Source organism: Sciurus carolinensis, chromosome 4, assembly GCF_902686445.1.
Source record: "Sciurus carolinensis chromosome 4, mSciCar1.2, whole genome shotgun sequence".
In the NCBI taxonomy this organism is placed as follows: Eukaryota; Metazoa; Chordata; class Mammalia; order Rodentia; family Sciuridae; genus Sciurus; species Sciurus carolinensis.
This window is the reverse complement of record NC_062216.1, coordinates 167,468,151-167,749,589: the sequence shown is the minus strand read 5'-3', so window position 1 is coordinate 167,749,589 and position 281,439 is coordinate 167,468,151. Positions and strand designations below refer to the sequence as shown.

Sequence of the window (281,439 nt, the reverse complement as noted above, 5' to 3'; positions counted from 1 at the left end):
TGAAAACAGGCACATTGAGAAAACAGAGTCTTTCCCACTAGGATGGGGAACAAGGTAAGGATGGCCCTTCCAACCCCTCTTCCAACATAGTATTGTGAGTCATAACTTATGCAATAAGACCAGAAAAGAAAATAAAGGTACATAATTGGGAAGGAAGAAATAAAAGTATCTCATCTGCAGATAAACAATTGTGGTCTTAGTCCATTTAGGCTGCTAGAGCAAAGTACCTTATATCTATAAGCAAGAGAAATTCTTTTCTCACAGTTCTGGAGCATAGGAAATCCAAGATCAAGATGGCAGAATTTCAGTGTCTGGTAAGTGCCCCATTTCTCAAGGACAGCACTCTCTATTTCCACATGGCAGGGGGACAATCAAGCTCCTTCAAATTACTTTTTTTTTTGGTGGCAGGTACCAGGAATTGAACTCAGAGATACTCAACCACTGAGCCACATCCCCAACCCTATTTTGTATTTTATTTAGAGACAGGGTCTCACTGAGTTGCTTAGCACCTCGCCTTTGCTGAGGCTGGCTTTGAACTCTCGATTCTTCTGTCTCAGTCTCCCAAGCTGCTGGGACTGCAGGCATGTGCCGCCACACCCCAGCTCAAATTTCTTTATGGATCTCGTTTTAATTTTAATTTAATTTTACCTAATGATGTATGGTGTGGAACATCTTTTCACATGCTTCTTTGCCATCCATTCATGAAGATAGAGCTCCAATGATCTGATCACCTTCCAAAAGTCTACCTCTCTATGCTATTACACTGGAGGTTAGTTTTCAACCTAAGAATTTAGAGGGGTCACAAACAGCCAGAACATAATGTTCCTCAATGCAGAAATCCTGAAAGAATTGATTCAGGCACAAAAGGACTTCTTGAACTAGTCAGTGATCATAACAAGGTTGCAGGGTATAAGGTTAATAAACAAAGACCAATAGTTTTCCCATATGTCCACAGTGGAAAAAAAAATGGAATTTGAAATTTAAAACATGTTGCAAAGTCCCGTAGGACCCCTGGCCGGACTGACTGGAGCCCATCTCCAGGATCCCTTAGCCCGACCAATCACTCCCTGCCTCTGGGGCCCTCACATCGACTGACTGCTCCCTGCCGCCAGGACCCCCAGACCAACTGACTGCGCCCTATCACCGGGACCCCAGACCGACTGATTGCAACTGGCCTCCAGGATCCCACAACCACACCAAACACACCCGACCTCCAGGACTCCTGCCTGACCACGGCCACACCCTGAGCTGCAGCTCCCCATTTGCCAACATATTTGGAAGCCAGAGCAGCCATCTTGGATAATCCTGGAAGGCAGAGCTCCGATCTTTAGGTGGGGCAAATCCCATCCTGAGACGCCTGCTGGAGGCCTGAAGTTCATTGTCAGGTACCTCTCATGCATCAGGCTACTGAAGACTGGGAGTTTGAATACTATATGACTGTTATACTGTAGATTTTCTTTTTCCTCCTTATTGAAAAAAATTAAGTTTTTATTTCTTTACTTTTCTTGCTCTCTTTTCCTTTTGTTTACTTGTTCCCTCAGAATCTCTTTCTCCCTTTTTTGCATGCTAACATCCAATTTCTTTTGATTACACTCTCACCCTTTCTATTATCTAGAACTTCTGTATATTCTTTTCTTATCCCATTAACAGTCACATTCTACATCCCTCTGCACCCTCTTTGTCCTCCATTTGAAACTGCAGACCTTAATGCAAACCTGTTTGTTTTACTGAAGATAATATTTGAACTCATTCTGTTTATTATGACGATTTTGTTATTGTCCTCAGAGGGGCTATTTGGTCTAGGATTGCATAGTGTCTGAATTGGGCACTGCTAATATTGATCTCCCCTTAAAGAAAGGGTTTTGGAAACCTATAGGGTCACTATAAGCCTATAGCGGGAAATCTGCAATACCCCAGATCTGCACTGCTAGAGGGGAAGATACATGAACAACATGAAAAAACAAGGGAAGAAAATGATCCAAACAAATCTAGATTCCATATTAACAGAATCCAATGACAGTATGGTAGAAGAAATGTCAGCAAAGGACTTCAGATTATACATGACTAAGATGTTTCGTGAAGCAAAGAATGAGATAAGAGAGCAAATGCAGGCAATGAATGATAATACCAATAAGCTGAAAGAGCAAGTGCAGGAAGCAAAAGATCATTGCAACAAAGAGATAGAGATTCTAAAAAAAAAAACCAAACAGAAATCCTTGAAATGAAGGAAACAATAAACCAAATAAAAAACTCAATGGAAAGCATCACCAAAAGACTAGACCACTTGGAAGACAGAACCTCAGACAATGAAGACAAAATATTTAATCTTGAAAATAAAGTTGGCCAAACAGAGAAGATGGTAAGAAATCATGAACAGAATCTCCAAGAATTATGGGACATCATGAAAAGACCAAATTTAAGAATTATTGGGATTGAGGAAGGCACAGAGATACAAACCAAAGGAATGAACAACCTATTCAATGAAATAATATCAGAAAATTTCCCAAACCTGAAGAATGAAATGGAAAATCAAATATAAGAGGCTTACAGAACACCAAATGCACAAAATCATGATAGATCCACACCAAGTCATATTATAATGAAAATGCCTAACATTCAAAATAAGATAGGATTTTGAAGGCCGCAAGAGAAAAGCATCAGATTACATATAGGGGAAGACCAATAAGGATAGCAGCCGACTTCTCAACCCAGACTCTAAAAGCTAGAAGGACCTGCAACAACGTATTTCAAGCTCTGAAAGAACATGGTTGCCAACCAAGAATCCTATACCCAGCAAAACTAACCTTCAGATTTGAAGATGAAATAAAATACTTCCATGATAAACAAAAGTTAAAAGAATTTACAAATAGAAAGACTGTGCTACAGAATGTTCTCAACAAAATATTCCATGAGGAGGATATGAAAAACAACAATGGAGGTCAGCAAAGGGGGGAAATACCTTAGAGAAAAACCACTCAAAGGAGAAACCAAGCCAACTTAAAAACCAAAAATAAGCCAAAAGACTGGGAATACAAATTATATCTCAATAATAACCCTGAATGTTAATGGCCCAAACTCATCAATCAAAAGACATAGACTGGTAGGATGGATTAAAAAGAAAGACCCAACAATATGCTGCCTGCAAGAGACTCATATCATAGAAAAAGACATCCAGACTAAAGGTGAAAGGATGGGAAAAAAACCTACCACGCACATGGACTCAGTAATAAAGTGGGGGTTTCCATCCTTATATCAGATAAAGTGGACTTCAAGTCAAAGTTAGTCAGAAAAAGGGATAAAGAAGAACATTTCATACTACTTAAGGGAACCATAAATCAGGAAGACATAACGATAGTAAATATTTATGCCCCAAACAATTGTGCATCCCTGTACATCAAACAAATCCTTCTCAATTTCAGGAATCACATAGACCATGACACAATAATTCTGGGTGACTTTAATGCACTGCTGTCACCACTAAATAGATCTTCCAAACAAAAACCAACCAAAGAAACCATAGAACTCAATAACACAATCAATAATTTAGACTTAATAGACATATATAGAAAATTCCATCAATGAGCAGATTCACTTTCTTCTCAGCAGCACATGGAACCTTCTCGAAAATAGACCATATGTTATGCCACAAAGGAAATGCAAAAAAATAGAGATACTGCCTTGTGTTCTATCAGATCATAATGGACTGAGACTAGAAATCAATGACAAAATAAAAAAACAGAAATTACTCCAACACCTGGAGACTAAATAATATGCTATTGAATACAACATGGATAACAAAAAACATCAGGGAGGAGATAAAAAAATTCTTAGAGGTCAATGAGAACAATGATACAACATATCAAAATCTCTGGGACACTATGAAAGTGGTACTAAGAGGAAAATTCATTGCATGGAGCACATTCCAGGAAAGAATGAAAAGTCAACAACTAAATGACCTAACATTACAGCTCAAAGCCCTAGAAAAAGAAGAACTGAATAACAGCAAAAGTAGTAGAAGACAGAAAATAATTAAAATCAGAGCTGAAATCAATGAAATTGAAACAAAGAAACAATTCAAAAATTGTCAAAACAAAAAGTTGGTTCTTTGAGAAAGTAAACAAAATAGAGAAACCCTTAGCCACACTAACAAGAGAAGGAGAGAGAAAACTCAAATTACTAAAATTCGTGATGAAAAAGGAAATATCACAACAGACACCACTGAGATACAGAACATAATGAGAAGCTACTTTGAAAATCTGTATTCCAACAAAAGAGAAACTACCAAAGACATTGACAAATTTCTGGAGACATATGCTCCTCCCAAACTGAACCAGGAGGACATACACAATTTAAACAGATCAATATCAAGCAATGAAATAGAAGAAGCCATTAAAAACCTACCATCCAAGAAAAGTCCAGGACCAGGCAGATTCTCAGCCAAGTTCTACAAGACCTTCAAAGAAGAACTCATTCTAATACTTCTCAAAGTATTCCAGGAAATAGAAAAGGAGGGTACCCTACCAAACTCATTCTGTGAAGCTAATATCACCCTCATACCCAAACCAGGAAAAGACACATCAAGGAAAGAAAAGTTTAGACTAATATCCTTGATGAATATACATGCAAAGATCCTTAACAAAATATTGGCAAACCATATCCAAAAACATATTAAGAAAATTGTGCACTATGATCAAGTGGGGTTCTCCCTGGAATGCAAGGATGGTTTAACATCCATAAATCAATAAACGTAATCCATCATGTCAGTAGACTTAAGGATAAGAATCTTATGGTTATTTCAATTGACACAGAAAAAGTGTTCAACAAAAAACAACACCCCTTCATGCTCAAAACACTAGAAAAAATAGGGATAGTAGGAACATACCTGAACATTGTAAAAGCTATTTATGCTAAGCCCATGGCCAACATCATTCTTAATGGAGAAAAACTGAAACCATTCCCTTTAAAAATGGGAACAAGACAGGGATGTCCTCTTTCACCACTTCTATTCAGCATTGTTCTTGAAACTCTAACCAGAGCAATTAGACAGACCAAAGAAATTAAATGGGTATGAATAGGAAAAGAGGAACTTAAGCTGTCACTATTTGCTGATGGCATGATTCTATATTTAGAAGATCCAAAAACCTCCTCCAGAGAACTTCTAGACCTCATCAATGAATTCAGCAAAATAGCAGGCTATAAAATCAACACGCATAAATCTAAAGCATTTTTATACGCAAGTGACGAAACAGCTGAAAGGGAAATGAGGAAAACAACTCCATTTGCAATAGCCTCCAAAAAAATAAAATACTTGGGAATCAGTCTAACCAAACAGGTGAAAGATCTCTACAATGAAAACTACAAAACATTGAAGAAAGAAATTGAGAAAGACCTTAGAAGATGGAAAGATCTCCCATGTTCTTGGATAGGCAGAATTAATATTGTCAAAATGGCCATACTACCAAAAATGCTATACAGATTCAATGCAATTCCAATTAAAATCCCAATGACATACCTTACAGAAATAGAGCAAGCAATCATGAAATTCATCTGGAAGAATAAGAAACCCAGAATAGCTGAAGCAATCCTTAGCAGGAAGAATGAAACAGGGGGTATCGCAATACCAGAACTTCAACTATACGACAAAGCAATAGTATCAAAAACGGCATGGTATTGGCACCAAAATAGACAGGTAGATCAATGGTACAGAATAGAGGACACGGACACAAACCCAAATAAATACAATTTTCTCATACTAGACAAAGGTGCAAAAAATATGCAATGGAGAAAAGATAGCCTCTTCAACAAATAGTGCTGGGAAAACTGGAAATCCATATGCAACAAAATGAAACTAAACCCCTATCTCTCACCCTGCACAAAAATCAACTCACAATGGATCAAGGACCTTGAAATCAGACCAGAGATCCTGCATCTTATAGAAGAAAAAGTAGGTTCAAGTCTTCAACTTGTTGGCTTAGGATCAGACTTCCTTAACAGGACTCCCATAGCACAAGAAATAAAAGCAAGAATCAATAACTGGGATAGAGTCAAACTAAATAGCTTTCTCTCAGCAAAGGAAACTATCAGCAATGCGAAGAGAGAGCCTACAGAGTGGGAGAATATCTTTGCCACTCATACTTCAGATAGAACACTAATTTCCAGAATATATAAAGAACTCAAAAAACTCTACATGAAGAATACAAATAACCCAATCAACAAATGGGCTAAGGATATGAACAGACACTTCACAGAAGAAGATCTACAAGCAATCAACAAACATATGAAAAAATGTTCACCATCTTTGTAATAAGAGAAATGCAAATCAAAACTACACTAAGATTCCATCTCACCCCAATTAGAATGGCGATTATCAAGAATACAAGCAACAATAGGTGTTGTAGAGGATGTGGGGAAAAAGGTACACTCATACATTGCTGGTGGGGTTGGAAATTAGTGCAGCCACTCTGGAAAGCAGTGTGGAGATTCCTTAGAAAACTTGGAATGGAACCACCATTTGACCCAGCTATCCCACTCCTCGGCCTATACCCAAAGGACTTAAAATCAGCATACCACAGAGATACAGCCACATCAATGTTCATAGCTGCTCAATTCACAATAGCCAGACTGTGGAACCAACCTAGATGTCCTTCAATTGATGAATGGATAAAGAAACTGTGGTGTATATATATATACAATGGAATATTACTCAGCCATAAAGAATAATAAAATTATGGCACTTGCAGGCAAATGGATGAAATTGGAGAATATCATGCTAAGTGAGATAAGCCAATTTCAAAAATCCAAAGGACAAATGATCTTGCTGATAAGTGGATGATGACACATAATGGGGGGTGGGAGGGGGGCAATAATGGAGGAAGGAGGGACTGTATAGAGGGAAAAGAGGGGTGGGAGGGGTAGGGGAGAGGAAAAAATAACATAATGAATCAAACCTCATTACCCTATGTAAATGTATGATTACACAAATGGTATGCTGTTACTCCATGTACAATCAGAAACAACATGTATCCCATTTGTTTACAATAAAAATAAATTTAAAAAACATGTTGCCATTTTCATTAACACTTAAAAGAATGAAATACTTTGGTATAAATATCACAAAGCATATACAAGGGGAAAACAACAAAACTCCATGAAAGAACTCAAAGAACTAAGAAATAGAGAGTAGCCCATGTTCATGGATAGGAATGCCACCAATGTTGATAAGAGATCTCTTCTTCCCAAATTAATCTGTGGAGTAAAAAAAATCCCAGCAAGTTGTTCTGTGGATATCAGGAAACTCATTCTGAAGTTTATATGGAGAGTCTAAAGACCCGGAATAGCAACATAATATTGAAGAAGAAGGAAACTGGAGATCTGACCACGTCTGATTTTCATACTGAATATAATGCTGTAGGAATCTAGATAGTGTGGTGTTGGTGGAATAATAGACAAACAGATCAAGAGAGAGGAAGGAGAGCCCAGGAACAGATTCACATAAGCAGCCCACCGATCTTTGACTATGGGTCATAGAATACAATGTGACAAAGATAATCTTTTTGACAAATGGTACAGGAACAATGGGATCCACATTAAAAAAAAAAAAAAAAAAGACCCTAGGTACAAACCTTACACCTTCACAAAAATTGACTCAAAATAGATCATAGACATAAATGCAATGGCAAAACTATAAAAATCTTAAAAGACAAAATAGCAGAAAACCCAGATGACTTTGAGTAAGGCCATGATTTTTTTAGATAGAACACCAAGGTCATGATCCATGATAGAAATAGTTGATAAGCTGGACTTCATTAAAATGAAGGACTCCTAGTGGGTGCAGTGGTACATGCCTATGATCCCAGCAACTCCAGAGACTGAGGCAGGAGAATTGCAAGTTTGAGGTCAGCCTCTGCAAAGTAGCAAGATCTTGTCTCCAAATAAAAAATAAAAAGGGGTGTGGATGTAGGTCAGTGGTTGACTATCCTTGGATTCAATCTCCAGTTACAAAAAAAAAAAAAAAAAAAATTAAAACTCCTTCTCTGCAAAAGACATTGTCAAAGGGATAAATAGACAAGTATTGAACTGGGAGAAAATATTTGCAAAAGACACATCTGATAAAGAACTGTTATCCAAAAATATATAAAGAATTCTTAAAACTCAACAATAACAAAACAAACAAAAAATGAACCAAAGATCTTAACGGATCCATCACCAAAGAAGAGACCAGATGGCAAAGAAGCATGTGAAAAGATGTTCCACACCATACATCATTAGGTAAAATTAAATTAAATTAAAATTAAAACGAGATCCATAGCACACCCATTAGAATGTCCGAAATCTTGAATACTGACAACACCTAATGCTGGTCAGGACACAGAGCAGCAGAAGCGATAGTTAATTACTGGTAGGAATTAACACTCTGGGAGACAGTTGGGTAGTTACATACATATTTTAAAATACTCTTTCTATTTCCAATCCAGCAATTGCATTGCTTGGCTATTTATCCAAAGGAGATGAAAACGTGTGTCCACATGTAAACCTCACACAATTGCACAGCACAACTTCATTCACAATTGTCAAAACATGGAAGAAGCAGTCTCGGTGGCACACACTTGTAATTGTAACTGCTCAGGAGGCTGAGGCAGGAGGATGGTAAGTTTGAGGCCAGCCTCAACAAAACCTTGTCTCAAATGGAAAAAAAAAAAAAAAAAAAAAAGGTGGTGGTGGGAATGTGGTAGAGCAACCCGGAGTTCAATCTCAACTACTGGGGGGAAAAAAAAAACCGGAAAACAGTTAAGTAGATAAATGGATAATTAAACCTAAATTAAGTTTAGGTACCTCCTAAAATGGAATATTATTCAGCACTGAAAAGAAATGAGCCATCATACCATAGAAAAGATAAGGTGGAGCCCTAAATGCATATTACTAAGAGAAAGAAGAATCTGAAAAGGCTACATGCAGTATGATTTCAGCTATAGGATATTTTGGAAAAGGCAACACTGTGGAGACGTGGTTGCCAGGGGTTGGGAATGAATGTGTGCAACACAGGATTTTAGGACGATGTCAACAATATGAATCCCACTATTACGGTGAATACGTTTCATTATAGGTGTGACCCCTCGTGGGAACTCTGGAGTCTGGGTGCTGAAGACATAGCAGTGTGGGTTCATCAGCCGTAACAAACGTACGTCTGATGTGGTTGGTACACGGGTAACCAAGAGTATGCGTGTGGGGCTGGGGTCATGTGGGAAATCGCTCTCCTGTCCTTTTAATTTTTTGTGAGCCTAAAACAGCTGTTAAAAAAGAAAATAGAGGCAAGTGAGTTGACAAGTTTCTGCAAAGGGCAAATTAAACCATTTGGGAAAATAGTTACAGAAAAACACAAAACTATCCCAAATCTGAAATTCATAAATTAAAAATTGTGATTCTGTGAAGGCGGTTTTGGAAGAGATGCAAAATTTCTTTATTTTCAGCCTTTTCAACCGCAGGAGTTGTCGAAGATGTTCACGGTGTGAAAGAAAGAACGGGCTGGGGGGAAATGTCGCACAGGAATCATCCCTGACGCTTAGAAGCTACTACAAAATAAACCACAGACCAGTGTCAGGTGGACAAAAATTGAATACCGTGGGGAAAATGTCAACCAGAAACACCGGCGGAGGAGGCACGAGCCTCCCCCGCGTGTTTCAAGGATTTCAGAGCATCCGGGAAACACGCAGATCGCGACCCCTGCACGCGAACCGGGTCCCAGGGTCCTCCGAGCGCACGGCCACCTCTGGCTGAGAGGGGCGCGGGCTGGGTCCTCGCCACGCGGGTGACACGCGCTGCTCGCCTGTCAGGACCCCTGGGTTTCGCAGGCGCTCTGCACCTGCGGGCTTACGTCCCTGGAGAGTCCGCGGCTTCTCGGCGGCATCACCCCACCTCCCGCCCTTGGTCGCCGAAGCCTCCCAGCGCACTTAGTTCGGCGACGGTAGAAATGGAGCAGATGCTCCGGCGCTTTCAGTCTCGGCTCTGCCGCACGCTGCCCCCGGGACCCCCTATTTTCCCTGGCTCCAGCCGCCGGGTAAGCCCCCTCCCACAGCAGTCGGGGGTGTGTGGCGGCTCGGTTCTCCCTCCGCTGGGCAATCGCAGGCCTGGGTGGCACTTCCACCGCGAGTCAGCACCGAGCCGGGCGCCGGCTGCAGCTGCGGCTGCAGTTCTGGCGGCCGCCCGAGGGGGGCGCCCCTGTCCCCAGCCCCGCCCCGCCAGCGCGAGCCGCGGCCCCCTCCCCCACCCCGCCTCCAGGTACCTGGACGCCGGCGCCACGCTCCACTGTTGCGTGACTTGGAGCAGCGCCGCGCACCATAAATCTTCGAATAGTAAATAGATCTTTGTATTTTAATGACCACTGTGGAGCTTAGACCACTGCTATCTTCAATTTTTAAAGAATGTAATTAAGAGTGTTTTGCTTGGTGAACGTGCATACCAATACTGAAGATATTCCTAATTTGGGGTGGGCTGCTGGCAAAGAGAACAAGAAAGACTGCCAGTTAGCTTAACAAAAGCTTGAAGATACAGTGTATGGATACTATAAAGAGGGCCATGTGGGAGGCTGCTGGGGACCAGTGGGTGCAGGCTTTCGGGAAGGGGATCCGCAGATGAGTCAGTGCCCCGTTTTGACTTGCACACCCACCTGTTTGGATCAGAGGAGGCTGGTGATGCTGCAGGAACCAACGATCCCAAGACCTCGGTGGCTTAACCCATCCTGCTCATCATCCTTCATAGAAGACGTTTATAAAAAAAAACCTATTAAAATTTATAGACACCTAAACTGGGTACGTGTCCTGTATATGGGTCGATAGGACACAATGGTTGAATCAATGCAGCCTTCTTCTTGATTGTGTTAAACAGCCATAGCGGTGGCAGGAAGATTCTCTTCCCCTCGCTAAGGGAGCAGCCTGGCGGCACACCTGGAACACAACTTAGCGACCAGCAGCCATAGACCCCTCAGGCTCTTCTGCCAGGAAGTGATGTCCCCTTTGCTCACATTTCATTAGCCAAAGCAAATCACGTGTTCACACCTCCTGTCAAAGATGTAAGAAAATGTGACTCCGCCATGTGCCCAAAGAGGGAGAACAGGAATGTTGGCAAGTGGCCCTGAGGGCTGGCACATGGTCCTGTCACCTTGCTCGGCTTCTTTGTGAAGGTCTGAGCTGACAAATAAGGCAAGGTACAGAGGGAGGGAAGAGGTCTGCTCGCTGGAGAGAGGCCATATTGCCATTATTCTAGGTCGTCTTTCTATCCTATCTCCGCCTAAGCAGGACACAGTCTGGTGGAAGTGTGCATCAGGGTCACAGTGCTGCACAATCAGTTGCAAAGTGTCCCCACCTATCAGCCACCTCCTGGACAACGAAAAAGCAAAATGCTTCTAGAGAGAGTTCAGAACTGGGGAATCAGACTTAAGACAGTGTTCATGATCTTGAAATCCTGAGATGTTTATCCAAAGACTTGCTGTTGTGAGCATCTACTTTAATCTCTCCTTCCCTTAACAGACACCCCTAAAACTGCCATTGTCAAACCTTAGGACACCAGAAGTAAAAATTAAAACTTAGAACCTACCAGTTAGAAGAGTGACATTGACTAGAAAAGAACAGAAATCAGATTGACACTCGCAAGTTACTGCTTATGTTTTATGTTTTATTTATTTTTTGTTACTATTAGTTATATTAGAGCTCTAATTCATAAAAATGGATCAATGGGTCTAAAGATGTTCTTCAAAATGCAAAATAATGGCAATGGCAGCACAAATCTTCAGAAGAGCAGTGTAAACAGAATGAATAAATAGTTCTCCAGGGGGACTCTGGAAGCAAAGCTGCATTTTCCAAAACACACAGATCCCTAGGTATTGACTTTACATGGACAGCCACAAATTAGAATTGTGAGTGGAAGTACAAAGAGGAGCACTGGAAGGTTTCATTATTGGACCAGCAATGCATTTGTCCCTAGTCCTCAATATATTACCGTCAAAATTAAAACTTTGATAAACAGTAATCTGAAACCATAAAAATGTTTTCTATTCTTTGCAAAGGGGGGAAAAAAAAGCAACCAATCCAGTTTTTCCAGAGCGAGCACAAAACAATGCTTTCTAACATAACATTGATTATTCCTGTTACTAAAGGTGCAGATATGGCTAAAGCTAAGGAGCCATGATGCTAAGTTACTGTCCCCTTCGCAGATGCACAAAAAGTGCTTCTAATCATTGCCAAGATGCTCCTAAACCAGCTGTAAAGATAAAGACTCTGCTTGGGAAGAGATCCAAGAGGATATCGACAAAGCTCCTTTATCAGATAGCACTGTTGGACATTGCACAATATCAAGGGCACATAGCGTAGAAAAGCAATTATTAGTGCGTACACATGCGAGCTAATGCTTTGCTTTTGAGCCAAAAATGCTCTTGTGCGGAGCATAAAGCAGCCCCTGGCACATTTGGGGTTCAAACATGAAGGAAAAATGCTGCCTGGCTTGTCATCTTGTTTTTCCTGCCAACGTATGATAAGAGGCTTTTCACTTATAGATTATTTGCTTTGTGAGTCATGGGCCAGAAATGGCGCTTTGGGATCCGCGCCAGGGTTGCAGCCGCGATGGCTGCGTGAGGGAGGGCCCTGCTCGGCGAACGAGAGGCGGTTCCTCCTGGGGCTTGGGTCACCCAAGAGCTCATGAGCAACAGACGGCATCTGGCCCGTGATTCGGGGCTGCAGGAAGTAACGTTCTGAAAAGCGAGCGTCGTCTCCTCCCGGCCCACCCCACGCACATCTCCGCACGCCGTGAGAAGACAGGTGGCGTGCGGGCGGGTGTGCGCTGGGTCGGGGATGACCCGAGCCCAGTTCCAACGGGCTTAAATAAGCGGAACTAATTAGGGCAGTTGTGATGTCAGGGCTCTGGCTCCGGCTCGCTGCAGGTGCCTTGGCTCGGTCCTCCTCCTCGCGTTGGCTTCTTTTCAACCCAGCTTCTCTTGAGGTGGAAAAATGGTCACAGCCGGGCGAAGCCCGATCGCACGCCCCACCCCACCGCCCAGACCAGAGGAGAGGCGGGTCCCAGAATTCCCAGAAGTCCGAGCTTCACACTGATCGGATCCTCTTGGTCACGTGTCTAATTCTGAACGAATCACAGTGCGGCTACGGGAGATTGCTCCACCCCTGCCTTAGGGAGGGAGGGCGCGGGCGAACGGAATGTTTTCCCACTGACCTGAAACGATTACTGACGTTTTAAATGATGTTTCCAGCTACAAGGAGGCTGAGGCAGGAGGATCGTAAGTTCGAGGCCAGGTGGGGCAAATTGGCGAGACTCCGCCTCGAAAAAAGAAGAAAATGATGTTGAATCTTTTAATTTAAAATCTTTGCTGCAACTCTCCATTTTTAAAAACTGCAAATTGATAACTTATGAGTGTGCCAAACAGCCTTGAAGTGGTCAGTGGAGGGAAAGTATTGAGAAACTGTGCCTTAAGAGGATGGGTTCCGGATCTCACATCTAACCTGTACCCCTTGCATATCCATGTTCTTCTAAGAAGCCAACATTTAAACAGTTATCACAAGATAACACGCCCTAATAAAACTCTCATGGGAGTGGTGTCAGTGCTTGGCAGGCAGCAAGCTGAAAAGCATCAGGCAGACGGTCCAATGCAGGGGTCAGCCATGCCATCATCCTGATCTCCGCTGACCAGCACTAGTCCAGTGCTATGAGACTGTAATGGGGTCAGTACCAGTCCCACGTGGGGTAGGAGGGTCCATCGAAGAAAAGGGACATTGACTCAGGAAACACTTTAGAGCATATCTACAAATCCTCTGGAAAACATCGTGCGAAGACAGGTCAGAAGGACCACATGGACTCGGCCAACCAACAAGAGCAGAGCAGCATTCAGGTCGACCAAGCAGAATTAGGGAAAGCATCAGTAAACTGGAAAAAAGTCTCCACTCTAGGGAGATGGGAGGACACAGCTGGCCCGACATGGACCCAGAGCTGGCTGCGTCTCTGGATCCTGATGGAAGTCTGGGTGGCTGCCAGGCTGATTCATCCAGGAGCCGAAGAAAACCACCTACCTGTAGCCTCCTAGCACATCACCTGAGCTGTTTCTTGTTCCCCTGCCAGATCTATTGTATCTTTATTGGCTTTCCTAATGACTCCTGTTGTCGGAAGTCATCCATTACTTTCGCTATCTGAAACTTGACCATGAAGGAGGCATCGAGGCAAGAATGCTGAGCCCTGCTGGCCTCAGCACCCCCGCTCCCTGCCCTAGACCTGAGCTCCTGGCTGCACACCACACCCTGATCAGCAATAGTTACCACCACAAAGTCCACTTCCTAACCTTGTAACATGACCTCCAGATGTTAACAAGGTGTCGGTTGGGACTGCAAGGCCTCTTCTCCTTTGTGGAGTCTGCATCTCTCCCTTCTTGCACATAAAGGAAGTGTCCAGTGGGATACAGTAGATGAGGAGGAAAACACAACCTTTGGGATCAGCATGACCTGGATTCGAGCCTCAGACTCACCTTGCAGGAGCCGTGACATCTCACTAGGGGACTTAGGGCCGTAAGCCCGATTCTTGGTTGGGAAATGTGTGTAAATCTCCCATGAGGATTACATTAAAGAACCTAAGAGCAAATGACTGTCACATGGGTGGAACTTACACGTTAGCCCTCCTGCTCTCCTTAGAGGCAGGAATGAAGTTACACCCGACGTGACATCAGTCCGTCAACGCTCATGGCATGCCTACCATATACGCTGGCAAAGTGACGAAGAATCCAGCATGAACCCTGAAGCTCAGCAATGTGCAGCACTGGGTCTTGACTCCCTTCTATGAACTAGTAGGAATGGTGTGAAAATGGTGTGGCGGGGTGATATGGTTCCCAGCTTCCCAGAGGTCTTGACAACTGTAGAACGTGATAAATGGCGACCAAAAAGAAAAGTCCCGTTTTCCTCTCCCTGGAAGGGCCTCAGCAGCGGTATTCTCCAAGGGACTCTATCTGTTCCCCTCTTCTGTCTGCTGGTATCATTGCTTACTTGAGCTCTAATCCCTGGAAGGGGCTGGAAGTCCCTCCTGCCTCAGTGGAAAGGGTAAAGACAGCGCCCAGAAACCAGCAGCTACAGTTCAGCACCATGAACAGCGCCAGGTGGCCCGTCCCATTAGCCCAAGGGCTTGTGCCCCTGTACGAGCGCCAGTCTGAAGACAGAGACGGCTGTCTCTCGCAGGCTGGACTCTGCAGCTGGAGGGGCTGGATCTTCACGGGGGCTTGAGTCGTGAACCACTAAACTGCCATCCCCAACTGAGGCTGGAAGCAGGATCTGAGAACCCAAAGTATCCGGTACACATTCCGTTCTGACCCACAAGTGGAGAAAGGGATAGCCCCAACTGCTGACTCTGAGGGACTGGGATGTGAACAGCTGCCTAAAGCAATTCCTAAACCGAGCCATACAGTAATTTTATGCTTAAACTCAATCAATGACATTCAGGCACAAGGGCTGACAGGAGAAGGAGTGTCCTAACAAGGGAAGCCCAGAGCCAAGCCCTAAGCAGGGCTGACCCTTCTTTGCTGGACTGTTCATAGCACCTGGGACTGTTGGTCCTCCCTCCTCCAGATCCTGCTTTCATGGTGATCACAGCCATTCTTGATTCCAAAGCCTAGCTCTTCAACTTTACATCCCAGATTCCTGCTAAAATACTTGATCTCTAAGGAGAAACCCTTCCAGACAGAAAGAACATGACAGGAGGGGGGTCTCATGGCACCGGATGCAGTGTGTGCTCTGGATCAGCAACTAATGTGTGTGGCTTTCCCTCCCATCCATCGAGGAGAGGACCCGGCTGCTCTGCCCACCATGGCACCAGGGACCTGCTTGTAGGATTTTCCCTTCCCATCCTCACTGCTGTGAGCTCGGCAGGTTTGGAGGTAGGGTTTCCAAGACAGGAATGCTTTCTCCAGAAAAAGCAGCTTCAGCTCCATCAGATCAGATTTGGGGCTGCTACCAGCCCTTGGGTCTTCATGCCTCTGAGTCAAGGGGACAGTAAAGGGTGACTGGTCTTGATTATAAGAAGAAATTGAGTTCCTGCTACATGGCAGGTAGTATATCTGGCACAGCTAGAAGGGACCACATATGAACCAGAAAGTGGCCCTCCCAAGACATGGAACCTGTTGGAGCCTTGATCTTGAACTTTCCAGCCACCAGAAAGGAAAGAAAGAAATTTCTGCTGTTTATAAGTTTTCCAGTTTGTAGTATTTTGTCATAGCAGCCCAAACAAGTGGAAAAATTAATAAAGGGTAGAAATTAAAGAGAGAGAAAATGAGCATATAGTAGAGTAGATTAGCAAGGAAATTAAAGATATTGTTATAGATATCCTTAAAGATATTAAAGAACTTGGTCAACTTCCCCTGAGATCGCTCAAGAGACAGAGGGGCAGTACAAACCATGTAATGACACCAAGAATGAAGAGCACAGTGACACACTCCAGGTGGGCAGGTATCAATAAGATGATGAGACACTGTGATACATTTACATCAATATGTTTTGTTTTATTTTTTTGCACCAGGGTCTGAATCCAGGATTGCTTAATCACTTAACCACACCCCCAGCCCCTTTTTATAAAAAAATATTTTATTTAGAAACAGGGTCTCCCTGAGTTGCTTAGGGCTTCACCAAGTTGCTGAGACTGGCTTTGAACTAACAATCCTCCTGCCCCAGCCTCCTGAGTCCTGGGATTACAGATTACGTGTCAATTTTAGAAGGGCACTAAGCCCATTGGTGAGGACTCAGCCCTCATGACATTACTCACCTTCTGAAGTCCCCACCCGCTTACAGTATCACCATCTGAATTTGGGGAATGGGGACCCAAACATCCAGACCACAGCAATTCCCTTCTCTTTCTTTGGGTTTTTTGCTATAGTTCTAGTTGTTGTTGCTGTTCTTCTCCTCCTCCTCCTCCTTACTCTTCCTCTTCCCCCTCCTCCTCCTCCTCCTCCTCTTCTTCTTCTTCCTCTTCTTCTTCCTCTTTCTCTTCCTCTTCTTCCTCTTGCTCTTCCTCTTCTCCTTCTCCCTCTCCTTCCCCCTCTCCTTCTCCTTTTCTCCTTGAGATGGCTAGCTCATTATTTTTAGTCTTACTTTCCAATGTTTGAAATTAAGGCTATAAATTTTCCTCTCAGTCCTGTTTTAGCTGCATGCCTCAGCTTTAACGTGATATTTTCATTATTATATCTTGTTTAACACTTTCTAATTTCCATTTTAATTTTGTCTTTGATTAATGGGTTATATGAAAGTGAGCATCTTAATTTCCAAATGTATTAATAACTTGTCTTTTGTGGTTGATTTATAACTTATGCAACATAATCATAGAAAGTGATATGTATAATTTCAATCTTTGATATTTGTTGAGACTTGCTTTGTGGCATAATATACATTTTTTCACAAATGTTCCACAAGAGCTTGAAATGAATGCATATTCTTCAGTTCTTATGCAAGATAGTCTAAAAATGATCAGTCAATCAAACTTTTAACTATATTGTTCGAATCTTCTACATCCTTACATTTTATGTTTGATCTATCCACGCTGTTGAAGGAAATATATTGGAATCTTCTATAATGGTGCATTTTTCAATCAAATGCTTCTTGATTTTTTTCTGTCAATTTTTGCTTTATTCATTTTAAGTCTATATTATATGATGCATGCAAGTTTTGAATTGGCTTATCCTTTGTTGAATTAAATATTTTAGCATTATATAATAACCTTTCTATTCTTAGTTTTGATTTTTCCTTTAAAGACTATTTTGTCTGATGTTAACATCATTAAAACAGCTTTTTTGATGCACCTTTTTATTTTTTATATTCAAGAATTCTATATTACTTTTAATACATCTCTTAGAAAACTAGCTGGGTTGGGTCATAATCTATTTTGAAAATCTCTGTTCTTCAACTAGTGCAATTGCCTCTGTGATTATTGTTATTTTTAAACTTATTTCTACAATCTTTTATTCCTCTTTGCATCTTCTTTTCGATGTCTTTTTTTCTTTCTTGGCCTGTTTTTGTGTGCCTATTTGCTAGTTTGTCTTTAGTTGATTAGGTTTTCCTTTTTCTGTTTGTTTTTCCCATTCTTATCTTCTATTCCTGTATTTCCTGTACTCTTTGGAACTCATACACTCGGTTTATTTTCTTTTCAGTGGTAACTTTTGAGGTTTTGCCATGCATACATAACAAAGTCTAGATTTCTGTAATACCGTACTCTGCCTGCTCCTGAATAGTTCAAGGATCTTGACCCTCTTTAACACTGACTTATCCTTTCTTGAATTAGATGCTATTGTTTTTCAATATTATATCTTTACTTATAAACTTTATTACTCACATTAAAGAACCAATTTTCAGCTTTGTTGGTCTTTCTTTATTGTCTGTTTTGTGTTTATATAGCTTCCACTCTTGTCTCTATTATTTTCTTCCTTCTACATATTTTGGATTTAATTTGCTCTTATTCTATATAATTAAAATGGAAGCTTAGAGCATTGATACTAAACCTTTTCCCTTTTCTAATAACAGCATTTTTAAGCTATAAAATTTCTTCTAAGCATTGCTTTAACTGCATCTCACAAGTGTTGACAAAATTAAAAGGAAAACAAAAAATCTACGTTTAAAATTAGAGATTTGAACACTTCATTTTCAGTAATCGTTATAACAAAAAGACCAAAAAATCTGTAGGAACATAGTAGGTTTGAACAACACTATGAACTAACTCAATTTGATTGCCATTTATAGAATATTTCACCTAAAAACTATAAATACACTTTTTTCAAGGTCACATGGAATATACCAAGTTAAACATATATTGGAGCATAAGACATGTCAATAAATTTAAAATAATTAAGATCATATCGAGTGTGTCCTCTTATTCAAATGAAATATAGGGCTGGGGAGATAGCTCAGTCGGTAGAGTGCTTGCCTTGCAAGCACAAGGCCCTGGGTTCGATCCCCAGCACCGCAAAAAAAAAAAAAAAAATCAAATGAAATATAAGCTAGAAATCAGTAAGAAAAGGATACCTGGAAAACATCTAAATTTGGAAATTAAACAACACACTTCTATACCTCTCAGGTCAAAGCAGTCACAAAGGAAATTAGAAAATATTTTAAGCTGAATGTCATCTGAAGCCCAGCTTTAAGGATCCCCCAATCAGTGGATGACCCACTCACATTTCTGGGGTGAAACCCACAGCGCTGGACGCAGGTGAAGGACTCCTTCTCTGTGGTCTGTTCATCAAGCCTCCTCACCACCACTGTGCTTTGCTAGGCCTGGTTTTTAACGTTTGTTCTGTTTTCTTTTCAGGGTTTGCTGTTGTGTTACTATTAGAATGAAAATTTTTCTTGTTTTTGTTCTTTTACATCCTAACCCCATGACCTCTCTAAGTTGCTGAGGCTGGCTTTGAACTCTCGATCCTCCTGCCTCAGCCTCTTTGCTGGGATCACAGGTGAGCACCACTACGCTGGGTTCATCTCTTTTTCATCAGTTCTGAAACATGTACTGCTATTAATCCCTCAGATGCTTCCTCTCCTTAGTATTCTCTAGTCCTTTCTTTAGAGACTGGAAAACCCTTTCTGATGTGCCTCCATGTCTTGTAACTTCCCTTCTGCATTTCTACTGGGAAACTTCTCAGTTTGCTAATTCTCTCTTCAGTTATATCTAATCTACTGCTTAATTCATTCTGTTCTAACTGGTATGTTTGCACTTTTTAAAGTTTCATTTGCTTATTTCATTCAAATCCACCTGCTTGTTGCTGCTAGTCTGTTGACACTCATTCATAGTTTTGGTGTTTCTGTCTTTTATTTCCTCAAACCCTTTACAAAAGGGTGTCATCCAGAACCCTAAACTGAGATTCCCATACCTGCAGTCCCTGGGGTCCGAACGCTTTTGTTCCTGTGATTCTGTCCAGCTCTTACTCTCCTAACTTGGCTTCTTGTGTGCTTGGAAGTTTCTGATGATGAGTTCTTTGCTTGGTCTGAATTCAGAAATCCTACAGACAGACTTTCACTGTGGGCCACTCTACCGTACTTCATGTCTCCTTCGGGCCCACCATGGTCTCCAGACAGCAACCAAGACGAGAGGAACCTTGAAATCCAAAGTAGAAACAGGGCATAATGATGGCTGATTCTCAACGGCCGACCAGAAGCCATAAGCTACCACAAAATGATGAAGAGAAAAAAGTACATCAACCTGGAAATTTAATTCCCAATGAAACTTTCAAGACGGAGGCAAAATGTGGCCACCCCACGCAACCATTGATTCTCACTGTAGAACTTCTTCCAAATGCTTATTACAATGTCCACGATGGCTTTAAAATGTCCCATCGTGGATGGTGTGTCACAGACTAGGGGGTGGCTGGGATCATACTAGAAGGTGGACCACGGCGCCATCCAAACCTAGATAACACTTCAGGCTTGCTAATTAGTCAACTGAATGTCAAAAATGAGTTTTCACTGAAGAAGTTAGCAACTCGTTAATTGGCACGATAACTTAGTAAAAAGCGCTCTCATGGTTAAATGAAGGATGTGTCAACTTCTTTCAGCAACATTCCCTCCCCTTGGATAAACAGGCTAGAGAACTCTAGTAAGTCCCCTAGGCGGCACGCCTAGCGATGCTGCCGATACCTAGGCCCTGGAAGGTCTCCTGTCTAAGTGATGGTGAGGACAGTTGCCAGCCACAGGAGTGCCGGCCTGCTCCCGTGGGGACACATCCTCCTCCTATAACCCTCTGCACAAGAAGATGGGCGGAGCCCAACAGGGCCAAGACCTGGGCTCCGTTACTTATAGAACTGTTCTGTACCTACTTGCTAACAGGCTTTTTCTTCCTTCCTTCCTTCCTTTCTTTCTATTTTTTAAATTTTTATTTATTTATTATTATTCTTATTTTTATTTTATTTTATTTTATTTTATTTTATTTTATTTTGTAACAGGGAGGGAACTCAGCTTAACCACTGAGCCACATCCCCGGCCCTTTTTATTTTTTTTATTTAGAGACAGGGTCTCACTGAGTGGCGTAGGGCCTCAGTAAGTTGCTGAGGCTGGCTTTGAACTCATGATCCTCCTGCCTCAGCCTCCCCAGCCCCTGGGATTACAGGTGCATGCCATTGCGCCCAGCAACTGTTTGCTTCTTAAGTGTCTATATGTGTGGCACAGTTGTGAGTGAAGGAAGCAAGTAGCACATCTTTATCCATTTTGAACTGTAAACTGTTTCCAGTATCTGCTGAAACTAAGCCAAGAGCAGGCTTGACCTGTTGAGGGAGAGAGACCCACTGAGGTCACAGAAGCGAGTAGAGAATGAAAAGTAAAAAGCTCTCATGGTTAAATGAAGGAAATGCTCTTGTAAGGAGTGGGCTAGAAGCAGCGCCACTCCAAGGCGGGTACTGTGGTCATGTGGGGAGAGAGAGGCTGGAAGGGTGTCGTCTCAGTGATTCGGGGAAGGTAGGGAGGTGTGTGGTCTCCTCACATGCCACGGGGCCGTGGGGGGGGGCAATTAAAACAGTGGAGAAGGAAACTACGACGCCAAATTACAAATGAGCTCTAAAGACGAAAGTGGCTTAATGAGCAGAGTTTGTAAATGGAATTAAATATGAATCGAATCTCTAACAAGAGTTTGTTAAAATTTGTTCCACTTAGAATAACAGTGCAGGCTGAACTTTAAATTTAAGAAATGATTAGCGTTTAATAAATAGGATATAACATATTTAAAAGATAGAAAGAAATCTAGTCTTCCAGTCAGAAATGGAAGCATTTCATGCGTCTGTTAAAAGTGGAACCTCTGAAAAATCAGAAATTAATCAAAATGAGTACTTCCCTCCTTAAACTCAGAATATTGTAGCCAAAATTAGAGAAAAACTGATCGTATTTCCCATAAAGAATCCTAATCTATCAAGAGACATGAATAGACAATAAAATTTAACTTGGATTTGTACACTGAAAACTATAAAACATTGCTAAAAGAAACTAAAGAAAACCTAAAGAAATGGAAAGACATCCATGTTCATGGGTTGGAATATTTAGTATTATTAAGATGGCAAGGGCTGGGGAGATAGCTCAGCTGGTAGAGTGCTTGCCTCACAAGCACAAGGCCCTGGGTTCAATCCCCAGCACTGCGAGAAAGATGGTACTATGATCCAAAGTGACCTATGGATTCAACGCAATCCCTATCAAAATTCCAAGGGTCTTCTCTGCAAACACAGAAAAGCTTATTATGACATTCATCTGAAATTTCAAGAAACCCAAATAGCCAAAACAACACCAAAGAACAAATTCGAAGGACTTGCATTTCCTGATTTCAAAACTTATTACAAAGTTTAACTGTAGGTATATAGACCAACAAAATAGAATTGAGAGTCTGGTAATAAACACATATACATATAGTCAATTAATTTTCAAACAAGATGCCAAGACCAGGCAAAGGAGGAAATATTAGATTCTTTAACAAATGGTGCTTGGACGACTGGATATCCACACACAAAGAAATGAAATCAGACTTTCCTAACCCTATGTACAAATTGACTAAAAATTGATTACCTAAGCAGAAGTTAAGACCATAAAATTCTTAGAAGAAAACAGAGGTCAATCTTGGACCTTGAATTGGGCAAGGTATTCCTCTTTACAAAAATAACAAGAAGGTACCAAAATTAAGCAGGCATAGTGGCGCACACCTGTAATTGCAGCAACTTGAGGCTGAGGCAGGAGGCTCACAAGTTTGAGGCCAGCCTCCGCTACTTAGAGACTCTATCTCAAAATGAAAAGTAAAAGGAGTGGAGATGTAGCACAGCGGTAAAGGCCCCTGGGTTCAATCCCCTGTATTTAAAAAAAGAAGAGTAACAAAATTAAAAATAAATTGAACGTCTTAAAATCAAAACTTGTGCATCAAGGAATAACTATCAAGGAAGTGAAAAGAATCTACAGAATGTAAATATTTGTAAATTATAAAACAAAACCCCTTATCTGGGCATGGTGGTGCACGTCTGTAATCCCAGCAACGTGGGAGGCTGAGGCAGAAGGGTCACAAGTTCCAGGCCCGCCAGCACCCGAGACCCTGTCTCAAAAAGCACATAAAGGGGGTGTAGCTCAGTGGTCAAGTGCCCAGGTGTTCAAACCCCACTGTCCCCCAACACACACAAAGTTTCATTTCATGTAATGCGAATTTCACATCAGTAAAAAAGAAAAAGGATTTGGCTATGTTTGATATAAAAACTAAAGTCTGAAAGTAAATGGAGAGGCGCGCGCGCGCGCACACACACACACACACACACACACACACTCACACCCTGGGACAATCAGAAGGAAGTGCAGATAAAAGCAGATGAAGAGAAGGTGGGTCCTTTCAGCCCTTTCTGCCTATGGTTCTGCACTCATTCATTCAGCAAGGGCTTTCTGCGGGCCTCAGGGCCTACTGTGTGCCGGGCACCCCTCTCAGCAGCTCCTCCACAGGAGTCAGTAGTCACGTGACCTCTAAATAATGGCAGCTTTGTTTCTTCTGCTCTCAGTTTATACTGATTATTTTCCCTGGCCTAGACTTTAATGTTGAAAAGAGAGGATGGAAGCAGCCATCCCGGCCTCGCCTCTGATCTAACATCTCAGCGTTTACTAAGGTGTTCCCTCTGGATCCTGAATTAGGCTAGAAGATTCCCCCCCTCCCTTTTTTTTTTTTTTTTTCCCTAGGGGTTGAACGCAAGGACGCTTTACCACCGAGTCTCATCTCCAGCCCTTTTTTATTTTTTATTTTGAGACAGGGTCTCGCTAGGTCACTTACAGCCTTGCTAAGTTGCTGAGGCTGGCTTTGAACTTGCAGTCCTCCTGCCTCAGCCTCCATGGCTGCTAGGATTATGGGTGTGGGCCACCACACCCCACAGGTTAAGAGGTTTTCTTTATATTTTTAGCTTGCCTAGCATTTTTTTTTTTTTTTCTTTTTCTTTTTGGAAACAGGATCTTGCTATGCTGCCGAGGCTGGTTTTGAACTCCTTGGTTCAAGCAATCCTCCTGCCTTAGCCTCCCAAGCAGTGGGATGACAGGGACACAGCACTGCACCTGGCTTGGAAATTTTAAACACTGTGAATTTCATCAAACACTTTTTCTGTATCTATTGAGATGATCATATGGTTTTCTCTTTTTATCTATTAATGTAGTTAATAACATTACTTGATTTTTCAATGTATTCTAAAATATCCATACAACTGGGTCGTACAGTATTATCTTTTCCACTGTTGAATTCTATTTACTGATACCGTCTTGTTTATGGAAAAGATAACTTTACATTTTCCTTCCTTGAACAGTTTTTGATTTAGATATCAAACCAAAGTTGTACAGCTTCATAAAAACAATGAAGGAGCATTGTTATTTTTTTCTTCTCTCTGGAAGAGTTTGTGTTTGATTGAGTGAATTCATTCCTAAATGTTTGATAAAACTCTCCTGATTAAGAAAAAAAACATCTTGGATATGAAGGTTTTTGGTTTGTTTGTTTGTTTTTTGTACCAGGGGTTGAACCCAGGAGCACTTAACCACTGAGCCACATCCCTAGCCCTTTTGATTTTTTTATTTAGAGACAAGGTCTCACTAAGTTGCTTAGGGCCTTGCTGAATTGCTGAGGATGGCCTTGAACTTGAGATCCTCCTGCCTCAGCCTCCCCAGCCCCTGGGATTACAGGCGTGCACCACCATACCTGGTGGTGGATATAAAGATTTTGGATCATCGGTTTAATTATTTAAATGATTAAAACATTGTTTACATTTTAAATTTTTTTCTGGAGCCAAATTTCATTATTTTTAAATGTAAAATTTGTGCATTTGATTTAAATTTATAAAGTTATCTCATAAATTTGCTCATGACATCCTGTTACATTTTTATCGTGTTAACTGTCCGAGGGCGTGTTGCTTTTCCAATCCATCCATGGCCCATGACCTCCCTCTGTTCCTTCATTGATCTTGCCAGAACTTTGCCAGTTTTATTAGCTTTCTTTTTTCTTTTCTTTTTTTTTTAGCCAGAATTTGACTTTGTTAAGTCATCTGTCTTATCACAGCTGCTTTCTATTTCACTTATTTCTGCTCTTCTATATAACATTTCCTTTCCCCCATGTTCTTAAGAGTTTATTGAGGTGCTTTCTTGCTAACTTCTTTTTTTTAACTTTATTTATTTATTTTTATGTGGTGCTGAGGATGGAACCCAGGAACTCACACGTGCGAGGCGAGCTCTCTGCCCCTGAGCTACAGCCCCAGCTCTCCCGCTTCCTTCTTGTAGTAAATGTGGTATTTACTGATTTTCAGTCCTTTTCTCCCATAAAAGCATCTGATTTGCTCTGACAGGTGGAATTTTCATCATTGTTTACTCCTAAAGCCCATCTCACTTTCTCTTTTGGCCTATGAATTTAAAAAGTTTCAAATTTTTTTTCTAGATCTTTTTGTTATTGATTTCTTATTGAAGTACCTGCTGGTCAGAAAATGTTTTTTGTTCAATTCAACTTTTTGACATGACAGAAGATAGCTTTCTTTTTTGGGGGGTGGGTATTGGGGATTGAACTCAGGGGCACTCGGTCACTGAGCCACATCCCCAGCCCTGTTTTGTATTTTATTTAGAGACAGGGTCTCACTGAGTTGCTTAGCATCTCGTCTTTGCTGAGGCTGGCTTTGAACTCTAGATCCTCCTGTCTCAGCCTCCCAAGCTGCTGGGATTACAGGCGTACACCACCAAGCCTGGCAGAAGACAGCTTTCTGAAGCAGGCATGGTGACGTGCCTGCAATCCCAGTTACTTAGGAGGATGAGGTAGGATGATCTCAAGTTGGAGGTCAGCCTCAGCAACTTATTGAGGCCCTGACTCAAAATTTAAAAGATGAAAGACTGGAAATGTAGTTTATTGGTAGAACGCCCCTGGGTTCCACCCCAGTGCCCCCCCATGCACACACAGATGACTTTTTCTTGAGAAAAATAGTCACCTTTCATAAATGCTCTAGGTGTACTTGAAAAGAATGTGATGTCTGCAATTACTTGGCGAAACGTTCTAGAAATCCCCATGTGATTACGTAATCCCCATCTCCTCTGCCCTCGCTGTGTTTGGAGCTGTTTTCTCCTTTCGCATTACTGAGTGAGGAATGTTCTGCACAGAAAGGACGGGAGACAACAGGACCAGCTGCAGCTCACAGTGGAGAACCAGCCCATAAAAGCCCGAAGGCAGAGGGCCTGCAGGACAGTACCTCGGTACCTTCAATCCACCTTGTGGAAATAGGGACTGTTGTAAATTAAGAGATTTACAGGTGTAGACAGATGGGGTCCTGGATCCTGACTTAGAAAAACCAGGTATAAAGGACAGTTTAGGGAGAATGGATCTGGGGCTCTCTAAAGCATAGGGCCCCTTGCCGGGGTCCAGGGGCATCCTGGTGCCTTCCCTCTCCAAACAGCCGGCGCTTCGGTCCCTGCCAGAGGAAGGCTGACATCACCCTCAGCCTAGTCCAGGGCTAATAAAAGCTCCACTTCCTACAATAACAAATGTCAGTTCCACCACCAAAGGAGTGCCTGGCAAAGGGGCGCTTGGGAGTCTCTTTCCAAGTGACTTAGCAGTGGACTTGAAAAACAGACTGTGGGCTGGGCTTACTGGGGAGCCGCGCCGATGTCTGACGGTGGAGGGGCCTCTCCCTTCCCCAGTGCCACCTTCCGTGGTCCCACAGGACCCGGGCCAGGCTGCGGTCCTCCTTGTAGAACTTACTAGTCTGTTTTTAGGTCTCCTTCTCCTACGACTCAGGCAGCACCTCGTGATCACCTGCCTCTCACTTGGCCAGTCTCCCCAGGACGCAGCCTGGCCTGGTGGGTGAACCTAAGCCTGAGCAGAACGCCAAGCCCCACCGCTGTCTCGGCTCAGCCTCCATGGGTTCTGTTTGCAGAATTCTGGGACCAGGCCCAGTACCCCCTTGTCTCTTTTCAGAAGGGAGTACTCAGCGCAACACTCCAGAAAGGTGTGCAGACAGGTGCCTGGCCCAGCCACACGGACGGGAAGCAAAGGTGGTTGCTTCTTTTTTCTCTTTTGCAACACAGGGCACCGACCCAGGGTCTCATGCGTGCTGATAAGTGCGGTACCGCAGACGCTCGGGCTCTCAGGTGCAGAAGCTCCTGTGGCCAGGTCATTCGCAATGTCCAAACAGGGCAATTCCAGGATCTGGGACATGCCCTAGCTGAGGAGAGGCCCTGGCCAGTTCCCCCAGCAGCGGCCAGCAAGCGTGGCCTAGCAGAACGAGACGCTGTCTGGGCAGCCAGAGCCCCTGGGTTTGTGAAGAGCCCAAGGCTGGATTGGATGGGACGAGGCAGCAGTGTCCCCTCCCCCTGAAGTCTGTGATGCTTTTGTGACCTCTGCCCACTAAGCGGATCCTAAGAAGAGAACTGGACACGTGCATGGAGACAGGCACTCAAAGGTGGTCATCGTGGCCCAGGTGTAACCTCAACCTGCTGGAAGCATCGCAGGCCCAACAGTTTAGCAGCACACAAGTGAATAAGGGCACGTCCCACCAGCGGGCTCCTCGCAGCCGCTAACGGGGTCATTTAATGATGTGGAGATAGAGGATGAAGAGAGAGATCAAGGTAGAGTTACAGTTTGTGTCTTGAATGTCCCCAAAGGCCACAGACTGCTACGGGGAGGGGAGGTGGTGGAACCTTTGGGAGGCGGGGCCTCTGTGGAAGGAAGTCGGATCATTGGAGCACCCTTGGTAGGGTACTGGAACCCCAGCCCCGACCTCTGTCTCCGCTTCTCCACTGCCATGAGGTGAGCAGCCTCCTGGCCAGGCACCCCCTATATCCCCTGTGACATCACAGGCCTGAGGCAACAGGGCTAAGGCCATGGGCTGAAATGAAACCTCTGAAACTGCAAGCCAAAATGAACCTTTTCTTCTTATAAGTTATTTATCTTATCTCAGGTATTTTGTCACAGTGATGGAAAGCTAACACAGATAGATAGATAGATAGATAGATAGATAGATAGATAGTTACGCAGACACATACGTGCAGGCACAATCATGAATGTATGTGTGTATCTTTATATAAAGAGGTATCTGGAAGGTCATTTACCAAACAGTACTAAAGATTATCACTGGGTCATGGAAATTAGAACAATTTTTACCCTCTACTTTGGATTTTATATAATGTTTAATTTTTTTACTATCTCTCTCTCTCCATATATATATATATATATATATATATATACACATATATATTTTATATATATATGCACATATATATAAATTGCTTTTATAATCATAAAATAAAGTTTTTCAGATTTTGTAATAAATACAATTTTCTGGTTGTATTTCAAAATGTTTTAAGAAATTATTCCATGTGGATATGATTCTCTATTCTAAAAATATACTATTTCAGCACACTTTTTCTCCCTTTCTTCCACCCTTCACATAGGTTTCATTAAAATCACCTTAAACGTACATCTGAGGTTATTGTTTTTTTAATTATACCACTTTCTATTTTGGGAACCCTTTGTTAACAACTGTATTACACTATAGTGGTTAAAAGTCAGGTTTTGGAGACAGGCAGGCTGCATCATATCACACACTGGCTCTGAGATCCTGGGAAGGTCCCTTAACTGCCCTCTGAGTCACACTTAAACCCATGGACAATTGGTTCCAGGACCCCCTGCAGATATCAAAATTCATACTCCAGTCTTGCAGTATTTCTATATGCCTATGGACACCCTCCCTGGCCCTTTAAATCATCTCTGGATTACTTATAACACCCAATACAATGTAGATGTTATGTTAACAGTTGTCATACTGTATCATTTAGGGAACAATAACAAGAAAAAGATCTGTACATACTCAGTACTGTTATGGTCTGGATGTGAGACAATGCAAGGTTCAGAGGAGAGATGACTAGGTCGTGAGAGCCTTGGTGAATTAATCCCCTGATAGTAACCGAAGGCTGGTAGGGTGTGGCTGGAGGAGGGGGGCACTGGGGGCGCGGCCTGGGGTATACGTTTTGTGTCTGGAGAGTGGAGTCTCTTTTCTCTGCTTCCTGATCATGATGTAAGCTGCCTCCCCCAGCCACACTCTTCTGCCATGATGTTTGGCCTCGCCTCGAGCCCAGAGGAATAAAGCCTGCTGTCTATGGACTGAGACCTCTGAAACTGTGAGTCTCTAAATAAATCTTTCCTCCTCTACAATTGTGCTAGTTGTGTCTTTTAGTCACAACAGCAAAAAAGCTGACTAAAACAAGTATGGATATAATGGGGTTTTTCCCTAAAATTTTCAATCTGTTGGTTAAAATCACAGATGCAGAACCCAGGATATGGAGGGCTGACTGTATACAGTTTATTATACATCAATACTATCTCAATAAAGCTGCTTTGTAGAAAGAATGAGTGGTGGTTGTTTAAGTCACTGAGGTTTGGGTGTTTTGGTACACTGATAAAGCTTGCTGATGTGTCCCCCTTGTTGATGGTGGACTAAAACTTTCCCAGTATCTCTTCTGCCTGAGACACAGGGCCATTTCCAAAACCTCGACATCAGCTCCAGAGGGCTGACACGGAGTGTATCCACCAGGCACTCCGAAGAGCAGACATTAGGTCAGGTGACGTCATGACTGAGAGGTCAGACAGAGCCCCAAGAGAGCCAGGATTGTCTTAACGGCGATGAGAGTTAAGTGGTTCCCCAGGATTTTTTAAACATTGAAGTCCCAGGTTAAGAGAAGGGACTCTGGCCACATGACCTGGACAAGTCACCTAGATTCTTCTGTGCTTCACTTCCTTCATCTGCAAAATGGGGGAAATAGCAGCAGCTCCCTCAAGCGTTGTTAGAATTGAGTGAATGAATAAATGAAGAGCCCTGGGAACCGGCAGACCTTGAGAAAACACTAGTTGTCACTGTGGTGGAGTTCAAGGGCCTTGGGAATTTATACCTTATGGGCAAAGAAATAAAAAATCCAAGTGCTGGAGGTAGATGGTAACAGGTGGCCATGAACATAAGGAAGACTTAGGCAATGCTGACAGAAACCCAGGTTGGAGATGACAATGGTCCCCAGGACCCTGGGAGGAGCCCGAGAAAGTCCAGAGAGGGCCATTTATGAATGACCTCGGATCAGCACCTCGGGGTCTCACACAAGAATCCCCACCAGCCGCGCCCAAGCCACCCTGCAGCCACAGCAGCTCAAAATTCATGGGAAATGACGCAATTTCTAGGAACTATTTTTATGCCTCAGGTCACATGACCCAGGAGGTTTGAATTAAGTACAGGCACATAAAGGAGCAAGAGCTGAAGTGGCAATAGGTCTATGTTAAGGCAGTCTCTCTATTTTGTAACCTTACAATGTTCCGAGAACTTGGCTGATTAGCATTGGTTGTTCCATAATTCCAATTTTCAATATGCGGTTGAGTAGCTGGCTTGAGTTTGGGACTGAGCCCTTCCAGCGAGCTCTGCAGCAGCCGATCAAGCTTCGGGGTCACCATATTTAGAAGCTGAAGACAGTGGATTTATAAGACTCACTTGAGTAATTCAGGTCTGTGAGCCAATTATACTGAAAAGGTAAGTAGACATAGATCATGCCACATAAAATGTTTGAAGAGGTTGAAGTTTGTTAATGAGACCACAGTTCATCAAAACCTCCTTAATGATTGCTGAATATTCTAGACCCATAATTAAACTAATAAGTTATTTAACCTGAAACTTAAAATTTAAGGATGAACTATGTATTTTATGTATAACTTAATAAGGTTAATATTAAGATAATGTTTAAATATTAAAATAATAAATTGAATACTAATTTTTAAAACCTAAGCAAAGCCCTGCATAGCTTTTCTGCACAGAAAAACCGCATTTAAAGGCCTCAGTAAAAATCCACATAAATGTGTACGTGGGCGCGGGGGGGGGGTCGAGCTTATTTGAGACAATCCTGTCCCCTTTTATTTCTGTTCATCTGGGACCAAGATGGACAAATTCTCAGCAGGCTCCTTGAAATCACCTGGATCCTGGGCTGTGGCCTCAACTATTCCTGCTCTGCACACTGATTGCACAGGCCAGAGGGCAGAATGTCCCCGCTCATGCGGGGCTGAGCTTGTGGCCCACGCGGTCCCCTAGAGGGATGTCCTATCTCTGTGTGAGAGACCCTGTGGCAGAGTTGTCCTCAAAATTCATGGGAAATGAGACAATTTTTAGGAACTATTTTTTACGCCTCGGGAGATTTGAATTAAGTACACGCATGTAAAGGAACAAGAGCCGAAGTGGCAATATGTCTATGTTAAGGAATCTATTTTGTATCCTGGGGCGCATGGATATCAGGGTGCGGTTCCCTCCGCAAAGTCCCGCAGGCAGTCTCTAAACAACACGCATCCAACCAGAACCACCCCCTTGCTTGTCCCTTGCTTGTCCCTTGTCTGCTGCTCCCTAAGAAGCTAAGCCCTCGAGGGCTGGGACTTGGTCTTGCTCTCGGCCATGTCCCCAGAACCTGGACTCACTGGAGGCTACCCACCTTCAGGTCCTGTCCAGGCAACCAGAGGTCCAGAGGTCCCTGCCTCAGAGAGTTCATGCTTTCAGGAAAAACTGATGAGCAAGCAAATGGAACTTTGCCCTGTCCCTGGAACACTGGAAACATCCCAATGGAGCAAAAGGAGGCTGGCCAGTTCCATGGGGGAGACCCCAGAGCTGCAAGCGGGAGCAGGCCCCAGAGCCAGGATGCTGGGGACAGCCAGCCTTCTGCAGCCCTCCAGGGCAGTGTCCACACTGCTTGACAGACCTGCAGAGGGAACCCCAGGGCACACTGGCCTTCCAGCTTCCCCTGAGAGGCCGTCCCAACCTTTCCTTAAAGTGAAAAATAATTCAGAGGAATGAGCACACTGCCTCCCACCAGACCATGGAAAAGTAGTTTTGAAAGGTGCTGCTCTTGGGCAACCAGGGTGACCTTTTGAGGCCCTCATCTGAAATGAGATCCTGGGAGGGAAAGGAGGCAGCTGCAGAGGTCTGGGTTTGGCAGGTGTGCTTTCTAGGCAGGGGCTACTCAGGAAATAACAGGTGGCTCAGCGAGACCCAAGGCAAAGGATGTGCAGGACAGGACGGGGAGGAGAGGAGTTCCTGGGAGGTTTTACCGCTATTGCTGTCTTGGCTACTTCCTGTTGAAGAGTCTTGAACAGAGAAACGACTGGACCAGAGCTGCCTCTCCAGAAGGGTCCTCCACCAGAACTGGCTTTTCTCGTGTGCCGGGCCCAACTGTGACCATATTCAGGCATATTTCCAAACAGTTGCACTGCCCTGTCTCTATAAATAGTCAGACTTTCTTTAGAAGCACAGAATTTCACAGCGCGGCATTTCAGCATCTCCGAAGTCACCACACGTTTCTACTCTCTGTGACTCATGTCTGTCACCCAAATTCCTGTCTCCAGCTTTTGTGTCCGTAGTTTCATGGGTCGAATTCCATCATGTGGCAGGTCTTGCCAGGCAGGGAGGAGATGAAAGGCTCGAGGTGGCCACAGAACTTGGGTTTCCTTTTGTTGTTGTTTGTGTGTTTGTTTGTTTGCAGTGCTGGGGGCTGAACTCAGGAGCACTTAGCCGCTGAGCCTCCCCAGCCCTTTTTATATTTCATCTAGAGACAGGGTCTCTAAGTTGCTTAGGGCCTCGCTCAGTTGCTGAGGCTGGCTTCGAACTCACGATCCTCCTGCCTCAGCCTCTCGAGCCGCTGGGATTACAGGCGAGGGTCACTGCACCCAGCTCACCCCAGGTCTTTTTATTTTTAGTTTCCAGATGGGGTCTCGGTGGCATGGGCTGGCTGGCAGCCTGCAGTCCTCCTGCTTCTGCCTTAGAATTTAACTTTGTCCAGGTCTGTGTCCTCCACACCGGGGTGAACAGAAAGCCCATGTGCTCGACAGTGAGATGGAATCAGGACAACCCCCCACAGGACTCTTTCCAGGGTTGAATTAGTTAAGGTCACACACAAACCAAGCAGAGGAACCCTTGGAGCAAAACAGAGCTCTGCAAAGTGTTAGCTTTTGATGTTTCACCAATATAACTTTAATTTCCAGAATTGATCTGAGACACTGACTTTCAGTGGAAGAAAACGTGTACGCATTATGTGTGCCTGGGTGAGTCCGTCTCTCTGGACATCTAGCGGGGCCTGGGGGTCACACGCATATGCACCTCCACACCATGGCCTACTGTGCCCCACAGTTCCAGGTGCCTATAATGCTCTCCTCTGTCACAGTTCTATAACATGGGAATGACACTTTCCAGTTTACAAATGAAGAAAGTTAGGGCTCAGAGAGGTTGACAATGACAAGTTGCCCAGCTCTGGGTGCAGCTGTCTGCACCCTCAACTCCCCGTGCACCCCAGATCCTTGAGGGCAAGAATCTCACTTTTCTTCTTTGCATCCCCAGAGCCCAAGGCAGAGAGGGAAGGAGATCTCAGCGTGTGCTGCATCTGAGTCCTAAATATGTCATGTAGCCAAAATTACTCTTGAGCTGAGGAGATAGCTCAGGGGTAGAGCACTTGCCTGGCATGTGTGAGGCCCTGGATTCAAATCCCAGTGATGCAAAAAAGAAAAGAAAAAATTAGTCTTGAAAATCTCTTTGATGGTCCATTCATCCACCTCAAATACTAACTGAACAGCTACTATGTTTGGGGTCCTTTGCTAGCTATGGATCAAGTGGGAGCCCCTGGAGCCTGGTTTCTAGTGGGGGAGTCAGGCCTTAAACAAAGGGCTCATGCAACCTAGGCCGTGTTAAGGACACCAAAGGGAATGTGATGGGTAGACAGAGGCGGCTCCTTGACATCAGGGGGTTGTAGGAAACCTTTCCAAAGAGGACATTTCGACAGAGATGGAAAGAGCTGACAAGCAAGCCATGCAACCTTCTGGAGAAAACGTGAGTGTTGCAGTAGCAGGAACAGAAAGCCAGGGACTGGGGTAGGGACAAGTGTGCAAAGACCATAAAGCTCTGTATACACCGTGTGTTAGTTTTCCATTGCTGTGACAAAATACCTGAGAAAAACGACTGAAAAGGAGGAAAGACTTATTTTGGTTCACAGTGTCAGGTTCAAGTCCACAGTCAGTCGACTCCCTTGCTTCAAGGTCTATGGCGAGGCAGAGTATCGTGGCAGGAGGGTGTGGAAGAGCAAAGCTGTTCAGTTCGTGGCAGCTGGACACAGAGCGGGGGGCACGGGCTGAGAACAAGATAGAGCTTTCAAGGGCCCACCAGGGAGGAATGGCTTCCTAAAACTAGGGCCCTCCTTCTAAGTTTGTTTTTTGGTTGTTTGTTTGTTTTCTTGGTACTGGGGATTGAACTCAGACGTGCTTAACCACTGAACCACATCCCCGGCCCTTTTTATTTTTTATTTGAGACAAGGTCTACACTAGGTTGCTTATAGCCTTGCTAAGTTGCTGAGGCTGGCTTTGAACTTGAGATCCTCCTGCCTCAGCCTCCTGAGCTGCTGGGATTACAGGTGTGCGCCACTGTGGAAGGAGCATCTGGTCCCCGAATCGGGGGCCCACTTGTGATAAATTATATGATAATGGCCTTGAGCTCCCTTTGCAATGTGACCTTGTCACTCCTCCCATCCCGGGGTGGAGTCTATTTCCCAGTCCTGAATCTGGGCTGACGTTACTTATTAGTTTTTAAGTGCTTGATCACAAGTCACCTACTCAGCAGCTTAAATGTCCACGTATTCCCGCAGTGTCCGCAGGTCAGGAGCAGCTGGCTCAGTCTGCTGTGGCTGAGGTGTCAGCGGGGTGTGCACTCACTTGAAACTTGGGGTCCTCCTGCAAGCTCAAAGGTCGTCAACAGAATCCAGACCCTGTGACCGCAGGACTGAGGTCCTCAGCTCCAAGAAGCAACTCACCACAGCTGCCAGGTGACCCTCTCCACAAGTGTGGCCGTTTGCTTCTTCAAGGACAGAAGAAAAGGGCGATTCTGCTGCTCCCACTCACTCCCCTCAGGAAGGCTGGCGCCTCTGTCCCAGAGCTCCCCCGACTGGCTCACACCAGGACAAACTTCCTTTGGAGCAACTCAGAGTCAGTTGATTAGGACCTTAATTGCATCCACAGGAATCTCTTTACATTTTCCATGCAACCTAATCATGGCAGCAAGATCCTAGTCCATCCCCTAATCCCGCCTGCGCTCAGGAGGGAGATCACACAGGCACGTACACAGGGCTGGGCAGGGGCCGGGGGAACCGTGAGCTAGGCTCCCCATACCTGAGACTTGCTTTGACTCATCAGGTTCCTTGGGAGCACAGCTAGGCCTGCAGAGGTCTGCAGCAGTCCACCTTGGATGTGGCTTCTGCAGCTGTCACCAGAGTCCTAGGCTGAAGGTCTGCCTCCCGGGATCCAACAAGTCAAGTCCAGGTGCTCGCCCCAAAACCCACGCAAAGGTCCTGCTGAAAAGCAGGAAAGGGGTCTTAGAACGGCTGCACCAGGAAGACGAGGGGACCCTGTCCCCAGCCCTGTCTCCCAGGGGCTGACAATGACCCAGGTTTTATCAAAAGGGGAACAAGGGCAGAGGCGGGACTGAGAATCATTCTTGGTGTTTCGTGTGACAGGATTGCTCTGTGGCATGTGCTAACTGAAATGCCCTCTCTGGGCAGGATTCTCCCAGGTGATGGGAGAACCTTTTCTCCCATCTTTTCCTTGTGCCCGTGGACCAAATATCAGAACTACAGACGTAGGTAGGGGTCTGCACGTAGAAGAGAGGTGATCTTCTTCACAGCTTCATAACCTCAGGAGGGGCTTGGGATGAAGACAGAGTAAGCTGGAACGTAACGATCCTCAAGAGTCCCTGGCCAAAAACATGTGAGCCACTAACAATGGTCAACCCACCTGTCATGCTGAAACTGAGAGACCAAGACCCAGAGAGGGGAAAGGACTTCTACAACCAAAAGGGACACAAACCTGGACATCCTCAGTCCCATGTCACCTCCTGAGGAGTCCCGGCTGGCTCCACTACCTGTGACAAAGTCCAAGCTCAAGCAGTATTCGAGGTCCTTCCCTGCAAAGCCAGGCCCATCCTTCCAGTGTCATTTCTTGCTGCGTCCCCCTAACCCAAGCCACTGCGGGCTGTGTGTTGGTTCCCCAAAGCAGACACATTCATGCCTTGAAGTGCTTGCCCCAGACGACACCTCTACTTGGGATGCCTTCCCATTTGTCACCAGCAGGCAGATTCCACTCCTGCCCTCTGAGAAGCCCTCCCAGCCTCTCCTCCAGGCCTCTCCCAAGACACCCTGTACATACCTTTTGAGGTAGGCTGAATAACCCATCCGCACCCCCACCCCAACAGCTGGCTACAACTAATTCCCAGAACCCATGAATATGATACCTAACTTAGCATATAAAGGGACTCTGTTGACATAATCAAGTTAAGGATGCTGAAATAGAGAGATTGTCCTCAATTATTTGGGTGGATCCAAGGTAACCACAGGGTTCTTATGGGAGGAGGCAGGAGGTCAGTCAGTAGAAGGCAGAAACAGGTCTGAGCAATGAAACCATCTGTGGACCAAGGAACACCAAGATTCTAGAAGGCGGACAAGGTTAAGAACAGATTCTCTACTGGAGCCTCCAAAAGCAACCAGGCTGGAGACTTCAGATCAGTGACACTACTTTGGGACCCCTGACCCCCAGAACCCTAGTATAATAAATTTGTGTCATCCAAGCTGCTAAGTCTGTGGTAGTTTGTTACAGCAGCAACAGGAAACTAACACATCCTTATTGCAGTACTAGTCACATTGCATGGCAGGTGCCTTTCTCATGTGACTTAGCCTCCCCGGTCAAGGCACCTTTGTTTCCTGATGGTTTAATATAAAACCTGATCCTTGACAAGGACTCACAAATGCTGCTGAATGAACTGACCAGTGGACTGATGCCTACCTGCTTCATTTACTGCCTCTCCTCAGCCTACACACACACGCGCACCACACACACACACAACTCACACTCCCTGCACCCTGGCAGCCCCCACCCGGGGAGAGCAGCTCTGTTTTAACTTGGATGCTCACTAGGGGCTTGCCAATTAACAGTTGTTTCTCTGGTGCATTAAGATCTGTTGGGGAGGAGCTGGGCGCCTGTCATCCCAGCAACTTGGGAGGCTGAGGCAGGAGGATCATGAGTTCAAAGCCAGTCTCAGCAACTTAGGCAGGCCCTAAGCAATTCAGTGAGACCCTGTCTCTAAATAAAGTACAAAACAGGGCTGGGGATGTGGCTCAGTGGTGGAGTGCTCCTGAGTTCAATCTCAGGTACCCCCCACCCCCGCAAAAAAAAAAAAAAAAAAAAAAAAAGATTTGTGGAGGAAGTGTTCTCCAAGGTAATATGGGAACAAATCTGCAGGGATGCAGGGATGAAGTGCTGAATTTTTGATGTGGTTGATTTGAAACTGCAAGAATTGGTGACAGCCCAGAAATGTAAAAATCTTCTTTCCTAATAAACAAGTCATAGAAGCAAGAGGCAATTCTGACCATCCCAATTCATCTCAGTTACCACCATCACTAAAATGATGAAAAAATCAGTATTTAAGGTCCAACTGATGTCAGTAAGGGAGAAGAGGCAGATTTCAGTACAGTGTAAACAGTATGAGCCTATTTTGTTTAAAAATTATTTATGCATACATGTACACGAATATACCCACAATGAATATCCATGTGATGTATATATAGTATATCTGTGCTTACATAAGCAGTGAACAGAGGCTGGAAGATTTTTGAAGATGTTAACTGTTTTATGAAGGTTACAGGGTTTTTTTTTTTTTTTTTTTTACCCTTGTCTGTGTGTTTTTAAAAAATTTGTTTTGCAAAGAACAAGACTGTCGTCGTAATGGAAAATAAACCTTAAATAACTTCAAAACAAAAGGTTTTTGTGTGGCAGGGCTAGTTTGTGTCTATTTGGGGACAGCTCCAGATCCCGCAGCCCCTCCCCAGATAGGAAGTTGGGGTCTGGAGTCCCTGAGAGCAATGGCGGAACCATGAGCGGAACTGCGGGCAGGCGGGTGACGTGGCAAAGGGGCCTGGGATGAGGAAACATTGATATGACCGCGAGGGAGGATTCGGACAAGTGACCCGAGGATGACCCGCTCTGGGCCCAGTCTGGGATGCGGGACCCTCCCGCCCCGCAGCTTCTCCCTCCTCCCCCCACAGCCACACGGTCCTCTCCTCGGCCTTCGCCCGGCCTCCTGGGTGAAGGCAGGTGCTGCCCAAGATCGCAGAGCGCGAACGGATGCACGGGATCACCTCGGCCTCCCTCGGCCTCCCTCGGCCCGTTTCGCCGCACCCCCTTTCCTGCGGTGGCGTTTTGTTTTAACTCATCTGAACTGGTTACAAAACCACACACCCACGAACACATAAATAATGGATAAGGGGGGCGAGTAGAGAAATTCCCGCAAGGCCTGGCAAGGCAACAGCAAATGCATTTCTGCTGTATCATATTTAACTGTTTGCAAACTTCTACCGGAGGATGCGCCGCGGCTGCAGACTCCGAGGCTCAGTCGCACTGACACACTGACAGGTCTGCGGCCTGGCGAGATGGGCAAGGAGGGTTAAAGGGAGGGGAGAAGGTGGAAGCGATCGCGGGCCTGGAAGATGAAGTGCGGGGGAGTGTAAGACTGCACTGCGCCTCACCGGGCTTGGAACGAGCCAAACACGCACGGGTCTCCTGTCCGGGTTCCCGCCAGGCAAGGCCCCTTTAAGAGCCAACGCGCGCCCCCGCCCCGCGAGCGCAAACTTTCCCTAGCAACCGCCCCGGGGGAGGGGGAGGTCTTGGCAACGGCGCGCAAGCCGGGAGGGTCACGTGACGGCCCGCAGCTGGAACGCGAGTGCGCGCCCCGCCGCGCGCCCGCCCGCCGGGGCCTGTGCGCTGCGGCGCGTGCGCGAGCGGTGCAGCACCGGCCGCGGGAGCAGGGAGTATTATGGGCTGTGGGTGCCGCTGAGCAAGATGGAGCTGTCTGCAGTGGGCGAGCGGGTCTTCGCGGCCGAATCTATCATCAAACGGCGGATCCGCAAGGTGAGCCTTGGCCCGCCGCTGGCCGCCGCTCCCCGGGGCCGGAGCCCTCCGGGCGAAGCGGTCCCGCTAGCCTGGCTCGCTCGGCCACCCCCGCGTCGCCGCCTCCCTGCGTCCCCGCATCCTCCCCACCCCCACACCCCTCTTTTTTCCTTTCTGTTTTTCAGGGACGCATCGAGTACCTGGTGAAATGGAAGGGGTGGGCGATCAAGTGAGTGTGGCGGGGTCCGGGCCGCGGGAGGGAGGCAGCGGCCCCGGGCCTTGGGGAGGAGGGGTGCTCGCCTTGCTCCGCGCGGCGAGCCTGTGCCTCCCTGGTTTTCATTTTGATTTTGTGCATGCGTGACTCGGCAGGTACAGCACTTGGGAGCCCGAGGAGAACATCCTGGACTCGCGGCTCATTGCCGCCTTCGAGCAGAAGTGAGCTGGGGAAGCTGGCAGGGGCGGCGGGGCCGCGGCTCGGTGGGGCGCCGCGCGGGGAAGCGCGAGAGCCGGGGAGGGCCGCGGAGTGGGGCCCGGGAAGGGGCTCTTTCTAACCTTTGGCGTTTCTCGCCGCAGGGAGAGGGAGCGTGAGCTGTATGGACCCAAGAAGAGGGGACCCAAACCCAAAACTTTCCTCCTGAAGGTAACCTGGCCCAGCCCCAGCAGCCCCGTCTCGGGCCCCCAGCCCCGGCACAGCACGGGGCCGGGAGGGGAGGGACAGATGGGCGACCGCCCAAGCGGGCGGGCCTTTCCTGAGGGGCCCCAGCTGGGCAGGGGGTAGTTGTGAGCCCCCGACAAACCCCTGGCAGCAGGCCGCGGTCAGCTCCAGCAAGGGGCTGGGAGTAGGGATAATCCCAGGTGACGGAGCGAGGGTCTGGGGGGCCTCTGGGGCTCCAGCAACTGGATGTGGCAGGTGGGGGAAGCCCACGGGAGGGGGTGGTTGGGAGGCTGTTTCTGCCGGTGAGATCCCTCACCTCCCCCAGCCTAGGGAGCTTAGGGTAGGTAGAGCCCAGGGGGAGAGTGAGCGGTGGCCACCTCCTGGCAGAGCACAGGGAGGGGCACTTGGGAAACCACCTGCCTACCGCCCCCTCCCCACCTCACAGGATTTATTTTGCCTCTCTCCCCTCCTCACTTGGGGGCCTGATTTGAATTTGACGATAAATCACTTTGGCTTGAGTTTATCACCCAGGCTGGGCCACCGACTGCGGGGTGGTGCCAGCCTCAATTTCCCCCCACCTGGCTGTTCATGCAGGTTCTTAAGAGGATGGGTGGGGCACGGTGAAGCATAGTCCGTTTGCCCTGGCAGGGAAGGGAAGAACTTCCAGAGGAAACTTCTTGGGGACTTGGAGCTTTTGTATTATTTTGGTGAGGAAGAAGAGTCCCGGTAAAGGAGTACAAGATGACCTGAGGTGGCAGGCCAAGCTGCAGGTGGGACTCACAGGGACACTGCAGTCTCTCTATGGGGCTAAGGATATCTCAGGGCCTCTTCCCACCCCGCAGCCAGTTATTTTGTGGCATTTGGCACCAAAAGGATAGGGAGGCCTCTTTTCAGAGAAGGGACTGCAGAATCTCAGACTCTCGATTGTCCAAAAGGCTCAAAGCCCAGGGAGGGTGGGGTGGGCTTGTCCAGCCCATTCCTCCCCCCACCTACGCCCAGCTAAAGAACTGCGTGTGTAAGGGTTTGTTTTGGACTTAAAGCAGAAGTGGAAAAAATGTTGGTTTCCAGAATTCCATATTTCTGTAACCCCCGCCCCTAGCCGCAGCGCATCTTAGGGGATCCCTGGAGCAACCTTAACCCCGATGCTTCTCGGTGGGAGGGATGGGGCGGAGCTGCTGGAAGTCTGGTGGGTTGACGGCCTCTTGGTGCGGTTGGAGCGCCCTCTCGCGGCAAAACGAGTCATGGCCGTGAGCATGGGTTCACAAAATGCCTTTTACTTCACGGTTCTTTTCTCTGAGCTGCCTATGGGCCTAACAGTGCTGAACCCCGTGCACGAATTATGTTTTAATTCTTTCAACTACCCTCTGAGGTGGAGAGTATTTTTATCCCCATTTCACAAATGAAAAGAAGAAATCAAGACCCAGAGAGGGGGAGCAACTTACCTGAGGTCCTAGTACTTTTTCTTCCTTGAGTACATCAAGGTGGGCACACGCCAGGCGAAGGGGCAGACAGTGGCACTTTGACCTAGATCTTACAAAACAGGTAGCACAAGAGTGATAAGGATACTTGTGAGGGGCTGTGAAGGCAGCTGGAACTGGGCCCGCTGCTGGGATGTGCCAGGGTTTGGCTGTCAACAGATTACACTCAACTAGCACTTTCTGAAGGGAGCCCGTGAGGTAGGTTCCATCATCCCCACTTCCTACCTGGGAGGACAGACCAACAAGGTTAAATTAAATAACACATTGGAGAGTCAGTGACCCCTCAGCCAGGCCTGCTGCCTAGCCTGAGGGCAAGAAGCATGTTGGCTGTGGCCATTTTTAACTCACCAGGCAGATCCAGATCCTACCTTTAAAGAATTCTCAATCTGGGGAGACTTGTATTTAATATTTTATAAAATAATATTTAAAAATTATAAGTAAGAAATGTTTCTGGTAGAAAATTTGGAAAGCATGCATTAGAGGAGATGGTTGCTCACCGACTCAGCACCCATGGATAACTCTAACTGAAAGCTTGCTGCATCCAGACCTGTCCAAGCAGGTGCCATATACCATGAGGTATCACAGGAGTGCCCCTGGGGTGGGGCTTGTCATGATTGTACAGATAGGAAAAATGAGACTCGGGGGGTTCAACCTGCATCTGCAGCGTATGTATACTCTTCCGCTCCCCTGGACGCTGCATCACCGCTGGACTCCTGTAGAACCTGTTTATGCAGGTCTGGGATCAGGCAGGATACAGAGGGAGAAGTGCCAACCCCCCGAGGGTCAAAAGAGCTGGGATCCCCTGAGCTCCATGGGATGTTCTTGCAGTAAGAACCTGCTAGCCAGGCTGAAGAAAGCCTCAGCTTTTCTCTGCCTTTGTCTAGGAAGGGGTGAGTGGTCCAGTCCCTGGGGAGCTCAGCTGGCTGGGAGCAGTGGGAGCTGGCAGCGTTGGCCTTATGTGCTGCCACCTAGCGGCCAGAGGAATTGACCAACAGCCCTAGGAGGCCCACACTGAGTGGGGAGGCCCAGGTGGAGCTTAACTATACTCCCGCGGGGAGCGAGGGTCTTGTTCGAGGCGTCCTCGCTTGGTCAGCTGGGAAGTCAGCATCACCGCTTCTGCAGGTCATGGTCAGGCTAGTCCTGTCAGGCACGTGGGCTGTCCCCCTGGTGGTGGGTAAGCATCCAGCGTTGTGGGAGTAGGAGATGGAGACCCCAGACAGCCCCACCTCTGTTCTACACCCCCCATCCTGGCAGTCACTGCCAAAATTCTCTGTCCCCATCCATGGCTGCCCCTGAACACTGTGTCCTCTCACTCCCTGGAGTGGACCCACAGCCTCTCTGCCTCTACCCTGGGTCTGCCCTCGCCTGTGGACTGCTTGGGCACTGTGGGTGCTCAGTAAGGGCCGCGGTGCTCGCCTCGTAGGCTGCAGGGCCTGGCTTGGATGACACCCGTGCGGGGGCTGCCCTCTCACCTGTTCTCCAGGCTGCTGCAGTCTGCGCTGCCCCTGTCCCCTGCCCCCTGCCCCCTTCCCACCTCTGTGCTCCCTACACCCCCTGCCTGGCACCTTGAGAGGACACTGCCCTGGAGCAGGGCTGTGTTTGTCACTGGACCTGAACAGCTGGCCTTGACTCTTTAGTGTCTTTCTTAGCAAAAGGACCAGTCACTGAGGACAGCTTATGTGGCTTTGGGAGTCCCTTGCCCTTTCTCCACTTGGTGTCCTCTGACAGTGGGATGGGTTGGGCTGAAAGCTGGGGTCTCTTTAGGGTTCCGTTGGTGGCAGATGAGCTGCCACAGAACCCTGGGGCTTTTGAGAGATCCCATACCTGGAAAGAGAGCTGGGTCCAGGAGCCTGGGAGTCCCGACAACCCACAGCCCTCTGCCCTGCAGTCCTGCCCCCCGACCATCTTGGCACAGAAAATGCAGTGATAGGTCTCACCTGTAAGCCCATCCCCCCTGAAGTCATGTCTAGCCAGGTAAGGTTTGGGGTGCAGGCTTCGGAATCCACTGGCACCCCAACTCATTCTGGGCCAGGCCTTGCAGCCAAAGGCCTATCCAGAGTTGATTACCTGGGGAGACAAGATGGAGCTGGAGTTGACCAAGCCACAGGCGAGAGAGTACGGGACCCTGGGGACACTACAAATGGATCAGCAGGACTGGGGTGTCAGGGGAGCAGGGAGGACCAACCCGCCCCTACTTGGTGTCACTGAGAATTGTTAAGAACTGCCCTCCGATGCAGGGTCCTGATTTTTGACAGGTTGGCCCTCAGCTGAGCCATGAAGCCAGGTACCAGTAAAGACAGTAGGTCACCTTAGGAGTCATGTCCCCTCCCTGGACCTGTCTCCTGTTAGGGTCATAAGTACCAGTGTTCTCTCGCCTGCCCTCAGCCTTTACTGAGACCATGCTCAGGGCTGGCTGGGCAGGATGCCGAGGTCGGCGGCCCTGAGGTCCCACCCACACCCCTCTGCCCGCAGGCCCGGGCGCAGGCGGAGGCCCTCCGCATCAGTGATGTGCATTTCTCTGTCAAGCCGAGCGCCAGCGCCTCCTCGCCCAAGCTGCACTCCAGCGCAGCCGTGCACCGGCTCAAGAAGGACATCCGCCGCTGCCACCGCATGTCCCGCCGCCCCCTGCCCCGCCCAGACCCCCAAGGAGGCAGCCCTGGCCTGCGCCCACCCATCTCGCCCTTCTCCGAGACAGTGCGAATTATCAACCGCAAGGTGAAGCCCCGCGAGCCCAAGCGGAACCGCATCATCCTCAATCTGAAAGTGATCGACAAAGGCCCAGGCGCAGGGGCTGCGGCGCAGGGCACAGGGGCGCTTGCCCGTCCCAAAGTCCCATCGAGGAACCGCGTCATCGGCAAGAGTAAGAAGTTCAGCGAGAGCGTCCTGCGCACCCAGATCCGCCACATGAAGTTTGGCACCTTCGCCCTGTACAAGCCCCCTCCTGCCCCTCTGTCCCCCCCGCCTGCCGGCAAAGCTGACGTCCCCGCTCCGCCAGGCCAGGGGCTGCTCCTGGCCAACCCTGCCGCCCCCTACGATGCCCGCAGCTCCAGCTCCTCAGGCTGCCCCTCGCCCACACTGCAGTCCTCCGACCCCGATGACACGCCCCCCAAGCTGCTCCCTGAGACCACCAGCCCCCCAGCCCCCAGCTGGCCCGAGCCGGAGGTGCTCGACCTGTCCATCCCCCCGGAGTCAGCGGCCACCAGCAAGCGGGCACCACCTGATGTCACTGCTGCTGCCACCCAGGCACTTCCTGTGGCCCTGGAGCCTTCCAGTGCTGCCCCCGAGCCTGAGGCTGGGGATTGGCGTCCTGAGATGTCACCCTGCTCCAATGTGGTTGTCACCGATGTCACCAGCAACCTCCTGACCGTCACTATCAAGGAATTCTGCAACCCTGAGGATTTCGAGAAGGTGGCTGCTGGGGTGACAGGTGCTGTGGCCGGGGGTGGCAGCAGTGTGGTGAGCAAGTGAGGGGCTCCCCAGAGGAGGAGGGCGGGGGGCTCCTGCCTGAAGGCACGCCTGTGCTCCCGCCTCACCCCGCCCTCAGACCCGTCTGCCTGTGCTTTGCTTGTCTCAAATGGCGCCGTGCTGACCCAGGGATGGGGTTGGGCAGTTGGCACCCCAGAGGCCCGTGGGCAGGATAGTCTGGGTCAGGTCAGGTCTGGGACAGCACACACGTTCGCCTCTGGGCACTGGTCCTGCCCTGTGCAGTGGGCCTGCCGGGCTTCTAGGGAGCCCCAGGACCTGGTCACCTGCCCTATCTACATCCCACCCCACCTCTCCTCTGCTTGCTTCTTGCTTGTGTACAGTGTCTGACCTCGGTGCTAATCCAGCAGCTGGGGGTCCCTAGGAGACCCTCACCCGGGGTGGGCATGATCCCTTTCCTTCCTGCAGACATCTTGCAGGAGGGGGCAGGGATGGCTTCCTGCCCATTTGGCAAAGCCCCAGACAGTGAAGGATGAGACCAGTGGGCCCCTCCCTCTCCACCAGTGAGGGCGGCAGCAGCTGGGCCAGAGGCCGGGCCTCACTGCCTCCTTATGGACCAGGCCCAAGCAGACCCCCTGGGCCCCACTCTGGCTGCTTCCAACCCTGCTCTTGCAGGTGGGAGGAGCTGGCACCCTGCCACAGCCTCCTGGCATCTAAAGGCCCCTTCAGTTCTTGACCAAAGGTGCTACAAGAACCTGCTGTGGAAGCTTCCGGCTGAGTGTGCATCTGCCCCAGGGCGTGTGTGACGTGGGTCCACGTGTGTGCTGGGTGGGGGCCGTGGGCCCTCCTGGCAGCACCCTTTGCAGCTCCTCAGAACAGGGTCCCTGAAGGCCTGGCCCTGCCCTTTGCTCAGGCCTGGCACCGTCGTGTCCACACTAGTGCCCGGCCTCTCTTCCCTACCCCGTGTGCCAGGGGCACTGAGCCCCAGGCCCTTTTCTGGGTGGTCAGCATGGCCGGGTGGGCCTTCCCTGCAGACCCGGCTTGGTGGGAACCGCGGAAGAGTGTGGGGAGCCCCAGGTGAGCCTCCCCTTCCTCCAGGGCGTTGGGGGAAGGGGGTGGCCGGAGGCCCCCGGAGGGTCTCCCATTCTCCCACCCTCCCGTCTGCTTCTGACGCTGAGGCTTTCTCTCAGCCCAGCCTGCTCGGAGCGGCGGGAGGCCTCCGGTGCCCTAGGCAGCTTCTGTTGCCCTCTGCTGCCAGGGCACTGAGGCACCTATGCCGGTGGCAGAGGCCAAAGCCCCAGCTTTAGGCCAGGCACTGGGAGCAGGGGCGGCGGGCTGGAGACCACAGAGGAGCCTGTGCCCTGGAGGACAAGGGTATTGTCCCCTGGGGTGGGGCTGGGCCCCCCGGCAGCCCACTCTTGGCCACTGCCAGGGATGTAGGTGGGTGTGGATGGCAGTTTCCGCATGTGGCTTAAGCTGGGTCCCCAGTGTGTTTGGCCTTTGTACCTCCTCGCTGGGAAGCAAGATGGCAAAAGGCAGGCAGGAGGCGGGAAGGGAGCCCGTCAGAGACTGAGCTAGCACGTTGGGCCCTGGGGAGCGCTCCTGTGAGTCTCCCGCTGGGGGCTGCAGCACGGTCCCCCAGCGCACCCCTGGGGTGCAGGACAGGGCCTCCCTCGGCAGCACTCCGGGTCCCTCCCCACCCCGCCCTTTGTGTGGGCTCTGTGACCGTCCAAGTGCCAATTGGCTTTTCCCCCAAATAAGGGCTGGTGCTTCTCCTCTGCCTTCAGAGGCGACTCCCCCAGCCCCTCCCCAGGTGAGCCACCACCTGGGCCACTTACAGGTGTTTCCAGAGACCATGGAAATGTGTTTTCCTGAGAATCTGTGTCATTCGTGACTTTTTGTAAAGAAGTTGTGTTTTCAGAGGTGATTTTATGACAGGAAAGTGAAAGAATTAGTTTTTCAAAAAATGAAAAAAAGAAAAAAAAGAGGAAAAAAAAGAAATAGAAAAAACTATCGTGGGATTCCTAAGGGAGTGGGGTGGGGGGAGAAAGATATTTAAAGAGAACGTAGTGATGCGGCATTGCACAGGCGAGGTGGCCACGGGGGTCAAGCCTGAGCCCCGCTGGGGGTCCCCTGGGGCTGGGGCATCCTCCTCCGCCCCAGGCAGGGTGAGCCTTTCCGCTGAGCTGGCCCACGTCCACACCCGTCCTTACTAAAGGGAAGGAAGACAGCTGGCCCCAAGGGAGCAAGCCAGAAGCCCCGCAGGCAGCCCAGTGAATGGAGGCCACGGTTGCCGAGGTTGCGGGAGGTAGGGCCCTGGTCCTGCCACTGTGACTCCTTGGTGGCTTCCTCCAGGAAGGCCGGTGGATTCTTCCTCTTCTGCACTCCATTGCCAGCTTGTTGGGTCATGTAGTCCCCAGTACTGCCACCCTGTGGGACCTTTTCATCACCCTGAGACCGGAACTTCCTGAGCTTCCTGGCCAGGAAGAGGCCGTGGACCCTGTGAGACTTAGGCAGTGACTGGGACTGGGGGTGACTGGGAGACGGGACTGCCCATCTCTTCCCATGCGCAGGCTGCTGCCCAGGCCCCAAGTCAAGCAGCCTGCCCCGCCTTGGGCGCGTGCACAGCTGCCTCTGGGAGGGCGTCCCCAGGGCCTGAGCGCGCACAGCGCTGGGCGGCCTGCCCACCCCGACCCTCACACTTGCACGGGTTGGCCTCCGTGGGCCCCTCCACACCCCTTGCTGCTTTTCCATTTGCCTGATTACCAAGCAAAAGTTGCAATCTGGTTTGCTTTATTTTTGTATGTGAAATAGCCCCCAGAGCCCGATGTCCTCCCATGTTCACGGTGGGTGGCCATTGGTCACCTCCCCTTGAACGCACTGCTTCCCACCTACGTGTCATAGGAGATAGGAGAGGTCTGGTGTCTCTGGTTTGAGGTGGACAGTGGGACCTGTCCCTGTCTCATTTCCCCTCTGAACCTCGGCGTGGCCATCCCTGTGAGAGGCACCTGGGCCTGAGGCACTGCTAGTGTCTGAGGATGTGGGGTGCTTGTGGCTACCAGCACTGGGCCTCCAGGTGCCCACGGACCCATTGCTTCTCACTCTGCACAGGGGTCAAGGTCAAAATGAGCCTCCTCCCTCTGATCCGGGAGGAGGTGATGACCAAGTCCCTGGCTGCAGAGAGGTGGCAGGGTCGGAGCTTCTCCCCACTTCAGAGGAGGCAAAGCTGCTTCATGGGGTGTCGTGCCAGGCAGCGCCCAGGATGCCCATCCTCTGGGGAGCAGCCCCTGAAAAGGTGGGGACCCCATGACCAGCGCACGGTCAGCAGCCGATCCCGGGGCTGAGTGGTCAGCTGGGTGGGTCCAGGCCAATGGGCCTGCCCGATGGAGGATCAGCTGCGGGGAGAACTGTTAAGGGGTCTGGGCTGCTGCCGGTATCCGAGGCCCCTCCTGAGAGATGCTCTCCTTTCCCTCACTTTTCTGTCGTTTCGGGGGCTCGGGGTTTTTCGTTTTGCTTTGGTTTTTGTTTTGCACTTCGCCCGTGCTGGACAGTGGCGCCCCACCCGGTCAGCCGGTCAGTTCCACTCCTGGGCTCCCATGCACTGGCCCAAGGTGGCCTCTTTGGGGCTTGTATGGTTTGAGGAATCACTTTTTTAAAAGAAAAAAAGAAGTTTAAGCATTGTCATTTTTTCTGTCTGCATCTCCTTCCAGTTCAGCCCAGTTAGGGACTCAAAATGCAGGAGGGGCCACCCTGGCCCCCCTCGTGGACAGTCCCCAAGACGCAGAAGCAAGGAGACTGTTGGGTGAGGGCCCGGGACCCTACCTCCTAGCCCACACGCCCCCGCAACGCCTCGAAGGAGCCGGCACCCCAGCAGCGAGTGCCTACTGCATGCAGATCATCCTTAGGCGAAGTGGGGCCTCGCGGGGACCAGGCGAGGGGACAGGGCGCCCAGCCTGCCCTAGCTGGGCAGAGGTGCAAACTCTGCTTTCTGTTGGTTTTAATTTAAAAACACAAAGGCCTAAATAAATATGTATCTTATAATTTTTTTAATTTTTGAAAAGTTCATTTAATGACTCGTGCACGAAGGAATTCTATATATATAAAGTATACGTATATAGCTCTATATTTGGGGAGGGGCACTGTCTTTTTTCTCGCGCTCATTTTTAAAATGAAGTGGTGTTGCCTTGTCTGTGGTCCAACCATCCAGCTCCCAGCTGGCTAAACGTGGCCTCCAGTGGTTAAAGACAGGAACGGAGTGGGACTGGCAGGGCCGGAAGTTGGGGGGCCCCGGGCCCCCGCCAGCACTTCCGGTGGGGAAGGGCTCGTTTTCGGTGTGGGTTCGGTCTTGTTGTTCCGGGTTCCGTGGATTCCAGGCCGGGGGAGGGTGGGTTCGGCTGGTGACTGTCGTGTGTGTTTGTTCTGCTGCTCTTCAGTATTGTATCAATGCCAGGAAATGGGAGTGAAACGCCTCTTTTACCCCCAAATAAATTGTCACATTCCGAAGCTAAGGCCCGCCCGCGGGTGGGGTGTACGTGTCATTTCTTCGGCTGCATCTGTGGTCTTTTTAAAAGGATCAGGACTGGCGTCTGCAAGCCCTGGGCTCATCCCTGTCCTGCCTGAACACACAGCAGGCCGGTGCCGGCGGCGACCAGTGGAAGGGAAGCCCTGCTCCACAGACCCAGCTCCCAACCTCTGAAGGAGCAGAGCCGGCCACAGGCCACCTGCCTTTCTTGCAGTCTTGAGAATTGTAAGTGGGCATGTGGAGCTTCGGGGTCCCTCGGCTGCCCACCCCCAGTTGGAACAACAGCACCCACCCAGGGAAGGGGCCTATGAAGTCCTTGCCCAGAGCTCAGAGAGGGGGCACGTCCGCCTCGCCAGTGGCCTGCACAGCTTGTCACTGTGTGGCAACAAGGAGCTGCCCCCAGCTCAGGAGTGGGGTCCTTCGGGTTCATGCTGGTGCTGTGTGCCTCCCTCGTGACACAGAAACCCTTTCCTCCAGGGTGGCCTCAAAGCAACAGCCCCGGGAAACCTCGGGAGCCTTCTTGGGGATCTGCCGCCCCACCTGCAAGCGCTTGAGGTACATCCCAAGGCTACCTGCTCTCAGGCCCTGGACCGGTCTCGCTTTGCCTTCCCTCCTCTCTCCCCCCAGGGTTGTGAAATCCCGTCTGGCCTCAGCTGGCTCCCCTGCCCTGCACCCCGGCAGTCCAGAGCCTCTGCTTCGGCAGTGCACCTGCCAGCCGCCAGTCCTGCCTGCTCCCCTGCCTCGTCTTCCACACCAGGCCCCAGAGGCCTGGCAGCCCCGCTTCAAACGACCGGGGAGCCCACTGCTCTCAGGACCAAAGTCCTGGGCCTGCAGGGGTCCCCAGCCCACCCCACAGGTGCTCTCCTGGGACCGCTCCCGTGCCATGCCCTCCCCGGGCTCTGCCCTGGCTCCTTCCTCGCTGTTGGCTGCAGTCTTGTCCAGCCACCCCCCCAAGGGCAGGGCTTCTCCCCTTTGCTATGGTCAGAGCTCAGCACCTGGCACAAGGTAGGCCCTTGAATCATCTCTGTCACCAAACTAGGAGCAGATGAGAGGCCGGGGGGACTAGTGGCCTGTCCAGCTATCTTTTTTTTTTTTTGTGGCGGGGTACTGGGACTTGAACTCAGGGGCACCTGACCACTGAGCCATATCCCTAGCCCTATTTTGTACTTTATTTAAACACAGGGTCTCACTGAGTTGTGTAGTGCCTCACTTTTGCTGAGGCTGGCTTTGAACTTGAGATCCTCCTCTCTCGGCCTCCCAAACTGCTGGGTTACAGGCGTGCGCCACCACGCCCAGTGCTGTCCACTTATCTTGACACCAGTGGCCCTGGCTCCAGGCTGGCAAGCCAAATGGTAGCATGTCCCTCTAGAGATTGCTCCCAGATACAGGGGGTCCAAGAGGCAGGGCAGGCAGGGAGCAAGGGACCCACAGGTGTGCCGACAGGGCAGGTGAGTGGAGCAGAGTCCAGCCTGTCAGAGCTGTCCTCCAAGGCACCTGCTCCGCCTGACCTCACCTCCTCACCTCAAGCACCTGCTCCCGGAAAGCCCTCAGTGGGTCCCTAACCACAATGTATCCTCACACCTAACACCTTGCCAGGGACTGTGAGCCCCTCGGCGATCTTAGCACACATTCCTGACCAGTGACCAGCCAGCCAAGGCCTCGTGAACAGAGGTCACAGTCAGAGGTCAGAGAGGCGAAGGGATCAGGTAGGTAGTTTACCCCAAATGGCCCACCTCTGCACAGCGGAGAGGCACGCTTGCTCCCTGCTGCTCTCGTTGCCTTGAGCCCCAGGTTCTGGGGGATTGAGAACTTGTCCCCAGAGGCAGGTGATCCCAACAGGAGTCCCTGCTGTTCGTCACAGATCCTGCCTCCACTCAGTGGTGAGTCCGTTGTTGGTTGAAGATTAGTGAGTGTGTCCATGGCAACTTCTCAGGAGGCGCCGGAAGCTGTGCCGAGGACCAGCGCCCCCTGAGGAGAGCAGGGGTGCGGTTTAGAGAGCCTGACGCAGCCCCCAGATGAGGCAGGTGGGCTGTGCACAGGTTTACCGCCAGGCTGTGCCCTCTTCCTGGCCTCCTGCCAGGGTGAGGTCAGTGATGGGGTGGAGCTTAGGTTTGGGGCAAGGTGAGGAGTGCGGTCTGGAAGGGGTGAGAAGGACTAGTTTTGCAAAAGGACTCTGCCATTGTTTTACAAGCTGAAACATTTTGGGTTTTCGGTTCTGATCCAGCGGTGCCTGGGGTGACACGGGCTCAGAGAGGCTGCGTCAAGTCACACCTCCTCCAAGCCACATCCGAGCCAGTTCTGCGCCCTTTGTTCCAGCTGCTGGTCTCTGAGCAGAGACACTTCAGATGGCCTTGAAGCACACAGAGGCCAGGCGCAAGGACAGCTGAGCCACAGGGAGAGGCAAAGGCTACCCAGGGCTGAGATTCAAAATGACCCTCATGAGGGAAAATGAGGCCAGGACGCTGACAGAGGCGGTGGGGACAATGGGAAGTAGCCAGAGCCAAAGGATGTGTGGAATATTTAGGATTTGGTGATCGATTGCCTTTAGAGTTTTCTAGTTTAAAAACACAGTGGGGTATCAGGTTAGGCAAAGGAGCAGATGTTGGCATGGACGGACGGTGTGCCTCAACTGTGAGATGACAGGTCCCCAGCCAGCCTGGGAGGGCCACCAAGGATTTGGACATTTAGTTCTCAAGGCCACTGGGAAACTCCAGGAGTCGATAGCCAGCCCCTCCCACCCGAGTCATGCTTTCAAAACACTGAACCGAGGGCGAACTGAGGCAGGGGCTGGGGACAGTTGCCACGTCAGACACGTGAGGACACAGGGTCGGGAGATGGGGGATGGGGGCTCACCAAGTTCTGCGAGAGAGTGGAACCCAGGTCTGGAGTCTGAGGGGTGGAACCTTCTGGCATGCCAGACTACATTAAAGACACTAGATAAAGTGGAACGCACACCCTTTTAAATGCTTGAACTTCCAAGACCATTTAAAATATCCCCCAGGATCAAAATCAGACAAGTCGAAATTTGAGTGATAAGTGGATGCTGATCCTTTGGGTACCTGCAGGGTGGGGAGCACTGGGGTGGGAGCGGGATGACAGGGAGGGCTTGGCTTCTGCAGATCTTGGTAACCAAGGAGCTTGGATTTGACACCCTCTGCAGAGATGGGAGACAAGGCTGAGGGTCCTTACCAACAGATTCAGAGCCAAGATGCCCAAATAAAACTGGACCCCTGACCTCGGTGAAAATGCAAAAGGTGGGTGGGGAAATCACCCTTTTGCAAAAGGTAAAGTCACAAAAGTTGTCTCATCTCTGACTCTGTTGGAAACATAAAAAAGAATTTTCTCTTTAGAAATCATAACTCTAGACCTTCCCCTGACATAAATTTGAAGTGTGAATTTGTATTTCTCAGGTGATCCCAGAACAACTAAATCTAGAAATTAATATAAAAACAAACTTGGGATGGGTTACACCGCTCAGGGTCAAAGACCCTACCCCCGAGCCTGCATACCCACCCACAGCAGGCTACGTGGGATTCTCACAGATAAAACCCTTGTAAACATAAGCTCACAATCCAAAATTACAAAACATACAAAAAGACAGGCCACCATGACAAACTCAGAAAAAGAAACCACATGTATAGGGTTCTGCACCAACATATTTTCAAGTATGCATCGAAGACTTCCAAAAATTATCATGTATATCATGTAGTAGTATGTAAAACAAATCTCAAATTTCAAGAAGTTGGTATCATGGATCATGTGTAATTGAGTTAAAAAAACAATAATACATTGCTGGTGGGACTACAGATTGGTGCAACCATTCTGGAAAGCAGTATGGAGATTCCTCGGAAAACTTCCAGTGGAACCACCACTTGATCCAGTTATCGCACTCCTTGGCATATACCCCAAGGACTTAAAATCAGCATACTATAGTGACACAGTCACACCAATGTTTACAGCATTTCAATTCACAATAGCTAAGCTATGGAACCAACCGAGGTGGCCTTCAACAGATGTATGGATAAAGAAAATGTGGTACATATATACAATGGAATATTTTTCAGCCATAAAGAAGAATGGAATCACAGCATTTGCTGGTAAATGGATGGAACTGGAGGCAATCATGCTAAGTGAAATAAGACAATCCTAAAAAACCAAAGGCAGAAAGTTCTCTCTGATATGTGGATGCTAATTCACAATAAGGGAGGAGGGAAGAGAAGTTCACTAGATTAGACAAAGGGGAATGAAGGGAAGGGAGGGGGATGGGACTAGGAAGCTCAGTAGGATGAATTGGACATCACTTTCCTATGTTATATGAGTGCACGACAAGTGTAACACCACACCATGTACAACCACAAGAATCCTTGTATGTGAGACATGTCAAAATATACTGTCATGTATAATTAAAAAGAGCAAATTAAAAAAATTTTAAATCAATAGCAAGCAGTAATCAAAACAATACTGCAATGGCATAAAGACAGACATCTGGACCAGCAGAATACAACCAAGCCGGGACATGAACCTTCACACATACGTCCAGTGACTTTGGGCAAGGGTTCCAAGACAAAGGTTCCAAAGCCAAAAGGACAGTCAACCAATGCTGCTGGGGAAACGAGAACCACAGGAAAAGAGTGAAGTTGGGTCCCCAACCAGCAGCCGCCCCTCGGCATCCCTGGGGATTGGTGCCAGCCCCTCCCCCAGCACACGGAGGCCTGGCTGCTCCCGTTCCTCATGTGAATGACACGGCGTCTGCGTATAACCTATACTCATCCTCTCGTAGTGTGTCACCTCTGGATTATTTATGATACCCAATGCGATATCAGAGCCATGTGGTTCCATCCTGCTGCACTGTTTGGGGGTAATAACAAGGGGAAATGTCAGTACAGATGCAGGGTTGGGTTTTGTTTGTTTGTTTGTTTCTGTTGTTGGTCTGTTTGTTTTTTGCAATACTGGGGATGGAACCCAGGGTCTTTACCACTGAGCCACACCCCCAGTCCTGTGTTTAGTAATTTCGATCAGTGATTGGATGAATCCATGGGTGCGGAACTCACAGATACGGGGGCCAACCCTACCAGAATGAACTCAGGATGGGTCAAAGACCTAAATGTAAGACCTAAAACTAAAGACTTAAAAGAGTGCAAAAACTGCGTGACATTGGCTTAGGCAATGGTTTCTTGCTGGGACACCGAAAGCACAGGCCCTGAAAGAAGAGAACAGGCAATTTGGGCCAGGAGCGGTGGCACACACCAGCAATCTCAGCTCTGAAGGCTGAGGCAGGAGGATTGAAAGTTCAAGGTCAGCCTCAGCAACTTAGCAAAGCTCTAAGCAGCTCAGTGAGACCCTGTCTCTAAATAAAATACAAAAAGTGACTGGGGATGTGGCTCAGTGGTGAGTGCCCCTGGGTTCAATCCCTGGTACCAAAACAAAACAACAGACAAATTGGGCTTCATAAAAAATTTACAACTGCGTGCATCCAAAGACATCACCAACCATAATGGCAGAACGGGAGAAAGCACTTGCGAGGCACACACCGGATAAGAGATTAACATCCAGCACAGGAGGAAGTGATTCCGAATGGGCAAAGGACTTGAATAGGCATTTGTCGGGAGGAGACCCAAATGTTGGCTCCGCAGAGAGACAACCAGGCCTGCCAGGGCTGGAGAGAGGCGGAAGGGGAGAGGATGTTGATCCGGCAGAGTTCCAGTCCTACAGGATGAGCGTTCTGGAGACGGCGGAGGTCATGCGGGGCTGCAGTGACCAGCGTCCAGTTAAAAATGGTCAGGATGGTGAATTTGATGTCGCATGTTTTACTACATTAAAAAAATTGGGGGGGGGGATAAAACAGAACCAACAGTCAAAAGATAGCTAGAAAACCAACCAGCCCCCCAAGCCCCCACTCCCCGTCCCCCGCACCTTGCTCCCTCCCACAACTTCTGAGAACTCCGGAACAAGGAGAGCTGAGGGTGGATGTGAAGATGTGAAAACACCCAGAGGGGGTACAGAGCCAATCGGAGCTGAAACCGGATGGGAACAGGCCCCCTCTGGTCCCCTAGACGGATGCGGCCTTCATTAGAGCAACTTGGTACCAAAGTCCTCCCTGCTGTTTCCAAAGGCTGAGCGTGACAAAGACATGAGTTCCGTTTAGATGACAGCCATCAGCGACCAGCCTTTATGAGTAAGCGGGTCTGGGAATGGGAGCGGGTGGGCTGCCAGCCTGGAGGAGCTGATGGAGAGCCGGCGCGGGGAGTCTCGGGTCTGTGAAGCACACAAGGTCCCGCCACTGCCTCCCGCCCTTTATGCCTCAAGTCCTGGTGGGATTTCAGACCACGAGGCTCTTTGGTGGATCAAGGCCCAGGCACGCCCAGCTGTGAGCAAGGAAATGGGACACGCTCGTTAACGTGCTCCCTGGGCGATCCCTGCCGGCACCCAGGCCTGGTTTCTGGGCAGTGGCAACCCAGTGACATCTGGCTGCCCGGCCACAGCCCCTCCGCCCACCTGCCTTTCTAGCTCAGGCACCATAGAAACCCTTGTCCGGGACGCAGGTGGTCTGGTTTGAGGTCGCCTGGCGCCAGGCTTTGGTGCGCCTCCCCCTAAAGGAGAGCTGGGTGCTCCTTACCTAGCAGTGTTATTTGGAAGGACTGAAGGAGCTGAGGGGTAACAAGGGATAGCCGCCACGTCTGGTGCAGCTGGACGGCCGCTCTGCTTCCTGTCGGGTGTTCGACCCTGCCAGTCACTGCAGGGGGCGCTCTACCGCTGAGCTCTGTCCCTAGCCCTTTCTGTTTGCTTGTTTTCCATTTTGAGACAGGATCTCACTAAGTCGTCTAAGCTGACCTCTATCTTGTCGTCCTCCTGCCTCAACCTCCCAAGTACTTGGAACTATAGGTGTGTGGAGCATCCTGGCTGTCTTGCTAACTCCTTCCTCCCTCCCTCCCTCCCTCCCTCCCTTCCTTCCTTCCTTCCTTCCTTCCTTCCTTCCTTCCTCCCTCCCTCCCTCCCTCCCTCCCTCCCTTCCTTCCTTCCTTCCTTCCTTCCTTCTTCCCTCCCTCCCTCCCTCCCTTCCTTCCTTCCTTCCTTCCAACCAGGGATTGAATGCAGGGATGTTGTTTAACCACTGAGCCACACCCCCAGCCCTTCTTTAAAATGTTTTATTTTGAGACAGGGTCCCGCTAAGTTGCTAAGGCTGGCTTTGAACTTGCCATCCTCCTGCCTCAGCCTCCCGAGCTCCTGAGATTACAGGCGAGCGCCACCACGCCTGGCTTTCGCTCATTCTTGATGCCTCCTTCCGTGTAACAACTTGAGGACAGTAGACAGCGGCTGGAGTCCCAGTCCTGCCGTGTGATCTCAGGCCAGTCGGTCGCCCAATCTGGGATCCTGTGTCCTCGTTTATAAAATTGGAGAGGGGGCTTCTTATAATTACCCTCTCCAACTCAGACTTACTCTAAGGATAACTAACCCAGTAGAGTGGACTTTAAGGATTGACTCCTTACAAGCCTGAAAGCACAGTTCCCACGTTCAGGCAGAATAACTCAGATTTTCCTAAGCAGTAGAGCTGGGAGATTTTTTGTTTTTGTTTTTGTTCTCTGTTTGTTTGTTTGTTTTTTGGTGCCAGGGATTGAACTCAAGGGTTTTTAACCACTGAGCCACATCCCCAGCTCTTTTCATTTTTTAATTTTGAGACAGGGTCTACTCTAGGTTGCTTCCAGCCTCAAGTGGCTGAGGCTGGCTTTGACCTTGTGATCCTCCTGCCTCAGCCTCCCAAGCTGCTGGGATTACAGGCATGCACCACCAGTCCCGGCTAGAACCAGGGGTTGACCCTTGCTGTCATGACTGACCATGTTCATAGCAGGTGGGTTAGGGAGCAGCTGTAGGGGCCGGACTGCCCGGCTGTGTGGCCCTGGGCCAATTGCTTACCTGTTCCGTGCCTGGCTTTGCCATCTGCAAGACACCCCTCCTCACGAAACAACAGGGAGCTCTGCAGGCTGGCCCATGGGCTGGGCTCTGAGCTGCATGTTCGAGTTCCACTCTTCCACGAATCCTGCTAGAGAAGCTGGAGGGAAAGGTTGAGTCACTCACACCAGGTGACACCATTAGTACGGTGTGCAGCTGGGATCAAAACCCACGTGCTCTGACTTCAAGGTCCACATTGCAATCACTCTGCCCTACTTCAATGTGACACCCTGAAACTCTACACCCAAAACCCACCTGAAAACCGCAGCCGAGCTGCCTGACTCACCCCTCCCGCCAGCAGGAGCCTTGTGCCTTGTCCCTGAGTCATTCCTTTCAGGTCAGCCACCGGCACTTGTGACTAACTGACCCCTGAATGGAAGTGTCACTCGGATTGATCCCTTCCTCTCCAGCCCTGCGGTTCCCCTCCAGTCGGAAGCTGGGAACAATGGATCCCATGTCCCCGCTTGTCTGGCCCGCAGCCCATTTGTGCCAGGGCGGCAGGATAGATTGCTGAGAGACCAGAGAAAACACCAGAAGACGGCATGCAGACAGGGGCTCACTGAGGAATGCTTACCGGGAAGGTCCAGGGTGACCGCTGGACAGGGGCACCCCGTTCGCAAGGTGCATCACCAGGACACACCATCTCTGTGCCTCTCCGAGCTTCCACCTGGGTGGTGGCTGGACGAGCACGTCCCTCTGGCCATCTAGGTCCTGGTGTCCTGAGTTCTGCACCAGTGGCCGCAGGGAGGGGGCTTATACGTTAGCCCACAGAAGCAGTGGCACCATGTGTTGGCTCAGTTTGCTTAGCTCCTCGTGTGACCAGCGTCCCAAGAAGCAGCTGTCCTGGTGTGTGTGCAGGAAAGCTGCTCCCACCGAGAACACCAGTCACCCCACCGGCGGTGGACGGGAGGGAGAGCCAGGGTCCTACGAGCTGGTCAGGGTGTCTCTGGGCACTCCAGTCTGGGCCTGTTCGCACCAGGCCTTGACTTGGCCAGATTCCCGGGAGTGCCAACGGGCAGGCCGGGAAATGGACTCATCCAGTCCTCCCTCTTGTGTTGTTTGGCTTTGGCACTGGGGACTGAACCCAGGGGTGCTCTACCACTGACCTACATCCCCAGCCCTTTTCTATTTTTAATTTTGAGACAGGGTCTCACTGAGTTGCCCTGGCCAATCTTGAATTTGCAGTCCTCCTGCCTGAGCCACCTGCATCACAGGGATTACAGGCCTGCCAGGGCTCCTTCTCGGGCTAGCCTTCCATCTGGAGAGACAGTGTATCCCAGAGGCCTTGAGCTTAAAGTTCTGGCTTTCAATCCCAGCACCTTGACTTAGTTGCTGAGTGACCTCAAGCAAATTGCTTAACCTCTCTGTTTCAGGATCCCTATGATCCTGAAATGGGAATGGTGACCATGGCACTTTCTTCCTGAGGACTTCAGGAGGTGTATGTGTGCTGTCATATGCAAAGCCCGAGGGCAGTGTCCAGAAAGCCGGAGCCATCTCAGCGGGAGCGCTCCTGGTTCTCACGAACCTCCCCCTTGCTGTGCAGTCCTGGCCTCCCTGCTTCTCACCTTCTGTATCTGAAAAATAAATCATGCCTGGGGTCAATCCACCAGTTACTGCCACTACTGCTGGTGGCAGGAGGACAAGAGAGGAGACAGACCCACGCCTGGCCACCCCGAAGTGCACCCGAGGGCTGGCAAGATCAGGGGCCAGGAGTAAGCGGGGGTCCGGCCGCAGGGCTTCCCCCCGCCGCGCACTGCCCCCTTGTCCAAACTGCAAGTCTCCCCAGCCTGCCCCCACGTCAAGGACTCACCCTGGGAACTCTGAGCCAGATCAGGAAACAGATGGCTTTTGAGGAGCTGCTGCCAGGACACACAAATGGCCACCCAGACAAGATCCCAGGGCTCCCAACTTGCCATCAGTGGCTCAGTGCTGTGCAAACCCATTTTACAGACTAGAAAAGGAGGTTTCCAGAGCCCTAAAACCCCAAGTGCAGTGTCTGAAGAATCCTGGGGACATGGGAAAACTTTCTCTTGGAGACATGACTGTCAGCCCCTTGATTCTGTCGTGCCTGAAGCAGATGCACGCTGGGCACTCCCCGGGTGCCCGTGGCCCACGTATGAGGAGACAGGGTGCAGGACTCAGGAAGTCCACAGACTCGTTGGGGAAATGTGAGCTGCAGACCACTGGGCGGGAGGAGGAAGGGCTGCAGCAGCTAGTGGGGACCAGGGACAGAACAGGGTGGAGGGACGCGTCCCCGGGTCCCCTGGTGCTTCCTTTTCAGGCAGGGCTAAGCACTCTCTGAGGGCCGTGAAGTCCGACAAGTTCTGCCCTCAAAGGCCAGTGCGTCCTCCCTGGCCAGGGGACCCCGGGCCGAAGCTCTCTGAGCTTCCATTTTCTTACCTGTGGAAGGGAGACCATGGTAATCTGGAGCTCACATGGGGGAGACGTGGCAGAGGGAGCCACCAGCCACGAGGGCCACTGGATGCCCTGGAACACGGGGCCCCCAGCCCGCCCCACGCCGGGCAGAAAGAGGAGGCGGCCTTATCAGCAGCTCTTTCTGGCCTTTCCCCCGGGGCCTGGACTCAGGCACATGCTTCCCAGCCAACTCCCAGGCCCCCAGAAGGAGGCCACACGCCCGTTCTCCTTGCCTCCTGAGCCTGTGTGGGAGCAGATGTCCCTGCTTCCTGCCCAGGCCTGTGAGCTGGGTTGGCTTCCAGGGAGGCAGAAACTGGCTGGAAATCTCTGGGCTTCCCCGAGAGGAAAGCTCTCTTCCCTGGCTGCGGCCCTCCTCTCTGGCGAGGGCTCCTCAACCCAGCATATGCTATGAATGCAAAGGCTCTGGGTCCCAGCTGAGCCTTCCTCTTGGAGGGCCGGAGACGAAAACCTCTGTGAGCCTGAGTGACCGATCCCTCAACTCTGCTCAGAAAGGGGCCAGGAGGGGAAGCAAGCAAAGGCTTCGTGGAAGAAGGCAGTGCAGGTGCTGAGAATCCAAAGCAAAGTAGTAAAGCGGGAAATTAATGTTTATTGAGAACTCACTATAGGCTCGGAATAAATAGGCGGGGGACAGCATGTATTGGACACTGGCTAACGTTATGCCCCAGGAATAGGAGAAATGGCCCCGGGAAAGTCTGGACGCTGCATCTCACCCGGTCTTCTTTAATTTGCATTGCATCACACGAGGTCAGTGCCACTGGCCGCCCCTTACAGATGAGGAGACGAAGGCAGCTCAGGGTCTGAGGCCAGACAGTGGAGGCCAGACCCAGTCTTTGGGATGGAAATGTCCAGGGTGGACACGGGTGGCTCTATTTGTCCCCAGTCCCTCTTTCCCACATCCTGGGGGGGGGGGCAGCACCCATTGAACACCAGCACCAAGAGGTGCAGCTGAAGGCCGGGGCCTTCTGAACTGCCAGGGTGACCCACGGTGGCCACTTCAGGGACTGGGAGGTTTCCCAGGATGCAGGACTTTCAATGCTGAAACTGGTCAAAAACCCCAGGTCAACTGGCACAAGTTGGTCACCTTGAGCCCGTGTTGAAATTCTGGTCTGCCACGTGCTGGTGGTAGAGACCACCAGCTGGTAACTGGTAGCTGGTAACTACCGAGATGCTTACCCAATCTCCCCTCTTTCAGAAATGGCCAACTCAGCTTTCTCCACACCCCCACCTTGTTAAAATTAATCTCAGTTCAGTAAGCACTCATTTTTTTAATTTATTTTTTAATCTTTTAAAATTTATTTTTATTGTAAACAAATGGGATACATGTTGTTTCTCTGTACACGGCAGTAAGCACTTACTAAGCAGATGTCTTCCCATGGCCTTGGTGGATCCAGGGAGTGAGAGGATATTCTTCCCCGTCTATCAGCGAAGGCAATGACTGATGGAGGTGGGTGGAGGCGGCAGAAGGGAACACTCATCCCACTGATCTCCTCTTCCAAGTGTCCCCTCAAGAGCAGGGGCCCCAGGGACTATGAGGAAATGCTCCCTCGCTACACATGGGACTGTGACCCCCCTCTCGAGAGCCCCACTCTCACTCCCTTCAAGAACAAATTTGCTGGGCTGGGGAGATAGCTCAGTGGGTAGAGCAGTTGCCTCGCCTGCACAAGGCCCTGGGTTCAATCCCCAGCACCACCAAAAACAAAAAAGACCAAAATTTGCTGCTGAGTTGCACATGGTACAATTAGCAGATGCCTTTAACTCCATCATGCACCCCAGATTTTGAGCTGAAGCCATGCCTTTCTGCGGCAGTTCACAGTCACTGACCGACTTGGCCCTGGAGCTCACTACAGGGTTGGCCAAGACTTCACCGCATTCGCATTGAGCTCTGAGTGTCTCCTGCCTGATTCTGCCTCTTCCCCGTTTATCTTTCCTTGCTCTAAGGAAACACCTGAGGCAGCTAGCTTATAAAGAAAAAAAAGTGGCCTTGGCTAAGAGTTTGGGAGGTTTCCAAGATCCGGCTGTGGGAGGGGACATGGGTTTGGCCTGTGGAGAGGGCAGCGGATGGTGGTTCACCACAGCAGGACGAGGGTAGGAGCAGACGGTCACAGCTCAGAACAGAGCAGAGACAGACCACAGTCCCACAGCCCCTCAAGGCATGCCCCCAATGACCTAAGGGCAACGCTTGAAGACTGACAACACTGCCGCATAGCACTGGGCGCCAACTCTTTGCACACGCTTGGAAGACACACAAAGCCGAACCACAGCAGAGCCGGGAGACCACTCTCACACTGGACGCCATCCCCGCGCCCGCTTCCGGAAGACCCGACTGACAAAGGCTGTCACTGAAATAGATCCACAGTCCATGCCCTGTCTTCGTGATCACGGCCTCGAGGGCCCCACAGCTCCAGCCAAGCTCCCTGTTTCCTCTCCATCCCTTTGTCACCCAGTCTCCACACAACTACCAAAGGGATTTTTTTAAAACATAGATCTTGTTTTGTTGGACTTCAAACCTATCCATTCCTCCCTCCACCACCCCGAGGCTGGACAGCCCCTCAAGGCCCGGCCCCGCCTCCCTTCCCAGCCTCTGCTCACTCTGCCAGTCCCACTGGCCTTCCTTCTGTTTCTGGAACATCCCACGCTCATTTCTGCCCCAGGGTCTTTGCACTAGTTGCTCCCTCTGCCTAGAACACTCCATCTTTCCCCAGATTTCTGCATGGCTGTTTCCTCAGGTCATTTAGGCCTCAACTCAAATTCAGGCCTATTCTGAGAACGTGACGAATGACGTCCGCCTCCCAACTCCCCAGGTCCCAGATGTCCTGTAACTATCACACCACTTCAAAATTCCTCTTTGTAGTTCTCACCGCTATTGTAAATTGACTTGCTTGTTTAATTATTCATTTGTTTACTGTCTGCCTCCTCACTAGAAGAGGAACTCTGAGGTTCCCTGGTCCCCACCCCAGTGCCTGGCACTGTGCGTCACAAGGATGTTCTAAAACTTTTTTTTTTTTTTTTTTAATTTACAGCAGAATTCTCTCACCCTAAGAGTGGAATGAAAATGAAGAAATACAAAACCCAGGAGACAGGAGCTAAGATGGAAAGCATTCCCATGTTCTGGAAGTTTCCTGGAGAATTCTGACCATGCTTTGAAGAATTCTGTGTTAGGTTTGAGGAAGGCCCAACAAAGAGCCCAGGAGAAACACTCCGTGTCCTCACCTCCCCGCCTGTGTCCCAGCAGCAGCAGCATCGTCTGTTCGGGGATGAGCCCAGCCGGAACTCATCCAGAGGCACCTGGGAGGCTCCATGCTGGGGCTAGAGAAGAATCTAGGTGGTGTGGCCTTCCCGGCTGGGGGCCACATGCAGGGAGGAGACAGGCCAGTGTCCTGGGGGATGGGAGGCGAGGCGGGAAGATGAGCACGTTCTGATTACCAACAGGCTTGCAATCCCAGGAAGCTAACATAATAAGAGATTTATCACGGCTGTCCGTGGACACCCATTTTATAGATGGAAAACTGAGGCACAGAACCAGGAAAGGCCTGAGATTTGATCCTACTTGCAAGTTAGCCTACCATGGCTTCGGATGCTGGCAAAAGAGTCGAGACAATCCTGGTCAGAGACAAAAGACCTTATTACTTAGGCAGCATGAATATCCCAGGGGATTGGGGGTGAGGAGATGGGGCACAGGCCACCCTAGGTCTGCGTCACAGCCAAGCAACCGTGAGTTTAGGTATCTCCAATCTTTTATGAGGGCCTGTGAGCTATCCTGCCCTACTTTTAGCCCAGAGACAAGAACTTCATTATTCTGATCAGCGAACAAACCTGCTCTCTGGTCCAGAGGGAAACACTTCCGCTGTTTTCCAAGGCTGTTCATCATTCAGACATCCTTGAAATGAGGATCCTGAACAAGAGATGGAAGCCACTAACAGGTTTTTAAGCAGGAAAGTGACATGTTCCTATCACAAATTTAAAATCCACACTAAGGGACAAACAGACCGGTTTAAACAAGATTCACCTCCAGCCCGAGACCCACTTATCCACTTGCCCCCAAATTTGCACAGGACAGCTCACATAAAGGCGGCACCATCTGATGCCCAAGTCACCGTGGCTCTGCTGTTCCTGGCAGTGGCTCCCTCTCATGGCCTCTCCTTTCCTTCCCTGAAACTCCCATGACAGTTTCTCCTGGGGACTTTGTCTGTGTGTCTGTCCCCACAGGACACAAGAAGATGCACCCAGGGTCCTAATGCTCCATATGCCTCCAGGGCTTCGGGGGGCCCTGCCGCCTGCCTCCGCCTCCGGAGAGCCCAGTCACCTCCATCTGGGAGATGCCCTCTCCAAGCTGTGCTGCAGGGCTGGGTTTTCAGGTCACCGCTTCAGCGAGGACCAACTCACGTCCACACACACACGGCTCTGGGGCTTTGCTGGAGATAGAGCTTGCATGCACCTTGCTCCCAGCTTAAGACTCAGATCTGGACAAAAATCCCTGACTCCCAGAGATGGGGTGGGCAGGGTGGGCGTCATCCCCATGGTGGGGAGAAACGGGATGGAGCACATGCCCAGGGACCACTGGACACGATCCCAGTGGCCAGACAGGGTCCTGCGGGGCTGTTGCCTCCTCAGAAATGTTTCAGTACCCACCCCCACACCACTCAAGACCACAGTGGCAGCCATGGTGGCCCCGAGACCCTGGCTTGAGACTTCCCTGCAAGTCGGGAATGCAGGCCTGGAAGGGGTCAGGGCTTGGTCCCCAGCTTACCAAGCAATTCCCGTGAGCCACAGGCTACCATGAGGACATCCGCAGCCTTCCCGGGGCGTCCAGCCCTGAGAATCCACGCTGGTCAGGGCAGATTTGTGCAGAAGCGAAGCTGGAGCTGGATGTGAAGGATGGTAGGATTTTTAAAGTTTCTAGTTGCAAAGTTGATTTCCTACAGAATATATATAGACATTTTTGACAGAATGAAGTAAGATGCTTCTCCACCGCGCCGCCCTAGCTCAGCTGCTCCCCTTCCCGCTGTTCCTTCCCTGCCTGGGTGGCTTGCCCAAGGGTCTTCCTTCCTGCTGCCCTAAGGCAGACTGTGCAGGGGTTTGGGGGGGCCTGTGCCCTGCAAGGATTCAGAGGAGGGGATTTCTGCCACCCCCTGAGATCACAGAAATACTTTTTTAATGGGGGTAGAGGGAAGGGAACTCCTTTCGGAGGTCAGAGGTGGCAGGCGACAGGTAGATGGCCAATGGTACAAACAGGGGTTAGGTCAGAACCCCACCCCCACCCAACGCTGGCCTCTTCATCCTCTGCATCTCCAGCCCAGGTTCCTCCAGTGGTCTGGGTCCAGTCAGAAGCGCCAGGGCACAAACACTGCTGCCTCGCACACTAGCTGTGCGACCTTGGCCAGCGACTTGCCCCGGCGGGCCTCAGTTTCCTCACTTGTATTGTGAGCATGTCCCCAGTGGGGCTTAATTGAGACCCGGCTGTAGCGCGCTCGGCACAAAGCTGCAGGAAATCTCCCTGCGAGGTGGCTGTCGGCATTACGGGTACCCGGGTGAGGCGGAGGCCACGAGGGGAGGGCTGGGGGTCGCCCAGGACCCCGCCGCGCGACCACCGGGTCGCCGCCCTCTGCGCTGCGCGGGCGGTGACAAAGAAGTCCTGGGTGTGGCCCCGGCCCGCGCGGCATCCTCCGGCGATCGCACCTGGGCGCCCGGCACGCAACGGGTGCGGGGCTGGGCCAGGGCCGCCGGGGGAGCGAGTGGGGCGGGGCCGCGGCGCCCGCTCCCTCCCCGCCGCCCGCCGCCTTCTCCTCCTCCCGCCGCCCGGGCTCAGAGCGGCGGCAGCAGCGGCCGCGGCGACAGCTCCGGCTCCCGCTCGCGAACCGCCCCGCGCTCCCGGGCCCCGCGCCCCGACCCCGCCGCCGCGCCTGCCGGGGCCTCTGCGCCCCGCCGCCCGCCTCACGCTGAAGTTCCTGGCTGTGCTGCTGGCCGCGGGCATGCTGGCGTTCCTCGGTGCCGTCATCTGCATCATCGCCAGCGTGCCCCTGGCGGCCAGCCCCGCGCGGGCGCTGCCCGGCGGCACCGACAACGCCTCGGCCGCCGCGGGCGCCGCCGCGTCCCCGGGCCCGCAGCGCAGCCTGAGCGCGCTGCACGGCGCGGGAGGCTCGGCCGGGCCCTCGGCGCTGCCCGGGGCGCCGGTGGCCAGCGCGCACCCGCTGCCGCCCGGGCCGCTCTTCAGCCGCTTCCTGTGCACGCCGCTGGCGGCCGCCTGCCCGTCGGGGACCGAGCAGGGGGACGCGGCGGGCGCGGCGCCGGGCGAGCGCGAAGAGCTGCTGCTGCTGCAGAGCACGGCCGAGCAGCTGCGCCAGACGGCGCTGCAGCAGGAGGCGCGCATCCGCGCCGACCAGGACACCATCCGCGAGCTCACCGGCAAGCTGGGCCGCTGCGAGAGCGGCCTGCCGCGCGGCCTCCAGGACACCGGGCCCCGCCGCGACACCATGGCCGACGGGGCCTGGGACTCGCCCGCGCTCATCCTGGAGCTGGAGGACGCCGTGCGCGCCCTCCGGGACCGCATAGACCGCATCGAGGTGAGCGCCGCGCGCGCGCCGTCGGGGAGCCGCCGGGGTGGGAGGGGCCGCGGGCGGCGCGCGAGAGCACCGGGTGCCCACTGCCACACCCGCGGATCTCCGAGTCTCGGGTCTCCAGTCTGTGTAACTGGGAGGCGCTTTCCTCGCGGTCAAGGCGGGAGGGTTGCTGTCGGGAGCAGGCAGGCGTCTGGGACCGTGACCGAGGCACCTGGAGATCCCTTTTCTCTTCATTCTCCGTGCACCTCCCTGAGCCTGTTTCCGCGACTGTAAAATGGTATAACAGCGTCCACTTGTAGCGGAAATTGAACGTGTGTGGAAATGCTTGGCACGCATAAAGAGCTCAATAAATGTCCATTTCCTTCTCGAACCCCCCAAACAGCGCCAGTCCCACGGCACGGCCAGGGCATGAGACGCACTGTCCAAGACTCAGGACACCTCGAAATGCCAAAGATCTGAGAACAGAATGCCCATAAGAAACCTGGGTGCCTCTCACTCTCTCTTGGGGGCTATGGATCTTTCTCAGCTGCTCAGAGTCTAGGTCCAGCCTCAGACACTTGGAAGGCCACAGCCCTTGGGTGGGGAATGGATGGAGAATGGGGCCCCACCCTGGTTCCTCCTCTTCCACTCACCTGTTCCAGATTTCCAGGGCTAGGTGCTGGGTCAGGCATGGGTGTTGAGGCCAGCCTGCTTCTGTTGTGTGCGATCCTGGGCCAGTCGTTCTCCTTTGGAGTCTTTCCATCTCCTTCCTCCAAAGGTGCAGGTCAGACCATCAGACTGGGCAGAACAAACAGCAGGGAGACCCTGACGTCCCCAGTTGTGGAGGTGGACCCCAAGAAGGGAGCTGGCTTTGTGGAAAAGGGGAGAAGGTGAAAAGCCATCTGACCCCACCACCTCTTTCCGGTCTGAGTGCCACCAAGCAAGGTGAGGGTGGAGAGGGGAAGGAAGTGAACGTGGGGACCCCACAGCTCCTTAAGTGAAATCCCAGGGCAAGCGACACAGGTGATACCCTCTGGAAGGCTGGCCATGCCCCTGACCAGCAGTCCTCCAGTCTGCTAACTGCAGCACCCACCCCAGTGTGCCAGAGCCACCGCTCACAGCCACTGCAGCCGACCTCTGTTCCCCTCACAGGTGGGAAAACCCCAGCTTGGGCATAATGAGAGGAAAGCCAGTCCAGCACCCCTCTCCCCGGACTCCACCTGCAGAGTAAGGAAATTACCAGGGACAAGCTTAAACTTCAAAGTGAAGGGGAACCTCAGTTTCTTCACCCGTGAAATGGGCATAACAATAGCACGTACCTCACTGGTGACGGGAGGTTGAGTGAGCCTATCTAATGTAAAGGACCCAGAACAGTCTCTGGCTCAGAGGCTTGCTCGGGCAATTTGAGTGATTGCTATTTTGATCGTTATGCTATAATATCACCGATTTTAAAAAATACAACCAAAATCATAATTGGAAACAAACTCTCCTTTGGGAAAACAGATTTTTATTCATGTAAAATAATTAATGTCCAGTCTGCCTCCTTTGGCCTGTCGTGGCCCCCACCCCCATGCCCAGATGGCACAGGCGTCTCCTCCCACGTGTGGGCTGGCAGGCTGGGCTGGCCTGGATCTGTTCCCCCAGCACCTGCAGCACTTGGCAGAGTGGGGTCCCCCGCCCTGAGCGCCCACTGAGCTGGGGGACCCTGGTGGCAGGTCTGGCAGCAGGTTGCCTTCTAGGTGGGGGCGAGGGGCCTGGCTTCCCCTCATACACCTTGGACATGAAGAAAGAAGGGGGTGGCCACACCTGGCCACCAGGCCTGCCTTCGAGCCTGGCACTCAGAGCCTGTCTCGGAGGCTGCAGCCTGGAGCCCTCTTCTCGGGAGGGACCACGCTTTCTGAAGCCGACATCTAATTTCTCATTTCTCTTCCCATTTCGTATCTTCAAGAAGCCCCAGATTTTTCAGGGTCTACCTTCTCTGCCACCATGATCCTGAAAGTGCTCTTGCTAATGTCCCCAGAGCTGATGGAGACTTTTCTTTTCTCGCTGGGCCCTGTCTGACATCCGATTCTTGGTTATTCCCTCGAACCCTTGGCTTTGAAACCCTCTCCACCTGCCCCTCCTGCCTGCTCTGCCCAGGCTTCTGTTTCCTCGCAGGCTCCGCCTCCTGTATGGTGTGTGTCCCTCTTGGCTGGCTTGCCCTTTTCCTTGTGTGAACCCAGCCACATCTGGAAGCTTCCAGCACCCATTTCACAGTGGGCCAAACCAAATCTCAGTTCCAGCCTTGACTTCCTTCCCGTGTTCCTTGGACACTGCTACCTCCTGAGCACCTGCCTCTGACCTCCCCAGCTCCTAACCGCACCCTGTTCTACCTGCTCCAAGGAGCCATCTGGGGTCCCCCGGCTCCTGGACTCTGCACACCTGCAGCAGCCTCTTGGCTGGTGTCCCACCTCCAGGCACATCCCCCCTCCCTCCCTCCCCTCCCAGGCAACCCCAGGGGTCCTCCGCAAGTCCCCAGAAGGGCTGCCCTGGGGTGCAGACTCGCAGGCTGCAGTCTGGGATCTGGCTGGGCTTTCCAGACTCATCTTCCCTGGCTCTGCCTGGATCCCCCCAGCACTTCCTTCTCCTTAGTGAAGAGTCTGCCCTGAGGTCACCTCCTCCCAGAGGCCTTCCCTGATGGTGCTGTGCCCACCCCACACCATGCTGTCCCTGCCCATCGTCACCCACTCATCTTTGACTCACCCCCTCCCCTCCCAGCCACACCTGACTAAAACCTTCTCCCCGCAGACCTCACGTGGCAGCCACATTAGGAGACACTTAGGAGGAATCATCTTTTTTATGTATGTATAGACATATGTATTTATTTATTGCTGTTCATTGAAAGAGTCAAAGGTTTGGGGGGAAATTTCATTTAATCTTTCCCCTTTTGCACTTCCCCAGTCCCTAGGCATGCGCAGTCCTCTCTGCCCAGCCTGCTGTGTAATTAGCATGTTAATGACTGACACAATTCACTGGGGCTCATCCTCCAGCCCTTTCTCCCCTCAGTCACTTGCTCCTGTTGCTGGGGACGTGGGCTGTGTCTGATTGTTTTCCTTCTAGATTCTCATTGCACATCAATTTAATGCAGAGTTGTCTGTTTTCTTTTTGAGTCTGTTGAATCATTTCTTTCACTGAATTCCCAGGAGGAGCATGACCGGGTCGGAGGATATTGACTTTTCTCCCCGATACTAGAGATGGAACCCAGGACCTCACGCATGCTAGGCAGCTGCTCTACCACTGAGCCACATACCTAGCCCTTTTTTATTTTGAGGTAGGGGCTTGCTAAGTTGCCCAGTCTGGCCTCAAACTTTCCATCCTCCTGCCTCAGCCTCCCAAGTAGCTGGATTATAGGTGTGTGACTTTTTATGGCTATGACCAAGAACTGCTTTCTAAGAGACTTAGACCATTCGTGTGGGTCGCCATGAATGCCCGTCCCAGTATTTCATTTTTGAGCTGATTTATGTGCACAATGAAACTTCAAGGTTGATTTAGCATTTCTTTGACATGAGCCCCATCCTTACCTCAGCCTGGCAAACTGATTGCCTCCCTGATCCTGGAGTAGGAGCCATAGCAAGGAATGTCCTGGTGCTGATCTCAGGAGATGCTGGATTCAGGGAAGCCACAATTTCTGCTCTATCAAAAATCAATGATAGCTGGCTGGAGTTGTGGCTCCGTGGTGGAGCGCTTGCTTAGCACATGTGAGGCACTGGGTTCGATCCTCAACACCACCTAAAAATAAATAAATAAATAAATAAAATAAAGGTATTATGTCCATCTACAACTAAAATATATATATATTTTAAAAATCTATGATAGCAATTATAAGTCACGGTTACAGAGCACTTACCCTGCGTCAGGAACTATGCATTAACTCATTTAATCCTTATGAAATCTCTGTGGGGAAGTACTATTCTATTCCCCCTTTACAAAGAAACAGTTGTTCAGAGAGGTTAAGAAACTGGCCCCAGGTCACACAGCAGTGGAGCCTGGATTTGATCTATCTAGTGTCTGGCTCCAGAGCTCTAATTCTTTATCTAACTCCAGACTCATCTGCAGGGGTCAGACCTCATTCACCTGCAAGAAAGAAAGACAAGGGGGGGCAGGGCCTGTTGCTGAGTGCCGTGCTGGACCATTTTGGCCTCAGCGTGCTCCAAATAAGATGGCACAGGCCAGTCCTCCAAGGCTTCTCCTCTGGCTGCCCAGGTAACCCGGGGCCTCGCTGTGCTGCTATGACAACAAGTGAACCTTACAAGGCACTTGCCACATACCTAGTAGCTAGTCCAGTCTTCAGTCCTGTGAAACAGGCCGTATGCAATCCATCTTACCTGTGGGATCTGGAGGCTCAGAGTCTGGGGGCACCTAGTGGGCACATCCCTGCCCCACACCCACACAGTAGGCCAGATGCTCCCAGACACCCTCCCAGCTCCAAACAGCTTCTGCCGCAGGAAGGCTGGCTGGGCAGGCTGAGTTCTTGCTTGTGACTCTCCTTTTCTGGGCCTCAGTGTCCTCGTCTGTAAAATGAGAGAAAGGGGCTGGTTGAGGCCCACACTGGAGTCCCTCAACCTCTGGCTGCAGCTGGTGGTGGCCCCTTCATCCTACCAAGAAGCCTGGCTTCTTTGTTTATGTATTTGTTTTTTGTGGTTCTGGGGATTTCACCCAGGGGTGCTCACCACTGAGCCACATGCCTGGCCCTTATTTTTTATTTGAGACAGCATCTGGCTAAGTCGTCCAGGTTGGCCTCAAATTTGCCATCCTCCTGCCTCAGCCTCCTGAGCCACTGGGATTACAGGCCACTGCATCTGCTGAAGCCTGGCTTCTTAAACCCCACCTCTGCCACCTGCTGGCTGTGACCTCAGAAAACTCCTTCTCCTCTCCCGTCCTCAGTCTCCCATCTGTCAAATGGGCAGCACTATCCGGTGTCCTTTTAGACTCATCCCTGGCAGGCCTTCCTCTGGAAGGGGAGACCCTTCCTTGCTGTTCAAGCTGGTAGGAGCCACTCAGGCAGAAGGCAGGGCATGCCCCGTAGATGTCTTAGATCCAAAGTACAGAAAAGCTCACCTCTCTTGCTTCCAGAGGACACAGATCCTACATGGACAGCTCCCTGGACACTGGTGCACAGATACAGCACCCCCAGGTAAAAACTAAGAGCCCTCCCCGGGAGACTCCCCCCACCCCTCAAAGTCAGTGCCTCCCCGCATCCCTAGACCAGCCTTTGTCCCCAGGGGTCCGTCTGGCTTGTGCTTGAACCTGGGCCTCCTTTGTGTCTGGTGGCTCATTACACAGTACATCCGGGACATGCAGTCCCGAGGCAGGTGGTTTGTGGGTTTTCCTTGCTGGGTGGCATCTCATTGTAAGGATGGGCTTTCGGTCATTCACCTGTCCCTCTGCCCATGGGCCTTTGGGTTCTCCCTGATGCCACAAATAAAGCTGCGGTGGACGTCTTCGTGACATCTTTCAGTGGCTGTCAGCATCTGTCCTTCCCCGGGAGTGGGGCGTCTGGGAGGCAGGAGGGGGTATATTTAGCTCAGGAGGGACTGCCAAACGTTTCCCAAAGTGGTGGAGAGTTGACACGCCCACGTGCGTTTGAGCCTGCCAGCCTGGGCCGGTCATTTTCAGACACCCCTGTCCTGGTGGGCGTGGAGCAGGCCCGCGTGGTTCTGATCTGTGCTGTCCTGATGGGTCCTGCTGTCCCACCTCTTTCCTTAGTGTGCATTGCCTGTGGGGGGTGGGGTGACAGAGGTCAGTACTCCTCCCCGAGGCAGGCGTGTGACCGGGTCTCTCCAGGACAGCCTTGGGTGCACCAGCCCATGGAACTCTGGGATGGGGATTGAGGTGCTCCACCCAAACTAGAGGCACTTAGGTGTCCCCACAGCCCTTGTTTAACTCCAGGGGAGACAGGCTCCCCTGGCACAGGGACCTGCCAGGGCCACACAGCGTGGCAGAGGTTGAGCTAGGGCCACCCCTAGGATTTCTGACAAAGGTGGTCTGGGGCCCAGAAGGTGTGTGGGCAGGGCCTGGGCGGAAGTTCTACAGCCTCCCGGAAGCAACAGCTGGATTCGGAGTCCCGGAGGGGACAGGTGAGGGGTTTGGGGAGATGGGTCCTAACCACGCCCTGGGACCCCCGAGCCCACCAGGGTGCCTGGGACATGCGCACCCTGCTGCGGCTCCAGAGAGAGCCCACTACCCTCTCTCGTCCTCCTTGCCTTCGTCTTCTCAAGACAGCTCCAAGTTGGCACTGGGGACCAGGAAGATAGAAACCCGTCTGGCCTCTACCCCTTGCTCTCCCGGCCTGGGTTGGTGGACACAGGGCAGCTGCTGGGTTGGCTCCTGAGGAGCAGGTGGGACAACAGGATGGACTGACATGGCTCCCACCAGCTCCTCTGAGAGGCCTCCCGGGACCCCTGCCCTGGTGCTCTGTGGGTGCTGTGTGCTCAGTGCTCTGGCTACCACTGTGTGGCAGCTGCCCCTGCCATATGAGCACACTGAGGCAGGGACAGGGTCTTCCTCCTTAGGGACACAGCAAGCATCAGGGATGAGATGCCTCCGTGCATTCTAAGCCTCCAGATCACGACTGCCCTCCCCTTCACAGACAGCGACATGAAGGGAGGCTCAGAGACATCTAGAAACCCACCCAGGTCATTCTGCTGGCACTTTGACCAATCGACCCAGGTCCAGGACCCATACTCCTGCCTCTTGATAATAACAAAGAATAGTAAGAACAGTTACGACCACGTGCCAACCACTCGTATACCAGACTTTACATCTACTCTTTCATGTTATCATTACTTGTGTCCCCAAATGTAGGTACTATTATGACTCACATCTTACAGATGAAACTGAGGGTCAGAATGGTTGAGCACTTTCCCCAAGGTCACAGATCTAAGAAGGAGCCTAGAAATAATGCAGACCTGGATGACGTGTCCACCACAGGAACACAGTTGACAGACGGATGAATGAGTAAAGACATGAATGAGCGCTCTGCAGCCGCCGGAGAAGCCCTCAGGGTCTCTCCTTGGAGCATCTTAGCTCAGGAGTCAGGGAAGTTGCCATTTGGAGCGGGGCAGGCCTTGGGGGGGAGGGGACGGGGGGGGGGACAGGGAGAGTGTTCTTGGCAGGAGGAACAGTGTGTGCGGAGGCCTTCCAGCTGGGGGAGTTGGGGCAGCTGGGGACTTACGGTGGGCGTGACAGGTAGCCTGCTGGGTAGAGTGTGGTCGAATAGTGGGGGCCGAGACTGGAGAGGGACTTTATGGTGACGGAGGGGCTGCTGGAGGGTTTTAAGCGGAATAACGCGGCCGGACTGAGTTTGGGTGGCGGCCTTGAGAAGGGTCAAAGGCACAGTCGGAACGCAGCCCAGGGGACAGGGCCTGTGCTGGGCAGAGACAAAGGGGCTGGGGGAGGCCGCGGGAAACGCGGGACTTGAACCTCTGCTTCGGGGATTTTGTCTTCTATTTTAAAAGCATTGCGAGGTATTTCAGACGAAGGGTGTAAGTGTCCGCCAGGCCCCTGTGGCTCTGGAGCAGAGGTCCCGGCCGCCGCTCCTCCTCCCGAGGCAGCCGGTTCGGCCCCGCCCCGCCCCGCCCCGCCCCGCCCCCGAGGGCCCCACCCCTCGGGCTCCGCCGTTCTGATTGGCTGGTGCCAGCCCCGCCTTCCTCTTGCCGAGGCCGCTGTCCTGCATCCTGACTCCACTATTCTGTGACTCTAAATGACCGCTCACTGCCTGAGACTCTCAATATATGACCCGAGGGAAAGATCTGGGTTGGAGACAAAGACAGTGACCCCTTCAAAAACTGGTTGAGTGGTGTTGGTCATAATAATGAGCTGACCCTCCAGGGCCACCTCCACCCTACGGGCATCCTGACACCTCGTCTAATCCTGACGATGCTAGGAGATAATATTATTACTGAGCCCTTTTTGCAGTGGGCAAACGGAGGCACCACACCTCGCACGGCAAGGTCGTTCAGCTGGTGGAGCCAGGACCGGAGCGGGCAGGACTCACGTAGGACTGGGGAATGATTGGTTTGGGAAGGTGGGGCGTGACCCACACTGCTGGCCCCAGACCTGTTCACTTTCCACCCTGCCCTGCGCCTCTGGACCTCACTCTGTACTCAGCAGGCAGGAGTGGTCTGTGCCCTCAAGGCAGACGGGACCACCAACATAGAACCCACTGGGCAAATAAACCATCTGAGACCCACACCAGCAGGGCCAGACCAAGGAGTGGACACAGGTTCTAGAATCAAGAGGACCCAGGTTGGAGTCCTGGCTGTTGGACTTTGCATCTGTGTGACCTTAGGCAGGCCACCTCCCTCTGGAGCCTCGGTGCCTTTGTTTTGTGAAGAGGGCTTCCGTACTTCCCTGGGTTGTTGAGAGCCCTGGAGAAGTGTTTGCTCAGAGCTTCCCTAGCCAGCAGGGCTTGGCATGCCGTGATGCTCACTGGGGACAGTGGCCCTATTAGCGTTCTTGGTATTGAGTGCTAAGAAGCCCAGCACACTAGCGACCGAGCTGGACTCTCCTGGGCTCTGCTCCAGGCCCAGTAAACTTACCCTAAACTCCACCTGCGCTCGCAGCAGGACAGCCCGGGCTCCAAGCCCTACTTTCCCACCTCATCAGGAGCTGAGTGGGGCAGTGACGTGGTCGTCACCCCCACTCTCCCGAGTCTCAGGCCAGGGGCCTACTTGGCAGCTGGCCAGGAGCCCACGCGGCACAGCGAGAGCCTGCAGCAGATGGCAAGGGGGGCGGGGGAACCACGTTCTGATTCACACGCTGGGGTGGGGAGGGGCTCCTGCGTGACGGTGGAGCCCACCTTCCTGGCCTCCTGGGCCGCCAGGCAGCAGAGTGGAGCATGTGGCCACCTCCCCAGCTGGCATGCATCCTGAGGGGGCAGCGAGGCAGCATCGGTGTAAATAGCAGGCCTCCCACTTGCCCTGGCGGCTCCCGCCCCGCGTGGGAGGGAGGACGTTAGCTGGAGAAGACGTCTGCTCCGCCAGTGCCAGGCAGTGCTGAGGGACTCCTGCCTCGGTTTCCCCAGCTGTGCACGGGGAGTGCCACCTTCGTGAGAGGCTGAGGATTCATGAGTACCTGCACGTGAAGTGACAGTGCCAGCCCGGCCGCGTCTCACTCAGTGCACGCCCTCTTTCTAAGCTTGGCACAGAGGCTGGTAAGAAACTGGGGGCAGATCAGAGGATCAGAGCCCAGGGCTGAGGGGGCCCTGCCATGGCGCTGTGATCACCCCTGTGAGCTCATCGCCACAGCCAATCTCCCCCCAGGCTCCTGCAAGTCCAGCCAGCTCAAATGCAATGTCCCTCCACAGGCCATGGTCAAGTAAAGCTCTGGAGATAGCAAGCCCCAACTCGCTGCTACGCCTCGTGGTTTGCACTAGCTTTTCTGGGCCTGATGGCCTGTCACTCCACCCTTCCCTTCCATCTGCCCTGGGGTGTACAGTGACTCCTGTCGTACCCATTTTACAGGAAGGGAAACTGAGGCCAGGATTTGTGGGTACCCTGCGAGTGAAAGGAGCCCTCAGGACAGGAAAAGATTGGCCCGATGAGATGGACGGATGAACGGAGAGGCCTACCCACCCATCCCTACTTCCACCCAGCCTGGGGACCACAAGGACAACTGGAAGGGTGGGCCGCTGTGACCTCCTAGATGGGCTTTGGGGGGGAAAGGCCATTGGGGTCTCTCTGCCCCACTGCTTCATGGGGTCCCCTGGCCCATTTTGCAGACTGGAATGTGGAGGTGGATCCTCAGTCCCCCTCCCCTACCACCAGGTGGAGGGGGAGGGCTGAATTTGCGCTGGTTCCAGACCCCTGAGGCAGCCTCGCTTCTTAGCCATAGGAACCACTTAGCAGAGCTTGGGACAGACAGGACAGAGGAGTGGCAGGGCAGGTGTCAAGAGCAACCAGGTGGCAAATGATGCAGAGTGAAGAGAGGGGCTGCCTGCGGACTCCTGCTGCCTGCCCCCATGTGACCGCAGGCGACTGTCACCCCGGTTTCCCTGCCCTCAAAAGGGGGACACTGATGGTACCTTCACCACAGACATGCCACTCAGATCTAGTAGGTGACCATTGGCAGGAGGCCTGTCGGGGCTGAGCCACAGAGAGAGCAGCTTCCCTCCTGACCCCAGCCCCTGCGCCATGCCCTGGACACCCAGGCTGGCCAGAACCTGGGCGGGGACCTTCCCACACGCCATTGCTTACCCGGCAGCCGGGCGAGCCACGGCACCATCCTGCAGAGGAGGACGGTGTCCCAGGTGGCAGCCCGCCGGCCAGTGCTCACGGGCACAGTGCCAGGGCTGCCAGTCCCTCCGTTCCTTGGCGTGAGGCCATGTTGCCATTCACGGGGGCAGCGCCCACGTCCCCCCCACTTTGAAACACGGGACACACTTATCCTCTTGCCACATGGCTAAAAATCAGGGATGTGCCTGTCACCCAGTAAATGACCAGCAAGGCTAGGGCTGGGCGGATGAGGCTGAGAGGGTCATCTCTGCTTGTCTCAAACTCCAGAGGCAGCCCCGGGCAGCCCGGGCACTCAGGAGGTGACAGGTCCTTGGGTTCTGCGTTGCTGTATCTCTAGCACCCTAACTGGGCCCAGCACATAGTAGGTGCGCAGTGAATGAACTGTGAGGATTTGATGAACTCATGTCTGGTCCTAGGCCTGGGGACAGGGCCATGGCCAGGCAGAGCAGGAGCCGTCCAGGCCTCTGGGAAGCACGAAGCCTCAGGATCGTGCAGGACCCAGGAACCCGAGGGGTGGCGACTGGTTTGGCTCCTAGAAGCTATTAGGAAATATTAGTCTCCCACTCACTTCCTGTGACGTGTCTGCCAGGGACTGTCCCCTCCAAGAGTCTGAACCCCGGGCCTCCTGCCCTCCCCCACCTGGAGGAGAGGAGAAGGAGAGCCCCTGCCCTGCCCTCCTCCGGCCAGGACGGCCAGCAGGACAGGAGGGGCTCCGAGCGCTCTGTCCTCCGCCCCGAACACTGTGCCCCGACCGTCATCGCAACCAGCCGGCTCTGTCTGTTGGCACTGGCCCTCAGTCCTCCCCACAGCCCCTCCAGCTAGGTGCCGTCGTCTCGGGAGAGAACGAGTTCAGAGCTCAGGGACCCACCCGGAGCCACAGGGCAGGCGGTTTCCAAGCTGGATTTGAGTCCTGAGCCGTCAAACCCCAGAGTCTGGGATCTCAGCCCTGGAAAGGCCGTGACACCAGAGCCTGTTCCGCAGTCCCTGGCTTATGCCCCTGGGTCTGCCTGGGACAGCAGTGCCACCTGCACAGAGCAAACGTCCCCGGGGGCAGTGGACACAGCCCGGGAGGCTGTCCCCAGGGGGGGACAAGCAGCCCGCAGGGCCGGCCCTGCCCTCAGGCACGTCCCAGCCCGGGGCAGTGGGGTGCTCTGGAAGCCCCCAGCGCTCTAGTGCAGCCGCCACGCCGTCCTGCCTAGAGGCTGACAGGTCCGCAAAGGCGCCCGCCTGGCTTCTGGAACGGCGGGTCTTGCTCCCTCCGGGACCTCACTGTCCCCTTCTCTGCCTTCTGAGCAGCAGGAGCTCCCGGCCCACGTGAACCTCTCGGCGGTCCCCGCCCCCGCCCCCGCGGTGCCCACCGCCCTGCACTCCAAGATGGACGAGCTGGAGGGGCAGCTGCTGGCCAAGGTGCTGGCGCTGGAGAAGGAACGCGTGGCCCTCAGCCACAGCAGCCACCGGCAGCGGCAGGAGGTGGAGAAGGAGCTGGGCGCCCTGCAGGACCGCGTGGCCGAGCTGGAGCACGGTGGGTCCCAGCCGCAGAGGGCAGCGGGCGAGGCCCCAGGCGCCAGTTCACCCCGAGCTCGCGCTTTCCGGAGGCTAAAGCTGGACGGGATGGTGGAGGAGGCTGAGAGTAGAGAGAGAATAACTGGGGGACATTATCTTCATCTTCAAAGTCATTACTGACAGTTCCCACTTCCTGGCTCTACGGAACCCCAGGAGTGGGCTAAGTACACAACATGTCAACTGCTTCAATCTTTACAAATGGCACAGGGATTTTCACAGGCGAGGAAACAGATTCAGAGAGGTCAAGTGACTTACCCAAGGTCACACAGCCAGTAAGTGGAGATTGAGACCTCCACCCCGGTCTGTTCCACTCCACCGTCATGCATTTATACACCCACAAATAACACCAGCAGCAAATCAGTCGGGGTTTTGTCATTAGTTTAACACCTGGGCCTGGCACTGCTGGGGGCGAGGTGGGGCACAGGAGCATAATGGATGACGTGTGGGTGTGGGTATCAGGAGGGCTCGCTGCAGGCTCTACCTCTGTCGCTGGCTTGCTCTGTGACCTGGGAAGGTCACTTCTTCCCCCAGGCCTGTTTTTCTCATCCAAGAATTGGGGGTTTAGGACTCACGAGCCCTCACGGAGCTTTTAGTCTTGAGACTTTGTGAAACCAGTTGGGCAGCAGGAGGAAGCTGGGCAGGGAGCTGGGACGGCCGAGGGGCAGGGTGGGCTCAGGACGGGGAACCCAGGCAGCCTCTGGAGGAGGCGGATCTCAAGCCAGTCCTTTTCTTTTTGTAGGGAGGTTGAACCCAGGGCTGCTTAACCACCGAGCCACCGCCCCTGTCCTCTTTCATTTTTATTATTATTTTTTTGAGACAGGGTCTCACTAAGTTGCTGGGAGCCTTGCTACGTTGCTGAGGCTGGTCTTGAACTTGCGATCCTTCTGCCTCAGCCTCTGAGTCACTAGGATTACAGGCCTGTGCCTCTGCACTTGGCTCAAGCCAGATCTGGAAAGCAGAGCTGGAGCAGATTTCAGGGTAAAGGGCCGTAGCTGGCAGAGCTTCAGGGAGGGGGCCCGGTGGCCCTCGGACAGCGTCCTAGCTGGATCACAGGGGCCTGTCCCTGCGTAGTCCTGCTGCTGGTCCCTCTACATGAGTCTCCTAAGGGATCGGGGAGAAGCCATCTCCAGGAGCTGCAGGCAGAGGGGAGGGAGGTCATTGCCGGACATTATGTGCCCTCATCTGTGACATGTGTTAAAGGGGCAGTTGCTGAGCCCTCCCTCTCCTATCATGCATCATATTGACCTTCATCCCAAGCCCCACCAGATCTGGGGATCCTGGGTTCACCATCTCTGGTCCCACCAACCAGCTGGGGGAGGGGGATTCTCCAGAAATCAGAACTCAGGGGCTGATGGGCACATGGCAGTACCCATGACTCATACTCTGGAGATATGTGTGGCAGGTGTTCCCCAACACCCTGCTTAGTGGTGGTGACTCCCTAGTTTACCCCCTGCAGAAAACCAAGAATGCTCAAGACATGGAATCCCAGACATTCTGAGTTGGAAGACACCTTGAATTGAAGAGAGTCAAGTCCCAGCTCTGCCACTTACTAGCTGGGCAACCTTGAGAAAATAACTTAACCTCTCTGTGCTAAGGTGACCTCATCTGCAAATGAAGATTATAACAGCATCTGCCTTGCGGGATTGCTATAACAATGAAATTGTATCTGTAACAGCACTTGAGGCCTGCTGCCTAGAGAGCACTACAGAATGCTTGCTACGCAGGCAAAGAACTCTAAATAATAATAAACGTAGCTTTATTATTTAGCTATAAAAAAATTTTAGAGGCAGAGGCTGCATATTTGCCTTCCCTTGTCTGGCCTCTTCACTTTACAGATAAGGAAACTGAGGCCCAGGGAAGGAAGGACAGCTCCCCAAGATCACCATGGGCCAGGCCCTGTATCTGTTCTGGTCCACCCAACCCTCACGCAACCCTAGGAGGGAGGAAATGTTACCACACTTTACTGAAGAAACTGAGGCCCAGAGAGGTTAAGTTGGACTTGTTGAAGGTCACACAGCCTAGAAATGGCAGAGTCAGGATTTGAACTCAGGACATCTGGGTCCAGACCCCTGGGGCTTTCACCGGGTCCCTCAGCCAGAGGCGGAGTAGAGAAGTTGCGGGGACGGACACCTGCGGGTGGCCAGGTGCTGCTAGCCCTCACTCTGGAGCGCCTGTGCCCCGGCCCTGGCCGGTGTCCACTGACCCCCACTCTGCCGTCCCCCAGGGTCCTCGGCCTACAGCCCCCCCGACGCCTTCAAGCTCAGCATCCCCATCCGCAACAACTACATGTACGGCCGCGTGCGGAAGGCGCTGCCCGAGCTCTACGCCTTCACAGCCTGCGTGTGGCTGCGGTCCAGGTCGGGCGGCTCCGGCCAGGGCACGCCCTTCTCCTACTCGGTGCCCGGGCAGGCCAACGAGATCGTGCTGCTGGAGGCCGGCCAGGAGCCCATGGAGCTGCTGATCAACGACAAGGTAGGCAGGAGGGCCTCCCGGGAGCACCTACCCGCACAGCAGGTTCAGCACACATTCAGCGCCTCCTGTGTACCAGGCGGGGTTCGGGGAAGGCAGGGGCAATCCAGATGGGGCTGGCCAGGCGGGGTCCTTCCCATTGTCTAGAGGAGGCAAGCGCGGTCACAGACTCTCGGTGACCTCCCCAGTGACCCAGCTAAGGTCACAGACTCTCGGTGACCTCCCCAGTGACCCAGCTAAGGTCACAGACTCTCGGTGACCTCCCCAGTGACCCAGCTAAGGTCACAGACTCTCGGTGACCTCCCCAGTGACCCAGCTAAGGTCACAGACTCTCGGTGACCTCCCCAGTGACCCAGCCACAGGGATGGTGCCTGTGCCCAGGGCCCTGGTCGTTCTCCTGGGCAGAGAGAGAGAAGGAAGTGAGGTGGGAGGACGACGGGGAGGGGCAGAGGCGAGGACCCCCTCCCCACCGTGGAGGAGACCCGGCGACAGCTCTGGACCTGAGCACAGGTGGCAGCGAGAGCCCCTCGCCCACTGAGTGAGCTGGCCTTCCGCCCGTCCTGCACCTTGATTTCCCTACCTGTTAGCAGGAAGGACGAGAGTCCCTCCACCTTAAGGTTGTCGTGGAGCGAGTGGCTGAACTCCACACAGAGGGCCAAGCACGCCTGACAGCTGTGAGCTCTGCTGTCACCCGAGGCGCAGCGCTGACAAGCTCCACCGTTGCCACCCCCGCCTGCCCCGCAGCCCGGGAGGCAGGTCCCCTGACTTCCCCATTCTGCAGTTGGAGCCGCGAGACTCAGCATGGAAGCCCGGGTTCCTGGCCACATGGCTGGTGGAGGGTGACGGTGTGATTTGGGGTTTGGGACACCGGAAGTCACCTCTCAGCCCCTCCCCTGTTCTGCCTCCTCACGCCCAGGCTCCCCCATGCCCCTTCCTGGCCCGGCTGGAAGGCAGGGAGAGGAGCGGTGATTGGCGGGGCAGGTGATGGGGGGAGAAGGAGAGCCTCTCGTCACCCCTGTCCCCAAAGCTCCTGCCCCACCTGCAACATTGCTTTGACCTTGCTGGCACGGTGATCCCTGAAGGTGCCCTGGACGTCCAGCACCACATGTCACACCCACCTGTGACTAGCTCACAGCTCACAGAGCCAGGAGACACCCCTCTGGGTGTCCTTGAGGAAAAAGGAAGGGGATGGGCCCAGGCACAGTGGATTTCTCTTGTGGTCCCAGAAGCTCCGAGACCACCCAGGCAGCCGGGCTCCATCTACACCCTGCCACCCGGTTCCCTTCACCACCCGCTGGCTGCCTTCCCTGGGCTCCCAAGGACAGCCCAGGAGTTCAGCACCCTGGACAGGGCACCTGGGTGGCCAGGACGGTCCTCTGCTCCCACGCCCTTCCCTCCGGGCCTTCACAGCCATGTGTCTCCCTGAGGTCCTGCCCTCCCGTGCAGGCACGGCTCACTTGAGGCCACCACCAGACCCACCTCCTCAGCGTCCAGAATCAGGCCTGGTGCCAAGTAGGCCTCAGAAAGCGTGAGGGGAGGGAGCCCTTTAGGAGCACCAAGTCCATGCCCAGCGAGTGCGGTTCACCTCACAGGCCAAGCCAGTCCCTCAGCAGAGCCCCGAGCCCTGTGAGCAATCTGGAGCTCGGGATCAATTAGCCTTGCCTTCCTGGCTGCACTCTGCCCTCCTTGGAGCACTTCGCCTTACAGACGAGGAAACCGAGGTCCAAGGAGGGAAGGACAGCCTCCCAAGGTCATGCAGGGGGTCGATGGCAGAACTAGGGCCAGACACCAGCACCTGGCCTCGAGTCCACAGCCTCTTCTGTTGCTGGACACTGGGTGCTGTGTGCAGAGGGAGCCAGCTAGGGGACACTGCCTCACCTGCATGACTGTGTGGGCCTAGAAGCAATGGAAAACCAAAGCTAGACCGTCCCTCGTGTCCTGAGGGAAGCTGCTTGGTTAGGCTGTGGGGGAAGAGAGAGGGGTCACGGGAACCCTGGGACTGAAGGGAGGCAGGGTCAGGACTTGAGCCAGTCCCTGGGTCTCCAGCCCCACGCCACTGCCCAGCTTTGGGCCTGTGGCACCTCTGACCTGGGGTTGTGGGACCTGTGTCCAGGTGGCCCAGCTGCCTCTGAGCCTGAAGGACAACATTTGGCACCACATCTGCATCGCCTGGACCACAAGGGATGGCCTGTGGTCTGCCTACCAGGACGGGGAGCTGCGAGGCTCTGGGGAGAACCTGGCAGCCTGGCACCCCATCAAGCCTCATGGGATCCTCATCCTGGGCCAGGAGCAGGTAAGGGTCGGACTGGTGTTAGACTGGAGTCTCAAGTGCTTATCCTGCCCACCCAGGGGCCCTGAGGAGGAGAGACAGGCAGAGGGGACCTGAGAACACCACAGTGGCCATTCAGGCTGACCTCACAATTGTACAAATGGGCAGACTGAGGGCAAAAGAGAGTAGAGACTGCCAAGGGGATTGGAACCTTAGGGAGGACAACCTCAAGGTGGGGCCATATCCTTGGAGGTGGGGCTAGGACCTGGATGTAAAGCTAGAACCTGGAGGTGGAGCTAGGACTCGAGGTGGGGCTAGGACCTGGAGGTGGGGCTAGGACCTGGAGGTAAAGCTAGAACCTGGAGGTGGAGCTAGGACCTGGAGGTAAAGCTAGAACCTGGAGGTGGAGCTAGGACTGGAGGTGGGGCTAGGACCTGGAGGTGGGGCTAGGACCTGGAGGTGGGGCTAGGACTGGAGGTGGGGCTAGGACCTGGAGGTGGGGCTAGGACTGGAGGTGGGGCTAGGACCTGGAGGTGGGGGATAGAACCTTGGAGGTGGGGGGTAGAACCTGGAGGTGGGGGGTAGAACCTTGGAGGTGGGGGGTAGAACCTTGGAGGTGAGTGTAGAACCTTGGGGGTGGGATTCAAATCTTGGAGGTGGGATTCAAACCTTAGAGATTGTTTTAGACAGCTTTTTTTGCTGCTGTGACTAAAAGATCTGACCAGAACAATTTTAGACAAGAAAAGTTTATTTGAGGACTCACAGTTCAGAGGCAGAACATCATGGCAGAAGAGTGTGGTGGAGGGAAGCAGCTCATATGATGATCAGGAAGCAGAGACTCCACTCTCCAAATACAAAATATATACCCCATAGCCATACCCCCAATGAACCGCTTCCTCCAACCACACCCCTCCTGCCTCTAGTTACTACTCACTGATTAGTAACTGATTGGGTTATGGCTATAACCCAATCATTTCTCCTCCAAACCTTCTTGCATTGTCTCACACGTGAACTTTGGGAGGACACCTCCCATCCAAGCCGTAACAGAGATGAAATAGAGCCCTGGGATGGGGCTATGTCCTTGGAGGTGGGGCCAGAACCTGGAGGTGGGGCTAGAACCTGCAGGTGGGACCTTGGAAGTGGTGTTGGAACCTTAGGGATGGAACTAAAACCTTGGAAGTGGAGCTAGAACCTTGAAGGTAGGACTAGAACCTTGAAGGTGGGGCTAGAACCTGGAGGTGGAGCTAGAGCCTTGGAGGTGGAACTAGAACCTTGGAGGTAGAGCTAGAACCTTGGAGGTAGAGCTAGAACCTTGGATATGGAGCTAGAACCTTGGAAGTGGAGCTAGGACCTTGGAAGTGGAGCTAGGACCTTGGAAGTGGATTTAGAACCTGGAGGTGGGGCTAGAACCTTGGAGGTGGAGCTAGAACCTTAGAGGTGGGACTAGAACCTTGAAGGTAGAGCTAGAACCTTGAAGGTAGGGCAAGAACCTGGAGGTGGGGCTAGAACATGGAGGTGGGCTAGAATCTTGAAGGTGGAGCTAGAACCATGGAGGTGGAGCTAGAACCTTAGAGGTGGGACTAGAACCTTGGGGGTAGAGCTAGAACCTTGAAGGTAGGACTAGAACCTGGAGGTGAGGCTAGAACCTGGAGGTGGGGCTAGAACCTGGAGGTGGGGCTAGAACCTTGAAGGTGGGGCTAGAACCTGGAGGTGAGGCTAGAACCTGGAGGTGGGGCTAGAACCTGGAGGTGGGGCTAGAACCTTGGGCAGAACTTCTGCAGGGACAGAGGGCTGGCTCTGAGACTGCCTGCTGTCTTTCTCCTGCCTCACTCCATGTCTCTCTCCTCTCCCTGCTGCTCTCTTGGCCTAGGATACCCTTGGGGGTCGATTTGATGCCACCCAGGCCTTCGTCGGTGACATCACCCAGTTTAACCTGTGGGACCATGCCCTGACACCTGCCCAGGTCCTGGGCATTGCCAACTGTACTGGTCCACTGCTGGGCAACGTCCTCCCCTGGGAGGACAAGTTGGTGGAGGCCTTTGGGGGTGCAACGAAGTCCTCTTTTGATGTCTGCAAGGGGCGAGCCAAGGCGTGAGGGGCCACCTCGCCCGCCAGCTGGGAGACCCTGGGGCGGCCCTTCCCTCCTCAGCCTGCCCACTCCTGGCCATGTCTCCCATTTCCCTCACCTGTACACACCTCCACCCTGCCCTACGATGGTGCCCCTCAGCCTCCTGGGTGGACGCAAGCCTCTCAAGTCAAGCCTGGGGAGTCCAGGCTCCGCCCGCCCTTTCCCATCAATCACATCTGAGTCCGCAACCTCAGCAGCAGCCCCACGGGTTGTGGATGGTGGTGGCCTTCCGCACCCTTGTCCCCATGCTGCAGTGGTCCCTTCCCCTGGGGCCACACAGGCAGTGGAAAGGGCATGGAAGGGGCCAACCCAGGCGCAGGAGAGCAGACTCCGCTCCCTCTTCTCCCAGCTGCCATGGGGCGGGGGTCTGGATGTAGCCGCCCCGCTCCCCCTTCCCTCCTGTCTCCGTGTGCAGTGGTGTGAATGTTGGTCCCGGGCCCAGTCTCACCCCACCTCAGTTTCCAGGACATTCCCTGCCCAGCCCCACCTGGAGGGCTGGGGACCAAAAGACCAGAGGCCAAAGGACTATAGTCACTCCTTGTGCCCCCCAGCAGCTGTGCCCACCAAGTGTGGTCCCCTCCCCCTCTGTGCCCAGGACAGGACTTGGGCCACTTTATCCAGTCTGGGAGCAGCTGAAGGCAGAGGCATCATGGCCAGGAGACCCCTCTGCATGGCCCCAGGGAGGGAAAAAGATGCTGAGAGGGTGGTACAGGCTGGACGGGCCCTGCTGCTAACCTGCTGTGTGGCCTCCTGTAAGTGCCTGCCCTCTCTGGGCCTGGCTTTCTCTTTGTGAGTTGAGGCTTTTGTACTGGCCATTTTCAAAAACTCTTCAGATGGACGGTGAGATGACCCTCCATGTGACCAGGTGGATAGTGCAGGGAAAACCTGAGGACCCAGGGACTTCGAAGGGCTAGGTCCTAGGTAGCAGATGGATCAAGTTGAGCATGTGTTAGGGTCAGCAGCCGGCTCCAAAGATCAAGGTTCTGTGTAAGGTTCAGGACAGACCAGACCTGCACATGGATTGTAACTATCAGCTCCTTCTGGGGCCCTCCAGCCTGGCACCCTTGCCTTCCCGAGACTGTCCTAAAGACCTTGAGTCCTCACCAGCTCCCCCAGGAGAGTGGAAGAATGCCAGAGCTGAGAAAAGCCACCCAGTCTCACCTCTTGCTGTGAGACATGGGGAAGAGTTCAGAGAGGGCAAGTAACTTGCACAGATCACACAGCCCAGTGGGGCAGAGCCAGCACTAGAATCCAGGGCTTTTGACTTCCTCTTCAGTGCTCCTCCCTCCACGCCATACTGCCTGCCTGTGAGGGTCTTTGACTCCAGCCCACACCTGAGAGTGTGCACATTTGCAAGGGCAGGAGGCTTTCCAGCATGCCACTGGAACATTTTCCTTTACACAACACCCAGACGTCTTGGCAGCTCAGGAGAGGGGGAGAGTGATCCCTGGGCACTGTGGCAGAAGGGACAGCTAGAGATGCACCTGTCTGAGCATCTGAGGGTGGCACTGGTGCCTCTCACCCCGCTTTCTGTTCCCTGCCTCCGCTGCCCATGGCCACTCAGCCCGAGCCGTGATGCGAGAGCCACAGGCCACCAGGCTCAGTGCCCTGGAAGCGTGGCGGGCACTTGTTGCCTCTGGCCCCAGATCCTTGTTTCCATTTCGAGGGCAGACGGATGGCGCAGCACCTCCAGCCCCAGTGCCCCTGGAAGGCAGGGCGGGCTTCAGCCGGAACCGCTGAGATCCCAGTTGCCCTGGTAACAGCCAATGACATCAGCCCAAGTGCTGGGCCAAGCGCCTCAGTGATGACCCGGGCTGTTGCTGGGGCGATGGCAGAGTTTGGAACTTAGGTTCCGGGGCCGTGGCTTTGCTGGGTTTCTGCTACTGTTTTGGAAGAGGGAGGATCAGGCCTTGGCAGGGGGTGGACAGAAACCGCTCAGCCCGAGCCCACCCAGACTCGTCATCCCAGTCCTTTATGCTTTGTCACGGTGAGGATGCGACACCTGACGTCTGAGCCTCGTTCCCATGCCCCGTCGCCCTGGTCAGCCTCCGGAGGGAAGGGACGAACTGGAGACGTTGGGCTCTGAGTGTCCCCACCGCCCCCATCTGTCCATGCGTGGTCCACCAACACTCACGGGGCACCGCTGTTTGGGCAGTTGGGTCACTTCAGCTGCTCCTGGACTTGTCCAAGCAGACAGGGAAAGGGGGGCTGGCTTGGCGCTCGGCTGCCCCTGCCACCCGGGAGGGCAGAGCCTCTGTAGGTGCCCGGCACTCCCTGAGCACGTCGCAGGCGCCGTCTGGATGGTCCTCAGGGCACAGTTTCGGGTTAGGACAGCCCGTGGCCCCATGGCAGAGGGAGGAGGCTGGGGCTCGGAGGGGCGAAGCGCCCTGCCTGAGCCGACCGCGCCCGGGAAGAGGCCAGTTCTATCGCAGGTTGCACACAGTGCCTGCCCCAGCCCGAGGCACAGGACCCCGACCGCAGGGAAGAACCTGGTGCATTGGTGCTGCTGTGTTCCAGCCAGAAAGGACATGCCCACCCCATGCAGAGGGACTGGAGAACAGGTGTGGGAGGAGCGGTGCCCGGGCCAGGGTCCCTTTGGCGAGGCCGTGAGAGGGGTCCCCACCCTGAGGGCTCATGTCCCGCCCGGAGCCTCACCTCTGCCTGGGCTCCCTTCCAGGGGTGCTGCGGGGAGAGGCTGGAGTCTCTGCGAGTCCAGGCGGGGAGAGGACGCCTCTGCCGCCCCTCAGACCCCTGCTTGGGGCAAGCCCTGTGCCAGGTGCTTCACAGCTGCGCTCTGCCAGGTGTCCCCACCTGCGGCTGGTGGGGTGCACCCCTCCCAACGTCCCAAGGGGGCACGCACCCTGACACGGCCGTGCATGACCCAGGACCGCAGGTGGGGCCAGAAGGTTCTCAGAGGACAGCAAAGCCCTCACTCTACAGATGAGGAAGCCGAGGCCTGGGGAGGGTGCGTGACCCCCAAAGCCACCTGCTGAGACTGGGGCGCTGTGAGCCCAGCTTCCTGGCCACAGGGCCCCTTTCCTCAGAGCTGGGTGTCCCTGCATCCTTGGCCCGAGCTAACTGGAGTGGGGGCCCCTGCCAGAGATGGGATCATCTTCACCCCATCCCAGCCGCCTGCCACCCCACCCCCACCCTGCCACCCTGACCCCGGGAAGGGGCCTGCGCGGTCCAGGCTGAGCGGCCAGCAAGCATGTCCCGTTGTCCGACACTGTGACTTGGTGCCCCACCGACGCCCCGGCTGCCCTCCCGGTCCTCCTCCCTATTTTGTACATAGTGACGCGAGATGCAGTGTGCGCGTGGGATCTGTGTCATGGTTTTGTTACCTTTTTGTTTTTGTAAATTTGAATGTTCGAAATAAACATTCGGTTTACTCGAAGGCTCTTCTTTGGGGGTGGGAGGGTGCTGCCCTGGCTCCTGCCCCTGACGGCTGCGCCTCGCCCACCCGCCCGCCTCCGGAGCAGACCGGTTCCACGGCTCCAGGCTCAGTCCACCTCCGGTCCCAGCGTTCATGCTGTAGGAACCAAGTCCCTCATGGAAAGTGGCCCAGTTCTGAGAACTGGGCTTTGGCCTCGTTCCGAGCACCCCTTCCCCACCTTGTGCCCCAGTTCTGGGATCCGGGTCCCTGACTTGTTCCCTAGGACCCAGTCTGTCTGAGTCACTTTCTTGGACCCTTGGGGTCCTGGGGATGGAGTTGAGAGGGGAGGACCCTGTCATAGTTCACCCCCCTCCCAAGTCGGCAGGACTCCTCTGGCACGTTGGCCTGGAGCCTGGACCCTCAGACCGCCACTAGGGTCTGCTGCCCTGACCCAGCCCTTGCAACACCCGCCACCCAGCAGGGCCTCCATCTAGTCCCAGGACCTCCCTGTGCACACACCTTACCAATGTGACCACCGTCCGGGGCTGGACTTTGTCTTCAGATGATCTCTGTGAAGTCAGGGGCGAGGCAGGGTCGGGGGTCATACCCACAGCAGGGATGCCCCAGGCTGTCCCCGAAGCTTCCCAACCCTCCCACAAGAGTGAATTCCAGGTAGATCCAGCTGGAAGTGGCCCGTCAAACAAGAAGGGCACGCAGGGTCTGCCCAGGTAGCTGAACACTTCGTGTGCTGTGTTGGGCCCTCACCAGGAGGAACCCAGATTTAAGATACGGATGTTCTTAATGACGTCCCGCGAGCTGGGAAGGCACACCTTGAGACCCAAGCTGCAGGTCCTGTTTAGCCCCTTCTGTGCCAATTTACCTGCCCACGCCCCCCTCCCTCTGACCCTCCGAGCTGGCAAGGCCCAACTCTGGTGATATCCCACCTCCGTGCCTGCTGCCTGTTTTGGGCCAGCGTGGTGCAGCCGAGCGCCTGCGGGTGGCACGGGGCTCTGGTGCGGGTTCTCATGGAACTTCAGGGCCCCAGGTCTCCAAGGGGCGTGGCCCTGTGCCCAGTCTAAGCACTGGCCAAGGCCACCCCACACTCTCTCTGTCCTCAACTCTGCAGCCCTCCGCCCCAGCCCTGCACCCTCAGGGTCGACTGTACCTCCCTGCATAGTCAGAGGGACACGGAGGGGACAGAGGCCCTCGGTCAGTCTGTCCCTCCTCACAGGCCTCCAGGCTGCCAGTGAACCAGCAGGAGCCCACATTCTCGGCTTCCTCCCGTCACCGTGTCCCTGCTCCGCTCAGAGGTGCCACCACAGGCCGGAGTCCCTCCCCTCCACCTTCTCCGGAACATGTCCCTGAGTCACCAACTCATCCTCTGCTGCTCTGTCACCCCAGCGGGCATGCAGGTCCCCCGGGTCTCCTCCCTTGAACAAATCTCTGCTTCAGTGTTACTGGAGGGGTCTTGCAGATGGGGACCTCAACTCGGGATGACTGCATCCTTGACTCGCCAGGTGGAGAAGAACCTCGGCAAGTGTCAGTAAGGCCCAGCCTGAGGACGTGGGAAGGAGAGCCGGACGCCAAGGGCAAGGGGAGCAGCCGTGTTTTCAGGGTCTCAGGTGGTTCTTCCCAAGGGAATCTGGTGGGGGTGGGCACGGAAGGGGCACGGGGATGGCATCGGCATGGTGACCACCGGACGCTTTAAGGACCACAGGGTCCCAGGTGGACGTTGTCTCCTCTGCCTGATCCACAGAAAACTTGGGGAACACAGCCTGTATTACAGGTTTCTTAAAATATCATATGTCCTTTTGTTAAATCTATTCTAAAAATATGCGTTAGTGACTCGCTCTGTGCAGTTCTCATGAGCCAGTGAACTGACGGTAACTTTAGGACTAGAGATTTCTCAAGAATTTGGGGATGACAGCCCGGGATGGAAACTGAGGCCTCACCATGCTAGGAAAGAGTTCTACCCCTGAGCTACATCCCAGCCCTTTCTGTTTTTTATTTTGAGAGGGGATCTTGTTCAGATGCCCAGGCTGATCTTGAACTTGCAATCTTTCCTTAGCCTCCTGCGTAGCTGGGACACTGGCTGACACTGGAATTTTGATCCAGTCTGACTCTAGAAAATGCCTGCTATGTTAGTCAGCTTCTAACACATAATAAAACACCAAAGATAATCAATGTATAAAGAAAATATTTGGGCTCACAGTTTGGGAGGTTCTGGTCAATGACCCCATTGCACTGGGTCCTTGGCTGGGCAAGGGGCAAATGGCAGAGCCAAGTCACCCAACTCCTGGCCAGAAAGCAAAGAGAAAGAGGCTGGGGTCTCACAGTCCCCTTCAAGACCCATTCCCAACAACCTAAGGACCTCCCTGAGCCCCCTCCACCAAAGGCTCCACCCCTCCCAGTAGTGCCCCGCTGGGGACTCAGCCTTCAGCACACAGATGCTCCACATCCGGGCTAAGGCACACAAGTGCTACGCTAGGTGTCTGTGGTTGGCCCCCGTCCTCTCAGGGGTATCAGAACAATAGCAGTTGGGGAGCTTTCTGTGTACACCGGCCCTCCCCCCCCAGGAAACCCAGAACAAAGTGCCGTATTTAAGAGGCCCAAGGACAGCATTAGAGAGGAACCAGACAGGTGGATTTGAGGGACACCTGCCCTGGAGAGAAGAGAGGTGCAGAGGTGAGCCTGGCCTCAGGGCCGAGCCTTCCTTCACAGGAGCCTCCCGCTGCGACCAATGGCTGTGTCCAGTTGCTGGCCCATATGTTCAAGAAATCGGACCACAAAGAGGTATAAGCACTTCCTGCTAGAAACTCAAGTTCAGGACGACGCACTCTGGCAAATGGCCCATATTTTCAGGGAACCCCAAAGGTAGCTTTATTTATTTATTTATTTATTTATTTATTTTAGCAGGGATTGAACCAAGGGCACTTTACCACTGAGCCACATCGCCAGTTCTTTTTACTTTTTATTTTGATGTACAGTCTTGTTCAGTTGCTAAGGCTGGTCTCCAACTTGTGATCCTCCTGCCTCAGCCTCCCGAGCACTGAGATTATAGATGTTGCCATCGCACCCAGCAGGGTTACGACTTTACAGTGGGGACACTGCAAACAGCCCAGCTGTCCCGTGGATTACCAGCTCCATTCCCGTCACTCATCAACTGAACTGTAGGGTCAGCCAGTTCACCAACAGCTTGCTGGAAGCCAAATGAATTCTTTCTGAACAAAGAAAACATTTTCTTACTTTTTTTTTTTTTCTTTTTTTCTATCCTGAGGTGGGGTTTCACTACGTTGCACAAGCTGGTCTGGAACTCCTGGGCTCAAATGATCCTCCTACCTTAGCTTCCCGGGTAGCTGGCACTACAGCATTGCCAGGCACATACGATTTTTGCTATCCGTGACTTGTCATTCAACAGAAAATTATCAGTTATATCTAGAAACCAAACAGAATGGTTGAAAATCCACAGGGGGGGAACAAAATTTAAAGGCATCTGATAAAATTGCGTAGAAATAAACACACACATGGATACAAGTGAAGGAAATCTGAATATAATTATATCTATGTCCGTACATGGGTGGTATTTTGTTCTGGTTTTGCAGGATGGGACTATTGGGGAAAACTGGGTAAGGGCACATGGGATCTCACTTTGCTTTTTTTTTTTTTTAACAATAGAATGGGAATCTACAATTATCTCAAAATAAAAAAAAAAATTAAGAAATACCAAAGTAACAGATCCAAATAAATAAATAGTGGAGTTATAAGACACAGACTTGAAATTATTTTTGTAATTGAAATACTTGAAGGTTATTATATTCAGGACATCAGAGAACAAATGGAAGAATTTTGACAGATAATTATAGATTAAAAGAAGAATCGAATGGAAAACTGAGAACTGAAAAATACACTACTTGTGAACTTAATAGTTTAACAGCAGACCAGATGCAGGGAGGAATTTGTGAACTCTACTAGATCAAAACAAATGAGGAGAAACATGGAGACTACAGAGAAGAACTTAAGATTAACATGAGGCATCCCACAAAAGCCTAACAGGTAAGGAGTCCCACCAGAAGTGGAAAGTGCAATCAGGGCAGAAGTAATATTTGAATACATAGAATCTGGGAATTTCCCTCAAACCATTGAAAGACATTAAGCCGCAGATTCAAGAACCTCCGGAACTCCAAACATGAGAAACGCAAAGAAAACCACAAGAAGACAACTGATAGGGAAGAATCTATAAATCAAAGAGAAAAATCTTAAAAGCACCCAAGAAAGAAGATGCTCCACTTTCCAAGAAACAACAGCAAGACCAGTAGCTTCCTGCTATGATTTGAATGTGTCCCCAAAGTTCATGTGTTAGGAATGTAACCCCAGTGCAGCAGCAGCAAGAGGCGAGCTCAGGGAGGAGTGGAGGTCACAAGGACTCTGACCCCACGGTGCACCATTGTTGTGGCCAGGGTGGCTTTGCTGTAAAAGTAGGCACGGCTCCCTCTCGCTCTGGTGTTCCTGCCCCTCCCTGCCTTGTTCAGCCACGGGACGCACAGTGAGAAAGCCTTTACCAAAGGCAGGTGTCAGGCTGTTGGCCTCCCCAACCTTAGGACTGTGAGAAATAAATTCCTGTTCCTTATAAATCACTCAGTCCTACTGGGTATGGTAATCTCAGTTACTCCGGAGGCAGAGGCAGGAGGATTGCAGGTTTGAGACCAGACTCAGAAACTTAGCAAGACCCTGCCTTAAAATAAAATATAAAAGGGATGGGGATGTGGCTTAGTGGTAAGATGCCCCTGTGTTCAATCCCCAGTATCAAAAAACTAAAAACAAAAGACTCAGTCTCGGATATTTTGTTATAGCAGCACAAAATGCAGTAAGACACTAACTTTTCAATAAAAGGAAGGGAGAGAGGAAAACATCTGAAAGTGCTGAAAGGAAATAACTGGTTCCAGAGAATTCTATATTCACTGAAAACAGTCTTCAGAAATCAAGACAAAAGAGGATTCCGAGCCAGACATGGTGGCGCACTCCTGTCAGCGACTTGGGAAACCAAGGCAGGAGGATTGACAGTTGGAGGCCAGCCTCACCAGCAGAGCGTCCCTGAAGGAAAGACTAAAGAAAGTACTTTAGGAGGAGAGAAAGTAATCCCTGAGTCAAGCATGGAGATTCCACAGGACGGCTGCGTGGACCAAGCTAAGTAAATATTGATGGGGAGAAAAAAGCAATTGTGTCCTGTGAGGTTTCAAACTCTTGACACCAATAGGAACATAAAGCGGAGAGAGACACACACAGGTGAAGTTGTCCAATGCCCTTACTTTGTCCTGGAAATAGTAAAAATATTAATTTACATTAAACTTTAACATGTCTAGGATCACTGTTATATTGTCCTATGGTAGTCACTAAAAGGATTGTGTAATAATATGTAACTAACAAGTTATTACAAAAGAATAAATAATAAAAATAATTCAAAAGAAGGTCAAAAAGTGAGAGAAAAGGGTGGGACAATAGAAAACAAATAGCAAATTTACTGATTCTTTCATAAACTTAGAGAAGACAGTAAGACAATGCACAGATCACAACCCAGCCCTGGATGATAAGGAACTGCCTCCAATCCCAGTCTCCGATGGCATCTGACTGACCCGGCTAGCTTTGGAAAGGGGATGGAGCCTGATCAGGAACAAGTGACAGTTCCAGGTTGTCATCCCACACCTAGCAACTCAGCTGACTGAAGAAGAACAAATTAGGAGAACACAAAGAATAGGCCTTATAACAGCATCTGCCTAAAGGAGCTTATGACCCTCCAGAGGTGGGCCAGAAAAAGATCCGGGAGTGTGTGGTGTGAGTGATGGGCTTTGTTCACTCTGCTGTGTGTTCAAATGTGTCACAGGGGTCACATGGGCTGTGACTGGCTGATGGGGTCCCTCACCTGCCCCTCCTGCAAGGAGACCCCTGACACAGCTCTGCTTTCCTTGGAGACTAACGGAGCCAGGGTCTCTCGCTGACTTCAAGTGAACCATAATTTTCGGTGGTTTCGATCTTTTGTCACTATCTTCAAAGAGCCACATATTAGGAATTAAGATCATGCACAAAAGTTTCCTAAAAATTCCTGGATGGCTGCAGATGCAGATAAAGTATGTGATATTTTAGAAACTTAGCAGGGAAACGTCTTGACCCAGTGTTTAAAAATATAATTGTGTTTCTATCTTGTTATTGCTCCAGTACATAGGAGATGTGTAAAGTGTACAGCAGTTGTTTATGTTTAAATTGTGTGTGTCAAAGGTTAGGAAAAGCAGAGTGGTTATTTTTTCTATGTGAGATAACTCTTCTCTCCACCCAAATTCTTCTCTGAAGTTGCTGGCATTTGGGTCAAGGTTTAATTAAAATTTAATAACATCTGATAACACTGGCACAAAAATGGTCAAAATAAATAAATAAAACAAATGTAATGTGTGTGAGTAATTGCTTTACATGTAAAAAGATAAATATTCCAACTAAAAATCAATAATATTGTCAAACCAAATTTAAATTTGAAAGACTGAAATTAAAAGGATAAAAAATATACACTGTGAAAACATTAATTCAAATGAAGTTGGTATACTTAGTTTAAAGTACACTTTAATACAAAAAGCACTGCTAGAGATAAAAAGGGACATTTCTTGGGGATGGGGGTGTAGCTCAGCAGTAGAGCACTTGCCTAGCATATGCGAGGTCCTGGATTTGATCCCCAGCACTGCAGGGGAAAAATAGTCAATTTCTTAGGAAGATATGACTATTAGAAATTTGTATGCACATACTAACATAGTTTCATACATATAAAACAAGTGACAGAACCAAAAGGAAAAATCTAGAAATCCAAAACCATAGTGAGGTATTTTAACACACCTCTCTCAATAACTTCTAAGACAAACAAACAAAAATGTCAGTGTGAGTACAGAACGTTTGAACAAAAGATCAACAATTTTGACCCAATAGAGCAACAGCAGAATAAAATCCTCTTCAATTTCACATGGAAAATTTACTATGATAGGGCAAAATAATACCTCCTCCCAGGGCTGGGGAGATAGCTCAGTTGGTAGAGTGCTCGCCTTGCAAGCACAAGGCCCTGGATTCCATCCCCAGCACCGCAATAAAATAAAATAAAATACCTCCTCCCAGAAGAGACTACATCCTAATCCCAGAGCCTGGAACTATGTCACATGGCATTATGATTTGGGTATTAAATGGCCCCCAAAGGCTTATGTGTTGAAGACTTGGTGGTCCCCAGCTCATAGTGCTACTGGGAGGTGGAGGAGTGTCACCACCCGCGGCAACAATTCCACGGATATTTGTTACCACCTGCAGCAAAAATTGTGCAGGTATTTATCGGAGGTGGACTGGGAATAAACTACTTCTATTCCTGTGCTGCTTCCTTGCTTGCTTTGTTTGCTTATTCTCTAGCTTATAGAGGAAGAGAAGCTTGCTTGATTTTAGAGAAAGAGAGGCTTTGAGAGGAAGATAGGCTTTGCTTATAGAGGAAGTTTTTAAAGAAAGAGAGGCTTGCTACACTTATCAGAGATCTGTTTCTTCTTAGAGTTCTGCTGCTTCTTAGAGGTAGGTCCTGCATCCTGTGAACTAGGTACTATCTATCTGAGGTGCTTCTTAGTGGTGCATCCCACGTACTGCGATCTATGATCTACAATCTAGAGGTGTGTTCTCAGTTCCCTGCTCTACCATCTGCTTTCTGCCGCTGCCTACTGCTTGCTGCTTCTTCTCTCTGCTAGCTGCTTCTTCTAGCTGCTTCTTTTTCTAGCTAGTTGCTTCTTTTCTCTGCTAGCTGCTTCTTCTTACTGCTGCTTCTTTTCTCTGCTAGCTGCTTCTAGCTGCTTCTTTTTGCCTTCAGCCTACTGACCGCTTATATTCCCTCCAGGAGGCGGAGGGCGGGGCCACGCAAGTTGAGATCAGGTGAGGAGCCAGCTGCCCTATCACAGCAAAGGTTAAAATGAGCAGGCCTGAGCAGGAGCATTCGGGAACACCTATGCACGCGTTGTGTGCATGGACTTAATTGAATACGGCCAATGATAAGTCACCTGGGTGTGCTTATATTAATCAACCTCCTCACTGCCGATGTGATCAAAACAACCTCCAGCTGGCCACCAGGGGCCATCCCAGCGCAACTCACATGGCACAGCCCCCAACAGAGGAGAGTTGGAGGAAGAAGGTCATTTAGGGTGTGCCCTTCAAGGGTAATTCTTGTCCCTAACCCCTTCTGGAGCGCTCTATGCTTCCTAGTCACCGTGAGCTGAGTAGTTCTGCCAAGTTGTTTCTGCCTCACCACAGACCTGAAAGCAATGGGCTCAGGTGACCATGGACTGAAACCTCTGAAACCAAAATAAACCTTTCCTCCTTTACATAGTTTTTCTCAGAAATTTTGTCACAGCAGTGGAAAGCTGATTGACAGACATGGCAAAGGGAATTAAGGCTGCAGATGGAATTAGTGTTGCTAATCAGATGAAATAGGATCCTGGGTTATCCAGATGGACCCAATGTTATCACAAGGGTGCTTAGACCTGGAGGAGGAACGCCAGTGTCAGAGAGAGGCAATTTTAGACTCAACCAGTCAATGCTGGCTTTGAAGATGGATGGGGCCGTGACCCAGGGAATGAAGGAAACTCTGTAAGCTGGAAAAAAAAAAAAAGGGAATAAGAGTCTCTCTTAGAAAGGAAGGCAGCCCTGGAGACAGTGATTTGGGTCCAGTAAGACCTGTTTCAGACATCTGACCTCCAGAACTATCACAGATGATAAATTTGTGTTAAGTCAGTAAGTTCTAAGAAAGAAAGCATACTGGCCAGAAATCAATAATAGAAGAAGCTAGCTAATACCCAGAGGTTTACAATGAAGCACTTCACTTATAAATAACTCATGGATCCATGAATGGATCAAGGAAGGAATCTTTGACTAGACCATTTGAACTAAATGATAAAGAAAATATAGAATACCAAAATGTGTGAGATTCAGAGGGAACTTTTAAACCTTGAAATATATGTTAGCAAAGAGTTAGAAAAAGAAGAACAAATCAGGGCTGGGGAGGTAGCTCAGCTGGTAGAGTGCTTGCCTCGCAAGCACAAGGCCCTGAGTTCGATCCCCAGTACTGCAAAAAAAAAAAAAAAAAGAAGAACAAATCAAACAAAAAGAAGGAGAAAATAAAGAAAAGAGTAGAAACTAATAAAATAGAAAATAAAAAATATTATAAAGAGAATAACATCAAAAGTTGTTTCTTTCTGAAACAAGGACTCAGAGTGGTTAAATTTCAGTGAACAGGGTTCGAGAGAAAGGCAGGGACAAAGTTCCAGGAGTCATGAAGGAGGCTACTCGTGGGACTGAGCCAGGTGGGAAGCCACCAAGAATGAGCCCCAGGGAGTTGTGACACAGATCTGTCACAGCTAGCAAGGAGCCAGTTCTGCTCTGGGAAAGGACACAAGCCTATGAGTGGAGTCACACATCCACAAAGAGGAATAAAGCAGCCCAAGTGCCTGCTCTCTGTTGGGCCCTGCGAGGAACACAGCGTGGTCCCTGATCTTAAGGAGCCCTGAGGAGACCGAGAATTAAACCACAGGAGACAGAGGAGAAGCGCAGTGACAGAAACACGCACCGCAGCAGATGGAACACAAAGGACTCTTCTGCTTACACACGATGGGATCCCAGTGTGTCCAGTTTAGGCCAAAAGCTTATGGGCTCCTCTAAGAAAAAAGAGGTAAAGTAAGAGTAGAGGGAGAATGCGAGAGAGGACGCGTGAGCTGAGGCGGGGAGGTGAGAAACGACCTGGCGTGTGCGGAGAGGCAGGAGAGCTGGCGTCCTTGGGGCATGAAGCTCACAGGATGGAGCAGCAAGAAGAGATGGAGGAAGAACAGCCCCGACGAGGAGCCCTGGCTGCAGGCCGTGGCACGAGGATGGCACCGGGCAAGCATGGGGGCTCCGTGGAGGGAGGGAAGCAGCTGATTAACGGGTGAGACTGGTATGGAGAATGGGTCAGAGAAGAGCCACTGCAGGCAGGGAGAACCGTTTGGAAGTTGTTGCAACAATACAGACGGGATCGTTGTGCTGGGCCCATAGGGAGGCCCCGAACATGACCGGAAGGTCCTGTACTGGAAGACAGGAGTCAGAACCGGCAGAGGTGACTGGCCAGAGGAGGGCTATGTTAGTCAGCTTTTGGTTGCTGTGACCAAAACGTCCCACAAGAACTGCTTAGAAGAGGAAAAGTTCATTTTGGCTCATGGTTTCAGAGGTTCGGTCCATGGTTGACTGATTCCCTTGCTCTGAGCCCAGAACTTCAGGGGGAAGGATATGGCGAAGGTGTGTGGCTCACCTCATGGTGACCAGGAAGCAGGGATGGGGCGGGGGGCACAGGAAAGACACACCCTTCCGGGGCACGCTCCCAGTGACCCACCTCCTCCAGCTACATCCCTTCTGCTTACAGGTACCACCCAGTTAGTCCATTCAAATTAGGATGGCTGACTAGGTTACAGCTCTCTTAATCTAACCAGTTCACCTCTGAATATTCCTGTGTTAACACAGGAGCCTTGGGGGACACCTCAAGTCCACACCACAACATGGGCAATGGCAGGGGAGTGGGCAGGGCAACTCTCTGGGGTCTGGGGGAGGTAAAGGGGTGAGAGATGGTGCCATTTACTAAAATGGTGAATGCAGGGGAGCAGACTGGAGGGAAGTGGCCAGTTTAGTCTGGGACACATTGAGTTTGCAGGGCTTGAAGGACATCCTGGTGGAGATGGCCAGGAGACAATTGGCTATTTGGGCCTGGAGCTCAAAACCTAATCTGAAGAGTAAATTCAGGGGCCATCGGAATTTAGGACATTGATGATGGAAGCCATAGATTCCTGCATTGAATAAGGTACCCAAGGGACAGTCCTTAGGGCAGCAACTCCCGACAAGACATGCATGGGACGGCCTAAGCCCCTGGCGGAGGGTTCAGAACCACCAGGAAGACTCTCCAGAGTACATACTCTGACTACACTTCCAGGAAGAACTCCAGGAATGAGATGGAGGGAAACACTGCTGCGGAGGCGTAGGTAACTCAAGGTAGCAAGAAGTTTGAGACCACTGGTGAGAAGAAAGGAGGGTGAGTTAAGCACAGAGAGCAAAGAAAGAAGAGCCCAGGAAGGGGGCCGAAGAGGAAGGGGGCCTGCAGATGTGCAAGAGAGTGGGGTGCTGCAGGTGTCAGGATGCAGCAGCAACTCTCAACTGCGGGCGAGCACCTGCATGCCGGGGAGGACCACATTCCTGCCCCTCCCTGTGGTGCACTGGGGCCTTGGATCTGCATGCTAGAGTCACCCGAGGAAGGGCATGGAGAGCAGATTCAAGTCAACAGAGGCAACAGGCCCAGTATCCTAAAGACGGGAAGTGGGTCCTTCAGATTCCACTGCTCAGGAGGTCACTGGTAACTGTGAAAGAGGGAGTTTGGGTGGTGTTGTGGGAGTGGAAGCCAGATTGCAGTAGGCGGAAGACTGAGAAAGAAGACAGCAAGTGTGGACCCCCTACTGGAGAAGTTTGGGTGAGAGGCGGAAGCGAGAGCGTCAGCCCACTCAAAGGCCACCTTCCATCTCGCACAGAGAGTTGGCAGAGAGGATTTAAAAAATCTGGAGGCCGAGTGAGACATTCCATGGACCCTCAGAACGTGCCAGGGAGGCAAGCTGGGAACCCGCAGGGGCCTAGCACACTTCAAGCTGCCAAGTCTCAAGACCAAACCCATCAGGCGGGCTTCGGTCTACACACTCCAAATCCAGTCCACTGTCTTCACCACCTAAGTGATCTTTTTGGATCTCAAATAAGACCTTGTTACTGCCCTGCCCGAAATCCTCCAACAGCTACTCTCCCCCATTCCTACCTCACTTGGGGGAGCACTCGAGTTCCTGAACCTAGCATCCGAACCCCTTCTGCCTTCTCCTCCTTCCTTCTGCGTCTTTACTCCCAGGGACTCCACCTACACTATATTTGTTCTACATCTAAGCTTCACCAGGAAGCCACCAGCAGTCCCCCACTGAACTGTGCCGTCCCGCTGGCATGTGTCTTTGGTGGAATCAAGGTCCTCATCTTGTGGTTGAGCTCCCAGTAACAGCCAGGGACAACAGGGCTTCCACCCCGAAGTAAACATGAAGTAAATGTTTAAAATTATGGCGTCCCTCACGCAGCCTTTGATCCACCCAGTGTAATCTGCTGGTACCTCCCCCTCCCCTTCTCCCAGCTGAACTAATAATTTTCGTTAATTGTCCTCCCGAGAGGCATCAAAGGCAGGCTCTGGACAACTGCGTCTGCATTTAGATGATACAGATGGCTCCTAGCGACCAGGGCAGGGGACCTTGGAGGAGGGTGTGGCGAGGTGGAAAGAGCACCTGGTTTCCTTAGTGGTTCCTTAGCTTCACTAGTTCAGAAGGGACTGTGTTCAGGAGGGAGGTGAGAATTGAGAAGGCTTCTGAGAGCCTAAGAAAGTAGCAGCTTAGTGTCACCACACCAACAAACCTGCATTTGTTATTTCAAATGTCGAAAACCCTCCAAGGTAATACCACCCCTCCAAGTTCGGTGCGAACCGACAACTTCAGTCTGTCCCTGGCTCCTCGGGCACACTTAAGACGACTATAAGCGAAGCCCCGCCCCCTAGCCTGTAAGTCACGCCCCCTTCCGTGCAAACCTGTGCGTCGTAGGTCCCTTCCACACGATTGACGCTTTTCTACACCAATAACAAGTGAAATTCCTGTCAACGTCCGGTGAGGGGGCAGGACTTCCTTGCTGGTTGCTAAGACACTCTTGTTTGCTCCTTGACAACCCTGGCGGGGGTGCGCTGGCTGCGGCCCCGGCTCCGGCCCCCGCGGGAGCAGGTGAGGCCCTGGGGCGCGGCGGGCAGCCAGGCGGGGAGGGCTGGCCTGGAGGGAGGGCGGGAGGCAACGCGGGGCGGACGAGGCCTCGCCCACCGCCGAGGCCCCACCTCAGTCTCCTGCCTGCTGTTCCCCAGCTCCAGGACCTCCCCCCGCAGCCCCACTTAGGGGACCTGCGAGCCCGGTCGTGACAGATTCGCCATCGCGACTGTGCAGGCCGCCTCTCCCCCCACCCGACGCCCCGTCCAGCTTCGCGCTCGCGCAGCCTCTCTGATCCGACTCCCTCCCGCACCTCGATCCCCCCACCTTTCGCGAAGTAATCCCCACTTCCGCGTCTGGGCTGATGGTCGCCCTCGCCTCGGCCCAAGACTGCTTGGCTTGGAGACTTGGCAACTAATGGGACTTCGGACTGGTCGTTACTCTTTTGGGGCCGCAATCTCCCCATCTGTAAATGAGAACTCGGTTCGAATGGTCTCGGAAGGCCTCTTGGACTTGGCGTCCAAGGATATTATTCTTTGACCCAACTGCAGGTTTCCCTGAGGATGTTTTCTCCATGGGAGAAATGTAATGCAGAGAACTGGCAAACCTACTTTGGATTCCCACCTGCAGGACCCTTGCAGGTTACCTAACCTCTGTGGGCACCAGTGCATATATAAAACCAGCGTGCCACAGCGCATCTCCTTTGGGATTCTGAGGATTTGACTTGAAGGATAGAGTCCGACCCAATGTAGATTCAGTATTTGTTTCCTTCCTTCCTCTCTCATTTATCTTACTTTCCCACATTTTCCCCCTCGGGGAATATTAACCAATATCCAACAGCATCATCTGTCATTTCTCCAGTTGATTCTCAGATCCACATCTCCAGTTTTGATCTTTTGTCTGTGCTTTGCAGTTAGGGATACTTATGAGGAGGCTGGAAGCAATTGATAGAGTGATGCACTGGTGGGACTCAATGGCTTCCCTTCTGCCCCTGGTTATCCATGATTCAAATTAGATTCCTCCGTTTGCACATCTTGTCAGCAGCTTAAACTCAGGAGTTCTAAAATCAAACTGACCTGCTTTCCCATCCATCTGCTGGTTTCCCCTGGCTCTGTCAGTAGCATCTTTGTCCTTTTGGGGCATTGGCGGTCACTCTACTGTGCCCATTCCACTTGGGCAATTGTCAAATTGTTTTGATCTTGCCATCCTCTCCATTCCTTAAGCCGCCACCCTGGCTCAGGTCTTTAATGTCTGTCACCTGGGCTTCCTGACTGCTGGTCACTATCTCCTCTCTCCAAAGATGAGACAATGACAGCATCACACAACCCACCAAAACACACAGCCCTGACACCAACCACCAAGGACACTCTAAAGGCCTTCCCATTCCCCCCACTCACACAAATGATAGGCACACTTCGTAAGCCTGGGTTTTAGGGTCTTTTATACCTCCACAACCCAACCCCAGCCTTCCCCATGCCCAGCCTTATTTCTTCCTTCTCTGCCAAATTCTATTCTTCAGCCAAATTGGACTGTTGCATTTCTCCAGAAAATGCTTTGAGCTTTCTGCCTCAGTTATACTGTTCGCTCATCCTGCCCCCTGGAAGGGTTTCTCACCTGCCCACCTGTCAGGATCCCACTTACCTTTGAAGGCCTGACTCCTGTGCTGCCACTGCCCCCACCCCCAAGCTTCCCTTGCTGTCCTCTCTTAGTACCCCCTCCCCCTTTGGACTTCTTTTCTTCCCTCTTCTCTACATCTGTCTTGCGACACTTTCTGGAACCATCATAACTCCTTGTGCATGTGTGTTGGTCTGTTAGACCGTGAACTCCTTGAAGACAGGGACTGTCTCTTGCTTAAAGTCGTTGATGGAGTCCCAGCTCCTCCATTTATCAGCTGGGTGGAGAGTCTCTCCTTTTCTCAGGCTGTGTGCTCATCAGTAGAAAAGGAAAAACAGTACCTGCCTGATAGTTACTGAGGGAGTAAAGAGATCCTGTGTGTAGCGTGCCCCTTCTGTTGCCTGGCTTAAGGTGAGTTGCCATAAATATGATCGGATAGCTTTGCTAGGTCCTCTCCCTTCCCAAGGGGCTAATGAAATATAATTTAATTACAATTTGCATATTTCTTGGACTTCTGCCATCTGGTCTTTGTGCTCTGGGACATCTAGAAGAGACTAGATGAAGTCCCTCAGCCTCAGGGAATTGTCTGGACTCACGAGGCTTGGCGAAGTCGTGATGGGTTGTGAGATGTCACCGGCAATTAGCAATTGTGAATGAGTTTTTAAGAAATAAATCAGTGCTGGCTGAGTCCAACTTTTTTCTGTGATAATGTCATTCTTAGTCCCTTGCGTTGAAATCTGTTCTACCAAGTGGGAAAGCCGAGGGGTGGGAGACCGCGGAACTGCCGCCCGCACGCAGCTGCTCTCGCACAGCGCTGATGGCTGCCATGGCCGTGACCTTCTGTTAGACTTGTATCTTGACAAAAATGTTTGGGGTTTCATCCAAATTTGGGTCTGTCCATGAGGGAGTACCACCAGTCAGTGTCATTTATCACATGGTGTCAGACAGAGGTAACGGTGGGAACTGCCAATCTCCACCAGTCGACAGATGTCCCTCCCTCCCCCCCATTCCCGCTTCCTTCCTTAGCTTCTTCCTCCTCCCTTCCCGTGGTCTGAGGCACATGCAGTTTTCACTGGACCTTAGTAAAGTGAGAAAATCGAAGGACAGTGTTAGCAAAACAAAACAGAACAGCCTGCGTATGTGTCTGAAAAGTAGCCATCTTGCCTTGAGAAGGGCTGACCTTTATTCTGCAGTCATCTCCTCCTTCCCGCTACATCTCCCTCTTGTGTAGTAGGCAGCGTGTTTACTGCTCTTACTTAGCAAAATGGAAGACTGGCAACCCTGGGTATGCCCCCCATTCTGAGCTGGTCTGCGAACCCAGGCCCCTGGGAAACCCTGCCTTCCACACCGACCTCATGTGTGGCCCTTCCTCCTCCCTCGCCAGCTTTGTTGGTGTGCTTGCTAGAAGGTGGAGCACAGGCGTGTCAGGAAGAGGTGGGTATGACCAAGGTGCGCATGTGTGCATCCGACGTGGCTGGGAGCCGGAGACAGGCCTAGACAGATGGCAATAATGGTGGCTGCCAATACCAAAGTGATAAGGGAGAAAGCACAGAAGTCAGAGAAGTAGATCTGCTCGCTCATTGTGCGCCTTGAGCCAGCCACAAACCTTCCAGCTCCAGGTGCCTCATCAGACCACGTAAGGTTGAAGGGAGACAATGTGTGTAAAGGCACACTGTGACCACACCCTGCCACCTGGGCCTGACTTGGACAGGCTGTGCCCAGTTCCCTTGTGACTTCCCTCCTCCTGCACTATCACAGTGGTTTGCACACAGTAGGAACTTGGGAAATGGTTTGTTTGACTGAATGTTTGGACGCATGAATGGCTGGTCTATGAAGAAGGACATGGGAGGTTCCCTGCCTGCTCCATCAGTGACAGCTGATCCTTACTGGGAGGGAGAGCCCCCTGTATTCCTGATCCCAGCTGAGAGAACCAAAGCCTGGAGCAGTGAGCAGTTGTCTCAAGTGGTACCGAGATGTGAATTCAGACCGGCCCGTGGAGGCTGCTCTCGGAACCACTAGGATGTGCTGGTGACCCCCAGAGTCTCAGACGCATAGTTTCAGGCATTGAGTGACTAGGCTCCCCCGACCCAGGGGGCTGGCAGATCCCGTTAGCCTGTTTCCCAGAGTCCACTCCTTTCCCCACCCCTTGCACACACAGACCCTGACTCTCATATGTATTCTCCACAAATGCTTCAGAAGAAAATTAAAAATGGTGACTGAGGTCAGTGCCACAAAAGAATAAGGAAGAGCAAGACAGTCTTGGCGATGAGAGGGAGCCCTGTCTGTGTCTCTGGGTGAGGCTGAGAGAGGAGCCCCAGGAGGGGGAAGGTAAAGGGCAGCCGGAGAGAGCAAGGTTGCCCCTGGGCAGGTGGCATGGGGTTGAGCTTCAAGCATCCAAGTCCTGTGGCATGGACACATTTACATTATTAAAAGGCCTTCCGAGCCTGGCGTGGCTTCTTGCAGGCACGCGCTCGTTCACATGGGAGATGGTTAAGGTTATTATAACTCCTAGTCCTGCTATTTTGGGTAGCATCGTCTCAGCAGGGTTCTCTAATCATGGCTGAATGACTGCAGCTGAACTATAATAATATAGTGTCATAAAAGATCCTGGTACCTTTCTGTATTTGGAAGCACATTATCACCAACCATAACTTTTCATCCTGTAAATCTCATCCCTTATATACTACAGAAGTGTAGGTAGTGTTAGGAAAAGCTATTTGCAGTGATAAATCACAGTCCTTCATGAACTTGGTTCTTGAAGTTGAGCGAGTCTTGGCCAATGCTAAGACGCAGTCATAGAGAAGAGGGCAGTGACCGTGCAGAGAGCCGCAACAGTGAAAAGCCTTCCCATGCACACGTGTGGACTTGCACCAGCTTTCTGAACATAAGATGGGATTTAGTTTCCTGGTTCAGAGCAGACCAAGGCCAGGTTCAATTACTTGCCCAAGGCCAGAGAGCAAGGAAACGGGAAGAACTCACTTCCCTTCTGAAGCAGCTTTAGACCTAAGTGTTCTGACGCCCGAAGCAGTTCCCTCCTCCCCGGCCAGACCCCATGCTGTCCCTGGGGCTTCTCATCTTTTGTTCCTGAAGCGCAGGCTTGGGTAGACTCTGAGGTCTCCCGCGGTTCCGTAGGATTCTCTAGGTGGAGCAGGGTGTGAGGAGCTGCCCCAGACCCTGACCACCTGGGTTGGCATGCGCACAGTGGCTCTCAAGTCCCTTCCTGCCTCTGGCTTCCGGCACTTTTTAGCTCCAAGGATGAACTGAATGAATTGAAATATTTAGGTGGGAGATGCCGCAGCGGCCACTTCCACAATTTAAGTCATTCCCACTTAACTTCCCAGAGGTCAGCAAGCCAGAGCACCCTGGGACACTTCCATCATCAGTTAGCTGCTGCCTTTGTCACCTTGAGGATGGTGGAGGAGGGGGCAATAAAGTGGCCATTCCTAAAGCTGGCAGGACAGGGTGGAACTGGAGAAGGGCCTTAATGAGCAAAGACAAATGATCCACTGGATTTTGTGAAATAAGAAACCTGACTGGAAAGTACAATGGGTTGTGCCTGGTAATCTGCCAGCGCGTGCAGAGACAAACAAAAACTGCTGATATCTGAGAGGTACCGATGCCCAGAAGTATGAGATACGAGGAGCCATCTGTCCCCTGGGAGATCAGAAAATACCAATGTGGTGGGGCCGTGGAGCTGCGCCAGGCTTCCAGCCTCCCCAGGAAAGCCGAGGGGAGGCACTGAGGGCTTCGGAAGCAACAGAGCATCCAGCCCAGCCTGGACAGCATGCCCAGGGAGCTGTGCTTGGCAACCCAGGGTCACAGTCACATTAGAACACTAGATGCCGAAAGGGAAGGCAAAATTCACATCACTGCAGGATCTCCTGAGCCAAACCTAGTGGCCAGGCCCACGAACGCGCTGTGATGCCACCATGTGTGAAGCCAGGAGGCCCGAAGAATAAAGCTCCAGAGCGCCCACCCCAGTGTAGCACCTGGATGCAGACCTGGCTCTGCTGCTCCCTAGCTGGGTAGCTGGGTAACCTCTGGCCAGCAGTGCAAGGCCTCCTGCCTCCACTCACCCAGGCCCTGACTTCTGGGTCATTACAGTGATGAGCTGCATAAATGCACGTGAAGCACTTGGAACAGTGACTGAAACAGCGTTAGCACCCAAAACATTCTATCACACCTGTTAGCCAGGAGGCTGAGCTATGCAGGAGGTCCCTTGAGCCCAAGAGTCTGGGTCCAACCTGGGCAAAATAGTGAGGCCCCATCCTAAAAACATTTTTTAAATAAAATATTTATACCTACCTGTTAGTTACTATGCCAGGCATTTCTGAGTTCAGTAGCAGTACAGTAAAAGTAAATTTGTTTGGGAAAGTGAGAAATGGTAGAATAATATTATTTGGCTGGATTCATTCAATACGGATTATTAAAAAAGTGTCATTATCTCAGTGATTCGTACCCATATGTCAGTACTGCTTCTGAGATTCAAAAGCCCTTTGAATTAGAGGACACACTGATACAGGATGAAAGAAAAACATCGATGTCCCCCCGTGCTCCCAGTCACTTAAGATCCAGGCGCATCTCTTTAGGAAAAGCCCCTTCTGTTATTGATAACTAGATTTCGTGGGGGGGACCTGTATGTGTGTATAAGTTTTGTAACTTCCCTGTCATACCCAGTCTCTCCCTTGATTCCCCTGGGAGGCAGACGGGAATGACGTGCCTGCCACATGCCCGGCTCCGTGCTTCTTGCTCTATGTGCCTTGCCTCACTGAGTTCTCCTGGTGGCCCTGTGAGATAGCTGTGACTGTCCCTGGGTCGCTGATGGGGAATCTGAAGCCCAGACTGTTCTGCTGGTTAGTGGTGAAACCAGCACCAGGATCCAGTCTGGGTCGGCCAGAGAGGACCCAGTGACCTGAGAGGGAGCAGGAGGGACAACCATGGAGCCTGGAGTGCCAAGGAAGGCACTGTTCCCATTCCCCTACAGATCAAGGTCCTTCAGGGAGGACACCTCACTTGGCAATAAACCCAGATTCCGATGGTCACCTGAACACTTAACTTCCTGCCCACGTCTGCCAGGAAGTAAGGCCAGCGTGTCATGGGCACACGGAGAAGCCACATTTGTTGATTGCTAGCTCGAGGCTCCGTCCTGGGCCTGGCCCGCAGTCAGTATCTGGCTTGGCAATGACAGTGTGTTCTTACAGCCTCTCGAGTTGACTCACCCTCCGTCTGCAGACTTGCTGGCCATTTGGGAAAGGATGCGGAGGAGTTAAGATGGGGAGGTGTCAGATTGTTACTGAGACATTTCTAATTTGTGATGTGTGGTTCTCGAGCCAACTCTCTCTCCTGGTTCTCCTGTTTTCTACAGCACCCCTTGGGGAAAGACACTTTCTGCTCCCACCGAGTTGGCAGGGCCCGCTTCCTGAGGCTCCTGGGCGCCTTCATTGCCAGTGCCAGCGCCTTCTGAAAGCCCCACTCTCCTCCGGGGAAGGATCATGGGAGAAACAGAGGGGAAGAAGGACGAGGCTGACTATAAGCGCCTGCAGACCTTCCCTCTGGTCAGGGTAAGCCCTGGGCAGGGAGACAGCAGCCCCAGGGCCCTTGCAGCCTGGAGAGGTGGGTGGAGCTCGGCCCTGCAGGGCGAAGAGGGGGCTCTGCTGGCTCGGCTCTGAGCACCCAGGAGGCGACCCTGTTCATCCTTCCACTCATTCATTCACTTGCCAAGTATATATTTAGGCTCTTGCTACGTGCCGGACATGGTTCTGGGCACTGTGGAGACGGTGGCACATGAGACACATGTCCCCGGCCCACGGGAAAGGGATGTTTGAAGGACACGGTTGCAGACAGTAAGTGCTGCAAAGGAACAAACAGGTGTGTAGGGCGAGCAGGCAGAGGCCAGCTGTTTTGGAGAGGATGCTCAGATCAGAGGCCAGCATCGAGTTAGGGAGCGAGCCTCGCAGAGTCTGGGGGACATTCCCAGTAGAGAAACAGGCGCAGGAGCCAGGGTGGGATGAACTTGGCCTCCTGGAGCTGCAGAGAAAAAGCGGGCATGGGGCGGCAGGACAGGAGGGTCCGGGTCTTGGGGCAGACTGGGCAGGCCTGGCTGCTGGCTGCAGGAGAGAATGTGGGTGTGTCCTAGGCCAGGGGCCAGCAGAGGGCCCTAAGCAGAGGTGCGTGTTTAAGAGAGCTGCTGCGAGGAGGTGGACTTGGGACGCCAGAGTGGCAGCGAGGCCCAGAGGGTGCAGCAGCCGGCTGGGCAGCCTGGAGGGAGGCGCCAAGGCAGCAGGGGGGATGGGCCCGAGTGACGGGAGGAGGGTCGAGGGTAGTTTCCAGAGTGACCAAGGAAGGAAAGATGCAGGAAGGGTGGGTTTGTGGGGGAAATCGGAAGTGATTTTGCAGACATCTGCGTGGGGTTGTCAAGGGGCATTTGGACGTGGGAATCCAGAGCCCAGGAGGAGAGTACTGAGGACGAAAATGTGGAAACCCTCCCCCTGTGTAGAGGATACCCCACGAAGTCCCTCTGGGAGAGGGCAGGCACGGCCAGGACTTCAGCAGCGGGAGGAGGAATCCAGCAAGCTGATTAAGAGGCGGGGAGGCAGAAGGGGACCAGGAGCCCTTGGCGCGGCCAGGCTGTGCCTTCTACTCTGGGAAGGTCTAGTCACAAGCCACGTCGGGAACCTGGGCCCCAGAGCCCTGTGCTTTGCTCTGTGTCACACCCCTTTCACTTCAACCACAGGCCAGTCAGGATTTAAGTCCCCTCCCCAAGGCTGTGCCAGAGAAGCCACCTGGCATCCGTGCCTTAAGCATGGGATGGAGAGGCCAGCCAGGGAGGCCAGGCCGTGGGCTAAGTAAGCGCTCTCTGTTTGTCACCTGCCCTGTCTCTAGCACTCGGACATGCCAGAGGAGATGCGAGTGGAGACCATGGAGCTATGTGTCACAGCCTGTGAGAAATTCTCCAACAACAACGAGGTACTGCCATCAGCGCAGGTGGCCCCTCAGCCTTTGCTGACCCTGTGTGTGATTGAGTGGCCCCAGAAGCCTGTACCAACTCAAAAGTATCCTGCTGGGACTAGGCCCAAGGCTCCCTTGGATTTAGTCAGTCCGGAGGCTGATGCTGGAGGCTGGTGCTGAGGGTCATGCCCCGCCCAGAGGGAGTGAAGCCAGAGGGTCTCTGCGGCCTGCCCCAGGCCCCTCGGGTGGGCTGCTGGTGTGGGCAGCCTCCCAGGAAAGCAGAGGTCCGCCCGGCATTCATCTGTGCATCCACTCATCCACCCAGAGGGAACGATAGGCCGTCCCCACGCCAGGGACTGTCACTGTGGCCGGGGTGTGGCCAGTGGTCTGTTTCCAGTGGTGGTAGGAAGGAGCCAGTCACACCGTGGTGGGGAAGCAGACCCTGAGCACCCGGCTTTGGCTGGCCGGGCCAAGTCCAGGTCCTGTCTCCAGCCTTCCCACCTCCGTGCTCTCCAGAAGCCCAGCATCCTAGCCTGCAAATCCGGATGGTGGCCACCGCTCCTTACCGGGCCAGTGTTGATCTCTTTACTGAACGGATGAGACACTGCCCGGAATGCAGCTGGCACGGTGGCCTGAGCATGGGCCACACCTGAAGGCTGGGTGCTCCGGCCCCCACTAGACCCCGGCTCCGTGCCGGGGAAGCTTCTGGAGGCAGCCAGCACTGGAGGCAGTGGGCTGTCGCTGCCACTGAGACAAACAGCTTGGCCTCTCCCTGGAGCCCCTACAGGGCAAGCCTTTCACCTGGGCCCTGCAGGACGGCGACAACGCCTCTCAGTCTAAAACTGCTCTTGTGTCCGTCATTTGGTCCCAAGAACAGCTTTGTGCCCCTTTCTGCCAGTCCATAGAGCCCAGCAGGGCGCACAGAGCCAGACTCGGACGGGGACTGGCCTCAGGCCTGCGCGCCCGCCTTTGCCCTTTCTTCCTGGCTGGCGAGGGGAGGTCTGGTTCCCGGCGCGGCATAGCCCTGGCAGGAGGTGGCCCGCGGGAGGCCCTTACGGAAGCTTCTGCGAGCAGGAGAGCAGCAGGAAGGTGCAGCCCGCCCTCCTCCCGCCAGGGCCCCTGCCGGGCTCTCCTCCTGCCCCTCGCTGCCCCTTACGAGCACTCTCCCTTCCAGAGCGCCGCCAAGATGATCAAAGAGACCATGGACAAGAAGTTCGGCTCCTCCTGGCACGTGGTGATCGGCGAGGGCTTCGGGTTCGAGATCACTCACGAGGTGAAGAACCTCCTCTACCTGTACTTCGGGGGCACGCTGGCTGTGTGTGTCTGGAAGTGCTCCTGACACTCTGTCCCCTGCAGGGCCTTTTCCCGCCTCTCCTCTGGGATGGGGAGCGGCTCCAGGCAGGTCCTGGCTTTTCCGAGGAGTTTGGGGTCTTTTATTTTGTCCGTGTGTACCAGTTTCTTGAGCCACGCTCAGTGTGTGAATTTGTTGACATCGCCACTCCCGGGCTCTCAGCCCTCTCCCCTGGGTCCCGAGCTGCGGGTGGGGCTGAGGCAGCCATCTCCCTGTAGGGCAGGGTGGGGCTGACAGGGTGAGGTGGCAGGAGATGGAATCTCTCTCCTAAGGACATGCCAGTCCCACCTTTCCCCAGGGTGGCCGTCCCTGGCATCCCTGGAGCCCCACTGCCCTTCCGTCCCCTGCACTGCTGGGAAACGTCCACTGTCCTTGTCATTAGTGGCCATATGGAAGTGGCCCCAAGAAGGAGCCTCTCCTCTCAAGGGATACTTGGGCAGCTTCTCTCCTTGTCCTCTGGGGAAGGGTAACCACCCCCCAGAAGCCCCTTCCCCTGCTGGACCCCAGGTGCACAAACCACCACATGCTACTGGACCTGTGCTCCCGGCCGACCAAGCAGCCCTCCCCATCCTGCCCTCCCTTGCCCGCCCCAGGCCGCAGGGACCTTGTATGCTGCCTCCCCGGGCAGGGCAGCGGAGCTGCTGGGTCACTGAGCCTGCGGTGAGACCCCTGGGCCGGGAGTGCTCTCACCCGCTTCAGCAGGGAACCTGGCCTGCCAGGACTTATCAGGGACCGCATGCTGATTTGTACTTCTTATCTCTGCTGGGTTTTCTATATTCTTTTTGAGTGTGGGGAGAGGGTTTAGTAGAAGGATGAATCATATTTTACACAGCGGTCTTATTTATATGAATGTCTTGGTTTTTACAATTAAAATGACCAAAAACCAACCTTGATCTACAGCCTCTTAAGGTTAGACGGGATCAGTGTCTTGGCCCGGGGAGGTCCCAGGAGCCTAGAGAAGGTTCTGGCGAAATGCTAAGCCCTGCACCACACATGGCCCGCTCACCCTGGCCCTGCCCTTCTCACCAGTACCTCAAGGTCAAGGGCGAATGCTGTTGGGCGGAGCCAGACCAAGCTCTGGTAGACTTTTCCAGGCCCACATAACGGAGCTCAGTTCAACAGGTGCTCATTCAAAAGCTGTTGGGTGCCAGACCCCGGGAGCCAGGGCTGCAAAGACGGAGACCCTCTGGCAGGGTGAGGGTGAAGGAAGTGGGGTTCTCCCGGGGTGAGGGCTGCAGCGTGCGGGACAGCCAGGTGGACTCAGACACGAAGTGCTTGGCACGGGAGCCACATTTCAGGACCAGGAAGCCCTTCGGTTCAGACCCAGCCCTGATCCACGTCTCAGACCGGACAGCACCAGACACCATGCCCACGGGTGACCCTGAGATGTCACAGCAGACACAGTCTGGAGCCTGGGGCCTTGGCCGGGTCCTGCCCTCCTCAGGCCACGTGTCCAGTTGTAGCAAGATCTGTCAACAGATCTGCCATCAGGCAGGGAAGACCAGTGGAGCGAGGCGGGACCTGGGGCCTGAGCTGAGTGCAGGGGGACAGACGGAGAGGGAAGGAGGGGCGGGAGCCTGCCTCCAGGCTGACCTTCTGCCCAGGAGGCCTGAGATCTGACCTTAGCAGGTCCCAGCCCTCCGGGACTTGGGGGTGGGTAGCTCCTTGACCCCAGCAGTTCACCGCAGGCTGGATCCCTGTGCCACACCTGGTGCTGCCGGGGAGATTGGCACACGTGCAGATGGTGATGGAGGAGCGAGGTGGGGGTGGCGGGGGAGGTGGAACGGGGGCACGGCCTGGAATAGCGGCGCTGATCCACCGCCTGCTTTGCATCTGTTCTCACCTTTAGTCTGCTGCATGTGGGGGCCCACAGTGAGGCCGGCCAGCCTCTGTGGGGGTGGTGGGGTGGCCCCCAGGAGTGCAGACCCCAAACTCCCCAGGTCTGGCTGGGGTCAGCCCTGTTCTTTGGCGCCTCTGAGCCTCAGCTGCGATCCGTGGAGTGGAATGGGAAGCACCCGCCTCCCGCAGTCACCAGTAGTCTTCGGGCCCCGCAGCGGGGCTCTCCTACTGGACACTTCTGCCACCGTAGGTGGGGTGCTGACCGCCAGCTCCCCGGGACTGTGTGGGAGCTCACGACGTGGGGCTTGTGCACCCTCAGGCACCGAACAGTGGCGCAGGTGGCGACAAGTACCCCTCACCCTGGTCACATCTCTCTGCAGACCCTCCTGCTCCCAGGCTGGCAGGGTCACTGTGGTATCAAGTGAGCAACACCTTGGCAGCCGTGTTTCCCAGGGGAGCCTGTGACAGCCCTGGTCACCCTGGCTTCCCCTCACAGTTGCTGGAAGAGGAGAGGACGTAACCACAAAGAAAGCAGCCGATGGCCCACGGCCCAGCGAGGGAAGGGGTTTAGGGACAGAAGAGCAGCGCACAGCCACCTGGGAGAGTGGGGCAGGAGAATGGCAGGTTTGAAGCCAGCCGTGGCGACTTGGTGAGACCCTTCTCAGAATAAGTAAACAGAAGATGAGTGCGACGGTGACTCCGAGGCCGCGCCCACGGGAGGGGAGCACACCAAGCCACTTGCTGGTAGGGAGAAGTGGGCTTCAGGAGTCCTGGCCCAGAGGCGGAGCTGCCTGCTCATGAGAGGTCTGGGCAGGCTTCCCCGAGAAGGCGGCATTGAAGGAGGCCTTGGCCTTTCCCAGGGCAGGGACGCGCCAGGGAGGGTCCCTATCAGAGGGAGAGGGGCTGAAGGCAGAGGGGCTCACCTGGGAGGCTGGAGGAGGGAGATAATTGGCACAGGGTCCAGCTAGGAGGTGCCTCCAGCCCACCGACCCAGCGCCCGCTGGCAGCCACTGCCCCGCCCAGAACATGCCGCTCTCCGGGTCCACTCACCTCCGCCCTGCTGACAGCCAGGTCCCCACACCTGGCTCACTCATTTAAGGTGACCCCCCAGTGCACCCGCAGCCTCCGCTCAGCACGGCATCTCGGTGTTTACCTAGAGGAGGCGGCGACCCGGGGCCTGCGGCACCTCTCCGCCGCCGTCTGGTGTGCGGAGCAGTGGCTGGGCCGTGGACACCTCGGTCACCTCCCTGAGCCCAGCCTGAGACAGCCCTGTGAGGGGCTCCGCCCCGGGAGAGGCGAGTGCCCTGATGAAGCCTGGGTCCCTCCCCAGGACCACAGACCCCAGAACCAGGGACGGACCACCCGTGGCGGCGTGGCCAGGGCACTGAGGCGGCCCGCTGGGGTGGGCGCCTCTGAAGCTCACTCTGGGGCTTGGGGAGAATCTTCTGGTGAATATTTAATGCGGCCTTGGCGGCACCAAGAAACCCTAGGATCTCCTTCAACCTCCTGGCAGCTTCTCCAGCAGACTGCCCTGCAGGCGGGCAGGGGTGTCGGGGTTGTGGAGTCCCTGCCCAGGCCAGCGTCACCACCCCCACCCTGCAGGTGGACCTCGGCTGAGCAGACTCCTTCCTGAGGGCGGGAGGCAGGCAGCCTCTGCGGCCCCCAGATCCCCGGCCTGCTTTGGGAGGGGTGGGTGGCTCGCCTGAGCCAGCGCCCTGTTCTATTTTCCCTTTGTTCTCCGCATCGTATTTAAAGCAGCCACCTCCCACCGCCAGCTGCTCCTCCATCCTTGGAAAGGCGGTGGGGGTGGGGAGGGAGCGGGCCCGGGAGGCTGGAGATTGGAATTATTATTAATGATACTCCCAGACTGCCCGGAGCCCCAGTGCGCCCGGCGCTGCCCTAACCTTCCGCCCACGCGGTTGGGTTGAGGTCTGTCCTTTTGTGAAGATGCCATTCATGTCCCCTCTTCAGGTGAGTGGAGGCCCAGGGATTGGGTGGCAAAGCCAGAGTCCTCTGTGGGCCTGCAGCACCGGAGCCCGGGAGCAAAGCCTCCGCCGCGGCTGCCGGCCAGCTGGGACAGGCCACCTTGCTCCTCCGTTCCCAGGGTCCCACCTGCCTGCCCCTCAGGGTTGACTGCTTGGCCCCTGCTCCTGGGATGAGGTTTGGGGCCTGGAAGGCCGGGCTGAGGGACAGACCTCTGTGGGCACCTGGACCCAGCAGAGCCACAGCAGGTGACCACACATACACATCCAGTGACCAGGGCCCACACAGCTGGGACCAGTGATGTTACTCATCCTGAGCCAGGCAAGAGTCCCAACAGCAAGTGCACATGAGGACTTTGCCATTGACCGAGCAGTGACCCCACTCTGTCCTCCCAGCCTTGAAATGGTCCAGTGAAGGGAGCCAGGGTGTTTCCATGAGGGCCTGCCCCACCCTCACAGGGAGGAAATGACTTCGTAGAGATCTTGTGCCATGCCAGAGTGGGGCTGGCCCAGGCTACGGTGCAGCAGTAGCTCGGGCACAGCAAGAGTGACACCAGCCCCCAGGATGCCTGCCCCATTGCATCCCCAGACGTTCATCCAGTCACTTTGTGTCCCTCCTGGGCCGTGTCCAGAGTCTACACCTGCTGCCCCTGAGTTGCCCAGTGGCTGGGACTGTGTCTTATCTCCCTGAACATCCCCGAGGCCTGGCACAGGGCCTGACGTGCATCAAAATGCATTGTGACGAGTGGGGGAGGGAAGGAAAGGATGAATGGACCTGTGGTGGTGGGTGGCGGGTTAGATGGGTGCGCAGAGGGATGGATGGATGATGGGTGGATGGGTGGGTGGATGGATGGTGGGTGGATGGGTGGATGGATGGATGGTGGGTGGATGGGTGGATGGATGGTGGGCAGAGGGATGGATGGATGGGTGGATGGGTGGATGGATGGATGGGTAGATGGATGGATGGATGATAGGTGGATGGGTGGATGGATGGATGGATGGTGGGCGGAGAGATGGATGGATGATGGGTGGATGGGTGGGTGGATGGATAGGTGGGTGAGTGGCTAGATGGATAGATGAATGGATAGGTGGATGGATGGATGAATGATGGGTAGATGGATGGATGAATGATGGGTGGATGGATGGATGGATAGGTGGATGGATGGATGGTGGGTGGATGGATGGATAGGTGGGTGGGTGGGTAGATGGATAGATGAATGGATAGGTGGATGGATGGATGAATGATGGGTAGATGGATGGATGAATGATGGGTGGATGGATGGATGGATAGGTGGATGGATGGATGGTGGGTGGATGGATGGATAGGTGGGTGAGTGGGTAGATTGGTGGATGAATGGATAGGTGGATGGATGGATGATGGGTGGATGGATGGATGGATGGATAGGTGGTTGGATGAAATGATGGGTGGATGGATGGATAGGGGGGTGGGTGGGTGGATGGATGGATGAATGCAAGCATGAATGGATGGGTGGGTGGCAGGTTGGATTGATGGGTGGGTGGAGGGTTTGATGGGTGGGTGTGGGAATGGGTTGGGGTGGTGAAAGAGATGGAAGAGACTTCTCTGGTGATAGGCACTGGAGGTCAGGCACATTTGTAACTGGAAAAGGGTCTGAACATTATTCTTTGATTTCCGATGCCCTCTGCCAAACTCCCAGAACTGTCACAAAAGGCCTCTGGTTGTCTGGGTCTGACAAAGTCACTATGCTTCGACCTGGTTCCTGAGAAAAATGAAAATCCAGAGGCAGCATGAGTGGATCCCATGGGAGGAGCACTGTGGCTGTGGGGAGCACCGAGGGAGCCCCGGGTTTTGCTACTAGACCCGAGTTCTAATACAGTCCTACCACTCGCCAGTCACGTGGCCTTTCATGAGTCCCTTTGTCTCCTGGGCCCTTCTTCCTTGTGTACGGAGTGGGAGAGGTCCTTGCCCTCTGACCCCAGAGGACCATTGGGAAAGTGGAGGCATGGAGTGTGAAGCCCAGTGCAGCCTGGGTAGCTGCTGTGGGGAGGTGTCAGCAGGGGAAATAGGGACCCCTGGTGGTCTGGGGGCATGGACTTGAAAGGGACAGCCTGGAGGAAGGCAGACAGGGCCTGGGCTGCCTTCCCGGCAGGATCCTTCATCACGCCCTCTCTAGGCCTTCCCTGACCTCCATGGGGACAGACCTCCCTGCTTCTGACCGGAGGTTTGGGGACCTGTAGCAGCCGAGGGGCCTTGCATTACACAGGAGCCTCTGTGGCACTTAGCACAGGGTCAGGTATACTTCTGGTGCTCAATAAATGATTATTAAGTGAATGCCCTTGTCATCCATCCAATCATCAGAACTTCCTGCCAATGTTTTGTGCCAGGTTCTGCTGGGACTGGGGATGCAGGACACAGTGTGACATGACTGCAATCAGGCGCCAGGGAGCCACCGGGGTCAGCTCTGGGTGCAGAGTGCCACTGCAAGTCACAGTGTCCGGGACAGACACACTAGAAGAGGCAACTTCGTACCGCAGCTATTTATTTCGGCACTGGGGGTTGAACCTAGAGATGTTCTATAGCCGAGATCCATTCCTAGCCTTTTGTATTTTAAAACTGGGCCTCACTAAGTTGCTGAGGGTCGGGGCTGGGGAGATAGCTCAGTTGGTAAAGTGCTTGCCTTGCAAGCACAGGGCCCTGGGTTCAATCCCCAGCACCGTTTTAAAAAAAAAAAAAAAAAAAAAAAGTTGCTGAGGGTCTTGCTAAATTGCTGAGACTGGCCTCCAACTTGCAATCCTCCTGCCTCGGCCTCCCAAGTTGTTGGGATAACATCAAATGTGCCATGGAGGCAGGAGAAAAGTTTAAAATAGGCAGAAAGGAAATTTAGGCCCCTTCTGGGTCAGGTCTCTGTGTAGCAGGACTGAGAAACTACAGACACAAGCCAGGCGCCATCGAGGTCAGGTGGATTCCTGGGTAAGCCGAAAAACTGATAGTGAGACATCTGTTGCCTAGTACATCGACCTCCACCAAAACTGGCACTAATCAGGTGACCTGACTGCACCAAAGGGTGCGCCTCTGATGACCAATGACACTGAGCACCTTCTGACCTGTGAAGAGCTCGTGGACACTGAGCGCCCCACGCAGGACTGGGTGAGCAGCTAGCTTCCTTAACCCTGCAGATTCTTATCGATCCCGGGACGACAGCCCCTCTCTGCCTCCCTGTCTTCCGACTCCTTCCCTTTGGGAGCTCTGCTTTCTATTACTCTATTTTTTTTTTTTTTCTTTTTTACTTTTCTTTTTCTTTTTTTTTTTTTTTTTTTTTTTTCGGTACCAGAGATTGGACCCACTGAGCCGTGTCCCCAGCACTTTTTATTTTTTATTTTTGATACAGGATCTCGCTAAGTTGCTTAGGGCCTTGCTAAGTTGCTGGGGCTGGCCTTGAACTTGTGGTCCTCCCGCCTCAGCCTCCCAAGTCACTGGGATCACAGGCGTGCACCACCGTGCCCCGCCTCCTTCCGTTGCTCTAATAAATCCTGTTGACTTTGCTGTCGCCCTCGTGTCTGTGGATTTCATTCCCCGTGAGACGAAGACCCCAGCCCCACGCTGGCGCTGCCCCACCCCGCCCACCTTGTCTCTTCAGGAAGGACACCGAGCTGAACACCAGAGGAGGCGCTGAGGCGGAACCAGGAGTGTGGGCACAAGAATGAGGACGGTGGGGCAGTTCCCAAGGACAAGGCCACTGGGCGCAGCCAGAGTGAGGGGCCCAGCGGGCGACGGTGAGAAGAGGCAGGGGTTGGCTTTGTGGGGCTCGTTCCCCAAGGCGAGGAGTAGAAGTGGGTGACAGTGAAGGAGGTCCAGTGCCACATGGAGGGGAGGTGACAGTATGCTCCACTGGAAGGTGGAATCAGGTGTGGGGAGAGGGCCTCGGGGACACGGGGAGGGTCTCGCTCCCTGGCCTCCCCGCCCTCAGCTCAGGGGCCGGTGGAGCTGGGAGGGGCAGCGCCCGCTGGGACGCATCAGCATCTGCGAGGCTGGCCCAGGGCAGGTGGCCCAGAGCACCTGGAGCCCCGCCCTGCCTTCTCCAGCCAGACCCAGAGCGCCTCCCGCAGCTGAGTGAGCGCTGGCCACCCGGGACTCCAGGAGGGGCCTTGGCTGGCTCTCCAGTCCCGCGGGCCTCTCTGGCCAGGCTTCCTTCCTCCTCCCTGCTCACCGGGAGCTGCCTGCGCTGAGGGCCCTGGGAGGGCTGGGAAGCCAGGCCCTGCCACTGAGCAGCGCTGCCTACCTGCCCGGGCCTTGGACACACCCAGCCTGCGTGCGTGGCGGGCTCCCCGGGGCCAGGGGCGCTGAGGAGCCCGAGGAAGGGAGGCCTCAAGGCCGGGACCAGCCTGGAATCTTCGAGAGGAAGGAAGTGTCCGAGCTGCACCTGGAAGGGTTTTAGAACGTAGCCGGGAGGGCGAGGAGGGGCTTCGGCATCGAGGGCTCTCTGGGTGGCCGAGCTCCCCGAGGTCGGGCGGGGAGGCGCACACGTCATGGCCCCGCATCAGGAGCCAGGCAGGCTCCCGTGGTGGGGTTCCGCCCTAGGTCAGGGCCTTGGGAGCTCAGGCCTCTTCTCCCAGCTCTCAACACTGAGAAGAGAGCAGGAGGGCCAGCGGCTGCCCTGCTGGCCGGGCATGGAGCTGGGCCTCAGGCTGCCGCGGAGGCACAGGAGAGCCGAGGCCTCCACGTCCCCACTCAGTCCCACCCAGCAGTAATCAGAGGCGCCACATTGCTCAACTCAGCTTAACCTCACTGCCCCGGACGACCCGACTCAGGAACCTGTCCGGCGGGGCCCAGCGGGGCCTGGGTCACCACCTCTCAGCTGGCCAGTGTGCCAGGGTGTCCGTAGATTGGGTCTGCAGGATCGGCGAGGTTCAAGCCAAGCTGGCAGAGCCGCCGGACCAGACCCCATGTGATGCCCACCCTACTTGGCTCTACTTGTAGATCAACCAGGGTGGGTTGCAAACAGCACCACCTGCTGGGCCACCCTAATGGGAAAGGAGCTTCCGCCCCAACGCCCCCACTCCCCGATCCTCCCGCCGCCTGCCCTCTCCAATCTCATCTCCACCTTGCCGCAGCCGAGAAGTCCAGGGCAACCCGGCTCAAGCTACTGTGTGTGCCCCAACCATGGGCAGGCCCTGTGCAAGTCAGGAGAGGACCTGAACCAGAATACCCATTCTGCTCCACCACAGGGTAGCTGTGTGTCCTTGGGGCCAGCCACACCCTCTCTGGACCTATCTTCCCTTTGTGCTCCAAGGGCCCCCTTTTCAATATGCTGTTCAGTTGACACCACCCCAACCCCGGGCTCATGCAGCCCTGCCCTCCAGAGAGCCAGTTCTGCATCCTTACCCAGTTCATCCTGCTTTTTCCAAGATGAGCTCCTTCCTGGGTGGCCCGGCCCGTGAGTCTTGTCTCGCTGCAGCTGACAGTGCAGGGCGACCTCTTGTGGTCACATGTGGGTATGACATGGCACGCAGGGGCCTGCCCTGGCCAGGGTGCTGGAGGCAGGAGAGGGTAGGAGGATCTGCTGGAGGGCTCACCCGCCCTTGGAGGCCACCACTTCAGATTCATTTGACCCCAGTGAGGAAACATTTGGTGGCTTTGAGTCCGACCTGACTTGTGCTCTTCAATCACAAACGTTTACAGGGCACATAATTTGTCCCTGACTGTATCGGTACTGAAGCAGCAACCAGCAGACCACGACCCTTCCCCACTCAGCAGGTCCCCAAGCCTCCACTTTATGCCACGAGCGCTCGTCGCCCGCTCAGGACTTCCACCGTCGCAGGGTGACCATGAGGACAGGTCCAGGCTCAGCACCAGCCGGGCAGACACCTGGGACCAGTGCCCCCTGGCAGATCACCAGCCACCTCTCCCTTCTGCACGCTCCCATCTCCGCGCAGCACTGCCACGTATTCCAGAGAGTCATTCCAAAGGCTCCTGCCTGGATCCCCAAATTCCGATTCCTTAGCACCTCCCTCCAGTCTGGGCACCTCCCTGGGAGCTCCTTTGGCGGTACAGTGACTCATACTTCACCCCAGAGGTCGAGGTAATGGATCTGATAGAGACGCTTGTGTTAAGGGTCCTTTTGCAGAACGGGAGCCGCCCCAGAATTTCCTTTCTCGGCCCCTCTGGACTCTTCTGAGGTTTGCCTGAAGTGGGGTCTCCCGAGCTACCTAGGGGACAGATGCTACTCCCTGGTCAACCCACCGGCAACCTGGGTTGGAGTAGCTGGGCTGAGGACGGCCACCCTCAGTCCCAGAGGAAATGCAGGCAGGGCCAGTCCCCCTAAGCCAACGCTCAGTCCTCCTGAAAGGCGACAGTCAGCCTGGGCACATCTCCATCCTGTGGCTGAGGACTGGGAGCAGGGCCGCCTCCCTACCCTGCAGGCTCCCTGGGAAGAGCTCCTTGCCCTGCTCCGCGCTCCCAAAATAACCCAGTGCCAGGAGCGTCCCCCTCCACCCCCACCCACATCTGTGGGGACACCTGGTAAGGCAGGGGCAGGAACCTGAGGCACAGAGAAGTTAAGTCCCTGGCCTGGGTCACAGAGCCCGCGAAGGCTGTGCTGAGCTGTGAACCCAGAAGGGACGCAAACCCCAGTGCTTCCTGGACCATTGCACCTGACCCTAGAACGACCTGCCGAGGCACTGTCTGGAGGGAAGCCGGTGGGAGGGGAGGGTTCATTTCCATGCAAAACCGTCTGGGGCCATCTTCCCGAGTCCTTCAAGACAAATGTCATCATCCCAATTTATTAATATTATTTTTTTAATACTGGGAATTGAACTCAGGGGCACTCAACCACTGAGCCACACCCCCACCCAATATTGTATTTTATTTAGAGACAGGGCCTCACTGAGTTGCTTAGGGCTTCACCATTGCTGAGGCTGGCTTTGAACTCATGATCCTCCTGCCTCAGCCTCCCAAACTGCTGGGATTTCAGGCATGAGCCACCACGCCCGGCTCATCATCCCACCTTTAACAGTTGCAAAAACCAAGGCCAGGGAAGCAAGGCCATGCCCAGGTCACCTGGCTCCCTCCCAAGTGCAGGATCCATCCATGGGGCTGTGGGAGAGAGGCCAAGGCCGCTCCTTCCACCAGCAGCAGCAGCGGCCACCTCTGAGCTAGCGAGGCACGGCCCTGCCCTCCGAGGCAGCCTCAGTTCCCGTGTGGCTATGTGGGTGACCTGTTCCAGGCAGAGGGGGCAGCGAGAGCGAGGACTGAGGCAGGCAGTGGAGCTTCAAGGACTTTCCATTGCTGGTGTGATCCGGGAAGTAACCCTCTCCCCAGAGAAGGAGGCCCTGGAGCCCAGGCCCCTGGTCCTTTGGAGGAAACACAAGTCTGGCGGTAGGGCCTCGCCCTTCCTGGGGGACAAACCACAGCCTGCAGAGGAAGAGGTGGAGCCAGTCCTTCCCTGAGAGGGAACAGGAGGTCCTGGGACCAAGTCTGCGGGACACCGTTGGCCTTTCCTCCCTTCCCTGGACCCACTGCCCCTTGCTGGGGTGGCATGGGCTCACCACGCCCTCCCCTTTCCTGGCTCCACTCTTGGCTGGGAGATGCACCTGGGCTACGGTGTCTGGGTCCCAGGGACTCCCGCCTGCTCGGCCTCACTGACATGACCAGCCTCGACTCAGGTGCCAGCCCTGTGGCCCGGGTGGAACCCAGGGTAACTGGCCAGGCCAGTTCTCTTTATCGTCACCACCACTGTCATTGAGGTCATCACAGCAGAATCCTTGTCTTCAAACAGTTGCTCAGGGAACCCCAGTGTGTCAGGCAGATAGAGCGGGCGCTGTAGTTGCTGTGGGGACGGTGGACAGGGAGCCTCTCCTCAGATCTTGGGGACATCTGGTGAACTGCTACCTGTGTGGTGAACTGCTACTCATGTGTGGCCCAGGGGTCTGAGGTAGAGCTCCAGGGAGGCCTGGCCTGGTGCTTGTCAGGGCCAGACTCCCGGCTCCCTGCTTAGTGTGGGCCCTGAAGGCGACGGCCACCCCATCCCTGAGCAGCCACGGCCCCACATGGTCCCTTGTGGCCCCTCACTGAGGCTCAGAGGGCCTTCCCCAGCCTGGGCCGCCCCAGGGTGGCAGAGGCTTCAAGGGGTAAGTGGACAATCCCACACTCTTAAACCCCGAGTGGCCCTGGGAGCCCCTCCCCCCCCCCCGCCTACCTTTTCCCCTGGGTCCCCAGGGTCTCCTGCCGGCCTAGTTCTTACCCAGGGACCTGGGTCAGCACCACGAGATGGTCAAACGTCTGGTAACGAAGCCGGCACAGCGGTGCAGGCCTGTGATCCCAGCGGCTCAGGAGGCTGAGGCAGGAGGAAGGCAAGTTCAAGACCACCTCAGTGAGTTAGCGCGACCCGGTCTCAAAACCAAAAACAACAGGGCTGGGGATGTACCCAGTGGCAGAGCGACCCTGAGTTCAGTCCCCGATCTGGAAAAGAAAAGTCTGGCAACGGCACCTCCCTGCTCCACCTGGGAGCGTGTGTTGTCCGAGTTTCCTCAAAACTCTGTGTGTCTACGCGTCCGTCCCTGCGTGCCTGGTGTGCCCACGTGTGTCCGTATCTGTCGGGGTGTCTGTGTGTCTGTCTGCGTCTGGAGGCGAACAAGCCCCACTTCATCTCTCCAGGTGCCGACGGGGCAGGCGAGGGCCACCCAGGGTGCTTGACACCTTCAGGGTTCTGAGACGTCTGTGACCCAACACAAGTGAGGTTCCCGGACCGAGTTCAGACCTGGAGGCACCCAGAATGCACAGCCCAGTCCTAAAATGTGCAGCAGAGATTCATTCATTCATATTATATTATTTTTAATGATTTAAAAAAATCATTTGAAATGAAAATCACTTTATTTAACTCTACAAAACATTATTGCCCTCTGAAATAGGAGGTGTCTGACCAGGTCCCACGATGACTAAGTGGCAGGTTCTGGGGCTCCCACCCCACACCCCCCACCCCTGACCCCAGGCCTGGCTGGGTGGGCGCAGGGCAACCACCTCACTCAGGGACACTAGAATGAGGGCTGCCAAGGGCGAAGCCAGGGTAGCTCCATTTACAGACTTGGTGACCCCACCTCCCTCCTGCAGTGACCGTCCCAAGGACTAGAGAGAGGACTCGGGCATTTCTAATGGGCAAAGCCCAGGTGTTTTCCAGCCCCTCCCTGGCTGCCCAGTCGTTGTCTGAGCCAGCTGCTCAAGAGTGTGACAGGATGGGGTGTCCCCAACCCCTGTCCTGCAGGGAGTATTGTCACCTGGGTGTGGGCCAGGTCAGGTCTCCTACCAGAGGTCACCAGCCTGACTCTCAGGCTTACCTCACTGCGTGGACAGCAAGGCCCCCCAAACACCATGACAAAGAGAAATGGTTGCTCACGACACGCTGGAGAGCCGTGACCTCAGGGAGGCTGGAGAAGAGAGGGGAACACCAGCTCCTCTGGGGACGCTTCAAATGGCCCCAGTGACATGGACCCTCACGGCACACTAGCCCAGGCCAGAGCCCACCTGTGCAGCTCAGGAGCACCCAGCAGGGTGGGCTCAGCCGGCCAAGCTCAGACTCTCAAAGGTCCCCAAGCCTCCATCCCATGCCCCCACACAAGCCCTCCTAACCTCTGGTGGACTTTGATTTCTGCCAGGCCAGTTTGACTGACACGCCAGTGACAAGTTCTCCATCCTGGTCCCCCCAGAGCAGGTGAGCTGCCTTCATTCCTGCCAAGAGACCCCAGGAACCAACCCCCAACCCTGGCACATCCCAACCCTGGGATCCCTGTTACAGTTTCAAAACGTCTCTGTCCAAGTCTGCAAATCTGTACTGGACAGGTGCAGCCCTGCCTCAGGACAGTCCTGTCAACCACCACCCATAGCGTGGGGCCACACGTAGGGGGTTGTGGGAGCTCAGTGCAGGTGGCCCCGGACCCCTCCTTCCCAGGCATTGCCCAGGTGCAGGCAGAGAGGAGAGGAAGCTCAGCACGGGGTGGCGGGCAGGGCCGGGGACTGTGTGAACCCAGGCTCCTCGGCCTGAGCAGCTGCGGGGTATCTGAAGGAGGCCACCCAGGTTCCGTGAGCCACTGGGACACTCCCAGGACTCAGTTTGTAGAGATGCTCATGGCTTCGATCCATGGCAGTGAAGAACACAATCAGGTCCATGGGGACACCAGGGGAGTCACACAGCACATGCTTAATTCCCCAGCAACAAGTTGTGACAATACAGACAATGCTGTCCCCTGGGGATGCTCAGTGGACTTGGTGCCCAGGTTTACATTGAAGGCCAGTCAGAGGGGCCCCTCTGCCAGGCACTCCCGAAGCTCCACATTTGTACACACAGTAGGGGCTGGGTGAGCTGGTCTTAGAGGGTGGGGACCCTCCTGGAACCCAGCTGCCCGATGCTGGCCTTGCAAGCAGCCCTTCGGCTGGACCTGCTGCATTCACTCTTACTGCTTGGGTGGGGGGTAGGCGGGCTAGGAGGGCAGAAGAAGGCCACATGACCGAGGCCTGCTAGGCCATGAACTTGGTCATGGCAGGGTGGGGCCAGGGACAGATGGAAGCAGGTAACTAGATCCAGCCTGGGCTTAAGGAAGATCCGTGGCAGTTCTGTGGAGGCTGTGGGGTGGGGGCAGGAGGACGCAGGGGCTGAGGACAAGTGTCTCAGGAAGGGACAGCCCTGCCCTGAGAGTCCCACAGGAGTTAAGGCTAGAGAGGACCTAGGAGTGTGTCCTGGGAGGGAGGGTGGGCTGGGGCGGGGACAGGGACCTGGAGCTGAAGGGAGCCGGGGGGGCAGTGCAGGCTCAGGGGATGCGGGGGCCTGAATTAATTATCAGAAAATGACTGCAGCCACCCTGGCGCTGGAGCAAAGCTGCCGACCTCCAAGGGAGAGGCCAACAGAGGAGAGGAGTTGGGGGTGGCGCAGGCGGGCAGGTGAGGAGGAGGAAGCCAGAGTCAGAGCTCGGGGCTCGCTGGACTGTAAGAGGACAGGAGCTGCCGAGCCCCAGAGCCCAGAGGGCAGAGGGGGCTGAGAGCAGAGCCCCTAGTGCAGGAGTCGAGTCGGGGCAGCTCCACACGCACTCGGCGGAGGCCAGGGGAAGGGGCGCCCCACCCTGCCCAAAGGCAGCTCAGCAGAGTCACTGCCCAGGGTCATGGCCCCAGTGGCCTGGGGACCCTGGGCGGCCGCTGCCCGCCTGCATGGACGGGACCCTTAGGTGCTGGCGCAGGAGCTCCACACGCAGCCTCTGCAGCTCCGCCCCACCGAGTGACCCTAAAGTCAGTCCCCCAGCCTCCCCACACCTGAAGACTGGCCAGCAAGAAGTACTGTCCCTAAGAAGATGGGCAGTGGGAGAGGGACAAAGGACAACCGAGCAAACTGGGGTGCCAGATCAAGACGCCCTTGGCAACCAGGCGCAGTGGGGCACCCCTGTAATCCCTGGGTCTTGGCAGACCGAGGCAGGAGAATCGCAAGTTCAAGGCCAGCCTGAGCGACTTAGCAAAATAAAAAATAATAAAGGGGGAGTGTAGCCCAGTGGCAGGGTGCCCCGGGTTCGATCCCTACTACCGTCAAAAAAAACCAAAAGGAAAAAAACAACAACAAAGGATGCCTTCCGCCACGGTCAAGGGCCCAGCAGCTGTGCAGCCTCTCAGGACTGGGCAGGGAGCATCCTTCCTGTGCTGACCACTGGGTGCTCAGCACTGACCCTCTGACGCTCACCCCTGCCAGGGAAAGATGCCAGCCACACCCCGATAGTGCTGCTGCTAGAGTCGGGGATCATCATCTCCTGGTCCTTCTCCCTGCCCTGGAGGACGTCCACCTGGCTGCCTCACCTGTCCTCATAGCCACCTTGTGGGGAAGGGAAGGGGGACAGTTGCTGTCCCCTTTCTGCAGGTGGGAAACTGAGGCTGAGTGAAGGAGTGTGCTGAGTACAACCCAGAGGACGAGGCAGACCAGGGGTGGAAGGTTTTACCGGGGTTCGGGGTACCTAGGATTGGGCCAGGCCTCCCAGGTCCGCCCAGACACAGAGGTGAAGCTGCCAGGTGGAGGGTGGCGGGTCCATCTGGCAGCTGCCCAGGAGCTGGGCACGCTCCCTGCTGCTCCCCTGTCTACTCTTGGAGCCCTTAGGTCCCTTCCTCTGGCAGCTCCTCTGACTCTGAGTCTGGCCGGACAGTCATGGCAGGTGAACCCTCCATCAGACACCGAGGGATTCTGCCAGGCCCAGGGATTTTGAGGGACCCGTGGAAATGTTGTAATTATCATTTCTCATCAGAAAGAAAAAATGAATATAATCAGGCCTGAATTATGTTTGCTTTTATACTAACACAGCTGTAATCTATAATTTTTAATATTCATTGTGGTAGGAGGGAAATTTTCTAAAAAAATTTTCTGCCACGAAATCATACAGAGGCCCTGGGATCCCTAGGGCCTGCCTCCTTCAGGGGCCTGTGTCTTGCTGGGCTGTAATGATCACTCGCTTGACCACCTTCTCCACCAGCCATGGCCCTGCCTCGCGGGTGGGCAGAGGCACCCAGTAAGCGTCTGCTGAAAATGAGAGAGAGGGTGCTTATAAAAGCACAGCACCCACAGAACCCTGGCCTCGTCCAGCTCCAGCTCCATGGAGCCTCACATTAATGTTCCCATTTTATAGATAAGGACAACGAGGCTATGAAAGGTTGGATCACCTGCCAAGTTGTCATTCACCAGGACGGTCCCTGTCTCAAACCTGCTCTCTCAACCAGCAGCCCAGCAATGTCCCCAGAGAAGTGGAGCCACTGGTGAACGTGTTGAGGCTGAGAAACGGTTTCCAGGAGGGAGGGTCCCCCACAGGGACATCGGGCAAGTCCTGCCGTGGAGCCCTCGGCGGCCCGGCCCTGCTCCACCTCCCTCTTGAGAGCCCACCCCCTCTGGCCACTCTTCCACCTGGCAGCAGCAGAGCCAGGCACTGCGCCGGGCGAGGCAGGGGTGAGTGCAACCGGCTCGCGCTTACTGAGCACCAGGCAGTCCAGTCCCCACGACATCCTTTGGTCTACAGACAAGTACTCGTCCCCCTCTCCACCCCCCATGGTACTGGGGATTGAAGCCAGGGATGCTCTACCACAGAGTCACATCCTCAGCCCTTACATTTTTTTATTTTGAGACCGGGTCTCACTAAGCTGCCAAGGCTAGCCTCAAACTTGCAATCCTCCTTCCTCAGCCTCCTGAGTTGCTGGGATTGCAGCGCCTGACACGTGGACAAGTACTCTTCCCCAGCTGGTGGGGAGCTGAAGCAGATGTCCTTGTGGGATCAAATACCAGAGCCATTGCTTTGCCTGGAACTTGGACTAGGAAGCCTCAGGGAAGAAGAGACATGGGAACCGGTCCCTGAACAGTTAGCAGGATTTCATCGGGCAAAGAAACAGAGAAAGGCTGTGCAGGCCGTGACACATCCTAGCCAAGGGCTCAGCAATGGGAGAGGTTGTGGATGAGGCCCTAGGAGAGAAGCAGGATTCCTGTGGGAGGTCACCACCTGAAGCCACCTTGGGGCCACACCAGGAGGCAGGCGACTGGAGACTGGGAAGCGGCACGCCATGGAGCATTTACTAGAAGCCAGGCACTGTAATGGGCCTGGGGCAGGTGGCAGTGACAAAGGTACAGTCATCCACGAGTCTGGGCCCATCTCTGTGCACCTGTGGTCACAGACCCACATTCTGCTCTGGTGCACCAGCTGACCCACCTGTAACCTGGATGCCATGCCTGTCCCTCCTGGGGCCGGACTTCCTCCATAAAACAAGTTTAACTGAGCTTGCCTCCTGGGGATGAAAGAGTCTATAAATACGGAGCCTCCTAGCAGGACTAGGCAGACTAGAGGAGCGAGCCCACATCAGATCCTGGGGAGACAAGGAAACAGCCCCCGGGAGTTGGGGGCCACCAAGCTCCTCTGAGGTTACCGCCCACTGAGAGCTGCTGAACATGTTCCTGCAGCTGCAACGCCTGACATGAAAGTCCCCACCCCCGCCAAGTTCTGCCTGTGATGGTTAAATGACAGACGCCAACACCCTGGCTACTGACTGATGCTGACAGCGGGGAGGGAGGAGGGGAGGCGACCTCCGTTGCAGGTGGACTGGAGACTTTCACACGCATGCCAAGCTCCTCGTATGGACCTGTCATGTGTCCACAGGGGAGGCAGACACCTCACTGACGCCCCCGCTGGACTTCCTGCGGGACACTCAGTCTTACCTCCCCCGCCCCCCCTCGCCCCTCCGCGTCCGCACACTTGGCCTCTCTTCCCTCCAGTCTCCCCTCTCTGCCCTGCCGTCTGTGTCACACTATCCCCATAGGAGCCCAGGGGTGCTTGGGTGGGCCCCGTGTAGGCAGTGACTGGGGAGGAGCAGTTTGGGGCCCGAGTCCCGGGTCAGGCCACTCTTTCTCCTCAGCACAGCGGGCATGGCACCTGTGTTTAGAGGCCCGTGACGTGTTTTCATCTTGATTTCTTCTACCTCAGGAGACTCGAGCATGGCGCATGCCTATAATCCCAGCAACTTGGGAGCCTGAGTCAGGATCCCCTCAAGTTCAAGACCAGCTTGGGCAGCTTAGTGAGACCCTATCTCAAAACAAACAAACCAAATTTTTACAAGAGCACAGATCCACTTCAGTTTGTCATTGGATTAATCCTTGAGGATACAGCATCACACGGACTCTGCATCCCATGACCTTAGCAGGAAAGTTGCTTCTGAATTTGGCTTGTTTGGGCTGTTCCCATGGACACGAGTCACCTCTCCCCAGATTACACCAGTTTTGCTTGGCTCGCCGCCAGGAGTCGCTGTGTTGTGTCTCTGCTTTGTACACAGCAGCACCGTATGGGCCCAGGAAGAGTCAGTCCCATTTGACATCGACGCCTCTGCTTTCAAGAGGAGCTGTGCACTCCCTTTGGTTCCAGAGACTCCGCTCACAGCCAGCAAACTTGGCCTTACCCGCCACCTTCTGACATGGTTGCCTTCTGGAAGTCCTGTTCCCAGTCACCTCCACAGGCTCAAAACAAAATTTTAAAAATGGGCTGGGGATGTAGCTCAGTGGCCAAGCACGCACGAGGCCCTGGATTTAATCCTTAGTTCCAAAAAAGGAGAACTATCAAATAAAGTGCCTGTTTAATAATGAATCCAGCTTAGATTATAGCCATCTTTATACCAATATAACTTTAAATTATAGATCAATTTTTTTGGTGCTGAGCTGGAACCCGAGGTCTGGTGTATACCAAGCATTTACTCTGCGGCCGAGCTACACCCCGACCCCTAATTTTGTCTTTTTGCTCTTTTGTGTTTTGTGTGTTTGTTGTGCCTCAGTGGAGGAAGGGGCCAGAAAGGCATGGTGCCAGGCAGCCAGGCAAGTCCCAACGTAACTCTGCTCTGATGACCGTGGTTGTCACTGACACCCTGCTCCAGTTGGGGCCCAGTTCCCCCTCCCTGCCAGTTTATGGAATCATGATGAAAAAAAAAGGGGAGCAAGAAAAGAGCAAATGGGAGAGAAAGAGGGTCACAGGGAGAAGAGCCTGGAAGGGAAGAGCCACTGAGCGTGCAGAAGAAGGAAGGCCAGAGGTCAGAGGGGCAGGTGGTCAGTCTGAGTATCCTGCAGGAAGCCCAGTGGGGGTGTCAGTGAGGATGGTCAGGACAGGGGGAGGGTCCCAGAATAATCATGAGAGTCTCGAATGCCAAGACCAAGAATTTTCCAAGGACCCTTGGTCTCCTGTAGGCGCTGTGACAACTCACCACAAACCTGGTGACTTAAAGCAACAGAAATGTACTCTTTCACAGTTCTAGAGACCAGAAATCTGAAAAGAGCAGCACTGGGTCATAACAATGTGTCCTCTTCTCTGTGTCTCTATGAAAGGATGTTGGTAATTACATCAGGGCCCGCCCTGATCATCCAGGATAATCTCTCCCTTCAGACCTTAATCGCATCTGCAAAGACTTTCCATTCAGGTGACAGTCACAGATTTCAGGATTAGTACCTGATAATCTGTGGGGACTACTATTCCCTCTATTCAGGGTCCAAAGAGGCAGCACATTCACAAACCAGCACCTTCTGGGGAGGGGTTCCCTCTGCCCAGACCCTTGTTTCAGAGGAGAGCAAGGAGGTGCGGGAACGTGGAGACTCCACGGGAACTGGCAAGGAAAGCACTGGGGACCACCTTGGTGATGAGGAGTTGAAAAGGTCCCTCCCCTACTTGGATGCCGCCCTAGTCTGACTGAGCTCTCACTTTGCTCCGCTGTTCACTACATAATCAGATGCGGCCAACCCTGGTCCTCAGCAGGCCCCAGGAACAACACTAGCTATCACCATTGTCCTAAGATATGGTAAGGGCAGATGACACCTCCCTTTTCAGGTGGGAAAAGAAAGGGAAGCTGCTTTTATCCAGAGTTGGGCTGGAGCCAACTCAGCAAGAGGGACTCACAGTTTCCTCAACCCCCACCCAGTACCTTCCTGCCCAGCAGCCACGATCTTGTCATTTGTCTTGTTTCCCCTCTGCACTTTAATAAAAGTGAAATAGCACTCTGTTTTATCTTCTCTTAGAACCTGATCAGAAAGTGTCTGTCCCCAGTTGTACACTTGTGGCATCTGTACAGCTGACAGGTGGGAGCCAAGAGAAAAGACCCCTGGAATTAGGTGGCACCGTTGCTCATTCGTATCAAGCACTCATTCCAGGTTGGAGAAAGGTGGAACAGTTCGCCAGCTCTGCCCTCCAAGGCACCAACTGTGGCGAGCTCCTTCCTTAAAACAAAAGCTGCTCTGAAACTCTGAAAGATGTGTCGCCTCCTGCCAGGCCTGAAATCCTAAAGCCAACACTGAAATGGAAAAACAAAACAATACAATGGACTTGGATCTGGAGAGATCTTCTAATCTCAAATTTGCCTCTTCCTGTGCGGTTTTATGCAAGAAACTCAATACTTCTATTAGCCTATTTCCTTGTCTTTAAAATGGGTGTAGAAATAGCTGGCAGAGCAATTACGCAAGTGGCGGGCATTTAGCAAACCTTCCCTGATGATCTTTATGCAAAACCTACTCTGAGCTAACTGAACGCTACCCCTCAAGGCGGGCTGGGGGCTTCTGCCGCCGCCATTCCTTCGGGCCATCTTCCCGAGACAGTGCCTCCCCACACCTAACGTCTCTAAGGCCCTGGCATCGTAGACAGGGCGGCGCGCGTGGACTGAAGAGCACTCGGGGAGATCTCAGGCTTTGTGGGCCACCAAACTGCGACTCCGGTGCACAGAGACCGGGTGACCCCAGCGGCAGAGCGTGCTTCGGTGGCCCGAGTTGCACCTGCCGGGTGCCTCCCACGCGCGAACTGGAGGGATGAGCGCTCAAAGCGGCCCGGCCCACGCGGAGGGCGGGGCGAGCCGGGTCCTTTGTGTTCAAACCAGCCAATGAGTGGTAACGGTGGGCGGGGACGGCCGGCGGAGCCTGGCCAATGAGCTTCTGCCTGTCAGCGTTGACTGACGGGCGCACACATACACACTCGGCCACGCGCGCGCCGCCCGGCCCCACTCGCGCAGCGCGGGCCTCCGCCGGCCGCATTGTCCGCCAGCCAGCCCGCCCGGCACCGTCCGGTCCCGCGCCACCGCTCCTCGCCCGCCGAAGCCCCGGACGCTGCCGCTGTCTCGGACGTGCGCGGGGCGCCGCCCGCAAGATCCGAACGCAGGAAGGGGGCGCGCCCAGGCAGCTCGACGGGCCTCGGACGCCCCCGGCCCGGTACGGAGCAACCGCGGCCGCAGGTAGCCACGGCGGTGGGCCCCCCTCCCCTCGGCCCTGGGCAGGGCCTGACCGCCAGGCCACGGTCGGGTGGCTCCGGCCCGGGCACAGCTGCCAGGCCTGCTTCTTCCTCTCCCAGCCGAGCTGGGCCAGGCTCCAACCCCCGCCGGGCGCACGCCCCGGGGCCGGTGGGGCAGGGCCGGCCCGGAGCCAAGGCCAGCGCCCTGACTCATCTTCCCCCGCCGGCCCCCGCCCCCAGGGCCCGCCGCCCCACTGGTCAGCCGGGAGGGCGGTGTCTCCGGGCGGGACTTCCCGGGGCAGCCTCCCAGGAGGAGGAGAGCAGAGACCCGGCTGCCCCAAACCGGCCCAGGGCAGTGCCAGACAGGCAGGGTCCAGGGACTGGCAGTTCCCGGCCTGTGACGCCGCCTGTCAGAACTCTGGGAATAGGAGGGAGGCCGGTTTTGCTCAGTTCTAAAACAAAAACAAAACAAAACAGCAAGTGTTGGGGGGGCGGGGTGTGACTTAGAGCTGAAGGCCCACAGGGCCACCTTCCCTGATGATTTCTGCAGGTTGGGCTTGTGGGGAGTGAAAGAGGACAGTGAGCGCCTGAAGCAACCTGCAGGTCCCTGTGAACATGGAGTGTGAATAGGCAGGGGAGTGAAAACGTCAAGTGCAAGGCGTCCAAGATCTAGGTTAAATCTCAAGATCGGATGGTTATTGCCTTTTACATTTGCTCTGTATTGTGAACTGAGAAAAGGATGTAATTCAGCTATGAAGTGTGGATGGATGTTTTATTGGAGGGCTTCTTAACTGGTTGTGTATGAGGGAGTATCTATGTTGATATGTTAAAGACTGGAGCTCCTAGAGGCTCACCTCTCTTTTAGCAGGATGCAGTCCTGACCCTTTGTATCTTGTGAAATCCAGACTCAATGGTAAACTGCTGTGTGATGCCAGGACATGGCAGGAAAGCCCCAGATAAGAGGCAGTGCCAGGAGCCTGGGAGGTGGAAGCTTGCTTTCAGGTTTTAGCGTGCCCCCCACCCGCCAGTCAGAATGTTAAGGTTCTTGCCAAGTACAGTCTGGGTACTGTATAAACACTGTGCTTTGTTTCTGCCCCTGAGCAGAGGTTTCACCCTGCAGCAGGGCAGGGGTTAAGAGGAGGAGTCCCGGGTGAGCTGTCAGGTGGGGGAGGCAATGTGGGGTGGAACTACCTTATAAGGAGTGGAATATGGCCTCGGACCCAGGCCAACTTCCTGCTTTGGCTACTACCAGTTGGTTACTTTACCAACACCAGCCAAAGTCAGGGAGGGTGCCAGATGGGCATCCCTTCTGGGAAAATGCCCATTAGCCCAGACGGGAGGCTGCTTGTTTTTCAAAAGAGGAGGTTCTAACTGGACAAACCTGACCTTCTGGTTTACATAGTCAGAGTTAGGGTGTGTCAGTGTATGCCCACCATGCGGCCCAGAGAACTAGCGATTTTGGTATGGACCAGGAACATCAGAAGTGACAAAATGTCACAAGTACCACAGCCTCTCCAGAAGGTTTGGGATATTAACAGTTACTTGGTAGTCCTGCCTGCCAAGAGGCTACATTGGAACTTCTCACTTCAATAATCCAAGATTTGGAATTTGGGTGTCCAGAGCTAAGAGGCTTATTAATCATGCTCATGTGGTAGAAAGCTCCCTGGCCACTCTTCCCACTTTGCCCTCTTTTGTCCTTATGATCAGCTTCTGAGCCTTGCTTTCAGCCCCACGTGGCCCACAAACTGGGTGAAGGTAATGCCATCCTGTGGCGCCACTTCCCGTGTCGTTAGATTGTTAATATTTGTTGTGGAACCAGGCAGTTTACAGCCTGTTCTGAGCATATGTGGGGCTACAGAAGATTCTAGTTGGAAGACACAACACGTTCCTGAAACAACTTGCAAACTTTCTGGTGGAGTAGGAAGACCCAGGCCCTGTAACCTGCAGGGTCTGAGCTCAGATCTGCTTCTGCCACTTGTCAGCTGGGTGACCCGGGGCAAGTTGCATCACCTTAGCACCCCAGGTTGGCCCCTTTGTAGGTGGGAGTGATGGTGGCCACCTCGCTTGTCCAGGCCACAGATGGTGCGCGTAAGGAGCCCGGTGCCATCATCGAGGAATCTTAGCACGTCTGGTCAGGAAGAGGGGCGTGTCACGCCTGCAAGGCGGAGTGGGAGCACTGTCACATGCCGGTGGCTCTACTGGAGTTGCTTTTTGGAGTCAGGATGTAAACAGGGTCCTGAATCAATAGTGCAGCTGGGGGAAAGGGAAGCCGCCTCTGGAGGGAAGCAGTGCGCTTGAGGCCAACGTGCTCTAGGGAGAGGGCAGCGCTGCCTGCGGCTGGACTGGGGCACCAGGGCCTCTAGCACTGGCCAGTGCCTGTGCAGGCCGGTCTATGCTGTGTGTTGGAGGCTGGGAAAGCCCAATTCTGGCCCGTACGCTGCCTAGGGCTGAGGGAGATAAAGACAAACTGAAAACCAGAAAACCTCGTGGAAGACACACGGCGGTCCCAGGTGGCCCAGGGAGCCCTGAGGCAGGGCACGGCTGCCATCCTGTCTTGGCCACGTCACCGGGCCTTTGCCTGAGGCGCGGGGCTGTTCCCGGTGGTGAGGCAGTGCCGGTTTCTCCTTCTCCAGGGACAGCCCTGAGCCTCACATGTCCTCCTTTCTTCCCCAAGACTGTCTTCACGGGAAGGGTCCACATCCCCCCTCATCATGTCCCGACGAAGCCAGCGCCTCACTCGCTACTCCCAGGGCGATGACGATGGCAGCAGCAGCAGTGGAGGGAGCTCGGTGACAGGGAGCCAGAGCACCCTGTTTAAGGACAGTCCTCTCAGGTAGGGCGCGAGGGGGCTGCACAGCCCTGACCAGCGCACTGCCCCCCGAGCAGGCGGCTCTTCCTGCTGCGACCTTTGTGGGGCGCAGAGGCCCCGTGCGGTCAAGGGGTCTGCCTTCGCCACCCGCTGCGAGGGGTGCTGCAGCCTGCTGTCTGGAGAACAGGAAGCGGGGAGAGGCAGCTTCAAGCATGAGCCAGGCCGGAAACCCCAAAACTGCAAGCTGGGCTCACGGAAGCCCTCCGCTGTGGCGGGGTGTGGCAGACTGGCCCGGGCTCACGCCCACACCCATGGTGTCCCACTACCCAGAGGGCCTCAGCAGCTGCCTGGCAGCTCAGGGACAACCACTGCCTGGCTCGACACGAGCCTCGGAGGCGCTGGCTAGTTCTAGGAGGCCAGGATGGGTCAGTGGAGGCTTGGGGGCTGGTGATGTTACTGATGCATTAAGAAGCATGGGAAAAATCTTTGACTTTGAAGTTAGAGATCTGAGTTTGAAAACTGGCTCCATTCCTCACTGATGAACTTGCCTATCTCTTGTGAAATTTAGAGATAACAGGAGCAGGGAAAGTACCTGGGGCTGGGGGTGTGGTGGCTCTGGTAGAGCGCTTGCCTAACGTATGAGGCCCTGGGTTCCAGCCCGCACTGTCTACAAAGAGAGAGACCAGACAGGGATGGGCTGCCCAGCGACAAGGCCGACCCAGGGCAGGGGAGGGGCCTGGGCTGTGGCCTCCTTTGGAGTTTCTGGCTGGGCTCACCTCCCTGCTCCCTGCCTTTCCCCAGGACCTTGAAGAGGAAATCCAGCAACATGAAGCGCCTGTCCCCAGCGCCACAGCTGGGCCCCTCTGATGCCCACACCTCCTACTACAGCGAGTCCATGGTCCGGGAATCCTACATCGGCAGCCCCCGGGCGGCATCCCTCGCCAGGAGCGCCCTCCTTGGTGATCACCTGCACAGTGAGCCCTACTGGAGTGAGTGTCCCAAGTCTTCCTCCTCCCAGCACCCCCAGGCCCCCCACGTGGGACGTGCTTGTTGGGGCACCCCTCTGCCCAGGCCCAACGTGCTGAGGCTCTGGGAGGCCAAGAAGACCCTGTTCCTCCCTGGCCAGGTGGGGACCTCAGGGCAAGGAGAAGGAGAGGCACCGGCGGCACTGAGAGCAGCCAAGTCAACGGGCTGGCAGAGCGCAAGGCCTCTGAGGACTTCCTGGGCTCCTCCTCCGGCTACTCCTCTGAGGACGACTTTGTGGGTAGGTAGGGCCCCGAGGGAAGCCTGGGCTGGGGTCACCCTGACAGTACGAGAGGGTGTGGGGTGGGGTGGGGCCTCCCTCCCATGCCCCAGGCTCCCTGGACCTTGCCTGGGTGGCCCCTCACACGCTGGGCCTTGCACTTTGTCCCAGCTCACGGTGTGTGAGCAGCCCAATGCCAACGGCACTGTTTTGCCATTTCAGCACTTCCACGAGGGCCCTGCACATAGTAGGTGCTTCACAATATTTGTTAGATGCATGAGTGATTCCTTTGTCTAGTTCTGAACAACAAAGTGAGGGACTGTGGGTGAGGAGAGGGTGGCAATCAGAAAGCTTGCGGGGAGGGAACGTCAGGAGCCTCCCCTGCCACTCCTCCCAAACTTCCCGACCCCCGGCGAGCAGCCCGTGTGATGCTCTGGGGATGTGGAGGAGGCATGGCAAGCACAGGGTCAGGCTCCACATCCCCAGGGGAGGCTCTTAAAAGTGCCCAGGAGCTGGGTGTGCTGGTGGCAGCTGTAATCCCAGCCGCTCAGGAGACTGAGGCAGGAGGATTGTGAGTTCAAAGCCAACCTCCGCAATTTAGTAAGGCCATGAGCAATTTAGTGAGACCCTGACTCTATAAAATATATTTTAAAAGGTCTGGGGATGTGGCTCAGTGGTTAAGCACCCCTGGGTTCAATCCCTGGTACCGAAAAAAGAAAGTGCCCAGGAACTGATTTCCTCCCACCTTCTCCCGCAGGCTACTCGGATATGGACCAGCATAGTTCGGGGTCTCGGTTAAGGGGTGCTGTCTCCCGGGCTGGCTCCTTTGTCTGGACCGTGGTCACTTTTCCAGGTGGGTGCTGGCTAAGCGTGCTCAGCTCCTTCTGCTCTCTAGAGCAGTAACTTCACACTGAGCACCAGGCCCAAACAGCGACTGTAGGGTCACATCAGAGAAAGGTCGTTCTAGATGGGAACCAGGAGCCGCAGGAGGGCAGGAGCAGCACAGAGCAACACAGGGTGCACTGGCTGGGGTGTTGGGGTGGCAGAGGACCACGGATGGGGGGAGGACAACGCCCTAAACACCACCTCGAGCCTTAGGCTCAGGAGCTGCCCTTTCAGGCCGGCTCTTCGGACTTCTCTACTGGTGGGTTGGCACGACCTGGTACCGACTGACGACAGCTGCGTCCCTCCTTGACGTCTTCGTGTTAACCAGGTGAGTGAGTCTCCAGCCTTGACTGAGAGCCCTGTCCAGCCTGGGTGTGGTGGTCCCCCAGCTTACCGGTAGCTTTTATCCCTGCCAGAGATGGGGGGCGCTTAGAGGCAGGATCTGTTCCTTAAATGAGAGCCCTTCAGGACGAGACTGGGAAACACAGGTTCTCATATCTGCTGGGACTCGTCCTACTACACACCAGCCAGCCCAGCCACCTCTGAGAAGCCTTCTGCGGGTTACGCCCTGAGGCTCCAGCCCAGCCTCCAGGGAGAGTCCAGCTTCCTTCCCTCTGGGCCTGTGACAGTCCAGACGAGTTTGTCCGCTTGTGTTCAGAAGCCGCAAAGAGATGCTGCCTGAGGATGCTGTGGGCTGTCCCTCAAGTTCCCAAACCAGCAGGACCAGGGTTTGGGGACTTGTACCCCTGGGAAGAGGAAAGAGAATTGGACCAGAGTCAGGATCCTTCTGTCCATGATCCGGTCAGGGCTGGCAACCAGCGTTTCCAAAAAAAGGGGCAAGGGCTGGTCCACGTCACCGAGGAAGGTTCCTTATTCAAGAAGAAAATGTTTTTTGTATAGGGAGTCATGTATTTTTTCTAGATTTGCTTGCTTACAGCATCTCTCTTTATAAAAATGTTTAGATGTTTCAAAGACCACACTATTTATTGTCAAAAATATCCATAAGATTCATAGAGTCAAAATTGTCCTCGTTACTCCATGACCAGCAGATAAGACTCTGGTGTCCAGTCTGGCCCTGGCCCTGTGAGCAGCTCACGGGTTGCTCACCTCAACCCTAGTTCAGGATTCGGAAAAAGTCTCCAGGGGCTCCCTGGGTGCCCCGAGGCCCAGAGCCCTCCTCATGCCTGCCTTCCTGTCCACCCCGCCACTGCCCAGGCGCTTCTCCTCCCTGAAGACATTCCTCTGGTTCCTCCTGCTGCTGCTGCTCCTGACAGGCCTGACCTATGGTGAGTCAGGGGTGGGAAGCACCAGAGGGGCGGGGCAGCATGGCAGATGCTGGGCTGGCCATCCAGCATACCAGGCAGGGACTGGGGCAGAGCTCCGGGCCTGAGACGCTTCCCGCCTGTCCTCCACCGTGTCCTCCCCAGACCAGTACTGCCCCTTCTTGGGGTGTCCCGGGGCAAAGGGAGGAGGCCCCATCTACTGCTCTTGCCCTAAATTGGGACAGCTACATGGAAGTTCAGGGTGCCCGGAGGACGTCCTCTGTGCCAGCCTTGGCAGAACATACCCCAGGCCAGCTGCGTCTGGGCAGGGTGGGAACTCTGGTGCTATTATTAGTAGCAGTCATTCTCCTCCCTTCCAAGTTAGGACATAGTCTGTGCAAGCACATGGTCTTCACAAGATCAGGTTAAGGCTTCAGCTGTTTTTAAGGTAAAAACAGCAACAGGAGGAAGGGGTGCTGTCACTCAGTCACTGACCAGCTGCTCTGCTGCCTTGGGCACAGGGCTGTCCCGTTCACATTTGCATTTTGTGTTGACAATTTTACCTGAGTTTCCTGACTACCCATGAGTTACCTCTGTGTCCAAGACTCGCTTTTAATGGCTGTGTCAACTTATAATTATTTTTTAGAGTTGGTTGTGTAGGATTAGTGTCTATTCAACTTGGATTTCTTTTATTAACAACAGGTAGGACATTTTTCCAAAATTTTGGTTTCTTTTTGTTTCCTGTTGCAAGGACAGCTTGTTCATATCCACTGGAAACTGGGCATTACCCTAAAAATCATGATGGCCCTTTATCATTGCATAGCACTTTCCCCGGAGGACATTTCCCAGACACCATCTCAGACTATTTGAGCTTCCCCATCACCTCGTGGGGTCCCACCCAGGTCACATGGAGACGCAGGTGGAGAGGGCTCGTGCCCGAGTTAGGCTTGTGCACCTGGGACTCGCAGCCCTGCGATCGCGTGCTTCCCCTTCAGCCGCTCAGGGCTGATGACTGAGCTGTGGCGTGGAGCTGACTGGGACGGACTTCACATCCAGGCTGGCTTTTTCAAGCTCACGCGCGCCCTCCTCTTCCTCCCACGTTCTCTCTCGCGCACAGCATCAGCAGTCAACCCATTCCAAAGGGGTGACCCCAAAGCAAGGCAGGTGTCTCTGTGCTGCAGCGCTGCGCTCTGCCTCTGGGCCGCCTGCAGCCTGTCCAGAGCAGCTGCCGCCTCTGTCCTAGTGCAGTGATGCTCAGCTCGACAGCCCAGCCACCTGCCGAGCTTCACTCCCCCTGGAGGCCGCAACCAGGCACTGGGGCTTGAGAGACTCCAGGTGGTTGGTTGCTTTGTTCAGGCCCAGAATCACATGAGGCTCCACCCCTGGATCATCCCTAACGGATCAGAGCCAGAGTCTTGCCATAGAGCGAGCCAGGAAGGGCCTCTGAGGAGGCCATGAGGATGAGCTTGCTGAGGTCCAGGAGGAAGTGCTGCCTCTGGCAGAGCAGGGCTCCCTCGAGTGACACAGGCCACCGTGCCCAAGATCAGGCTGCCCGCCCCTCTGGGCATGCCTTTGCTGCTGGCCCCAGCCGGGTAACGCCTCGCCCTGTGCCAGGTGCTTGGTATTTCTACCCCTACGGACTGCAGACCTTCCACCCTGCTGTGGTTTCCTGGTGGGCGGCGAAGGACAGCAGGAGGCAGTCTGAGGTGTGGGACTCCAGAGGCTCTTCCCCGCAGTTCCAGGTGAGCTGAGGGCCGAGGCCCACCTCCCCGCCTCTGCAATTGACCTCCCGCCCTATGCCTGGGGGTTCTCTGGCTCTGCTGTCCTGACACGCCTTTCCCTCCTGTCTGGTGCAGGTGTTAGGGTGAGGCGGCCTGCACTCAGTGTGACTCAAAAGTGTCCAAAATGTAGGTGCAGCCTAAGAACAGAAAGCAGAAGGAAAAGGAACCAACAAATTGCCCTCTGCTCTGTTCCTTTTCCACACGATGCCACCGTATTGCCTGAGCAATGGGACATCAACTGATGCGCCAGCCGCAGACTGGCTGGCCCAGGCCCTTGCAGGGAAGGCATCCGCCTGTACCTTGGTCCCCTAGCTGGTTGGCCCAGGCTTGCTCTCGCAGTAGCAGGCAGGATTCCTGGCCAGACTGCAGGGACCTGTCAGAAGCAGCACACTGTCCCTTCGATTCTTTTGGTGAAGCAGAGCTCAGGGACAGTCTAGATTCAAGGAGGAGACAGAAGAGGAAGACCTCTCAAGGGAAGAAGCTGCAGGGTCACGCTGTAGAGGGTAGACCCAGGGATGAGTGAGGGTTGGTGGTCAGTTTTATAATCTGCCAGTGTACAAAGATGGATGGAGCCCAGGCTGTGTCCCCAAGTAGTCTGCTGTCAGTTAGGGGGACAGGTGGACAGCCAGCCAGAATGTGGTATAAGCATGGGTTACTTAAGATTCTTTATCCCCATTGGTTGCTCTGGTACCTGCCCACAACCCCAGTGGTGGGAGGCTGAGGCAGGAGGATCCCAAGTTTGAGTTCAGCCTGGGCAACTTATGAGAGCTTATCTCAAACTAAAAAGGACTGAGGATGTAGCTCAGTAGTTCAGTGCCCAGGTTCATTTCTAGTACCAAAACAAAACAAAACAACGTAATGCCCTAATTATAGTTACTTGAGCTTTGCTTACACCTTGCTGAATTTATTGCAGTACCACATTTTTAATCATATATATCCATGGATATTGCTTTTCTGAACATTACTTTTTCTGAACTTATTAATTTATAAAATGATCACATATTCTGTCATCTACCACTTCCTTTTTAATCATTGAAGATCATCTTTTCTGTAAAAATGGGAAGTGAAGTGTGACCACAGTGTCACCTTTGCTTATATTTGAATAAGGATAGTAGTGACGGGTGGCTGGCTGGGGAGCGAGGGCGGGGCGGGCTGGGGCGGGACTGGGGAGCGAGGGCGGGGCGATAGCGGGGCTGGGGCGAGGGCGGGGCTGGGGCGAGGGCGGGGTGGGGCAAGGGCGGGGCTGGGGCGAGGGCGGGGCGGGGCGGGGCGGGGCTGGGGAGCGAGGGCTGGGCGGGACAAGCAGAGCTGGGCGGGCGGGGAATAGCTGTTGTCGATTTTTTGAACCGTGTAATTGTGCTACTACCTGAGGTGGAACTTCTAAAACCCAGAAGCCCTTCCACTCGTCTGTCAGCCCATTGCCCTTTAACTGATGGTTGACAGTTTGCGTTTCATAATCTCTCGGCAAAGATTTTGTTATGAAAACAAGATCCTCAAAATTTGTGACATTATCAAATGTCACTCTCTGGTCCAAATGACCATTACTCTGCCTTCTCTGTGGGGCACCCAGCTGGAGAGGAGACGGGAGGGCTTTCTCCCTAGTAGCTGTGGAGAGGCGAGAGCTGTGGACAGTCAACACTGGAACTCTAAATGCCCAGCTCACAAGTCCAGCACACCTGAGTGGAGGGGACAGGGGGGTGGGCCTGGCAGGTTGATCAGGCCTCCCCACCCACCCCCACACCCCAGCTTCCCACCCTTTCTCCAGCCCTCTCCCTGCCCCCTTCCCTTCTTTGGGCTCGGGCTCCTGCGGCTTGCCCTGGGGCCCCAGGCCCTCCTACCTGGAGCACTAGCATCTCCCTGGGCTGCTCCTGCCTGGACCCAGCCTGAGCTCATCATGGGGTTCCCGGGGTGTCCTCCCTCTGCTGGCGCCACGCAGGCGCTCCTGGGTCCCTCACCCCTGCACCTCCCTCTGCCCCAGCAGGCCGAGCAGCGCATCCTGTCCCAGGTGCACTCCCTGGAGCGGCGCCTGGAAGCTCTTGCTGCTGAGTTTTCCTCCAACTGGCAGAAGGAGGCCATAAGGCTGGAGCGCCTGGAGCTGCGGCAGGGGGCCGCTGGCCAGGGGGGCAGCAGTGGCCTGAGCCAGGAGGATACCCTGGCACTCCTGGAGGGGCTGGTGAGCCGCCGGGAGGCTGCCCTGAAGGAGGACATCTGCAGGGATACCGCCTCTCTCGTCCAGGTGGGGGAGCAGAGCTGCCGGGGCAGGAACTGGGTGACACCCTGGGAGCTCAGGACCATGGCGCGTGGGCTGGAGGGGACCCTGCAGGGTGTGAGGGAAACCGTGGTGTATGGATGGGGTCAGACAGCTCTGCCACTGTCTCCCTAAGCCCGGTCTCCTCCTTAAAGTAGAAACTGTCCTGGTGGCACCAGCTCCTGGGGAAGCCCACCTGGGCAACTAAGCACCACCCTGTCTCTAAGTAAAGAATTAAAAAGGCTGGGGGTGTAGCTCAGGGTAGAGCACCCCTGGGTTCCATTCTAGGACAGCAAAGCATGTTTTAAAAAATCGTTTTAAAGAGAAAAATGGAGATGCCTCCTCCGGCCTCCCCCAGGCTGTGAGGCCCATGGGTGTGGCGTGCCCTAGAGATCAGGGGGGACTCTTGCCTGTTTCAGAGAAGCACTGTGGCCTAAGGCCAAGAGCCGAAGCCCGGGAATCAGCCCTGGTTCGAATCCCAGTTAGAGCACCTCCTAGTGGCAAGTGCCCCTCCAGCGCAGCTGTCAAATCTTCAGTCCTCCCCTCGTGTCTGACAGGAAGGACTGGCCACTCTGAGGGCAGAACATCACCAAGACTCGGAAGACCTCTTCAAGAAGATCGTCCAGGCCTCCCAGGTCGGTGGGCCAGGGACATGTGGGCCCGTGCTGGTCCTGACCCCGTCCCACAACTGCTCTTGGACCGAGAGATGCTTGGGGCTTCTGGTCCTTGCAGGGAAACTGCCGGGAGTGGGTGAGGCGTGTGGTGTCCCGCCTTCTGTGTGAGCCGGGACAAGGACGGCTGTCACACTGGGCATGCACGTGCTGAATGAATGGGGACGTGGAAGTAAGAGAGTCCTCCGGACGTGGGACAAGACTCAGGAGGACTTTGGCCAAGTGGCCACTGACCTTTGCTGCCAGGAAACCTGGGGCAGGGATGTGTCAAGCAGGCCCAGTGGAGACAGGTGCTCCTCCAGAGGTGGTCTCTCCGAGGCCCTGGTTCTCATGTCCCTTCTTCCCGCTCTCAGGAGTCGGAGGCTCACATCCAGCAGCTGAAGTCAGAGTGGCAAAGGTAATGCCCCAAGCCATCGGCAATCGCTCCCAGCCCGCTCCCCTCCCGCTCCAGCCCCAGGCAGGCCTGGGCCACAGGGCCTAGAGTGGAGTCCTGACCATGTGCCCAAGCAGGGAGGGTGGCTGAGACCCGGGTCAGGACCCCTGCGTGCAGACTGCCTGAGGTGCAGAGGTCAGTAGGGCTGCTGACGGCGGGAGGTGGGCTCCGCAGCAGGACTGGTGTGTGAGCTGCCTGCAGACAGCGTCTCTGTGCTCGCCTCGTGCTGGCCACCTCCTCCCCAGCCCACAGTCCAGAGCAGGTGAGGCCAGAGGCTGCACCAGAGGGGCAGCTCTGGGACAGGGACACCAGCCCTCTGGCTTCTGGCTGTCCTACAAACCACTCTGAGAGCAGGCCCTGCGTGGTGGCCACCACTGTATGACAGAAGCCAACCAGGGACTCCTCTTTCTTCCTGTCCCTCTGGGACTAGGATGACCCAGGAGGCCTTCCAGGAGAACTCTGTGAAGGAGCTGGGGCGGCTGGAGGCCCAGCTGGCCGGCCTGAGGCAGGAGCTGGCAGCTCTGAGCCTGAGGCAGAGCACGGTGGCCGACGAAGTGGGCCTGCTGCCCCAGAAGATTCAGGCTGTGCGCGACGACGTGAGTGGGAGCTGACCCAGGCCCGCCAAGCACCCTTCCCCCAGGTCCACCCGCCCTGGGCTCTGCACGCAGGAGCCCCTTGTCCTCCGCCCGTCGTTCCCGGGTGCCATTGCAGAGCTGGACGCGGCCTGCCGTGGCAGGAGTGCCGCTTCTCTTGGGCGCCGGGGCGGCCGTGATCCACCAGCCTTTCCTCCCAGGGCCTCCCTCACTCCCAGCCCTGCTCCCAGCTGACTACCACCTGTCCCGCCTGGTCTGGCCACAGCAGCCTCTGCTACTCCTCCAAGCCTCCCAGTGACACCATCTTTGCTCCCTAGGTGGAATCTCAGTTCCCTGCCTGGGTCAGTCAGTTCCTTCTCCGGGGCGGAGGCGCCCGCACTGGGCTCCTCCAGAGAGAGGAGATGCAGGCTCAGCTGCGGGAGCTGGAGAGCAAGATCCTCACGCACGTGGCGGAGACGCAGGGCAAGTCGGCGCAGGAGGCCGTGGCCTCCCTGGGACTGACGCTGCAGAAGGAAGGCGTGGTCGGGGTCACCGAGGAGGTAAGCGGCCGGCGCCCCACAGACACGCTGCTGTCCCCCACCGGGCTGGAGCCCTGGACAGTGTCACCCTGCCACCTCCTCCTACTTCCAGGACATGAGTGGCATAAGGAGGCCTTGACGTTTGCCTTGGGCCCTGTGTGGGTGGGTACAAGCCAGTGGGGTCCGTCCACAGTGCCCAGCCTATGGCTGTAGGGCCCGGTGGGCGCGTCTGCCTCCCGTGGTGACCGTGGCGGGCCGTACTTCAGCAGGTGCACCGGATCGTGAAGCAGGCCCTGCAGCGCTACAGCGAAGACCGCATCGGGATGGTGGACTACGCCCTGGAGTCGGGAGGTGCGTGCGCCACCTTCCCCCTGTGCCTTGTCACGGATCCCCCACGATGACTGGGCCCCTGGCAGGGCTTGAAATCAGCACACACCACCCAACAGACTCATCACCAGGGCAGGGATGGCGCAGCCCTCCCTGGGCCTGGGCGCCTGCGCTCTGTCCCCTATGAGGGGACAGGCAGTGGCCCTCCTCTGGCTGCTCCAGCTTGGTGCCCAGGCTCCTGTGCCTGGCTCCTGAGCTGGTCGTCAGGCTCTGCTCCCTGCAGACACCCACCTGTCCTCCTTTCCCGCATCAGGGGCCAGCGTGATCAGTACCCGGTGTTCCGAGACTTATGAGACCAAGACGGCCCTCCTCAGCCTCTTTGGCATCCCCCTGTGGTACCACTCCCAGTCGCCCCGGGTCATCCTTCAGGTGGGCAGCTGGCGGCCTTGGTGCACACTGGGGTGCGGCCCTCCCCGGGCAGCCAGACTAACTCAGGGCCTACTGACTTATCTCCTCTCCCCTCCAGCCAGACGTGCACCCAGGAAACTGCTGGGCCTTCCAGGGGCCCCAGGGCTTTGCCGTGGTCCGCCTCTCTGCCCGCATCCGCCCCACGGCCGTTACCTTAGAGCACGTGCCCAAGGCACTGTCACCCAACAGCACCATCTCCAGCGCCCCCAGGGACTTTGCCATCTTCGTGAGTATCAACCTGTCTGGGGCTGGAAGGGCTGAGGGGTGTCCTGTGGGTCTCTGCCGAGATTCAAGCGGGGTCGCTGGCTGGGAGGAAGGATGGATTTGGAAGAGGGGGAGCCAGGTGAGGGATGGCACTTCAGTCCCAGTCATCTCAGGCTCCAAAGGAAGAAGCCGCGGCACGTGGTCATAAGCGATCATCGCTGGTCAGAGAAGGCCTGTGGTAGCCAGTTCCAGTGTTCAGACCCCGCAGTCCCTGGAGGGTCCTGCCTGATCCTCAGGGTGGGAGGGAGTCGCACTCACCCTGCCTCTCCCTGCATCCCTTCACACTCTTGTAGGGGTTTGACGAAGACCTGCAGCAGGAGGGGACACTTCTGGGCACTTTCACCTACGACCAGGACGGGGAGCCAATTCAGACCTTCTACTTCCAGGTGCAGACTCGCATGCGAGTGGGGCAGCACTGCCAGGCCCAGGGTTCGGGGAGAGAGGCAGTCTCTGCCCTGCCTTCCTCAGCTCAGGAAGCCCAAGTGGAGAAGACCCATTTTGCAGATGGCCTAGGAGAGTGTCCCTTCCAGGAGGGCAGGTCAGGGAAGCTTCCTGAAACAGGGCACTAAAAAGGCCAAGTTTTATGAAAGAAGGGTTGGGGTTGCCAGGAAATACAACTGTGAAGGGTCTTCTAGGAGATGGCAGGCATGGCTGGGCTCAGGCACTACCTGTGGCTCGAACTGGAGTGGGCATCCGATCTCCTGGGACCCTTAGGAACAGGCTCCAGGCTCCGCCCCCACAGTCTGATTTCTTAGGGCTGCTGGGGCCCAGGAACCTGGGTCAAGCACACCATCCGGGTGAATTCAAGAACAGGGAGGAATTGGGTGGGTGAGGGATTGTGAGAGGTGGAGAGGGGTCAGTGGCAGGAAGGGCCTTGCAGAGGCACTCAGGCAGGGATGGGTGGGGTTGGCATTGACATATTGTAGGTAATAGTATGATGGGCATTTTGATTAAGGTGTAAATGGTGACTCCAAGGAGGGCAAGCCTGGAGCCAGGGAGCCAGGGAGGTGGTGGCAGGGGATCAGGTCTGGAGGGTGGGGGTGAGGACCAGGCCGTCCGGAGGGCCCAAGCTCAGGCCTGGGAGAGCAGGGGACAGAGGCAGAGAAGGGTCAGTTTACAGGCTTCCAGCATGGGGTCTGGGAGCTGGTGCCCAGAGTGGGAGTGGGTTTGCTGGGCACTAGATGTGAGAACGCTGTCCTCCGTTCGGGGACGAGGATGGAGTCTTTGCTGGGCTTCTCAGGCAGGGTGCAGGAGGAGAGGAGAGGGTGGACACAAGGGTGCCACACCTGTGGCATCAGGCATTCGAGAGGTGCTGCAAACCCTGCCTCAAACACTGGCTTTTAAGCACAGACGACAGGCTGATGGGCGTGCACCAGGGCCTTGTGCAGGGACTCTGCCTGCTGATAAAATGACAAAGCAACTGCAGGTGAACTCATCTAGCTCTTGAATGAACTGTGCTGGTCCTCAGGACCACTCATGTGGCCTGAGGATAGTGCTTAGTGCAGGCTCACGTGGGTCAGTTGGTGGCCAGTGTAGGAACCCTGAAGCCACAGGGTCCCTTGGCCCTTGGGCTGCGAACTCTGTTCCAGGAGGCTGGAGACAGGCACATTTGAAGCCCAGTTCCCTTCAGAGACCTGGGGGAGAGGAGGGATCTCTGGCCTGGGAGTGATCATCTCTCCCTCCCTCCCTCTGTCAGTGAGGTCCCAGTGGACTCTGACACTGTTAACCCTTCTTCCCTACCCAGGTGGCTAAGATGGCCACATACCAGGTGGTGGAGCTGCGGATCCTGACCAACTGGGGCCATCCCGAGTACACCTGCATCTACCGCTTCCGGGTGCACGGGGAGCCTGCCCACTAGCCTCTGAAACTTTCGTGCCTGCTGCCAGCCATCTGGGAGGCCAGCCCCTCCCAGCATGTACCCCTACTCCAGGAGCGGGCGTGCAGCACCCCACCACCAACCCACAAGCTTGACCAGCGAGCTCTGACTTCCAGGAGCAAGAAAGAAGAGCCTCGGCCCTGGGGAGATGAGAATGTGCAGGGTTTTGCCAAGTAGCGGCAGCCCATGGTGGCCAGCAGGTTCCAGCGCTCTCTGCACCCTTCCTCCCCAAATTGGGCTGGCACCGTGGGGTGTACATATGTAGCATACCAGGGGGACGGGGAGGCGGGAGGCAGGGCCACTGCCCCAGGGAGCCAGCTCCTGTGGAAGCCCGTGGGTAAAGCAGGTGGGAAGTGATGGGGCACTCTGCTGCGCTCTACCTGCAAGGCTAGGGTCCCGGCTTGGCCTGTTTTATCCTAAGTAGAGGTGGGCCACGGGGCTGCCTATGCCCCTGGGAGACAGCCTCTGTGAGCCCCTGACGGCTGCTGCCCATGCCAGTCTGTAGGAGTCCCCTGTGCTGGGTGACCACAGCTCTTTCTCTCCTGGTGCCAGGGCAAGAGCCCGCTCTGCACCCCATTCCTGCTAGGGCCTGCCTGTGTCCCACAGCAAGCTTTCCACATTCCCCCAGGCTGCAGGGGACCTAGGTCTGCCTTTGGGGCCATGAGCATTTGGGGTTACCTAGAAGGGAGGGGAAGAGGGAACCTCCTTGTCCAGTGGTAATGACCACAACAGTGCCATATGACCACGACAGTGCCATTCAGGGTGTCAGGTGGGAGGAGGGCTATCTGCACTGAGGAGGGGGGCTTTTAGACCCATAGGCCCTGCTGTATATATTTTTCAAAGTCCGTTTTTTTAACTGAAAAGCTAAGGGCTTGATTCCTAGCCCCGTTCTGTGGGGCGCTGGGTGGTTCTCAGAAGGGCTTGGTCCTGGTCTGTGGGAAGTGGGCAGGCAGGTGCCCCGCGTGACAGGGCTGGGCCTGACTTGGCTCTGTGGCTTGGGTGACGATGAAGTGGTGGCCCCTGCACAGCCCTGCCCCTGCCTGAGACAACCAAGTCTTGTTCTGTGCTCTCCTGTCACAAATGCTGCACTGTTGGTTCTTAATTTTTTTATCTCCAGATTCTAATTTATGCCTATGCAAAAAATAAAAGGATGCCCAGGATCAGCATAATGTGGTTTCTCTCTGGCCCCCGCACAGGCAGCTGCTCTTGGGGACGTGGGGGAGTGTATTCTTAGTCAAACCAATGTCCCCGAAAGCTTATTCCTGAAGTTTAGAAACCTGGGACATTTGCTTAAAACCCAGTTGTGACAGGGTTGGGACACAAGGCAAGATCCACTCCAGGGTTTCTGGTCTCAAGGGCTGTCGGAAGGAAATGAAATGGCTTCATGAGCTCTCACTAATACCCTATGCAGAAGAGGCCTTTCCTGTCTCTGTCCTACTAGGACACACTCCTGCTACTTCACCTCTATGGTGTCAATGAGCCAGATGCCAGATGGACCTGTCTACAAAGTGGTGATCTGGCCACCCCCATCTGCATCCCACCCAAGACCTTGCTCCTGGTGAAGATCCCACAAATACCTGCTGCACATACAGAAGGGTCGGGCCATTGAGTTGAGATCAATGGATTAACAACTTTATTCAACTACAAATGGGCTGGTGTTCTGTTCCAAAGGGACACATGGGAAGGCTGAGACCTGAAGAGATCTTTGTAGTCCTTGTCAATGACAGTAAACTGAATTCAGTCAGCTCCCTGCTGGCAAGTGTGGGACTGGAGGCTGGACCCACCCTCCTGAGTGAGGGCAGAGGTCAGGGTCGTGGCTAGAGCTCCTGAACACACAGATTGTTTTTGGTGTCCACCGCTGCTTATAGGGGCAAAGAGTTCAAACAAAATGAGGTTCCCCGTGGCCAGCAGCCCTGCCTCAACACCAGAGCCCTCATTACGAAGGCACCAGGCCAGAGCCGGTAAAGTCGAAGGGAAACAGCCACACGCAGAGGTGGCACGAGCCCAAGGATGAGCCAGGCAGCCAGTGGGGAAAGCCGCAGGGCAAGTGCTGGCACAGGCAGGAACCAACGGCTGCCGTGCCCGCCCCCACCAGCTTGTTTCCCCAACTAGAAAACCAGAGCGAACGGTGCCTACCTCAGAGGTGGCAGCTGTGCGTATCCAAGGCCATGTGCATGTGAGCCCACTTGGGAGTCCTGGCCACCAGATCTTTCCAGCTGCCTGGGGACCTGGGTCGCACGCACTCACCCAACCCACACAGCCTGAAGCAAGACCTGCTTCTTGCAGATGAGGAAACAAAACAGAAGGGTGGAAATGTCCTGCGTGACACAGGTGCTAAGGAACCTCACCTGCCTGGTGGAAAGCAGGGCTCTTGGTGGCCTGCCCTGCTGGGCTGCCACCAGACACTGAGGGGCAGGCAGATCCACAGTGTCCCTGTGACAGCACCTCCACCTGGAGGCTGGGCAGGGAATCGGACACTGTCAACTTGGAACAAATTTTTATTGTGAATGCTGGTCCGGTCAGTCCATGGCCACGGGGCAGTGGTAACTAGAAACAGCTAGGAGGGCAGGAGAGGACAGGAGAGGGCTGGGGATGGGAAGGAGGCAAGGCGGAAGGACCCAGCCTGCCAGGTGTCTTCCCTGGCTAGAGAAGGACACCCCTTGTCCCTCTTACCCTAAACTGAGGGCTGCACAACAGAGCTCAGTCCTGGCAGGATGGGGCTACACGTCACCTGGTCTGGGCAGCCTCGCTCCCGCCCCAGGCAGCAGTGCTTCCCAAGGGCTGAACGCTGTGCTGGGCCTGGACGAGTCCTTCCCGCTGCCCCACGTGCCCTCCCTGTACCCCACCTAGGTTCAAAACCTGGGGTTCAAGCCCTTCACGCTGTGCTCCAGTAGCAGCCCTGTTGTGTAGACACGGTGGGACGGGGGTCTCCAGTCCTAGCCCAGCTCACAGGAGCACCCCTCTCCCCACCAACAAGAGGTGCTAGAAAACAGAATCCTGAGCAGGTCCAGACCCAGTCTTGTACCAGTGCCCAGAGGCCCCCAAAAAGGCCAAAGTCCAAGCAGGAGGCAGCTTAAGGGCAAGAAGAGACCCTCCAGACTGGGCAGGCTGGCAGAAGCCAGGAGCAGCCGGGCCAGCCCAGGCAAGCACAGGATTGTCTCCAAGGGGAAGCCACCAGGTGTCTTTGGATCCATGGAAAGGGCCAGAGACAGGGAAGTCCTATAGTCCAGTCGCCACTCCTCCACACGTCACAGTCATGACTGAAGAGCTTTTGTCATTACCTGTTTGGGGGCTTAAGGGGAAAAAGAGGGAGAGAGAAAAGGGAAGCCACTACTTTCTCCCTGTTACAGTCCCCATGATTAGGGATTCCCTGCTCTGGCAGTGGAAGACACTGAATCCCAGAAGCCCCCGCCCTGAGGTCAGTCTGGTGGAGAGGCTGCCAGTGCCAAGAGGAGCAGTGAGCTGAAGCTGCAGTGGCTCCTGCAGTTCCTGCCATCCCCAAGGGCTCTGAGGATCTCACCAAGACAGACAGATGGACGGAGGAACAGATGGACAGGCAGGCGGCCAGCTCCTAGAGGCTGGTGGCCAGCCATGGAGGAGAAAAGGAGACAGACAGGGTCCTGGTGGGCCTCACTCCACACACACACACACACACACACACACACACACACACACCACTGACACAGAGATATATAATAAAAAGAATAAAAACTAAGGGCCAGATGTACAAAAGATGCGTGAGTGAGGAAGGAGGCAGGGAGGGCAGGAGACGGTCAGTCCTCAGGAAGCCTGGCCACCTTCCTCAGCTATAAATTACAACCCCCTGGAAAACAGGGGTGGGCAGCAAGGAGGCTCTGGCTGGGGCCTAGGGTGGGCGGGTAGCGGTCAGAGCTGCTCTGCCCAGCTGGTGAGTGGTGGCCAAAAATGAGAATCCCTGGGTGGTGGGGATGGGCCAGGGAAGATTCAGCAGCCGCTGGCAGGAGTCACACAGGCCCCCTGGGACTTCACCTTGTGGCGCTGGCCCCCTCGTCGCCGACCCCCACTGCTGGGCTTGGGCTGAAAGAGAGAAGGAAGGATTTGAGAAGCACTGGTCCCTTGAGGGGAGGGCAGGGCAGGGCAGGGCAGGGCAGGGCAGGGCCACCCAGGAAGCCTTAGCCCCAACCTAGCCAGGAGCTTCTGACGTGACCTATACACAGCACCTCCCGTCTGTAAAATGGAGCCTTCCCTGCTCTGGAGGGTAGGGGAGCCATACAGAGAAAGCGTCAAACCCAAGTGGACATTCACCACTGCTGAGGGGGATGGGAACTGACAGGTGGACAGGGACGGAAATGAAGAAACCAGAAGAGAGGCTCGACGGGGAGTGGGAGCACGAGAGCGGGGAGCACACAGACCCAGGAGAAGCCTCCTTCTCCAATGAGGGCAGAGCGGCAAGAGGGTGCCTGCCGGGCAGACACACAGAGCTCCTGCAGAGACAGCCACAAGCAGGTGCCAGTAATGGCTACACTGAAACATCCAAGGCCACCTCCTCTCTCTGGGAAGGACAAAGGAGGACCCTCTAAGGCAACCCATCACTCATAGTAACACTCTCACAGTGAGCAAAACCCTGGCCTCGTTCCTCTCTATCTCATTACAACCAAATGCTAAGGGCCGGGGACACAGCTCAGCTGGTGGGCGCTTGCCTCACAAACACAAGGCCCTGGGTTCAATCCCCAGCACCGCAAAAACCACCGAATGCTAGTCAGGACAGTTACGCTGGCTTTCTGAGGGCCATATCCCAGTGTAGAAAACACCCAGATGGCACCCACGTGCCAGGGTTGGGACAAGTGCTGCTCTCCATGCGTGGGCTCTCCTATGGACCCCTCAACCCAACCAGACACACCCTTTCCTGCCACTCAGCCCCAGGCCATGAGAGGCCCGCTCACCTGTGGCTGGAGACTGCTGGACGCAGCTGGCTGCCCGGAGCCTGGAGAGCAGGCTTCATCCCCAGGTAGGGCTGCCCCCACTGCCAGCCCTCCGGATGGGCCCCCCTCTTCTCGTTTGGTCAGAGGGCCTTTTTTTGTTGACTGCATTTTAATCTGCTGGGGCTTGGAGTTCATCGGCGAGTTGTTGGTGGTCTGGAGGAGCTATGCGAGACAGGGGGATAAGGATGAGGCCAGAGCTGAAGGGCAGGGGCACAGGTTTAGCAGCCTGCCCCATGTCCCTGTCCCTAAGGGACTTCTCATTCCCTGGCTTGGCTGGTCCCAAACAAGGCAGATGATAGAAGGACCATGCCAGGAGGCAGAGTCAATGGATGCTCCCATCTTCACTCTAAGGCCAGGGTTACCGTGACCCCAGGACTGTGGTCATCTCCTGCCTCTTTCACCACAGAAAGTTCCCAGCCCAGCTGCCATTCCTGCACAGAACTTTCTGAAGCTCTCTGCCACCTTGTACTCAATCAGCGCCTAGGCTGGAATCCAGTCTGCTCACACACATTCCGCTTCGGGCCAAGTTTTAACTTCGAGCCTCCCAAAGAGGCCAAGTGGATTCCTTATTGGCTGGAAATGTTTGGAACCTATCAGAAATCGTAAAAGCTACCTCCCTGACACAGAAGCTTCCCCTGTGGCCCAAGTTCAATCTCAAAAATAGCAGGGAGGAAGCCTACTAAGTCCCAGAGAGTACTACGTGTGTGCTGTAGCCTCTGCCAAACTCTCAGACAGCCCCAGAGGCAAGCAGGCCTTCAAGGACATGAAGCTCCAAAGTCCACCCATACAGGGCCTGAAGAAGGCCACTTCAGGGGAAGGGCTAAGTTCTGTGGCTGATTCCAAAATCCCGGACGTGTGGAGACCACTTCTTCCTCTGTATGGAATAGGGGTCAAACCCTTCTTCAAATGCCCATGGCCATTTGAAGAGAGCAAAAGGTGGGCTCTGGTACACATGAACAGCTCCCACCCCAAGGGACTTCACACCCATGGCCTTGTCCCCATGTCCCCAGTGCTGTCCAGCACTCACTCCAACCACTGGTCCCTCAGGTCTGGCCCAGCCAGGTCCCAAGATGCTCAGCCCCACTGCTGCCTACAGGACACAGGATGCCTGTATTCCAGTTCCCCTTCTCCAAGGTCACCACCAAAGCCTGGGGTGTGAGGCCCCAGGACACCGCATGTGGCAGCAAAGAAGTTGGCTCCCCAGGGTTCTCAAAGGGATTCTGTGGTGCTAATGGTCACTAAGCTGGAGTGGCAGGCAAGGTCTGCCTCAGGCTTACCTTGGTGATGGTGCCAACGGCCTTGGTACGGCCTTCCCGGAACACCAGCCGCTGGTCTATGTGCAGGTACTCAGGGGTCTTGATGAAGCGGAAGTGGACAGTGGCCTTGTCCCCAGTGCGTAGGCAGTCCTTGTCCATGCTCAGAATGGTGGCTGTCTGCCTGATGCTTCCACAGTGCACTGCCAAGGGAGCCAGGAGGTCAGGGCAGGTCTGAGGCACCCTGTGGCCTCAGGACAGGGGAGGCAGTAAGTGCAGGCATAAGACACACCTGAGCTCAGCATGCGGGGTGGAGGAGGCCAGGAGACCAAGTGCAGCGGGGCAAGCTGGAGGCCCGCAGCCTCGCCCGCCCACGCTCTTCTCACCTTCCCTCTGTTAGACCCACCTGCCCCCACCCAGACCTGGCACAGACAGGGGGCCAAACTCCTAGGATTCTAGGGCATTGCATTTGCCCGTGTGCCTGCTCCTTGGGCCCTCGCTGGCTCATTGTGGCCCCAGCACCTCGGCAACACACTTGGCACAGCAGCAGTGCTCAGCAGTCATGTGCTTAAGGGAGGAGCGTGAGGTCCTCTCAGACAGGTCTGGGTCTCAAGGACCTCAGGAAACCTCTGCAGGGCCCCATAAATAATGTGGTTCACAGACAGGACTAAAGGAATGGCTTTATGGGACAGGATGGGGATCTGCCTCCTCGGGTAGAGCTGGGATAATGGGGCTTGGGTCACTAGAACACCTTTTGCAGGGAGCTACAGCAGGGCCCCTGGGCTGGCAGAGCCTTAGACACCTACCCATGGCCTGGTAGCGTGGGCTAATCGTGGTAGGGTGGTGAAGGACAAGAATCTCAGCCTCAAATTCCCAGGACGCTTGGGGATTCAAGCGTGGGGAAACCATCACCATGCCCTTCCGAATGGATGAGCGCTTGATCTGAAAGAAAGGAGGAACCACAGACCTCAGGGATGATAGGTCTCTGGTTTCAGCTCCCAGTCTTAGAGAACCAGGAGTCTTTCTAAGAAGAGGGACCACCCAGCCCAGCTCTACCCCTCATCACCTTCTGGGGTGGACGGCGCAAGGCCATTACTGCCATGTGGAAAGCTAAGCACTGTTCTGTCAGGTCAGGAAAGGCATTTCAGTTATGGGCCTGGGTGGAAGGGCAAGGAGGAAAGGCAGGCAAGACTCAGGTGGAAGGAAGAGAGTGAGCATGAACTGATCACTGGAGAGATCAAACAAAGCACCAATCTTCCAGGTTTATTTGGTTGGTGGGAAAAGTAGGTGATCCCAGAGCTAGCACCCACTCCAAACTCCAAGAGACAGAAGACTGAAGGAGAAGAGGATCTGGTGTCTGGCATAGGGATGCTCCTATCTGCCTTGATCATTAGCTTGGTGCACCTGCTCAGAAACCAGGATGAGGACCAGGAGGCAGGCAGACCTGGGATCAAGTCCTGGTTCTGGCATTTACTGGTTTTGTGTCTTGGGCAAGTCTTGGGCTCTGAGCCTCAGTTTCCTCATCTATGATAATGAGGTTGGTAATCCCCACATTGCAGAGCAGACCCAAGGACTAGAGACGGGAGGTAAGCACCTGGTTCGGACCCTCGTGTGACAGAGCCCACAGGGAGATTCTGGAACTACCCAAAGTCTACTCACCTTCTTCAGTGCAAAGGAGGCTGTCTGGCCCCCCCGCACCTCCTTGACAGGCATGCGCTTGCGATGAATCGACTTGACAGCAATGGAGAGGAAGTTGCCCAGGGGATCTGGGCCCAGCAACAGCGTGTCATTCAGCTTAATCAGACCCCTCAGTGTTGTCCCTGACACCACTGTCCCCACACCCTGCCAAGGAGAAGACCTGGCCTAGTAAGTTCATCCCCACCACAAAACCATTCCCTAATGCCCCTGAAGGAAATGCCCACCAGCGACCCACCCTGCCTAGTCCACCTGAAGCCACTCACTGGAACAGAGTAAGTGTCATCAATCTGGAATTCGGCAGGCTCTTCCTCCCTGTAGCTGGTACGAGGGGACAGGAGATTGAGGAACATCTTCAGGAGATCCAGGTTCTCACCTGTAACGTTGGAGATCTGGAATATCGGGCACATCCTAAGTGGAGGGGGAGAAGAAGGAAGATGGGAGAGGGGGAGGGGAGCTCAGGTGGCAGCTCCTGCCTTGCCAGCTAATGGCCACCTCTGCCTCACCCACTTCCAAAGGCTCAAACCTTCTGTCCTCAGGCTGTAACTCCTAGCCACTGATGCCCAAGGTTTTTTCAGACTTATTTTGTCTCTGAGACCTGTCCCCCCTGCCTCTCCCTCCACTGCTGCCCTATTTTAGAACCTTACACCTGCCTCTTCTTCCTCCAGCACACAGGCTTGCTTAAAATCCCTAAGCACCATCAGAGGGCACAGCCAAGTCCCCTTTCCCAGCACTCTCAGCTTCACACTCGAGCTCGTTGCCACCTCTGTAGATTCCTTCACCCCGATCACAGCCAGACCACAGGGTCCTCCCTTCTAAAGCTTGGTGCTTCCTGGCCCCAGGGATATGCCCACTCTGATCCTCCTTTCTGAAATTCTGTCCTCTTATCCAACTACCAAACTCTGATCATCCTCCAGATTTTACCTCAAATACCTTGAAACCCTTCCTTGACAGACACTCTTCAACTTCTTTGAGGCTCTTAGAGAGCTTTTGGTGTCTGTCATTCATGATGACATCTGATTTCCCACTGCAGTCATCTAAATGGCCACTATCTCTCCTATTCAGGGAAAATTAAACTCCCTGAGATCAAGAACTACATATTCCCCCAAAGCTCCTGCAATAGGCCTGCACAGCCTGGAAAACAACAAAAATGGAGTGGAGCTGGGTTCCCTGAAACAAGCCCCCTCTACTGGCCAACTGATGACACTGAAGACAGCATCAGGCTGGAGGAACAGGAAAAAGGTCAGGCAGCTCAGAGTCCTGTACACAAAAGGACAGGAGACAGATGGCTTCCAAAGAGGCCCAAGGCTCTGGACCGAGTTAACCAAGTTCACTGTTATCAAGAAAATATCTCCAACCAAGAAGCTGAATGCCTTAAAGATTGGGCTCAACCATCTCTGAATCCTTTATGTCTGGTTGAAGAGCCAGCAGAACAAACATCTAATAAACAGTGTTGCTTGTTGTTTTTTTCCCTGAGGTCCTGGGGACTAAATCCAAGGGGCCCTCTATCATTGAGCCCTTTTGTTATTTTGAGACAGGCTCTTACTAAGTTGCTTGAGATCCTCTTACCTCAGCTTTCTGAGTAGATGGGATTATATGCGTGTGTACCACTGTGCCTGACTCCAAAAAATTATTCATGGAATGAAAGGATTCATGAAGGAGGAACTGCAAAAACTGATCTGTGATTAGAGAGCTTTTGAGAAACAATATAAAAGAGTAAGCTGGGCATGGTGGACAACCGTAATCCCAGCTCCTTAGGAGGCTGAGGCAGGAGGATAACAAATTCAAGGCCAATCTGGACAATTTAGTGAGAACCTGCCTCAAAATAAAATTTTTTTAACAAGGGCTGGGACTCCAGGCACAGTGGCATACACCTATAATCCCAGCGGCTCAGGAGGCTGAGACAGAAGGATCGAGAGTTCAAAGCCAGCCTCAGCAACAGCAAAGCGCTAAGCAACTTAGTGAGACCCTGCCTTTAAATAAACTACAAAATAGGGTTGGGGATGTGGCTCAGTGGTTGAGTGTCCCTGAGTTCACTCTCCAGTACCCAGTTCACTCTCCAGTAAAAACTAAACAAAAACAAAAACAAAAAAGAGCTGGGGCTGTAATTCTAGAGACTTGGGAGGCTGAGGCAGGAGGATCACAAAGTTGAAGCCAGTTGTGGCAATATGGTAAGATCCCATCTCAAAATACAAAATAAAAAGGAGTAACAGTTATAGCTCAGTGGTGGAGTACTACTAGGTTTAATCCCCCAGAACTGCAAAAATAAATAATAATCAAAAAATAATAAAATAAACAATAATAAAAATGGCTGTGTATCCATCATACACCAGTCAGACCCAGTGCTAACTGCCTTACATATACATCATTTCCAACACTCACAAGAATCCTGTGGGAAGTTAATATTGTTCCCATTTCACAGAGAAGAACAATGAAGTCTCAGCTGGAATTTCAACCTCAGAGAGGCCAACATTTCAGAATCTGAGCCACTTGATACAGCCTCTGGGCAACACTGGCCCTGGGACAACTTGTGTTAAGACAGCAACCTTCTACTTCCTCCAATCTCTGAACAGTAAGTGTCCATGAGACCTTATGCCTGAACAGGCTGCCATTCCAGGCCTGCTGCTCACCCGGCCCTGCAGACAAGGGTGTCTGCCTGGAAGCACATGTCCCCGACCTATTACCTCTCAGAGCTGAAATTGGAGGCAGTAACAATCACGTCGTCCTTGCTCTGCACCAGCACAGGGATCTTCCGGCAGCCTGGTGACTTCAGCAGGCGCTGCAACAGCTTCAGGGTTTCTTAAAAGGGTAAAATGGAACAAAATTAGGAGACCTGGCCATCTCTTTGGCCAGGATTCCAGGACAAGACAGGTCCATTGTTATTGATGCAAGGAGACAGACAGACAGATGAACCAGTGTTAAATGCCACATGCCTGAAGACACAAAAAGCAGGATCAGAACTTTGGATGGGTACATGCTACTAGTGTAGAAAGAGCACAGATGGAGTCTCTTCTAAGCTGAGTCTAAAGCTTGGCAGACACCTCCAATCTCTTAGAAGAGCCACATCCTATAGTCAAGTGACTGAGGAGTCCCCAAGAAAAGCAATGTTCTCCCCAGAATGTTCTGCTTCCTGGAAAAATATTTCATCTAACCAAAGGATCTCCTGGACGTTCAAAAGTCTGCAAAGGCCCTTACTAAGAGACTTTCTAACAAGACAGAGTCTATTTCTCTTCTAAAATCTGCAACAGTGAGGAAGAGGTACACAGAGAACTCGTCCTGCAAACCTGGTTGGATACTTTGGTGGTAAAAAGCCACCAGGCCCTCTGCTCAGACTCCTCCAGATACCTACAGCACTGATGACAGAGCCCAATACCTGCTGCGAGGGTCATCTGAAAAGAGGAGCCAGATTAGGGACTTTAAGAATTCGGCAACTGGAACCAAAAGCGACAAAGAACAGAGGAAAATTCTAGGCTATGCTCAGAGCAAGAGCTAAATAGGGGAGGAATAAGCAGAAGGTTCTGGGCTGATAGAAATTCAGGTCAAGGTCTGAGCACAATATAAGGAAACAGAAGATTCTGGGTTGAAGTCCTGGCAGCAGTGGTACAGTTGGTGACAGTCCCCAACAAAGAGGCTACCACCAGCTGGAGGAGACTTCACTTACCTTGTAGGATGTTGGCAGGACACATGTCAATCTTGGTGACTACCACAAAGACAGGTACATTAAGTGCCAATGCCAAGCCCAGATGCTCCTTGGTCATTCCCACAATGCCAGCATTGCTGCCCACCTGCCCCAACACAGAAAGAAACTGTCAGGACAAGTAAGGCAGAAGATGCCCCTGGGTGGGCACAGGGGCTCAAAAAAGTCTATCAAATAAGGCTGGGGTCGAGCTGGGGATATAGCTCAGTTGGTAGAGTGCTTACCTCACAAGCATAAGGCCCTGGGTTCAAATCCCCAGCACCGCAAAAAAAAAAAAAAATAAAAAAAAAAGGGCTGGGGTGGGCGCCGATCACTTCAACCCTGACTCAGCAATGTGGGCCACCCAAACCTGAGATTTGTAAACAATAAAAAAGAAAACTTAAGGGAATCTGGGGAAACAACTGCCTAGAGTCCTGAAAGTGGATTTGGCTTAACATCTCACCTCCCATTTCCCCCATCTGCAAAATAAGAGCATAATCAATCTCCATTTTAGGGGGTGGCCTGAAGTTTAGATGCCATAACATCTGAAGGGTCCAGCACACAGCTAGCGTTAACTGGGGGCTCAAGTAATGGCAGCTGTTACTACTCCTTCCAGGAACCATAAAATGTTTTCCAAAATCACCACGAAGACTGGTTAAACATGTTAGGCAATGTACAAAAGAAAGAAGAAACTTTTATCTTCTGACATGGGTTGTTAATAGGGGAAAAATAAAAGCAATGTGTATATAGTATGCCACCATAAAAAGAGGTGAGCAAGACAGGGACTTAGCTCAGTGGCAGAGCCCTTGCCTTGCAGATGCAAGGCCCTGGGCTCGATCCCCAGGACTGCAAAAGAAAAAGAGGCAATATCAGGCAGAGTGGCGCATGCCTGCGATCCCAGTTACTCAAGGGGCTGAAGCGGGAAGATCTCAAGTTTGAAACCAGCCTGGGCAACTTAGTGAAACCTGTCTCGAAATAATAAATCAAAGGGCTGGGGGTGTAGCTCAGTGGTAGAGCACCTGCCTAATACGCATCAGGCCCTGGGTTTGATCCCCAGTACTGAGAAAAAAAAGAAATAGAGGTGAAGGAGTTGGATCATTATTTGAAAAAAGCAGCTGTAATGTAAGCCATTTGGAGAAAGTGTGAGATAATATAAATACAAACTAGACACTGGAGGACATTAGGGAACTATTGTTCATTTTCTTGGTTACAGTAACAATAGATTACCTACACTTTTATAAACTATATGCTCATTTGGGGTAAAGAGTCACTATAACTTCAAGATAATTTCAAATGATTCAGTCAAAAAGGAAAAAGAATACATGTACCCAAATGTATCTATCACATTAATTATTATTGAGTCTAAATGGTGGGTTTATGATATTCATTATAGTGCTCGTTCAACTTTTCTCAATGTTTGAAATTAGAGGGAAAGAATGTACACATCTTTGCTGTTATGAATACCAAGTATCTCTGGCAGGCTCACAGAAAAACTAGGAATGTTGGTTGCTTCTAGTAGAAAACTGGAGAGAGGAGGAAGAGCGACGCCCCCACCCCCACCCCCACCCCCTCACACACACTACACAAGCACTCTGCCACTGAGCTGCACCTCCAGCCTGGAAACTTGTCACCATAAGCAGTTTGATGCCTTTTACTTTTGTGCCATATGAATGTACAACTCACTGAAACAAAATTAAGAGAGAAGTTGCCAGAATGTGTCTATGAGGTACTTTGCACATTCCCAGGTGTCCTCTCCACAGCTCAGAGGGGACGTCACCACCCACTGCTGCATGGGGCCTGACTGTTCCTTTCTCCTTTATCAGGACAATTCCACAGTCTTCCTCCTGATTCTTCACATTCCCTTTCCAATTCAACTCAGACTTTGTTCCTCTCAAGCTGGATTAGGAAGTATTCTCTCTCTCTATTGTTGATTTATTTTAAGTGTTTTTCTTTCCCCCTAGAAACCAATTGCCACTGAACCATTATGAAGTATTTCATTGTTCTCTACAGAAGTTTGAATATTTGGAACGTGGCCTAAAAGCCAGACTTGAACATTCCATCTGGGGTGAAAATAATTCCATCTACTGATCTTTCTGTAGCTTAGTTAGAAAAATGCTTATTTTTATTTTATGAGAATTAAGAGAGGAACTGGAAGTCTCCAAACATAAATAAATGATGAGGGCTGGGGATATAGCTCAGGGGTGGAATGTTTGCCGAGTCTGTGCAAAGCCCTGCATTCAATCCTTAGCACCACAAAAGAGGAGGAGGAGGAGGAGGAGGAGGATGAGGAAATGGTCACGAGAAGGAAATGTTAATTACCTGATTTCTTGGGTACAAATTTTACACATGTGCTGAAATACCACACTACTATACCCCCATAAATCTGTACAATTATTATATGTTTATTAAATTTTTTTAAAGGAAAACAAAACTATTTACTTTTTTGTGGTGCTGGATATCAAACCCAGGGTCTTGCACATGCTGGGCAAGCACTCACCTCTGAGCTACATCCCAGTCCCCAAAATTTTTTGTGGGGGGTAGGGCTAGGGATTGAACCCAAGGGTGCTCTACCACTGAGCTACACCCCAAGTCCTTTCTATTTTTTGAGACAAGGTCTTACTAAGTGACCCCACTCTGGCCTTGAAAATTAGTAATCCTCCTGCCTCAGCCTCCTGTGTGGCTGGGATCATGCCTGGCTCCAGTACTTACTCTGAATTGGTTTTTATGCACTTCTTAATAGCAACTGCCCCAAATGCGCTCTATGGATCTTCCACTGAGATCCCTTACTAGAGCAGCTTTTCTTACCCAGTCAAGAGAGATGGCGATGGCCCTTTGCAATGTTCAAAGAAACGGGAGACAAAATCATGCTGAGATCCCAAGAACCTCAGGCACAGACCGACAAGTATTCACACAACATGTTCTGCCTCTCTACTCCTCTCCGGTTTGTGGAGTTGGCCTGAGAACCTGTGTTTGTGGGGCAACTTGAGCAAGCTTGCTAGGAGCAGATGCTTGTGTTTACCACACTTATTAACATAGGCAGCTGAGGAACTGGGAATGGGGAGGGGCTTTGGGAAGAGCTTGCCAAAGGGAAACTCGCTTGTGTGCTCACGTGTACTCACTCTCCTTCTCTCTGTGAGCCTGAAGCTGTGCACAGGTTGCAGGCCTCAGCAGGGAGGAAGCTCACTGGACACTCACACAAGCACAGTGACAGCTCCAACACAGGGCCCTCTGCTCCCTCTCCTTTTCAGTGAATCTACATGATGAGTTGCTCAAAAATCAAATCATGCTAGACTAAGCTCTCTGGGAGCCCTAGGACAGCCTCAACCTGGCCATGTCATCGGGTGAGCACCGTGCCAGTGCCTGGCGCACAGGAGTCCCGCAGCAAGGGCTTGCGCACTGGCCCTCCTCCCTTCCAGGCCCTCCTGACTACTGCTCTGCCTTCTCAGGTGAGACACTCCCCTTCTGCCCTCCCCAAGCCTCCTCTCTCTGAGGGAGCCACCGAACACCTCCTAAAAGTATCCCATGCTCTGAAGAAAACGTTCCTGAAGACAATTAAGAAAGCCCATGAGACTCCTCCCCTAGGTCTCTCTGAAATATAAGAGATGTCAAATGACACCTTTTTTAAAACAAGAAGACCCCTCCTGGTCTAACATGGGGGAGACCAAGGTCCACCCCTTGAGAAGACTATTGAGCTCACCTGAGATCACAAACTTGCCAGCCTTACCCAGCACCAGAGCCCAAACCAACAGGCCTCAGTCTTAGGACAGTTCTAAACCCTTGCACATGAGCCCACCGCCAGGAGCACCTCCTGAGGCACATCCCCCCCTTACCATGAGCATGCAGAAGTCAGGCAAGTGGCCAGTCATGCCGAAGACAGTGGTCTTCAGGTACTTCTCATGGCCAGCCAAGTCAATGAACGTGATCACCTTGGTGGACTTCTCACAGATCTTTGTCCACTCCAGGCTGCCACCATGGCTGTCGGGCTTGTTCACCACATTGCCTTCACTGTCAAAGCCCAGGATGTCATTGCCCACACTGCTGGTGCGACCCGATTCAATCTCATGTTTGTGGCGAAAGAGCTTCTGGCGGGCAAAGCCACGGCCATTGTCCAGTTCCCCATGTGTCAGGACCCCCAGGAGCGTGCTTTTGCCGGCATCCACGTTGCCCACAACTGCTACCCTGTGTACACGAATGACAGCAGCATGTGAGAATCAGTGAAGAGAAAACTCAGAGCCCAAAAACCCGACCCCCGAGCCCAAGCTTGCCCCTGTGCCCCTTGGGCTCAGAGCTACGCCTGTTCCTGGAGCAGATTCAAGCAGCACAACGTTATTCAGAGGGCTCCCTCAACAGCTACCTCCCCAGGCTTCCACCACTGGGAAGAGCCCCAAAGTTAGCAGAGGCACCAAATCCTCTCCCCCCCGACTCTGGGCTTCTAGCCTCTCAGGCTGACAGAGCAGCAGATGCAGTCCCAGAGCAGCCACAGGATGCATGGCTGGGCCCCTTCCCACTCTTCCCACACGGAAATACTTAGGGATGGGAAATGCAGAATCAAGTAGAACTCTCACGACCCTTGGCACTCTTGCCTCAGGAAAGGACAGGAGGGAAGGACAGGAGGGAAGGGGTAGAGCCGACACATCAAGTGTCACGGGCTCCATCACTGTTCTCTGTAAAGTCATAGCCCCCACGGTCATACAGTGTGGACCTCTGCACTGTACTGAGGCCTCCTCACCTGACCTCCAGGAAGTCATTGTCTCCTACTCGTTTCCGGACCAGATAATCACGCACACGGCCACCAGCTTCTTGACGCTCCCGCAGGAGGATGACATCAGCCTCTATCTGTTCCGCCATGCTCTTCACGGTGGCGTAGGAGGCCTCCATGTCAGCTTCACTCAGCCCGTACTCAGTCCCATCTGGAGACAAGAGCCCAGACATCAGCAGGAGAGGGAGTCCTGATCAAGCAGCCTGCTAACGAGCTGGCCAGTCAAGTACACCTAACAGAGGTTCGGCCAGGCACTGAGAGGACGCATACCCTACCCAGAGAAAACTCAGGCACACAAAAAGTTAAGATGTGACAGTGCCCCGGGCTCTCCCACCAAGCAGAGCAGTGGGTAACTCATTCAAGATAATCACTGAGACTCTCCTAGGTTTTACGCCAAGCCTCCTGCTGAGTGCTGGGAGGACAGGAGCCCTTAGTGAGCTCACAGTCCTGCAGGAGAAACGGACAGGAAATTAATTAATGCAAGACAGTTTGAGTGCTGTGCTGCCAAACTTGACAGAGAAGGAAAGCATAGTCTAGAAGTGGAGGGCAGCTCTGCAGGTGCTGAACCCGAGCGGGGTCTTCAGGGCTGGGAAATGAGCCCGCACAGAAAAAAGGAAGGACCTTCTGCCAGAGGAGCAAAGCGTGGAGCAGGGTATGTCCTGGCACGCTCAGGGACCAGGAAGTTGCTATGTGTTGGGGAAACAGGACAGGGACACAGGATGGCAGAACACATGAGAGGAAGAAGTTGATACAGCAGACAGACCGACATCTACATAACAACTTTTGTACCAGGAGACAGGGAACTTGGGGGTCAGGGAGAGGATAACATGATCAGGTCAAGGTAGGTTACAAGATCTCCTGGGCAGCAAGGGTTCAGAAAGCGGGAGCACAGCAAGGAAGAAATTCTAATAATCAAGGCAAGCAATGAGGACAGGAAGGTGGGGAGATGGGAAGGATTTGAGGATTGCTTTACAGATAGATTTTTAACTGAGGTGGCTCAAGTGAAATGTCTGGCAAGCAGCTGGAATAAAGAGTGAGGGGAGGGGCTGGGGTTGTGGCTCAGTGGTAGAGCGCTTGCCTGGCACCCATGAGGCCTGGGGTTCGAACCTCAGCACCACATAAAAATAAAATAAAGGTATTAAAAAAAAAAAAAAGAGTGAGGGGAGAGGGGTGAAGGGAAGGCAGATAGCAGGGATGGGTCAAACAACCACTTGTCACTGAGCACCTATGGGACAAGCAGCTGGGTGCTTCCACACGTAGCTGGTTTTAATTCCCACCATCGCTGCCTCAGTCGGTGCCCCAGGCTCTCTCCTGGAAGAACCCCTCCAGCAGGGCAGCTTCTCTTTTACCACTGAAAATAACCAAGCATGTTCCTGTCTCCTTCCCTCTTCTGCCCTGTGCCCCTGTCCCCTACAAACAAGCTCCTCACCCCTAAACTAAGAAAAGGAAAATCACCCCTTCTTCCTTACCCTTTCATCTCCTGTTCTTCCCTTGACCTCCAAACAGCTTGAAACAGTAGACAACCTTGCTGACTGGCCCCACTCGTTCTGAATCAACACCCTGAAGAAACTGCAATTTGCTAATGTCTTCAATGGCCTTCCAATCCCTCTAACCCATGCCCTTTTCTTGAACCCTACAGCACTCACTGCTAGTCACCCTGCTTATCCTCCTGGAAGGATGTCCCTCCTCCCCTGCCTGCCCATCCCCTGGCCTCCTTTGATATGCTCCCTTCCCCTGAATGTCAGTCTCTCTGGGTGATCCATCAGCGCTCTCTTTTCTCTCTTCTAAACCGTGTCCTTTGCCATCTCGTTCTGTCTTCACTCATCATTTGAAAACTAAAGAAACACTCCCATCTAGCACTGCTGCCTGCCTGAGCTCCATACTGCATTTCCAATGGTCTGGAAGATAACTCTTAGAAGTTTGGTGTCCAGACTCAACCACCAGCACCTGCCCTCTTTTATTTATTTATTTGCAGGACTGAGGCTTGAACCAGGGGCAGCCCACCACTGAACTATCCCCAGCCCTTTTCATTTTTGAGGACAGGGTTTCACTAAATTGCCCAGGTTGACCTCAAACTTGCAATCCTCCTGCCTCAGCCTCCCAAGTCATTTGATTATAGGCATATCCACTATGTCTAGCAAATATCACACTTTAAACAATAGCAAAAAAATGACCAGCCTCAATAAAGCTTAGGGTCTTCACTGTAGTCACATGAGGTAAGTACTATTGCTCCCTTTTTTTCTTTTCTTTTTTTGCTACTGGGATTGAACCAGTAGCAAACCCCTTCTTCCTTACCCTGTTCATCTCCTGTTCTTCCCTTGACCACCAAACAGCTTGAAACAGTAGACAACCTTGCTGACTGGCCCCACTCGTGCTTTAACCAAGGGTGCTTTAACCACTAAACTACATTGCCAGTCTTTTATAAATTTTTTTAAACTTTGATATAGGATCTAAGTTGCTGAGGGTTTCTTTAAGTGCCTGAGGCTGGCCTTGAACTTGTGATCCTCCTGTCTCAGCCTCCTGAGTTGCTAGGATTACAGGCCTGTGACACCATGCCTGGTTCACCTTCCCTGTTCTAATAATTACAATACCATCCTTCCAGTCAGCCCAGTATAACACTCATCGGTCCAGGCCAGCTGATCCAAGCTCTTCATCTTGTCCTTCATTCTCTGCTGCCTACCCTTTTGGCCAATCCACTATCACCAGTCTGATTTAAGCCCTTATTTTACCCAAATCATCACTGTACACACTTTAACAGGTCTTAGTAAATTGGGCCTCTATTCCTCCCATCCATCCTGCATAGACCCACACATTTAAGCTAAGCAAACTACAGCTCTTGAGATCGTCACTTCCACATTAAAATCTCTGACTGGTTTTCCAGACCCAGCAGCATTTCAGCCCAATTCCTTAGGCCTCTGCAACTTATTTCTCACACCCTTCTCTGTCTACCCTGCAAGCTCTGTTCCAGTGCAAGTAGCCCAGACACCAGTCCTCATGGGTTCCAGGTGTGGTTCCAGCTCTGTGTCTTTGCTCATGGATCTTCTATCCCAAACAGTTAATGAATATAACTCCTCCTGCAAGATCTGAACCAGTCTGCTCAGAGGCCCCTCAAACATCTGTCTCCTTTGCAGTATTTGCCTTACTCTACCCTGTGTAGTACTGTTTTGGCCACATGCCCCCATGCCACGCCCCCATGCATCTTAGGATAGGGACCACATCTCGACAATTCTCTTATGCCCCACAAGGGGTAGCTTTCCTCTGTCCAGTCCTCAAATGTCTGTAAAATGTAAAATAAACCAAGAGACCACAGCTGCACTGAAGAATTTCTAAACGCATGGGCAAGTGAGTCTAGAATCCTTTCTGAGTGAGAGAAAGGGCTTGGGGCAAGCATTACCAAGGGAATGGCTGGTGAACCCTGCCATTCTCGCCGGACTCCAATTCTATTCAGCCTCCCCTGCCTCTATATAATAAAAAGTAGTGCCTTCAGATCCTGCTTTACACCAGGAACCACTGCCAATGTCACCTTTCCATCAGGACTTTCGGTAGGTCACATCAACCCTCTCCAGCATGCATCACATTTCCCACCCTGGAGTGGAGACAAAGGCCAAGGAGAAAAGTCACAGAGGACCAATTAACTAAAGGCCACTTACTCAGCCATGCCCAACCCAATCAGATTTCTATCCTGCTGGCTCACTTACCTTTCCTCTGAGCAGTCTTCTGCTCAAGGTGCTGCAATGTTTTCCAGACCCCTGGGATAGTAACCTCTCTGGCTTGGCATTCAAGGACCCTCTGGACTGGGTCCTGCCTACTTCTGTGACCTCCCCTCCTGACCTCACACCCTCCACTCCCACCTTACCAGATTACTTCTGGTCCACTAAATAGTCCAGTTCTCCCGTGCCTCCATGCCTCAGGTCACGTGGTGCCTCTGCCCACTTGCCACTCCTCCCTGCTCATCCTCAAGGGGCAGGTCCTTTGCATGGCCTTTCTTGACTTCCCATGAAGACTTACAACCCCTCTTATGTCCCTTGTACTCTAAATACAGTACAAGGCTCTTTTGTCATACTTAGTATCTGATAAGCAAACAAGGTTTTTTGTTTGTTTCTTGTAATGCCAATCAAACCTAGGGCCTTGCACATGCTAGGAGAGTTCTCTACCACTGAGCCACAAGCCCAGTCCCACAAAGTTCTTTTGAAAGAAATCTCAAGGTAAATCAATAGCCTGGGATCCTGAAAAAATTACTACTGTAACTAACAATTACATGCCAAGTGATTTCCTTGAATTCTCATTTAATCCTCACTATTTTACGAGGTAATAGTTTCTATTATTATTCACATTCTAAGAGAAGGAAAAAACTCAGAAGAAGGAAAAACTCACATTTTAAGAGAAGGTAAAACCCAGACTTAATTAGAATTTTTTTTTTTTCTTTTTTTGGGTCGGGGAGGAGAGTACTGGATCGAACCCAGGGGCATTCTACCACTGAGTTACACCCCCAGCCCCTTTCTAATTTTGACATAAGGTGTTGCTAAGTTGCCAATGCTGGCCTTGAACTTGCAATCCTTGTGCCTCAGCCTCCTGAGTGGTTAGGATTACAGGCGTCACCACACCTTCATTAGAATTTTTTAATGTCTAATTTATCCATACAAAATTTCTCAGAGGTTGGGTAAGGTGTCATTATCCCCACTTAACAGAGAAAGGCTGTGATAAACAGGTGAAGCACCAAGGACACACAGGAAGTCAGTGATGAAGCCGACCCCTGGAGACTGTGCATCTGGGTTAGTCCTCTGATGTTCAACTTGTTTAACTAGTTCTGATCTCTTTCTACCTCTAAAGAATTCCAGCAGGAAGGAGTCACTATGAACCTAATAGCATCCAACTGGTAAATACAAGGATAATGCTCGAGCTAAGTGTGTGACACCTTCTCATGCTTTGCCATGGGAGGGTAACTTAGTTGTCAACTGTCAAGGCATGGTGAAATTCAGTCCACATTAAAGGACCAGAGGAAAGAGGGGGTCTTAAGAATCTGGGTCTTCAAAGACTAATCCCAAAAGTTGTCAAATTGACCTTTATGTGGTTTCTGAAATTCCGCAAGCATGAAGTGATTTTTGAGTAGTTCATCTTACTAAAGCAGGCCAGATGTGCACCTGACAAGCTTTCAAAAGGCTAACAATGATTCCTTAGTCACCAAGTGAAATGGCCTCTTCTGACCTGGCACGCATAACTGCCTAGGTGGCACTAGACAATGCTACCCAATGCCCTCCCTCTCTTGATATGCAGCCTGCTGGCTGCCTATCTCTCTTACCATGCCTCTTTTCAGGTGATAAGACCCACAACTGGAGAGGTGGCAGTAAGAATGGAAAGGAAAGAAGAGATAGAAGAGACATTTCAAAAAAGGCACAGCAGTATTTGGAGATCAAGTTCTTTTTGTCACTCTTGTAACATTTCCGAATATTGCTTTATACCGAAGAACCTATTTGTGTATATGCCATCTTTGCTCCTTGGGGCAGGAACAATCTGCAGTGCTAGGGATCAAGCCCAGGTACTAGCACAAGCTAAGCAAGCACTCTAGCACTGAGCTACATCCCCAACCCAGGGACCAGATTTTAAGTATCCAAAAGAGCTTTGTAACAGTATCAAGCCTTAGAAGATACTTAGTTGATATATGTCAAATAGTTAAAGAATGATTTTGAGATCTCATTCTGAAACTCAGACTACAGAAAAATTATTACCTGCCTTTACAAAGCCTATACTAAGTCAAGGAAACTGTTCCTTTAATGATGCATCCACGCCCATCCTGGGCATCCTGCAGATGACAGAGACAAGTGCTGGTACACACTGAATTCATAATCCTTAACAACTGCAGCTGTCATTTCAGAAAAGATAATGTCATAGTAAAGATGAAGGTAAGTAGGCCTTGTATTGAGGGTATAAACTAGGAGTGACCAGGAAAATAAAAATCCACAATACAATCTGGAATTCTGTCATGGGGGTTGCCTTCCTCTAGAACAGAGACCCTATTTCAACAAATAAACAGGTTAAAGGACAATAACCAGAATGGTCACAAGCTTACTGTCTAACAGGATCTGGTGGGGAGAGAAAGGACCTCTGTTATCACAGCTACAAAACTAAATGGTCAGTGTTCTGGGCCAAGGCAGGGAATACTGGGCACTTCCTCACTGACATCACGAAGAATCACAGAGGTTCTCTGCTTAGCAGGAAATGGACAGCAATGGGATCCACAATAGGACTTGGAGGGGAAGACCTGAAGTTGCCCTGGACAGGCTTAATTCTAGACCTAACGATAACTTGCTCTGCTACTACTTTGGACAAGGAGTTTCCTCGTTTTGTGTTTCATTTTCTCTTATGCAAACGGGAAGTACTGAGGTAGAAAGGAAGCATCTGTACAACACTTGGAAAGGGAATCTTGAAAGTCAATATGATGTGACCACTACTGTGGAAATTGTCCTTCTAACAGTTCTTCAGATACTAAATCATCAATGCAACCAAAACACATGAGCAGTTAAGTTAACAAAGAGGGAAAATGTGCTCTAAATAATTGTTAAAAATAAATGAAAGGAAACTGCTCACCTGATCCCTGCCCAATGACATATATGGTCTCTCCGCATCCCTCGTCCATCCTCTCCCACATCTGCCGAAGTAGGCTGTCATACTGTTCTGATGTGGGGCTCACTAGAACCAGCTAGAAGAAAAACCAACAGCCTTAGAACCACACTTACTAGACAGCACCACAGCCAAGCCAATCAACAAACAGCCTTACCAAAGACCCTGACTGAACCCCATTGTATCCTAATGGAAAATAGCTACACACCCTTCATGTCCTGCCTCTCCTCAGATAGCATTATATGACCCAGATGATATACTGCAATGACTATGTCTGAGCCACAAGCCCACTGCAGAGAGGGCATGGGCAGTGTGCCCCCTGCTGCTTAACAAGAGGGTTAGGACTCAAAACAGCTCAGCATTTGGTACTGTGGGGAGAGATGGATGAACAGTGCTCTACACCTAGATGCCAGCCTCCTACCTGCACTTTGCAATTGCAAATCAAGGACAGAGATCTCATACTGCCATGCCCTCCACCCAGAGGCCCATGACTCCCATAGGAGCAAAAGAATTCTGTTCCACCTTGTCTTGGATATCTTGATTATTTGGGAAACAACGGTGAAAACTGCTTACGAGACTCATTTTCATCAACAGAACACCCCTACCACTAAGGTGAGTACCAGCACCACCACTGTGCAATTTCTGTCAGTAACATTAAAGTATCAACTCCTTACTAGGGGAGGCCATTCACCAATAGGCATGTCGGGTCTCATTCTCAAACCATTTCTGTGTGACCTTGGACAAAGAATTTAACCTCCCTGGATCTCAGTTCTTCAATCTATAAAATAGAAATAATACTACCTAGCATCCTAAGGTCACTGTAAAGACCAAATATAATAACACGTAAAGCATCTAGTTCACAGTTCAATAAATGGTCATAACAAAGTTTTCTCCACTTGGGCATTTCTTAAAAAACCTTGCAGGAAACTCAGCCACCCACTGTTCCCTGATTGTTTCTCCCTTTGCAAATTCTTAGAGCCCTAAACTTTCATATTCAATTGTAGTAATAGTATAAATGGTAAGTGTCATCTTTTCAGGACTCCAATTTATTCAATCCATCCCTTCTCTCATCTACCGTGGTATTTTTTCTTTTCAATATCATCTATATTTATATACATATAGCTTTTTAATTTCAAAATTATGAGGATTTCCCCAGCTATGTGATGAAGTAACACTTCCCTAATCATGAACATTAAATAAGGTGGTCAGGAAATAAGGTACTACCTTCTTGGCAACTCTGTCCTGCAACTTCCTACTGTGTCTTGAGGTTTCTTCAGCACTGTGACTGTGTAATGACATCCAGCTTGTCCACTTTTGAGTCAGGTGCCTATCTTATAACTTCCTGAGTTGACTCATCAGAGGTTGTAATTGTAACCTGGATGCTACCTGGGTCACACTGCTCCATACATTCTCTCTCACCATCTCTCCCAGAGCGTGGTCACCCTCCTTATGGCATTAGAGATACCAGAGGGAACCACTGTGACAAACAAAAGCTAGCTGGTTTCCAAGTGCTCAACTGAGACTAGAAAGAGAAAAGAGCAGTAGAAAAATTGCTTCCTTGGGTTGAAGGGAAAGTTCTCTCTAGTTTAAGGTCAAGTTTCATGCACTTTTGCCACCATAAACTATGAAAAAGTCACAAACATTTTCAAAGGTTGATAAAAATCTCTATTGTAACTATCCTACAACAGGTAGGAAGTGGTATTGGTGTTCTATCTTCCATCAGCTGCTATTTAAGCTGCACAGGGAATGATGGGCTATCTAGTCACTTCCAACATTCACTGAGTATCCAGCACTATAATATACTAGACATCTTAACAGACACTTCTAATTCTTGCAATGCATCTGTACTTTCTTAAGATGAGGTAGCTGGAAAACTGAGAGGTTAAGAAACTCTCCCAAGGTCACAGGGCCTTTCTAATGGCAGAGCAGGAAAGGGAAGCCAACCCCGTTTGATTCCCAAGTTAGCATTCATTCCTTCAGCGATGCTAAGTACCTTCGAAACAACAGTCACATCTTATACTTACTGTTTTAATTTCCACAATGGCAAGCAAAAGGTAAGTCCTTAATTCCTGCCTACCTTCCCAACAGCTCAGAAAACACTATTTAAAATGCCCTCCATTATTCCACTCATACAAGATGAGGTTCCACTTCCAGATGGCGAGATTCTGGGTCATGCCCATCTTTCCATTTTGTTTTGGGTGGACTTGGAAAGTGGACATTCCTTCTCCGCGCCCGAGCGGCTACTTTCTGTTTCCTTTACGGAGACCAGGAAGAGGAGCGGGGGCCGCCCCGCCTCCCCTCCGGCTACCTGTCCTCGCATCCCGCCCCTGCCCAAGCCACCGCGACCCTCGGCCGACCCGGCTCCAGGGAGCGTCCGCCCTGGGCTCGGGGTCCCCTCACAGGTGCGAGGACAGGGGTTGGCCGTGTCGCGCGGGGACCGGCGTCGCGCAGGGCGCCTCGGGCGTCGGGGCGCCGCGTTCCACGTGGCGGAGCCGGGGGCTGCGATCTCGGCGGGAGCCCGGAGCGCGGGAGGCCAGGTCCGCGCCGCCGGGGGACCGAGGCGGCTTCGGGGCAGCGGGGACCGCCCCGGCCCTCGCACGTCCCGGAGACCGGCAGGTGGCGGGCTCCGGCCCCTCCCCGCGTCCCTGCCTCCCCGCGACTGGACGGCCGGCTGCCCGCCGTCGCCCCGGAGACGGCTCGGCCCTCCGGGGTCCCCTCAGCGCCCGCCGCCGCCGCCCGGGCCTACCTTGCTGGTGAGGTCCAGCTCCGGCTCACCGTTGAGCGCCTCGCCGTCCTCGCTGCAGTCCGAGTCGAAGCCGCCTTGAAGGCGGGCGGCGGCCGCCGCGGCCCTGGCCGCCGCCGGGGAGCTGGGCTCGGGGGCAAACATAGAGGCCGGCACCGGCGAGTCCATCGGGGAGCGACTCCGCTCCGCCGCCATCTTTAATAACTTAGGCTAATTCGCAGCCGGCTGCCCTCCCTCCTCAGCTCATTTGACTAATCTATGCGCGGCCCCGCCCCCGCCTCATCGGAATAATTTATGCGAAGCCTCTCCCGCCCCACCGAGAGTGACACGTATCTCTAGCTAAGACACAATCGAGCAGGCCTCGCCGCTACCAATCGCTGCATCCCTTTCAAGTACCTGATGAATAATTAATGAGGCCCAAACCCCAACAACAAATGTCTGAGACGTCACGCGCCCGGGAGGGGACAACACCGTGTCCACGCTACCTGCCTGGAGCCTTCCCGCCAACAGAAGCAGTACAGAGTATGACTGATTCGGCCGCCAACCAATGAGGAGAGAAGTTCAGAGAACGATTCCCGCGCACCGCCCCCTCACTCCTGCTTTCCAGAGGCGGGGCTCAGCTCCCAAACCCTACTGCAAACCAGTCGCCGCAGAGAGTCTCCAGTGATAGACAGTGACCAGACCCAATCCAGTCCTCCGTCGGTCCCGCGTCTCGGGCTGCCGCTCAGGGAGATAGTAAACTTAAAACGAGCCTCCCACTCCATCCAGTGACTGAGGCAGTCGCTGGAGCACGGTGGCTGACGTGCTGGCGTGCTCCAGGCAAATTTAATAGTAGAATCGATGCTGTTTATTCCAAGAGTTGTGATGCTGTAGCAGCCAGTGAGGCAATTAGTTAAACGCTGACCCTGCTGGGCACGGTGGCGTCCGCTTGTGATTCTGGCGCTTCGGGAGACTGAAGCAGCAGGATCCTAAGTTCGAGGCCCACCTCAGCAATTTAGCGAGACCCTGTCTCAAAACAAATATTGGAAGAAAAAAAAAAAAAAGTCCTGAGATGTAGCTCAGTGGTAGAGCGCCTCTGGGTTCAATTCTTAGTACCGCCCAGAGGGAAAACAAGAACAAAAACAAAAACGCTGAGCTTTGGGGAAAATTCTCCATTCATCGCCTATGCCTAGAGAGCAATTTACACAAACAAAACAAAGGCAAGCAGCGAAACACAGACAAAAACATCTCCTACGTTTCATTTTTGGTGAACAGTTATGCCAAGATCTAGGGTCTCTTTAGGTAGATAGCATGTTTGAGGTTCGCCTCGGCAATTTAAGGAGCCCCTGTCTCAGAAAAAAGAAGAAAAAAAAATTTTTAAAGGGCTCTTAGTGGTACAGTGTCCCTGGGCTCAATCCCCAGTGCCGCGGAAAGAAAAAAATAAATAAAATAAAACGCTGACATTAGAATTTTCCATTCATTGCCTCTGCCCACAGAGCAATCACACAAACAAAAACAAAGGCAAGCGGGGAAATATAAGCCAAAACACCTCCCCACACTTTTGGTGAAGAGCTATGCCATGACCTAGGGTCTGTTAAGGTAGTTTCCTTCAGATTATTTTTCTGATGTCATCAGTTGTGAAAAACCCTAATCCAAAATGCCATCCAAAACACACCAATTTTAATATCTTAAATTTCTGTTTAAAACATCTGAAAACCCTAGAATTTCACTGGTAGATGAAATGAGGGATTAACCAAGATCTAATAACACTGGCTGGACTCGGTCACTCATCCTAAGCAGTAGATAAGAAAGAACACTCATTTGAGAAGGCACTCCAGTTTTAGGGTCTGGATCCCAAGATTTAATGGACAAGGGACAGGGTTTAAAATGTAACTTTGAGCACACCTGTAATCCCAGCAGCTAGGGAGGCTGAGGCACGAGGATTGCAAGTTCGAGGCCAGATGAGTAATTTAGTCAGGCCCTAAGCAACTTAGTGAGACCCTATCTCAAAAATAAATAAATAAAATAAAATAAAAAGGTCTGGGGATATGGCTCAGTAGTTAAGCACCCCTGAGTTCAATCCTCAGTACAAAAAAAAAAAAAAAAAAAAGGTAGAGATTTGGGTTGGCAAGGAAAATAGGTTTACTCAAAACTAGCTTTGAGGATGATAAACAAGTTTTTCTGCCTCCAGTCTCCCTCTTCTAGGGACCTAGAGGCACAGTGGAACAAAAGGCAGGAAATAGACACTACATTGTAGGTTTAGCTAGGGCTGGGGGTAGAGTACTCGCCTAGACTGGCAAGGCCCTGGGTTCCATTCCCAGTAGTGCAGGTGGGGTGGGGAAGGGGTCTGTGAAATCTGGTTATCCAGAGAATATGTCAGTTTTAATTTCCTTGGGGATCTGTACTCAATATAAGGACGTTTTTTATTCTCGGCATGAGGAAGTTTAGAAGCTGTTTCAGAAGCAGCCTTCTTAGTTGCAGGGATCTATCTACCTTGAAAGAGTCTCTTCTAGTTCCTGTTTTCAACTAGGTATCATCAAGTCTTGTTTGTACAAACATAACTGGGGATCTGGAACAAGACGTCATTTAATATTTCCTTTAATGTGCTTTTTTCTTTTTCCTGGCCAAATTGCTCACCACCATCCTACAACTCTATCTGGTCCCAAAATATTAAAATCTTAGTTTGTTAGCAAAGCTAAATATTGACAGGCATGGTAACAAATGCCTGTATTCCCAGTGATTCAGAAGGTTGAGGCAGAAGGATCTCAAATTTGAGGCAAGCCTGGAAAACTTAAGTGTAACCCTGTATCAAAATAAAAAATAAAAACCATTGGTAGTGAGCTGGGGATGTAGCCCAGTTGGTAGAGTGCCTGTCTCGCATGCACAAGGCCCTGGGTTCAATCCCCAGCACCACAAAGAAAAAATAAAATAAATAAAAAGCATTGCTAGTATAGCTCAGTGTCAATCCCCAGTATCACAAAATGAACAAAAAATGAATATTAAGGCACTATATTGTATAATAATTGATTGTGCTAATGTTAAATGTATATTATTTAGTCTTCATTGCAATTTCTGTCATAAAGTTCCTGAATCATTGGCATCTCCCAAGTTTTTTGTTTTTTTTGTCGTACTGAAGACTGGACCGAGGGACACTCAAACACTGAGCCCCATCCCCAGCCCTCTTTGAGACAGGGTCTTCTTACATTGCCAAGTCTGGCTTCAAACTTGCAATCCTCCTTCCTCAACTTCCTAAATCTCTGAGATTATTGTTGTGTGCCATAGCAATTAGCAGTGACTAATGATGTTGTTTTGTAGGCTAGTAAATCAACTGACAGGGACTGGTTACAGAAAGACCAAGACAAGAGCAAAGGATTGAAAGTTCAGTCCACCCCCCAATTTGGGGGGAACAAAGAGGGACTGAAGTTTCAGTTGATCATCAATGACCAATTATTTAATCAAACCTAAATAATGAAGTTTCCATAAAACCAGAAAAGGACCAAGTCTGGGGGGCTTCCAGAGAGCTAAACACATGGAGGTCTCTCAAGGGTGGTAAGCCCAGAGAGGACTGGCAGCTCCACGCCCTTCCCACACACACCTCGGCGCCAGTCTCTTCCATCTGTTCATTTGTATATTCTGCAGTAGCCTCTATAATAAACTGGCAAACTTAGAAGTTTCCTTGTCTCTGAGTTGCTCTAGCAAATTAATTAGACCAAGAGGAACTTAGGGGAACCTTGATTTATAGAGTTGGTCCACCAAAGTTCCAGAGGCCCAGACTTGCATCTGGCATCTGAAAGTGAGAGGCAGTTTGGTAGAACACCGCCCTTAACCTGCAGGATCTGAGCTATCTCTAGTACTGTCAGAATCTAACTGAATTACCAGGCCAGTAGTGCATGCTTATAATCCCAGTGGGTTGGGAGGCTGGGGCGGGAGGATATTGAGTTCAAAACGAGCATTAGAAACTTAGTGAGGTGCAAAGCAACTCAGCAATACACTGTCTCTAAATAAAAATATAAAAAAAGTCTGGGTGTGGCTCAGTGGTGAAGCCCCCTGGATTCAATCCCCAGCGCCCCCCCCCAAAAAAAAAAACCAAAACCCAACCAACTGAATCAAGGATGTTCACCAGGTGTCTACTGCACAACTGACTGACTAGTTTCTTGGTGGGTCGTGGTGGTGGGGTCCCACATTTTAGTGACCAAAGGTGCTGTGTTTATTAACTACATTGCTGAGATTGACATGTAGCATCTTACCAACTGGCTCCTCAGAAAGTTCGAGTTTGGAATGTGCTGACACCTGATATCAGACTGAAAAACATGCCCTTCCCACTATAGGACTTTGCCCAGAAAAGATAATCTCAGAACAGATGCTTCATGAACTGAATGGGAAAGTCTAAAGTAACATTTTAGAGGGAATTCCCTATCTGTCTTTACACCCTTTCTGAAGATAGGTTAGCCTAGGTTCAAATCCTGAATCCAAGACAAACTTGGGTGACCTCCAGTAACTTAATAAACTTCTCTGAGCTTCAGTTTTCTCCTAAGTCCGAAGTATGTAGTAGAATAATTGGCAGGAAATGGGTTAATATATGTAAAGCACTTAAGGTGGTGCCTGCTGCACAGCAAACCCTCAAAATGTGCCATAACCCTTAGGCCCCTTACAAATCACAAAAATTTAAGATAACTCAAAAGTAGTCTGAATAGAGGTACCACGCTCAAAGTCATGTTAACACTATTCAGTGGAAGGATCTTGGGAGTTGTGTTGAAGCAGGGTCAAAAACAAACAAAAACCTGCATTGGATGCGCAATTTCTTCTTCATTGTTTTACCCATTTTCTTTTTCTAAACAAAAAATTCAAAAGGCCAGCAGCCACGGTGGATAAATGACGTCTTTCTCAAGCCCTAGGAGTAAACGGGGAAAAAACTAAACCCACGTGAGTCTGCAAGACGCTTGCCTTCTAACACGCACAATTGCTCAGTTGGACCCTGAGAAAGCGCCCAGAGCCCATGGACACCATAAGTGTGGCGAGAATCGAAACACGACACCAAAGGACTGAAACAGGATTCTCCTTTTCACTTGAAATGCGACTCCCGGCGGGGCGCACGCCCTCGGTGCTCCTGATGCGTTCGGGGCGGTCGGGCCCTCCAACCAAGAGATTCGCGCGCGACCGCGTCAGTAAGGTGTTTTGAAATCACCTGGTCAAAGGCGCGCCAGGCAAACAAAAAAAACGGTCGGCGCAGCAACTGCAGTCCAGGTCCGGGAAAGCACTTTGCCCAGAGACGGGAGGGGTGGGCAGGGCCGCCTGCGGCTGCGGGCCGGGTCGCCGCCCCAGAAAGGGACGGGCGACGAGGCGGGACTCTGAGCCTGGGGCGGGGCTGCGCCGAAGCCGGACACCGGCCCTCCGCCCGGCTCCCGGGCCTGCACCCCCGCACCCTGCGGCACGCCAGCCTCACAAAGCCGCGGACCGCTCCGCACCGCCGGACTCGCCCGCGAACGCGCTGCGGCCGCGGCTCCAGAGCGGGCGCGGATGACGTCAGGATGACGTCAGGCGTGACGCCGCGGCGGGGAGGGCAGGGACGGCGCGGAGGGCGTTTCCGGAGCGCGCGCCGGGCGAGGGGCGCTGACGTCGGGCTCAGGTGCGCGCGCCCGCCCGCGCGCGGCCCAGGTGGCGGCTAGCAGCTCTAGGTGGCGGCCCGCGACGGAGAGGGGCGACCCGCGGCGCGAACCCAAGCTGTCTGGGTGCGGCAGGGAGCCGGGTCGGGGGCGCGGCGGGAGGGCGCCCGGACTTGCACGTGACGGGCGGGGAGGTCGGGGCCGGGCGGCGAGCCGGGTGGGCCCGGGCCCCGGAGGGCAAGGCGAGTGTCCGGCCCCACCCCTCCGGGCCTGCCCGGCGCAGCGCAGGACCGTCCCGCGGGCAGGGGCCGGGCCCGCCGCGCCCCTTCCCCGGCCCGCCCGCCGGGCGGAGCTGACCAGAGTTGTCTCCTCCGCAGGGCTGCGGCGGGAGGACGAGAGTCCGCGCTTCCCGACGAGCCGTGCCCGCCGCGCCGCCGCGCCCGCGAGGATGGAGGGCGGCCCCCGAGGCCCCAGCGCGACCCGCGATCCCACGCCGGCCGGCCCTCGCTAGCCGCTCCAGTTGTGCGTTTTATCCACCACCTAGGCCTTGTCTCCAGAATCTGTGGCGTCGCGATTCTAAAGAAATGGAAGAAAAGGAACGATGTGACCGATTGTTTTTGGTCTTCCTGCATTGAGGCCTGGTGGCATTTTCAGAGAGGAAAGAAAATACAGCAAGGAAATAGTGTCTTTTTGGGGGGGCGGGGGAAGGGCAACAGAATCTTACATTTTATATGATTTTTTTTTTTAAATTCTGCACTTTGACAGTGGCGGTGAAATAAACTAATCCAAAAGCTATTTTTCTATTGAGAAGAGAGAAGAGGTGGCTTTTCCCCACTTTTGAGTCCAACCTTTTCTCCTAGTGTCAAAGCATAAACCATGGACACCAGAGAATAGGTGGACCTCAGGAATCCTGACAAGACTGAGAAGTTTACATCTTCCTCAGGAGGGAAGAGTGGGTGTTTTCAGCCCTCTCTGGAACCTCAAACGAAAAACATGAGTTGCGTGCCATGGAAAGGAGACAAGGCCAAATCCGAATCCTTGGAGCTGCCCCAGGCAGCACCCCCACAAATCTACCATGAGAAACAGCGCAGGGAGCTTTGTGCCCTCCATGCCCTCAATAATGTCTTCCAGGACAGCAACGCCTTCACGCGGGAAACGTTGCAAGAGATTTTCCAGAGGTAGGGCACCCCTTCTTGGCATCCTGCTACTCACTGGTATTTCTGAATTTGTGTGGGTGGGGCATTTCGGTGCTTAAGCCTTCAGACCTACAGGTATTATTAGCTAGATGCTGTCAGTAGGCATAAGGGGATGCAGGACTGGGAAAGAGAATCACTGCCGTGTATGTGCCACCTACCCTGGAATAGCCTTAGTTGTGTTATCTCAAGTGATCTGCTCAACAACCCTGTGGAATCCATGTTATGTGTGTTGTTATTTCCATTTTATCGATGAAGACAGGCTCAGCGAAGTTCAGTGATGTGACCGATAGCAAACACTGGAGCCAGGGTTGAAGTCAGGTTTCTCTCTTTGCCGTTGACTGCTGGGCTGGAATGCCGCCTCCTCAAGTCCTGCCACTAAGGAGTTTACCATCTAGAAGGGGGACAAGATGTGTCAACATTCAGTCACCTGTCACCAGAGGTGTGCATACTGTGCTCCAGCTTTTCTGTGAGGTCATGTGCTGGCATTGATGCTTTTCATGCATTGTTTGGGTGGCTACCTCTGAACAGTTTGTTTTACTGGTAGAGAAACAGGAAGAAAGGTCAGGTAAGTTGTCTAAGTAGCTTCTAAGTAGCAAAGCTAATGTTTGAAGCTAACTTCAGATCCCTCCCCTTTCTACTTTATTCTAGGTGGCCTTTCTTTCTTTCTTTACGTACCAGTCATTGAACCTAGGGGTGCTTAACCACTGAGCCACATCCCCAGCCCTTTTATTTATTATTTAGAGACAAGGTCTTGCTAAGTTGTTGAGGCTGGCTTTGAACTTACCTCCTCCTGCCTCACCCTCCCAAGTCACTGGGATTACTGGCATGCGCCACTGCACTGGGCATAGATGACCTTTCTTACCTATTTAAATGCTGTGAGTGGATAGAAGTTCAGCTTTTTGCTCTTTGCTTTGATTTTCTGAATTCTTATACTGAAGGGTTTGAGAATTAGTTCTTCAGTGTCTAGATGGACATGGCAGCACATCTGCAGTCCATTGGCAGTGGGCCTATCTGATCAGTCATAGAGGCTAGCCTTACTCAATCCTCAAGGCAGGGAAAGCTTAAGAATTTTTTTTTTTTTTTGTACTGGGAATTGAACCCAGGTGCATTGTACCAATAAGCTTTGTTGTCATTTATTTTGAGGCATTTTGAGGCAAATTGTTTGAGGCAAATTGTTGCCATTTTATTTTGAGGCAGAGTCTTGCTAAGTTGTTGAGGCTGGCCTCCAACTTGCAGTCCTCATACCTCAGCCTCCTGAGTTGCTGGATTACAGGTGTGCACTACCACGCCTGGCAGCTCAAGAATTCTTCCAGAGAAGAATATTCAGTATAGTTCCAGAAGTATATTCAGTGTAGTTCCAGAGGATCCTTTTTTGATTCCCTTCACTTATGTAGGAAATGACTACAGCATTGGACCCTGAATGATAGCTAGAATCAACCAGTTTGCAGTGATTTGTGGATCATTTACCCTGAGGGAATCACAGGCATTCTCTTAATGTTAATCCAAATTATTTTCCAATGCCAAAGTAGTGCCTTCACCTTAGTAGACCAGATATGTCTGCATCATGACCATTATCTGGCACCAAGAAGAGTTCACCTGGGAAGTAAGGTAATGTATCTCATATCACCAAGTCATGTGACATAAAGGAGGACCAATCCACTGAATTGATTCCTTTTGGCAGCTATTGATATTTCTTCTGTTCCTACTTGGATTATTTGCAAATTTTTTTTTTTTTTTTTTTTTTTTTTTTTTTGTGGTGCTGGGGATTTGAACCCAGGGCCTTGGGCTTGCAAGGCAAGCACTCTACCAACTGAGCTATCTCCCCAGCCCTGCAAATTGTTTTCTAATCCAAAAGTAGGGAGAAGGAAGATTCACAGGGACTACCTGAGCATGCTTGGTGCTTCATGATGTGTATTGCCAATTCCAAAACTGTATTAGCAGTGATCCTAGGAAACTAGAACTCAGTTTAGGAATTTGCCAAGTTTTCCCATTAGTGAATATCAGATAAAAAATTTTGTGAATGTGGACTGGGGTTGTGGCTCAGTGGTAGAGTGCCTGCCTAGCATGTGTGAGACACTGGGTTTGATCCTCAGTACCACATTAAAAAAATAAAGTTATGATGTCCATCTACAGCTAAAAATATTTTTTAGAAATTCTGTGGATGTAGTCATATTCAGGTATATTTACTTATATAAATTTGACTTCTTTTTTTTTTTTTTTTTTTTTTTTTTTTGGTACCAGGAATTGAACTTAGGGGCATTTGACCACTGAGCCACATCCCCAACTCTATTTTCTTTAGAGACAGGGTCTTACTGAGTTGCTTAGCGCTTCGCTTTTGCTGAGGCTGGCTTTAAACTCGAAATCCTCCTGTCTCAGCCTCCCAAGCCACTGGGATTACAGGTGTGCGCCACTGTGCCCAGCTATAAATTTGACTTCTGGTTGGATAGGAGGAGTAATCATGAGCTCGCTAATGTGTGAACTCCCTGAAACCCTGTTCTGAGGGCTTCCCTTGGGTTAGTTCACTGCTCACACTGATCTTGGGAGGTAGGCTTTATTTTCCGTTTTACCAGCTGAGAAAATTGGCACAGATAGTTCACAAAGATATTAATGGCAGGATTTGGACCCAAGCTAGTGGCTCCAGGGTCTGCCTCCTAACTGCTTCAGCTGCCTGCTTCATCCTGGGAAGACTTGTCAGAGCTGTCCTGGCACCAGAGCTGTTCGCCTGCTAGTAAGTGGGGCTGTGGGTCTGGACTGTGATCCTCAAGTGCTTGCAGCTGAGCAGTCTTTCAGCTATTTTCCCTGAATACAAGGATGCTAGATACTTGCTAAACATCCACATGGAACCAGGGTCCTCTTCTTTTTTGAAGATTTTGCAAATTATACTGCACCTCTCAGTTCCCTGTCAGTACAGTATAAAAATCCACCTAAAAAAAAAAAAGATTGGGGCTGGGGTTGTAGCTCAGTGGTAGAGTGCTTGCCTAGTACATCTGAGGCCCTGGGTTCGATCCTCAGCACCACATAAAGATAAATAAATAAAATAAAGGTATTGTGTCCTTCTACAATTAAAAAAATATTAAAAAAAAAAAAAAAAAGATCCACCTCAGCGAAAGCAAAGCAGTATGTAAAAGAGGTTGGGGGAGCGGGGAATTGTGTACGGAGTATTCTGTATGGAAAGATTCCATCAGGAGAGAAACAAGTGTGGAAGGAATCCAGAGAAAAAGCAAAGGGAGAAAAGGTGAAGGAGAGAAAATGGAATTTTTAAAACAAACATTGATTAGCTGCCTGCAGTGTGCCAGGCACTGCAAGCCCCTGAGAGAAAACGAGCTGAGCAGGACATTTTGGAGCTGTACTGAGCAGGCCTTGAGAACAGACTGAAGCGAGAACCATGGAATTCACAGCAATTTAAACACGAAGAGGTGATCACCTTATATCTTGAGGCAAAGGGAGGGAAAACTAGCAGGTTTAACTAGGTAACTTTAAGTTCTTAGATCTAAAGTTCTATGCTGGTTTGAAGATGTACCTGATGAAGTGGTAGAAATGGGAGAAAAATGTCAATAAGTGCTGGTTTTTGAGAGGAAGCTCATCCTAGCAGTTGAATTTTAGCCAGATAGAAGAGAAGAAATACAAAAACAGCAGGGTGGAGTTTGAATAGAGTTGTGGATATGAAATGACTCATGCTTGGAATACAAATGAATAGGAATGTGAAACTGAGCTAATGGCTGGTCAGCAACAAGGGGCCAAGGAAAAGTCAGGTGTCATGGAGGTTTGGCCAGGAGAGAAGACCAGAGACAGGGGGCAAGCGTCATCAGTTCGTATCTCTATAGATGAGGGTTTTTGACCTCTTATGTATCCATGCTTTGAAAAAGAAGAGTCAGAAAGGTGAAATGATAAAGTGGCAGCTTTGTCAGGTGGTCTTGAAGGTGCTCAGACCTCAAACATTTTCATCAGATTGATCCCAGTTTTTCAGTGATCAGTGTTCTTGTAGTTAGCAAATAGGAATAGCTAAGTGTAACTAGATGACAGCTGGCTTGGTGGGGGGAACTAAAGAAAGATGGAAGGAACAAAGAGAATAGGGGTACTGGCAAAAAACCAGCCTTCTCTACCACAAAGGACAAGTACTCCAATCTCTCCATTTGAAGACCCCTGCCCAGGTGGAAGGCCATATTTAAAAGTGTGGCAATTGCTGGCACTGTGGCCCTACCTGTAATCCCAGTGACTTAGGAGGCAAGGCAGGAGGATTGCAAATTCAAGACCAGCCTCAGAAACTTAGTGAGGCCCTCAGGAACTTAGTGAGACCCTGTCTCAAAATAAAATAAAAAGAGCTGGGTAAAGTGCCCCTGGGTTAGCTCCCTAGTATCCCACACCCCCTGGGGAAAAAGAGGTTCTATTGAAGAGATAGGATGTGAGCTTGTGCTTGAAGAAGCTCTGGGATTTGGCTTAGAATCAGAAGCAGGAGAGAAGAGTAGAGGCCACGTGCTTGTGGTAGTAGAGATGTACTAAGCCTCATGAGAAGGAACAGCCGGCTAAGTAGGGCTGGGAGATTGGGAGGTGGCCCCATTGTAAGTTCATATGTAAGGTTGTGATTTTTTTCTTTTTTTTTTTTTTTTTTTTGGTACCAGGGATTGAACCCAGGGGCACTTAACCAGTGAGCCACATCCCCAGCTCTTTTTATTTTTTGTTTGGGGACAGGGTCTTGCTGTGTTGCTTAGGGACTCATTAAGTTGCTAAGACTGGCCTCAAACTTGTGATCCTCCTGCCTCAACATGAGCCACCCAAGTCACAGGGTCATAGGCATGTGCCACTGTGCCCAGCTAGTCCACATGTAAGAGGTGAATGTGGCAGGAACATACAGGCTGAATCGGTGGAAGGAGTGTGTATAAGCACGGAGATCAGTTTGGAACCTGTTTCAAAAGTCCCCGTGTAGCCTGTGCAGTGGTGCACACCTGTAATACCAGCTACTTGGGAGAATCACAGGTTTGAGGCCAGCCTGGGCGACTTGGCAAGATCCTGTCTTAAACTAAAGGAGTGAAGATGTAGCTCAGTGGTAGAGTGCTTGCCTAGCTGATGACTAGCATGTCATCCTAGTACTAAAAAGGTAAAGAAATCCAGGTGTGTGGCAAGGGGTCTGCCGTTAAGGAGAGACGGAGGAAGTAGACAGAAGAAAAATCTGAGGTAAAAGACGAAGGCTGAGGAGAAATCCCTGGAACGCAGAATCTGAAAGTTGCCCCTCAGGACAGATGTCTGTGCAGTCAGCTCTGGGAACTGAAGCATATTATGTAGCCCTCTTTTCTGGAGGCTCAAGGTGAAGACTGGCATAGGGATCACTCATTTTCTCACAACTTATAAAATAGAAATAATTTGTCCCCTCATAGTCTACTGTGAGGATTGAGAGACACGTATTGAAGCACCTATCAGAGTACTTAGTGTGGGTGGGTGTTCAGTATGGGGATTGTTACTGCAGGTAAAGCAGTTTGGTACAGAATGGGGTTTGGCGTTCTTGGATTTCCCCATCTTTGCTAGCTCTGAAGGTAAGCAGGTAAGTCCTTTTTAGAGTTTTCTAGTAATTAGACAGGAAGAGACAGAAAGAACAACAGAAATGAGCAGAACATTTCAACAAACACTCCTCGAGCACCTCGCGTGTGCCCCAGCCTGTAGGCCCTGGGCATGCAGCGGTGACGGATGGCCAAGCCTCCTGCTGTCACTCTGGTAGAGAAACAGGAAGTGAGAAGAGGTGTTCCGCACTGACAGGGACTAGAGGTAAACCAGAGCAGCCGAGCGGAATTAACTGGGAGAAACTTAAGGCTGGGTGGTCAGAAAGGCCGCTCTCTACAGTTACATTTAAGACCAAATAATGAGCAAAGCCAGTGAAGAGCTCAGGGAAGAACATTGCAGACAGGGACAGAGAGAGCATCAAGTGAGGAAGAGCCTTGTGTATTCAAGGAACAAAAAGAGGTCGTGAGGAGGGTGAGGAGGTGAGAGCAGAGGTCAGCAGGATCCTGAGGTCTCGTCAGCCAGGGTAGTTTAGGTCACATTGTGTGCTTGGGGCATGGCTGGAGGGCTTGATGCAGTGGCAGCAGTAGGCCTTCGGTTTGGAAGTTATCAGGAAGGGGCTGGTGGTGTAGCTCTGAGACTGCGGCCTTGCATGTGCCAGGCCCTGGGTTTGATCCCCAGCACCAAAGGAAAAAAAAAAAAAAAGGGTTGAGGGGTGTGGGTTGACGTCCTTGACTCAAGTCTGGACTCTTCTGGAGATGGCACCTGGCGGCTCCTGGGTACCTCTCCTCTGCTCCTGTCCTGAGGAACTCACCACATTTCCCTTCTTCCCTTTCACAGGAGGGTCGAAGGCACACAGACCCTCCCTTCAAAATGGCCTTTTCCGAGCCCAGTGTGGTGTGCATATGTGTAATCCCAGCAACTGCGTAGACTGAGGCAGGGGGATCGCAAGTTTCAGGCCTCAACCACTTTGCAAGCAAGACCCTGTCTCAAAATTAAAATAAAGACCAGGGGTGTAGCTCAATGATAGAGCATCCATGGGTTCCATCCCCAGCACAGAAAAAAACAACTTTTTTTCCCCAAGTACTGTATGCACAGTTTGGAGTGGTTTTAGGTCATGCATTCCACTTTAGCGTGGGCCTTACTACTTTTTATTGCCTCACATCTGGCACCAGGTCATGCATTTATGTATAGGGACCCCTATATGCCTATGTGTGTGTTGGTCAGGGGAGTACTGAAGAGTGAACCCAGGGACACTCCCTCTGCCACTGACTGAGCTACACCCCCAGCCCATTTTAAAAGTTTGAGACAGGATTTTGCTAAGTTGTTGAGGCTGGCCTCAAATTTGTGATCCTCTTGCCTCAGCTTCCCAAGTTGTTGGGATTACCAGTGTGTACCACCCTGTCTGGCCTCTGTCCACCTTTAGGTATTTAATGATTGCCAAGTGTGAAAGCCTTAAATAGAAAGTATTTAAACTATAAAAAGCAGGAACAATAATTACTGACCATGCAAATGAATACATGACTTGCTTTTTTTCCACTGTTAAAAAAATAAAGGGTTGTATCAGGCTGGGTGTATGGTTCAGTGGTAAAGCACTTGCCTAGCATGTGTGAAACCCTGTTTGATCCCCAGCACTGCACAAAAAAATTAATAAAAAATAAAATAAAGAAGTTGTATCAGGCCAAGGAGATAAGCAAGAGAAGACTGCAGAAGGACTGCAGTAGGCTGGGATTTCATGAGACTCATTCATGGAACATTCTTTGTATCCATTGACTTTACTATAGACACACTCCCCCCACCCCCACATACTTTCCCCAGGGGCCTCTACCACTGAGCTACATCCCTAGCCCTTTTTTATTTTGACACAGGGTTCCACTAAGTTGCCCAGGCTGGCCTCAAACTTGCAATCCTTCTGCCCCAGCCTCCGGAGTCACTTCCATCACAGGTGTGCACCACTGTACCAGTCTGTAAACATAGTTTCTAAATGGCAGGTAGATAGGTCCCACCCCTCTTGACTTGTTTTCTATAAAAAGAAAGGTGATTCCTAGGATAGCAGGATCCCAGGGGACTGAATACTTAAGTAGAAACTGGGAAAATTATACTCGATTGGGTGTGAGAGGGTAACCAGCTTCCAGTGTACTGGCAGAAATTGCTCCTCTGGTAGTGTATGGCCAGGGGATTGAGACCAGCGAGTCTCAACCTTCATCTTTTCACATTTGTAGGTTGTCTCCAAACACCATGGTGACACCCCACAAGAAGAGCATGCTGGGAAATGGAAATTACGATGTGAACGTCATTATGGCAGCACTTCAGACCAAAGGTTATGAAGCTGTTTGGTGGGACAAACGCAGGTAAAGTGAGCTGGGCCTGACATGGACAACAGCAGGTTGTGGTGCAGGCCTTGAGCATGGGGATTCCTGGCATGAGTCACAAGGTGACTGGTTGTGCTGTTACAGCCTGGGACCTTAAGGTTGACTGCCTCAGAGCCTGACACCATTTCTCTTCTGCAGGGATGTTGGTGTCATTGCTCTCACTAATGTCATGGGCTTCATCATGAATCTGCCCTCCAGCCTGTGCTGGGGTCCACTCAAGTTGCCTCTCAAAAGGCAGCACTGGATCTGTGTTCGAGAGGTGGGCGGGGCCTACTACAACCTCGACTCCAAGCTCAAGATGCCCGAGTGGATTGGAGGCGAGAGTGAGCTCAGGTGAGCCCCAGTGTGGCTTGACTGCTGGGCTTCTGGCTTGTTGTGTTGGGGAAGTTGAGCTCATCTTTGGTTATTTGACAGAGGAAATGAAATTCTTATGTGGTTGGAGCTTCTCTTTGCCTTACTTGGAATCATAGGGTCTCAGGCTGGAAAGGCCTTAACCAGGACTTTCATCCCTTGGTAAGAGGGACCACAGCCTGCCGTATTGGCTTCCTGGTCTGGTGGGGCTGGCGTTGTAACATTCTCTCCCCCTGCACCACCGGCACGGTGTCATTGCCAGTTCAGAGAAAGGAAGACAGACATTTCAGCCACAGGGTTAAGTTGCCCTGGGACTAAAGAAGTTGGTTTTCTTAAACAGTCAAAAGCACTTCAGAGTACTTTGCACTTCTATTCCTCACAGAAGCAGATCCTCAGCAGTACTATGAGGATGAGCAGACTCAGATTGGGTTTCAAACTGGACAGACTGAGGGGTAACTGAATGTGGACTCCTTCAAGAAGATACTACTAGAATGCGTTAGGATTGCCAAGGGCATAAACGATGAGGTGTCTGGCGAATACGTGGCCCTGAGACTGGAATTTGCAGTTCATCAGCATTTCGTTTTCTCTTACTTATTCCTTTTTCCATAGGAAATTTCTAAAACATCATTTACGAGGAAAGAACTGTGAACTCCTGCTGGTGGTACCAGAAGAGGTAGAAGCCCATCAGAGTTGGAGAGCGGACGTGTAACACAGATCCAATCTGCCCCTTGCCTCAGTCCTCGAGCCTTCCATGACGTGCTGTGGCCTCTGCAGTGGGTCTGCCCCAGCCACCTCCCCAAACATCTCATTGGGTTTCCCCTTCAGATTTGCCAGTGCAATAGGACAGAGGTGTGGACTATTACGAGACCCACCCCGCATTGTCCATGCCTGGGGAAGGCAGGCAGGAGCTGAGTGCTTAGGGCAAGCCATTGAAGGCCTTCATTTTATTTCAGAGGAAAGGAAAGGTGGGTCTGAGCTTATTTTCCCCTTTCTGAGGACCTGACACAGGTTCTCTTGGAGTCCTCACTGCTGCTGCAGGCACACCAGAGATGCTGCCTCCACTTTCCTCTCCTGTGGCACCAGTGTGATGACACAGTACGTGCAAAGCCCAGTGACTGACTGAAGAACCCCAGAGCATAAGTGTCTCTCAGGAAACTATCTCCAGAACCCCAGCAGCAGTGCCATGCACTGCCTGCGATCCTTAACACCCCTCCCCCCATTTTTGAGGGTAGTTTATGGCAGCCTTGGAGTTTTATAATGAAAATTTCTTGAATATTCCAAGCCAGGCAGTTGAATCCCACAAGTCTAGCAAGACAGCAGTAACCTAAGAGGATGTGGCTAAAGCCAAACTGGAACAAGCATGGGGTGACTTTCTTCACTCCAGTTTTGTCCCCACCATTTCACTACATTGATTTAGGAAGCTCTGGGGCAAAAGATAAGGAAAAGGGGCAGTTTTCTTAGTCGGCCCACTCTGGCAAAAATCAGAAAAAACATCCACCCTTGACATGAAATTCTACTTGTTTGGTGTTGGGTCAGCCAGTCCTGTGAAGTTTAAGAGCTGCTGGAATCGGTAGACGACCTGGGCTTGGAGCCCATCACTGTAGTGACAAGCAGCAGCCCTCAAATTGGGTTGTTGTGTGCGTTACATTATGGGACCTGGGTTTGTCATCATCTTGTAGTTTCCTTTAAAAATCAGACAGGATGGACCTGCCTCCTACCTCTTGAGATAGTTATAGGCCACTTTTCTCCTAGAACTTTGGAAAACAAAAGGAGGGGAAATAAATAATACCACACGTGTCACCAAAGTGGCTGTGGTTGCCTCAAGGCAGTTGGGCAGGCAGGGGTAACCTGGCCAGTCCTCACTGATCACTGGTCTTGGCAGGTGTGAGAGCTGCCCCCTGGTCAGACTTCTCTCCACCAGGAGAGCCAGCCCGGGGCTTGCATGTGGATCCTGAGCAAGCTTAATGGGGAAGCTGAGGCTTTCTCCCCACTGTGACTGGAGTGCATGTTTACACCAGCACTTTTTCTGCACATGTATCTTCAATCCAACAAGGCCGTTTTTTATGCCGAGTAAGAGGCCCCAAGTGGCTACTGCACATTATGCCCTCTCAGCAACTGGCCGTGGTCTCTTCTGCACCATTTTCTACACCAGATCTGCTTGGCACCACAGGGAGCTCTCTACCCCTGCACAATGACATTCCAGCTACCACCAGCCAGAAGTTACCGCCAAACTTGCTGATTAAGCAACACAAGCAGGACCTTCGGTCCATTGGCACTGTCCGTGATTGTAAGCCATTTCCTGGGAAGAGGAGAAAACTCCTTCCCACAAATCTTGCTTGGGCCTGTGCAAATGGGACTTCAAAGGAATCCCATGCACATGGAGTCCATGAGCCAGTGGGCTATGCAAAGACGCTTAAACATTTCAGGGCTGGTTTCTCTGTTCATATCCAATTCTGGTGCTTAGGAACAGGGACCCATGCTGATGCCCAAGGGCAAAAAGCCCTACTTCTTTTAAGGAAGAGAGCAGACCTGATGTCCCATAAGGGGCAACCCTAGGCTTTCTCTTGCTTTTATTCCCCTTTTTTCTGTTGGCCTTGTGCTGGGTTTGTTTACAAAAGATGTATTTTGTTTAACCAAATATAAAAAATGGTAAACTCCATACAAATCTCCTTGTCTGCCTGACTTCTATAATTATATAAGGGGGGGGGACTTTCGTATGATGATGCTTTAAAAGGAATTCATGGCTGAGGTTGTGACTTAGTGGCAGAGCACTTGCCTAGCACATGTGAGGCATGATCCTCAGCCCCATATTAAAACAAAACAAACAAAAAACCCACAAATATTTAAAAAAAAAAAAAAAAGGAATTTATTACCATCATCTAATAGTTTGATCAAGCTTCACCTGGAAAATCCAGACAAAATGTTCACTTAGTGGGATTTGTTTCAGAAATGTACCACTGAAGCATTTTTCAGTTTGAAGTTAGGATTGCAATTTGAAGAACCAATGTACAAAGCACAGCTTGTACCTGACTGACTGGTGAGTGCCTTGCCCTAGTGAAGTGAAATATGCGTCTGAGCCAAGGACCTAGGCTGCCTCTATCTAGAGTGCATAGCAGGGTTAAGTAGTTAGGAGGCTGTATTTGAATCCAAACCCAGCACTTATTATGAGGCCTTGTGTATATTACTTAACTTTTCCATGAATGTTTCCGCCTTTGCAAAACAGGAATAATACTATCTCCAAAACTGCACAGTATTATTTTGATAAAAGGATTCACACCAAAGACTCAAGAGTGTTTTATGCTAAAAAATTTCTTATGTTAAATAGGAAAACTGCAAGGTTCAAATATGGGACTGCAACTGACTTCATCAGTTTCTCATCTCCCATCACTTAAAAAAAAAAAGCACAAAAAAGTTCTTATCCCCAACACTAGAAATCAGTACTTCCTACAAGTTTATAATTGTGAAATGTCTGTAGACTACAAAAACACTGACCTGGCCCTTTCCTTAGGATGGTGGATCAGAAATTGATTACTTGAATTCAGTGCAAAGGTGTCATTAAGAGTTTCTTGGTGAACAGTGAATTTTCTTTTTCAAAAATTTAACTTGGGCCTTGAAATTATCAGTGGGGATGGAAATGTGAAGCACTATTATGTCTTTGGCCTTCTAAAATGGTCCAAGTAACTTTTAGGTACTTATTACAGGCACATGGATGACACTTTGAATTGGAATAATTTTTAATATTTAAATACAAAAAGTGAGCACTGACTTTTTACTACACACAGGTCTAATAGCCAAAATGTGCAGAGGAAACGAGCCTCTGCTCTGTTCTCCACACTCATTGTCCCCATTTTGTGGGTGAAGCTGCAACCAGCTTCCCTTCTCTCCAGTATTCATGGGGCTTCCTGGTGCTTTACCAGACAGGTGCAGTGTACTTTGTCAGTTTCATAATATGTGCATGTCCCTCCCCAATATCTCCATTCTTTAAAAAAAAAAAAAAAAAAAAAAAGTCATTAATGGTCAGGGATCTTTCCCTCCTATTATGGGGCATTAGTTTCTACCCCACAATAGGACAGTGAGGAGATCTTCCAATTAGGAGCAATCTACTAGAAGGGGGTAAGGTGGCCAGAGCTGGAATAACCGTCTGCATAGCTGCACTCGGGTGTCAGAGTGAGGACAGAAGAAACATTGAGGACAGCGTGGAGGGCACAGTTAAAAGTTGGGAGTCTTTCCATGAGACAATGAGGGGAGAATTCTTTCTACCAGGTTTGGATCAATATGCCACAGTTTAAAAAAAAAAAAAAAAAAAAAAACCCAGATAGCAGTTCAAACACAACTGAATTTCAAATTTCTCCCATCAAGACAGCTCAAATATAGCAGTAACAACCTAGATCTTTCCAGGAAGTGAAGGCAGAGCCCCTGGCATTCCTCCTGACAGCCCTGTGTTAGGCCCTAGAAGTATCTGGAAAAGAAAAGGAGAGGTGTAAGGCACTGTACAGTCTAGACATTTTCACTGTACCTGATGAGGCAGACAAAAACAATATTGAGCACAGGCACCTAAAAGGGCATGGGCCTAATCCCAATCCCCACCCACACAGTAACTGCAGTCTACTGGTGCTGGAGAAAGGCATAACTTGTGTCTCCACCACTGGCAAAAAGTCAGTTTGGGTTCACCTGCCGCTGCTGCAGTTGCTGCTGTTGCTCCATTTGTAACTTCTCAGTCTCAAAGACAACAGGAAGAACCAGTATCATAAAAGAAGTGGTCCCAATCCACAAGGCTGCCCTGGAAAACCTGCAGAGGGAGGGCAAGTATGGAGACGCAAATGAACAGGCGGCCCGGTTAAGAACAAAGCAGTAGTCAAACCTCTCTTTCACTACATACAGTGCTTTTCCTAAGTGTATTCCACCCTGTCCTTACATCATACTCGAGTCTCCTACCAGGGGCAGGAGGTTGTTCTGGGAGATATGATATTTAGCCATAGCTGCTTAACGATCTTCTCAGTTCTTATAAAGCTACTCGTACATCAATCATCTCAGATAAACTAAAATGACTTCCATAACAACCTTGCCAAGTAAGAACCCCCACTTTACAGAAGAGAAAACTGGAACTCAGAAAGGTTAGGGTACAAGCAGTCCAAGGTCACTCGAACCCAGAACTCCTGCTTCCGAAGTCCGTATTCTCTTTTCTCAGAGGTTCAGACATCCCATGCACACACCCAATGTCTTTGTTCCCTTGTCCCTTACCTGTACATTTTTTGAGCCACAAAGAGGGAAAGATCAAAAGTGGCTCCGGCCGCGGACCGGACCCTCTCCGGGAACATCTCCGTCAGACCCCAGAGTCTCTCCGACAGGGTCTCATCTAGCTGTGGAGAAGGAGGTGCGGGTTTTGGTCGAAGCACCTGCACCTGCGGCTCCGCTGCGACACGGAGGCCGGCAGAGCAGGAGCCCCTAACCCCGCCTCCCCGGAGAAGCCGCCTGCGCCGGGATCCCGCAGCACGCGGACCCCACAGCCCCGGACGGCCCGCTCCTCGGCCCGCACCCCGCAGGGCCCTGGTACCTCCTCGTCGTCGTCCTCTTCCAGCTCTTCCTCGGTTTTCTCCGCGTCGCCTTTCGGGAGCAATTCATCAGGGGACAGAGGTTCCCCAGCGCCGGCGGCAGCGGCGGCGGCAGCCATGGTTATAGGGGACACCGGAAGCGGAAGGGAGCAGTCGAGCTGGGCCCCGGGTGGACAGAGCCGCCCTTCCGGGAGCGAGAGGCGTGCGGCCGCGAGAGAGCGGCGCCGCCTGGCCCGCAGTTCTACTGACTCTCTGCCCTGGGTCCCGCCGCGGCGGCGTCCCCAAAGCGCCTCAGTCGTCTTACGCTGGGGTTCTGAGTTCAGGGGGCCGAAAAATGACCCGGAAAGTTAGAGCAGCAGCGCCGGGTGCCGCCGCAGTCATTCCGTGCAGTGGTCGGGAGCGGACCCAGAAGCCGCATTGTAGCAAGCCTCCCTGGATCACACTTTGAGAAGCACCATCCAGCTTCACTTTCCTTGCGGGTATGGCTTTTGGTGGAGATAAGTTAGCGATCTGGAGGTTTGTTGGTCTTTGGGGAAACCATCAACTAAACCGTTTCAAGGTACCAAAACAAAGGTAAGCGTGAAGGCTAAAGGACGTGGTACTGCGCGTGCACGCGTACTCTAAAATCCTCACAACCGGTTGAGGTAGGCGCCGTTCTCTCCATTTTAAAAACCGGGGAACTCGGGGCTGGGGATGTGGCGCAGTGTTAGAGTGCTTGTTGAAGAGTGCTTGCCTAGCAGAGATGAGACCCTGGGTTCAACCTTGAGCACTGCCAAAAAAAAAGATTGCAGTAGTGGGGTGTGCTGCAAAAATTTCTAGAGGATGGGTTTCTAGAATTGGGCTTGTTGGCCAGAGCGTATACGTACTGAAGTTGTGCTACATACTAGTAACTCTCCTCCAAAGAATTATATCCTGTACATTCAAAATAGTAACAGGAGACGGCGCGGAGGCTTCAGCTCGAGAGGTCTAGGCGGGAGGATGCAAGTTCAAAGCCAGCCTTAGCAACTTAGCTAGGCCCTAAGCAATTCAGCGAGACCTGTCTCAACATTAAAAAAAAAAAAAAAAAAAAAAAAATTAAAAAGGGCTGGGGATGTGACTCAGTGTTTAAGCACCCCTGGATTATCGATCCCTGTCGGTGGGGGGTGGTTGCTGGGGATTGAACCCGGAGGCGCTTTACCACAGCACTACATGCCCAGCCCTTTTTTAATTTTTAATTTTAATACAAGGTCTGATTTGCTTAGAATCTGGTTTAGTTGCTGAGGCTGGCCTTGGACTTCTTATCCTGCCTCAGCCTCCTAAGCAGCAGGGATTACAGGTGTGCACCACTAAACCCTGCCATAATGTGCACCCACAAATTAATACAAGTGTAATTTATATATATTTAGCCAACTGACCTGAAATCAGAGACTCTTAAGTCAGATAAGCCAGATTCTTATCTGACCCATGAAAATGTAGTAATGAGTCTTTGTCCTGTGCTTACATAGTTTGGTGGGCTTGAGAGCTGGCACTACCTCCTGATTCAGTCCTCAGGCCTTTCATCCTTGGAAGGTTGGAAGGGCAGAAGGGCAGCTCTGACTATAGGTTTTCTTTTCTTTTTTTTTTTTTTTCTTCAGTACCAGAGATTGAACCCAGAGATGCTTAATCACTGAGTCATATCCCCAGCGCTTTTTATATTTTATTTAGAGACAGGGTTTCTAAGTTGCTTAGGGCCTTGCTAAGTTGCTGAGGCTGACTTTGAACTCTAGATCCTCCTGCCTCAGCCTCTGGAGCTGCTGGGATTACAGGTGTGGGATGACCTATAAGATTTTCATGTCACACCGGTTGAGAAGTCAAAATAGTGATTCCCACTGAGGAGAGGATAATATTTGGAAAAAGCAGGCATGTAGCTTCTGGGATGCCAGAAGGTTCCATGTCTTGTCCTGGGTGATGGGTACATGGGCATGTTCATTTTGGATAATTCATCAAGCTGTACACTTATGAATTATTCTCTGATACATGTATTAAATTTTTTAAAAGTAGGCTAGCTTTATAAATTTGAGGGCAACTTAAGAGTTTGGTGCCAGTGGTTTTTTAGTTCTCTCACAGGTTCTTTTAAGAAATGCCTGGGTCTAGGAGTAGCTCAGCAGCAGAGTACTTGCCTAGCATGCATGAGACTGTGGGTTTGATCCCCAGTATTGCAAGGAGAAAAAAAAAAGAAAAAGAAAAAGAAAAAGAAAATGCTAGATCAACACTGTTGAAGGTAGAGCGGGCAGTCTTGTGTGAAAAGCACAACATGGATGACTTCTGTAAGGAAAGTGGTTCACAAAGCTAATGTGAAGAAGTTTTGGGAAAACCAAAACTTAATTTTGTTTATATTCACAAAAGCAATACATTTTTTTTTTTAGTACTACAGATTGAACTAGCTGTGCTCTATCACTGAATTACATCCCCATCCCTTTTTATTTTGAGAGTCTTTCAAAATAGTTTGTCTAAAAGAGCTCTTTCAATTATAAAATTGCCAAGGGATAAAAAAATATTGGAATCATGCAATGCAAAGTGTTTAAACCTGCAGGAGGAAACGAGATGCACAGAAAGCAGAGGACAAACCCCTGTGGAATGGGATATTGAAAGGCTGGGATGGGGAGGAAAATGGAATATGACATTGCTAAAGGTCCCCAGGAGAAATGCTCAGCAGCAAATGCAACATTTGGTGAGACTATTGCCAGGTCAGAGGTCATGTCAATGGACAAAGGGACAGTAAGGGGCGAGCAAATAATGGGATGCCCCATACTGGAACCAAGGTAATGCTGCCGTGGTTGTAAGGGTGTTCTGGAACCCTGGGCTCCCTAGGTCCTCTGTTCCCCAACCCTCAAGCTCACGATTTACACCTTTCCTATTTCTGTTCTGCTAAAATTTGAAACTGGTGATATGGTAGTTCTTAATAAAGGTAGGGGTGGGTTTGCACAGTCCTTTTGAAATTTTTGTAGAAGCTATAAGTCTCTCACATAAATACACATTAGAGCTGAGTTGTAGCTCAATGGTAGATGACTTGCCAAACATGCATGCGGCCCTGGGTTCAATCCCCAATATCCAAAAAAAGAAAAAAGGGAAGAAAAAGCACATTAGCTTGTACATCGTGCATATGAACCACCTTGCTAAAACTCAAAGATTTCCTCTAATTATTGCCTCTAATCCTGTACTTACTGCTCATGCCCCCAGAACTTTCTATTTCAGCTCTTCAGTGACTATCCTTCCCTAATTCAGTTCACACAAAAATTCATGATATTGTTATAGTGATTAAAATGGTCGCATTAAGGAGTTAGCACTGTTTACTTGGGTTCCCCATAACTGCTAGATTTGGTTAAGAAAGACTTTGAGGGGGAGGAATTTCAGCCAGAACCTATCTGACTAAAAAGGTAAGATCTTGGAAGAAAATACCATCTCAGAGGAAAAGAAAACAAAAGAAACTTCCTAAAGCAAACAATTCAGGGTGGTGAGATGCGGGCATTTTTAAATTTTTCTTAACAGGATCATCATTGACTCACATCACATTCTAACTCCTCAGCAAACACTGACTCCACTGCAAGTCCTATCTCGAATCTGACTGTGTCACCTCTACAGCCACCACCTTGCTGGTCCCAGCCTGCCCCGCTTCAGCCTGCTCTTACCACACAGCAGCCAGAGAGATCCTTTAAAAATACCAGTTGGATCACAGCATTCCTCTGCTCACTCACCAATGGCTTTGCCTTTCTCATTCAAACCTAAGACTTCACTGCCCCACATACCACAGGGTGTTCTGGGGCCCTGGATTAGCCACGAGGTGTTGCAGGTGATGCTGCTAGAGGATTCAAATCACTGGGACAACCAAATAGGCCCCATGATTCCCAAACTTTCAGCCCTGGCTCCATCCCTTCTAGCTATGTCACTTTGCTGGGCTGGTTTCTTTATCTAAAAAAAAAAAAAAAAAAAAAAAAGATGATGTGCCAGGCAGGGATGTTGGCCAAATCACATTGTTTTATTGTATGCGGGTCCAAATATGTAACAACAAATACTACCATTATGTACAACTATAATGCACCAATAAAAAGGTGCAAAAAAAATAAGGATGATGATTAACTTGAAGAATGGAGGGTACTCATTGAAAGACTGCCAAAGATCCAGGCCTAGGCACAAGCAAACTCAATTGCTTCTATTATCTGTACTTGAAAACTTACTTGTATCTGGATCCTTCCCTAATTTCTTTTTTTTTTTTTTTTTTTTTTGCGGTGCTGGGGATTGAACCCAGGGCCTTGTGCTTGCGAGACCAGCACTCTACCAACTGAGCTATATCCCCAGCCCCCCTAATTTCTTTTGAATTAAACATTCCTGTGTCAGGAAGTGAGGACATAGGCTGAAGCTACAAACTGTCCTCTTCTGCCCACCCCGCCACACTCTGTTGGCCAGAGCATGCCAACAGTCCTTGCTTCACAGGACTGAGCTGAGGGGAAATGAGACAGTGTGCAGAACCCAGTGCCAGGTGTGTGACGGTCCAGGTGTACACCCCTGCTCCCGGACTCCTACCCTGTCAGCGACCATTTCACCCCAGGAGCTGCTGACACATGCTAATTCTCAATTCTCCTGCCAACCACCAGGCCCTGCCAGGTCCCAGCCAGTCCCACCTCCCGGAGCAAGATAGTGGAGGGAGCAGTTTGAGCACAGAGAGACCATTTCTCTTCAAGGTCAGCCTCCACTAGTGCCTGGGAGAGCTGGAATGTCTCCTTCGAGGCCACTGTTTCCCCAACCCTGAAAACCACATTTTCAGTGAAGCAACAGAAGATTAGACTCCAGGCTCCGTACTTCTCGAGGAACCCATGCTGCTTTTTTCAGTCATTTTGGCCACAGAGATGATATTTAACACCATTTAATAAAAAGAGAAGTAGTGTGAACAGGAAGGTAGCATAAAAATAGTGTTGCCATGAGGACCAGCACTTGATGCTGGGAAGCTGAGGCCAGAGGAGACTGGGTTGGGGGACGAGCATTCTTTGAAGGCAGAGAGACAGTGGCCTGCAGGCCAGAGAACCAAGTGAGCGCTCATGCCTGGTCCCTGAATATCCGGCTCTTGGAACTGGTTGAGTACGAGGGGGTGAGATGACGAGATTCAGCCACTACTCCCAAAAGCATCGTCCAGCAGGATGACTGGGACACATGCAGCTGTGTGCTCACGTGTGGCGAACTCCCAAGGCTTACCTTGCCCTCCGCTCCCCAGATCTGCTTGCAGTGTGGCGTCCCCAGGTGGTGCGTCTGGCGTGCCTTCCCAGCATCTGCCCTCACCTGGCATCTTGGCTTCCTCCATCCTGTGCCCCCTTCCTTTTGCCAGCCCAGGAGGGCAGTGCAGTGGTCTCTTCCAGGACCAAATCCACTGGTTTGGCTAAAAAACAAACTGCTCGGCCACACCCTCGCCCCGGTCAGTGGGATTCTCCCTAGTCTCCTGACAGGTCTCTGGGTTTTCACTTCCTCCTTCGGCTGATGCTCTTTAGTTCATCCAATTCTTTCTCCATCAAGTGGGATTCAGCAGTGGTCTCAGAAAGCTGGAAATCAAGCAGCAGCAGTTACAAACAGGTTTCTGGACTGTGTGTGAGGTCTGAAAGGCCACTCTGCACTAAGGAAGAGCTTCCTGGCATTCCTCTAACACTGCTGGCCCCTGTGATGGGAAACCCTTGGCAACTGGGCAGACGTGACCCCCGATGACCCAGGACCACAAGAATGTTCACGATCCACTCTGGTCAACCTTTTGTTTTTCTTTTTTTGTGTGTGGTACTAGGGATTGACCCTACCAAGGGGTGTTTACCTCTGAGCTGCATCACCAGCACACACACACCCTTTTTAAATATTTTTTTAAAATTATTTTTGCAGTTATATTTTTGCAGTTCATTTATTTATTTTTATGGAGTGCTAAGGATCAAACCCAGTGCTAGGCAAGTGCTCTGCCACTGAGCTGCAGCCCCAGCCCCACTTTTCTAAATCTTGAGACAAGATCTCACTAAGTTGCTGAGATTGGCCTTGAATTTGCAGCCCTCCTGTCTCAAGTCTCCTTAGTCACTGGGATTACAGGCCTGTAACACCAGACATGGCAGGTCACTGGGTTTTAACAGCCATAAGAAATCAATGCTAATGCAGTGTGTGTCCCTCAGCAGATCTGTTCTGGGTACTGGTTGGTGCCTACTTGGTATAGGACACCTCCAAGCCATGGACAGAGTGGTCCCTCCTTCTGGAATGCCTTCATCCCAACCTCCATTCTGCCATCATCCTTCAGAATTAAGCTCAAATATCCTTTGCTCCATGACAGGAGGTTACTTGACAGAGTAACCTCCTCTCTCTCGTGTGCTGACATCAGAGCATACAGACTATGTCACCCATACCACAAGGCACTGTAATCATGTGTACTGTGTATCTCTGTTCCAGACCTTTAAGGTAGGGACTGTGTCTAATTTGTGCCTTGGATGCAAGCAACGTACCTGGGATAACAGGCCCTGTGAGATATGAACTGGAAGGAACAATGAGGGTGGAGCCTCCCTGAAGGGAAAACCCAGACATCCCTTCCCCAGCACCTTGCTCACCATGTCCAGGAGGATGTCCACTTTGAGCCGCAAGAGATTGTTCTCTTCCTCCAATTGCTGGTTCCGCCTACGAAGGCGCTGAGCCTCCCTCCGGTCCACACCCCCGCTGATCCCTGTCTCTGGCAGAAGGATGGAACCCTTAGTTATAAGGGAGGTTTACTTCTATAATCTTGTTTGACAAAATGGCAGGAAACCCAGCCCACCTGTTATCCACTGGCCATTTTCAAACTTCAGGCTTTGCCCTGCCAGGTTCATGGTGGGGGTTCCATAGTCGAGGCCCAGCTCCACCTCCCGGGTTGAACGATCCAGCTGTGGGTGAGAGACCACACTGGCTTCAGGAGGCCAGAACTGCACCCTCGACCCAGCTCACTTCCACTAACTCCAGACCGATAGTCTGTTTCTGTCCTCTGATCATTACCTAGCTAGCACCTTTAATAATCTTTAAGGGCCAAAAAGTCAAAATGATATGTAACAAAAAAATTTTTAACTATAAAAGAGAAATGTTCTGCTTTAAACACGGACATTTCCCCAAAAAGCTATATATGCTGAAATTTGTAAATTGAATTATTTACACCTACTGGACACTTAACAGCTTAAGGAATGCACTCTTTTTCCTTGTAGGACTGGGACACGTCAGGAACTCTTATCACCGAGCTATATCTACAGCTCCAGAAATCCAAATTCCACTGTAAATTTTTAATAAAATGAAAAAAATTTTCAAAATGTATTCTAAATTATCATTTACTTAAATGGAGCTATTTACATCACAGAGAAAGGATAAAATTCTACCACCCAATTCACAGTAGTGTTTTAAGTGTGCCAGTCCAATTTCCAGATATACTTGTGCAACTCACTGAGTTCCCACCCTGGTCAGGACTAGGTACTGGGTGTTCAGAGGCGGACAGGACCAGCTCTGCCTTGCTTTCAGCCTAGCAAGGGAGATGGGGGTGGGGGCGGGGGCGGGAGCGGGAACGGGCAGAAGGGTTTGTGTGCCAATGTCCTTTTCTCAGGTCTTCCTTGACCATCCTATTTAAAATGACAACTCCCTGGTCCCAATGCCAGCCATGCCTTATCCCAGCTCTATGCTTTGTTTTGCTCCATAAGAGTTACAACTTATGACCACCAGATACAAATTTACTTATTTTCTATACCCTCCCCCATTAAAATATTTGCTTTGGGGTGGGGGAAGGACTGGGGATTAAACTCAGGGTGCTTGACCACTGAGCTAAACCCCCAGCTCTTTTGTTATTTTGTTTTGAGACAGGGTCTCACTAAGTTGCTGAGGCTGGCCTTGAACTTGCAGTCTTCCTGCCTCAGCCTTCCCAGTTGCTGGGATTACAGGTGTGCACCACTGGATCTGGTACATATTTGCTCTTTACAGCGCCGCAATTTGATTCCTCATCGGCCCCTTCTCTTCAGTCCACTGTATTGCCAGTGCTCGGAAGAGTGTCTGGCACACAGAAAGTTAATGAACAGCAAAGAAGATTCAAGACGGAGGGAGTAACGGGCACAAAGGAAGCTCCTGTGCAGCCCAAGTGGCACTAGAGGAGCACAGGAAAGGAAGGGGGGAGGCCTTCACTCCCATGATCTGAGCTGTTACCGGGTGATGATGAGGTGCTAATAAATCCACCAGCAACCACACACAGCACTGGGGAGGTCTTTGCCCTGCCACCCCTTACAAGTCTTTCAGTACGTAAAACACTGTAGAGAGGGCTGATATGCATGTTACAGTCAGAGACAGAAGCCATGTAATCACGCTGCTGCTCCTGCTTTCCATGTGGCTAGGATATGGGATGTCCCAGATGCACTGCCTCTTTGACAAAGAGGATTGGGAGGCTCGAGGCCTGCAGGCATCAGAAACAGATCCCAGAATGCCTAGCCCTGGTCACAATGGGGCTGCCTCCTAGTCTGATTTTAACTGGGGCACAGAGGCAGTGGACTCAAAGACCCAAAAGCTGGGTGAAGCCAGCCTGAACAGCCTTGCTGCCCCACCCTACTATCCTGTGAAGGACTAACGTGCAATCAGCTCTGTAGGAAAAGGTCAGAGAAACTAGGATACACATCATTTCCTGGCATGTGAGAGCAGCAATGACAGACAGGATTACGGTGGGGAGGATGAACCCAGTACCTGGTCATGGATACTCAGAAGACTTTAGGAAAGCTGACAGTGACTGTGAGCACGGGATCTATGTGTACTTGTGTATTGAGGATGGAGGAGAAACAGCTGGGAATGGAAATGGGATTTCCATGTGCTCTGACTTTGTAATCTAATTCTTTTTAAACTTAGAGTTTATACATTCAAAAGGGTAGTATGTTGCTTCAGAAAGGTATCATTTATTCCAATGCTATTGCTATGGGCATATTCCCAAATATTCTTAGAAAATCTCATTTGGAACTGTATTCAATCATTTTGACTGTCACTAAGGTAATCATCATCCTTGAAGAATAAATTTGATTCTTAAACATGACTGATTTCTGGCTGAGCCTTGGGAATAAAATCCAAGTTGGATAGTATTATTTGGGACCAAACGTCATAATTAGATTGACTGTCTTCTTAGGTTCTTTTTTTTTTGGGAGGGAGGTACTGGGAATTGAACCCAGGGGCACTTAACCACTGAGCCACATCCTCAGCCCTTTTTATATATTATTTAGAGACAGGGTCTCACTGAGTTGCTTAGGGCCTCCCTAAATTGCTGAGGCTGGCTTTGAACTTGCAATCCTCCTGCCTCCCAAGCTGCTGGGTCTGCCGACGTGCACCACCACGCCCAGCTCTTCTTAGGTTCTTGAGTAAACTCCAGCAATAATTCCCAAATAGGAGTTCAAAAGTGGTTTTAGCAATAGCAATACTATGAATTAAAAGGATGCTCTCCTATGATGATGCCTGGAGGCCCATCCTCTCCAGTGGAGACCACCCTGGGCATTCCAGTCACACTGCACACCAAGCTGACACCAGTCCCCACACTCACAGAACGCAGGTTGGAGAGAGAAGCAGACTTCCGAGGAGGTGTCTTCTTCGGACTGAATATATTCCCAAAGAGAGGCATCTCTGGCCTGATAAAGGAAAGGCCGACTTTCCCTTCTCCTAGTGTCAGAAATGTCAAACAAACAGGTGGATCAGTGATCGTATACCACTGTTCTCAAATCATGAAAACATTTTATTCCATGGCTATTAGAAGCCTGGCAACAGCTCCCGGGTGTTGATTGTTCTGTACGTGCCATGCAGTACGCTAAGATCTCTGCAAGAAATATCTTATTTAACTCACAACCACCTTTCAACAAGCTACTTATCGTCCCAGCTGACAACTGACATTCAGAAAGCTAAGGTTCGAGTGGGAGCAAGTGTCTGAACCCAGGTCTAAATGGGTCTATAGTTTACATGAACCACAGGCAGGTCCGTCACAAATCGGCATCGCTGACTTCGCGGTTTGGAATGCCATCTCATGTTCAGCAACATGGGTCAGAACTGCTCTGGGAGCAACCATATGCTCCATTTCGAAGAACAAAATTAAACTTGTATTTCACCCTGGGGATGATATTAGAACCCTTCACTTGATCCATATGTCGGACAGTCCATGTGCCTTACATACGGTGAGGTCTGAAGGGAAGAGGAGATCCAGAACAGGCAGAGCTGACAACGCCACCCACCATACACCAGCTTTCAGAAGACTGTAATCTACTACAATTCACACAAGGCCCAGTGAAGTAGGTTTACTAACATCACCCAGGTGTGCGGGGAGGAAAGGAGCAGAGGCAATTTTTTTAATTTAAGTATAACATAGATATAAATCTAAAATCATAGTGTAAGGTTTCATGATCTTCACACACACGACCACCATGCAGATAAGGGTGCAGAGCATTTTAGCACCAATGATGCATCCATCAACTTTATATCCACGAACTCCTATAGAAAGTCCTCTTTTGCACCTGGCTTCTCTTATTTTGCTTTTTTTTTTTTTTTTTTTTTTTTTTTTGGTACCAACGATTGAACTCAAGAGCGTTTAACCACTGAGCCACGTCCCCAGCCCTTTTAATATTTTATTTTGAGACAGGGTCTCCTTAGGTTGCTTATAGCCTCTCTAAGTTGCTGAGACTGGCTTCTAGCCTAAAACCCTCTCACCTGCAGCCTCTTGAGCTGGTTAGATTACAAGCATGCACCATGCACCGGCCCTGCCCGGCTTCTTACGTTCAACATCATGTTTTTTGAGATTTATCCATGTTGTTGCATGTAGTAGTTTGCTCATTTGCATGGGTATATAATATCCTACTGCAAGAGCATATCAAAAGTTCTCTGTCCACTCTATAGATGATGGACATTTGAACTGTTTTTGGTGTTTAACTATCAAAAACAGTGCTAAGAACACACTTGGACATGTACCTCCATACACATATGACTGCTGTTCTGTTTCTACACTTCAGGGTAATATTGTTGAATCATAAAGCACTCGTATCTTTAGCTTTTTTCTTTTTTCTTTCAGCACTGGGGATTGAACCCAGAGCCCTATACACTGAGCTACATCCCCAGTCCTTTTTTTTTTTTTTTTTTTTCCTGGTGGTATTGGGGTTGAACCCAAGGCTTCATGAATCCCAGGCAAGCACTGTACCTCTGAGCTATATCCCCAGCACCACCAGTCCTTTTAAAATTTCATTTTGAGACAGGGTCTCATTAAGTTGCATGGGCCAGTCTTGAACTGGGATCTGCCTCGGTCTCCTGAGTAGATGGAATTACACTTGTGTGCCACCATATCTATATCTGTGGGGTTTTGTTTTTTTGCAGTGCTGGGGATCAAACTCAGGGGGGCCTCATGCATGCTAGGCAAGTGCATGCATGACTGAGCAATATCCCTAGTCCTGTATCTTTAGTTCTAATAGATGTTGCCAAATAGTTTTCCAAAGTTACTGTACCAATTTATACTCCTAACTATAGTGTACGAGGGACCCTTCTCAACATTTCTTTCATTTTATCCATTTTGGTAAGTATGTTGTGATGTTGCATTGTTTAATTGACTTTTCCCCACTAACTAGAGTACCTTTTCATATATTCTTTGGACATATAGAAACTCTCTTTTGTGATATTCCTGTAAGACTCTTCTGCCGGCTTTCTACTGGGTAGTCTGTTATCTTCTTATTGATTTATAAAGGTCCTTTTATGTATGCTTTTATATATGCTAGTCTTTTGTTATATACACATATAGTGCTGAAAATATCTTCTCCCAATTTGTGGCTTGCATTTTTGCTTTCTTATTGATTTCTTTTGATTAATAATGCTCCTAATTTTAATTATTTTTCAATGATAATAAATATTTTGTTTAAGAAATTTTTGTTATCCCAAGGTCAAGATAAATTTTATATCTTGTTGTTTCTCCTTTTTTGTTATTTTTATGAAAATTTTTAAAGTTAACTTCTGGGATTTTATTCTTTTACTTTTTATATTTGGAACTGTAATTCATTAAATGAGAATTAATTTTGTATATGGTGTGCGATAGGGGTTAAGATTCATTTTTCCCCATTTATAACTCAATTTTAACTTAAAGCACACAATTAGCTTAAAAAGTTCCTTCTAAGAATCTGTGAACTGAAGATAACATCAAAGGAAGTTCAAGTGAGAAAACAAAAAAGCAGCATTCTCATCTTCCTGCTCCTATGTATAAAGTCTTCCTTCAACACATTATGATAAAAGTGGTAATGTATTAATCATGTCTTAGAAGAAACTGGCCAAAAAATAGAAGGGAAGATTTCCTTAAAACTATGTGAAACAGCCAGACAGGATGGCACCTATCTGGAATTCCAGCAATTCAGGAGGCTGAGGCAGGAGATCACAAGTTCTCGGTCAGCCTCAGCAACTTGGTGAGACCCTGTGTCTGTCGATACACAAAAAATAAAAAGGGGTGGGGATATAGTTAAGTGGCAAAATGCCCATAGGTTCAAACCCCAGTACCAAAAAAAAAAGAGAATTCACGGTATGAAACTATCATAACAACATGATAATTAGTAAGACATGCATCCAATGAGAATATAAAGGAAAACTTCTGGGCCATATTCACTGCAATCTTCCTCTCTTAGTCTCCCAAGTAGCTGGCATACAGGCCTGCACCCCACTGCCTAGGCAAAATTTCAAACGTGCACACTTTTTGGTTAGCAAATCTATTTCTAATATTTTATACTCCAGAAAGATTTTGACAAACATAATGTTCTCTATTGCTGATAACTGAAAAAATATGAAACAATCCAAAATATATCTACCAAGGGTTGAGGTAGCTACATACATGTGGCACATTCTTATAATGGTACAGTAAATTGAGAACTTTGTGTGGACTGGCCACAAAAACCTCAAAACACTTTAAGAAAGCAAGCTGTAGAACAAAGTTTATAATATAATCTTCCATGAGAAAACAAAAAGAAAAAAATAAAGTGTTTGGCACAGTTACACAGTGATTAAAATGGAAAGGGGAGAAGGATGACAGAACTGGCCATTTTATAGGTTAAAAAATGGTCAAATAGGGGCTGGGGTTGTAGCTCAGTGGTGGGGAGCTGGTCTAGCATGCATGAGGCACTGAGTTCAATCCTCAGCACCACATAAAATTAAACAAATAAAATAAAGGTATTGTGTTCCTCTACAACTGATATATATATATGGTCAAATAATGGCAATTCCATGTGATACAATATAATTTTAAATCACATTAAAGAGCTGGGTGTGGTGGTGCCTGCTTGTAATCCCAGCGGCTCTGGAGGCTGAAGCAGTAGGATCATGAGTTCAAAGCCAGCCTAAGCAACTCGGCAAGACCCTTAGCAACTCGGCAAGACCCTGTCTCTAAACAAAATATTTAAAAAGGGCTGGGGATGTGGCTCAGTAGTTAAGTGCCCCTGGGTTCAATCCCTGGTACAAAAAAATAGACATTTTAAAGAATATACTTCTGGATTTTTTTTTTTTATATATATATACTGGAGACTTAACCTAAGGGTGCCTAACCACTGAACCACATCCCCAACCCTTTTTATCTTTTATTTAGAGACAGTGTTTCTAAATAAAAGTTACGTAGGGCCTCACTAAATTGCTGGCTTTGAACTCATGATCCTATTGCTTCAGCCTCCAGAGTTGCTGGGATTACAGGCATGTGCCACCATGCTCAGCTATTCTTCTGGATTTAGTGAATTATTACAATGGCAACATTCACATTACCACTTATGAACAAACAAACAACAGTTAAAAAGCAACCTCTGCCCCTCCAAACATCTGGAGATATTTAAAGAAGGAAAAGTAAGCCAGGTTGTTCTAGCCAAATCCCCCAGTTAGGCTAAGAGCACTATGTCTGAGTGCAACAGAACCAGCTCCAGGCCTAATTGCTCCTCATTTGGTAAAACTTGGCACTTTAATTAGTTTCTCGGGTTTTTAACTGAGGCACCTCACTCGTTCTCACAACGTTTAATATCTCTCAACCATGCAGTCACCCACAACATAATGATGTTTCAGTTGACAATGCACCACATATACAACACTGTATATATAATAGTGGAGCTGAATAATCCCTACCACATAATGATATCATGGCCATTTTAACACAGTAAAAGGCATTATAAACAGAGCTCTGGGGCTGGGGTTTTGGCTCAGTGGTAGAGCACTTGCCTGGCATGTGTGAGGCCCTGGGTTCAATTCTCAGCACAATATAAATAAATTAATTAAATAAAGGTCCATTGACAACTAAAAATAAAAAAAAGGAAACTGTTCCTTTAAAAAAAAAAAAAGCTCTGCGCTGCCAGTCCTATAAAAGTATGGTACATACAATTACATATGGCATATATAATAATAAACAAATATGTTACTGGTTTGTGTGTTTGCTATACTATAATTTTTATCATTAGGGAACACTGCTTCTGTTTATAAGACAGCACACCATGTAATGCCAACAGCAGGCTCAGACATCTGCTATACCTGTCTCTTGATTTTGCATCATTTTCTCTTCTGCTTGATTTGGTGCCCTGTTTTGTTCATTTTGACCCTAGGAGTAATAGGTTATAACACACATATGCCACAAGTACTCTAGGTATACAGTACAATACCTAGCACATAGCCTAGGTGAAGGGTAGGCTGTACCACGCAGTTTCATGAAAGTACACTTTCTCATGTCTGCACAACAATGAGACCAACTCCCCCCTCAATGACACACTTCTCAGAATGTGTTCCTGTGATTAAGCAACCCTATGACTGTATTACAGATGAAGAAAAGGAAGGGTCTTCCTTTTAAATCAGATATGATAATCCATAAACAACTCCGGAAAGTTCCTGGGATTCTGGGGCCGCGGAGTAGACCTGAGATACAAGCTGTCCCTTGGCCCAGGGCAGCCTTCCCTCTAGTGAAACTCCTTAGGGGAGAGGGCACAGTACAAAGGAAGTGAAGAGAGAGCACCGAGCTTATCGAACATCACTCTGCTGCTAACCCTCAGTGGGACCCCAGCATTCTTTCCCCTTGGGGCTGGCTTCTTTATTTGTAATCACGAGTGATAACAGAACCTAGCTCACAAACTGTTAAGAGTGTACTGTTTATAAGACATGGATGGTAGCATTCGGTCCTCACAATGACCTTGGGAAGTATGATCGAGAGTGTCCCCATCTACAGATAATAATACTAGCTGTTAATCAATGTGCAAAGCTGTGTTTCCAACAGGTCATAAAATCCATTACCCTATTTTAACTCCAATGAGAAGGCAACGGAGAAATTTTTGGCTTTCACTGGCTTCTCAAAGGGAAACGTGTTCCCCAAAGCTTAACCGCCAGCCGGGTACGGGTCTCGCGGGCACCCGGGCCACCAGGGCTGTTGGACAGGCACGATTTAGCTAATCACCTTCAGGCCGAGCCACGGGGAGGAATCACCATCCCACTTAGTCCATCACCCAGGAAACACGGGCCCGAGCGCAGCCGCCTCCGGCGGCCCCGCATCCCGCCCGCCTGCACTGAACCAGACCTCGCTGCCCGCCGGGCTCAGACACGTACCTGATGCGTCCCGAAAGTCGGCGTTTAAACCAACCCGAGGCCTCGCGGGAAAACCCCTCGAGCCCCTGTCACCCGCCGCCACGACCGCGGCTGGCCAACCCCTCTCGGCCGCGCGCATGCGCAGTCCTGCCCCGGACTCTACCACCGAGGAAAGAGGGGGTGCCGGCGCGGGGACTACCCGACGCGCGCCTACGCGAGGCGCCGGAAACTCTTGGCGGACTCCCTTTGGTATATCAAGTAGACCTGAGGGACGAAATGGCTTAGAGTTGTAAGAGGCCGCGTCAGAAGACAGACGAGGTACAGCGCTCACCCTCCCTAGGAACACATTGGTCCGGTCCGCCGAGTCCCCCGCCGGCGTCACCTTGGTAACCGCGTCTCGCCCGCTCCCGGGAGGCTTCAGGCGGTTCCATTGTTGTGGAAAAGGTGAAAGTGGGGACCGCGCCCGGTGTTGCCTGGAGAACGCCTCACAGTAGCAAAATGGGTCTCTCCCGACGCCCTTCCTCCCTCCGCCCCCACGGCCACAGAGCAAAGGGCGCCGCGTCCCGCTGGATGTGGACCGCGTGCTGGTGCCAGCCGGAACTTTGCTGGGTCCCCTGAGGGACCCGCGGGGAAACCCGCCCCGAGTTCGTCGGATTCCGCGGAAGCTTTTAGGTAAGAAGTGGAGCGGCGCCGTGAGGACCCCACTGCGGCGGCCTCTCCCCACTTCCTGATGCTCCTGGGCGTCGGCAGGTGAAGGACACCGAGGCCCAGGGACCGCTCCGGAGTCGCCCAGTGAGCCAGGGGCAGAGAACCCCATCTCCGGAAGTCCTAAGAGCGTGTATTATTGGCAAATTAAAAAACTCGGGTTATCCGAAGAATACTTACTGGCCGCCTAGTGGATGTACCACGTCATCCATGCAACTTGGGGCAGAACCCAGAGGTGCAGTCCCCCGCTAGACCACACTGCATTGCAGAGCGGAGAGTTCCGTGTCCTCGCACCAGCATCTGCACCGTCTAGCCCAGGCTGTTCATTAAAAACAGCAGGCCACATATGTAATTTTAATGTTTTAATAGTTAGTTTGTAAAGTCAAAGCAAGACCAAAAGAACCAAGTAAAATTAATATGAATGTTTTATTAAACTCCTTATGTCCATGATATTCTCATTTTAAATACAATTAATATTTTAAATTTTACATGACTTTAGTTTTTTAATTTAACTAAAATTAAAATTTAGCCAGGCATGGTGGTATACGTCTGTAATTTGCGATTTGGGGGGGCCTGAGGCAGGAGGATAACACATTCCATGCCAGCCTCGGCAACCTGGCAAGACCCTGTCTCAAAAAATAAAAAGAAGTAACTGGGGAAGTAACTCAGTGGAAGTGCCCCTGGGTTCAACCCAAAAAAATAAATTAAAATTTAACTTATTTAGTCACAGCAACCACATTAAGGGACTAAATTGTCACACGTGGCTAGAAGCTACTATGATGAGTAGCCTGGGTCTCCCTCTTCCCACCTTTCTAATCTTGCTGCCCTGTGCTTGCCTGGATGATGATTTCCTCTCCCTGTGATTGAATTAACTCCTTGACTTCCTTCATTAGGTCAAAACACTATTTAAGTCCTCAGCACTGTGCACCACCTTCTGAGCAATAGTGATAGTAGTAATTCATTTTAATTAATAATTATTTTTCATGAATTATAATTATTTATGTAATCATTTGATTTTTACAAGTCTTCCGCAGTAGATATACCCCCCCCCCCCAATCAGGGCAGGGTTCAAGTCTGCTTTAGTTCACCATCCTGTTGCCAGTAGGAGCACTCTGCTGGCTTGTGGGCAATATTCAGTAGTTGAATGACTGAAAGTTAAAGTGAATAGAAGTCTGTCTGGCTCCAAGACCAGCATTGTTTTTACATGCTAGAACTCCTTAACTTTAAATGGGACATTCCCATCTCAGTGGCCAAGATGCATGCTGTCTGAGGGTAGAGCCCCTGGCAATGCCGGCCCTAGGGTAGCTGTTCAGTAAAGCTAGTTTCCCTCCTCCTCCTTCCCAAGTGGCAGGATGAAAAAAAACCGCTGGGAAGAGAGTGTGTATTTTAAACATTTCTCTAAGAAACATGCTTTTTGGTCCTCCCATTAGGCCTGAGTGATAAGGCTTTGTGTGTATGTGAGGTTCTGGAGATAGGACCCAGGGCCTTGCAAATGATCGGCAAGCACTTTACCACTGGACCACATCCCCAACCCCAAAGAAGGCTTCTTGACAGAGTCGCCTAAGTCTGGCTTCTCTGAGAAAGTGTTGTAGTTTTCCAATCGTGGTGGGGAATGGGTGGGAGACAGCTGAGAAACCCTAAAATGTACCTGTCTCCTCTCGCCCCTTCCTCTTGGCCTGTATGGCTAACGGCTGGGAGCAGGAGGGAGGAATCATGTTGTCCAGGGCCTGAACTGGCCTTTCCAGCAGTCTAGTGACCTGGGGCAGCCAAAATGTATAGTTTTTTTGCACCATAAAGAAGTATGGACCGTTAGTCTAAAAGAAATCAAACACTGAGTGAACAGAATCCCTAAGGAGTTATTGGCCTAATGGAGAAAGATGTAGAAGCAAGTCATTCCAGTTCAGTATTTTAAGTGCTGTCATAAAGAGATGAAAGTAGAACTGTGGGGGTCTCAGAGGAGGTATGGTACTAGTGGCCTGGAATAATCTGAGGTTTCCCAAAAGATGTGTCACCTGGGCTGAGTCCAGTAGATGGAACAGCATGTGCAAAGCCAGAGAGGCACAAAGGGCACAGCATGGCCAGGGACCAGAAAGGCGGTCAGTGGGCCAGGCAGATGGGATGCATGACTGGGGAGAAGAGGGTGGAGCAGAAGGCCTGAACCAGGAGGGAGGAAGGAGATGGTGCAAGGGCATCCGGGTTTATCTTCCCACCATACTTGACCTTTTCTCTCTTGTTCTCTTCTCTATGAGCTGTTTGAGGACAGGGTCTGAGTCTTGGACCTCATTATAACCAGGCCTGTAACCCTAGGCTGTGGATATGGAGGGCCCACAAATGGTAGTGATGGACCCCTGGCCAAGAATCAAGGACCCAAGAGAGCAGGCATGCGAGTAGTGGGGAGGCTAGGTTTCTGAGGGGGAGCAGAAAGGCCTGGGTAGATGGGGAGTCCAGCGCTGAGCAAATGGACCCAGTATCTAGAATCACAACATCTGAGATCTGGGAAGGGTCTTAGAGCCACTTTAATCCAAATCCCCTGCTTTTACAGTTGAGGCTCAGAGGGGCAAAGCGATTTGATTTCATTTCTGGTTTGGAAACTGACTTGCCTGGTGATCTGGAGTGCTAAGTTTTTAGTGCTCTTATTATTTTAAAAACTGGAACAGTTTTTATTTTGAGTGGAGAGAAGGGTGGGCCTCAGCAGGCTGAAAGAATAAGCGTGTGTGCCTCAAAGTCCTCAGTAAGGTGACCTTCACAGGTGAGGCCCTTCCTCCCCTGGAGCACGGGCGTCATGTGCTGGACAGCTGCCCCTTACCAGAAGAGCGTGACCATCTCTTTCTCCTGTTTTCTAAGATGGTTCTGTGCTATTTGCTATTTGTGATTTATTTCCAGGAGGGTGTCTGAACAGAGAGCAAGACTGGAGTGGGAAATGAGAGGCTTTTAAACGTGGAAACTCTTTGTTAGCCAATTTACGAGAAATTGGACAATGGATTGTTCCAAGAAGATGGAGGTCATCAATGTCATCGCCTTACCAATGAAACCAATGAACGAGAAGCTGATGGTTTCGCTCAGTGCACGGAAGGCAATGGAGAGGGCTATGAGGAAGGATTTTCAGGAGCATCCCCCCTGTATCCTTCTGGTGGTATCAACAGCACTCAGAGTCCCACCCCTGAGGAGCAGTTAGTGCTTCAGACTGTGACACTCATCACTTAACTAGTTCACTTTGGTCACATCTATTAATTCGTTAATTCTTTTTTTTTTTTTTTTTTTTTTTGGTAATGGGGATTGAACCCAGGGGTGCTTTACCACTGAGCCACATCCCCAACATCTTTTATTTTTTATTTAGAGACAGGGTCTCACTAAGTTGCTTAGGACCTCACTAAGATGCTGAGGCTGGCTTTGAATTTGCGATCCTCCTGCTTCAGCCTCCCAAACTGCTGGGATTATAGGCATGCAGCATCACACCCAGCAATTCATTAATTCTTAAGCCCTTATCTACCCTCTAAAAGAAGGTGAGACCATGAAGGATTGTTTGACCTGATAGTTTTGTTTTTGTTCTTTTGTGGAGATTGAACCCAGGGTGCTCTACCACTGAGATATATCTCTAGCCCTTTTCATTTTTATTTTTGAGATGGGGTTTTGCTAAATTGCTGAGGCTGGCCTCAATCTTGTGATCCTCCTACCTCAGACTCCTGAGTAGCTGGGATTATAGGTGTGTACCACTGCACCTGTCTTTACTTGATTTTTTTTTTTTTTTTTTTACGTAAGATAATCAGAAAGAGCCCAGAACAAAGAAGTCCTGGATGTATTTGTTGAAAGAATAAGGAAGAAGAGGGAAAAGGCTCATTTTTTCCCCATTGTCTCCTTTCCCTCTACCTTCTCAGAGGTCGTAGGCCAACCCTCCGTCCTCAACAAGTGAGCTCACAGCCCAGCTTTCTACCTCCCGTTGTCCTCGCCTCGCCTCACCTCACCTGCCAGCGCTCTGCCTTGGCTCCACATTTGCCCCTCCGGCATCATCCAGGGCACCAGCACCTCTCTTCCCAGGTCCTGCCTTCCTTGATCCTCGTCTCACTTCAGAACTGTGCCCCAGCGCCACAGCACCCATCTTCTGGAGGACACAGCAACTAGTGCCCTCAGGTGATAAGTGACCCAGGACTTGCCCAGTCATACTCCACGTCATGCCTGTGTCACTCTCACCCTCACCTTCGGGTCTCTCCAAAGCCTCCTCAAGATGTGGCAAAGTAGGAACCCTGAATGTGCCTCGGGGTCTCGCTTTGCTCTCTGATTCTTTCTTCTTAATCCCACACTCATCTCAACCCAGCGGATCCATTTCACTTTCTGTGACTCGTCCCATCCCTTCGAGGTATCAAGTATTCTCCAGCTGGTCACAGTTTTGAGGATGAAGGAAGTAGCATGAACCCTGCCTTATGTGAGAGGAGTGTGGGGCCTTCACCAAGGCTGTGCCTCCACCGAGACTGAGATGGGAGGAAATGCAGTAGTGGAGGGGTGAGGGGAGCAGCCTCAGAACTGGGCATATTTCAGCAGTGATAAACAAAGTCAGGATACTCTGACCCAGTCATCCCTCACCTGAAAAATCTCTCTTAAATATTCCAAAATCCGGAAACCACTCTCTGCATGACCAGGTGGCACCACAGTATTAGTTACTGATATAGGACAGATGAGGCTGGATACCTGAGGACTTTTCAGGAAGCAGGTTTGTGGACTGCAGAGTCCCAAGAGTCTATCAACTAAAATATTTTATGGACCAGGAATCTGGAAATTCTTTGAACTTTATAGCCAGTGGGAGGAGGGACTTAAGGACTTACATTTTCGTTGAAGTCTACAAAACAGTATTATATATGTTTTTTCCTGAGTTCACAGAAAGTGCTTTTTGTCCCATTTTTTAGATTAGTCAGACATTTTAAAACAAAAGCAGAAGTGATCTCAAGTCTGTGGCCAAACTTAGTTTTTGTAAGTCAGAATAACTTAGTCCTCACTAGAAATAGGAAGTCCTATCCCACATCTACATTTTTTGTAGAAATTTTTGCTGATGTTCTGTTATAAAGCTTTCTGATAAGAAGAACTTATATGATACAGATATGGTGGGAGTTTCTGCTAAAGTGTAGCAAGGGTCTTCTGGGTGGGGTCTCTGGCTGGCTTCATTATAACTGCAAAAAGTTGTAAACAGCTTAAACATTCAATAGCCAAGAACACTTAAATGTATTAAGGTGCATCCTTTAAGTGGATTAGTACAATGTTATTGAACATGATTATTATGAAGATTAACCATACAGAAAATGCTCATAATAACAGGGGAGATGGGCTGGGGTTGTGGCGGAGCACTTGCCTGGCATGTAGGAGGCACTGAGTTCAATTCTCAGCACCGCATATAAATAAATAAAATGAAGGTCCATTGACAACTAAAAAAAATATTTAAAATACTGAAAAGAAATCTCCCCTGAGTCTAACAGAATTGTTCACTTGGTGGCATTACAAAATGGTTCTTTTCTCCTTTTTGTATTTTCCAAGGTGTCTGCAGTATGGTCAACTTTCATTTATACATAGAAAGCAACTCTCTTAAGATGAAGAGGTGTGGTGGGGCTTGGGGTGTAGCTCATACTTACCTAGCATGTGCAAGGTCTTAGGTTCCATCCCCAGGAAAAGTGCATATTTGCAGAGGAAATAAATGGAGAGACCCTGCAGATGGGCCCCTTCTTGCCAGGCAAGCCCCATCCTCTCGTGGGTGGTCACCACCTGGAAACTTTCCTTATCTGACTCACCTTCCAGCCTGCCTAATTGGCTCCATGCTCCAGGTGCATCAGAAGATTGGGGATATAGTCCTGGAGCACGGCCCGTGGACAGAAAGCCTGGTGAGTTTTAAGTGCTAGAGCTGAGGCAAGGATTCTGGGAGGGGCCCTGGGGGTCATCAAGATGTAGCAGTGCCCTGCAAGCTCCTCCACATATTTGAAAGTATGTTTGCACAAATGAGGTCTCCAAGTTCAATTTTTAAAATTAATTGAGCTGGGCATGGTGGTGGGCTCCTGTAATCCCAGCTGCTTAGGAGGCTGAGGCAGGAGAATCATGAGTTCAAAGCCAACCTCAGCAACTCAGAGAGAGGCTGTACAAAACCTAGTGAGACTGTGTCTCAAAATAAAAAGGGCTGGGGATGTGGTTCAGTGGTTAAGTGCACCTGGGTTCAATCCCTGGAATAATAACAACAACAACAACAATAATAATAAATAGACTTTCTAAACAAAGTTTGACATTCCCAATAAATTTGAATGAAAAGTAGTTGTTCCGTATACCCCCATCCCCCACATAGGCACTAGTTCCACACCTCAGTTGTTACAATCTATGAACCTGTGCTGACACACTGTTTCCACTCAACATCCATGGTTGACACTGGGGTTGGTTCTGGGGTTGCACATTCTGTGGATTTGGACACATCATGACCAGCCCCTCCCAATGTGTACCTGCAGAATAGTTACACTGTCCTAAAACTCCTCTATGCTCACCTGTTCATCTCTCCCTACCCCTAACTTCTGGCCACCACTGATCTTTTTACTCTCTGTAGTTTTACTTTTTCTAGAATGTCATAGAATTGGAATCATACAAGAAATAGCTTTTTCAATTGGCTTTTCTCACCTAGTAATACATATTTGAATTTCCCTCTGTATCTTTTCATGGTTTGGTAGCTCATTTCTTTTTAGTGTTTAGTAACATTCCTTTGGTTGGATATACCATAGTTTATTTATCCACTCACCTTCTTGGGGCATCTTAGTTGCTTCAAAGTTTTGGCAACTATGAATAAGGCTATTAAAAAATAGCCCTTTATAGGGTTTCATGTGGAAGGATATGTTTTCAGCTTCCTTGGGTTAAGTGCCAAGGACCAGAATTGCTCCATCTTATGGTAAGAGTATGTTTAGTTTTATTAGAAATTACCAAACTCTCTTCTAAAGTGACTGCACTATTTTGTTATTCCCACCACCAATGGATGAGAGTTCCTGTTGCTTCACCTCCTTACCAGCATCTGATGGTGTCAGTAACCTGGATTTTGGCCATTCTAATAGGTGTGTTTTAATTTGCATTTTTGATGACATGTGAGGTGGCTCATCTTTTCATGTGCTTGTCAACCATCTGTTTGTCTTCTTCAGTGAGGAATCTGTTAAGGTCTTAGGCCAGTTTTTAATGGGGTTGTTTTCTTACCATTGAGTTTTCAGAGTTTTTTGTGTATTTTGGTTAACAGTCCTTTAGACGTCTATGTCTTTTGCAAATATTTTCTCCCAGTCTGTGACTTGTCGCTTCATTGTCTTGACATTGTCTTTGGCAGAGCTGAAATTTTTCATTTTAATGAAATCCAGCATTCCTTCTTGTGTAGATTGTGCCTTTGGTGTCATATCGAAGAAGTCATCACCAGTACCAAAGCCACCTAAGTTTTCATCTGTGTTATTTTCTATGGGTTTGCATTTTACAATTAGGATTGTGATCCACTTTGAATTAATTTTTGTGACTTCTGGAGGGTTTTCTTTTTCAGTTGTAGATAGATATGATACCTTTATTTTACCTATTAATTTATTTATATGTGGTGCTGCGGATAGAACACAGTGCCTCACACGTGCTAGGCAAGCGCTCTACCACTGAGCCACAACCCCAGCCTGTCATCTGGAGTTTTTAACTCTCAAGAGCTGTCTACACTGAACCTCCAGCAATTCATCAATGGTAGTTTAGATTTTTCAACTGGTTCTTATGGAAGTTTCTGATCCTGGGTTGTGATTACCTGTATCTGCCAGTTTCTCTCCCCGATTTAGGAGCAGCAACTTGCCCTGTGGCTTTAATTCTCTGACATGCCTAAGAAGAGTTGACTTTTCTGCTTTTTACTTTTGAGGACATAGTCGTTATTTCTGAGCTTCTTAAATGTTGGATCAGAAACTGGAAGTCTAAGGGTTAATTTTGATTCATTTTTATTAAAAAGAAAATAAAAATAAGCCCTCCAATAATTCCGTCTTTGTCTCTGTCCATCTCTTTCTCTTTCTCTTTCTCTTTCTCTTTCTCTTTCTCTTTCTTTCTTTCTTTCTTTCTCTCTCTCTCTCTCTCTCTCTCTCTCTCTCTCTCTCTCTCTCACTCTCACTCTCACTCACTCTCTCTCACACTCACACACACACAGCTTATGGGAGGTAGGCATCCTAAAGGTCACCAAGTAGTGGGCTGTGGCTCAGCTCCTGTAAGAGGAAGAACACAGGCTCAAGTCCTCTGCCCGTGCCTTTTGGCTGTCTTTAGATTTGGTACCAGTGTGCATTTGATTTTTATTTTCCATTTAACTTAAGAACTCTGGGGCATATGAGGAATATTTGAAAATGAGAGCCACAAAGCAATGTCACCTGTCCGAGTTGCTACTGAGGATCTGCTCCTCAGTGGAGTCAGGTGCGTCCTTCAGAGAGTCAGCTCAGGGCTGCCCAGATTGTTCATCTGCCTCCCTCCACACCTGGTGTCGGTGAGGAGGAGGATGGGAAGGATGAAGACTTACTCGGTGGGGGATCCTGTGTGCTGTGGGCAAGTCCTCGTGCTGACCTGCAGGATTCTCATCTACACTGCAGGTTACTCACCAGCAGTCTGGGCCCCACCCTGGGCCTCCATGTTTTTACTGTTCTGCACCAGTGGACCCAAGCAGGCGTCAGCTGGGTCTGCTTTCTAAATGGCGGTCCTGAGCTGGAGCGAAGAGCACTGGCTGGCCTTAGGAGGGCACCAGCTCTCCAGTCTGCCACTGTCCCACTGCTTCCTGTTCTTCCCACAGGTCTATCGGCCTGCTTTGCAGACAGTGTCTCCAGGCAGGTGAGAGGGGCTCTACGTGACAACCCAAGTCGTTTGTTGGTAGTGCTTTTCTGTAGTTCAGGAGGATCCCTGTGAGTTCTGCTTGGCCTGGTCCTCACTCTGTCCATAGCGCTTTTCCTGGCCACCCTTCTCCTCCTCCCCCTCCTCCTCCCTCTCCTCTTCTCCCTCTTTGTCCTCCCCTACCCTGGCCTCCTTCCTTCTCCTGTTCCCCATCACTTCCCTCTGCTGCTTTGGTCTGTCCTAACCCTACTCCTTGACCTTTTGCCAATTCTCCACCCTAACTCTGTCCCCCCTCCCACTGGGCATCTTGCTTTCCAAGTTCTCTGCCTCCATATCCTGACCTCACAATTTGCCTCTGCCATTTTCAGTTTTCCCCAACTTGTCCAACCCTGATTTTGGGGGTCAGTTTAACGCCAGTTAATCGTTTTGTCATACTTTCAACAACTTAAATAGCGATGCAATGCATACTTATTCTGAAATTTTCAAACTATCTCCAAGTATGTGAGTCAAAAGTGAAGTCCTCTCCCCATTTCCCCCACTCCACCGACTGCTGCTAACCCAATGGCAGGCATCCTTTCAGAACTTTTAGTCTGGGTACTGCAGATTGAACCCAGGAGCACTTTTCCGCTGCACTACGCCTCTAGTCCTTTTTATTTTGAGACGATGTCTCAGTAAGTTGCCCAGGCTGGCCTTGAACTTGTAATCCTCCCACCTTGGCCTCCGGAGGCGCTGGAATTACAGGTGTGCACCACCACACCTGGTCCTTTCGGATCTTTTTTAGGTTATTATTTTCATAGCTATTACATAATTTGGGGTTACTGTTTTCTCTCTTTTTTAACATAGCCATAAATATTATTTAGTAACCTGTTTTGTTTTCTCTTATTCATTTTCTAATTTATTTATTTTAGCATAAATACCTCCTAGAGATTTTTCCATATCAGTACTACTGACCTGCCCTATTCTTTTACTGACTGTTTAATATTCTGTAGGTTAAATATGGCATAATTTAATTTTTCCTTAATGCTAAATGTTTTAGTGGAACTTTGATGATAATACACACTTGAATATTTTTGTGCATCTACCTTAGTGATCATTAGCAAGTATTTCTACAGAATAGAGCCTTAGAAATACATTTTAACTTCAATAAATGGAATCAAATTGCTTTTCTTTTTTTTTGCTTTTCTTCTTTCTTTTTTTTTTTTTACATAACAGTTACTGAGTGGCTGAGGAACATTTTTAAATTTCCTTATACTTGTTGATTTTTCACACATTTTTAAAAATTTCACAGCACTTTTTTATTTTTTAAAATATTTTTTAATTTTTACAGACACATTTTGATTCATTATACACAAATGGGATACAACTTTTCATTCTATGGTTGTACACAACGTAATTCACACCATTCATGTAATCATACATATATATAGGATAATACTGTTTCATTCTACTGTTTTTCCATTCCCACCCCCTCCCACCCCCCTTTTCCTCTACACCCTCCAAAGTTCCTTCATTCTTCTCTTACCCCCACTACCCCCCATCATTATATATTGTCATGCACTTATAAGAGAAAAAATTCGGCCTTTGGTTTTTTGGGCTTAGCTTATTTCACTAAGCATGATATTTTCCAACTTCATTCATTTACCAGCAAATGCCATAATTTCATTGTTCTTTATGTCTGAGTAATATTCCATTGTGTATATATACCACAGTTTCTTTATCCATTCATCAATTGAAGGGCATCTAGGTTGGTTCCACAATCTACCTATTGTGAATTGAGCTGCTATGAACATTGATGTGGCTGCATCACTATAGTATGCTGATTTTGGGCTGGGGATATAGCTCAGTCAGTAGAGTGCTTGCCTTGCAAGCACAAGGCCCTGGGTTCAATCCCCAGCACCGGCAAAAAAAAAAAAAAAAAAAAAAAAAAAGTATAGTATGCTGATTTTAAGTCCTTTGGGTATAAACCAAGGAGTGGGATAGCTGGGTCAAATGGTGGGTCCATTTCCAAGCTTTCTGAGGAATCTCCATGCTACTTTCCAGAGTGGCTGTACCAATTTGCAACTCTACCAGCAATGTACGAGGGTGCCTTTTTCCCCACATCCACACCAACACTTATTATTGCTTGTGTTCTTGATAATAACCATTCTAATTGGAGTTAGATGAAATCTTAGAGTGGTTTTAATTTGCATTTCTCTAATTACCAGGATGCTGAGCACCTTTTCATATATTTGTTGATCACCCGTATGTCTTCTGTGAAGTGTTTGCCCATTTCCTTAGCCCATTTATTAATTGGGTTCTTTGTATTTTGGGTGTAAAGTTTTTTAAATTTTTTATAAACTTTGGAGATAAGTGCTCTGTCTGAAGTGTGTGTGGAAAAGATTTTTTCCCACTCTGTAGGCTCTCTTTTCACATTGTTGATTGTTTCCTGTGCTGAGAAAAAACTTTTTAGTTTGAATTCTATCCCATTTATTGATTCTTGCTTTTATTTCTTGTGCTATGGGGGTCTTGTTAAGGAAGTCTGGTCCTATGCCAACATGATGGAGATTTGGGCCTACTTTTTCTTCTATTTGGTGAAGGATCTCAGGTCTAACTCCTAGATCCTTGATCCATTTTGAGTTGAGTTTTGTACAGGGTGAGAGATAGGGGTTTAGTTTCATTTTATTGCATATGGATTTCCAGTTTTGCCAGCACCATTTGTTGAAGAGGCTATCTTTTCTCCATTGTAAGTTTTTGGCACCCTTGTCTAGTATGAGGTTACTGTACTTATGTGGGTATGTCTCTGTGTCTGCTATCCTGTACCATTGGTCTACCCGTCTATTTTGATGCCAGTACCATGCCGTTTTTGTTATTATTGCTCTATAGTAGAATTTAAGATCTGGTATAGTGATACCCCCTACATCACTCTTCCTGCTCAGGATTGCTTTGGCTATTCTGGGTCTTTTTTTCTTCCAGATGAATTTCGCGATTGCTTTTTCTGTTTCCATGAGAAATGTCATAGGGATTTTAATTGGAATTGCATTGAATCTGTATAGCGCCTTTGGAAGTATGGCCATTTTGACCCTATTAATTCTGCCTATCCAAGAGCATGGGAGATCTTTCCATCTTCTAAGGTCTTCCTCAATTTCTTTCTTCAATGTTTTGTAGTTTTCATTGTAGAGATCTTTTACCTCTTTGGTTAGATTGATTCCCAAGTATTTTATTTTTTTGGAGGCTATTGCAAATGGAGTTGTTTTCCTCATTTCCCTTTCAGATGTTTCATCGCTTGTGTATAAAAATGCTTTAGATTTATGCATGTTGATTTTATAACCTGTTATTTTGCTGAATTCATTGATGAGGTCTAGAGTTTTCTGGAGCAGTTTTTTGGATTCTCTAAATATAGAATCATGTCATCAGCAAATAGTGACAGCTTAAGTTCCTCATTTCATATTCATATCCCTTTAATTTCTTTAGTCTGTCTAATTGTTCTGGCTAGTATTTCAAGGACAATTTTGAATAGAAGTGGTGAAAGAGGACATCCCTGTCTTGTTCCCATTTTTAAAGGGAATGGTTTCAGTTTTTCTCCATTATGAATGATGTTGGCTGTGGGCTTAGCATAAATAGCCTTTACAATGTTCAGGTATGTTCCTACTATCCCTATTTTTTCTAGTGTTTTGAGCATGAAGGGGTGTTCTATTTTGTCAAATGCTTTTTCAGCATCAATTGAAATAACCATATGATTCTTATCCTTAAGTCTATTGACATGATGGATTATATTTATTAATTTACAGATGTTAAACCATCCTTGCATTCAACAGATGAACCCCACTTGATCGTGGTGCACAATTTTCTTAATATGTTTTTAGATACAGTTTGCCAGTATTTTGTTAAGGATCTTTGCATCTATATTCATCAAGGATATTGGTCTAAAATTTTCTTTCCTTGATGTGTCTTTGCCTGTTTTGGGTATGAGGGTGATATTAGCTTCATAGAATGAGTTTAGGGTACCCTCCTTTTCTATTTCCTGGAATACTTTAAGAAGTATTGGAATGAGTTCTTTGAAGGTCTTGTAGAACTCGGCTGAGAATCTGTCTGGTCCCGGGCTTTTCTTGGATGGTAGGTTTTTAATGGTTTCTTCTACTTCATTGCTTGATATTGATCTGTTTAAATTGTGAATGTCTTCCTGGTTCAGTTTGGGAGGAGCATATGTCTCCAGAAATTTGTCAATATCTTTGGTAGTTTCTATTTTGTTGGAATACAGATTTTCAAAGTAGCTTCTCATTATGTTATGTATCTAAGTGGTGTCTGTCATAATATTTCCTTTTTCATCATGAATTTTAGTAATTTGAGTTTTCTTCTTCTTTTTGTTAGTGTGGCTAAGGGTTTGTCTATTTTGTTTACTTTTTCAAAGAACCAATTTTTTGTTTTGTCAATTTTTTGAATTTCTTCTCTTGTTTCAATTTCATTGATTTCAGCTCTGATTTTAATTATTTCCTGTCTTCTACTACTTTTGCTGTTATCTGTTCTTCTTTTTCTAGGACTTTGAGCTGTAATGTTAGGTCATTTAGTTGTTGACTTTTCATTCTTTTCTTGAATGCACTCCATGCAATGAATTTTCCCTCTTAGCACTGCTTTCATAGTGTCCCAGAGATTTTGATATGTTGTATTGTCAATCTCATTGACCTCTAAGAGTTTTTTTTAATCTCCTCCCTGATGTTTTCTGTTATCCATGTTTCCTTCAATAGCTTATTATTTAGTCTCCAGGTGTTGGAGTAATTTCTGTTTTTTATTTTGTCTTTGATTTCTATTCTCAGTCCATTATGATCTGGTAGAACACAAGGCAGTATCTATTTTTTTGCATTTCCTAAGGGCTGCTTTGTGGCATAACATATGGTCTATTTTCAAGAAGGTTCCATTTGCTGCTGAGAAGAAAGTCAATCTGCTCGTTGATGGATGGAATATTCTATATATGTCTACTAAGTCTAGGTTATTGATTATGTTATTGAATTCTATGGTTTCTTTGTTTGGTTTTTGTTTGGAAGATATATCCAGTGGTGACAGCGGTGTGTTAAAGTCACCTGGAATTATTGTGTTGTGGTCTATTTGATTCCTGGAATTGAGAAGGATCTGTTTGATGTACAGGGATGCACCGTTGTTTGGGGCATAAATATTTACGATCATTATGTCTTCCTGATTTATGGTTCCCTTAAGCAGTATGATATGTCCTTCTTTATCCCTTCTGACTAACTTTGGCTTGAAGTCCACTTTATCTGATATAAGGATGGAAACCCCCACATTTTTACTGAATCCATGTGCGTGGTAGGTTTTTTCCCATCCTTTCACCTTTAGTCTGTGGATGTCTTTTTCTATGAGATGAGTCTCTTGCAGGCAGCATATTGTTGGGTCTTTCTTTTTAATCCATTCTGCCAGTCTATGTCTTTTGATTGATGAGTTTAGGCCATTAACATTCAGGGTTATTATTGAGATATGATTTGTATTCCCAGTCATTTGGCTTATTTTTGGTTTTTAAGTTGGCTTGGTTTCTCCTTTGAGTGGTTTTTCTCTAAGGTAGTTCCCCCCTTTGCTGACCTCCATTGTTGTTTTTCATTTCCTCCTCATGGAATATTTTGTTGAGAACATTCTGTAGCATAGGCTTTCTATTTGTAAATTCTTTTAACTTTTGTTTATCATGGAAGGATTTTATTTCATCTTCAAATTTGAAGGTTAGTTTTGCTGGGTATAGGATTCTTGGTTGGCAGCCATGTTCTTTCAGAACTTGAAATATGTCATTCTAGGCCCTTCTAGCTTTTAGTCTGGGTTGAGAAGTCTACTGATATCCGTATTGGTTTCCCCCTATATGTAATCTGATGCTTTTCTCTCATAGCCTTCAAAATTTTATCTTTATTTTGGATGTTAGGCATTTTCATTATAATATGCCTTGGTGTGGATCTGTTGTGATTTTGTGCATTTGGTGTTCTGTATGCCTCTTGTACTTGATTTTCCATTTCATTCTTCAAGTTTGGGACATTTTCTGATATTATTTCATTGAATAAGTCGTTCATTCCTTTGGTTTGTATCTCTGTGCCTTCCTCAATCCTGGTAATTCTTAAATTTGGTCTTTTCATGATGTCCCATAGTTCTTGGAGATTCTGTTCATGATTTCTTACCATCTTCTCTGTTTGGCCAACTTTATTTTTAAGATTAAATATTTTGTCTTCATTGTCTGAGGTTCTATCTTCCAAGTGGTCTAGTCTTTTGGTGATGCTTTCCATTGAGTTTTTTATTTGGTTTATTGTTTCCTTCATTTCAAGGATTTCTGTTTGGTTTTTTTTTTTGAGAATCTCTATCTCTTTGTTGCAATGATCTTTTGCTTCCTGCACTTGCTCTTTCAGCTTATTGGTATTATCATTCATTGCCTGCATTTGCTCTCTTATCTCATCCTTTGCTTCGTGAAACATCTTAGTCATGTATAATCTGAAGTCCTTTGCTGACATTTCTTCTACCATACTGTCATTGGATTCTATTAATATGGAATCTAGATTTGTTTGGATCATTTTCTTCCCTTGTTTTTTCATGTTGTTCATGTATCTTCCCCTCTAGCAGTGCAGATCTGGGGTATTGCAGATTTCCCCCTATTGGCTTATAGTGACCCTATAGGTTTCCAAAACCCTTTCTTTAAGGGGAGATCAATATTAGCAGTGCCCAATTCAGACACTATGCAATCCTAGACCAAATAGCCCCTATGAGGACAATAACAAAATCGTCATAATAAACAGAATGAGTTCAAATATTATCTTCAGTAAAACAAACAGGTTTGCAATAAGGTCTGCAGTTTCAAATGGAGGACAAAGAGGATGCAGAGGGATGTAGAATGTGGCTGTTAATGGGATAAGAAAAGAATATAAAGAAGTTCTAGATAATAGAAAGGGTGAGAGTGTAATCAAAAGAAATTGGATGTTAGCATGCCAAAAAGGGAGAAAGAGACTCTGAGGGAACCGGTAAACAAAAGGAAAAGAGAGCAAGAAAAGTAAAGAAATAAAAACTTAAAATTGTTCAATAAGGAGAAAAAAGAAAATCTATACTATAATAGTCATATAGTATTCAAACCTCCCAGTCTTCAGTAGCCTGATGCATGAGAGGTACCTGACAATGAGCTTCCAGTCTCCAGCAGATATCTCAGGATGGGATTTGCCCCACCTAAAGATGGGAGATACAGCTTCCAGGATTATCCAAGATGGCTGCTCTGGCTTCCAAATGTGTTGGCAAATGGGGAGCTGCAGCTCAGGGTGTGGGTGTGGTTGGCTGGAGGACCTGGAGGCGGAGTGCGGTTGGTCAGGCAGGGGTCCTAGAGATGGGGTGTTTTGGTGTGGTTGTGGGATCCTGGAGGCCGGGTGCAATCAGTCGGTCTGGGGGTCCTGGTGGCAGGGAGCAGTCAGTCAATGTGAGGGCCTCAGAGGCAGGGAGTGATCGGTCGGGCTGAGGGATCCTGGAGTCGGGGCTCAGTCAGTCTGGCCAGGGGTCCTATGGGGCTTGGCTGTTGTCTCAAAATGGCGACAGCCACGTGTAATCGAACCTGCAGGTACTGTCACAGTGAACTTCCAGGCAACAGCAGGCAGTCGGCGATCAGTTTGCTGACTGTTGTCGGATGATCAGGAGGTGAACCTTGGGTGGTAGGTGATGGATAGGTGTAAGGGGATGGACAGGCAAGAGGCAGGCAAATGGCGGGTGATAGGCACCTGACAGTGAGCAGTCTTCACTCAAAAATGCATCGATGTGCTGACTGACTGCAGGTGAACACAGTAGACAAATGGGGTAAACAGCAGGAGATCAATAAGCAGCAAAAACTGCCTCACCAAGAAACAGATATCCTCTGCTTGAAACCCAAGGCAGCCTCCCTTTAGCCCGCCATCTTGGATCCCCCTGTCAAATTGCTTTTCATACAGGAAAAACCAGTGACAGGAGAGAGACCACTAGCGTTAGCCTCTCTACCCTACTGTTTAATATAGTTTAAAATTAAATTGTGGGACTGGGGCTGTAACTCAGTGGTAGGGCGCTTGCCTCGCACACGTGAGGCACTGGGTTTGATCCTCAGTACCACATAAAATTAAATAAATAAAGATATTGTGTTCACGTACAACTAAAAATTTTTTTAAAAAATTGAATAGTGGATAAAAGCAAAGTGCACACACACACACATACAAACACTGGAATGATTCCATGTAAAGTAGAAAGCACACTCTCTGCACATGTTTGCAGTCATCTGTGGGAGCAAGGGTGTGCTTTTGAGGAATGTTGTCAGAGTTCAAATTCCTGCTTTACTATTCTCTCAAATTGTGACATTGGGAAAATGATTTAACCATCGTGGGCTTCAATTTCTTGTAAAATGTATGGCAATAACAATATCCACCTCATAGGGTTGTTACAACACTTGGCTCAGGACTTAGACGTTCACCTGGCTCTCAGCAGAAGTTTTTTATGTGTATAAATGCATAGGAAATAAATCTGGATGGATCTGCTGCTGGGGTCCAGCCCTAGCAGTGGTCGGGGGTCCTAGGTGGATGGGAGGCGTTGGCGCGGTGGAGAAACAGCACACAGAGACACCAAGTATTCTGAGGCTGAATCTGTCTTTATTTTTTCTGCCAGGCTTTTTATAGATATTTTTCTTTACTAATGATTATATCATTTTATGGTTAGTTTAAAATAAGAAAAACCTTCAAAAGTACAATCTATGCTTCTTCTCAAAGTACACATTCCCTCTATATGACAGCCTACACCAAAACAACCTTATTTCCCAGCTAGATTAAAACTACCTTGTCTCCCAGCTAAACTGAAGGCACCATGATCTGCCAGCCTTTAACCTTCAGAACAAACATGTTACTAGATTTTCTGAGAAACCACCCCCACTATGAACTCCAGTGTTTAACAGTAAAAAATTTTTACTGTTATTAAAGGGCAAAGAAATAAACTTATAGTTAATATTTAGTCTATTCTAATTTCATATAATGACGGACTACAATCTTATTCTGATTCTCAAAGAATTAGACTAAACATAGGAAAAGCACAAATTATATTTATAACTAACCTAAATGTTTTTATTATGTAAAGTATCTCTAGAATCAACTATTAAAACTAGGAAAGCAACAAAGGCTAAACACTGCATCCAAGCTCAGAGGAATGCCTCTTTATCCATCTATTATTACACTAAAGCAATCATAGGCTCCTTTAAACTCAAGCACAGTTACAATTGTTTATTTTCATATATTTATCTATGTATTACTGCTAAATTTTCATTGTGCACTATTTTGTGTCCCAATGCAGTAAAACCTTCCCAATGTTTTTCCAATAAGTTTTTAATGATATATTGATTATTAATATTAAAAAGCAACTACACATGGAGACATGCCACACCTATGGCCCCCAAGAGGGAGGACGATCAACGGAACTGTGTCAAATGTTGAGTCCTCTATTCCAACAGACCATGTCAAGTGTCGGATCCTCTACTCCAACAGAGCCATGTCAAATGTCAGAGTGGCAGGAAATAGACTTGGCAATTTGCACCAAACTGTTAATAGGCTTAGCTCTGGAAAGGAGAGGGGATCAAAAGGATGTGAATTTTTTACTCTCTATTGCATTACATTCTTCTGTAATGTTAGGAGATTTTTAAAAATTGTGTATGTCATATCTATGATTTTTTTTTAATAATAATTTTTTAAACCAGGAAAAAGAATGAAGTTATCCTTCCAGAAGCAGGCTCTGGTGGGGGACTGCCCAGCATGGACATAGATCCTGGGTGTTCTTGATTGCCGGCCGGACCCACAGGGCAGGGGTGGGGTGTTGCCAGGAGCCACCTTGAGTGCCCATGTAACCTGGGGGAAGGGACCCCTTGCCTCTTCTTCCTGTGGCTTATCAGCTCTGTCTGTACCTACTGCTGCTGAATCAGAACTCATCCCTGGCCACCCCGGCCACCTCTTTGGGCCACAGTTTGCTGTGCCCTTTATACACTAGGCAGTAACTGACTCAACTCCTGCTGCCAGACTGGTTTCATTATCTATTCCGCTCTGGTAGATAGCACCCAGCACCTGGTGCAGAGATAACTGCTATCCCAGTGCAGTACTGGGCTTTCGTCTGATGATCAGTGCAAGTCGTGGGTCACTGATGTTCATTTTTCTTTCTTTCCTTTCCTAAGCGGTGGGAGTGGAGAATCAGAGAGATCAAGAGAAGATTCTTGAGAGGTCCAGGGTATCATGATTAATAACAATGATAGTTTCCCCTTAGTGAGCAGCCCCATCTGCTAGCCTTTGTGACAGTGTTTTAAGGTACACTAAATGTTTCATCTCTGATCCTTCTAAGGAACCTGAGGGTAGGTATTGTTATCCCCCTTTTACAGAGAGATTCAACTGGCGCTTATAACCTGTGAGGCTGTGATTAGAACCCTGTTCCAAATCGTGTCCTCAGAGGGGCAGTGTGAGAGGGCTGTGGTATGGAATGAACTGATGGTATTTGGGAGAATGTCAGTGACCCCAGGACCATGGATGGTGCCCCCAGGGGAGACAAGAAGTGCTGGCCAAGACTGCTCCAGGCCTTTTAGGCGCCAACAAGGAAGAAGGCCTGATTCCCAGGATTTGCATTAAACCCTAATGCCCCATTTTTTTTTTTCTTCCTGTTTTTTAAGGCAATTGAAAAATTTGAATTGGAGAAGAAGGCTTTAAGAGAGAAAAGTCACAGTCACGTCAGCGCAGGAGACAGAGGCAAAAAATCCCTTCTCATCGCCTTGATGGGGTTGTCAGGGGTTTGAGTTTTTCAGTTTTGATTTTTTTTTTTTTTTTTTTTTTTTTTTGCGGTGCTGGGGATCGAACCCAGGGCCTTGTGCTTATAAGGCAAGCACTCTACTGACTGAGCTCTCTCCCAGCCCTCAGTTTTGATTTTTGAAGTTTTTGTTTGCTTTTCTGCAGAGTTGGGAATCACACCCAAGGCCTTGTTGGGAGGCAGGCACTGCACCACCCAGCCCAGCCCCACCCCTCATTTTCCAGTTTTTGAAACACAATTGGGTAGGAATTCAGAGTTGCAGATGAGGAGACTTAAGTCTGACTTCCTCAAGTTTGGCAAGAACAGAGGGAAGAGGGTACCATTTAGGGACTAGCTACTCTGTGACACACCCAGGGACCCTTTAAAGACATTTTGTGGAAGAGGAAACGGCTTGGGAGAGGAGAACAACATGCCTAAAGGTACACAGTTGTCCACCTCTTCAGAGCAAGTGGTCTAACCTGATAGAGGGGGATCTCAGTAAGTCAGACAGGTGGGACCTAGTGAGATCAGCTCGGTGAATGTCATTGGACAGCTTAGGTCTAATGACGAGTCCCTGCCCAGTCGTGCACACTGTCTGTGGCTCCTCATTTTGATTTCTTTTCCTCCATTCTACAGTCAAGAAACAGAGAAGAGCACATTATATCTGCCAAGGCTCAGAATTCAAGAATGTCAAGTCTTCCTTTGTAAAAAAGGTAATGGAATGATTGCGGGTCTGTTTCTGATTGTTTCTACTAGGCAAGAACTAGGTTTTATTCCTGGGGAGGGGAATTTGGTGCCTAGGTGGTGATTTAATGGGAAATACAGAGTTCCCTTTTACAAAGAAGATCTTACAATACTTTGGCAACTCTGGAATTTCTCATGAACCCCCAAAAAGGGCAGAGATGACCCCACCCCAGAAGGGAGGGCATTGCAGAGCCATGTGTATGTGTTACTTTTAGAACTGAGAGTGTATTTCCCCTTAGAAATAAGGCCTTCAGGTCTCACTGAGATGCTGCAGGGCAGCTCCTAGACTGTCCACACAGCAGGTTCCTGAGTAGCTTGACTCACAGAATAGGGCAGTTATAGCGACCATTGCCAATGCCCCTGGAAGTTGAGGTTCAGGATGAAAGTCAGGTGATCTGCAGCTCCTCCATGGAAGGGCCCCACTTCCTGCTCTGGGTGTAGCTCAGTGGTACAGCGCTTGCCTAGCATGCATAAGGTCCTAGGTTCCATCCCCATTACCACAAAAAAATTTTTTTTTCTCTACTTGTTTTTTAAACTATCCGGGAAATAAACACTCAAAGCTTTAAATGCTGGAGTGTGCAAAACAGCATGCTATTGTTACCTTTTTATACATTTTAGCCTTGCAAATTCCAAACAGCAAGAAGACTCATGAATGAGGCTGCAGTGAAATTGTCTTACTCACCATTGATGGTGGCTGAGCAGGATTATCTTGCCCAAGGTGGCCCGACTAGTAAGGAGCAGAGCTGACATGACTCAGGGTCAGTGCAGCAGATCACCAAGCTGCTCTCCCAGTGCCAGTCACCACAGCTCAGTGAGAAAGTAGTTCAGCCACCAGGCACAGTGGCAGGTGCCTGTAATCCCAGCAGCTCGGCAGACTGAGGCTGGGCAGAAGGAGCACAAATTTGAGGCTGGCCTTAGCAACTTAGTGAGGTGCTGACCAACTTAGTGAGACTGAGACTCTGTCTCAAAATAAAAAATAAAAAGTGCTGGGGATGTGACTCAGTGGTAAAGTGCCCCTGGGTTCAATCCCCAGTACCAAAAAGAAAATAAAAAAGGTTGTTCAGTTTGTCAGAAAGTTTCCAGTGGGTACCTTTAGGTGAGGGCAGTCAACTCCCTCTTTCTACTTTTCTGTTTTTATATTTTTATAATCATCATGTTTTCATTTTGTTCTAAAATCAGTTGAATGGTATATATTAAATACCATAAAGATGGTCACGGCCTTTGATTTGGTGTTACCATTTCAAGGAATTCATGCAAAAAAGTGACCCAAGGGTTGGTTGTTGGTTTTTTTGTGTGTGCGGATTGAACCCAGGGGTGCTTTGCCAGTGAACCACATTCCCAGCCCTTTTTATTTTTTAAGAGAGAAAGTGTCTCTTAAAAACTTAGTGACTCACTAAGTTCCTCAGGCTGGCCTTGAACTTGCAACACTCCTGATTCAACCTCCTGAGTTGCTGGAATCACAGGTGTGCACCACTGTGTCTAGTTAAATTATAGCATTTTAACTGATGATTTTGGAGACAATACAAAAAAACCTAAAGTAAAGTAGATAAAGCAGAATGTAAAAGTGTGTGGGTGACGTTTAAAGTTAGATATGTATTTGGATACATGTGCTCAAAGCCTTTAAAGGAGCATAGAACTCATGTGCATAGGTGCTGGTAAGGGGTGCTGGGTTGTGAACATCCTCTCATTTTCTCAGTGTCTATGAGGTTGTTATACTATCTTCATAAATAAAAGGGGAAGCTATCCTATTATTTTAAACTGTCAAAACCATGGTCCCCATTTTCATGTTCTGCTCTTTTGCTTCAGAAAACAGCAGATAAGAATCTTCTGGCTGAGTTGTATCAGCCTCCCACATTTAATGACTACAGGCCCAACGAGCTTCCTAATGGTGTGGACTTCTGTGACATGGTGGGCAACGTGATTCGGGCAGAGAAAAACCCCTTCAGTGGCAAGGTAAGGAAAGAGAGCCCGCAGACCACCCGGCCAAGGGACAGCTCTGACCCATGGCAGGGTGGCAGGGGGTGGGCAGACACAGCTGTCCCCCTTTCACAGCCTAGGAGCAACTGAGGATTCTGCCTGGGGCCATGTGCTTCAGGGTACTGAGTGGGGAACCACAACCCAAGTTCACTCTCAAACTTAGACACCTTGTCCTAGTGCAGTGGTCTCCAGGGTATCTTGATAATTAACCTATTGGTAAAAAATGTGGACATGCACCCTCATTGGCACATGTCTTTATAAGTCCTGCCCGTGTTTCTCTGACAGCTACTCCATTGCATATCAGTGAGCCGAACTTTTCTTTCTAGTCACATGTTAGTTAGAATACTTCCTTCCTGTTCCTCATGGTGAGCACATTACCCTAAGAACTTGCTCTCTAACCTGCTGGTGCCTTGAGAGGAGAGCATGCCAAGCCCGGGACACCATGTGTGCGTGCTGACGGGGAGAACCGTATGGAGGCCAGCCGAGGAGGACACCAGGAAGTAACCCCAGCAGCTCTATAGCTGGGCCTCTTCATCCGTCATGATCGCTTAACTCTTGTGTCCCCAGAGCAGCTCTGGTCATTGTCCCCTCAGTTCTTAACTAGTTGCCTGCCTTTCCTGGGACCCAGCATCTTTGACCATCTCTTCTACTTCTCCACCTACCCTCCCCCCTCTCTTTCTCTTTCTCTCTTTCTCCTCTCGTCCTTCCCACTCTCCCTCCCTCCCTTCTTCCTGGCCTCTTCCTGCTGCCTGGCTGTGGCCATGTCTGAATCAGTCCCATCTGAGTACATGATATGACAGTGGCAGCTTTGGATCCAGGGCAAGGTTCAAGATTGGTTACATAACAATGAAAGCTAAATTTGTTTTAATTTTAGAATTCCATGCCTTTGTTTGTTTGTTTGTTTGTTTATTTTGCAGTGCTGGGGTTTAAACCCAGGATCTCATGCATGACAGGCAGGTACTCTACCACTGATCCACATCCCCAGCTCCTGTATGTTTGTTATTCACTCAAAAGAATCTGATGGTCCAAGTGGCAAAAGGCTGCCAACACAGACAGAAAGCCTAACTTGGTGAAGCATTAGTGTCAGGAACACACAGATAACATTGGCTTATAACATAGTGTGAATCGTTGATATTTGGGACCAAAAGATGATTTATATGAAAAAATGTTTTGGAAACCTGAGAGCTATATAAATGATAGTTCTGAAAACAGGAAGGAAAGTAAAGGAATCTTCTGGTCCAGTCTTTTCCATTTGTATGATATCTACATGGGTTGCCACTGGTCACTGTCGATTGGTCCTGGTGGGTGAGAGTTGGAGGAAGCAGACACAGAATTGCATCTAGAGTTAGGGTTCCAGTTCTGGCTCTGCCCCTTGCTGGCCAAGGTCAATGCTCTCCACCCTTCAAGCCTCAGTCTCCTAATCTGTGAAGCCTCATTTCCTAGTCTGTGATGGCCATATGTGCTTCATAAGATTATTGTAGGATTAAATGAGAATACATAAAAACACCTGGCTTAGGGCCAGGCAAATTGTGGCACTCACTTTGAGATTAGGCAGCTTTTCTGATGACTCCAAAATATATGGACTCCACAGATGACTGGCAGGAGCTAGTGCTCTTCATAGCAATGGCAAACCACAGGCACGGGAGGAAAGGCAGGTTTTAATTGAAGACAGTTATGAATCTGGTTGTGGCTCAAGGTGAATTTGAAAAATAAATATAATGTAGATTTTGTCTTTTTATTTTTTTTCCCAAGTCTTTCTGTTCAGAGAGCGAATTAGAGAAGTTTCTCTCTTCTCCTTCTCCCAGAGCCATGTGGCTGGATAGCTTTTGGTGGATATTTCACGAAAGGTACCAGGTAAATGCAAATCCGATCGTTTCTTTTCCTTGCTTGCTTTTCTTTGGAACAAATTCCAACCTCTTTAACATGAGCTACCAGATCCTTGGATCCTGTGGATCACCCCTGCAGACTCCTCTGTCACTTCGTCCCCCCACCACCCAGGTTTCACCTGTGGGCCCTGCACATCAGCCATCACCCAACATCCTGTGGCTCTCCTGAGCCACAGGAACTAGTCCACATTATGTGACGGGTCCAGGGCAGTGCTGAGATTAGAACTCAGGACCCATGGCTCAAAGTTAGTGTACCTTCTTCAACAGCATGCTGCCTCTAGGCTCATGTTTCCTGAATCTGATGCCACAGGTGAGTAGGTTTTCATAAAGCATACGGGGTTAAATAGCTGGAGAAGCCAATTCCTGACGATGAGAGTAGCACTCAGGGAGTGCCAGCCCCTTGGCTGCCTCAACAGGGGCTCAGGGATTTCTTCCCCATTTGTGTTCCTGGCAGCCAAACAAGGAGGTCCAGAACAAGCTTCTCAACAGGATATCCCGGCACTACGCCCTCCTTCTGTTTCGCCAGTCCAGATCCCATTTTGAAGAGGCACTCTTGAAAGTGAGCATCCTCCCCTTCTCAGAAAAGCAGCATGTTGGGTTGCTGTTCGCCTCTGGCGGCAAGAGCACGCCCTGAGCATTCTTTCTATGGAGCAGTGATTAGGAAGCGTGGTGTCTCTGTACACCCTCTTCTAAGGCAGCAGCTACAAAACTACAGTAGAGCTCTACATGCTCCTGCTGGAAAATGTAATGATATATTTTAATTGAAAAGCAATTCGTACAACTCTGTGTTCAAATACATAAATAGTCATGCTCTGCACAATGATGGTTTGGTCAACAGTGAATTGCATATTATGGCTATGGCCTGAGATTTTATTTCCCAGAGACGTCACAGCAGTCTTAGTTTATGTAAGTACACTCTGACGTTCATGCAGTGACAAAGTCAACCAACGACGCACTTCTCAGAACACAGCCCCATCGCTGGGTGATATGTGCCAAAGAAGAGAAGAAAATTTGGAAAAATATTTACCAAACTCTTAACAATATTTATCTCTAGGGACTGAGGTTGTAAGAGACTTTTTTTTTCTATTTTATAGATTTCTATAGGATTTAAGTAAACCTGGAATATTAAAATTAAAAGTGTGAACATACGTATGTCCTTTTTATATGGGTGTATATGAACATAAGTACTAAAGGGATTGCTAGAAGGAAACATGACTGGATACTTAACATGCCTGGCGGTGAGGGAGGGCTTTCTACATATGACTTGGAGGAGACGAGCCCCAGGGAAAAGACTGATTGATTTACCTACGTAGTTCTAAAAAATTAATATAGACAAAGTTAAGAGGCAAATGACACACTGTGCGAAAATCCTGATGGCATACACGTTACATGACATAAAGAACCATTACTTGGGGATGGGAGGGGTGGGGGGAAGGGAAAAACTAACAGAATGAATCAAACAACATTACCCTATGTAAATTTATGATTACACAAATGGTATGCCTTTACGCCATGTACAAACCGAGAAACAACATGTATCCCATTTGTTTACAAAAAAAAAAAAAAATCAAGAGAAAAAAAAAAGAAAAAAAAAAACAGCATATAGGGAAAAAAAAAAAAAAGCTAATTGTTAACAAAGTACCAAAATCTGAAGAACTAATAAAAGCTATTTTTTTAAAAGAAAAAAAAAAAAAAAAGAACCGTTACTCGGCTGGGTTGTGGCTCTGTGGCAGAGTGCTTGCCTCGCATGGGTGGGGCTCTGGGTTCTATCCTCAGCACCACATCAATAAATGAAAAGTAAAGGTATTATGTCCATCTACAACTAAAATTTTAAAAAAGAGCCATTCCTGCCGTGGGCAATGGTAATAGGGATATAGATCTCTTGTCACCTTCTTGGCTACTTTTTGGCCAAGAGCAGAAGGGGCTAACCGCTCACATAAAGGGGCTCAGGAGAGGGAGGAGGCTGTTGGCCAAACAACACAATGGCTGAGGAGTGGTCCTCTGATAGGGTAAGGAGATACAGAGGAAAATCTGTCCAGAAAACAGATTTTACTCCCCTTAAGAACAAGAAGAGGGGCTGGGGATGTAGCTTAGTGGTCAAGTGCTTGTCTAGCATGTGCAAGGCCCTGGGTTCAATCCCCAGGACCAAGAGAGAAAAGAAGAAAAACCAGGCAGGGCTGTGGCAGGGTAGTACACGCCTATAATCCTATAATTCCAGGTTGAGGCAAGAGGATCACTAATCCAAAGCCAGACAATCAGTAATTTAGCAAAACTCTGTTTCAAAATAAAATATAAAAAGGACAGGGGATAGAGCTCAGTGGTAAAGCACCCTGGGTTCAATCACTAGTACTGGGGAAAAAAGAAAGAGAAAAAGGAAAAAAAAAAAAAAACAGCAGAAAGGCAGCTTGTTGTTGGGAAGGAAGTTTAATGCAGGTCGTTTCTGAAGTCAGGGGTTCTCTTGCGGGGCAGAGATGTCGAGGAGGTTGCCTGAGCTCTGTTCATTCCCCTAGAGATTGCCGTCACTTTTGAGCAAAGCTCTGTACACCAGCTTCTGCTGCTGCTTCCCACAGTCCTGGTTCAACACCCACGAGTTCAAGTCGGACATCTGTGACACCATGTACCTGTGGATTGCAGGTGAGAGCTGACTGCTTCCTCCTGGGGCTGCAGTTCTGGAAGGAAGTTCTCCACCAGAGCCCTAGGTCCATTCTCAGGTGCCTTAACACCCTTCCTCAAGCCCTTGTTTTTCTTTACTAAATATCAGAGGGTAAAGTGTACTGTTAGGGCTCCAAGGAGTATGGAGTTTCCTGCTGCCTCAAAGCAGTTCCAAGACGCCCCCTCCTCATCTGGTTTTCATGCCCAGCTACCTCTGCAGGGAGCGTGGGCTCCTCTCTTAATAGATACCCAAGTTTCAGCTCAACCCTGTTGGTTTACCTTGTGCCAACGGCTGCAGGATCCAAAGAGGTATGCTGGTTAGATAATCCCACCTTTCCACAGTCCATGTGACCCAAGTGGCCAACCGTAGCCCCTCCATCCAGCACACACAGCCGCCCTTCAGTGCCCTTCCCCACTGCCCCAGTTTAGCCTCGACATTTCCTAAGCTGTTTATTGCAAGGTTCCTGTGTACTAGATTCTATGCCAAGTAAGCACTTTTTGCCCATTCTGCTGTGTTGGGGGTTCCCAAAGTCACCCGCCACATTAGAAGAACTTGCAGGTCAGCATACAACTGTAATCAAGGCCAAACTTCATGAGTAGTGATGCAGTAAGGATACTTAACTGGATCCCAAGGGGAAAGACAGGCTCCCTTGTGCTGTCCCCCTCCCACAAGGACTCCCACCCAGCCACTCTTCCTCCTGCAATGAAAATGTAGCAACCTGTATGTGATGTCTCTGCCCATTAAAGATGCAGTGGCCAAAGTTGTCATCAGGGATTATCATGAAGATAATCCTCTGTCAATCACTTATCACAATTCTAGAAAAGAAGGTGTGGGCATAAGCCACACCATGCAGTCTGGCACAGTGAGCCCTCTCATTTTCAGAGAAGGTTTTTATATCAGTAAGGAACTGTCGCCCCACCGAGTTCCCAGACACCAGCCAAGAGCCAGGCTCGCAGGCTTTCCTAAGGCCTCTCTGAGGCCAGCAGTCTCAGACCTGCTGTGCCAGTGCCTTCCTGAAACCCGTTTAATCTTCTTAACATGGAGCATCATGGAAGCCCAACGGTAAACAAAGGCGGCAGGGATCGGTCTAGCTGGCGCCTCCAAAGCCAGGTCTCTGACCACTGTGGCATTCTGCCTGCCGCTCTCGGACCCTCTCCTAGCTCTTCCTTCTCAGTCTTTTTGCCCAAGGTTCCATCTTCTTCCAACTCATCCCCAGTAATCAAGCTCCTGTCCACTGGCTTCGTCCAAGGAACCAGCAGCTTTGCTCAGGGGCCCAAGTTTCTCAAGTACTCATGGAAGCACCACCATTTTTGACACTTAACTAAAAGTGTCATAACATGTTTAACAGACTATTTTTTTTCTTTTTTCATTTCTTTGTAGTGCAGGGGATGGAACCCAGGGTCTTGCACATGCTAGGAAAGCTCTACCCTGAGCTACATCCCCAGTCCCTGCTTAACAAATACTTGCTGAGCACCAGGTCCAGCAGGAAACCCTGGAGGCCAGAGATGACCAAGACCCAGCTCATGCCCTCAGGGAGCTCACCGTCCAGCGGATCAGGGGAGATGGGTGGAAAGCGGATAACTGTGCACCTCCATGTTTGCACATACCTGTCATCTGACCTCAACCCATTAGGTGGGGGAGGTAGGCAGCAGCAGGCCCCATTTTCTAGATGAAGACCCAGACCCTCCAGAGAGGAAGTGACCCCTCCAAGGCCACAGGCCAGCCTGGGGTGGGATGTACTAGAAGTCCTGTGTCCCAGGTCCAGCAGGGGTCTCGGAGACTTTGTCTTCCTCAGTCCTGGGTGGTCTGCTTCTCTTCTCTTTGGCCAATGTCCACTCTCACTCTCCACTCTCTTAGGGACATATCCTCGCCCCCATGGCTATAATAGTTGGGACTACTCAGAATTGGATCCAGAGAGATTCCGGAGAGAAGAATTAATTTCACAGAGAAAACGACTGACAAAGGGTAAGATACCAGTTATGGGCCCCCCTGCCCTCTGCCACTCCCAACACCCTTGACGGAGCAGGGGGAGTCAGAGCATTCATGTCCCCAGGCCAGATTCTCTCTCAGGGACTCTCAAACTAACTGAAATGCCAGTGCTTATGATCAGTAGTTAGAGTTCACTCAGCACGATTGCTGGGCAGGAGGGGAAGGGCTTGAGTTTCAAGAGCAGATTCCTGTGAACAGGTGTCTGCAGGGGCTGGCACCATGCTCCGTTCTCTGTCTGTTTTTTGTCATCCTCTTGACAACCTGCTGACACCCTGACTCTACCTCACACCAGAGTCAGGAAAACTGAAATTCAGGGCGCAGCTTGCCTTGGGTCACTAGTTTTATTTCACTCAACAGTCATATCACAGGCCCTGCGCTGACCACTAAGGGACACAGTGGTGGAGGCAAGCTGAGGCCCTGTCACCATCCATAATGTAATCATGGCACAGGGTTTGGGCACTGCGATGGCGGCACAGAGTGCAGAGGCAGCCATGATGGGGTCATGACTGGCTCTAAACTGAGATCTGAGGGTCTCAGGTAGGGAAAGGGGAGGACTCAGTTGTGGTGGGAAGACCAGCAGCAACAGTCTCTGGAGATCCAGTGAGGCAAATGCTGCAGCGTCCAAGACCCCAGTGAGCTTCAGGCCCAGCAGCTGGGTTAGCCCAACCTAGGCACAGGGACCAGAAGGCTCGAGACCCTTGGCACCGGGCCAGGCACAGAGTTGTCCGGAAGTTAGAAAAGCCACCATTGACTCAGGCCAGACACTCTCACCTGTCAATTCTCTGAGCATTGACATTTATTCACCCACTTAGCAGACAGGCTTCCCAGCAGGCATGCGCACACAGGGATATTTTTCAACATGGAAAAAATCCTAAATGTAATTGTCTCCATTTAAAAAAATTCCAGTGTGACTATATTCTCATTTAATGACATTTTAATGAATATTCAATTTAACAGGTTATGAGCTTGATAGTTGTTTTTTATTTTTTGTGACATGCACACTGGGCTCACATTCTACCACTGAATTACAGCCCTAGATTTTCTTTTATAAACATTTAATCCCACATTTATTCATTCTGATTTTGTAGGGTTCCAGGTTTTTTTGTTTTTGTTTTGGAAGCAATCCTTTTTTATTTTTATTTTCCATGTGAGTTGCATGTCTTCCCTGCACACAGGACTCTTCAGATAATATTTCCTTTAGTTAGCTGAACAGCTCAAGGTAGACAGTATTCCAGCTCTTTAACAGGATCTGAGAGGTGAGGTGACTTGCTGAGGTCATTCAGCAAGTAGAAGGCACAGAGAGGCTCCAGATTGCCTGAGGCCGTGCTCAGGTGAGTGTTTGGTGTGAGTGGCTTGTGTAGAGTCCCTGGTGTCCACGGAGGGACCATCTCCAAACTCCTGGCCTGCCATCTTGGCATCCCACGGTCAGAAGGGACAAAAGAACAGCTTCTTTCCTTCCTTAGGAAGAAATTTCTCTTTCTTCACTTCTAAGAAAACTTCCCAGAAGTCATTCTGGAGCAGGAGATCCCACCATATTCAGGTAAAGGGGGAGGCCAAGACTGGGACCCCCAGGAGCCCCAAGCTGCAGAAAGCTTAGGTTCTCTGGAGCATCGGTGCTCTTTTGTCAGAAGAGCACTCTGTGCCCCTGCCCTGGGTCTACCTCATCCTCTCAGTGCAGGGCCCTGTAGGCCCAGATGGCCCGTGGATGAGTGGAGCCTGGTGGGTAGGGGGGCACCACAGAAGCATAGCAGTGGGCCAGCTGCTCAGGAGGCTGAGGCAGGAGGATTGCAAGCTTGAAGCCAGCCTAGGCAACTTACCAAGATCCTTCTAAAAATAAAAAGGACTGGGGGTGTCGCTCCGTGGTACAGTGTCCCTGGGTTCAATCCCCAGGACCACAAAAAATAAATAAAACAAATAAATAAAAAGAAAGGCAGGCAGGCAGGTAGCAGTGGGGGAGAATAGCGGCTCATCGTCCTACCCTGGCTGCAGCACCCAGGGTCTTCCTGCCTCTTCTTCCTCAGCAGTCCCCAGGGTAGACCTGCAGTCTGGTCATCCCCCACGCCTGCCCTCCTCTGCCCTTCGATGTCCCCTCAGCATCCCTCCCACCAGCGCTGCATTCTTGCCTTTCCAGTCCTGCCACCCTAGTTTGAGCCCCTGCAGTCTTTTCAAAGTGCAATGGTGACCACACCTCCTTGGCAGCCCGTCCCTGTCCCCCTGCCCGCCTCCGTCCCCCACTGCCCCTTAAAGCCCAGCAGAACACCCGCCACACCTGAGAGCACATCCTCTCACGTTGGTGTGGACTGTCCTGCATGGCCCTGTCTGGTTCCGGCCAATCCCATCTCCACCCTCTGGGCCCTCTTCCAGGTCCCGTAGACACTCCACTCTCTCCACAAACACGGCCTCTGGACCTGATGGTCCTGGTGTCCCAGGTGAATCACCATCTCACCTGCCCTTGTTAGCATTTCTCCCAGTTCAGGTCCAGAAAAGTCGCCCTGGTAGATGCAATTAATCAAATGCCACAACGCACAGCCTTTTTTTCCTGGAGAGCTGGAAAAAAACAAATGTCCAGGGCAGGGTCTGGGGACGCGAACGAGGCCTTTCACCCGCTGCTTTTCCAAATGCAGTGTCACTGCACACAGCCAAGCTTGTATCTGCTTCTGCCACCACCTTCGCTCCGAAATAGCCGAGTGGAGGGCTGGGAGAGAGAACCTACGGCTGGCAGAGAACCAATATCACTATCTGGCTCTTGGCAGAAAAAATTTGCCAGCTTCTGGGCATTCTTTCATCTTCTTGTTCTCCTCCTCCTCCACTTCTTCTTTTTGTTTTTGTGTTACTGGAGGTTGAAACCAGAGACACTCTATCGCTGTCCCATGTCCCAGCCATTTTTATTTTATTTTGAGACAGGGTCTCGCTAATGCCCAAGTTGGCCTCAGACTTACCATCCTCCTGCCTCAGCCTCCCAAGTCGCTGGGATTGCCCCTGTGCCTGACTTCACCCCAGAACTTCTTGAAAGACTTATCTGTACCCACTTCTCCTGTCCCACCTTGCAAGTGTGCCTCCAGTTGGGGTCCTAACAGAGCTGGCCGTTGTGCTTCTGTCACCAACCTAGGGGGACACAATGTGCTCGAACCCAGCAGCCCTCCAGAGGGTTTCCCAGGGTAGGGCACGCCCACTCTCTTTTCTTTAAATCACATTTTTAAATTAACACATAATTACTGAACATATCAATGAAGTCCAGTGTGACACCTCCGCGCATGCGTACAGCGTTCCCATATCAGGGTGATTAGCGTTTCTGTTTCCTCATCTTTCTTCTGGTGTGGAGCCTTTGAGCCCCTCTCTTCCTGAGCTTCAGGAAATAGGTTCATGTGAACTGTAGTGACCCCACTGTGCTGCCCAATGCCAGAACTCCTTCCTTCTAACTGTTCTGCTACCAGTTATCCAACCTCCATCCCACTGCCCCGCCCTGCCTGGTCTCCAGGAAGCACTGTCCTGCATTCAGATGGGTGGACCTTTCTTTTCTTTTCAGCTTCCACATGCAAGGGAGAACATGTTTTTCATTCTGTGTCTGGCTTCTTTCACTTATGTAGTGACCTCCAGTTCCATCCATTTGGCTCCAAGCAACAGGATTTCCTTCCTCTTCCTGGCTAAATAATGCTGCCTTGAGTGTCCATATCCCTTTTTCTTTATCCACTCATCCACAGATGGGCCCCTGGGTTGTTTCTGTGTCTTAGCTGCTGTGAACAGAGCTGCAATAAACCTGGGAGTGTGGGCACCTCTTTGATGTGCAGATTTTACTTCCTTGGATATGTACCCAGAAGTGGGTAGCTGGATCATATGGTAGATCCACTTTTAGTTTCTTTTCTTTTCGTGGTACTGGAGCTTGAACCCAGAGCCTTGTGCAAGTGCTCACTCTCTCTCTCTCTCTTTCAGCTACACCCCCAGCCTTATGTTTAGTTTTTTAAGGACCCCCCCCATATATTGTTTTCCATAGTGCCTGTACCAACGGCCATTCCTTGGTTCTACAGGCAGTTTAGCTCAGTGGTACCCAACATGCACAAGGCCTGGGTTTGAGCCCCAGCTATGTAAAAAGAGTTTCTTACTTTCTTGATTCTATGTTGTCACACGGTTGCCAGGGCCTTCTTTTGTCACTGGCTGCCCATTCTCGGTCATCTCTGCTGACTCCCTGTCCTGCTGGTCTGCTTTGTCCTGGGTCCCCTTCCCTGCTGTATTAATTTGTTTTCGCTTAGTGACCTCAATTGGTCTGGTGGCTTCAAACACCTTTCATGTGCTAGTGCCATCCAGACCTTCCCTTCCCTGGCCTCTCTCAGAACTCTCCAGTGGGCTTTCCAGCTGCCCTCTTGGCCCCACCAGGGGCATCTAAGTGAGGAGAACCCCAACTCCAGCCCCTAGTCTCCCTGGCTGACTATAGGAGCTGCCGCCTGGGCTCTTATTTACAAATAAGACTAGGCTCCAGACTAGTCTCCACACGGCAACCAGGACCTTTCACAGACAGACACCAGGTGGGGCCATTCCATGCTTAAAACTTCTAACAGCTTCTTCATTGCCCTTGGAATAAGATCCAGTCTTGTTCCACGGACTTGAAATGTCTTGCAGAATCAGCCACCAGGGCATTCCCTCCATCAGTAGCTGACCTTCAGCCCATTGGATGTTCCTCTGCCCCTTGGACACCCCAGACATATGCTCAGTCGGGACTTTGTGTTCATTGTCACCTTTTCTGGAACATGCTTTCCTCTAGTTTCTGAGGGAGTGTCTGGTTCTTCCTTGTCCTTCAGGCTCCCTTTCCACAGTCACTGTCCTGTCTAGACTGGCCCCGACTCCCCTGCCCCTAAACTGTCCCTCGACCCACTTCCCTCCTCTGCACGGTGCTTGTCCATCTTCCATGCTTCCGAGGGTTTAGGTATTGTTTAGAACCACCCCTTAAAATGTAGAAACTCTGGCTCTCTGTGTCCTCCGTTGCTGTCCTCGCCTCTATCTCTGAGGACAGGCCCAGCACAAAGAAGGCGCTTAGCAAACGTTTCTGGACTTGATGAATGAGATCATCTACTCATCTGCAAAGCTCTTGGCCCTGCACTTAGCATGTGATGGGGCTCTATAAATGTCAGCTCCCCAAAGTACAGATGGAACAGGTGCTGCTTGGGGACAGTTGTCACTCAGAGACCAAGATCAAAATATTATTCAATGTTTGGGCGCTGCCTGTCACAACTGCCAGAAACAAACGCATTTGCTTTGTACTGAAATATGTAAAACCTTCTGACAGTTATTTCAGGAGCTCAGCGAAGAGATTCCATTTTCTGCCCCAGAAACACAAATGATAGAACACTCTGGAAACTTGAACACAGCTAAAGCTTTAATGGCCAACCAGGATGGAGCGGGGATTGAATCCTGTGGTAGGCAGAGCTTCTCTTGACTTGGGAAGACACACTGTCCTGTCTACTCAAGGGAATAGCGGTCAGTATTCAAAATATGCTTTTCAGTGGCGACAGTCTAAGAGTTCATAATTCAGAGAAGTGAGTTGCAGTTTCTCTAAGACTGACCTGAAGTCTGCCCTTCTCTTATTTGAGTGTTGGGGATTTGACAGGAATGAAAAACTATCTAACTGTAAATCTGGGCCCTGCTGCAAGGCTCAGCTGTAGGTTAGGGCTCCTACTGGTTAGAGACTGGGTCACTCATTTGCTTAGTGAATCTTACAGAGGGCAGTGAGACGCTGTCTCTGTAAGGAGGACTCAGGGGTCTTAGGGGTACCCATGAGCTCTAAAACCCCCCAGGGGGGAAGACTGAGGCTAGCATGCAGCTCAATATTCAAATTGGTAGGAAAATAGATTTTATTCAAAGTCAGCTTTGAAGAAAGGTGGAAGAAATTTAATTTTTTCAAAAGTTTCCTCTTCAGAATCCCTGAAGATGAGCAGGACTCTTAAAAAAGAGGCAGGGACAGGAAGTGAGACAAAAGGCAGGAAATGCACATAGGTAGGTTCAGTTAGCCTTGCTAGACAGGCCCCAGCCGTTCCAGCACCTTGGCTGCAGCAGAGGGCGGTTGAAGAAGCCCATGTTCTTTTTTTTTTTAACTAACGAGATTTAAAGTTTTTTTTTTTTTTTTTTTAGTTGTAGATGGACACTATACCTTTATTTTATTTACTTATCTTTATGTGGTGCTGAGTTTTTAACCCCAGGTGTCACATAGACTAGGCAAGTGCTCCACCACTGAGCCACAACCCAAACCTCTGCCTCCATGTTTTTTTTTTTTTTTTGTCTTTTTTAAAATTTATTTTTATTGTAAACAAATGGAATGCATGTTGTTTCTGAGCCACAACCCAAACCTCTGCCTCCATGTTTTTTTTTTTTTGTCTTTTTTAAAATTTATTTTTATTGTAAACAAATGGAATACATGTTGTTTCTGTTTGTACATGAAGTAAAGACATACCATTTGTGTAATCATACATTTACATAGGGTAATGGTGTTTAATTCGTTCTGTTATTTTTTCCTTCCCCCCACCCCTCCCACCCCTCTTTTCCCTCTATACAGTTCCTCCTTTCTCCATTCTTGCCCCCCTCCCACCCCCCACTATGTGTCATCATCCGCTTATCAGCAAGATCATTTGTCCTTTGGTCTTTTGAGATTGGCTTATCTCACTTAGCATGATATTCTCCAATTTCATCCATTTGCAAATGCCATAATTTTATTATTCTTTATGGCTGAGTAATATTCCATTGTATATATATATACCACAGTTTCTTTATCCATTCATCAATTGAAGGGCATCTAGGTTGGTTCCATAATATGGCTATTGTGAATTGAGCAGCTATGAACATTGATGTGGCTGCATCTCTGTAGTATGCTGATTTTAAGTCCTTTGGGTATAGGCCAAGGAGTGGGATAGCTGGGTCAAATGGTGTCTAGTATGAGAAAATTATATTTATTTGGGTTTGTGTCCATGTCCTCTATTCTGTACCATTGATCTACCTGTCTAATGGAAATTGTCATATATTCATAAAATATAGACAAAGATAAAACAGTGTTATATGTAGTTTCCTACAACATGAAATGTAGTCTATAAAATGAAAGAATAAAGGAAAAGAAAATTTAACAAACCATAGATATGTTATTTACAAATGCTTTCATATAACTACAATCTTCAACTATCACTACATGCCACAAAAGAGTACTTATTGTGAAACTTGACTTTCATTTCACAGAAAATCCATAACAAATATTTATTTATAAAGAGCACATGTAAGTGAATTTTAATGAATAATATTAACTACTTTAGGATATTGATGTATTAAAATGCGTTGACCTAGAATTTTCCAAAAATGTGCACCTTATCAACTGGAGACCCACAAATAACAGAAAATATTTTAGATCATGCTGCCACTAACTATCAAAGGGGAGTTGGGTGGTTAATTTAAATGAACTGGGAAATCACTGTAGACACACAGAAGATTTTAAACAATTTAAAACATGATAAACATAGGACAGTTCATAATCAATGATAACAGAAGAAATAAAATGAAGCTTCTGAAAAATCTTTTCTGCTAGATAACTTCTCCATCAATATTTTAAAGTTTGGTTCTTCCTTAAACTTTGCACCTCTCAACTATGTCTTCTTATAAGTGTAGGCCACAATATTTTATATCACTGAATTACTCTCAGTATCATTTTCTAGAGTGAAGGAATATAACATAACAAGAAAGGTAGAGATTAAAGACTAAAAGGAATGTAATTCATATTTTGTTTATAACAAAAGTGCCCTGTTTTTCTTGAAAGTGCAAATCTGAAACACATTCTTATAGAGAAGTTCCCAGAAGATATTCATCAAGGGAAGAAAATTAAATAATCATAATTAATTAAAAATTGTGAAGGGAAGTTATGCATACCCAGGAAGACCAAGTTTCTGTAATTCTCTAGCATCACATCTCTATATAAGTTTTGTTGAGATGGTTGAAGGCATTTCCACTCCTCTTCACTGAAATCAATGGCCACATCCTTGAATGTCAACAGTTCTTGTAAGCAAGTATGGCCATCTTGGATTATCCCAGAAGTGGAAGCTTCCATCTTTAGGTGGGGCAAATTCCATCCTGAGATGCCTGCTGGAAACTGGAAGCTCCCTGTCATGTACCTCTCATGCAGCAGGCATTTCCAGGTATTCAGGAGCCAGTCCTTCTCCCTAGGGATCTTCATCCCCTGTACAGCAGAGCAACCTGGGGTTCCTAAGCAGGAGAGTGAAGCCTAGAGCTGAATGGCCAATATCCCTGCTTCACTCTTCCTGCTAAGGATTGCTTTAGCTATTCTGAGTTTCTTATTCTTCCAAATGAACTTCATGATTGCTTGCTCTATTTCTGTAAGGTACATCATTGGGATTTTAATTGGAATTGCATTGAATCTGTATAGCACTTTTGGTAGTATGGCCATTTTGGCCATACTAATTCTGCCTATCCAAGAACATGGGAGATCTTTCCATCTCTAAGGTCTTCCTCAATTTCTTTCTTCAATGTTTTGTAGTTTTCATTGTAGAGATCTTTTACATCTTTGGTTAGATTGATTCCCAAGTATTTTATTTTTTTGGAGGCTATTGCAAATGGAGTTGTTTTCCTCATTTCCCTTTCAGATGTTTCATCGCTTGTGTATAAAAATGCTTTAGATTTATGCATGTTGATTTTATAACCTGTTATTTTGCTGAATTCATTGATGAGGTCTAGAAGTTTTCTGGAGTAGTTTTTTGGATCCTCTAAATATAGAATCATGTCATCAGCAAATAGTGACAGCTTAAGTTCCTCTTTTCCTATTCATATCCCTTTAATTTCTTTAGTCTGTCTAATTGTTCTGGCTAGTATTTCGAGGACAATGTTGAATAGAAGTGGTGAAAGAGAACATCCCTGTCTTGTTCCCATTTTTAAAGGGAATGGTTTCAGTTTTTCTCCATTATGAATGATGTTGGCTGTGGGCTTAGCATAAATAGCCTTTACAATGTTCAGGTATGTTTCTATTATCCCTATTTTTTCTAGTGTTTTGAGCATGAAGGGGTGTTGTATTTTGTCAAGTGCTTTTTCAGCATCAATTGAAATAACCATATGATTCTTATCCTTAAGTCTATTGACATGATGGATTATGTTTATTAATTTATGGATGTTAAACCATCCTTGCATTCCAGGAATGAACCCCACTTGATCGTGGTGCACAATTTTCTTAATATGTTTTTGGATACAGTTTGCCAGTATTTTGTTAAGGATTTTTGCATCTATATTCATCAAGGATATTGGTCTGCCTCCATATTCTTATCTGCAAACTGAGCATTACAACTGATATCAACTTTTATAGATTCAATTTGGGGATAAATAACATCCCATAAGTTGTTGTCTAGGCATGTCCTGTGAGAATGTTTCATGATTTTTTTTACCCCTGGTATTGGGACTGAATCCAGGGGTGCTCTACCACTGAACCACATCCCCAGCCCTTTTTATTTTTTATTTTGAGACAGGTCTCACTAAATTACTGAGGCTGACCTTGAACTTGCAGTCCTCCTGCCTCAGCCTTCTGAATTGCAGGGATCACAGGCGCACACTACTGTGCCCATCTTGTTTTGTAATTTTAACCAGAATTTCCCAAAGTTCCAGAGCATGGGTACAGTGAGGTTCATTAACAATGCTGACCTAAATTCCTCCAGCTTGTTCTCACACCTCTAGCTCCAGGTCTGCACAGCCCCTCCTCTCTCTGGCACCCATAGCATCCCTGGTTGTATCTCATGATGGATCCAGACAGGTTCCCCTGCTCCTCTGACCCCATCACCTGAGCCCTCAGTGTGCTGGAGCTAGGCTGCCAGGTGACCAAATGAGGTAAATCAGCCCTGTCTTCTCTGTGCCGTGGCGGGGGCAGTCTTACCCCCAATCCTACCCATGGCCACCTTGCCTCACCCACACATGGGTGGCAACTGGTCACAGCATGAAACAATGGGTGGGAAAGTACTTTATTTGTAAGTGGAAGTGCGTGGTGGTTATGGAGAGTCCAGCACTGCAGGCTCTCTTTGCCTGTAGCCTCTTGGTCCTTACGACAGCCCCACAAGGTGGGTAATCAGTAACCTTACCTTTGCTTGATAAAGGAAGAAATAGACGCTGAGAGGTGAATGACTTGTCCCAGGCCATTGAGCTGTTTCGCACATCATCCTGCGGATTCTCCACCTAACGGAGGATCTGCTAACTTGCTCTCAAGCTCATCTCCTTGTGCTGTTCTCTGCTCTTCTAGAGACTGTTACAGGCCTGTTAAGAATGAGTGCTGAAGCTGGGAGTGATGGCACACACCTGTAATCCCAGCAGCTCGGGAGGTGGAGGCAGGAGGATCATGAGTTCAAAGTCAGCCTCAGCACTTAGCGAGACCCTACACAACTTGGCAAGACCCTGTCTCTAAATAAAATGCTTTTAAAAGGGCTGGGGATGTGGCTCAGTGGTTAAGCACCCCTGGGTTCAATCCCCAGTACCAAAAAACCCATGAGTGTTGAGCCGGGTGTGGTGGCGCTCACCTGTAATCCCATTGACTCAGGCTGCTGAGGCTGAGGCAGGAGGGTCACAAGTTCAAAGCCAGTCTCAGCAACTTAGCAAGGTCCTAAGCAACTTAATGAGACCCTGTCTGAAAAGAAAAAATAAAAAAGGCTGGGATGTGGCTCAGTGAGAGAGCACCCCTGGGTCCAATCTTCGGTACCAAAAAGAAAAAAAAAGAAGAAGAAAAAGGATGAGTGCTGAGGCCTCATTGAGCCCCGGGAGTGTGTAACAGATCTGGTGACAACCTCAACACCGGAACGTGTGGCTGCTGGGTGCATGGCTGCACGGTGTGGGGAGTCCTCTGACTTTCTCCTGCCCGTTCAGACATCGCGCTATTTAACAGCAAAGCAGACCAAGGCTGGCAGACCGCTTGTGCACCACTCAGTGGGCCATCTGTCAGACACCACCAAACTCCTACTCGTCCTCAAAAACATAAAACAAGTGTCTTCTCTCTTGGGAGCCCTCCGGCACTCCTCACCCGCAACCCAGAATTCCCGCTCTGACTCTGGTCCCCTCGTAGCCTGTGTCAGACTGGGCTTGGCTTCCCGAGATCTGCTGTCCTCCTCATCTATAAAGGAGTACTTCTGAGTTTTAACTGGGCATGGACACAACCAGGATAAGGGCTGTGCTTCCTAGTCTCCGCCACATCTATGTGTAGCCATGTAACCAACTTAATGAGATGTAGGCAAATGTACCATGTGACAGTTTCTGGAACCCTTTCTTTAAAAAGCAACTCATTTAAATCCTTCATCTCTTTGCCCCTTACATCCTACTGCCTGGAATGTGAATGTGATGACTGGCACTGTAGCTGCCATCGTGGACGCTGAGAACAAAAGTCCCATCTTAGGAAAAGTGGAACTGTGAGCTGGAAGTCAGAGTCCCTGAGGCCTCAGCACAGGAGAAATACCGTGTGAACCCAGGGTTGCTGACCTTCAGACTTTTATGTAGGAGATCAATTTCTACCTAGTTTGACCCACTGGAATTCTGGGTCTCTGTCACTCACGCCCCAAACATGATCCTAATTTATATTCCCTGACAAATATGGGCTACCTTCTATACTGAGTGTTACCTGCTGTAACCTGCTGCTAGACTGGGAGCACCTCAAGGCAGGGACTCGGTGTCAGTGACTGCTAGGCACATTAGCAGTGGCTCAAAGAAGAGCTAGGGAAGGGGGTGTGTCGAGTGACTGATAAACCATGGGGCAGGGCCCTGGGAGCACCTCCACCAGGCACCAAGCACTTTGTCTGAGTTAGCCAGCCGAATCCCATGGAAACCACACCACAGAGAGGCTCAGCCACTGGCCCGGGATCACCAGCTGCCGAGTGACGGAGCTGGACCTGGAAGTCCACTCTGCCCATCCCAGCCCATCCATTCTCCACTAGGCCTTTTCTCTCTGCCATGCTCTGGATGTCCAACTGCCCTGAGTAGTCTCCTCCTGTGTTCCCTGCTGAGAAAGATGAGGGATATCTAAAGAAGGTGCATTATTCTTCTCACTACCAATTCTCCTAATATCGTTATTGTTCTTTTTCTTTTTCCCCTGGAGTCTTCTAGTCTACCTTCAACCAGTGAGAGAGTCTCTGCAGCCAAGGCGAATTTAGAAGAAAACTTGCAAACCCAGAATGCTATGAAAGGTATGTTAACTTCCACAAAGAGAAACGTCGACTTTTGACTTGGTTATTACCTCCTAAACCCTGGTTTCTTGGGTTCTTTTGGACATAATTTGCTTTACCCTTAGGGCTCTAGCACCAAGCAAAGTTCATGAGAGGACGTGGTTGTCTTTTTGGTTTGGTGAGCACTGATTAAGTTTCTCTTTTGTGGGCCCCGTGCTGGGGTCTGTGGGCAGAGAGCTGTTAGCGCTGGAAGAAAATGAGCCCAAGGCGTGGTTACTGCCCCTGCCCCTGCCCCCACCAGAGTCCCGCATTTATCCAGACGGAACCCATTGCACCTGTGTCTTAGGTCATCCAGGTGACTAAGTGAAATGAGAGAGCTCAATGCCATTGAAAGAAAAGGCATACCACCCAGGACCCCTGGGGGCAGCAGGGTGGTCAGGAGGCAGAAAGGAGCCAGAAAGGAGAAGGTGGGGGCCACAGCCGTTAGGGGGGGTTTCAGCTTAGGGTGGGCTACAGGCACTACTTCCAGGAGACTCAGGGGCAGAGACTGTCCTGGGTATCTAGCACCTGGCCCTGGGTTGATTTGGGGCAGGGGAAATATCGACCTGGCAGCTGAGAGTTAAAGGAGTTGGTTCAGCATGCGGCCTCTGATCACAGGAGAGATACCACATAGAATAGGAAAACTCAGGACAGGAGCGCAAACACCATCATTATTCTAAAAAATGGAAACTGCCTTTTTCTTGAGGGAAAAATGGAGGCTCAGAGATGTTAGTGTCTTAATGCTATTTCAATAAAGCTGTTAAAAATGAAGAAAGCTTGAGATCATCAAAAGGCATGACCCGGGTTCCATCTGGGACTTTGCAGATACATCCAAGTCATGAAGACCATGGTGGAGGGGGAGCTGCCAGGAGAAATGGCACAGTATTTGGGACAGCATGGAAACGAGGCTTTCTCTGACATGAACATGCAGAGCTGCGGGTTCCCTCGAAATCTGGCTTCTGCTGCAGCCCACAGGGGCTTTGTTTTTATTTGTTTGCTTTGTAGTACTGAGGGTCGCCCCAGGGACACTCTGCCACGGAGCTACATGCCCAGCTGTTCTTATTTTTTATTTTGAGGCAGGGTCTTGCTATGTTGCCCAGGTCGGCCTGGAACTTTCTATCCTCCTGCCTTAGCCTCCTGAGTAGCTGGAATTACAGGCAAGCACCACGGTGCCTGGTTAAATATTGTTGGTGTGGTAGTTTTATTTTTAATGCTCTGGGGATCAAGCCCAGGGCCCTGTGCATGGTAGGCAAGGACCCCACCCTGAGCCACACCCCCAGCCCCACAAATGTTTGACAAGTTGTCTTTTTGTTTTCACTCAGTTCTACTTGTTTCTACTTTGTGGCTGTACAGGGCCTTAGTGGCTTTGGCTAAAAACACATACTCTTGTCTTGGGCCTGCAGATGCCCTAGGGGTTCTAAAGCAGGACCAGCGCTTGGCACCTCTACCTTCATTTTATATCTGCTCTTTGCTGCCTCAAACTTTGGGTCAGATTCCTGCTCACTCTGCCCTAGACATGTTAGTCATTCAAGGAGAATCTAAGACTAGTCATCCTCCCCCTTCGAGGCTGAAGACACCAAGAGAAGAGTAACTAGGGTATCTGCAAGGTCTGTAGGTACATCATGATCAACAGATTGTCACCTGCCGGCTTTGACACTGTCAGAGCCCTAAACTTGAAGGCCTGACTACCTTCTCCTGCCTTCCCAGCTTGTTCTTTCTCTGGGTCGTTCTTTCCTGGGTTAACTTCGGATTCTAGGAACAGGTCTGATGACAAGAGTCAAAACTGCACCCAGGTAGCAGCCACTTCCTATGGTCAGTGTGGAGCCTCTGGGCGCCACAGGACCAGAGCACAGGTGAACCAAGACTGCTTGACCCCGAGTTCTTCTTGCCCCGCCCCCTCTGTTCTTCTGTGTAACTCCCAGGTCCTTGTTTGCTCCTCAAGGGCAGGGCTGAGGACTCTGTCCCCAGGATCCTCCCAAGTAAGCTGCACTGAATAAATCTCTTCCCTGATTTACTGCTGCACCAGGTTCACTGGGGACTCCCGGATTCCGGCCTCTGGCCTCGGACTCCATAACATGGCTGTAAGGAATAATACTGCTGGAAACATTCCAGTGCAAGTGTTTGTGTGGACGTCTGTTCTCCATTTCTTTTATGTAGGGGTAGAATTGCTGGGTCACGCGTTTGACATTTTGAGGAACTGCGGTGCTGGGGATTAAACCCAGGGCCTTGTGCTTGCGAGGCAAGCACTCTACCAACTGAGCTATCTCCCCAGCCCTATCCTGCACGTTTTAAAACACTTAGGAAAATAGTAAATCATATTTATTTTATGTGGCCAGTTATCCCATTTTCTGTTGCTTTTCGTTCCTGAAGACCCAGGTTTCCCTCCACTATCATTTTCCTCACACGGGAAAATAAAACTTCCGTTAGTATTTCATTTAAAATAGGCCTGCTTACAGCGGGTCCCTTAGTTTTCTTACATCTGAGAAAGTCTTCATTCCACCTTGGTTCTGGAAGATTTTTTCTGGATGGGGAATTAGGGGTTGGCAGTTCTTTTCCCTTAGCACTTAAAGTTGCTGGTCCTGGCTGGGGTGTTGCTTAGTGGTAGAGCGTGCTTGGCATGAGTGAGGCCCTGAGCTCATTCCCTACCTGCCCCCCAAAGATTGTTGGCCCACAACCTTCCAGACTCTGAGGTTTCTGATGAGAAATCCAGTCACATCAGCTGTTGTTCCCTTTTGGTTAATGTCCTTTTCTCTGCTGCCCTCAAGACCCTGCATGGTCTTTTAGCAGATTGATCATGATGTGTACAGGCGTGGGTTTCTTTGAGTTTAACTTCTTTGGGGGTTACTGAGTTTCTTCCTTCCTTCCCTCCTTCCTTCCCCTCCCCCTTCCCCTTCTCCTTCCCTCTCTTCCTGTTGCTGTTTAACATTTTTTCCCATTTTTCTTTCAGTACTGGAGATTGAACCCAGAGCCTTGTGCATGCTAGGCAAGTGCTCTGCCACTGAGCTACATCCCCAGTCCTCTGCCTAGCATTTTTAGACTTTAGTCCTCTCCTTCTTTATTCTATAACCATACAGTATCCTGTAGAGAGTTCTATCATGACACCTGAGTTAGTGTTACATCGATTATTTACATGTCTTCCCTCGCATCCCACTAAACTGGGAGGTCCTTGAAGATAGTCTATTTCTAGCACCTAGAAAGTGCCTGGTACATAGTAGGTATTCAGTAAATACTTGTTAGATGGATGGATAAAAGAATGAACAGCTATTAGATGAGTAAATGGATAAACACATGACCTGCAAGTGTATATCTGGCTGAAGCAAGTTAAATAAAATGGATTCATGGGGCTGGGGAGATAGCTCAGTCAGTAGAGTGCTTGCCTTATAAGCATAAGGCCCTGGGTTCGATCCCCAGCATCAAAAAAAAAAAAAAAAAAAAAATGGATTCACCACAGCTGCATCCATGAGTGTCTCATTAATGATCCATGTCACCCAGGCATTTCCTCTTTATGGGGAAGCTGAGACCTACTGTGTGCTTTTTCTCATCATAACTGGCAAGCTTCCCTGATCATTCTTTTGCATCACATTGACAGAACATCATCGTCCGACCCTGGTCTTGAGGAAAGCCACCCCACTCGTCAAGAGGATATCAGAAGCAAGACAAAATGCAAGTCTGCTTTCTAAAGAGGTGAGCACGTGACTGGAGATGTAACAGCAGAGGCGATTTAAAAGGGAATCAGAGATTGGCTAGACCATGTCAGGCTCTATGACCATGTCAGGGTGAGAACTGGGTAGTTCTGATTTTAATTCAGGTGTCTCATTCAGGAAACCTAAGGGCAATTTCTACATTGACGGAGCATTTTGTTTGGATTTCCTAGGGATTCAAACTACCTGCTGGAAACTCAGGAACCTGTGTGTAGTGGAAAGAGAGCACTTTTCCTGCTTTACAAAAAGGGACTGAGAGAGATCATGGTGTTCTTATGAGACTTACTGAGGGAGTGATGACGATTAATATTTAATGAACACTTATCACACGGCAGGCACTAGGCTAAGTCTTACAGGCACAGTGTATTTTATTTTACTGTGACAGTCTTCCGGGATAGTTAGTACTGCAATTTGTCAGTATGGAAAGGGATGCTGAGGGACAGTTACTAATGTGGCCAAGATCCCATTTAATCCTCACATAACCCTAATATTGTCTCCATTTTATAGATGAGGAAACTGAAACTCAGAAAAAGTAAATACTTTGCCCAAAGTGAAATAGCTAGGAAATGGTGGAGCCAAGACTTTTTTGTCATAAAGTCCAGCATTTTAACGAATGAATGAATGAATTTCTGCAGTGCTAGGGATCAAACCCAGGGCCTCACACATGCCAGGCAAGGCTCCACCATTAAGCCACACCCAAGCAGTGTACGGTGGGGTGGTTCATTGACACAATTGTGCGATCATCACCACTAATTTCAGAACGTTTTATCACCCAAAAAAGAAATCGCACACACGTCTTAGCAATCATTCCCTAGTCCTCTCCCCAGCCCCCAGAAGCCACCAATTCATTTTTGGTCTTGTGGATTTGCCTATTCCGGACATTTCATAGAAATGAAATCATATAATGGTGGCCTCTCGTGACTAGTGTCTTACCCTTTGGTTCATCTGTGTTGTAGTAGGTCGGTACTGCGTTTCTTCTTATGGCTGAACTATTTCACTGCACGAGCACGCCTCCTTTCGATTATTCATTTACCATTTGATGGCTATCTGGTTGTTTCCACTCTGTGGCTCTTCTGGATGGTGCTTCCTCTGTGAACATTCACGGAGGAGTTTTTGTGTGGACATGTATTCAGTCCTCTCTGTCGTGCACCTGGAAGGGGAGTTGCTGGGTCCTGTGATCACTCTGTGTCTAACTTTTTGAGCTGCATCTGTTTTCTGCAGTCCCACTAGGTGCGGCCATGCCGGGTTCTGCATGCTTATTCATTTCTTTGAGAGCAGCCATCTTGGCGAGAGTAAAGGAGAGTGAAGGGATCTCACTGACTTTTACTTCCCTAGTGGCTGATGATATAGAGCACCCTCTCATGTGCTTACCAGCCACTTGTATATCTTTTTTGGAGAAATGTGTATTCAAATCCGTTTCCTTTTTGGGGCACCGGGGACTGGGGATTCAACTCAGGGGCACTCAGCCACTGAACCACATCCCCAGCCCTATTTTGGATTTTTCATTTAGAGACAGGTCTCACTGAGTTACTTAGTACCTCGCAGTTGCTGAGGCTGCCTTTGACTTGCGATCCTCAGAATCTTGCAGTGGCTTCCATCACACATAGGGGGAAATAAAACAAAGAAAACCCTAACTCCACAGACCCCGCTCCTCTGCATCCGCATCCTCTGTTCTTAATTCAGTGCTTCTCTTGGGCCACATGGCTGCACGTGGCTCATGTCTGCTTCAGGGTCCTCTGCCTCCAATGTCCCAGGGATCCTCCCCCAGACCCTCTCCTCATCTCATTCCAACCTGCTAGGATCTGACCTCAGGCAGCCTTCCCTGACCACCCCCTGGAAAATGGTCATCTCCAGCCTCAGATCTTCACCCGTTTGACTGCCTTGCTGCTTATTCTTATTTATAAGTTATCTTTTCATTTGTTGGCTTAGCTCCTGCTTTTCTAGAATTGTCTTGTTCTCTGCAGAATCTCCAATGCCTAAAATGTCGTGCAAACACAGTAGTCGGTCAGTAAATATTTGCTAAATGAATTGTTAACATTTTGGAAAATATCTTTCCTATCCACTCTTTCTTTTTATCGATTTATTTAATATAATTATAATTATGTATAATATGATCCATCCTATTTTGCATCTCGATTTTTAAAATTTTACTATTATACCTGAAATCCTTTAGGTTATCAATTCTTCAGAAGCTTTTCTTTTCTAGTGCTGGTCATGGAACCCAGGGCCTCATGTGCCAGGCGGGTCCTCTGCCCCTAACCTATAGTCCAGTTCCATAAATATTTTAATAGTGGTCTGCTATTCCTTTGGGGAGAGATATCAGCATCTTCTCCTTAAACATTTAGCCTATTCTGAAATATTTGCTGTGTTTAGTGACTGTCTCTGCAGCAGAGATCTTAGTGCCTAAAGGTTTTTCTTTTTAAAAATATTTTTAGCTGTAGATGGACACTATACCTTTATTTTATTTTACTCTTATGCGGTACTGAGGATCAAACCCAGTGCCTCACAAATGCGAGGCCAGCACTCCACCACTGAGCCCCAGCCCCAGCCCTAGAGGTGTTTTCTTTACCTTGGTTATTTCCTTAGGCTGTGTCCTGAAACTGGAGTTATGGGATGGAAGGATGTGAGTGCCTTTACATTTCTTAATACATGCTGTAAAAATGGCCATATGCTTTATCTTTCCCTCTTTCTTTGCCCCTCAGTCTCACCCTGCCTGCAGAAACCCTGAGCTGGTTCCAAACCTCTTCAACGTCTACGGGAAGAGCCCCCTGATCGTCCACTTCCTCCACCACTACCTCACCCTGCGGCAGTGCGGCCAGGACGTGTTGATAGTGAGGAGGGAAAATACCACGGCCATTCCATATCCTTGTGACTATGGGGGGGTACTGATTGTTCCAGGCCCACTGCCTCTTCCAAGAAGCAGGGGTCTGCAAGGGGTACCCAGACTATTGCGCAGAGCCTGGCACAAAGCCGGTGCTGGCCAGGGGTAGCCACAGACAGGAACCTCAGGCTCAGGTCCTCTTTGTCCTGATTTCAGATGTGGAGCCGCCTCCTGAGCTGGCAGGGAGACCCCAAGCAAGCTGACTTTCCCTTTGCACAAAATCCATTTACTAGAATGAATGGACTGATAGTCCTTATTTTTAGAAGCATAGTTTAGGAAGCTCAATGTCTTAATCTACTCATTCCTAAACTAAGGATAGTTATACCAAACTAATAATGTCATGATTAAATGTCACATAGGCCATTTAGAATTGGTTCCAGAGACCAGGTCTCTTTGGACCAACAGACCTATGTGATTCCAAACAGAACCCATTTCTGATCCCCGTGGTAAACTATCAAGACAGAACCCCAACACATGCCACACCTCTTTTCTTGAGATCTGAGCTCTTTACCAAATCTTTAGGATAAATAGCAAAAGGGCCAGGAATTTGTTGGTGGCCTTGTGGGAGGGGTGTGTGTTAGATGAAACCTCCACACAGACACCAGAATTGCTGATCAGTATGGTTGGTTCTGAGTAGTTAACCGTCATCATTATTAATGTCATCTAGAGCAGGTATTACTATCCCTATTTTGCAGATTAGGAAACAGAGACAGAGAGGATGGCATTTCTTGTCTGAGGCTGGTGACAAGTGTAGCCGAGATTCCAGTCAATCAAGGGGTGGAGGGCTGGGGGTGTGGTTCCGAGGGAGAGTGCTTGAGTGTGCAGGACACCTTGGCTCCTGTCCCCAGCACTGCCCCCCCAAAAAAGAAGAAGGGATGGAGGAGGGCTGGGGATGAGACCCGGGTGGGGGCCAGAGGGTGTGTGGAGCAGAGAGAGACTCTTCGACTTGCAGCCGGGGTGCAGGGCGAGGCCTTGAGGAGGGCCTGAGCCCTTCCTGTTCACCATGTGAGCACATTTAGGATCCTAGATGGCCCAATAAGTGCTGCCTACCCGCTTCCTTCAGCAGGGCAGAGGGACTGTGCTTGAGGGGAGAGCCTCTTCCTTCGAGAGCAGTCCATGGCCACAAGTTGTCTGCTCAGATTCCAGCTGTCTTGTCCAGGACCCAGGGCCTTTCCCAGCTCTGTCCTCCTGGCTGCCCCGCCCCACGTACTAGGCTCAGCTCACTACAAATGCAAGAAGCAAGCACAGTCCAACAGCACGGGGTCTTCCTTGACCACGAAAGCACTGAGTCCACCCCGACGTATGCCGAGGTCACCAGCCTGACCCTGAGAAACATGAAGATACGGAAGGAAAAGCTCAGCCAGCTGATCGAGCTTCACGTGAAGGAATGGGATTATTTTGATAGCTACCTAAATGAACTGCAGGACAACTTCCTGAGGTATCGGAGGGTCTGCTGGGGCGCCACGGGTCCAGCCCTCGTCCATGGCAGGGCGGGCTAGCTCTCTCGCCAGCCTCAGCATGCTCGGCGCTCTTGTGCTGGAATGGAAACTCCTCAACCAGAGACCTGACCTTGACTTTAAAAAGTATTTTTCTTTATGGGACTGGGGATGTAGCTCAGTGGTAGCTTTCAGTACCAGTCTTTTCATATCTGCTGGCACCGAAGTTCATGACTGCACCCCACCCCACCCCAAGACAGGTTCCTGCCACGCGGCCCAGGCTGACCTCAGACTCCAGGGCTCAAGTGATCCTCTCGCCTCAGTGTTCCAAGCAGTCGGGACCACGGATGTGCAGCACCCTGTCTCTAGAGAGAATATAAAAAAAGGGCTTGGGGTGTGACTCAGTGGTTAAGAGTCCCTGGGTTCAGTACCGGGTAACACATACACACACACACACACACACAAAAGCCAGCTGGTGTGCTGTCAACTCAGCATTCCCATAGTGGACTCTGAGCTTATGTGAACACTCTACTGGACACCTCCTGTGGACAGCACAGCTAACCTTTATTGAAGGCTTTCTGTGTACCAGACACTGCGTTAAGCTTTTTTTTTTCAGGGGTTGCTGGGGATCAAACCCAGGACCTTGTGCTTGCAAGGCAAGCACTCTACCGACTGAGCTATCTCCCCAGCCCCTGTGTTAAACTTTTGAGCTATGGTAACACTAGGTTCTGGTATCGTCATGTTGAGCACATCAGCACAGAAAGGTTAAGTAATTTATTTAAGGTCACCCAGCATGTGGCAGAGCCCCAAATTGAATTCAGCTTGCCTTCAAAGCTCACTCACACTTCCACCTTCTCTCAGATCACTAATACCTCTCCTGTCTCTGTACTTTGAGTTTATGGTCCTTGAATACAGGGACACTTCTTATTCCTTTGTAGAGACCTGGAGTCTGGTATGGGTGACTGAGTCATTGCTGTGTGCTCAACTCTGTTCCAGTCAATGTTCTTGGCAGACTAATGAGCTTGTGAATATTTGCCCAAAGACCACACTGACTGTTTCTCCTTTTCCATAAGTGGTGTTATTATTTTCCCCCAGGGAGGTGAACAACATCGATAAAAAAGAAGCAGAGAAGAAAAAGGCCAACTCTGTCTTCCTCCCGCCCCCACCCAACTACTTCACTGAAGAATTGCCCCGAAGGAAATTCAGTGAGAGCATTGTCCAAGAAGACGCATTTCTCTTAAGGTTTGTTCAAACAAAAACTGTGGGGAAAGTGTAAGAATTCTTGGGAAGGAGCACATAAAAGTTCGCTCACTTTTCTGCTTTATTCACTTGAGATTTTTTTTTTTTAGTACTAGTAGTGATGGTAAATGATTTTGCACTTCCTCTGTCAAGCATTGGACTGTTTACTTTATGAACTGTTTTCTTTTCCTTTTTCCCTGCACTGGGGATGGAATTCAAGTGTGCTCTAGGACCCCGGCCTTTTTTTTTTTTTTTTTTTTTTTTTCAAAACAGGATCTCATTCAGTTGAGGCTGGCCTCAAACTTGTGATTCTCCTGCCTCAGCCTCCTGAATTGCTGGGATGACAGGTGTGTACTAACAAGCCTGGCTATGTACCTTGTGAATTGTATGGATTAGAGTTCTTTGGTAGCAAGTGCCAGGAAGCGGGCTCCAACTGGCTTACACAGCATATTCCACCCAAGGGTGCCACAGTGTCTTCAGACTCTTCCTCCCCTACTCTCTCCCCCTCCTTCCCTCCGTGTGCTGGCTTTTTAAAGCTGCCTCTATCAGGCACTAGGACCCTGGACAGCCCTAATCCTTCCTCTTTATAATGCCTGACCGACAGCGAAGAGAGCCATCCGGTCGGCCCCACAGGCCACGCTTTGCTGAGGTCCGATGGCCCTGCATGGGTTGTGGCCCTGCGCATGCTGTCGGGACCAACACCGTTTCAAAAGCAGTGCTATCACTAGCCAGGCCTGCTGCCCCTGTGGCCTCGAGGGCAGCACAGTCAGTGACATGGGGTAGAACTGGTGAGGGAAACAACACGACGTTTTGTTTACAGCTCCTCAAAATACTATCTGGTAGCATCTCCCCCGTTTTATGGAATAGGACATTGAGGTACAGAGAGGCCAGGGAAACCTTCAGGGAGGACTGCTAAGCCAGGCACCGAGGATACAAAGACATAAATGGGTTCAAGTCCTTGGCCTCAAGGGCTCCCATGGGAGAAGGGGACCCGCAGCTCTGAATGGAGAGGAAGCCGCGCAAGCCCCGCCCTCTGCAGAGTGGGCCGCGCAGGGCTTTGCTGGTGGGGAAGGAGGCTGGCCCTGGGGCACTGGAGAGCTGGCCCTTGGTTCTGGCTGGTGGAGGGAGTGGAGGGGCTGCAGGAGTCACAGGCCACACCCTCTGGAGTCCCACTGTCCCAGAGCCATGGGCAGCCTCCCAAGAGTTTTAAGAGGAGCAGCAGTCAGATTAACGTCTTATTTTTGGCAAGTAAATATGTGCAGGTGGTTTTTAAAAATCAAGCAAGAAAGAGTCTGGAGAGTAGAGACTTTCCCAACTGTGAAGACGAACGCTTCGCTCGCCGTTAGGAGCTCTGCTCAACACCTGACGTGTCCTAGAAGGACAACATCACCTGGTTCTCCTCCTCGTTTTTCCCATATGCCACGGTTCCAACCCCAGGCACCTCAACAACTGTTTTATAAACGACCTGACTTCGCCCAGCAGCAAGCAATGCAGCAGCTTACCTTCGATGGAAAACGAATGAGAAAAGCTGTAAACCGAAAAACCATAGACTACTATCCATCTGTAATTAAGTATTTAGAGAATAGAATACGGCAAAGAGACCAGAGAGATATGAGGGCAATTCAGCCTGATGCAGGTTATTATGATGATCTGGTTCCACCTATAGGAATGTTGAATGCAGTATGAATGCAGTAACAACAAAGTTTGTTTGGACATCAACAAATAAGTAGAGTGTCCAGTATTTGTTGTCAGGTGGACTCCAGAAGGAAGACGGTTGGTTACTGGAGCTTCTAGTGGAGAGTTCACCTTGTGGAATGGACTCACTTTCAATTTTGAAACAATATTACAGGCTCACGATAGCCCAGTGAGGGTCATGACTTGGTCACATAAAGACATGTGGACGTTGACAGCAGACCACGGAGGATATGTGAAATATTGGCAGTCGAACATGAACAACGTCAAGATGTTCCAGGCACATAAGGAGGCGATTAGAGAGGCCAGGTTTATACACAAGATACCATTTTCTGTAGTCCCTATTGTTCCTACACTTAGTCCTTGTAGTCCCTAACTGTATTCTGGGTGCAGAGATGCATGGGCTCTCTCAGATTCTGGGAAACTTTCTGCACCCTATAAACACAGTATTTTTCCATACATTCACCATTTTGCTGGCACCTTTCTGAAGTAGTGTTGTCCTGGTAGCAGCCTTTGCAATATGTTAGAGATGTATTGTCTGCTGCATTTTGCACTGGTTTTCTCTTTTCATTTATGGTTAATAATGTGTATACGTTATTCCTTTTTATTATCTACTGTGTAAGACAAGACTATTTCATTCCAAATAAAGAATTCAGTCTTTAATCATAAAAAAAAAAAAAAAAACAAGCAATACTGTTCAGCCTCAGAGGCTGACAACAGCCCCGCCCCTTCCCCCGCCCCCTCCCCACCTATAATTTCTACTCCCTTGGTTGTTTTTCTGGAATTTTCCTGTTATCCTAAATAACATGCCCACACGTGTATTTCATGGTTTCCTTTTTCATTTTACACACTGCCTGTTGATAATGTCTTTTGGATTGCTAAAAGCTATCAAAAACTAAGCAAGGTCATTTTCCATATTCCCAATTGTTTCCTATATTCCATAAATTTCTTCTTTGTTTTGGTCAGTCAGGCCGTCGTCTCTGTCAGGTTCCTGACCTCCTCCTCCAAGCTGGCCTGCACTGCAGGTGAGCGCTCAGCTGACCTCTTGGGGCCTTTCTCTTCATCACCTGTCACTTCCCTTTGTCACTTGGACCTGACTGTTTCCAGGTCACATGTTTGTCCTGTTTCACTCCCTCCAGCTGCTGAAGCATCCCTAGTAGCTCCTGAAGAAAAAGTATCTGGGAAATGTTTCAAGTCTCTCGCGTCCAATATGTGTTTTTTCTTGATTACTAACTGAAAAATATTTTGCTGGGAATAAAATTCTACAAGTCTACTCACCACAGAATTTTGACTTTCCTTCCCGCCTCCTACTTGTGCTATTGAGAAGTCTGGTCATTCTGATTCCTGTGGCTTTGTATGTCACCTCCCCACTCCCAGAGGGAGCTTTTAGGATGTCTTCTTTATCCCTAGCATGGCGAGGTTTCACAGTGACGTGACCTGGCATGAACCTTTCTTCTTACGTTTTACTGGGATCTGGGGAGCCCTATCATTCTGGAAGGTCATGTCCTTCAAGTCTGTGAATGTTTCTTTTATTATTTCTTTGATAGTTTCCTTCCCTTCATTTTCCTTGTTCTGTTTTTTTGGAACTTGTAGGACTCATGGAATGGGTTCTGAAGTACTTCACTTTTAATTTTTGGAAAAGCTTGGAGATTGGTGTTAATTTGTCTTTGGTAGAATTCACCAGTGAAGCCTTACGATCCTGGACTTTTCTTTTTTGGAAGGTTTTTGTTAGCATTTCAATCCTCTTTCTTATAACTCTATGCAGAATTTCCTTTTTTTCTTGAGTCACTTTTGGTAGTTTGTATGCTTCTTAGTTGTTAGCACAAAAAGACCAGGCAGGATGCAAACCTCACAAATCATCTTAGCTGTTTATTCAGGAATGAAGCTTCACACAGGAATAGGGGGTGCAGGGATGAAATGGTGACAGTGGACCCACTTTCCTGATGGAAAATGAGCCACTGAACAAAGAAATGGACTGGGTATACACAGGTTATTTTGAGGGGTGGACTTAGTGAACATATCAGTGTTCTTGGGGACTAAGGAATTTGGGGTCAGTGAATGTGTCAGTTTGAGGGCTTAAGGTTTTGACCTTCTGGGTCGAGGGTCTGCAGATCTATCTTTGAAGGGGATCAATGTCCTCTAGGGATTGTCACTCTAGGGGTGATAAAACACTTCTTCCCTGTCTGCATTCGGCACCTGGAAAACCTTTGTTTGGGAGAAGAAGGCTGTCCGTGCAGGGCCTTCTTTTTCCCTCCCTGTCCCCAGGTCACATGGTCTTGGAGGTTTTCCATTTTCCATATATAATATAGGTGATTTTCCATTTCATGTGAGTTCATTTATTAACACTCATATTCTCTTATAAACTCATTTATTTCTATAAGGTCAGAGTACTGTTCCCCTTTTTATTTTTGAATTTTCTTATTCCTTCTCCTCCTTTTCCTCCTTTTTATAGTCAGTTGAACCCAAGGTTTGCTAATTCTGTTGGTCTTTGAAAATAACTAACATTTTGCTTCATTGAGCCTGTTTTTTCCATTCTCGGCTCCCCTTCTTGGCACTACTTTCTCAGCTCCTTCCTTCTGGAAACTTTGGGTTTGGTGCGCTCTTCTTTTCTGGGTCCTTGAATGAAGTTACTGGTTTGAAATCTCCCTCCTGCACAAAACGGAGCTATGCATTTCCCTCTGAGCACTGGTTCTGCTGTATCCCATAAGTTTTGGTGTGTTGTGTTGTTTTCATCTCCAAATACTTTTAAATTCATCTTGTGATTTCTCTTTTGAGTTGAAATAGGGGCAAGCCTCAAGGGAAGAGCAGTGCTTTCCTCAACTCCTGAAGGAAGATCTTCAGGGTTGCCATGGGACCAGCCCCTATCCCATAGCCCAGCACGTAACATTCCAAAGAGTCACGTCGGGAGGTGCGGAGTGACGGAGAGCAGCGTCAGAAAGCAGTCCAGGTTTTCAGCTGCACCAGCTCCGTGTCACCACCAACAGGGTGCAGGACCCAGGCACCGGCTGTGACTGGTGCAGCTTTTCCATCCCTGCAGAAAGACCCCTCCTGCCCTTTTGCAGTCCATCTCTGTCACTGCCTCCTTTTCAAGGACCTTCCCCAGAGATACTAGGTAACATCACCACTTCACTTCAGTGGCCAGCTGTCCATCATGTGGTGATAGCTGCAAGGAGGCTGGGAAAAGTAGAGTTTTTTGTTTTGTTTTTGTTTGCTTGTTTATTTAGTTTTTTAAAAACTCTGGACCTATTGCCATCTCAAACAAAAACCCTTGTTTGCAAACAAGAAGAAAAGAGGGAGAGTGAGCGGGTGCACATCTATGATCCCAGGTACTTGGGAGGCCCCGGCAGGAGGATGACAAATTCAAGGCCAGCCTGGGCAACTTGGCAAGACTCTGTCTCAAAATAAAGATTAAAAAGGGCTGGGGATGTGGCTCAGTGGTCGAGCACCTCTGGATTCAAACTCTAGTACTGCAAACCAGAAGAGAAAGAGAGGGGAGCGTGGGCAGCCGGGGTGACTGTCTCCTCACTGGTAGGTGGTGTCATGCTGTCCGTTTTAGAGATGAAGAAATCAAAATTTAACAGGGTTGAAAATTTTGCTTAGGAAATCTTCTAGTCCTGAACCTTCCAATTTAAGTTTTCCTCTGGATTGAACAAAGACCACAAGTTTTCCCTTATTAGAGCAGATTAGCTTGAGTCTAGGAATCTTACAGGATTGGCAGTGGATCTTTAAGAACAGACTTTCTATCATCCGTTTTAGAGTCTCAGAAACATAGAAAAGTCAACTCAGTCTAATTTGCCAATATTATTGCTCTTCCCTCAAACTTGACTACCCTTCAGCCATTTCTTTACCTGACCTTACAGCCCAGCTGAGCCACCCCCTCCTCCAGGAAGTTTTCTGACTGCCCTGCTGGTGGCCCATGATGTGCCCTGTGCTTTCCTGATCACATGTCAGAGAAATGGTCCACTCTAGTCATGGATTTGCTTGTCCATCTCTTCTGGGTTTGTCCTCCAGGTCAGGACCCTCTTCCTGGATGACCCTGTCTCTCCAAGGCCTAGCCCAGGGCTGGTACTCCTCAAAGCAGATCAATGGGGCATTGGGTGTTGTGTTCAGATCAGCTTCCGTTCCTTTCTTTTGCCACCATCATTTCCAGATCTGCAAACTTCTCCCACCTACCAAGATTCCGCAAATTCCTTGGAGAAATCACACTGAATTTCTGAACCATTTTTAATGATGTCTTGTTTCCCCACAGGAGGGAAAATGAGGAGAGGGAAAGAGAAGAGAAGCTGAAGGTTAACAGCTCTCCTCTCCTATTTTCAATCGCTGAGGACCTGTATCCCGCAGAAGCAGGAATTCCCTACAATGTCCGTGGCGTTTCTGCTTACAGGTGGGTTGGAACACGAGGAAAAAGACTGAGAAATAGAAAGCCCCCTTCCCTCCATGGGGGAGGCTCCATTGTAGTTTTTCCTAGGCCGAGAGAAAAGCAGAAGGGGGCATTTTGTGCAGGGGTCACTGCGTTTATTCACATACTCACTTCCACTCATTATTTTTGATAAAATATTGCATACAACAGTATCCCATCCAGTGAAACAGGCTGGGGCCGTGGCTCAAGTGGTGGAGCGCTTGCTGAGCCCCGTGAACCCGGGCTCAACCTCCACACCACGGAAACAAACAGAAACCACGCTGTGTCATAACAGCTCCTTCATCCGCGGCCTGCCCGGTGCTGAGCCTTAGGCCAAGCACCGTTCAGACTCTCCTGGGGGGTGAGCCTCTCAGGAGGTGGGTACGTTTCCGGCATCTCACACGGCACAAACCCAGGGTGAGAGAAGTCTCACCACGGACACGGGTCCTAAAGAGGGCTTCAGACCCCCTCCCTGCTCCCAGGGGCCGCAGCCGGAAGGACGAGGACTGAGGTGCTGCTGGACGGCGGGGATGGAGGGAGGCAGGTGCGGCGGTGTCGCTGCCCTGAGTCTAGAAAGATGGGCAGGTGTCTGCCAGGCTGAAGGAGGGGGCAGAGGAAGGGGGCTGGCAGCTCAGCAGGCAGCAGCAGGAGCAGGGACCTGTGGGAGGAGCCGCCAGGAGAGCCGGAAGCCCCGGGGCTGCTCCTGGACCAGCCCTGAGGGTTTCCACGAGCACATCATTTCCTGGGGCCTCTGAAAAGTAGTAAGCGGTGGGGGGGCGGGGGGGCCCTCATGTGGTCAGATTTGGCATCAGGGATTGAACCCAGGGGCGTGTAACCACTGGGCCACCTCCCAGGCCTTTTCATTATTATTATTTTAACTTTTGAGATAGGGTCTTGCTAAGTGGTTTAAGGCCTCTCTAACTTGCTGAGGCTGGCTTTGAACTCAAGATGGTCCCATCTCAGCTTCCTGAGTCTCTGGGACAGATCTGGCTTTTTGAAAGTCCTGGAGATAATAGTAGAATGAGACAGACATTATTACCCTATATACATGCATGAAAAAATTTTTTTGAATATTTATCACTGTCCAAAAAAAGATAATGAAAAAATTTTCAATACCACATATTACTTTACTAAGATTACTCTAAAATGTACACATTTTTCCTGTTCCCAAATGAAATTGATGTGTACTTACTAAGAATAACATAAAACAAAATACAAAATTAAAAAAAGAAAGAAAAAGAAAGTCCTGAAGCTAGTTGGGCATGGTGGTACACACCTATAATCCCAGCCCCTCAGGAGGCCGAAGCAGGAGGATTGCTAGCCTCAGCAATTTAGCAAAGCCCTAAGCAACTTAGCAAGACCTAGTCTCAAAAAATTTAAAAAACTGGGGATGTGACCTAGTGGTTCAGTGCTCTTAGGTTCAACCCCTGGGACTCTCCCTACCCCCAAAAAAAGGGTCCTGAAGGCAGAAGGGAGTTCATATGTATGTTTTGGGAACTTTTGAAGTCGCCCACAAATATCTACCTTCACTGGATACCTGGTCTGTGTCTCTCAATCAGGAATCCTCAGGCTTTCTTGCTCTGGTGTCCCTCGGTCCCTAATAATACATTAATTATTAAGAGTGTATACATGTATTTCTGTACTGATATACTGTGTGTACTATAGGACATACAGAAAGATAGAAATTTAAAAGAATGATATAAAAATAGACAAGGAAAAGTTTCAGTTTCTTCCCCAACAACTCAATGGCTCCACTTTGTGATGGGGTGGCTACTGTGCCTGAGCCCCAGGTAGAACAGGCAGGTAAACGGCTCCTTATTGATTCCCCCACAGGAAAAGGTGAAGGATCTGAGGCTTCGACTCCCTGCTCCACCCTCTGTTAGCCCTGTGACTTGAGGACAGTTTTGTACGTTTTTCATTTGGACTTGTTTCCTGTGGATGGTTGTTAGGTGTGAAAAATCTAACCTGTATGCAATAATAAGATCATATTGTTGTTTTCATTTTTGTAGTCTTTTCAAAACTTCTTACATCCCTTATTCCAGGAATCCTTGGGCATGTGCTCCGGTTGAGAGCCCAACCCAGGGCTTTGTGGTTCTCTGGGTCCAGGAACTGCTGGCTTTTCCTCCCAGGGCACAGCTTGCTCCCAGTCCACTGCTGGGCTCAGAATGGTGACGCACCGGAAGACGCACAAACTCATCTACAGGGACCAGCCCCTCCAGGCTCCCAGGGCTTGGCATTTAGACGGGGCACAGCATGGGTCCAAAAATGTCCCTCTAGATGCCTGTCAGTCACTAAGGACTGGTGACCCAGACCTTTTGTGGGAAGTGAAACAAGCACATCTGCTGTTTATGATGAATACTAGAAGGCAAACTGAAGGAAAATGACCTTCGCCCTGTGTTGGGCACATTCCATAGGTTGAGCTGCTTGCACAGAAGGGACCTGTGAGGTCCGTCTGTCTTCTCCGCGGTTCAGGGAGTCTGGGGCTTGTGTGTAAAAATTTAAAAATTTTTAAATTTTTGTTTTTACTTTACTTAAAGTAATACATATTCATCCTCTAAGAGGTAGCTTCGGGATCAAACCACCTGGATTTGTTTTGGTTTTGTTTTCTGTTTTGGTTCTGGGATGGAGCCCAGGGATGCTCTACCACTGAGCTACGGCTCTATCCCTGTATATTTTTGCATTGAGACAGGGCTGAGGCTGGCCTCAGCCTTGAGGCTCTCAGGCCTCTGCTTCCTGAGTCACTGGGATTACAGGTGTGCACCACCACACCCAGCTCATGGTATAGGTTTTCATCTCTGCTCCACCCTGACCTGCTAGCTGTGAGACCCTGAGCAATAGCTAACCTCTCTGAGTCTCAGTTTCTTCATTTGTAAAATGAGGATGATAGTGGTATGGATATGGTAAGGTTGCTATGAGGATGAAATTGCTCAAATATTTATAAATCACTTAGAACAGCACCTGATGCAAAGTAAGAATAGAAGTGCTCTTAAATTACCAAGTTAATGCTTCTGTAAGGTGCATCACGAGAAAGCCTGCCTCCTGCTGACCGCCTTTCCCCATTTCCCTGCTACGGCAAGTTTCATGTTCTCCGTGTAACTAAGCACCGTGCAGTTCTGGCTACTTCTTGATTTTTCAGATGCACAGTGGGCTGACCCTATAATTTGGTTGGCTCATTAATCAGCATGATGATACAATCAAACTATTGTCAGCTGAGCCATGGAGGTTGTGGTCATTTTTCTTTCCTTGCAAAATTTCTGCTCTCCTTGGAACTAAGTCTATCTGCCTATCTATTTGTTTTTCTCTCCTTTTTTTGGTACCAGGAATTGAACCCAGGGGAGCCACATGCCCAGCCCTTTCTACATTTTATTTAGAGACAGTGTCACTGAGTTGCTTAGGGCCTCGCTAAATTGCAAAGGCTGGGCTTGAACTGGCGATCCTCCTGCCTCAGCCTCCTAAGTCACTGGGATTATAGGCGTGCACCACCGTGCCAGCTGTCATCTGCCTTCTTTGATTTGCCTATTTTCTTATTTGCTTCGTTTGATTTTGCCTTTTGCTTATGTACTGATCACAGTTCACCTCCTGTGCATGGGCTGACTCCACAGCCTTCTTGCCCGCTTCACCCTAGGTTGTCAGTTTCTAGGTTGTTTACATGACCTTGATCATACTGACTTTTTAATCCATTTGTTTGTCTTTATGTTCCTCTGCAGAGAGGCAGAAGTCTTCAAGAAGTCAAAAGTGGTGCAGAAAAATGAGCTCTCGTTCCTCAGCCTCTCCCCTTATAGCTCAGGGGACTCGAGCCTGACAACGGAGCGAACCATTTCCAGTGAAGGCCGCTAGATTCCATCTATACAGGAGTGAAACGGAGAAAAAGTACTGCGACTTGGGACACGTCAGTCATTCCCAGTCCACTTGGACAAAGAATATTATTAAAGTTCACTCCTGCTGTGGGCCAGTCAGATTTAAATGGCAGTTAGTCCACTCCTTCCTTTAGGCATATATTTACTAAAGCTTTCATTCACATATGTATTAATAATAGTGTGATACAATGGGTACTCATGTGTGTTAATCAGAGTAACCTGGGGAGACAACTCCCACTGCTGAGTGCTCCCGAGCCCTTCGCAGACACTCCATCTACCCTCCTGGAGCAGTCTGAGGTAGGTGCTGTCGCCCCTCCCCACTCCCAGGAGGAACCGGGGCTTGCAGGGGTTGCGGCCGGCCTTCGCTAGGTGCTGTCCTGTGCCCTCCGCACACTAGGCCTTGCAAATAAGGCCGAGGAAGAGAAGCACAGTCTCTGACCACAGGGTGCTGTTGATCCCGAGGAGGGCGAGGGATGTGAACATCAATAACTACATTAATGCTTTCAGAGACAAAAATAAAAATGAAATAGGGTGGGAGGCCAGAAAATAGTGGAGAAGTGCTGGGCAGAGATGGTGACCAAATTCTATTGTTATACTGTGTGCACATTCAAATATGGAACAATAAATCCCATCACCATGTACAACTACAATGCACCCATAAAAATGTGTGGGAAAAAACAAAAACTCCTGTCTAAGAAATGGGATTCCAGGGGCTGGGGTTTTGGTTCGTGGTAGAGCACTTGCCTAGCACGTGTGAGGCACTGGGTTTGATTCTCAGCACCGCATGTAAATAAATGAATAAAATAAAGGTCCATTAACATCTACAAACATTTTTTAAAAGAAATGGGGCTCAAAAGGGGAGGGAGGGATCACAGAGAGATCTAGAGAAACTTGGTTCTGAGGGAAATGTCCCATCACCACGAAGGCTCTTGGCCTCATACATCCCCCGTACTTTAAGGGCTTTCTCACTTATAAGTTATACTTCAGTGATAGTACACACACACACACACACACACACACACACACACACGTATTTCCCAACTCTGTCCATTGAAATGACCTAGAAATAAAGACTGAACCAGCTGCAGTGACCCAGCCTCTGATCTTGAAAAACTATCCACACTTAAAGGATCCAAGGAAAAAAAAAAAAAAAAAGGATCCAAGGATCCTGGCAGAAATGAGTGTTCCCAAGTCCAGGGCAGGAGAATGATGGGGTGACATGGAACATCTCCCCGTACCAGTCAACAAGACAGCTGCTGACAAAGTCCTGTCAGAAATGTACAGAAGCCCATTTAAAGAGGGTCCCGTTTGCTGGATGATGACCATTTGGGCACTAACACTAATAAATGATAATAATTGCCATAGATTGAAGTACATCAAACATGTTTTCACAAAGTTTATGTTGTTACTTTAAAGAAACTAATCGATCACCATTGAAGAACCCTAGGGAACCAAATCATTATTTTGAAAACTGGTAAATCCAGGGAATGAGTGAGCATTTATCATGCTAGTGCCACATAAACCATGTCACCAGATGACCAGATAGAAGGCAAGGGGAAGTTTCTCTTTAGAGACATTACAGTTAATAAATTAAGGAAGAATGATAGAATTAAAATATCACCATTTTGTAAGCTCGTGGGTTAATGGATCTAGGCTGACCATTAATGGCCCCAAAAGATAAGCAGCTGCTAAATGCCTCTGGATGGCAGACCTCAGGACCACCTATAAAGTAATCAGACCTGATCTGATCTGGACTCCAGATCCAGCAGGAAGTATGGAGGACAGACGCACACAACTGCAAAATCCAGGATAGAGAAAACTCCAGGGGAGGTTATTCCCTTCTTTTTTAGCAAATAAGTTTTTAATAGATTAAAAGAGATTTAAGGGCTGTGGATGTTGCTCAGTGTAGAGCACTTGCTTTAGCATGCATGAGGCCCTGGGTTCAATCCCCAGTGTAAAATAATAATAATAATAATATTTAAAAGACAATCAGGCATGGTGGGACCCACCCCTCTAATCTTAGCTGCCCCTATGATATCAGTGACTTTGGAGCCAGAGACAAGAGGATTGCAAGTTCAAGGTCAGCCTGAACAATTTAGGGAGACCTTGTCTCAAAAAATAAAAAGGACTGAGAATATTGCTCAGGGGCACTGGGTTCAATCCCTAGTACCACTAAATAAATAAATAAACAAACATCAGTCCATTGCAATTTATGGTCATTATCTAGATCCTGGTTGGAAAAAAAACTTTTGAAAATACATGGCATTTCTGAGACAATTTGATATTAAAAAATATTAATTTTTAAGTGTGATAATGGTATTCTTGTAATGTATAAAGCTGCTCCCCCGCCCATCAGGTACAATTATTTTCCCCGCCTCCCAACCACTTGTCAATCTGTGAACATCCTAGCTAGCTATTGGTTCATCGGTCAGCTTGCAAGTATCCTTCTCCCATATTGGTCCCCTGTTAGCCCGGCAGAATTCAACTGTTTTACTGTAGCTCCCCTGTCATCTTTTTTCCTTTCTTCTGTCTGTCCTACTCACTTTTCTCTATCCTCCTGGCTTTCCACTCTCTCTAGCGCACACCCTTTCTTTTCCTTTCTCTTTTCCTCTCATTTTCTCTCTTACCCTGCAGGGAGACACTGTTTGCTTAATAAATTCCCTTATGTGATTTCCCGTGTCCGGCGTGGTTTCGTGGGATTTCCTTACAATTCTGATTATGTTTTTTAAAAGAGTTCTTATCTTTTAGAGATACAAACTGAGATATTTACAGAGGAAATGATATGATGGGATTTGCATCCAGATAATATGGGAAGGAGAGAACAGAGGTAGACCGGGTATGTTCTCTTACTCTTGTATATATTTGAAATGATCCATAGTTTTTTAAGTGAAAGGCATTTACTAGGGAGACTTCCATGCCTGCATTAGGCCTTATTTCATTATTCCGTTGCCTTTTCACTACAGCCTAGAGTGAGGTGCAATTTTCTCTGTTCTCAGCCTGAGGCCCTCTGTGGCTGAAGCCGCCTGGCTTTGACTTTCAGTGTCCTCTTAGCACTCTCCTGCCCTCTCTGCGGCCCCTCCCACCCATTCTCCACACAGCAGCCCAAACACTTTGATTCTCATGACAACTCAACTCAACTCAACTCAACTCTTCAAGTGGCTGGAGGGCTGGGGTGGGAGAGCTGAGCATACCGGAGGCCCTGGGCTCAGGTACAGTAAGGCAAGAAGAGAAGAATCATGCAGACAGCTGAGGTTGTTGTCACTGGCTTGGGGGCCTTTCCCATGCGCACTGACAGCACATTGCCATGAACACAAAATAAAATCACACGTGAATACACAGGGTCCCTGTTCAGCTTGGTTCAGAGCACGGACCCTGGAGCCAGACCCTGCGCCCAGGATGAGTCACTCTGCACCTCAGTTCCACCAAGTGTAAAGGGGAAGTAAAAATAGTCCCCACCTATAGTGTCCTGGGGAGGAGTGGGTCACTCAGGTGTGCAGAGCTGTGCCGACACCTGGCATGCTCTCTGTGTTAGCTATTATCATGGTCACCAGGTGTGTGGCGCCAGGACTGAGCCGTGCCAGTAACAGATCAAACACATTTGTGTCGGATTTAATTGAGGAACAATACTTTCACAGACTGCACTGCTTTTAGCAGTGGCAGTTCACCAAATACTGTGTGTCACTTCAGAGTCATAAGCAGGACAATCACAAGTTCTCTTCTTCCAATCTTAATGACTGATAAAACACTCAAGTCACACATCACACTTTACACACACACACACACACACACACACACACACTCACACACACATACACAACGCAGAGGGTTAAGGCACCAAAGGAGTTCTGGAGGCTGAGCTGAGGCAAAGGCAGAGAGCCCTTCCGGTACAGTCACTGCAGGTGGTCAGAGTTGCTAACAGCAAGACTTGTTCTAGGCCTGAGTCCTGTCAGCTTGGAGAGTCAGACTGACACTCCGGTTGGGAGTGGGTGGTGTGTGGTCAGCATGGGCATGAGAAACCCTCTGTGACGAGGCCAGAAGGGACAGAACCAGAGGTTTGTCGCTATGGTGACTTGACAGAGCAAGGCCAGTGATGAGTCATCAGGTGATGGGGTCCATGTGTCATTGTGTCCAGTCTCATGACAGTGTTCCTCTTCTTATGGACCTTGGGTGAGGGGGTTGCTTCATTCAGTGGCCTGTGTGTTTGATAAGATCGTGGGCCTGATTTTTCCAATGTGGGGTTGCTACACCCATGCCTCCACGTGCTTCTGATTAATAAATTCACTGGTGGTCGTTTTTATGATTAATTTACCAGTTTGTGCCTTATGGTTGTGCTAGGCAGATGGTGGTTCTTTACTTATACAAACAGGGCATAGAGTCATTTCTATCTTAGCACTTGTACTCAAAATGGAGTAAGTCATGGCAAACTACTGTTTTATAAAAATGGAGTAACTCACTGAGCGCGATGGCACATGCCTGTAATCCCAGCAGCTGGGGAGGCTGAGATGGGAGGATTGAAAGTTCAAAGCCAATCTCAGCAATTTAGTGAGGCCCTAAGCAACTTAGTGAGACCCAACCTCTAAATAAAATATAAAAAGGGCTGGGGATGTGGCTCGGAGGTTAAGTGCCCCTGGGTTCAATTTCTGGTGGAAAAAAAAAAGAGAGAGAGAAAGAGAGAAAGGAGTAATTCAGGTTAAAAAACCACTGCTCTCTATATCATGCACCGTGTCCACAAATGCGTGCACTCTGGGTCTCTCCTTTTTGATTCTGAGAGCTCCATTCTCCCTGGTACTTCACACTGCAGAAACATTTGCAGCTCCCAGCATGAGCCTCTGGGTTCCTTTGCCCTTCCCACCATGCCCTACTGGTTCTCCCACCCAGGGTGAGTCACTCCCCTGTAGGGCTCCCACCAGGGAGAGCTCTACTTGGTTTGCAGGCCTGTCAATTCCTCTTATCCGGCCCCCGGCACTGATTACCTGTTTCCAGTTACTCTGCAGACTCTTAGTTTTTTAAGGACAGGGACCTGTCTTTATCTCCAAGCCTAATGGAGAGCTAGGGCTGAGCAGTATTTAATAAACGTTTATGAAATAAGCAGTCACAGGTGCTCTCTGGCATCTATGTGATGAAGCTGGAAGTTTTTCAGATTGGAAATAAACCTGAATAAATGAGAAAGCTCAAGATACATTATGTGTCATTTATATTATATAAATCTATAAATAGCATAATACATAAAACATTTGTATATGTCACATATGAGTGTGTCTGATAAAACGTGCTTGGTACTAGGGATTGAATGCAGGGGTACTCAACCACAGAGCCACATCCCCAGCCCATATGTGTATGTCTCTCTCTCTCTCTCTCTTTCCCTCTATATAGCACCTCTCTCTCTCTCTCTCTCTCTCTCTCTCTATATATATATATATATATATATATATTTTTTTTTTTTTTACATACATACATATGTAAAATATTTTTCTTTTTTAATTTAGAGACAGGGTCTCACTGAGTTGCTCAGGGCCTCGCTAAGTTGCTGAGGCTGGCCTTGAACTCGAAATCTTCCTGCCTCATCCTCTGGAACCACTGGGATTACAGGCGTGCTCCACTGTGCCCAAACATGTTTCATATACATAACAATTAATTGAGCTTCTCATTTATATTAAATTATATACACATAACACATATTAATATGTATCAAAAGTTTATTCAAATGGTTATTTATAAAGCAAGTTTAAGCTAAGCCAGAAATCATTTGTGCCTAGATATTTGAACTTCTTTAAAGTTTGTTCTAAATAATATCCTCCTTTAAAGGTTATATGCACATGAAAACAGATTAATTTCTGAATATAAAGTTAGCATGATTTTTAAAAAAGTTTTAAGTGGTTACTGTTATTTTGTGTAACCCCTGGAAGTTCAGTTATGCACCACAGGGAAGCAATGTTGCCATTCCCCACGGGCTGTCTAAAGCTTGCTGTTGCATTTATTGCAATTTCCGTGAGTTGTGGTTTTACTTTAACATTTCATTCATCTAGAACTTGGCTGGAGTCTGAATTTTTCTCAAAATAACACTGAAAGTCAGTTGAAATTAGTATTATGCGAGCAAAAACAGACCATCTAGCCACCTAGCTACTGCGCATCGGAATATGGTCAAATAAAACGTTTATGAATGAAAAAGGCAAATCAGAATAAAAGACAATGAAAAACAAGTGCTGTCTTAAACTGGAGGGAATATCATGTCAATCGTGTCACTTTGGTTTGAATGACTTGTTGATGGGGCTGCCCCTCCCAAGAACTGTGACTTGCCGGTCGCCTTCGTGTCCGAGTGCTCAACTCACGACTTACTACTTTATAAAGTCTGTTTTCCCTGCTGGACTGCAAGTTCTCTGGAGGGAATTGGTACAACATTTTTCACAAGCCTTAAAATTGTATCAAGATCCTTAAAACTGTCTATACCTTTTGAATCCGTTATTATACTTCTGGAAATTTATCTTAAGAAAAGTAATCCGACTGGGCACAGTGACCCATGCCTGTAATCCCAATGGCTCAGGACAAGTTAAAAGTCAGCCTCAACAACTTAATGGAGCCCTAAACAACTCAGTGAGACCCTGTCTCTAAATAAAATATAAAAAGGGTTGGGGATGTGGCTCAGTGGTCCAGTGCCCTTGGGTTCAATACCAGGTACCAAAACAAACAAACAAACTTAAAAAAGGTAAGTAATCCTAAATATGAAAAAATATATATATATATATTTTGCATATATATATATATATGAAAGAGAGTTAACATTAATTTATGATATCTGATGTTAGAGAAATTGAGTTTGTAAAAACATAGACATACTAAGGAATATTATGTATTATGCAGTCATTTAAAATTATGCTTAGTGGCAGAGTGCTTGCCTAGCATGCTTGAGGTCCTGGATTTCATCCCCAGCACTGCAAACAAAAACAAAACAAAACAAACAAAAGAAGTGGAAAATGTTTATTAGAAAGTGAAAGGGTAGGGCTGGGTGTGGCTCAGGGCTACAGTGCTCGCCTAGCACGCGTGAGGCACTGGGTTAGGTCCCCAGGACCACATAAAAAAACTAAATAAACAAAATAAAGATATTGTGTCCATGTAGAACTAAAAATTTTTTTAAAATATTTTTTAAAAAATAAAGTGAAAAGTGTAGGAATTGAATTCATGTGAAATATATGTGTGTATATATATATATATATATATATATAAAGTGTAACTTAATTTTTTTGTTTTTATTAATCAGTGCTTTGAACAAAGAAACTTTTTGGCTTGCATTTTTGTTTTTAGTTTGTAAACCAATAGATGATTTTTTTCACACCTAATCCAGAGAGTTTTTTTTGAAACAAACAAACAGAATAAAACATTGAATGGGCCAGGTAAGGCTGCACACACCTATAATCCCAGTGACTGAGGAGGCTGAGGCAGGAGGATCATAGTTTCAGGCCAGCCTCAGCAACTTAGCAAGACTTTGTCTCAAAAATTCAAAATAAAGAAGGAATGGGGAGGTAGCTCAATGGTAAAGCACCCATGGCGTGGGTTCATTCCCCAATATCTAAATAAATAAATAAACCAATGGATGATGTTTTCTTTCTAGTTTCTATTTCTTTTTTCTGTAAATCTCTAGGAAGCCCCCTTAGGTTAATAAATGCACACACGGTAGAATGGTTATTATCTCAGAATATTTCTTCCCCTGCCAGAGGCAATAAGCACAATATTTGAAATGTCTACATACCCTAGAAGTGTAAGGAAAATGGGCATGGCAAGATGGATGAATCTAGAATACCAAGAGAACAAGAAGGGAATTGGAATGTTTAAAGAATGCCAGAGGTGTTTTACTAGTCTGCCATTTATTCTGCAAAAAAGTTCTGAGCTCCAGTAAGTGCCCGTCTCCTGAGTCAGCCTGTCTCCTCTTACTACCTGAGGAACCAGCCACTCAAGAGACTTGGCCTCAGCTGTGCTTCTCCAGCCACGCAACTCACACGTTCCCATAGCACTCTATCCATCCTTGTAACTGGAGGAGAACAAGGGAAAACTCCGGATTAAGAACGTAGCCAGCACTGTATGAACAGCAGTCATTTTAAACCTACATGCAGCCAGAAGAGCAGCCACTGAGAGGCACAGGGCTCAGCAGAGGCTCCGAGGGCCTTAGTCTTGGAGGTGCATGGATGGAGCAATGGAGTGTGGCTCTTCGTAATATCATCAAGCACTGACTTCCTTGCACGAGGGATGGCCCACAGCAGAAGAAGTGAGGAAAACATTTTTCCCCCATGCTTTGGACCATACATTTGAGAAATGATGTTTATCTTCAATAAACCTGGGGTTGGGGCTGAGGCAGTGTTTCACAGTTTCTTGCTGAATACTTGGAGGAGTGTATTTCACATTGGTGGAAGATCTCAGAGGTGAACAAAGCTGTTGCAACCCAACTTCCCTGCACCGGAGCAAGAGTCATGAATGCCAGCTTCTGTCCACTCCCAAGACTATTCTAGACTCTCAGATACCATCAGCCGTCAGTGAGTATTATTCCAAAGGCTCCTCTTGGGGGCTTATGCAGCACTTGGAATAGTAACTGGCACAAAGTAGGAGCTCAAAAAAACATTTGCCAGGGGCCGGGGATACAGCTCAGTTGGTAGAGTGCTTGCTTAGTACGCACAAGGCCCTGGGTTCAATCTCCAACACCACCAAAAAAAAAAAAAAAATTTGCTGAATTGTTGCTGTAAACAGAATATTACCTTGGGTACAATTTCTCAGACCTGAGTGGAACATCCTGCGTGGTAGAGAGGAATGTATCCTGCTAAAAGACCAACCTTGTTTTGAACATAGGCAAAAGTACCCGAAGCTAAGTAGAGATTTACATGGCAGAGAACAAAAACATTTTTCGGGAAGGAAGACAATGGGAGGTGAGAACCAGGTTAGAAACTAGACTGTCCCCATGAGAGAACCCCCACGCCCGTCAAGAATTTAATTTCTTAAAAAGATTTCCCCCTTGGACTGTGGGAAAATGTACATTTGGTAAACAACTTAAAATTCCAGCATACTCCTGAACTGATATAGCCAAAGATTTCATGTCCTGAATACTCTGGTCAGTATGAGTGGTAGGGACTTTTGGGGAGCAGTACTTTGAAAATGTAAATCAGTTCCTTGCAGGCAAGTGTGAAAGTTCAGAATTAAAGACAGGACAAAAAAAAGAGAGAGAGAGAGAGAGAGAAAGAAAGAAAAAGAAAAGAAAACTGATGTAGTTTAAGTTGTTATAAATAGAACCATTCATTTAAAGGAGTTTGGTCTTTGGTCTATTGAATTTGAGTTGGTGAAACATTCATCAACGTTTCCCTTAGAAATAATTATTAAATGTATTAAATAATTATTAAAATGTATTAGATTTATAAATATTGAATAATTAAGAGAAACTAAATTTTAAAATGTTATTGCTTTCAGAAAGTTGGATGTTAATTTTAAAAAGCTGCCTAGAATTTACCTATATTTTTCTTTATATACTGTAATGTTTTCAATAAAATTTGATTTGATAAGAGACAACTGGTCATCTGTGCATGTGTGGGGTGAAAAGAACCCCGAAATGTAAGAAGTGGAGTTTAGATAGGGCAGCTGTATCTCTGTCCTGCTGGAGAGAGATGGAGGCTGGAAACTTTTACCTCTCTAATATGAATGGAAATATTCATGGGGAATTAAGGATCCCTGGACAGGGGAGAGGCCGACTCTGAGTTTAAGCCATGACAGTAGTACTTCCTGTGATCGCCTCTGTACTTGTCTATGGTCCTCTCTGAGGTTGGCATCTTGTCACTGAAACCCAGCACCTAATGCCTAGCACATTGCCTGACAAATATGGGTCAATGCATCTCTTCTGAATGAAGGAAACATGTTTAAGGGAAGATCTATCCAGTGACACTATGACACTCTATGTGCGACAAGCTCGCCTTCCTTCCTTTCTTCCTTCCTTCCTTCCTTCCTTCCTTCCTTCCTTTTGGTACCAGGGATTGAACCCAGGGGCACTGAGTCACATTCCCAGCCCTTTTTAAAATGTATTTTATTTAGAAGCAGGGTCTCACTGAGTTGCTGAGGCTGACTTTGAACTTGTGACCCTTCTGCCTCAGCTTCCCAAGCTGCTGGGGTTACAGGCATGTGCCACTATGCCCAACTCCTCCTTTAGTTCTCTATCAAAATTTCTCAAATTTCACCTCTTAAAACTCCAAGAATGTATATCCACAGGCAGCAGTTTGAGGCCACCTAACTGTACCCACTGGAATCATGTGCCTTTATTTGGTTATAAGATAGTTGTCCACAGAGGGGCAGTAAAGTGTAATGATTTAAAATTCAGGCCTTGATTATCTCCACTGTTTTCTTATTTTTAGAAGACAAAAATGACACAAAATTTCATGGAGAAATTGGTGGTTCCCTGAAAGATTTTTAAAAATGAGGTGAGCTATATTATCTAGTTACTACTTAATATGAAAATTCTCACTCCACACCTTGGGTAGGAAAGTCAAATTTTGCCATGTAGGATTAAAAAAGAAAAAAAAAAATATATATATATATATATGTGTGTGTGTGTGTGTGTATGTGTGTGTATATATATATATACATATATATATAGTTATTTATCAGTGTCTTTATGGCTTCTGAGTCTTGTGTTAACTTAGAGATTTTTTGTTATGAAATAATAAACTTCCCCATGTTTTCTTCTAGTACTTTTATTATTATATTGTTCAGATTAAAGTTTTTTATTCATCTGGAATTTATTTTGATATAAGGTGTGAAATATGGCTCCAATTTTATTTTCCTTCCAGACGGCTACCTAGTCATTCCAACACCATTCACCAAATTCATCATTTTCCCACTAATTTGAGAGCCCACCTACGTCATTTTCAGAATTTTTGTAGGATATGAAACTCACATGCTTTTGGCCCTGATTTGACTGCAAAGGACTTCACATGCACTTTTCAACTCCTCCAGGGCTTGTCTTTGTTTTAAAATATTTTTAAAGTAGTATCTAGCCATCAATATGATATCCCAA

The 281,439-nt window shown here is 50.1% G+C and overlaps 9 protein-coding genes and 1 pseudogene across 19 annotated transcripts; 7 read left to right on the top strand and 3 right to left on the bottom strand.

The window, feature by feature from the left end:
* The first annotated feature begins 38,785 nt into the window (after positions 1–38,785).
* On the top strand, positions 38,786–48,541 carry Cbx6 (chromobox 6). 2 transcript variants are annotated; one of them, XM_047548925.1, is made up of 5 exons: positions 38,786–38,961; positions 39,126–39,169; positions 39,310–39,375; positions 39,514–39,580; positions 43,600–48,541. In XM_047548925.1, the coding sequence occupies exons 1-5, from the start codon at positions 38,893–38,895 to the stop codon at positions 44,539–44,541; spliced, it is 1,188 nt and encodes a 395-aa protein (XP_047404881.1). In that variant the 5' UTR covers positions 38,786–38,892; the 3' UTR covers positions 44,542–48,541. The 2 variants fall into 2 exon arrangements, with proteins under 2 accessions (XP_047404881.1, XP_047404880.1); XM_047548924.1 differs by having other exon boundaries at positions 38,792–38,961; positions 43,546–48,541.
* Positions 48,542–64,613: 16,072 nt separating this feature from the next.
* Nptxr (neuronal pentraxin receptor) lies at positions 64,614–84,611 on the top strand. Its single transcript, XM_047549817.1, has 6 exons — positions 64,614–64,623; positions 64,865–65,961; positions 77,508–77,733; positions 79,999–80,246; positions 82,357–82,536; positions 84,383–84,611. Exons 1-6 carry the CDS (start codon positions 64,614–64,616, stop codon positions 84,605–84,607), a joined length of 1,986 nt encoding a protein of 661 aa, XP_047405773.1. The 3' UTR covers positions 84,608–84,611.
* A 16,126-nt stretch (positions 84,612–100,737) lies between these two features.
* Dnal4 (dynein axonemal light chain 4) lies at positions 100,738–111,646 on the top strand. The gene is made up of 4 exons (XM_047550280.1): positions 100,738–100,870; positions 107,826–108,021; positions 109,343–109,426; positions 110,583–111,646. Exons 2-4 carry the CDS (start codon positions 107,953–107,955, stop codon positions 110,745–110,747), a joined length of 318 nt encoding a protein of 105 aa, XP_047406236.1. The 5' UTR covers positions 100,738–100,870; positions 107,826–107,952; the 3' UTR covers positions 110,748–111,646.
* A 20,380-nt stretch (positions 111,647–132,026) lies between these two features.
* Positions 132,027–148,833, top strand: Sun2 (Sad1 and UNC84 domain containing 2). Of its 3 annotated transcripts, none has more exons than XM_047548581.1 (18): positions 132,027–132,276; positions 134,970–135,128; positions 135,906–136,093; positions 136,231–136,368; positions 137,105–137,200; positions 137,467–137,560; positions 138,448–138,518; positions 140,109–140,236; positions 142,254–142,511; positions 143,081–143,158; positions 143,548–143,591; positions 144,058–144,223; positions 144,538–144,759; positions 145,005–145,089; positions 145,379–145,494; positions 145,592–145,759; positions 146,091–146,183; positions 147,542–148,833. In XM_047548581.1, exons 2-18 carry the CDS (start codon positions 135,007–135,009, stop codon positions 147,653–147,655), a joined length of 2,181 nt encoding a protein of 726 aa, XP_047404537.1. In that variant the 5' UTR covers positions 132,027–132,276; positions 134,970–135,006; the 3' UTR covers positions 147,656–148,833. The 3 variants fall into 3 exon arrangements, with proteins under 3 accessions (XP_047404537.1, XP_047404538.1, XP_047404536.1); XM_047548582.1 differs by having other exon boundaries at positions 132,027–132,299; positions 142,257–142,511; XM_047548580.1 differs by having other exon boundaries at positions 132,027–132,299.
* Positions 148,834–149,273: 440 nt separating this feature from the next.
* On the bottom strand, positions 149,274–173,618 carry Gtpbp1 (GTP binding protein 1). Of its 2 annotated transcripts, XM_047548584.1 has the most exons (13): positions 173,382–173,618; positions 170,603–170,714; positions 163,988–164,168; positions 163,089–163,437; positions 159,244–159,367; positions 158,267–158,381; positions 155,849–155,993; positions 155,547–155,729; positions 154,694–154,829; positions 153,912–154,090; positions 152,596–152,796; positions 151,682–151,729; positions 149,274–150,965 (listed from the first exon to the last, which is right to left on the bottom strand). In XM_047548584.1, the coding sequence occupies exons 1-13, from the start codon at positions 173,571–173,573 to the stop codon at positions 150,951–150,953; spliced, it is 1,980 nt and encodes a 659-aa protein (XP_047404540.1). In that variant the 5' UTR covers positions 173,574–173,618; the 3' UTR covers positions 149,274–150,950. The 2 variants fall into 2 exon arrangements, with proteins under 2 accessions (XP_047404540.1, XP_047404539.1); XM_047548583.1 differs by lacking the exon at positions 149,274–150,965 and having other exon boundaries at positions 151,352–151,729; positions 173,382–173,616.
* A 5,178-nt stretch (positions 173,619–178,796) lies between these two features.
* Josd1 (Josephin domain containing 1) lies at positions 178,797–191,028 on the top strand. The gene is made up of 5 exons (XM_047551358.1): positions 178,797–179,086; positions 179,338–180,138; positions 187,869–187,997; positions 188,157–188,351; positions 188,979–191,028. Exons 2-5 carry the CDS (start codon positions 179,954–179,956, stop codon positions 189,076–189,078), a joined length of 609 nt encoding a protein of 202 aa, XP_047407314.1. The 5' UTR covers positions 178,797–179,086; positions 179,338–179,953; the 3' UTR covers positions 189,079–191,028.
* A 620-nt stretch (positions 191,029–191,648) lies between these two features.
* Tomm22 (translocase of outer mitochondrial membrane 22) lies at positions 191,649–194,080 on the bottom strand. Its single transcript, XM_047551359.1, has 4 exons — positions 193,924–194,080; positions 193,611–193,729; positions 193,041–193,158; positions 191,649–192,828 (listed from the first exon to the last, which is right to left on the bottom strand). The coding sequence occupies exons 1-4, from the start codon at positions 194,038–194,040 to the stop codon at positions 192,754–192,756; spliced, it is 429 nt and encodes a 142-aa protein (XP_047407315.1). The 5' UTR covers positions 194,041–194,080; the 3' UTR covers positions 191,649–192,753.
* A 35-nt stretch (positions 194,081–194,115) lies between these two features.
* Positions 194,116–271,110, top strand: Fam227a (family with sequence similarity 227 member A). Of its 7 annotated transcripts, XM_047551357.1 has the most exons (18): positions 194,116–194,494; positions 213,053–213,288; positions 215,948–216,030; positions 229,638–229,713; positions 230,387–230,463; positions 232,301–232,447; positions 234,224–234,325; positions 234,812–234,916; positions 236,868–236,991; positions 238,868–238,975; positions 240,463–240,539; positions 251,091–251,178; positions 254,786–254,880; positions 257,600–257,757; positions 259,064–259,216; positions 260,310–260,456; positions 266,395–266,529; positions 270,252–271,110. In XM_047551357.1, the coding sequence occupies exons 2-18, from the start codon at positions 213,147–213,149 to the stop codon at positions 270,379–270,381; spliced, it is 1,947 nt and encodes a 648-aa protein (XP_047407313.1). In that variant the 5' UTR covers positions 194,116–194,494; positions 213,053–213,146; the 3' UTR covers positions 270,382–271,110. The 7 variants fall into 7 exon arrangements, with proteins under 7 accessions (XP_047407313.1, XP_047407312.1, XP_047407311.1 ...); XM_047551355.1 differs by lacking the exons at positions 194,116–194,494; positions 229,638–229,713 and having other exon boundaries at positions 213,136–213,288; XM_047551356.1 differs by lacking the exons at positions 194,116–194,494; positions 213,053–213,288; positions 215,948–216,030; positions 229,638–229,713 and adding an exon at positions 209,967–210,136.
* Cby1 (chibby family member 1, beta catenin antagonist) lies at positions 198,785–209,594 on the bottom strand. Its single transcript, XM_047551361.1, has 5 exons — positions 209,486–209,594; positions 203,463–203,578; positions 200,700–200,805; positions 200,497–200,615; positions 198,785–199,467 (listed from the first exon to the last, which is right to left on the bottom strand). The coding sequence occupies exons 2-5, from the start codon at positions 203,538–203,540 to the stop codon at positions 199,387–199,389; spliced, it is 384 nt and encodes a 127-aa protein (XP_047407317.1). The 5' UTR covers positions 203,541–203,578; positions 209,486–209,594; the 3' UTR covers positions 198,785–199,386.
* LOC124982199 (pre-mRNA 3' end processing protein WDR33-like) lies at positions 261,708–262,811 on the top strand (annotated as a pseudogene).
* Positions 271,111–281,439: the final 10,329 nt, after the last annotated feature.

Excerpts from the sequence above, each read along its gene's own strand:
- Cbx6 (XM_047548924.1), top strand. The coding sequence starts at position 38,893 with ATGGAGCTGTCTGCAGTGGGCGAGCGGGTCTTCGCGGCCGAATCTATC. Across the intron at positions 38,962-39,125 it reads TCAAACGGCGGATCCGCAAG|GGACGCATCGAGTACCTGGT; the intron begins GTGAGCCTTGGC and ends TCTGTTTTTCAG. Across the intron at positions 39,376-39,513 it reads ATTGCCGCCTTCGAGCAGAA|GGAGAGGGAGCGTGAGCTGT; the intron begins GTGAGCTGGGGA and ends TTCTCGCCGCAG.
- Nptxr (XM_047549817.1), top strand. Across the intron at positions 65,962-77,507 it reads ACCGCATAGACCGCATCGAG|CAGGAGCTCCCGGCCCACGT; the intron begins GTGAGCGCCGCG and ends CCTTCTGAGCAG. Across the intron at positions 77,734-79,998 it reads CGTGGCCGAGCTGGAGCACG|GGTCCTCGGCCTACAGCCCC; the intron begins GTGGGTCCCAGC and ends GCCGTCCCCCAG.
- Dnal4 (XM_047550280.1), top strand. The coding sequence starts at position 107,953 with ATGGGAGAAACAGAGGGGAAGAAGGACGAGGCTGACTATAAGCGCCTG. Across the intron at positions 108,022-109,342 it reads AGACCTTCCCTCTGGTCAGG|CACTCGGACATGCCAGAGGA; the intron begins GTAAGCCCTGGG and ends CCCTGTCTCTAG. Across the intron at positions 109,427-110,582 it reads AATTCTCCAACAACAACGAG|AGCGCCGCCAAGATGATCAA; the intron begins GTACTGCCATCA and ends TCTCCCTTCCAG.
- Sun2 (XM_047548581.1), top strand. The coding sequence starts at position 135,007 with ATGTCCCGACGAAGCCAGCGCCTCACTCGCTACTCCCAGGGCGATGAC. Across the intron at positions 142,512-143,080 it reads ATACCGCCTCTCTCGTCCAG|GAAGGACTGGCCACTCTGAG; the intron begins GTGGGGGAGCAG and ends CGTGTCTGACAG. Across the intron at positions 143,592-144,057 it reads CTGAAGTCAGAGTGGCAAAG|GATGACCCAGGAGGCCTTCC; the intron begins GTAATGCCCCAA and ends CTCTGGGACTAG.
- Gtpbp1 (XM_047548583.1), bottom strand. The coding sequence starts at position 173,573 with ATGGCGGCGGAGCGGAGTCGCTCCCCGATGGACTCGCCGGTGCCGGCC. Across the intron at positions 170,715-173,381 it reads AGCTGGACCTCACCAGCAAG|CTGGTTCTAGTGAGCCCCAC; the intron begins GTAGGCCCGGGC and ends TTTTTCTTCTAG. Across the intron at positions 164,169-170,602 it reads TGTCATTGGGCAGGGATCAG|ATGGGACTGAGTACGGGCTG; the intron begins GTGAGCAGTTTC and ends TCTTGTCTCCAG.
- Josd1 (XM_047551358.1), top strand. The coding sequence starts at position 179,954 with ATGAGTTGCGTGCCATGGAAAGGAGACAAGGCCAAATCCGAATCCTTG. Across the intron at positions 180,139-187,868 it reads TTGCAAGAGATTTTCCAGAG|GTTGTCTCCAAACACCATGG; the intron begins GTAGGGCACCCC and ends TCACATTTGTAG. Across the intron at positions 188,352-188,978 it reads GGAGGCGAGAGTGAGCTCAG|GAAATTTCTAAAACATCATT; the intron begins GTGAGCCCCAGT and ends CTTTTTCCATAG.
- Tomm22 (XM_047551359.1), bottom strand. The coding sequence starts at position 194,040 with ATGGCTGCCGCCGCCGCTGCCGCCGGCGCTGGGGAACCTCTGTCCCCT. Across the intron at positions 193,730-193,923 it reads AAGAGGACGACGACGAGGAG|CTAGATGAGACCCTGTCGGA; the intron begins GTACCAGGGCCC and ends CCTTCTCCACAG. Across the intron at positions 193,159-193,610 it reads GTGGCTCAAAAAATGTACAG|GTTTTCCAGGGCAGCCTTGT; the intron begins GTAAGGGACAAG and ends CTCCCTCTGCAG.
- Cby1 (XM_047551361.1), bottom strand. The coding sequence starts at position 203,540 with ATGCCTCTCTTTGGGAATATATTCAGTCCGAAGAAGACACCTCCTCGG. Across the intron at positions 200,806-203,462 it reads CTCTCTCCAACCTGCGTTCT|CTGGATCGTTCAACCCGGGA; the intron begins GTGAGTGTGGGG and ends TCTCACCCACAG. Across the intron at positions 199,468-200,496 it reads TGGACATCCTCCTGGACATG|CTTTCTGAGACCACTGCTGA; the intron begins GTGAGCAAGGTG and ends CTTGATTTCCAG.
- Fam227a (XM_047551357.1), top strand. The coding sequence starts at position 213,147 with ATGGATTGTTCCAAGAAGATGGAGGTCATCAATGTCATCGCCTTACCA. Across the intron at positions 259,217-260,309 it reads CTGCAGGACAACTTCCTGAG|GGAGGTGAACAACATCGATA; the intron begins GTATCGGAGGGT and ends ATTTTCCCCCAG. Across the intron at positions 266,530-270,251 it reads CGTGGCGTTTCTGCTTACAG|AGAGGCAGAAGTCTTCAAGA; the intron begins GTGGGTTGGAAC and ends GTTCCTCTGCAG.